Genomic DNA, 239,469 nt, shown 5'->3' with positions numbered 1-239,469 from the left:
ACACACCTTTACCTGATAAACACCTGGCCCCTTGACCCCAAGGGAGTAACCTCGCAGTATTATAAGCAGTTCATTACTCTATGTAATCTTATTTGGACCTTCCAGTACCTCCTAGACAAGAAGGGAAAATCCAGGGGCAAGAGTCTGCAGCCAGGGCTTCCCTGGCTTCCCTGGTGGCGCAGTGGTTGGGAGTCCGCCTGCCGATGCAGGGGACACGGGTTCGTGCCCCGGCCCGGGAGGATCCCACGTGCCGCGGAGCGGCTGGGCCCGTGAGCCGTGGCCGCTGAGCCTGCGCGTCCGGAGCCTGTGCCCCGCAACGGGAGAGGCCACAGCAGTGAGAGGCCCGCGTACCACAAAAAAAAAAAAAAAAAAAAAAAAGACAAACTAAAAAGCAAAAAAGACCAGTTGTGCTTTTGCAGAAAATATTTTCCATACACACAACGGATGAAGAATTCCTATTATGAATATATAGAGGTCTACAAATTAATAAGGAAAACACAAACAATCCAGCAGGTAAATGAGTAAAAAACACGAATAAACATTTCACAGATGGAGAAACACACGTGAACAATAGACATATGAACAGGTGTTCGACCTCATTAGTGATCAGACCGCAATGAAATACCACTGCACCTCCATTCAATTATCAAATATTTAAATGTGTAACAGTATCAAGTGTTGGAGAAGATGTGAATCCATATGAGTTCTTGAATATTGCTGCTGGGAGCACTGCTGTTGGCGGTACTATTTAGGAGAACAGTTTTGCATTATCTCATAAAACTGAACACTACCTTCTGAGCCAGCAATCCCACTTCTGGGATAGGTTTCGTGAAACTTGATAATCTAATTTTAAAATATGTGTGGACTTGTAAAGAGCAAGAATTGCCAAAGCACTCTAGAAGAACAATGTGGGAGAACTGCCTTCTAGATTGCAAGACTTATAACAAAGCTATGTTAATTAGGAGAGCGTGGTATGGGCACAGAAATAATAGACAAATAGACCATTGGAGCAGAAAAGAGAGGAGAAATGGTGACATGACAAGAAGCCCTGCAGAGCAGTAGGGAAAGGACACGCTTGCAGTAAAAGGGCGACTGGGGATCCATAGGATCAAAACAGAAACCGACACTGGTTACAGGTGAAGGCAAACGCTAGCTCAACTATTGCGGTCGGAGGACTTCAGAGGGACTGAGTCCTCGAGCAAAATGTCATTCAAGTTTTTGTCGAGGCAAAGCTCAGGGTGGAAAAGTACTGGGAGGGCAAGTCGGCTGACTCAGAGGATGCATGGTCATACAGCTGGTCTTTTTTTCAACATTCCCATGCCTTTTTCTGGTCGGCTGGTTCCAGTTCAGCGCGCTCAGGGCTCAGAATCAGGCTTTGCTCCTTGGAATTTATTGCAGCTCTCTGCTTTTCTCAATTCCTAGAACTGCCTCGAGGCACACAAATTCAGTTCAAAGTTCATGACTGGAAAAATATAATTGCTCACAATGTTTTTAAAAAATGAAATTAGACTTTACCTCACACCATACAAAAATGTATTCCGAGTAGCTGAAGGCTTTAAAAGTGAAAGGCAAAACTATAAAACTTTTAGAAGACAATGTAGGAGACATCCTTTATGACTTTGGGGTAGAAAAGCACTTACGCAGAGGAAACTGTTTGCCCAATCGCACTACATTAAAATAAGCACTTCTGCTGATAATGAAAATATTAGTATACAGAGTATAGAGAGAATTCCTACTGATGAATAAGGAATAAATGAAACGAAAATTAGAAAAATGGGCAAAATTCATAGAAGAGAAAAAGACAAATGTCCTTTAAACACATGAAAAGGTGTTCCATCTCATCAGTTATCGGGGAAAAGCAAAGTGAGAAAACAATAAGATACCATTGCTTATCCACCAGATTGGCAACAAAAAGACTGGTGATGTTGCATCTTCTCAAGGATGTGGGTGTATTTAATAATTGGTGCCTTTGACGCAGAAAGTCAATAGCGGTGTGAGAGTCTTCAGAGGAACTCTTGCACTTGTACACTACAAGGCGTGCAGTAATATTTAGAATAAAAAAGACAAAAACAATACAGAGGTCCGTCTACAGTCGATGGTGTAAACGATTAGAGGTCTTTTCATACAGTTGGGTGGAAATGGGCTACAGGCGTCGGCGTGGATGCATCTCAAAACAGAAAAGAAGAAAATCACAGGAGAACGCACGCCTGTGATTTAGTTTTTATCGTTTAATAAGAGGCAGGGCTCTGGCGTGAGGAGACAGGATGGGGATTACAGACCCAACGCAGCCAAAAATAAATAAATAAATGCATTTATAAAAAGAAAAAGAAGCTGAAAAATTCTGGGGCACCAAGCCTAGGGGTACTTCAGGAATTTTTAAAATACAAGCAAAATTAAATAATACGTGGCCAAACGTAACTGGCAAAACTATAAAGAAAAGCAAGGAACCAAGGCAACGTTCAAGACGGCAGGAGGAGGGAGGCTGTGAGCAGCTCCCACGTGCTGAGTGGCGGGGGGGGGGACATTTAAGTAAACGTCCAATCTGATTTAAAGGTTGCTGCAAGCCGATGATAAGTTAAACTGTCGCTTCAGGTTTGATCAGAGGATGGTCTCCTCCTGCTGTGTGGAGCGTGGGACGAAGGGTATGTGGCTGGATCTCACCTCCGTATCAGTGAGAACATCCGTCCGGCCTTTCTTTCTCTTGGCATTTTTCAGGCGGTACATTCCTAACCCCGCCCCTGCGCGCGCTCAGGCCCAAGGTCTGGGAGGCATCCTCAAAGCCTCCCTCCTTCCCACACCTCACGCAGCCCATAATCAAATCTGTCTGGGTTCCGGCTCTTCCGGCAACTCCGCCAATTCCCACCGTGGCCCCAACGAAACCGTCTCTCACCTGGGTTTTGGTAAACCTCCCGGCTGGCTCCCTGCTTCTGACCTTCTCGACGTGGCAACTGAGATGACCCTTTAAAAACACCCGTCAGGGCTTCCCTGGTGGCGCAGTGGTTGAGAGTCCGCCTGCGGATGCAGGGGACACGGGTTCGTGCCCCGGTCCGGGAGGATCCCACGTGCTGCGGAGCGGCCGGGCCCGTGAGCCGTGGCCGCTGGGCCTGCGCGTCCCGAGCCTGTGCTCTGCAACGGGAGAGGCCACAGCGGTGAGAGCCCAGATGCTTTCTGAGGCCCACCAGGCCTTACTCTCACCCCAGGCCCTGGCCCTGCTGTGCCCTCCACCCAAGCCAGGCTTGGGGTTTGTTTTGTTACCTGCCCAGAACAGGAGGTGTTCAATAGTGCCCACGGAGTGAATGACTTCCTACTCAGAACAGCAAAGGGGAAAGCAAATGAATAATGTGTAAAACTATCACCTGCGTTACATATGTAACAGTGAACAAGTACAAACACCCTACATTATTATTATATGGGGGGTGGTTAAATGACTGCTGTCGAATCCACTGCGAGGAATACCATGCAACGCTTCCTGATATGGAAAGACAGCCACGATATGTCATACAGTGAAGGAAATATGTTTAAATTTGTTTAATTCAGCATCTCTCCAGCTTAATTGGCCGCAAAGCCCCATTGTGTCATAACGTTTATTAAAACAGAACTATTGTTTCGGAGAACAAATTTTAGGAAACTGGTAGTATAAGCATAGAAAAAAGTTTGAAAGGAGATACACCAAGATGTAAACAATGTTTATTTCTGGGTGCTAGGATGATGGGTACTTTTTCTTCTTTCTATATTTATGAGATGTTTTGCGATAAGTATGTATTATTTTATGATTAAAACAGTAATAAGTCTACTACCACTTTTTCAATTGCATGTTTTAAAGGAGAAAATAAAAGCAAAGATAGTTTAAGATGGAAGACAATGTAATTTTACCTGATAGATACTTCCTCAATGCACACAAATAGCACACTTTGCACTCTCTTGGAATCTTCTAGTACTTCATTGGACTGGTTCACCTACGAGGATACTGGGAAAGGAAGAGAAAATGCTGACTGCTGAAGTGAGTTTAAATTCCAGTACACTGTCTTGGTCCGCACAGAGCTACTTTGTAGTTATATCACCTTTTCCAAGATAGGATTTTGGACAGCTTCTTTTCTTAACATGAACCAGGAAATTTCATATTGCAAAAATGCTTTCATGACTTGAGAAAGTAAGAGTAAGAGTGTGGTATTGGAGTGTGATCAGATAGTTTTTCTTCTTTTGTTTTTAAAGTTTCTCTTTAAAAACTTACTAATTAAACAATACGTTTTGTTGTGGAAAGATTGGAAAGTGCAGACAGACAAAAATAAACATGAAACTACATAACAACAACAATAGTGATAATTAAAGTCACCTATTCACTATCACAAGGAGATGACCAATGTCTAAATCTTTTGTTAGGTCCTTAAAAGTGTCTTTCCCTGTACGTATAGTTTTTCACAACAAATTGGGCGAAATTGTTACATCCTCTGTTATAATCTGCTTTTTTCCACTCAACAATATTTCATGAACCGGATTCCATATAATTACCCTTCGACAGCAACGTTTTGGTGACTGTATAGTACCCATCGTATGAATGTTCACTGCTTTCTTTAACCAGCAAAGAATCATTTAAGTTGGTTCTATTTTTTCACTAGTATAAACCGTACTAAAAATTCGTTAGATTGAATACGTGTGTTTTCGCGTACTTGCCAGGGCCCTGAGAGGTTAGCCAGGCTTCCATGCTCATTTCCTCAGTTAGCAAGCAGCTGGCTTAAGACTTCTTTGCAGCCACCGCTAATGGTTATAGAGGGTGAATAAAGAGGCACAGAGAAACTGTTTGCAATCCTGACTGTGAAATGTCTTCATAAAAAATCAATTATTATTCAGCGTCTACTACGTGCCCAGTCCCAAGTGCCAATTTCTCCTGGGACTTGATGCACCCCGTATGACTAGAGACTCAAACCTTCCTTTAATTTTGCAGTATTTGAAAAAATTATGCCTTGAAGTGTTTTCTGCTGTTGAATTACTTTGGTTGTCTTCTACCAAAAAATTAATTATGTCTCCTGCATCTCTCATTTTGTTCTCTAATCTTACTTTCACTAAGGTTTTGTTTATCTCTATTTAATAGTGCCAGCTTTTTGGACCCTTTTGTATTTTGTCATCCATGTCTTCTTTTGTTTTGCTCTTACCGTCCTTGCTTGTTCCCAGCAAGGGTTTACTGGTTTTTCTCCCCAGGCGGAGCCATTTACTTCAAAGAAGGAAATATTTCTCTTGGCATGTTGCCGGCCTGTCTTCACAGAAGTCCCTCTGTGTGTGCGTGTTTCACCAAAGCCTCAGATGTTTCTGATGCAGCCGGCCTGCTGGCCAGAGTTTGAGCAACAGTGATTTAAACGATAGCGAATCACATGTGTGTTGACTTGAGTCCTGGCTTCTTTAGTTGTGAAACGCGGTCTTCCTCTGTGCTTGGGAATAAGGGACAGGGTTGGTGAACACAGAGCCTGTACTTCCTGCCGGGGGGGGGAGGGACAACTCAGAAGGGGGTCACCCGAGGCCTTGCTGCGCTTGCAAGGCCGTTCAGCTTCTCCCTTCCTGCCCCTGATAATACACTCCTGCCACACAGTCTGCTTCCAGAGTATCTGGTTCTCTCAAGTCTGGGTGTGGCTCTTCTTGGTTAAGAGAGCTTTGAACCGAAGTCGACCATGTGCCCCTGATCTCCAGCTTCCAGCCCCCACCCCCGCCCCATACAGTGATGGAGCAGGAAGAGGGCAACGGCCTTAAACCCTCCCCTTTGAAAAGAGGAAGACGGGGAGGCCTACAGCAGTCCCTGCTCTGTAGCAAATTCTGGAATCCTGCTGGTCAGACATTGATCAGGTCCAGCTCGTCCCCCTATGAGGAGGAGCTCCCTGGCCTGTGGCCCACCCTGCAGGAGGCTCCCCTGGTCCACTATTCTCTGTGGCTGTACCTGCAGCAAGCGTCAGGGAGCAGGCCCTCCTAGGGGCTTTCAGAGTCCATGTCCTTCTCATGGCCCATCAGAGGTCTGAATACTGCTGTACAGCCCAAACAGTGAATAGTTCATTTAGTTCTGTTTGGCTCCTGTCAGTTCTAGGTGCCAGGAACCATATCCAAGTTTGTTTCCTAGACATGGTTCTTGATCTGTGGTCGTTTTGAGGTTATCGGGAGCCTTAGGTGGGGATGCCCCACCCTTCACCTGATCTTTGACCTCAGCCACTTCATTAGATGCTGCAGTTCGAACAGCCCTGAGCCACCAGGTTGTAATTATTCAGCTGTCTTATTTCTCTGTCTCTAGTAATCAGGACAGAACAGGCAAGTGGTCATGTCTTAGTAAATACTGATTGAATTAATGGAATTCAGGCTTTTCTAGCTAAGCTTAAGTATTTTGTTAGCTATTTCAGGAATCTCTTTGGCTTCATATGATTTAATAATAAATATTTCGGCAAATTTTCAGGCAATTGAAAAGTTAATCATATGTTTTCCATGTATAGTTCCTAAACTAAAGGGAAGGATAATTAGGAGTTAATGAAGTTAGTATAAGAGATAAAAAAGATCAGTTGCGAACACTGGTCTTTAAACGTCACGTGTCAGTGGTTGGAGAAAACAAGAGAACGTGCAGGAGACTTTTTCAAAGGGGGACACACGGCCTTTCCGAGTGGCGTTCCCATAATCACCTTCCTCAGAACCTTCCCTTAGTTACAGATGCACAGGCTGGCGTGGAACTTGGCCGTTCCTGCCTCTCCCTCAGTTCCCCCTCTCCTCCCCCCAGCAGCTTACGTGAGGCGACAGAGGGTCCCCATGATTGCTGAAATGATCAGAAACGCAAAAATGGCAGCTGTAGGGATGGAGCTCCTGATGAGATCCCACAGGTAATCACTGAAGTTGCTCAGCCAGGACCTGGAAGTTTCTGCAGGAAGAGCATAGACAGTCACTGAAGAGAGGCCGAGTAAGTGATGAAGCTCGGATTTGAAACCTGGTTCAAGTTCAAATAGTTGTGCCAGATCTCAGGTTCTTATAGTTACCCAGGGCCCATATTCCTAACAACTTTGTTTTTTTGGGGAAAAAAAAGGTGTCCTCAGATGGCTATCATCTTTTCTTCCTTGTGTGTCAAATAGGAGCAATAATCTCTGCCCCAGATTGCTTCAAGGTGGTTTTGGAGGTCTCTGCGAATCAGTGGGGTACACTGTGAGCGAGGAGCACGGCTTAATAGACACCATGCTGTTGCCTAGAGGGTGTTCGGGAGGCTGAGGGCCCGGAGTGGCCCGTGAGGAGAAAGGAGATGGCCACCTGCCCCAGTGGCACCAAGATGAGGAGGAGGAGGCCGGGGCGGCCGGGGCAGAAGTAGGTTCAGAGTCTGCTGATCAGGGGAAGAGGAAGGGTAAACCAAAGTGTCTGGCGTCAAGCCAGGAGGGTTCGCCACTCACAGCGATACCCTTTCCAGACATGGGAAGGAACTCGGCACCACGCTGGGCTTGCAGAGCACCTAAGCCACGGGTCAGTGGCTCATCAGTTTTAGCTTAAATTTCACTTCCTTTCTGAAGTCCTTCTTGACCCCTCCCCCCCGATCAACTGTAATTAACCCTTTGTCCTCAGGGAGCATTTGTCACATTTCAAGCAAGGTTGACACCTATGGCTTTGGCTTAGTGGCTTCATGCTTGTTGAACCAAACCAGAAATACTTTGCTTTCCTGTGAACATTATTTTAAAATACAGAATCAGGGGCTTCCCTGGTGGTGCAGTGGTTGAGAGCCCGCCTGCCGATGCGGGGGACATGGGTTCGTGCCCCGATCCAGGAGGATCCCACGTGCCGCGGAGCGGCTGAGCCCGTGAGCCGTGGCCGCTGAGCCTGCGCGTCCGGAGCCTGTGCTCCGCAACGGGAGAGTCCACAACAGTGAGAGGCCCGCATACCGCAAAAAAAAAAAAAAAAAAAAAAAAAAATACAGAATCAGTCTTTCCTGACCTGAGACAGGAATCTTACATCCTATGAAGATAGGAACATTAATCGGAACCGCAAACACACCCCTTGAGCATGGTTCCAATCCATCCTGGTCTTGTATTCCGAAGGCAGATAAAGGTGACAGAGACAAAGTGACAGTTTCCAACAAGAGGCAAGTCAGAGAGCACAGCAGGAATCCAATGCTCAGCAGCTTCGGGGGTTCCAGGGGCTCTCCCGAGGGCCTGCACCGAGGGGAGATGGTTTTGTCCTTGGCTCATCCCAAGGCAGCTCTGTCTGAAAAGTCAGAAAATGGTGGTTTAGTTTTTCTTGCAGAACTGAAGCTAAGAAAACTTCACTGACTGACACTGTGGAATCCTGAACACAGTCAGCTTCCAAAGCAAAAACCATCCCGCCTTCAGGAAACAAAACAACACAAGACTGACATTGACTGTGCTCCGTCAGATCAGGTACCTGACATCCCCTCCTAAACCACATCCCGCTTCGGGCTTTTCCAGCTCAGTTAGTGGAAACTCTTTAAGTTGTTCAGGCCAAAGCCTGTGGTGTCATCTTTGACTCCGCTTTTTCAGTCCCACACCCCTTTTGTTTTGAGTTGGGTTTATTACCGAGTCAGCAAATAAGCAGTATAAATGGTTAACCAGGTATGAATTTCAGCGGATAGGGGGGCACAGTCCATCACGGGGGTGCCGGGGGCCCAGAAGTTCTGCAGTCACAGGAGTTTGTAGCTTCCTGCTTTGCTGCCACCGAACAGCCAAAGAGATCTCACTTTGTTGTAAGTCAGGTAGTGTCCTACTGACTTCCCTGACCTCATGTCCCATTATCTACTCTTGTTTGCTCCACCTCGGCCTCATTTCCTCTGGAACAAGCCACACGTGCTCCTCTGTTTTGTTCACATAGGCTGCTCAGGTGCTCAATAAATATTTTTGAATGAATGAATGGGTGGTGAATTGGGGCAGATACCGTTCATTGCCTGTCATCACCACCCGCTTTTCACTTATTACATGCAACCAGAGAGGCTAGAAAAGCTGCATCCGCCTTCTCCCAGCCAGCCTTGCTGCTAGCAAAGGCTGTGGGACATAGTTTTGGACGCTGAAGCATAATGGAGATCTGATGGGTGGCTTCCGGGAAGACTTTCTGCCGTCTTGAGAAAAGAAATGGCGCTACCATTTTCCCTTTGTGCTGCCCTGAACATTCTTAAGTGTTACCTGGGGTTGGAGGAGCCATCCTGTGACCATCAGGCAATGGACACAAGGAAAAGGCCGAGAAAATGACATCTATTCTGGCTCTGACAATTTTAAGCCACTAAACCAACCCCTCTATTTGCCCACCTCTCAGCTACTAGGTCTGAGAAAAATAAACTCCTATTTGAGCTTTCTATTACTTAAGACATTTAGAACTGACACTGTCATCCACTGTTGAAACCTGTGTCGGGTAAGGTGGCAAAGGAGCCCGTGAATCAGGCCTCCGTCTTCAGAAGAAGCTGACCAGAGTCTTCCTTTAAGGTTTCTAAAGCTCCAAATAGAATTCTACTCCTCCTTATGGTACCATCTACTGCATTTGACCCGCCCCCAGTCTCCCTCTATTTGGCAGCTAAGCATACAGACGTTTTCTTCTGTCTATGCATAAACATTTGTGTTGATACCGAAACCCATCCTCATGGTAGCCATATCCTCTTGGGCTTGAAGATTTCTAAGATATTTTGTTTGCCACATGGTATCTATTGCACCTTCAAATAGTGTATGTATGGGATTTTAATAGATGATAAAGGTGGCATTTCATTTCAGTGGGAAAAAAGAGATGGTTTAATGTGACGACTGGCTATTCATTCGGATGCACTGACTGAAGTGAGAGTCATACACACAAAAATAAATTCTAGATGGATCAAGGACTAAACAAAAATAAAACCATATACATATTGGGATAAAACATGAGTGGAGTTTTTTGTAATCTTGGGGTGAAAAAAGCTACTCTGAGCATGTCATAAAACCCCAAAGCCATAGGTGAAAATAACGATAAATTTATTGCATAAAAATGTAAAGCTTTCATACAGCAAAACATTGTAAAGAAAGATAAAAGATTAATGACAAATTAGGTGAAAAATTCCACAACATATATGACAGATAATAGGTTAATGTCCTTAACATACAGAGAACTCTTACAAATCAATTTTTTAAAAAGGATGATAAGCTCCATAGAAGAACTGGCATAAATGAATCAGTCAGAAAAGCAATGGATAAATAAATTGTGATATATATTATATAATGGATTAGTCTACTGCCATTAAAGTGAGCCACTAGGAAATATATGCAATAAGGGTTGTTTCCAGTTTGGAAGTGTTATGGGTAGTGCTGCCCTGTCTCTTGGTTCACATGGCAGTTCTGGGTCTAGGTCATTACCCAATAGAATTGCCACAGGCTATCTTTATGCTCAACTTTTGTAGATAATGCCAGATTGTTTTCAAAATAATTATACCACTTTGAGTTTATTTTTGTATATGGAATGAGGAAATGTTCTAATTTCATTCTTTTACATGCAACTGTCCAGTTTTCCCAGCACCACTTATTGAAGAGACTGTCTTTTCTTCATTGTATATTCTTGTCTCCTTTGTCATAGATTAATTGACCATAGGTGTGTGGGCTTATTTCTGGGCTGTGTATCCTGTTCCATTGGTTTATGTGTCTGTTTTTGAGCCATTACCATACTGTTTTGATGACTGTAGCTTTGTAATACAGTCTGAAGTCAGGAAGCATGATTCCTCTAGTTTTGTTCTTCTTTCTCAAGATGCTCTGGCTGTTCAGGGTCTTTTGTATTTCCATATAAATTTTAGAATTCTTTGTTCTGGTTCTGGAAAAATGCCATTGGTATTTCGATAAAGATTGCATTAAATCTGTAGATTGCCTTGGGTAGCACTGTCATTTTAACAATATTAATTTTTCCAATCCATGAACACAGTATATTTGTCCATCTGTGTCATCTTCACCAGGGTCTTGTAGGTTTCCGAGTACAGGTCCCCCATTAGCCAAACCAGCTGGAGTATGACTGCAAACACTGAACTCGTAAAAGGGATCCCAGGAGATCTGGGCGATGCAAATACAGCATTTCTCACATTAGGTTCACTACATTCTGCTGCAGCCTCTCCCGGATTTTTCTTGGTCACAACCTCTAGAAAACTTATAAAAGGGGAGTTTGTGGGATGGGCCAGAGCCCAGACTACTGCCTTTACTCCTTCTAGTGCTAATGGATGCCAAGGTTAAGAATCTCTCTCTCTGCTACTGGATCAAGGCTCCATTTCTAATTTTTTAAATGTTAGCTTCACCTCATAAATTATAAAATTTCATTGTTCATATTTTTATTTCCAGTATAAAAGCACAACTCTCAAAGGCATTTGTTTTCACACATCAATGTTTTGTTTAACTGATTATTGAGGAAACGAGTAGGAAGACAAAAGCTGGTTCCAAGAGCATTTGAAAAATAAAGATGTATGTGGTCAATGGGAAAAGAATGCCAAAACAAGATGATTAAGTTAGACATAAAAATGGTTAACCTTTTACAGGGAGTCAAACCATAATATTGATTTCTGTAAATTAACCTCTAACCTTAATGGACTTTTATAGGGCAGTAAACCATTCCCAACCTTATCTGTCAGGGATGGGGCAAGGTGGGGGTTCCTCTTGGGTAGTTAGGGTACAGAATTTCCTGGTACATTTTGTTGTGTCGTTTCAGCAGGAAATTAGCTGAGGAGGGAGTAAAATGAGTGCATGATTAGAATTACAATGTTGTATCTCCTATCCCAGAGAGCCATGGATTTTCCTCATTTTTCTGTGGAAATATTAAAAATACGTCCTTTAGAAGCCTAGTATGATCATGACCTTTCTTGGTCACCACAGAGGAGGAAGTGGTGGCCGTGTCCGGAGGAGAATGCTTTCCAGATGAATTTTCTCATTGCTTTTTGCCTGATTACCTTGGAAGGAAGGACCAATCTGGGAGTGGCCGCAGCAAATGCGCAAGAGGTAAACTGGATGCAACAGCCCCAGAGAGTGCAGGACACATGACGATTGATTTGGGGGGCTTCATGGCATATCTGCCGGGACTGAGGAGTTGAAATACATAGAAAAACGATGGCACCGTGGGCAGCGTGGGGCAGGAGGTGACCCGGAGGGCGGGCTCAGAGGGATGCTGGACCCGAATCAGGAAAGGGCCAGGAAGGAAGGACCGGGCCTCAGTACTGCTGCTGCGCTTCGCAGCCCAGAAGCTCCAGCCTCAGGGCGATGTGGTGCACCCAGCTCTGCGGGTGAATTCGAAGGAAGCGGGTGAACAGCGGGGGGTCTAGAGAGTTCACCACGGGTGTGAAGGAGTCTTGATTTCCCTGAAAAATCTGAAAGAGGAGAGAGAGCATTTGTTGGTTGACAGGAAAAGTTATAATGTTTACCCCCGCCAAGAGGCTCCTCAAGTCCATAGGCCTCCTGCTTGGTCTGGAACTCTCCCTAAGCTCCGCCCCATCATGGGCACCCATCCCAATGCCCACAGCCCAGCACGCACGCTTTTTTTCACTTCCAGTTGAGGGATCCACGCTTCCGGTAGTCCAGGATTGAACCCTGGGAGGTGACTGGATGACTCAGTCCCCTGCCTCTGTACCTGGGGAAGTGGTTGTGACATCTAGAATTAAGAGCGCCCTTGCTAACCTCCTGTGGAGGCCGTGCTTCCAGCTATGGCTTCCCTCTGGAATCTTCTCACCCACTTTCCCAACTAATTCAAGGAAGTTGTGAACATCATGATATTTTACTCCCAAATACTTCAAGCTGCCAAGCCTTTGGGTCTCAGTTTAAATGTTATCTCTGAAACAGGACTCTCGTTGACTCTAAATCTCCTCTTGTTCATTTCCTTTACACCATTCAGAATCTTCTCATTTATCTGTTTACCTGCTTATTGACCATTTCCTTTGTTTTCATCACCAAATGTCGGTTCCATGACAGCAGAGACCTTGGTCACTGACCTTCCACACGTACAATATATATAGTATATACATAGCAAATATACTATAAACACTTGTTAAAGTTTGTGTGTTTGATAAAACTTTCGGGAAACAAAAGAGATTCTTGGATAAATATCTGTGGCATACTTTGGAGGCTTGTACATCTTCTGTTAGACTTATTCCTTGATCTTTTCCCTCAAGAAACTGAAAGAATAATACAAGGAACACTTAAATCTCCTTTAATCTACAACAGACTCCTAGTCTCTGGTCTTTTATTGTCCTTCATGATGTTGACATTTTAAAAAGTCTAGGACCATTGCGTTGTAGAATGTCCCACATTCTAAATTTGTGTGACTGTTTTCTTATTATTAGATTTCAGTTCAACATCTTTGGCGAGAATATTAACTAGGTGATGTGTCTTTCCCACCATATCACATCAGAGGACAACACATCATGCTGATTCCTCCAGAGTTTGACTGACCCTTAGTTAAGGTGATGTCCACCAGATCTCTCTTTTATAAAGGTAATAACTTCCCTTACCTAAACAATCTGTGGGGTTAGACTTTGAGACTGTGTAAATATTCTGTTCCACGTTAAGCTTTCATCCAGTGGTTTTAATATCTACTGAAGTTCCTTACAAGTATTATATACTGTATTGATGGTTGGTTTCTCAATTTTGTCATGTCTTCTACATTTATTAGCTGGAATTCTTCTGTGGTGAAGAACGTCTCCTCTCCCTTTATATTTTGATGATGATAATGGACTCCAAGATGTTCCAGTAACACCTGGCAGTTTCCTGGCTCTGGTCTTGGAATCTCTAAGGTGCTCAGGTTCCTTTTAATAGAAAATGGTATTTGGAAACCAAGGCTGTTCTGGGTTGGCTTAGGCTCTGCTCCAGGCCAAGGCTCACATACACCATGTCTTCCCAGCTTGGACATTTTAATCTCATGGCAGAGAGCAGAGGGACCAGAGACTGAGCCAAACACTGGATCACATTGGAAGCTTCTGTTGGGAAGTGGTTTATATCATGTCTACTTACACTGCATTGGTCAACGTGAGTCCTACTGTGAAGCCCAAAGTCAACGGAGTTTTCAAAAAAGGAGGAAGTGAAAAATCAAGAATAATACCTTTGTGACTTCCCTGGTGGCACAGTGGTTAAGACTCCACCTGCCAATGCAGGGGACATGGGTTCGAGCCCTGGTCTGGGAAGATTCCACATGCTACGGAGCAACTAAGCCTGTGCGCCACAATTACTGAGCCTGTGCTCTAGAGCCCGCGAGCCACAACTACTGAGCCCGTGAGCCACAACTACTGAGCCCGTGTGCCTAGAGCCCGTGCTCCACAACAAGAGAAACCACCACAATGAGAAGCTCACGCACGGCAACGAAGAGTAGCCCCCGCTCGCCACAACTAGAGAAAGCCTGGGTGCAGCAACAAAGACCCAGCACAGCCAAAAATAAATAAGTCAATAGATAAATTTTTAAAAATAAAAGAATAATACCTTTTACCTCATCTGCTATTTTCTGTTCATTCATCACAGCAATGAGGTGATTTTACACTATGTAGTCAGAGATAAGAGGTTTGGGTGGCTTGTTAGGTTTCTTAGTCCACAAGCACCCTCTACTGTTGATAAAGAGAAGTGCAATTTCTGTAACAGATGGGATAGGAAGATATGTCTTGTGATTTTGTGACTCATTTTTGCTTTTCCAGAACACTTAATTTCCACCACTGACACTTATGGTATTCTTTGTCTTCTAGTTATTCTGTGAGTTATGGGTGGTTTTATTTGCAATTTGAAAATATATCTACAGAGAGACAGTTAGATAGACAGATAGATGGTTTTTGAAGGCTGTATGGAGAGATTTAGGCAGCTGCCATTATTTGATGAGAATGTACAACTCAGTATTTGGAATTTTAAAATGCTATTTTAAATTATTTTTCTATTTGTTTCTGGCATGTAGAAATACAATAAAATTTTCTATTGATTTTGTTTTCAGCAAGCTTGCAAACTTATCTTAGTAATTCTAACAATTTAGATAGATTCTTTTGGATTTTCTATGTATGCCATCGTATCTTCCACATATTATGAGAGTTTTTTTCCCAATCCTAACACATTTTATTTCTTTTTCTTACCTTAATGCATTGCTTAGGACCTCCAATACAGTTTTTAATAAAAGTGGATGGGGCAGATTAAAGATGGCTATGAATTTTTTGATACTCCTCCCATGGAGAGGTAGGTGTATTTTGACTTTTTTGGCTGTGCCACGCAGCTTGAGGGATCTTAGTTTACCGACCAGGGATTGAACCCAGGCCACTGCAGTGAAAGCACCAAGTCCTAATCACTGGACCTCCAGGGAATTCCCTTTTTTTTTTTTCTTTTAAATTGAAGTATATAGTTGATTTACAATATTGCGTTAGTTTCAGATATACAGCAAAGTGATTCAGTTATATATATATATATATATTTTTTCCAGATTATTTTCCATTATAGGTTATTACAAGATATTGAATATAGTTCCCTGTGCTATACAGTAAATCCTTGTTGCTTATCTATTTTATGTATAGTAGTGTGTATCTGTTAATCCCAAACTCCTAATTTATCTCTCTTCCCCCCACCCTTCCCCTTTGGTAACCATAAGTTTGTTTTCTATGTCTGTGAGTCTATTTCTGTTTTGTAAATGAGTTCATTTGTATCATTTCTTTTAGATTCCACATATAAGTGATATCATATATTTGTCTTTCTGTGTCTGACTTACTTCACTTACTATGATAATCTCTAGGTCCATCCATGTTGCTGCAAATGGCACTGTTTCATTCTTTTTTATGGCCGAGTAGTATTCCATTGTATATACGTACCACATCATCTTTATCCATTCCTCTATCCTCGGACACTTAGGTTGCTTCCATGTCCTGGCTGTTGTAAGTAGTGCTACAGTGAACATTGGGGCGCATGTGTCTTTTGATTTGTTTTAAGTTGGGGTGGGCAATTGATTCTGTGGGCTGATAGAGTATGGTGGCAGAGGTGATGCTCTGCCAAGTTCAAGAGGACTGACAGCTTCCACCTTGGTTTCTTGGAATCTAGCTTTTATGTAAGAAGAGTGACTATCCTAAGACCACCATGCTGAGAGGCCCTGAAGAGACACCAGTGGATGAGAAGGTCAAGGAGAACCAAGATACCAGGCAGGTGAGCAAAGAAGCCATCTAGGAAGTAGATCCATCCATCCATACCCACTGACACCCCATGGATCACAGACAAACCACCCAGCCAGATCAACTTAAATTCCTGATCCACAAAATTGTGGCCAAGTTTCAAGGCAGTTTGTGATGCAGCAGTAGATAAATGGTATCTTATTTTTAATCTCAAAGGGAAACCTTTCTGTGTTTCACCTAAAATATTATATTTGCTGTAAAATTTTTGTGAATATCCTTTATCAGATTGCGTAGTTTCCCTACTAGTCTTAGTTTGCTAAATTTTCCCATTAAGAATAGATATTGAATTTTATGAATCTTTTCCTCAGCATTTATTGGCTGTATAATCCTGAAGTTCATTAATGTGATGGATTGCATTAATTTTCTAATGTTAAGCCAACCTTGCATTCCTAGGATAAATCTAACACATACATATTGCTAATATTTTTTTTCGGATCTATGTTCATGAGTAAAGTTGGCCTATTATTTTCCTTTCTAATAAAATTGTCCTTGTGATTTGTTGTCATCATTTAAAGCGTTGGATAATGTAAATACAAGCTTTTTCCATTTTTCTGGAAGAATCTTTGTAATAATGGTATTATTTCTCCCTTAAAAATTTGGTAGAGTATTTAGTATAGCCATCTGAATCTGGAGTTTTCTTTGTAGGAAGATTTTTGAACACCAATTCAATTTTTCAAAGGTTGTAGGAGTTTCCACACTTCCACTGCAGGGGGCCCAGGTTCCATCCCTGGTCGGGGAACTAAGATCCCACAAGTTGCGGGGCGTGCCCAATAAAAAGAATGGTTGTAGGAGTTTCAGGGTTTTTGATTCCTTCTTGAGTAAGTTATATTTACTAGAAATTATCCATTTTACCTAATTTTCCAAGTTTACTGTCATAAGGTTAATAAATATCCTCATTTTTTTATGTTGGCAGGATTTTACTGGGTGGTAAAATCAGTCATGCAAGTTGGAAATTTTTTTTTTTTTTGGCTGTGGCTGCACAGCTTGAGGGATCTTAGTTCCCCCACCAGGGATTGAACCCAGGCGCCCTGCAGTGGAAGCTCAGAGTCTTAACCACTGGACTGCCAGGGAAGTCCCTGAAAAATATTTTCAGTTTTTGCTTGAATGCATGAAAAATATTTCACCAGATTCTCTTTCTTTTGGGGGCAGGTTTCAGATTTTTCCTTTTAGCATCACATGGATATCATTAATTATCTTCTGATTTTCATTATTGCTTAGAAATCGCCTGTCAGCTTGTCACTCTTATTATGGTAATGTATGTGTCTTCTGGTTCCTTTTTACTGTGGTAAAATGTACATAACATAAAATTTATCATCTTAACCATTTTAAATTGTAAAATTCAGTGGCATTTAGTACGTTCACCATTATCTAGTTCCAGAATATTTCTATCACTCCAAAGGGAAATCCAGTACCCATCAGGAAGCCACTCCCCGTTTACCCTTCTCTCCAATCTCTGGTAATCACTAATCTGTTTTCTGTCTATTTGCCTATTCTGGATATTTCATATAAGTGGAATCATACTATATGTAGTCTTTTGTGTCTGACTTCTTTCACTTAGCATATTTTCAAGGTTCATCCATATTGTAGCATGCATCAGCATGTCTATGTTTTTTAATGGCTGAATAATATTCAGCTGTATGGATAGGCCAGAATTTGTTTATCCACCAGTTGATGGAAATTTGTGTCATTTTCACCCATTGGCTGTTGTGAACAGTGCTGCTATGAGCATTTGCCTGCAAGTTTTTGTTAATTGCCTATTTTCAATTCTTTTGGGTACATACCCAGTAGCAGAATTGCTGGGATCATATGGTAATTCTATGGTTTCTACAGTGGCTGCCTATTTCGCTTTGCCATCGGCAATATGGGTTCCAATTTTTCTACATCCTTGCTAACACTTCTTACTTTCTGTATTAAAAAAATTATAGCCATCCTAGTAAGTGTGAAGTAATATCTCATTGTGGTTTTGATTTGCATTTTTCTAATGACTAATGATGTTGGTGTTGATGTGCTTGTTGGCCATTTGTATATCTTCTTTGGAGAAATACCTATTGAAGTCTTTTGCCTGTTTTTAAATTTGGTTGTCTTTCTGTTGAGTTTAAGAATTCTTTTCATAGCTATTTTTCTTCTGTTGTTTGTGATTACGGTTCACATCTAAAAAACCATTTGTAAAATCCAAGGTCATGAAGATTTACCTCTATATTTTCTTCCAAGAGTTTTAAAGTTTTAGTTATTGTATTTAGGTATTTGATCTATTTTGAATTAATTTTTGTATATGGTGTGTGGTGACTTCATTCTTTTGCATGTGGCTATCCAGTTTTCCCAGCATTATTTGTTGAAGAGACTATTCTTTTCCCATTGAATGGTCTTGGCACCCTTATCGAAAATCAATTTACTATAGATGTATAGCCTTATTTCTGGACTTGAATTCTATCTTTATGTCACTACCACAGTGTTTTGATTACTGTAGCTTTGTAGTAAGTTTTGAAATTGGGAAGTATGAATCCTGTAACTGTTTTTTTCAAGATTGTTTTTGCTATTTTGGGTCCCTTGCAATTACAAAGGAATTTTAAGATCAGCTTGGCCATTTCCACAAAAATGGCCATTGGAATTCTGAAAGGGATTGCACTGAATCTGTAGAAAGCTTTGGTTAGTAGTGCCATCTTAATAATGTGTTCCAATCCATTAACCCAGGATGTCTCTCCATTCATTTAGGTCTTCTTTAATTTTTCAAGCAATGTTTTGTAGTTTGGAGTCTACAAGTCTTGTACCTCCTTGGTTAAGTTTATTCCTAAATATTTTATTCTTTTGGATGATATTGTAAATGAAATTTTTTTCTTAATTTTCTTTTCAGATTTTTCACTACAAGTGTATGGAAACACAACAGATTTTTGTGTGTTGATCATGTATCCCACAACTTTACTGAATTCATCTATTAGTTCTAATAGTTTTCTGTGGGTTCTTTAGGATTTTCTACGATAAAATCATATCATTGGTGAAGAGAGAGAGTTTTACTTCTTCCTTTCCAATCTGAATGCCTTTTATTTTTTGTAATTTCTCTGGCTATAACTTCCAGTACAGTGTTGAACAGAAGTGGCGAAAGTGGTCACCCTTGTTTGTTTGCCACTTCTCCACTATTTCTTTCATTCATTCTGGATTCCACTTTTATACATATATACATATATATATATACATATATATATATATATATATGTATGTATATATATGGCTTTCTCTGTATAGCGTATGTCTCAATTTCTTTTTCATATGTTTCACCTTCTGTGCTCCATTCTGGGTAATTTCATCAGATATATGTTCCAGTGACTAAATTCTCTTTGGCTGTGCCCAATTCACTATTAAGTCTTTCTTTGATTTTTAAACTTCAACAATGATGTTTTTTAATTTCTACAAGTACTGTTTTTTCCAAAACTGCCTAATAATTTGTCATTTATTTTTATGTTTCCATAGCTCATTGCTTTAAATATTTTGTGCATAATTATTTTATGATATATATCTGATATTCTTCAGATTCTAAATTTGTATTGATTGTTTCTGCCCATTTGTAGTCAAGTTGGCTTGTTATCTTTTATGTTTGCTGATCTATGTTTATGATCTTATCATTTTAATATGTAGGAATCCTGGAGACCTAAACTGGGAATGCTTTTTCTCTAGAGAAATCATTCTTCTAGAAGCCAGCTGGTGCTACTTATCTGCAACTAGTTCTGCTACTTTCTGCGTTTCACTACTTAATGCAGAAGTCTCACATTCCATTCTTGCATTTTGCTCAAAGCTTGGTCTCCTGAGAACAACACTAATATAAGCATTTCCCTTTAGGAAAGTTCCTCCATTTTACATTTTCTCATTTTTCACCTCTCTTTGCTCTGATTTAAGCTCATTATTTTAAAATAAAAGCTCATTTTTTGTTTGTTTCTTTGTTTTGTTTTTTTGCTGTTGGTGGTGAGGAGGATGGAGAGTCCCCTTTCTTCATTGAGTGTAGCAGTGCATTAAGAAGTGTGTACTATCAGTGCTATAGCCTTTTTAAAATTTTGGTAATATATACATAACATATATTTTAACATTTTAACTGTTTTTAAGCGTACAAGGACGTTTGACAACAAGTACATAACATGTACATTCACAATGTTGTGCAACTATCACCACCAACCATCTCCAAAACGCTTCATCTTGCAAAACTGAAACTGGGGAATTCCCTGGTGCTTCAGTGGTTCGGACTCTGTGCTCTCACTGCTGAGGACACGGGTTCAATCACTGGGCAGGGAACGAAGATCCCGCATCCCACAAGCCCCGCAGCGCAGCCAAAACAAAACAAAACAAAAAACCAAAAAATAAAAACAAAAACAAAAGTGAAACTCTGTCTCCATCAAACAATAACTCTCCATTCTCCCCAGCTCCCAGCCTCCGGTAACCTCTATTCGACTTTCAGTCTCATTGTAATTGTTAATTTTATGTGTCAACTTGTCTAGGCCATACAGTGTCCAGATATTTGGTCAAACATTATTCTGGGTGTGTTGGTGAGGATGTTTTTGGATGAGATTAACATTTAAATAGTAGAGTGAGTACAGCAGATTGCCGTCCCCAAAGCAAAGCAAGTGAGCGCAAGTGAGCGTTATGCAATCAGTTGAAGGTCTGAATAGAACAAAAAGGCTGACCCTCCTCTGAGTAAGAGAGAATTCTTTTTGCATGGCCCATTTGAATTGGGACATTGGTTTTTTTTTTTCTAGCCTTTGGGCTCAAACTCAAATATTGGCACTTCCTGGGTTCAGACAGGAGCTACATCACTGGCTCTCTTCATTCCCAGACCTTCACACTCAGACTGAAACTTATGCCATTGGCTCTCCTGGGTCTCCAGCTTGCTGACTCACCCTGCAGATCTTGAGACTTGTCGGCCTCCATAATCATGTGCGTCAATTGGTTCTGTTTCTCTGGAGAACCCTGACTAATATACTCATATAAGTGGAATTATACAATATTTGTCCTTTTATGTCTGTTCTAATTAATTTAGCCATGCATGTTACAGCATGTATCAGAGATATGCCCTTTTGGGAATGTCCTCTAGAACATACATTATCAGTACTCTGGTTCACTAAACTGTAAGAAGCAAAAATGTTTAATCCAGCCTTGAGGGAACAAGGAATTCTTCTTGGAGGAGATGATGTTTACCTGAGACTTGAAGAATGCACCAGGTGAAAGGGTCATTAAGAAGTACCTAGAAAAAATGTTCTAGGTAGAAGAAACAGTACATATAAAAGCCTAGTGTGGGAAAGAACATGCTGTTTTTAGGGACTTGAGGGTTTCTTAGTATGGGTGGAGCTTAGAAAGCAAAGGAGCAAGTAGCAAGAGACTATGCTAGAGAGATCGGTAAGGGCCACCATCCTGAATGACATCAACTCTATGAGGATAAGCAGATTTTGGCTCTACTCTGCTCTTTCCTGGGATGATACATTCTTGCTTGGAGTCACTGTGTCCTCCCAGAATGCCTTTCATAGTGTCCTATTACTATAGATACTCAGTAAAGTTTATCCTGAAAGTCTGGTCATATATCAACCTTGTTATGTTTCTAAATGTCAAGCTCTAAGACAGGCTTTGTGCCTTTCCTGTGAGATTAGCGTACCTTTACTATGCCATTCTGAAGCAACAGAGTCCAGTTATGGCCATCTTGACTACTGGATATGAGGAACTCCTTCACATACATGCTGGTAAGCAGAGATTTCACCCCCTGGGTGGTTATTCCTGTGACTCTCATTGTCTTCTGGAAGTCCACTTGCAGCCACTCTTTTCGATTATTTGCCTAAGGAAGTTAGTTAGAGTAGTATCTTTTTGGTCACTATTTGCTCCCAGAAATCCCCAAATCCTTTCTTAATCATATCACAGCACTTATCACTCTGAATATTAATTATCTGTTTGTCAGTCTCCCTTATTAGACTCGAAGCAAATTGAGGGCCGAAATTTTTCATGATTCATCTCTGTATCCCCAGGGTTAGCCACTTAATAGGGGCCCAGTAAAGGTTTGCTGAATGAATATATGAGTAATATACAGACTGACTAGAGTATTAAAAGTTTGGCAATGTGTTATACAACCTATTTTGTTTAAAATAAGCTCCTGGAGGAACGGAGACCATTAACTCCATCCATTTCCCCAAGCTAGTCAGTGATTGAAAATCACAAACTGAGTGGTTCCAGAAAAGAACTCTGCCCAATGAACTGTACATAACTATGACCCTTTGCTTTGTTGATATTTCTCTGTAAAACTAGATTTCAGCCACTCCAATTCTTTGACAAATATTAGCCCAGTACTACATATAGATATTCTGTTTCTAGGAGGTTCAATTAGGGATCATTTCCCCCAATGAATGCTGTGTGAATTCACATGGCACACCCACTAAGTAAATATCAGTGGGGTTTTCTGTGCAGTCAACTTTCCTTGACACTCTGTGGGAACAACCAGGTGAGAGGCGTAACTGAAGAAACAGTCGAGAGCTTTACCCTATTCTTTCCCAACCACTACTCCTTCTGCATCAGTTTTATGGCAAATTTGTTCCCTCTTACCCGGGGTCTCCAGGCATTAGTCCTCCCTTGGAGGTGAAGTCGGGCTTGTGAAGGAGACCAGGTGGCAAACACATTGCTTAAGTGGGATGAGGCAGTAATCTGTGCATCTGATATTGCTTTACTCTCCATTCCCAGGGCCATGTTGCAACCTCAGAGAAATGAAAGAACAATGTAATCACAAGAACAAGTTGCAGCTGAGGTTCTGTTGGCCTGTCTCCACTGATATGTTCTAGGGCTACTGTCATCACGAAGTCATTTCCCAGGCACTAACTTTTGCATGTTATTGTTAAGATGCCCCCTATTTTCTGGTCAGCTCTGCTCAGCTCTGTTGGACTTTGATTTGCCTTGCTCATAGTAGTGGAGGAGGTGGCTGCCCCTTGGGAAGGAATCCCATGGTTAGGATGACCAAGTCATGGGTTTGCCCAGGACTGTACTGGTTTTAGCATTGATAGTTCTGTGTCCTGGGAAATCCCCCCAGTCTCGGAAAAACTAGGATGGTTAGTCATCCTACATGGTTGGGAGAGCTAAGGACATGGGATGCCTTGACACTTACTGTTTAAATCACAGCCCATCAACTCCATGCGAAGAGTGCTGCGGATGCTGTAATGCGTTGGGTGCAAACGGACATACCGAGCAATAATTGGAGGGTCAAAAATATTGTGTTTTATCCCAGATGAATCCACATTGCCAAAGAAGACCTGTAGGGAGGTATTAGCACAGATACATGTAAAGTGAAGAAAGAATAAGAAGCAATTCCTCCCACAATCATATCTTTCTTCTAATTTGCTCTGTGCATTTCTCAACAGCACCAAACATTCAAATAAAACCATTCTGGCTAGCCAGATGTTAGAATGTAATATGCGAAGGAGAAAATCACAGGGAGAAGAATGGAACAAGGGAGATTAGGTCTGAGCAGGTTAAGTAGTCTACTTTGGGGTCCTGTAAAACGGTCATTCATCAAAGTTGCGGAAGCCACTTAGGCCTTTGCTAATCCAGTGTGGCCCACAGACCAGCTGTATTAGAATCACCTGGGAGCAATTAGACATGCAACATCTTGAGCCCTATTCCAGATCTACTGAATCAAACCATGAAGTTTGAGAAACACTAGCTTAGGGCAGAGTCAGCTGCAGCTGTGAAAGGGAACTAGGAGTAGGCAGCTTACCATACTGGTCTCAGAACGATCTTCCAATAATGTGTGTGTGTGGGGGGGTGGGTGTGTACTGTGGGGCATTAATTAATGATTCCTTGTGTATGAATTCATGAGACACACGTTAATATCCAACTTCTGGGGTTTAGGAACTTGACATGTCTAGGTTCTACAGAAAAGTACATGACATATTTAAGGAATAAGGAACACAGTTTGAGAAATATGGTAGTAATTCCAATTCAAAAGGCCTAGATTTAAATCATGGTATATAGTAAAAAGAAAGTTGAAAATCCTCTCTCATAAAACACCTGGGATTCTGTATCTGCTTGAATACACGAGAACAGAAATCAATGTATGGCTGTTATATAATCAGACATCAGAGTTATAGTATTATGGGGAATTAAAAAAATTGTTCTTCCATGTAACAATTTTTTCTTCCTATGGGATAAAAAATGTTAATAAATGTATAGCATTGCCCCAGAAATCACAGCATTTAAAAATATTTCTATTGGAGGAGTATAGTTTATTTACAATGTTGTTAGTTTCTGCTGTACAGCAAAGTAAATCAGTTATACACATACATGTATCCACTCTTTTTAGATTCTTTTCCCACATAGGTCATTACAGAGTATTGAGTAGAGTTCCCTGTGCTATACAGTAGGTCCTTATTAGTTATCTATTTATTATATAGTAGTGTGTACATCTATCCCGATCTCCCAATTTATCCCCCCCTTACCCCCGTGGTAACCATAAGTTTGTTTTCTACATCTGTGACTCTACTTCTGTTTTATACATAAGTTCACTTGTACACTTTTTTTGTGATTTCACATATAAGTGATATCATGTATTTGTCTTACTCTGACTTACTTCACTCAGTATGACAATCTGTAGGCACAGCATTATTTTTGATAAACAGATCTGCTTCATTTTTAACTCAATTATTATGTCTTGATTAGATACCTTCTCAGGAAGACAATGTATTAATTCAGCAAATAGTTAATGACTACACAAATCCTAGATTCCATGTATTATGTGCCAGAAACTATGTGCTAGGTGGCTTCACTGGTGAATTCTAATAAATGTTTAAAGAATTAATGCCAATCCTTTCCCAAACTCTTCCAAAAGATAGAAAAGGAGGAAAAACATCCTAACTCATACTATAGGGCCAGCATTACCTTGATACCAAAGCCAGACATATATACCAGAAGAAAGAAAATTACAGACCAATAGCCCTTATGAATACAGATGCAAAAATCCTCAGAAGAATTCTAGCAAGCTGAATCCAGCAGCATATTATAAATATTACATTCCATGTCCAAATAGGAATTATCCCAGGAATGCAAGAATGGCTCAACATAAGAAAACTGATTAATCAAAACCACATTGATAAAATGAAGGGGGAGGGCTTCCCTGGTGGCGCAGTGGTTGAGAGTCCGCCTGCCGATGCAGGGGGCACGGGTTCATGCCCCGGTCTGGGAGGATCCCGCATGTCGCAGAGTGGCTGGGCCCGTGAGCCATGGCCGCTGAGCCTGTGCGTCCGGAGCCTGTGCTCCGCAACGGGAGAGGCCACGACAGTGAGATGCCCACGTACCACCAAAAAAAAAAAAAAAAAAAATGAAGGGGGAAAACACCCTCATGATCATCTTAGTTGATGCAGAAAAAGCATTCAACAAAATCCAACAACTTTTCATGATTAAAACAAAAACAAAAAAGAAAACACCCAGCAAACTAAGAATAGAAGGGAAATTCCTCAACAAAATAAAAGGCTTTTATGAAATACACTAGCTAATGTCACAGGCAATGGTGGAAGACTGGAAGCATTTCCCCTAACATCAGGAACAAGAGAAGAATGCTTGCTTTCAGTGCTTCTACTCAAGACTGTAATGGAAGTCATAGTCAGAGCAATGAGACAAGAAAAAGAAATGAAAAGCATCCAAGTTGGAAAGGAAGTTAAACTACTTCTGTTCTCAGATGACATGCTCTTCTGTACAGGAAACCCTAAAGAATCCACAAAACACAGAGTTAACAAACAAATTCAACCAAGTTGCAGTATACAAGATCAACACACAAAAATCTGTTGTGTTTCCATATCCTAGCACTGAAAAAAAATTCCAAAATGAAATTGACAACAGTTCTATTTCAGACAACATCAAAAGGAATAAAATACACAGGGATAAATTTAGCCAAGGAGGTGCAAGCCTTGTGCACCGAAAACTACAAAGTACTGCTGAAAGAAATTAATGATGACCTTAAAAAAAAATAAGGGGGAAAGATAGCAGATTTTGTGGCCTGGAAGACTTAATATTTTTAAGATGGCAATCCCAAGCAAAGTTGTCTAGAGATCTAATGAAATCTCTATGGAAATCGCAATGCTCTGTTTTACAGAAGTGTAAAAGCCAAAACATAAATGCATACGGAATTTCAAGTGACCTTGAATAGCCAAAATAATCTTGGAAAAGAAGAAAAAAGTTGGAGGACTCACACTTCCCTATTTCAAAACTTGGTGGTACTACTATTATCAAAACTATGTGGTACTACTAGCGTAAGGATAGACACATAGATCAGTGGAGTAGAACTACAAGTCCAGAAATAAACCCATAGATCTATCCCATGGGTTGTAAACCCAAATGAGCTGAAAACAGGTGTTCAAACAGAACCCTGCACAGGAATGTTCACCGCAGCACTATGCCCAACAGGCACAAGGTGGAAGTCACCCAAATGTACATCAGCTGCTGAGCGGATACACAACATGTGTGGTCTAGCCATGCACTGGAATATTATTCAGCCAGGAATATTATTCATTTGGAAGTAGGTATATAGTCATGACGGTACCCCAGCACCGCCAGTGTATACTTGGTGCCCCCGGATGGTCCGCCATTAGCTGCCTTCTCTGTACACAGTTCCCGTCCGGTGGACAGTGAGAGTTCCACCAGAGAGAGGGAGGGTCCAGCGAGCACGGCGAGCAGGATCCTGCCAGCGCCATTTCTTGGCAGGCCCAGGACCCGGGCCGTGGGGGTGGGGGTGAGGGTGAGGTGGGGTGGGGGAGGGGTTATGGGAAAGCAGTGACCTCACGGGGTCTACGTGTTACGGGGCGTGCTCCCCGACTAATGAGGGCCCGGCCTGCGGTCGCTAGGATACGGAGTAGGGGCCTGAGAACACCGGCTGTCTTGAGATGTTGGTTCCAGCAGGCACAACCGACCGCACCTCATCCCGGCGCACCGCAGAGCGAGGCCGTCGCAGAAAGCGCGCCCAACGGCCAGCATGCCGGGGAAGAGGGGCCGTCGAGGGTCACCCGGTCGCCGCTCGCGCACCGCCCGAGCCGAGCTGTCCTTCTCGGTGAGCCACATGGAGCGCCTCCTGCGGGAGGGCCACTACGTGCAGCGCCTGAGCTCGTCCGCACCCGTCTACCCAGTGGCCGTCATCCAGTACCGGACGGCCAGGGTCCTGGAGCTGGCGGGCCATGAGGCCCAGAACAGCGGCAGGAGGCGCCTCACGCCGGAGCTGGTGGACGTGGCGGCCCGCAGCAACGCGCTGCTCAGCGACTTCTTCACGACTAGCACCATCTCCCAGGTGGCCCCGGCCCAGCACCAGCTGCCCAACGACGCCTGGGTCCCCGGCCCCCGGCGGGGGGTGCCGGGGGCGCGGCCTTCAGGCACCAGGCCCGCTCACCGACCGACCGCCACACAGCCCAGGCGGCCCCGGCCTGCCCGCCGCCTTGGGCACAGTCATTGCAAGTCAATAAAGTGCTTCAAGAGACCCCCTGCGCGTGCTTCACTCACTTGGCGTGGGAGGTGGTGGTGGTGGGACACCCCTCGTCAGAGGGATGGGGGCGGGGGTCTGGCCCGAGTTGGGGGTGGGGGAGTGGAGCCGGGGGTGACAGACAGAGAGGAGCGCTCTCTCACGGTGACGGTGCATGGGGTGGCCCTGGGTGGGAGAGGCTGGCTGCGGCGGGGGTGGGGGCGGACTGGGGCCTGGGGCGAGGCCGGACAACCTGCCGGCTCTGAGCAAATCAGAGCCAGGCCAAAGTCCCCAGAGGGAAGGGGTTCCTTGCGGCGGCGCTCGACACCGTGAGAGCGGGGTCGTGATAGGGTGAAGGTGCCAAGGCGACCGACCGCCCTGGGTGCGGGATGCAGGGGTGGGTGGACCCGGCACTTGACATGGACTCCCATGGGGCAGGGCCTTTGACGGGAAGATTGACGCGTGATGGGGATGGGGTGGGCGGGACACAATCCACACACAGGCAGAGTCGGAATTAGGGTCACGCGGGGTCAAGAGTTCTTGGTTGTGTTCCCCTAAAGATGCCCAGAGATGCCCTGCTTGGCAACCTCCGTAAACAAGCTGTCACCTACCGGTTGGAGCCCTGGTCTGGGAAGATCCCACATGCTGCGGAGCAAGGAAGGCCATGCGCCACAACCACTGAGCCTGCGCTCTAGAGCCCGAGAGCCAGAACTACTGAAGCCCGAGCGCCTAGAAGCCGTGCTCCACAACAAGAGAAGCCACTGCAATGAGAAGCCGCGCACCGCAAGGAAGAGTAGCCCCCGCTCACCGCCAACTAGAGAAAGGCCCTGCACAGCAACAAAGACCCAACACTGCCCAAAGTAAATAAATAAAATAAATAACTTTTTAAATAAAAAAAGCTGTTACCTAGCACGGGGGGCGCCCAGCCAGGCCCCGCCCCAGCACCGTTGGTCTGCTCACCGAACACCGGACGGCGGGCCCGGCCCCGCCTAAGGGCCCCCGATTTGCCTACGCCACCCGCAGCCAGTCCCCGCCGGGCCTCCCCGCTTGCTAGTTTGCACATCACCAGGGGGACGAGAGCTCCAGGCGGCCGAGCCGGCGCGGTCGCGCGGTGGGCCGGAGCCAGACGCAGGGCCCGCCGCCGTCGCCCAGCACGTGCGCCCACTTGCGTCAGCGCGCCCGGAAGTGCCTAAGCGGCGAACATGGCGGCTTCAGCGGCCGGTCTGGGCGGCGGTGCGGGCCCCGGGCCTGAAGCCGGGGACTTCCTGGCGCGCTACCGCCAGGTGTGCAACAAGCTGAAGAAGCGGTTCCTGCGGAAGCCGAACGTGGCGGAGGCCGGCGAGCAGTTCGGCCAGCTGGGGCGCGAGCTGCGCGCCCAGGAGTGCCTGCCGTACGCGGCCTGGTGCCAGCTGGCCGTGGCCCGCTGCCAGCAGGCGCTCTTCCACGGGCCCGGGGAGGCGCTGGCGCTGACCGAGGCCGCGCGCCTCTTCCTGCGGCAGGAGCGCGACGCGCGCCAGCGCTTGGCCTGCCCCGCCGCCTACGGGGAGCCGCTGCAGGCCGCCGCCGCCGCCCTGGGCGCCGCCGTGCGCCTGCACCTGGAGCTAGGCCAGCCGGCTGCCGCCGCCGCGCTCTGCCTCGAGCTGGCGGCCGCCCTGCGCGACCTGGGCCAGCCGGCCGCCGCCGCCGGCCACTTCCAACGCGCCGCGCAGCTGCAGCTGCCCCAGCTGCCCCTGGCCGCCCTGCAGGCTCTCGGCGACGCCGCGTCCTGCCAGCTGCTGGCGCGAGACTACAGCGGCGCCCTGACGCTCTTCACGCGCATGCAGCGCCTGGCGCGGGAGCACGGCGGCCACCCGGGGCCGCCGCCGGGGCCGCCGCCGCAGCCCAAGCCGCCGGGGCCGCAGCCCGGGGCCGGCGCAGCCTCCGCCGCACCGCTCGCGCTGCTCCCGCCCGGCGCGGGGTCCGCGGCCGCGCCCTCCGTCGCCGCGCTGGGCGCCTTCGCCGACGTGCTGGTCCGCTGCGAGGTGTCCCGCGTGCTGCTGCTGCTGCTCTTGCAGCCGCCGCCCGCCAAGCTCCTGCCGGAGCACGCGCACACCCTGGAGAAGTACTCCTGGGAGGCCTTCGGCGGCCACGGGCAGGACGGCGGCGGCGGCCCACTCCCCGAGGAGCTCTTCCTGCTGCTGCAGTCCCTGGTCATGGCCACCCACGAGAAGGACACGGAGGCCGTCAAGTCGCTGCAGGTGGAGATGTGGCCCCTGTTGAGCGCCGAGCAGAACCACCTCCTGCACCTCGTTCTGCAGGAAACCATCTCGCCGTCGGGCCAGGGGATCTGATGAGTCACTCCCAGCGACTTTGTGCCTGTCCCCGAACCTCACGCACCCGTCTGCGCGTTTACGGGGACACAAGAGGCGTTGACCCGGCGCTTCTGCCTTTGCAGTGTATCTTTTACCCCTGTTGTCGCCAGAGGAATGTGGTTGACTGCAAGTTACGTTGTTTCCACAATAGTGGCAGAAAAAAAACCCCATATGGTAGAATCGGAGTACAGTCTCCGATTCTCTTCCCCAGAAACTGCAACAGAACCATGAGAGTCCCTTCCGCCCCCTTTCCTCACTCTGTTTTCACCCAACTGTCCCCACCCACCCCTCTTCCCCCGCAAGGCTCCCCTCCCCTCGCGTCCCTCTTTCCGACTGAGGATTAATTTGCACAGCTCTGGCTCGCTACTTAAGCTGCATGATTTTTTCACGGTGACTCTGATTGCTTAGCGTATTTCGATGTCCGCCTGCGTGATTGCCCAGTTCCCCCTGTGTTTCATGCGCCCCGTACGTGTTCGTGGGAATCATTGCACTCAGCACTACAGCCCTCAGTCCATGATAAAGACATTCTGACCCTACTAGCTTGTGGTTCGGATTTACCTCATCTGTAAAATGGGAATAGCTTATCTACGTGGCAGGAGGCGGCATGCAGAAGCAGATAGCTAGCTCCCTTTTAGCTCCAAGATGGATTCGTTCATTCGAGATGGACAGTGTGCCTATGAATCTACAGAGGTTATTTGCGATGTGGTCCTTTCTCTCAGCTGCAGCGCCAATGTGTTCGGTGCAGAGCGGGGTGGGAGTGGGGGTGAGGGTGAGGGCGGGGTGGGCTCCAGAGCAGAGGTGTCAGATGTGCATTGGAGTTTTCAGGTCTGGCTCCATTTCGAGAGGTACGGGTAATCCACGTGGCAGCTTTTATCTGTAGTGCGGATCCTTCTACAAATCTTAGTTATAGGTAAAATCAGCATGCTGCTTTGGTATTGTGTGATCGTGTGTATGCCAGACTGTGCCCTTGTTCCCCCAAAGCAGGATGGCGTTCCATTTTTAAACACTAACTTTCCAGGGCTTTTTGGTCCAAACGTTGCATGCAAACCGACTTAGCTCTTTTCTCAAATTCAATTTTATTTTCTTTAGTGTTGAGAGTGATGGTAGGGACTCTTCAGAATATAACCTCATTCTCATTCATTCGGCTTGGGAAAACGCATCCTTTAGGCTGAAGTTGTAGACAGACAGCACTAATCTTTTGAGGTGAGATTTAAGGACACAGTTTGGGAACAGATCTTGATTTTGCGTATTTGGGGGGGAGGGGGAATATGTGGAGTGTTGTCACTATGAGTTAAGTGTCCCCAAATGGACGGGGCTTTTAGGGTATTCTTTTCTACTTGTATTTCAGCAGTGTGGAAGCAGTGGCTAAGGAAATGTAGGGGAGGCCCATTTGAGACAGATTCAGCCACCCTTCCTGTGCTCTCACTTGGCTGCCAGGAAGGGTCTTTCCGCGCCCGGAAAGCCTGGTCCAGCTTGTTGCCAAAGTGGTAAGGGTGCATATGCTCCCTTGTGCCTTTGCTTTTTCTGCTGCAGCCCTGGCCGCCTTCCTTATTGTCCTTAGGACAAGAATGCTTAGGAATTATGGACCGTGGCTGGTGACAGCATTTGGGTTTGGGCGCAAGGAAAAGCCTCCTTAGACCTCTGGTCTAAACTCCTTGCTCTGAGGAGGTGGGGGGACGGATTACCAGAGAGCCTGGTATTGGGCATACAAGTATAACTATAGAAAACGCTAAAGATTTTTTTCCGTTTGCCATTGGTTCATTTATGTATCTCCCTCAGAAACTTCATAGCATGGAGAGCTGGGTCAAGGCCAGATTTCAGTGACTTTGACAGAAATCTCTTGCTATATATCAACTTATGTTGACAGGACATGATTAGTCTTCTTTTTAACTTGAAAACCAGAGGGAAAGATCTGTATCATTGAAATGTTCATTGACAATGCAAAATTAACATTCAGAATATTATGAAATATTGAAAATAGTGGCAGTGAAGCAATGATCCTGAAAGGGTGCTTGGGCTCTGCTTTATAAGGGACTTCTATGACGAGAAATGTTGCTTATGAAAAAATATTTTGTATGTAAACGGTACAAAGATATTAAATCATTTGAGAACCGCTATACTGGAGGAAGATGACTAAGACTGAAATGTGTAAATTGGGCAAAAAGCTCTGGGATAGAAGGGTTCTGGTTAATGTGAACCGTCTAGGCATCTCTGCTGCCATTAGACTAGACAACCAGTCCACAAACACTTTCTGTAAAGGAGGAGAGGGAAATATTTCAGTCTTTTCACACCCAGTAATCTTCCTTGTTTGTTTGTTTTTGAAACTTTAAACATGTAAAAACCGTTCTTAACACACAGTCCATGCAAAAGCGGGCTGTAGTCCAAGTCCATGGGCTCTAGAGCCTAGAACATAGCAGTTACTCAATAAGTGTTAAAGGGATGACCCACATGAATGGAGTTAATAACTATTTTATCTTTGTCACGGAACGAGAAAGACTGAAAATAAATGAACTAGTCATTTAACTCCAGATTCTAAGAAACGAGAAAATAAATGAAAGTGAATTTAAAAAATTTTTAACAGCAATTAATGAATTAGAAAACAACACCTTCAAATCTATGTTTGATTTTAAGACCAAGAGTTGATTCTTTGAAAATACAATACACTAAATACACTAAAATACAATAGACTAAACACTCACCAACTCTGATAAAGGGGGAAAAATAGAGATACATGTGTGTATGTAGGTAAAGCTATATGGCGTGGGAAGGGAGATAGAACTTTAATTTACAGCAATTAACTATAGGTAACAGAAAATGAGAATGCCAGTAATCAGATAAGGAACGGAAAAGATAGTTCAAGTATCTACCACTAAATGAGGCACAGTGGCTTTTCCATCCAATGTTCATTAAACAGATGATTACTACATTAATTAAACTATTCTAGAGCAATAGTTTAATGGAAAAAGATGGAAGCTTTTACACTGTTTTCAATGTTAGTATAACTCTAATGCCAAAGCCTGATAAATACAGCCCCCCAAAGAGGTAAAACAACTTTATTGATTGGTACAGATAGAAAAATTCTAAACAAAATGTTAGCAAATTGGATCCAGCTCAACTTTAAATGACTGACACACTATGACTTAAGGGCAGTTTTCCCAGGAATGCAGCGCCATGTTGTGCTGGAGCCCCAGCTAGGACTGGCTTGTGAGAGCCAATTGTGGGCGTCTGCCCCCAACTCTGCATTCGGTGACACTGTGTCGGCAGCTTGAAATCAGGTGTGATGGGAATATTTACATCGTGGAAATCAGCAAACACTACAAATAAAGGCCTTCGTGCTGACTGCCCCCCACTTTGCCCCAGAGCTGGTTGTTAAACATTTGCCAGCCCACCACTGTGTGAGTATAATCTGACAATAGCAAAGAGAGGAAATGTGATCATATCCAAGACGCTAAGAAAGCATCTGATGAAATTCTACAGCCATTCCAAATAAAGTAGGAGTATCAAGAAACTTTAAATATGATAAAAATATTTGAAACTAACAGCATGTTAAACAGCAAAATATGGGATCCGTTCCCATTAAAGTCAGAAGCAAGGTCTGCTAATATTTAATAAGCATGCTAATATAGCTGTATCTATACATACATATCACACTGCAAACAAAAGGGCAAAGAGCACTTGGGTCACCATCCAAGTCTACAAAGACTAATGTGCCACAGCCGCTGATGGACAGTGCACTTGGCGTTCAGAGGAAGAGATGGATGGGATAACAGGATGAGGCGGTCTGTGCTTTAGACAGGAAATTAAAGACGATACCAGGATGCTCTGTGCTTTGGACGAACAGGCCATTAGGTAGTTAGTATGCATTTCAGGAAGAATTTTAATGAACCCTGCTTCTTGCATCTTCCCATACGTAGAAAAACACTATAATCGTGAACTTGAGGTATCTATTCTTTGTGAATAGTAGTAATATTTTAACAAGATTTATGCTTGACTGCATGTATTCCTTAACAAAAAAATCATATGTAAACTAGCCTTCCCCCGACCCCTTTGGAGCAGGTCCTCAGAGCTATCTGAGAGGCTGTCTCCCAGGCTATAGTCACCAGTAAGACCCTGAATAAAACTTGATTCACAACTCTCACGTTGTGTATTCTTCTTTTAGTTGACAACACAATGTATGATATTTATGTGTTTGTATATGTGTCTGTGTGTGCGTGTCTGTGTGTGCGTGTCTTAATCACAAGGGCATTTGGAGTGATTACTATTTCCTGTTTACCAGGTCCTGTCAGCATGATGTCATCCATGTAATGGACCAGTATGGTGTTCTGTGGGATGTCAAGATGTTTGGGGTCCCTAGGGTCTATATTATGATAAGGAACAAGGGAAGTGGCGTTGCCTTGAGGCATGGACAGTAAAGCTAATGCTCTTGTTCCTACTTCATAAATGCAAATCTATTCTGATTTTGGTTGTCAATGGAAATGAAGAAGAAAGCATTTTCCAGGTCTGTAGTTCCATATCAGGCGCCTGAGGCCGTGTTAATGTGCTCCGGAGGAGATACTACACCTGGAATTGCAGGGTTTGTCATCATCACCTGATTAAATTTGTGATGATCTGTCATCTTTCCATGACTCGTCTGGCTTTTGTAGTGGCCAAACAGGGGCCCTAAGGAGACTAGCCACTGGCTTGGGAAGCAACCATTCAAGGTGTAGTCACTGAGAGACTTGTATGCAGAGCATGGATGACTGCTTGGAGGGTTGCCGCCTCAGGCAAAGGAGGCTCAGGGCAATTTGGAGGTTTGCAGTTCTCAGCCTCATGCATGTCTGCCTACGTGTACTCACCCCGGGACTTCCCTGGTGCTTTAGTGGTTAAGACCCCAGGCTTCCACAGCAGGAGGCACGGGTTGGACCCCCGGTCGGGGAGCTAACGTCCTGCATGCTGTGCGGCGCAGCCAGTTAAACACAAAATGTGCCCATCCCTGGTCTCAGGCACAATAGGCCTGCCGGGACTGACCAGTGAATTGTCACTGCGACTCTGCAGTTCACATGCTCAGCTCCTAGATTTGGTATTAAGTCCAAGTATCTGCCTATAACCACAGGACATGGAAGGCTCCTCCAGAGCTCCATGGATGCATCCTGATTCTCTATGTATGTTCATGGGTGTTCTTTGCATACATTCATAACATTTAATTTCTTTTTTTCCTATGTATGCCGTAGAAGGAAGGGCCATAAAAAGAAGACAGGTCACTCTACAATCAGGCAGGCTAAACTTCTTGCCATAGCAACGAAATGCCACTGTCAATTTAATCTCCCAGTGTCTTCCTCACCATCTGTAGCTCATCCCATTGTATCACTGGTGATAATCTGAGAAATTGTGATGCCACCACATGTCATAGGTTACTCAGCATCCAGTCTTCTCCCCAAGCAAGGAATTATACCTGCGTTCCTTGAATATATTAGCAACATAATCCTAGAATTCCATTTTGAAGGTCTGTTTCCTGGGGCTGCTTTTGGCACCAATTACTGTATGAGGCAGGGTTCCAGCAAGAAACATGGAACAGTAAAATTCGTATAATTTGAGGAAAGGTTAATAAGGTACCAGTTAAGAATGTGGGGACAGGGTACTGCCATCCCTAGGCCTGGGAGGATGAGGAGAAGATGAGGTAGACAGAATGAGCAGAAATTCTGTACACTCCTCCCATTGAGAAGTGGGGTCTACGTCCCTTCCCCTTGAACGTGGGTGGATGTGTGTGACCTGCTTATAACCAACAGAATGTATTGGAAGTGATACTATATGACTTAAAAGACTAAATCAGAAAAGGTGATGCCATCTCCACCTTGCTAGCTGGGACAGTCATGCTGGAGCCCCTAAGATACCTTGAGATGGTCATGCTGGGAGAAGCTACTTCAGTCAACAGCCCCAGAGGTCACTCAGCACCAACCACCAGACATACAAGTAAAGATGCTTCCAAATGATTCCAGCCTCCAGCTGTCACGTCTTCCTAGCTGAGGCCCCAGATATTATGGAGCAGAGAGACAGGCCATCCCTGCTGTGCCCTGTTCAAAGTCCTGACCCACAGAATCCAAGAACAAAACAAAATGTTTTTTCTTATGACGCTAAGTTCGGGGGTCACGGCCAACTCAGTGATAGTAACTGGAACATGTGGAGAAAACCACTTTGAGGGGAGCAATGACCTTCAGTGGAGAGTTACAGCCAACTCCTCTACAAGGAGGAAGGCAAGAGAAGAAATACCCTGATATTCCACACGTGCCAGGCTCACAAAAGAAGAGGCGCGGTAGCGAAGCAGGAACACGGATCTGAAGGGGCAAACAACAGAAGTCATCTTGCGTGGGGCCGTTTTAGGATTGGAACCTTATTCTGAAGACAAGAGGGATACGTTGAAAGGTTTAGGCAGGGGCCTGATAGTATGATCCCCAAAATGATGTGCAGCTTTTATGAGAGAAGAGACTAGAAACAGAAGAAGACTAGTTAGGAATGTAACATAACACGTCAAGTGTGAGGTGATGGGGCCTCGGGCTGTAGTACCAACTGTATAAATGAAGCAGAAGAGATGGGAGAGGTGTTACCAAGGAAGAGTTGGCTGGATGTGTGGCTGTTCATCAGGGGGCGCAAGAATGAGGGAAGAGTCGATGCTGAAGCTACGGGTTTGAGCCCATTTGCCCTTTCGTCACTTCAAACCTAGAATATCCAGAAGCAAACTGACAGTCTTATCCATCCACCCAGTCAGGAACCCCATGCTTGTCTCAATAGAGCACCTGTTCATTTCTATTACCTATGAGATCCTTGATGCTACCACTGTTTTGGTCCATGTGTCCATAATCACTCCTATTGCCCATGAGTGGAAAATTCTTTTTGGGGAGGGTTAACTTTGTAGAAGCTATGAGTGCTTGTTCCGTACCTGAAGTCTGTCAAAAGCTCTTTAAAAGATTCATGCATTCTCTTAAAAGGACTAATTACATACCATTAAGGTCCCAGTGGAATTCCCTTGATAACTCCGCCACTGCTTTCCATCAAGGCTATACATGATGATAAACTGAGAGATGTAGAGGCTGGACAACTTCTGGCGGGCACCCTGGGTCATGATGCCGTGAATAATCATTGGTGCCAACAGATCCACCTACAGATGAAGACAACCCTTTATTTTAAATGTATGTACCCCCTTCTGAAATCATTTATCGGCTTAAGAAGAATCTACATCGATACAGATACACCCAGTATTACCTTGGAGGTGCAGGTGAAGCAGAGACCAATGTTGAAATGTGGATGCATGTGCAGCTGTGGAATAAATGATGGGAACACGTAGGAAATGTGCTCATTGAGTTCCCAGACTACTTCCTGACAAAGGAAATCACTTCCACATCATCGAGCTCCACTTTCCTCTACACACATCCTTTGTGCTGCACAAATGTAGTGCAGCTTCTTCTATGTTTCCACTTCACTTTATATATGACTTCATTATAGCAAATTATTGCACCACATTGTAAAGTTTTCTTTGCTTTTTGCCTTTCTTGTTAGACTGAGATCCTTAATGCAGTAAACCTGTTTGAGTCACCTAACCTCTCTCTGTCTCAATTTCTTTATCTGTAAAGTGGAGGGAATAATGGCATTTATCTCAAAAGGCTACCAGAAGGATTACAGAGTTAATACGATACATTACGTGTGCTGAGTTCACTGCTGGCACATACTAAACAGTTAATACCTGTTAGCTTTTATATTCTCTCTAGCCCCAGCACCTAACGTGGCATCTGATATAATACTAATGCTTAGCACATGTTTTGGAATGAATGAGTGAATAACAGTGGGTCTTAAAGAGGGGGGCACGGGTCACGCAAGCATTACAAGGCAGTAGCTGTTACAGGAATTTTGACATCTGTTACTGCCCTACCAAGCCAGTCAAACTTAACTTCTCCCAGATGCCTGGCACACGCAGATTGGACTGGTCATGACTCCTGTGCTTAATGACTTACCTTTTTCGGTTGACTGCAAGCTCCATCTATACATACACTCATTCATTCAAAGAATATATTTTTAGCATTTGTTATGTGCCAAGCACTGTTCTAGGTACTGGGACTAGAGTCGTGAACAGTTAAACAGAGTCCTGCCCTCATGGAACTTAAATTTGAGTTGGGGAAACAGACTACATATTATATATATGTTTCATTTGTCTACAGCTACACAAAGAAACAGTACAGTTCAACATAAGTCCTGATTTTGTACCCAGTACTTTTAGTTGTTTATGCCACTTGTTGGCTGTGTGACGTGAGACAAGTTATTTAACTTTTCTGTGCTTCACCTTCCTTATCTGAAAGGAAGATGATAATATCAAACGTTGTGATAGGGATTTAATCACTTGATTTGTTTTCAGTACATAGGAAGGAAGCCCTGCATACTTTAATATTTTGATCATGATTTTGATAAAGTATAAAAAGTTGACTGATCAAGTCAGTCAACTGTGTGAAGCTGGGAAGACTAGAGAATACTCTGGGAGACAGAGCTTGGCAAGCTGCAGCAATGGCCAAATCCAAGAAGCGGAAATTTAACAGGCTGTCGTCACTCAGGGTTCGTCGGCTACGCTTGGAAGAGGCGCTCTGTTTACTAGTCTCATCAGATTGTATCCAGTGAGGCAGATAGATTTCCCCCAATAGAAACGAGGATGCTATTACAAAAAGGAAATACATAGAACAGATGCAGGGCAGCCAAATAGATTAAAATGTCCACTATGCGGTGATACATATAAAGTTGAAAGTGATAACCACAGAAATACAAGGTGAGAACATCTGGTTTGGCAGCTTCACAAACATAAAAAAAATACTTAGGAATTAGCAAACAGTCAGCTCAAATTGAGTCATAAGTGGCAGTGTCTACAAAACAAACAAAAAAAGAGCTGATGTGGCATTAACAGATGTGCTCATTTTGTGTCTGCCTGCTGGTAAGCTAGCTCATCGTTCCCTGATCCCTATTTATTATTTTATTTTAAAAAATTAATTAATTAATCTTTGGCTGCATTGGGTCTTCGTGGCTGCGCACGGGCTTTCTCTAGTTGCGGCGAGCGGGGGCTACTCTTCGTTGCGGTGTGCGGGCTTCTCATTGCGGTGGCTTCTTGTTGCGGAGCACAGGCTCTAGGCGCACGGGCTTCAGTAGTTGTGGCACGTGGGCTCATTAGGTGTGGCTCGCGGGCTCTAGAGCGCAGGCTCAGCAGTGGTGGTGCACTGGCTTAGCTGCTCCACGGCATGTGGGATCTTCCCAGACCAGGGCTCAAACCCGTGTGCCCTGCATCGGCAGGCGGATTCTTAACCACTGCGCCACCAGGGAAGTCCCCTATTTGTCATTTTAACCTCAGGGAAGATAGGAGAGCAGATGCAATCTTGCAAAGGAGGAAAGTATGCAGGGGAATTTCCTCAGCTGACCAAGAAGAAGATGAAAGTTGATGGTCTATGACAAGAGAGTGCAGGTGGGGGGAGTAGGTGGTAAAACGTGTGTAAATTAGTCCTGACTGATCGCATGTTGACATGAAAATAGTTTTGGGTATTTCGGGTGAAAGAAAATGTATTATTATTATTGTTATTTTTTTGGCTGTGCTGTGTAGCTTGCAGGATCTTAGTTCCCCGACCAGGGATTGAACCCAGGCCCTCAGCAGTGAAAGCGCAGAGTCCTAACCACTGGACCACCAGGGAATTCCCAAGAAAATGTATTATTAAAATGATTTTCATTTTAATGAAAATCATTAAAATTTTAATGATGTTCCTTTTTTTTTTTTTTTTTTTTTTTTGCGGTATGCGGGCCTCTCACTGCTGCGGCCTCTCCCGCTGCGGAGCACAGGCTCCGGACGCGCAGGCCCAGCGGCCACGGCTCACGGGCCCGGCCGCTCCGCGGCACGTGGGATCCTCCCGGACCAGGGCACGAACCCGCGTCCCCCGCATCGGCAGGCAGACTCCCAACCACTGCGCCACCAGGGAAGCCCTGATGTTCCTTTTTTAATGCAGCTACTAGAAAATGGAAAATTACATGTGTGGTTTGCATTTGTGGGTCACATTACATTTCTATCGGACAGTACTGCTCCAGAGGAAAGGGGGAAGTGAGAAAATATGAAAGACTGGCTCATTTAAAAAGAAATTGAGTTAATCTAGGACACTTTCAGTTATGGCTCCAAGTTGGTTTATCAGATTGGACTAACTTCAGTAGGTGTCTCTTACTACTCGGTGGTGTAGAAATTGTGAAGAAGACTGATTCAGTTTTAGAAAACAAAGAAGCCACATTTTCTTGGCTTGTGGGATGGGGGATTGAGCCATTTGTTTTTGTATAAAATGAAGGGACTGGAGGACTCAAGGACATCTAGGCAGTTGAAGGCATCGAAAGATAGAATACAGTCTTGGGAGGTGGTAAGTTCAATGTTATAGAAAATATTCAGAGATTCTAATCCCAACAGAAAGATTAAAAACACAGTGTACTCAATTCTGTTCCTGAGTCTTTCATTCCTGACTCTTCTGGTACAAATCATAAGCCACTCTATTCTTCAGTTCTTTCCTCGTCTATTACATGGAGTTTGATGAAAATCACTTTGGCATAAAGGAGATATAAAATGCTTTGAGCTTGCAGGGGGAATGTGTGATGTGATGGAAAGCGATGCATTTTCTAACCTTGATCCAGGAAAAGGGGTCCTTGGTGCTCCAGGCATTGATTGATCCGGAATAATGAAGTCTGGCCAGCTTCGGGGCCCACTGTCCTTTGCCCAAGAAAGGGGAGAAAGATTAGATTCAGCTGGGTTGGTCCTAGACATTTAGGAATAAAATTACTCTCTTGAGAAAGGTTAATCCTAACTGTGGAGAAGTTAAAGGCATAAAGCATAGTGGTATCAATGACTCCCAAAGTGTTTGGCTTGTCCTTGTTGTCCATTGCATTTTCTAAACTTGAATAATTGTGTTGATTGTTAGTACCTCTAGTTAGCTAATCCTGGAATGTGTTACCATCACTATCAAATAATATTATTATTTATTACATAATATATGTTCACTGGAGAAAAATTAGAAAATAAAATATAAAAATAAAACATAAGTAAAAATAAAAATAAAAGAAGTAAAAAACACCATACTTCCGCCCAGAAAAAAATAATACTATTTTATTTTATTTTATTTATTTATTTTTTTTTGCGGTACGCGGGCCTCTCACTGTTGTGGCCTCTCCCATTGCGGAGCACAGGCTCCGGACGCGCAGGCTCAGCGGCCACGGCTCACGGGCCCAGCCGCTCCGCGGCATGTGGGATCCTCCCGGACCGGGGCACGAACCCGCATCCCCTGCATCGGCAGGCGGAATCCCAACCGCTGCGCCACCAGGGAAGCCCAATACTATTTTAGTATATAACTTTCAAGCCTCTTTTTTTTTTCTTTCTGTTTTTTTCAAAGTGGCCTTACAATTTGGTAATTCCTCCAGCAATTTGTTTGTTTGTTTTTCAAGCCTCTTTTTCTTTTTTTTTTTTTTTTTTTTTTTTTTTTTTTTTTTTTTGCGGTATGCGGGCCTCTCACTGTTGCGGCCTCTCCCGTTGCGGAGCACAGGCTCCGGACGCACAGGCCCAGCGGCCATGGCTCACGGGCTTAGTTGCTCCGCGGCATGCGGGATCTTCCCGGACCAGGGCACGAACCCGTGTCCCCTGCATCGGCAGGCGGACTCCCAACCACTGCGCCACCAGGGAAGCCCAAGCCTCTTTTTCAAGTGCGATTTTTTTCCCTCTAAAACAGAGTTTGGCCAACTTTTTTCTGTAAATAATTTAACCTTTGTAGATTATCTGGTCTTTGTTGCAATTACTTAAATGCTGTTGTAGAGCAAAAGCGGCCACAGATGATTGTAAATGAAAGAGTGTGGCTTCTTTATGGACAGTGAAATAAGAATTTCGTATTATTTTCACATGTCATGAAATATTATTCTTCTTTTGTTTTTTTCCCAATCATTTAAGAATAGAAAAATGATTCTTAGCTTGAAGGCCATACAAAATCAAGTGATGGGCTGGATGTGGCCTGTGGGCTGTAGTTTGAGAACTCTCTCTAGATCCAGTTCAAGCTTTCGATCACTGCTCACAGAAAAATGTAGCTTCTTGCTACAGTGAAGAGAATGGATTCAAGGGCAGCCACATGGAAGGCCGGCAGGGCATTTAAGGAGGCAGTGGCGTTACCCAGGTGAGAAGTGATGACGGCCTGAATGAAGATGCTCGCACTGGGAAATGGAGAAGAGAAAATAGATTTGAAAGGCACCTATGGCGACAGATTGGTAATCTGAATCTTTCCAATAGAAATAAAAAAGATATCATCAGCCCAGTGCTTTAAGAGAAAGGAATAGCGTTTACCATATTGTCCTGAGGCTGTAATCTGAAAATCTCTAATGCGTCCAGAAGCCATTCCCAGTGGAGTCTGACATTCTGAAATCACATGAAGGGAGCACAATAGTTAGAAGTGCAGAAAATATAGCTTCACAAATGCTCGTATTTTTTAGTGTTTACTGTGGGCCAAGAAGCATGCTAAGTGTCTTATTGTACTATATCGTTTAATTCCCTCCAACAGGTAGGTGCTAGCTAGTGCTACTCACATTTTGCAGCTGAGGAAACTAGGGTCCATATGTAAGTAGACCAGTGGTTCTCTTACTTGTTTAGGGTTAAAACTGAAATTCTTCCAAGTGATATTTGTAAGTTACCTTTGGTAACTGAACCAAAACTAAGTGTCAAAGTTTGCTCTTGGAGCTTCAGGGTCAAAGTGTTCAAAGCTTCAAGCGTATCTGCCCTCCTCTGAGGACGATGATGATTTCTACCAGCAATATTCATTTTAGATTTGCTAATGGCTGTGAGCTTGTATCCATTTCCTGACAAAAGCAACCGTGCTAGGAGGGGGGAGAGGCACGGAGGCAGGTGCCACTCACTCTTGCTGTACACCAGGAAGACAGTGCTCATTCCAGCCTGCAGGTGTTCACCAATAAGACATTCTATGCGCCAAATTCCAACCTGGGATGGTAGCATTTCCACTGTTTCAAAAACACCTTATCAAAAGCAAAAGGAACAAAAATTATTTCTTTTCACACAAATGGGCATAAGATACACTGGCTTATGCAGAATATCAAAGGAGGTCTACCCAAGTCAGTTGCACCATTCTTGCACCGCTCAAACCCAGAGTGCTTGGCATGTGACCCCTACAGCTGGAGACCCTGGAAATTGAGTACTGACCCCAGGAAATGGGAGAGACCGGGAGACGGGATGCTTTGGTGGTGGAGACAGGAGAAAGATTGGCCTGCACTCTCAGTGCTTTTCCAAGCCAGAGGTGTATTTCTCATTGATGAGATGTGGGCTCCCTGCCTTGAGGGGTAAAGTAACCCCAGGAGCAAGAAGCCAGAGGGTGAATGCTGAGGGGCTGAGGAATCAGTCACAGTGACCATCCAGAATAAAGGTGGAAACAACCAGGTCAAGGGGATTTCATGAGAGAGGGTCCCAAAAGGGAGTCTCTGAAGAGCACCTGAAAGTACCCCACCAGAAAAAGAGTCAGATTGAAATATCTGCCTGGTGCAGACAGTGGTACCATCCCTCACCTCTTCCCTTGCCACGCTGCGGTTCAAATCGGCAACCAGCCAGGATTGGAGGGGGAAGCATAAGGTAGAGAAACAGAAAACTCAACCAACTTGGAGGAGGAGACATTGAACTTAAATCAAGTTCGGAATTTTGATTAATATCTTGGAGTAGACATTGTAATTTGTGACCTGAACTATATTTGTGATGTAAAGTGACTGCAGGACTGTTTATTACTTAAGAGTGAGCAGAGTATGGTAGGAGGACAAACTCTTAGAAAAGCACAACCTTCCGAGACTGAACCAGGATGAAATAGAAAATATAAACAAACCAATCACAAGCACTGAAATTGAAACTGTGATTACAATCTTCCAACAAACAAAAGCCCAGGACCAGATGGCTTCACAGGCAAATTCTATCAAACATTTACAGAAGAGCTAACACCCATCCTTCTCAAACTCTTCCAAAAGATGGCAGAGGGAGGAACACTCCCAAACTCATTCTATGAGGCCACCATCACCCTGATACCAAAACCAGACAAAGATGTCACAAAAAATGGAAACTACAGGCCAATATCACTGATGAACATAGATGCAAAAATCCTCAACAAAATACTAGCAAACAGAATCCAACAGCACATTAAAAGGATCATACACCACGATCAAGTGGGGTTTATTCCAGGAATGCAAGGATTCTTCAACGTACGCAAATCAATCAATGTGAAAATCCATATTGACAAATTGAAGGATAAAAACCATATGATCGTCTCAATAGATGCAGAAAAAGCTTTCAACAAAATTCAACACCCATTTATGATAAAAATGCCCCAGAAAGTAGGCATAGAGGGAACTTACCTCAACCATATATGGGCCATACATGGCAATATATGGCCATATATGACAAACCCACAGCCAACATCGTTTTTAATGGTGAAAAACTGAAACCATTTCCACTAAGATCAGGGACAAGACAAGGCTGCTCACTCTCACCACTCTTATTCAACATGGTTTTGGAAGTTTTAATCACGGAAATCAGAGAAGAAAAAGAAATAAAAGGAATCCAAATTGAAAAGAAGAAATAAAACTGTCACTGTTTGCAGATGACATGATACTATACATAGAGAATCCTAAAGATGCTACCAGAAAACTACTAGAGCTAATCAATGAATTGGGTAAAGTAGCAGGATACAAAATTAATGCACAGAAATCTCTTGCATTCCTATACACTAATGACAGAAAAATCTGAAGAGAAATTAAGGAAACACTCCCATTTACCACTGCAACAAAAAGAATAAAATACCTAGGAATAAACCTACTTAAGGAGACAAAAGACCTGTATGCAGAAAACTATAAGACACTGATGAAAGAAATTAAAGATGATACAAACAGATGGAGAGATATACCATGTTCTTGGATTGGAAGAATCAACAATGTGAAAATGACTATACTACCCAAAGCAATCTACAGATTCAGTGCAATCCCTATCAAACTCCCAATGGCATTTTTCACAGAACTAGAACAAAAAAATCTTAAAATTTGTATGGAGACACAAAAGACCCCGAATAGCCAAAGAAATCTTGAGAAAGAAATACAGAGGTGGAGGAATCAGGCTCCCTGACTTCAGACTATATTACAAAGCTACAGTCATCAAGAGAGTATGGTACTGGCACAAAAACAGAAATATAGATCAATGGAACAGGATAGAAAGTCCAGAGATAAACCCACACACATATGGTCACCTTATCTTTGATAAAGGAGACAAGAATAGACAATGGAGAAAAGAGAGCCTCTTCAATAAGTGGTGCTGGGAAAACTGGACAGCTACATGTAAAAGAATGAAATTAAAACACTTCCTAACACCATACACAAAAATAAACTCAAAATGGATTAAAGACCTAAATGTAAGGCCAGACACTATCAAACTCTTAGAGGAAAACATAGGCAGAACACCTTATGACATAAATCACAGCAAGATCCTTTTTGACCCACCTCCTAGAGAAATGGAGATAAAAACAAAAATAAACAAATGGGACCTAATGAAATTTAAAAGCTTTTGCACAGCCAAGGCAACCATAAACAAGACGAGAAGACAACCCTCAGAATGGGAGAAAATATTTGCAAGCGAAGCAACTGAAAAAGGATTAATCTCCCAAATATACAAGCAGCTCATGCAGCTCAATATCAAAAATAAACCAGCTCAATCCAAAAATGGGCAGAAGACCTAAATAGACATTTCTCCAAAGAAGATATACAGATAGGCAACAAACACATGAAAGGATGCTCAACATCACTAATCATTAGAGAAATGCATATCAAAACTACAATGAGGTATCACCTCACACTAGTCAGAATGGCCATCATTAAAAAGTCTAGAAACAATAAATGCTGGAGAGGGTGTGGAGAAAAGGAACCCTCTTGCAGTGTTGGTGGGAATGTAAATTGATACAGCCACTATGGAGGACAGTATGGAGGTTCTTTAAAAAACTAAAAATAGAACTACCATATGATCCAGCAATCCCACTACTGGGCATATACCCTGAGAAAACCGTAATTCAAAATGAGTAATGTACCAAAATGTTCATTGCAGCTCTATTTACAATAGCCAGGACATGGAAGCAACGTAAGTGTCCATCGACAGAGGAATGCATAAAGAAGACGTGGCACATATATACAATGGAATATTACTCAGCCATAAAAGGAAACGAAATTGAGTTATTTGTAGTGAGGTGGATGGACCCAGAGTCAGTCGTGCAGAGTGAAGTAAGTCAGAAAGAGAAAAAAACAAATACCATATGCTAACACATATATATAGAATTTTTTTTAAAAAAAAGGTCATGAAGAACCTAGGGAGCCGGAGAGGAATAAAAACGCAGGACTAAAGAATGGACTTGAGGACACGGGGAGGGGGAAGGGTAAGCTGGGACAAAAGGAGAGAGTGGCATGGACATATATACACTACCAAACATAGAATAGATAGCTAGTGGGAAGCAGCCGCATAGCACAGGGAGATCAGCTCGGTGCTTTGTGACCACCTAGAGGGGTGGGATAGGGAGGGTGGGAGGGAGGGAGACGCAAGAGGGAAAAGATATGGGAACATATGTATATGTATAACTGATTCACTTTGTTATAAAGCAGAAACTAACACACCACTATAAAGCATTTACACTCCAATAAAGATGTTTTAAAAAAAAAGAGCGAGCAGAAAAGTCACTGGGCTTATCAGAAGTTTTACACAGAAACAGGGGAAGTTTACTTCCACTATTCAATCTGTTTTAAAGGGACACTGGAGAACTAAAATGAAATTATATTTTGATCAACATTGTGAGGAGTGCTTAATCAATATATTGCTTTCATACATAAACACATCAGTCTTTGGGAAACTACTGGTGCCATGTGGGATTTGAGGTGGTAGAAAAATCCCTTTTTCCTAGGAAAGTGCTGTGACATCAATTATCCATTTATTCTGTTCTATTTCCTTTATAGCACATTATCTGTATCTGAAATTATCATGTTCACTTGCTAATTTATTTATTATCTCTCTGTAGGGTAAAGTTACTTGAAAAAGTAAGCTACCCGAGAGTAGGGAGTTGGTCTGCTTTGTTCACTGGACATATCCCCAGGGCACAGACCTTTAGAATCGGTTTTCAGCAAGCACAGTAAGTTGAAGAAAGAGCACAAAGTGGCTCGTACCCGGGTAGAGATTGTAGACTGCCATTTTATACTCCTCCTTTTTCCGCACAGTGAACGCATGTCCACTGAAATGAACAGAATGGATGTTTTCATTGCTGCCCATGCTGAGCAGATACCATCGGATCTTTTGATCCTGAGCCATTGCTAAACCACGTAGTGTGTCCATCACATAGCCATTGATTGCTGGAGAAAGAACACAGAGAAAGCTGTTAAAATCTATTGTGTAAGTGTCTTTCCCTCCACTCCAGTCAAAAATACTGATCCCTATGAGGATTCCACTCCCATACATATAGTCTCCAATCATACAATGTCCAAACCTCAGGCTCAAGGTTCATGTCACAGCGAGTAGTATTTGGGTGTGCAATATATTACCATGGAAACGATACTTTTCTCTAAAAGTGGGGTCCTCCATCTGGATGTTGCAGGGAGCCCTGCAGTTCCTTTCCATGTTTTCAGTGAAGTACCAGCTCTTGGTCTCATCGAAAATAGTGAAAAGCAGAGCAAATTCCTGCACTGTCACTTGTCTCCCACGGGCAGCGCTCAGAGTGTTTGTGCGGCAGATCAGAAGGGGTCCAATCAAGCCTGAGTGCATATCTTTTTCCTGAAAGACACCAGTCCTATGAGCAAAAGTTCTCTCACCCATGAACCAGAGTGGATTTCTCATCAACTTTTACGACACTCCAACCCACTCCCCATCTTCCCACAGTACAATTTCTTCCTCTTTAGTAGATTCCAGAGCGATATGTCTAAGTCATAAATATGATGACACCTCCCCTATTTAAAGCTTCCCGTTATGCTCAGGATAAATACCAAACTTCAAACATAACACAAAGACCCTTTCTTTTAAACCAGAAAGGGGCCAGCACAACATAGACCTGCTTACCAGATCAACATCAGAAAAATAAGCCCAGGCTTTGCAGTCAAACTCATCTTTAGTTGGTGCCATATGGTGCTGCACTTTCCAAAAGTAAGTTTCGGTTTCATTAGGCTTGACAAACTTTTTTCTAGGTTCTGCTCCTTGCCTCTGATCTTCCTCGTAAGAAATAAGGCTAGAATAGAAGGAGTAGGGACGAGATGCCTGGTTTTTAAATGTTACCTGCAGAGCAAGAAAAAAGAAAAGAAAAGAAATTTAAAAAATAAGTGTTATGTTTTAAGATTCTGTAAAGTTCTTAGGTTAGGGTTTATACCCCTAATAGCAATGCCGATTTGGGTTTTTTTTTTTTTTTTTTTTGTGTGTGTGTGTTTTTTTTGTGGTACGTGGGCCTCTCACCGCTGTGGCCTCTCCCGTTGCGGAGCGCAGGCTCCGGACGCACAGGCTCAGCGGCCATGGCTCACGGGCCCAGCCGCTCCGCGGCACGCGGGATCCTCCCGGACCGGGGCACGAACCCGTGTCCCCAGCATCGGCAGGCGGACTCTCAACCACTGCGCCACCAGGGAAGCCCGATTTGGGGGGTTTTTATCCAGGTTTTTAATAGCTGGAGGAAATGGTACAGAGTATGGATGTTGTTAGAACCCAAACCTAAAGATCTACAAAAGAAACTGAGACATTTTTGAGTTCCAAAATCTTTATGGCATGAACTCAAAGTTGCAAAGGGAAAATTTCTAAATACTTAAAAGCAATTCCAAAGTAAAAGGGAAACTATCACCACAGGGGTTTTAAGAGACCATAACCCCAGGAACTGACACTCTTAAATTAAGGTTCTTCATGACAAATGCCAGGATGAATACTTATGATCTTTAAAGAAGACTTGTTTTTCAAATTTAAAAAAATATACATTTTCATGCAACATATGGAAAGTAAAATAAAATTGAAGTCAGAAAAAAATTAACTCACAATCCCATAATTCTAGATCCTCCTATATCCTTCATGTAAACAATCAATTGGGACAATGGATGACTGTTTCTGGAAAAAATAAAACTACCTTGATCTGTGGCTCACACACACCACAAACAAATTCTAGTCTACAGGAATTATTGATGGATTAAAAAGTTAAATGTTAAGAAATTAAACTGTAAAAGAAAGTTGAAAATGTATAGGTGATTTTAAGAAAAAAAATCTCTGTATAGGGAAGGATTTTTATAAACAAAAAAGCTATGAAAGTGTCATAAGGAAAGATTTATGGGTTACTACCTAAAATTTCAAACCTGTTTTATTTTAAAAACCATTATATACAAAATTAAGAGAAAACAAACTTGGAAAAATATTATTCACTAAAATGATCAATGATCATTAATATATCAATGATCTATAATATACAAGGTAATATAAATGAATAAGAAAAGCACTCCCTCCAAAAATTTCAACTATGCAAAGAACATTAATAGATAATTCATTAGAGAAAGTCTTAAAATGTTCATGTACATTGCACTCCTGGAATTTTATCCTAGGAAAAGGGTTGTGGCTGTAGCATTACTTAAATAGTTAAAAAAAAAAAAAAAGAAACTATCTAAAAGGTTGTTCAAAGTAAACGGTTAAGTAAACCATAAAATAATATAATGGCCTAATATTCCATCATTTAAAAATATATGTAGGAAGTGTTTTTAATGACATAAGAAATGTTTATGACATATTTATTTAAAAAAGAAGATGATGCATTGAATAATTTTGAATACATAAAGAGAATACATAGGAAAAACATAAGAACATACAGCAAAATGATAATTATGGTATTATTTTTCAACTTCCTTATTTTCTATACTTTAAACTTTTTCAAAAGTGAGAATACATTATTTTTATTTAAAAAAATTTTATTGGAGTATAGTTGATTTACAATGTTGTGTTAGTTTCAGGTGTACAGCAAAGTGAATCAGTTATACATATACATGTATCCACTCTTTTTTAGATTCTTTTCCCATATAGGTCATTACAGAGTATTGAGTGGAGTTCCCTGTGCTATACAGCAGGTTCTTATTAGTTGTCTATTTTATATATAGTAGTGTGTATGTGTCAATCCTGATCTCCCAATTTATCCCTCCCGCCCCCCTTCCCCCTGGTAACCATAAGTTTTGTTTTCTACATCTGTGACTCTATTTGTTTTGTAAATAAATTCATTTGTACCCTCTTTAAAGATTCCATATATAAGCGATATCATGATATTTCTCTTTCTCTGACTTACTTCACTCAGTATGACAATCTCTAGGTCCATCCATGTTGCTACAAACGGCATTATTTCATTCTTTTTTATGGCCATTGTTTTTAGAATCAGAAAACTAAAAAAACATACATGGGATTAATTTTCTTGTAATTTCATTGTCCTCAACTTACCATGATGTTGTCTTCGACTTCTGCTCTTATATATGGTCCCAAGAGTCCCAAATGTTCATTTAGTTCTCCACGGTATAAGGGCTGAGTAAAGGAGCCATCAGCAAATTCCTCAAATACCACCTTTTTGAACTGAGGGACATCTCCATTCTCAGCTCTGGAGAAAAAAGCAGAGGAAAAGTAATATCCTCATGCTCCTTGACATACCCTCTCCAGGCTTCTCGAGTATATAAGACCCATGAAAGCAGGGGGATTTGTCTGTTTTGTCCACTGTTGTACTCCCAGCAGCTGGAACAAGTGCCTGCCACATAGTAGGTGCTCAAAGAAAATTTGTTGAACGTTGAATGGATGTAGGGTTTATAAACATACTCTAGATATGAGAGCCTCAGTTCAGTGTTCAGTCCTTGGACCACTTTTCTTTGCTTTTTAAAAATTCTGTAAAAACTGTGAACTAAAACTATACAACAAAGTGCATAAAACATAAATGCTTTTGATACAAAAAATGCAATCACCACTAAGATCAAGAACTTTGTCAGCAGCCCAGAAGACTCACTGTTATCTATCTACCTTTTCAATCACACCCTCTCCCTTCCCACTAAGTGTAACCCCCATTCTGATGTTTATAATTATTTATTTGATTTTGTCCATAACTGTACCACTTATGTACACATACCTAAAGAATATAGCTTAGTTTTGCCTATCTTTGGAGTATGCAAGTGGAACCATACTGCATACATTCTTTTGTTTGTGATATTTTTTACTCAGCATTACGGTTGTGATTCGTCTATGTTGTTGTGTGTAGCTATAGTTTATTCATTCCTACTGCTGTGTAGTATTCCATTGTGTGAATATAACGCAATCACGTGCATTCAGGTAATTTTGGGTGCCCACACATAGTCCTGCTATGAACCTTCGTATGCATTTCTGCTGGGCACATATCTAGGAGTGGAACTGCACCATTTTCCATTTTCATCAGCAATGTATGAGAGCTCCATTTACTCCAAATCTTTATACACACTTGATGTTGACTCTGTTTTTACATTTTTGGCCATTCTAGTGGTGGCACAGCGGTGTCTCTGTGGTTTTATTTTACATTTCCCTGATTAATAATGAGGTGAATCTCTTATGGGTAGTAGCCATTTGGATTTCCTCTTGTGGAATGCCTATCCAAGTTTGTTTTCTTCTTTTTTGGTACCAATTTTTCTATTGGATAATCAGCTTTTTTTTCTTATTGATTCAAAGGAGTACTCTATATATTCTCGATATAAGTCTTTGTTGGTCTTTTGCGCTGCAAACATCTTCCCTTCTGTGGCTATTTTTTCATTCTTTTTGTTATCTTTTGATGAGCATAAATTCATAATTTTAATGTAGTGAAATTTATTTAAAAGTTCTTCATGGTTAGTGCTTTTTGTATCTTGATATAAATTCTCTTTCTTTTCCTACCCTGAAGTTATTGAGATATTCTCTTACTTTTTTCTTTCTAAGAGATTTAAGGTTTTATATTTATGTTTAGACTTGTAACCCACTGTTAGTGGATTTTCGTGTATAGTGTGAGTTAGGGATCCAGTTTAACGTTTTTCCATACGGATATCAAAAAATTTCAGCACATTTATTCAAAACTGCTCTTCTGTGACACCTTTTCCATAAATCAAATGCCTATAAATGTGAGTCTAGTTTTGGATTTTCTGTTCTCTTTCACTGACCTATTTGTTTACTCCTAAGCCAATTATCACACTACTATAGCTTTACAATAAGTCTCAATATGTTTGCTATACAGCAATTCCTCCCATCGTGTTTCTTTTCCTCAAGGGGGTCTTGGCTATTCTTGGTGCTTTGCATTTTCTTAGTAACTTTAAAATCAGGCTTGTTGAGTTCTGCAAGAGAAAATACTTGTTGAGATTTTCACATAGGTTGTGCCGAATCTATAGATCGGTTTGGGGATAGTTTACGTTTTCATAATATCTCATTTTTCCAATACATGTACATGGTATATCTTGGCATCTACTTAGGTCTTCTTTAAAGTTTCCCAATAAATTTCCATAGGTTTTTCCATAGAGGTCTTGAAAAATGTTTGTCATACTTATTTCTAGGTACTTGTTACTATTTCATTCCATTGTAAATGACATGTTCTTTTAATTTCATTTTCTACCTGTCTGCTACTATATCGATATATAATAGATTTTGTATATTGATTTTCAATTCTACAAACCTGCTAACCTTCCTAGTTAATTCTAATCACTTATTTGTAAACATTTTTTATATGTATAAAGTCATATCATCTAAAAAGAAAAATCATATCATCTGTACTCAAGGACAGTTTTATTTCTTTCTTTTCAACTTTATACCTTTTATATGTGTTTACTGCTTGAGTGTTCAGTACAGTATTGAATAGAAGTGATGATAATGATTGAGAATTTATCTATTTCTCTATTTAAGTCTGTCAAGTTTTGCTTTATGTATTTTAAAACTATATTATTAGGTTCATAGTAATTTAGGAATGTATGGCTGCCTATTGAATTGACTGTTTTATTATTATAACATTTCCTCCTTATCTCTACAAACTTCTTGCTTTAAAGTTTCCTTTCCACTTAACTGAGTACTTAAAAAAATATTTATTTATTTATTTGGTTACACTGGGTCTTAGTTGCAGTTCACTGGCTCCTTAGTTGCAGCATGTGGACTCCTTAGTTGTGGTTTCTTGATTATTTTTCTTGTTTTATTTCATACCCAGTATCTTTTTGTGCTAGAAGTTGTATCTGGGATATTTGTGAAAATAACTTGAAGCCTAAAATGTTGGTTTCTTACACTAGAGAGGTTTTATGTATTCTTCAGCCAGATGTCTGCAGGCATTGCCAATCCAAGACATGCTTAAATTTTTATCAAGAATAGAGATTTCATGGACAACACAGATGACAGAAAACTGGGCTGTAAGTCAATGAAGTGCAAGTTAACTGGTTTACCATTACTTTGAGGATGTAGCCCTTTGGGCACCTAGCATAAAGTGGGCACAGTTTACATCTACTTTTACTCCCTTATCATCCCACCAAGTCTTATTTGAATGCTATTAATAAGCTAATGACTCCTAAATTTATATCTTTAGCACAGACCTCTTCCTTGGATTCCAGACTCATATGTCTAACTGCCTACTCAACATCTCAACTTCCCTGGTGGTCCAGTGGTAAAGAATCCACCTTCCAATGCAGGGGACATGGGTTCGATCCCTGGTCGGGGAACTAAGATCCCACATGCCACGGGGCAACTAAGCCTGTGTGCCGCAACTACTGAGCTCGCAAACCTCAACTAGAGACCCCATGTGCCACAATGCCCTGGAGCCAGCATGCCACAACTAGAGAGAAGCCTGCACGCCACAATGAAGAGCCCGTGAGCTGTAATGAAAAGATCCTGCATGCCTCAATGAAGATCCCGCGTGCTGAAACTAAGACCCAATGCAGCCAAAAAAAATTAAAAGAAAAAAATATATATATTTTTTTCTGTACGCGGGCCTCTCACCGTTGTGGCCTCTCCCATTGTGGAGCACAGGCTCCGGACGCGCAGGCTCAGCGGCCATGGCTCACGGGCCCAGCTGCTCCGCGGCATGTGAGATCTTCCCAGACGGGGCACGAATCCGAGTCCCCTGCATCGGCAGGCGGGCTCTCAACCACTGTGCCACCAGGGAAGCCCAAGAAAATAAATTTAAAAAAAACTCAACTTGGACCTCTAATAGGCATCTCAAATTAAATGTGTACAAAACAGACCCTTGAGTGTTTCCTCAAGTAAATCTGTTCTGCTTCAAGCCTTCCACATCTCATTAAATGTCACTATCATCCACCTAGTTGCTCAGGACAAAACCCAAAAATCTTCTTTGAGTCTTCTCTCACCATTCCTCCCCATACTCAATCTAACAGCAAGCCCTCTCTGCTTATCTTTAAATTATAATCAACATCCTCACATTTCTTTTGATTTTCACCACCACTACCCTGTTCTAATCAATAGCTTGATTGATGCTGGTGAGACGAATCCGGTGGAGAGTGAGAAACTGATGATGTAAGAGAGAACAGGGACTTGCTGAAGCAACGCTTTTTATGAAGGGAGAAAGGATGGGATCAAGTGCAAAACTGGACAGTATATTGGTACAGATGTCAGTAAATGTGGTGTTGGAAGTCTGTGGAGTTCAGTGCAAAGCATCAGCTAGGAGTGAGAAGGGGTGTTGGAGAATGGGCAAAACATGTTGGAGATTTAGGGAAAAAGAAATGTAAGATAGAGGTCCAGGAGAGCAGGAAATATTCTACGGTTGCTGTGCAGCAATTAGGGCTCATTTGAAGTAGAAAGCAAGGCTGGGAAGTGACAATGGCTAATGAAGAGGGATAGCATCTACCCTTCCTCTAGGACCTATATTATCTGACCACTGCTCATCTCTGCCACCGCATCTCCCTACCCCTGCACACACTTCCTTACTGTACTAGAGTCACGTTGGTCCTTTTTTGTTCCTCAAACATGCTAAACTTGTTTCATTCCCAGGGCCTTTGCATTTCCTGTTCCCTCTGCTGGAACCGTCTTCTCTCAGACCTCTGTTAGCTGACCTCTTATCATCATTTAGGTCTCAGCTCCACAAAGAGAATTTCTCTGACCATTACAGCTCAAGTAACACCCCCGTCACTCTACCATATTATTCAAGTCTACCTTTTGAATGGGACCAAGATTCCCCTATTTAGTTTTCTCCTAATTTATTGTCCCTTGCTCTCCCCAGTAGAATGTAAGCTCCTGCTTTGCTGCACCCCAGTGTCTATGCAAGTGTCTGGCATATAATAGGTGCTCAATAAATATTGGTTGACTGATTGACTTTCCTTATGTTTATCTTCCAAATGTCTCTGTGCTTTCTCTCCCCTGCCCAACCTCCCTCTGCTCCCCTAACCATCAAATCGTGCCACTTTGCCCTCTGGATCCCCAGTACTACGGAAAACAACTTTCCCTGCATCCTCAACCTCTTTCCCACACACTTCACTGCTTCCTCCTGCCTCTATCAGGGCTCTCTCAGGAGACTAAACCTTACCCTGCAGCTCATAGGGCTGACAGGTGAGGCTGACTTTCTTCCTGCTCCCCACGGCTGCTTTTGACTCTGACCCCCCTACCCTTTTGTAGACCCCTCTTCTCCGCCATCCCACCAGAGTGAGTTTCATGCCGTCTGGGTTTACCATCACGTAACTCTCATTGTTAGTGTCATCATCTAATCTCCCATTTGCTCCTCAGCTTCATCTAGACTTTGCCATCTGGTTCTCAGTTTCCTCAATCTTTGGAGTCTCACTGCTGGTTGCGCCTTTCCTATTGTTTCAGCACCTGGTAAAATCAAAGGTCACAACAGAAGGACAAAGGAATAATCAATGTACCCATACCTGTTTCTTAGTGCATGGGGGGATCTATTCATCCCATAATCCCAGAGCCGCTCCACTGCAGCAATAAAATAGTGTCGCGTTCTCTTTTGAAAGCTGCGGGGGTCCTGATTTACATCCTCATCATAAATGTCAAAATCTTCTCTCTTTGTATCAACTGAGAAAGTATCATCATAGTCAATTTTGTCTTCCTCTGGCTGAAAAGTAGTCAGGGTTATTTCCCTTTGATGGCGTTTCAAGACTGGTGGATTTTGAGACCACAACCTTCCAGTCCCTCCTTGCTTTACCCAGGTGGCTTCTCTTTGGGTCTTATCTTGTACTTCATTTATTGCTGCTATTGAATGATTGTTTTCACAAGGGTCCAGGGGCAAAATGATATCTTTTGTCTTAAAAGCTGTGTGTTTTTGTGACTTCTCTAGGGATTCCTCTTCTCTTGGTATCAGGGTAGCATATTGGTTATCCCAAGCAAGGGGACCCAGCAGCTTGGGGGGAGTATTTTCAGAGCTTTCTGTTGCCCATTTCAGAAAGGGCACTTTTCCAGGTCTATTTACTTTATTCAATTTAACAAGTCCCTGTGTTTTCTGCAGGAATATCTCTTCCCTGAGATCCAGGTGGGCAGGAGAACCATTGCCGGTTTTTGTATGGAAAAAGTCTTCCTGATGAATGACTTTGCCAGATGCTTCAGGCAATCCTGGTTTCAAGAGAACCGTGTTCTCAAGTTTCTTGTACCTGAGTAAGTTTGTGGCCCGTTTCCCTAGAGCGTTGATCTTTCTTTGACCTCCAATCACTTCCAAGGTTAGGAAGGCTAAAGAAAGGTTATTTCTCTTGCCTCCTTGTAAGAAATGACTGCTTTCTTGGACCCCAGAACTCCTTTCCACAAAGCTATAACTACAGATGGGTGCTGGAGGATGAGAAGAGTTGTCTTGGGATGGAGTCTTGGTCAGATCTGTAGGTCTAATTGATGGGAATACTGATACCTGTGCAATGGGTAATGCAGAGCCATTTGTTTGAATTATGTCATGACTCCTCATAGAACAATCTGATAAGAATGACTGAGTAATGGCCCTTTTCTCTTTCCTGTGGTACTCTATCTGTGTGAAGGTGCCCTGGGTCAAATATTTCATGTTTTTGGACCACTGAGTTGAGGTGTCATTCAGAATTACCCCCCTTTCAAGCCTTATTTCTTCTAGTGGGAGTCTGAATTGTTTCAAATCCCGCTTATCACGTTGAGGTATAGCCTTCTGCTGACTTGGAATAGGAGACATCTTTGTGGTGCTTGGATATTTATCTAGCGTTTGCTTTGTCTGATTTCTCAAGTCTTCCAAGTTTGCTTCCTCCGTTATTTTTGAGAAATGGGCCATGTGAATCCCTGCTCTTTTTGCTGAGCCATTTAATGACCTGCTGTCTTGAAGTACTGGAGTATATGTTTCCTCATCTAAACCTTCTACATTTTGCTTAGTGCTTAGTGAAAAAAGGTTCTTCAGAAAATTCTGAGTTCCAGTCACTGTATACACCTGAGGCAAAACTACATTCTCTTGGGTTAATTTTTCTTTCCTTTCTATGTCTTCCTGAGACTTTTTTTCTTGATTGTGTGTATCATTTTCTTGGACATTAGCCAAGTTAGTAAGAAATACGTTCTTGCTATTTGGAAAAATCATCTCTTTAAGACCTGCGCCCTTGCTAAATTCATCCTCTCCTACTACCACCTTATTCTTCTCTGACAAGAAATTCTGATCTTTCACAGATTTTTCTGATCCTGAAGATGTTAATTGCTTTGGATTGGGCCTTTGCCCAGAGCTTAGGGAGTTCTTGCCATGAGTCCTTTTTATCCAATTTGTTGAATCTGGCAAGAACAGAGTCTTGAAGAATGATGTATCTGGATATTCTGCACCTAGTGGCACAGAGCCTTCTTTCTTTTGGTGGATCATTTCCATATTTTTTGATGAAGTAGTTTTATTTGACACATGATTTAGTCCCAAAGCTGTAGTATTTTTGTCCATAAACATTTCATCATGAATCAAGGAAGTTACTTCTTGAAACTCAGTATTACTTTCTAACATAATATCTTGCCAGACTGATGTACTATTCTCAATTAAAAATGCTGGGTCATCAATGTGAGTCTTTGTATTAGTTGTTGAGTTAACTGGTGCCTTGTTTGTCTTTACTAAAGAGATATTAACTTGAAATAAAGCATCATCTTTGGTCAATGAAGCAGGTCCACGAACTCGTTCCTCTTTAAACAACCTATCACTCTCCACTGATAATACATTTTCTCCCAGTGAACTTTCTTGACTATTTGTTAAAACTGCTTCTAACAACTTGGAATCATTATCTTCTTTACTCAAGCCCAAAGGTACAGCAGACTCAATAAGGTGAGATGAATTTTTGCCAAATACAATGGCACCTAATTGACTACTAAAATTAACTGGCATATTTGGGGGTCCTAAGGAGCCTGTCTTTTCAGTACCTGCTGACAACTTGTCTGATGGAATTGTTGGTGGAGTCATTAGGTTGTTCGATGAACTAGAAATTTTAAAATCAAGTTTCTTCAACTCTACTGTTATAGTTGTCCCCAAATTCTCATTCAATCTCAATGGCAGCTCTGGCTCGGGAGTAGATACTCTTTCCCCACTGTGATGGAGCTCTGGTGTGAGATGTGCCGCTTCAGACGGGCCTTTGTTTCTTTCTATTGCTCTAGGTAAATGATCATTAGCCTTATTTCTGGCTTCTTGGAGATCAGATAAGGATAATCCATGTGGAGTAGGATTCTGTCCCAAGAGCATCAACAAATCACTAGAGGAGACACTTTGTTCTTTAAGCAGCTGCATTCTCTCTCCAGACTGAGGGTCAGTCTTCTCTATATCATTTTCTGGAGTTGTGGTGGCTTTGAATTGCATTTGCCTAGTGCTAGGGTCCCTTGAATTCTGGGAGAAGCTTCTGGGTTCAATAACATTGTTTTCATTCAGCAAGAAGGTTGGAATATCTTCATATGTGTCCTCATAATAATCACCAGTGTTCCTGTCACAACTATAAACCTTCAGTAAGGCTGTCATGCCTCTGTTCCGAAAGTCTGAGTTGTGGCACCCCAGAACCCACAGACCTGGAGATGAGGAAGAATAAGACTCTGGTTACTCATAACCCAGGTCCCAAGCAAGATCTGTGTTAGAGGTTCTCTTCTATTCCCAGATAAATGAAAAAATACTACTCAGTACCATTATATTGCAGGTTGTTAGGTTAAATCCCTGATACATGGAACAGTAGTCCAACAATGGTAGTAAAAGTGGTTTTGCATTGCTGCTGTTGTGGTATATCTGTTTGTGACCACAAGAAAGGGCTGTGATTTAAAATGAATATATATATATGGATAAAAATGGAGAAATGTAATTATACACAATAGTGGCGAGTCTTACTAGTCACACAGAACTCTTTGGTGACCAATTTGTAGGACAAGTAAGCATAAGGGAGCAGGACTTAGGTCTAGGATTCAAACAACATAAAATGCCACCACAGTTCTAGCAATATAATTTCTACTATGAACAGGATTATCTGAGTAAAAGAATTTCATGGTGGTAAAGTATATGCATAAACATAAATGAAAACAAATACACCTTTACTAAGGTATCCATCAGGTACCTGAACAGTCTCATCAAGTCACAATATTTGCAAGCAAAATCTTAACTGAATACAGCTGTTCCTCAAAGAGAAAACTGTTCTCAAAGCGTATTTCCACAGAGCCCTATGAGACAATGGGTGCCCACGGAAAAGGTTCCTGTGGTCAAACATTTTGGAATTAATGCACACTGCAATCTCCGTGCAGCCAGATAATCACTCAAATGGGAAATGAAAATAAAGACATTTTCTAATATACAAGGACTCAGTAGATCTACCTCTAATTCAGCCATTCTCAGGAAGTGATTAGAGAATGTCTTCTACCAAAATAAAGGAGTATATTAAAAAATACAAAGACATGGGATACAAGAACCCAATTTCATGATATTTAAAGCATATTTTTGATGGTATAAAACCATGTTGGGTCAGAGTACACCAGTATTGGAGCCAAAATGAGTAATTTAAATAAGGTTTTTCACTCTAAAAATTCCACTGTTATAACTTAGATAAATCTAATGCTTCCTTTTCCTGAGGAAGACAGTAATTGGGTGAGAAAAGGGGAAATGAAACTCCATAAACAGGTCTAGAATGACATCCATACTCTGAGAAGGGCCTGGGATTGGGAATAGTGATCAGGAGGAACTTTAGTTATATCTGTACTGGTTGAATTTTTGTAATGAGAACATCTTTTTGTATTACATGTGTGAATAAAAATAAATTAAAACATTATAGTAATTAATTAATAAATTTCAATCCAAGAGCTTAAAGAAGAGTTGATTCTTTGATTAAAACTCAATAAAATAAATAACCAAATAAAAATAAGAAATTCCACACATATAAAATTTGAAATGAGAAAGGAGATATAACCACAGATGACAAGAAAATTAAATTATAATTCCCCTGGAGACACCTCAGCTGCCAATCTCCCACTCCAACTTCTGAAACAGGCATAAGACACCTAGCCAAGTTTGAGATTTGGTCAGCACTACAAATATACGGACCTGCCTCCGACCTCAGTGTTATACCTGGGGCTTTCAATGAACTAATTACTTTTTTAGGCTGATATTCAATCCTGAAGCTAGTTCCTATCAAAGTAACCTAGAGAGACAGAGCCCAGCCGATCACAAGTGGGTAGGAGCACACCTCAGGCTTCATTAGACAAGAGCTCTTTAATGATAGTGCAATATCCCTAGCATGTGCAATATTCCTAGCATGGAATATTAACCAATCTTTTAAAATTATGATGTTCATCTATATTTATTGACATAGAAAAACATCAAATACATTATTAAGTGAGGGGAAAAAAGATTACAAAACATGGTATAACCACCATTCTACTATCTGTTTCTGTGAGTTCTACCTTTTCTTTTTCTTTTTTTCAAAAAGATTTCCCGTAGTAGTGATTCCATACAATATTTGTCTTTGTCTGGCTTATTTCACTTAGCTTAATGCCCTCCAGGTTCATCCATATTGTCTTTTTTAATGGATGAGTAATATCCCATCATATATATATTTTTTTCAGAGCTTTTTAATTTTAATTTTTTTATTAAAAATTTTCTTCTTTTTCATTGAGGTATGGTTGATGTACAATATTATATAAGTTTCAGGTGTACAACATAGTGATTCACAATTTTTGGTTATGCTCCATTTATCATTATTACAAAATATTGGCTATATTCCCTGTGTCATAGTATATATCCTTGTAGCTTATTTATTTTATACATAGTAGTTTGTACCTCTTAATCCCCTTTCCCTATCGTGCCCCTACCCCCTTCCCTCTCTCCACTGGTAACCACTAGTTTGTTCTCTGTATCTGTGAGTCTGCTGCTTTTTTGTTATATTCACTAGTTTGTTGTAATTTTTAGATTCCACATATAAGTGATATCATACAGTATTTGTCTTTCTCTGTCTCACATATTTCACTTAGCATAATACCCTCCAAGTCCATCCATGTTGTTGCAAAGGGCAAAACTTCATTTTTCAATGACTGAGTAGTATTCCATTGTATATATATATATATATATATATATATATATATATATATATATATATATATATATATACTACATCTTCTTTATCCATTCATCTGTTGATGGACACTCAGGTTGGCAATTGTAAATAATGCTGCTATGAACATTGGGGTACACATCTGTCTTTTCAATTAGAGTTTTCTTTTTTTTTTGATATACATACCCAGGAGTGGAATTGCTGGGTCATACAGTAGTTCTATTTTTAGTTTTTTGAGAAACCTCCATACTGTTTTCCATGGTGGCTGCACCAATTTGCATTCCCACCAATATTGTATTAGCCTTTCATTTTTCCACATCCTTGCCAACATTTGCTATTTGTTGTCTTTTTGATGATGGCCATTCTGACAAGTGTGAGGTGATATCTCATTGTGGTTTTGATTTGCATTTCTCTGATGATTAATGATAGTGAGCACCTTTTCAGGTGCCTCTCAGCCATCTGTAAGTCTTCTTTGGAAAAATGTCTATTCAGGCTTTCTGACCATTTTAAAAATTGGGTTGTTTGTTTTTTTGATGTTGAGTTGTGTGAGCTGTTTACATATTTTGGATATTAACCCCTTGTTGGTCATATCATTTGCAAATATTTTCTCCCATTCAGTAAGTTGTCTTTTTAAAAAAATATTTATTTATTTGGCTGTGTTGGGTCTTAGTTTCAGCACGCGGGATCTTTTGTGTGGCAGGCAGGCTTCTCTCCAGTTGTGGCGCATGGGCTCTAGAGCATGCATGGGCTTAGTTGCCCCGTGGCATGTGGGATCTTAGTTCCCTGACCAGGGATCAAACCCACATCCCCTGCATTGGAAGGCGGATTCTTAACCACTGGACCACCAGGGAAGTCCCAGTAGGTGGTCTTTTTGTTTTTGTTTTGTCAATGGTTTCCTTTGCTGTGCAGAAGCTTTAAGTTTAATTAGGTCCCATTTGTTTATTTTTGCTTTTATCTCCTTTAAGAGACAGATCCAAAAAAATATTGCTATTTATGTCATAGAGTGTCTCATCTATGTTTTTTTCTAGGAGTTTTATAGTATCTGGTTTCACATTTAGGTCTTTAATTTATTTTGAGTTTATTTTTGTATATGGTCTTAGAGAATTTCTAATATCATTCTCTTACATGTATCTGTCCAGTTTTCCCAGCTCTACTTATTGAAGGGACTGTCTTTTCTCCATTGTATATTCTTGCACCCTTCGTTGTAGATTGACCATAAGTGTGTAGGTTTATTTCTGGGCTCTCTATCGTGTTCCATTGATCTATGTTTCTGTTTTTTGTACCAGTACCATACTGTTTTGATTACTGTAGCTTTGTAGTATAGTCTGAAGTCAGGGCACATGATTCCTCTAGTTCTGTTTTTCCTTCTCAAGATTGTTTTGACTATTCATTATCTTTTGTGTTTACATATAGATTTAAAAATTTTTTGTTCTAGTTCTGTGAAAAATGCTATTGGTAATTTGATAGGGATTCCATTGGATCTGTAGATTGCCTTGGGTAGTATAGTCATTTTGAGAATATTGATTCTTCTAATCCAAGAACATGGTATATCTTTCCATCTGTTTCTGTCATCTTTGATTTCTTTCATCAGCATCTTATAGATTTTTGAGGACAGATCTTTTGCCTCCTTAAGCAGGTTTATTCCTAGGTATTTTATTCTTTATTACATGATTGTAAATGTGATTGTTTCCTTAATTTCTCTTTCTGATAGTTTGTTGTTAGTGTATAGAAATGCAACAGATTTTCTGTATATTATTTTTGGACCCTACAACTTTACTGAATTAATTGATGAGCTCTAGTAGTTTTTTGGTGGTGTCTTTAGGATTTTCTATGTATAGTGTCATGTCATCTGCAAATAGTGACAGCAAATAGTGACAAAGAGTGACACCTGTTGGTGGGTGAAGCTGGTCCCAAGGCTAGACCAGGCTCACTGGAGGGTAGGGCCAGAGACTGGGGGTTCTGAGGCTGGTGCCTGCTTACTGGTGGGTGAAGCTGGGTCCCAGGGTCTCTGGCTGGAGGTCCCTGGGGGTCCCGGGACTGGTGCCTGCACACTGGGGTTTGTGGGGCAGATCCCGTGCCCTCTGGTGGGCAGGGCCATGTCCAGGGGCAGCTGTGGGCTCAGGGGGTCTGAAGGCAGCCTGTCTGTTGGTGGGTGGAGCTGTGCCCATGCCCAGTTAGTTGCTTGGCATGAGGTGTCTCAGCACTTTTGCCTACAGGCAGGGATGGGTCCTGAGGCTTATAAGCTACAGGGAGTATTTCACAATGGTACTTACCAGCACCAGTGTCCTCCTGGTAGAATCAGTTCCCCAAATGGCTGCCACCAGTGTCTGTGTCCCCAGAGTGAGCTGCAATTGCCTCCTACCTCTCTGGGAGACTCTCTAGATCAGCAGGTACGTCTGACCCAGGCTCCTATTACTGCTTCTGCCCTGGATCCTGGAGCATGAGAGTTTGTGTGCACCCTTTAAGAGTACAGTTTCTACTTCCCACAGCTTTCTGGGACTCTCGAGAGTAAGCCCTGCTGGCCTTCAAAGCCAAATGCTCTGGGGGCTCGTTTTCCCAGTATATGACCCACAGGCTATGGAGCCCAACATGGGGTCAGACCCCTCTCTCATTGGGGAGAACCTCTGCAATGGTAATTATCCTCCCATTTGTGAATTGTCCACCCAGGGGTATGGGATTTGACTATATCATGATGATGCCCCTCCTACCCATCTTATTGTGGTTCCTTCTTTATATCTTTAGTTGTAGACAATCTTTTCTGGTAGGTTCCAGTCTTTTCCACTGATGGTTGTTCTGAAAATAGTTGTGATTTGGTGTGCCTGTGAGAGCAGGTGAGCTCAAGGTCCTTCTACTCTTCCATTCATTCATCAATGGACACTTAGGTTGTTTCCATGTTTTGGCTATTGTGAATAATGTTGCAATAAACATGGGAGTGCAGATATCTCTTCAAGATCCTGATTTCATTTCCTTTGTATATATACCAGAAATGGGATTGCTGGATCATCTGGTAGTTCTATTAATTTTTTGAGGAAACTCCATACTGTTCTCCATAATGGCTGCACCAATTTATATTCCCACCAACAGTGCACAAGGATTCCCTTTTCTTTCTTTCTTTCTTTTTAAAAAATATTTATTTATGTATTTGGCTGTGCTGGGTCTTAGTTGTGGCACGTGGGATCTTCATTGTGACATGTAGGATCTTTAGTTGCAACATGCGGGATCTTAGTTGCGGCATGCAGGATCTAGTTTCCTGACCAGGGATTGAACCCAGGCCCCCTGCATTGGGAGCATGGAGTCTTAATCACTGGACCACCAGGGAAGTCCCAAGGATTCCCCTTTCTCCACATCTTTGCCAACACTTATTATCATGTGATTTTTTCATAATAGCCATTTTGACAGGTCTGAGCTGATATCTCACTATGGTTTTGATTTGCATTTCCCTGATGATTAGTGATGTTGAGAACATTTTCACATACCTGTTGGTCACTTGTATGTCTTCTCTGGAAAAATTTAATGGTATTCTATAAATCCTGTAGGCTTTCTTCATTTTTTTTTTCTCCTCTTGACTGGATAATTTCAAAAGATTTATCTTTGAGTTTGCAGATTGTTTCTTCTGCTTAATCAAGTATGTCGTTGAAGTTCTCTATTGCATTTTTCATTTTGTTCATTATATTCTTTAGCTCCAGGATTTCTGGGTTCTTTCTTTCTTTCCTTTTCTTTTATTTTTTCTTTCTTCCTTCCTTCCTTCCTTCCTTTCTTTCTTTCCCTTCCTTCCTTCCTTCCTTCCTTCCTCCCTCCCTCCCTCCCTTTCTTTTCTTTCCTTCCTCCTTTCCTCCCTCCCTCCCTCTTTCTCTTTTTCTTTCTTCTGCAGTTCAGCAGCTCCAGTTCCAGGGAGGGCACAACAGCATAGTCTCCATGCAGCTCTGTCAGTTGAGGTCAATGTCAGCGAAGACTGTGGAGGGTCCTTGATGGTCAAGGCTGTGAGTGCCTGTGATGGCAGTAGTGGTGAGGGTTGTTGGCCTCCTAGATGGCAAAGGATGTGGGGGTCCTCTTGTTATTCTTTTCACCCGCAGACTGAGGTCCTGGATGAGGGGATTCTTCTTGGTGCTGTGTCTGGCATGTGAGCACACAGGCCTTGGTGGCAGTGCTGGGTTCTGGGACAGAGATGTACACGCATTGATGGTGGTGCCAGTGTTTGGGGTGCAGATGCTCAGAGTGACATGGTTCAGTAGTTCATGGTTCCTGAGCTTGGAGTGTGAGCGCATCTGCTGTAGTGGTGCCAGTTTCAAAGGCACAGGCATGCACAGATAGCCAATGAAGCTGGGGTCCACATTCTCTTAGGGCATGCCACATCAGCTCAGGTCCTGGTGGATGGGGTGCAGTGGTGTCTTGGTGCTTGGGGGGGCAAGGTAGAGCAGCAACATGGGCCCCAGGGATGATGGGGTCCTCAGGCTCTGAGTTGCAAGCACACCAGCAACTCAAGCCCTGAAGATGGTGGGTGCTGGGGGAGGCCTAAGCCCTGAGGGGAGGATGCAGCTCCTCCTCTGGGGGGAGTGCAGTGGCTTGGACTCTGAGCAGGTGCATCACCTGGCTCCAGTATCTGTGAAGACTATGGAGCTCCTCAGGTGGTGAAGGCTGCTAGTGTTCCTGGTGGTGACAAGAGGTGTTACAGTTCTCCTGTTGTCCTTTCCCCATGGGAAGAAATCCCTTAGAGGGGATCCCCTTTGGCACCAAGCTGCTTCAGACTGAGGGACAGAATGACACAAGTCAAATTTTTGATACACTCTTCTATTTGGCCATCCTCATTTTTGTGCTCCACAGTGTTTCTGATACTTCTTCATTCTGTTCTAGATTTGTCCAAGAGCTATTTTCATTGGTATGTACACAGTGCAAATATTATTCACAATTTCAGGAGAAATGAAGACTTTTTAGACAAGCAAAACCTGATAAAATTAATTAACCAGCAGACGTGCACTATAAGAAATGTGAAGGAGATACACTATAAATGTAAGTGCATAGATAGGTTGAAAGTACCAGAATGGAAAAAGTATATACCACACAAACATTAACCAAAATAAAGGTGATTGAGGCACATAAATTTCAGAAAAAGCAGATATTATGGCAACAAGTACTACTTCAGAAAAAGAAGGACATTTCACAATGATAACATGGTTAATTTAACAAGAGTACATAACAATCTTAAATTTGTAAGCACCTGATTTAATTTTGCCTCATTTATTTTGAAACAACAAACCCAACAATTATAGGTAGAGGTCTTAACAGTTCTCTCAGTAACTGTAAGAAGCAGACAAAATATCAGTAAACTTATAAGGATTTTAACAAAATGATAAAGCAACTTGACATACATGTAACAGTCCACCTAACAACTGCAAAGACACATTCATCTTAAGTTCCAACAAGCCATTAGCCAAAGTAAACCATATGCTGGGCATAAAGCAAGTCTCACCACATTTCAAAGAACTGAAATCATGTAGAGTATGTTATATGACCACAGTGAAGTAAAAATATGAAATGAACAACAGAAAACTAGAAAATACCCATACGTTTAGGAATTTAGTAAACCAGTTTTAATAATTATGAATAAAAGAAGTCACAATGGATATTAGAAAAGATTTCTAATATTTTAATATAATTGATAATAAAAAGTACTCATCAAAACTTCTGATATGTGGGTTTTTTTCCCTGCTCTTACCAGTTTTATTCAAAAGTAAGGCACAGAAAAAAAGAAATAAAAGGCATAAGTGTTGGAAAGGAAAAACTGAAACTGTCAATATTTTCAACAATTTGATTGTGTACAAGAAAATCTTATGGGAATCTATAAAATAATTGCCAGATCTTACAGTGAATTTAGCAAGACTGCAAGATACAAGGTCAATATACAAAAATTAATTGTATATCTTTTGTGTATATGTTCCAGCAAAACATTATTTACAGAAACAGGTGACCAACCTGCTCACTATAGTTTCTTTTTTTATTGAGATATAATTGATAGACCACTGTGTAAGTTTAACCTTTACAGTGTATTGATTTGATACATTTATATATTGCAATATGGATTACCATCATAGTGGTAGCTATGTGCCTTTATCACATCACATAATTATCTTTTTTTGTGGTGATATGCGGTTAAAGCAGGGTGTAAAGTGAGCTGCAAGAATGATGTACTGACAGGGAACTCCCTGATGGCACAGTGGTTAAGAATCCACCTGCCAATGCCGGGGACACGGGTTCGAGCCGTGGCCCAGGAAGATCCCACATGCCCTTGTGGAGCAACTAAGCCTGTGCGCCACAACTACTGAAGCCCGTGTGCCTGGAGCCCATGCTCTGCAACAAAAGAAGCCACCACAATGAGAAGCCTGCGCTCGCCGCAACTAGAGAAAGCCCACAAGCAGCAATGAAAGACCCAATGCAGCTGAAAATAAATAAATTTAAAAAAATAAATAAATAAAATTTTTTTAAAAAGAATGATGCACTGACACATATCACAATGTGGATGACTCTGGCTGAGAGAAGCTGAGTGAAAATTATGCCAAGTGAAATAAACCAGACACAAAAGGATAAAGAAAAGGGAACAACAGACTTTTCCCTCAAGACACATAAAGCAGAGTTTTAATTTGTCTTAAGAATTTAAATGATCACCAAAGTAGTTTAAAAGCTTCTATAAATATTGATATTTTAATTATCTTTCTCTGCCTACACACAGACACACACACACACACACACACACACACACACAAACTTTCTTTCTTTCTTTGGTTTCGACAATTACAACCATATTATGCATACTGTTTTATAATATTTTTGCAGGTATTTAATTCATTCATTCATCGAAAAAATGTTTATTAAGCGTCTACTATAGGCCAGGCACTGTAAACATTCGGGATTCAGTGATGAGCAAGATAACAAGGTCCCTGTCCTTAGAGACCTTACAACTTAGCTGGAAAACAGATAACAAAGACATAAACACGAATAAACAAGATACTTTCAGAGGTGTTATTGGAGTTTTGTCAGGTTCTTCACTCACTTCTTACAAAACTGCATTTCTCGAAGTAAGATAAGTTTCTGGGTATGAAGGTGAATCTATATTTTTATATGATGAGATTGGTTTTTATTTCCAAGAAATTTCCCCATGAGAATTTATCTCCAGAAAAGCCATAAGTGTAAGAGAATAACTACAGTGTGTAGGTAGTTTTATGTACTTCCCTCTGCAGATGATGGGGGTAGGGGGCACAGGGAGCACTTGTTACTAAACTGCAACAATCTGTGTTAGAGTTAGGCCAGGTCTGTGTTCCTCCCGATCACTGGGCTGCTGCTCTCAAAAGCCTCACAGTAGTTATGGAGGGAGAGAGAGGACGAGAAGCTGACAGCCACATTTGTCCAGAAGGCTTTAGTGGTTTGATGTTATGTGTGCAAAAGGAGATTACGATGTACTTCCCAGCAATACCAATGTTCACAAGGCACGTAGAAACATGTTTAGTCCCTGTGTGTTAACTGCATGTATAAATGTATATTCACCACTACAATTTAGTAAACACACTTAAAATTTTGGCCAATGGCAAGTAAAAGCACTTTTTAGAACAAAGACTTTTAACTTAAATACTTGATGTGGTGTTTTCTTTAAAATGCCTTGTAATGACCAAAATCACCTGAACCATTTAGTATCTACCCAAATGTAAGCTAGTGGGCAAAAGAACATGTGAATGGCTAGTGAAGCAAACACCACTGTTAGTAAAAGAATAATATAAATAACTAACCTGGGTTTTCCATTGACATGAAGACAGTTTCTCCTGAGAAGGGGAATAGGGTAAGTGTGTCTTCATACACCATTTTGTGTTTGAAGGTATATCCGGAGAAGAAGACAGACAGGAAGTCAGTCTGTGCTCCAATACTTAGAATGTACCAGTATGCCACCTCATGCAAACAAACCGACAGCTGCAAGCTATCAAAAACATAGCCATTGATGCCTGTAAAAAGAATGGAGAATAAAAGATTATAGCAGTATCTGCATTTATTATTTTGGATTGTCATGATCTGATTAGAAATGATTATATCTTATGCCCATTACCTTATTCCCAAGAAGAGTTAACATTATACCTTTCGAAAAAGTAAATTGTTAATACTCGATCAGCTAGGTTCCAATCTCAAAGTGAGGAGAGTCATAGACCATCATAGTAATGATGGATTTAGATGCTATATGGTGGGCGGCAGTTTGATGAGGAGCAGGACACTCGCATGGTCTCAAAGTATCTCCCTATACACTGCTTATTAGTTGCAAGGAGAAAAATAATAACTACAGAGAGGAAAAAAACAGAAAAAAACTCTTGATCTGGTGATCAAAATTAGTATCTGCTAGTGTTCCAAATTCAAGGAAACATATTTCAAAGAAGCAGGACAACTGGATCCATGACTAGACCCTGAAACGGAGAGAGGAAATGCTACAAAAGACAGCACTGCTTGATATAACTGGAATATTGGCTACCCATTAGATAAGTTTATTATATAAATGTATTAGATAATATATTCTATCAATGTTAAATTTTCTGGATTTCATAACTCCACTTTGATTATATAAGCAAATATCTTTATTCATAGGAAATACACAATGAAGTATTAAGAGATAAAGGGGCATGATATCTACAACCTATTCTCAAGTTGAAAATAAGTAATAAAAAAGTATATATAGATGAAAGAGAGAATGATAACGCAAAAATAGCAAAATCTTAAAAATGAGTGAATCTGGATAAAGGGTATATGGGACTTTACTATTCTTGCAGCATTTCTGAAAGTTTGAAATTATTTCTAAATAAAAAGTAAGAAAAAGTAACACAGATTTCAATTTATAAACAGAATTGTTTCTGAAAGCCTCTTCCATACATATATCTGTCCATCCATTCAATAAACATTTGTTTACTCTGCAAGATGGAGGCCCACAAATCCACTAAGCAATGCTCAGACACTAACTTAGTGCAACTAATTGAGAATCAAAGTTTCTTGCCCTACAAAGTGTTAAAAGATATTTTAAAGCTATCATAATTAAAAGCATGGTCTTAATGCAGGTATAGATGATTATGTCAATCAGAAAATAGAGTCCAGAAACAGACACAGATATAAATGGAAATTTAATATATGACAAAGGGAGCATCCCAAACAGTAGCAGAAAGAGTGAACTATTTGGTAAACACTGATGGAAAATATGACTATTCATATGGAACCACAAAAGACCCTGGATAGCCAAAGCAATCCTGAGAAAGAATAACAAGGCTGGAGGCCTCACACTTCCTGATTTCGAACTACACTACAAAGATATAGTGATTAAAATAGAATTGCACTCGCATAAAAATAGACACATAAATCAATGGAAAAGAATCGAGAGCCCAGAAGTAAACTCACATATATGGCCAACTGATAAATGACAAGAGAGCCAAGAATACTCAATGCGGAAAGGATAGTCTCTTCAATAAATGGTGCTGGGAAAATTGAATAGCCACATGCTGAAGAATGAATTTGGTCCTTTACATTACAGGATACACAAAAATTAACTTGAAATGGATTAAAGACAAGCATAAGACCTGAAATTGTAAAACTCCTAGAAAACATAGGGAAACTTGTCTTTGCAATGATTTTTTGGATATGACACCTAAAGCACAAGCAACAAAAGTAAAAATAAGTGGGACTACATTAAACTAAAAATATTCTGCACAGCAAAAGAAATGATCAACAGAATGAAAAGGCAACCACCTATGGAATGGGAGAAAACATTTGCAAATCATGTATCTGATCAGGGATTAATGTCCAAAATATATAAAGAACTCATACAACTTAATAACAAAACAAACAAACAGACAAAAACAATTTGATTTTAAAAATGGGCAGGGGAACTGAATAGACATTTTCCCAAAGAAGACATACAAATGGTCAAGTGGAACATGAAAAGATGCTCAACATCACTAATCATCAGGGAAATGTGATCCTCAGTGAAATAAGTCAGAGAAAGAGAAATATTGTATGATTCCACTTATATGTGAAATCTAAAAAATATTAGCTCATAGAAACAGAGTAGAATTGTGGTTACGAGGGGCTGAGGGGGGTGTGTGGGAAATGGACAGAGATGTTGGTCAAGGGTACAAACTTCCAGCTATGTAAGAGGAATAAGTCCTGGGGATCAGCATGGTGATTTTGTTAATAACACTGTATTATATACTTGAAACTTGCTAAAAGAGTAGATATGAAATGTTCTCACCACAAAAAAGAAATGGTAATTTTGTGATCTGGTGGAGGTGTTAGCTAACACTATGGTGCTATATACCTTAAACTTATACAATTTTATATGACAATTTTGTATTAATAATGCTGGAAACAAAACAACAAGTCTGTGTATAAAGGGTAAAATTTCAAAGGTATTCCCCCCACAATGGGAAAAGACGTGTGCATAACTCCCAAAATAGTAAAGAAAAATCGGAATTTAAAAACACTTAATTGATCAAAAAATAAAGGAGAAAATACTAAAAATTTAGAAAAAACAGAAACACAAATTAGTATAAATAAATCCCATGTAGCTAGGATAAACTCCCCATTTAAGAGGGAGATGGTCTAGGACTTCCCTGGTGGTCCAGTGGTTAAGACTCCACGCTTCCACTGCAGTGGGCACAGGTTCAATCCCTGTTCAGGGGAACTAAGATCCTGCATGCCAGGCGGTACAGCCAAAAGAAGAGAGAGAGAGAGAGAGAGAGAGAGAGAGAGAGAGAGAGAGAGAGAGAGAGAGAGAGAGAGAGAGAGAGAGTCATCCTTGGGGGGTTTCTCCTCTGTTCATATGGCTTTCCTTCCTGGGGCTGCTTGTCAGAGTCCCTGGCTCAAGGCTCAGGGGTTTGGAGCTGACTCCAGGTTCTCTGATTATTTCCAAGTTTTAGCAATTATGGATAGAGCTGCTGTATACATTCATGGACAGGTTTTTGTGTGAACCTAAGTTTTTATTTCTCTAGGGTAAATACCCAGGAGTGGGATTGCTGGATCATATGGTAGCTCTATGTTTAATTTTTGAGGAACCTCCATACTGTTTTCCATAATGGCTGTGCCAGCTTACATAGTTACCAACAATATACAACATACAATGTCCCATTCTGCACATCCTTGCCGACACTTGTTATCTTTTGTGGTTTTGATAACAGGCATTCTAACAGGTGTGAGGTGATATTTCATTGTGGTTTTGATTTGCGTTTGCCAAGTTGTCTTTGTCAAGATTCAACATCCTTTCATGATTAAAAAAACTCTTTAAAAATTGGATATGGGAGAGAGGGTGATGCAATAGGGAAGAGATATGGGAACATATGTATATGTATAACTGATTCACTTTGTTGCAAAGGAGAAACTAACACACTATTGTAAAACAGTTATACTACAATAAAGATGTTAAAAAATAATAAAAATAAAAAATAAACTTCACTGAATATTTGATGCCTTCTAAAAGAAAATATATGCATTATATGATCATATTTATGCATTTATATAAAATTGCATATGTTCATATGTAATAATATTTAAGGAACTATGACTCTTATGTGGCATATAAATTAATGCATTAACTGCACATCAATTTGGTGTCTTCAGTTTCCCTTTATCCATTACCCACTGGACTCAAGTGCTGCCTTACTTACTGTGCATGATGTTGGAGACTTGGAACTCTGGATCCTGGGGCTGCACTCCATCTGCATTGGGGAGGAAGCGCTGAATATTCTCTGTGAGGTACCAGCTTTGATTCTCATCAAATACAGAAAACAGGATGACATTTCTCTTGTCTGACATCATCTATTAATTACATGCAATGAAAGGAAGAAAGAACTGCTACTAGTATTGTCAGGTAGAAATTAGCAGTTTATGATGGAAGTGATGCCATACATATGATGTATCTACAATCCTCTGGTTCAATGCCATTTCCCCCTAGGGTCACTATTATGGCATGTCCCAGGGCCTGGGAGCAGTGAGTATATGTTTAGAGCAAATGTGTCCTCAGGGCAAGAGGGTGACTGGACCTATTAAACTTAGTTTGTTCTAGATCCAAGGCTATATGCTGGCTGATTGTTTTCGTAGAGTCTGTAGCTTCATTCTCTCCATGTTCAGATTAGAGAATTTTCACTCTTTAAAGACCCAAGTGATTATTCAATGTCTTTTTTAAACAATTTAGTCAAATCATGTAAGGTGAATGCCTTCCCTAAACTTTCATCTAGCAAATGCCCTTCCACAAGACTACCAATCTATGAAGAATTAAAAATACAAAATAGAAGTAAAATAACAAAGCTAACATGAACCATAAAATGTTTACTAACACTTTTAAGTTTTATGTTTACAAAGTTGAAAGTTATTTTGGGGGGAGGAGCTGTTTGTATATGAACCGAAGTTATGAGTTAGTCACTTGCTAATTGAATCCGCTAAGAATTAGTGCATAAACTTCACTAATACGTATAAATTTCATTTTGTGTAAACTATTACTACATAAATGAAAATGCTGAGGGGAGGAGACTGGAGAATATAGGTACATTTCAGTCCTCTTCCAAAAACTGATGGAAAACTATAATTAGGAAAAATTAGGAAAGATACTTGGCCAAACTGATGCCTCTCTGGGTTTGTGTGCCACGTGTTTTACCTGCATTAAAATTCATAAAATGTTTTCAGACTAGTAGGAATCCTATATATCGTAAATAACCAAATGGACATGTAGTCAAGCCTCAGCAATATGGCAATGAGTTATTCTGCAGCCAAGCAATGAGTTTTTGTGAAGAATCAAGCTTTTTAAATTCAGAGTATTTAACTTAGTTTTTTCTAAAATGGCAGAAGTGGTCCAAAGTCTAACCATATTCTGAAACATTTTACATATTGCCTTGAATTTTGCTCAACAAATATTTACGGAACTCTTACTAAAATACCGCACGGTATGCTAGATGCTGCACATGTGTTTGTTTTGAGGTGTCTTTGAATCACCCACAGGGGAGACGTCTAAGCTGTCATATACATTTGTGGGTCATCTGAAAATAGGTGGTAATTAATCACGTAAAAATGGGCCAGATCACTTACGGAGAGAGGAATTTTAGACTGAGAATGAGTATTATAGAAAGAATCTAGGGCCCAGGCTCTCCTATCCATCCAGCAGGCAAGTTTATTACACCAAAGTCAAATTCAATAAAAGCAGTGAGAAACCCAGCTCACTTCTCTTTTTGCTCAGTATTGCAGACTACTATATTTTCTGCAGGCTACAGGTGGATGTACACTGAGAGAATACAGGAAATGCCATCTGGAAGTTCATGTGCATCATCATTCGATTTTAGCTGCAGACCCAGCACTCGGAAAGAGATGAACTCACCTGGTTTCCTCTTTGATCTACAGATTCTTTGTAGCAGATGAGGAGAGGGCCAATGAGTCCTGAAGCTAGATCTCTCTCTGGATTAACGAAGCTTGAGTAATACCGGGTCAGGCACCGAGGGTCTGATTTAGTTGGCCCATCTTCTACAGTCACTGTCCATTTATACTTGAATATCTCTCCTGGCAGAACTGGCATATCTTTCAAATGTTTCACACCTACCCACATCCAAACCCCAAAATAGTTTGATTAGAAGTATAACAAGGCACATATTGGTAATCGTGTCATTATTACAATGGGTCTACAAATTTATATGTACATATAAAGTTTCTCAATAAGTGAAAACTAAATTTGCACCTCTTATCACTTTAAGATTCACACAACTTTTTACAATAAAAGTAGGTTCAGGAGATTTCTGCTGCATGTTAGGTTGAGTTGAAATGAGCAGGTCTACCCACTAACAGAAATAATAGATAATAATATTATTAAACACTTTAAATACATAACTGAAAATGTATAAAGAAGAAAAAAAACCCAAGTGCCAAAAAAAAAAAGACACAACAAAGCTAGAGTGGCCTGAATAGAGCACACTGAAATTTTCACTCACATGTGGCATCAAGACTTGTGCTATCTGGCCTCTGCGAGGAATGGAAGCAAGAATTAAAATCTGCCCTTGGGCTAAAGGGTCCTCGGGACAAGAACTGTCTGATTTTAGTAATTAAAATTCACTTTTGCATAAGTTTAATACCTAAAGATCCAGTCTATATCCATTCCCCAACCATAGGTCAGGGTTAACATAATAGGGAGTGAGGGTAGATGGGTATTAGAGCAAAGGGCAAATAGATTTTTTGCTGAACAGGTCCTGCTGTGTGAGTACTCTCTCTGACAACACTGCTTGGTGACCAATGCTTTCTGCGTGGCAGGTGCTGAGATGCTGGTCTCTTCTTAGGGTGCATGGATGGTTTCCTTGGAGTAACCGTTGGGACCTCAGTACCGTATACATGAGAGGTGCCTACTTCAGTCATCCTTCTGCAACCCTCCTCCCTCCCCAGCTCTTCTTATGTCTAGTGTTATATGCAAGAGCCTATTATTTCTGGCATCCCTCACCCTGTCAGGCTGCCTTCTTAGGCAGGGTATCTTCAAAAGAGAGCAAGCCAGCTACTTGCAACAGTATCTACTTTTTACAGAGAAAACTCATGCATCCTAGCCAGGTCAAACAGCAGAAGGGCAGACTGCTCCACTCTTACCCTCTCTTCTTATCTGCTAGTTATGAGCAGTAAAGCCTTCAGAGTTTTCCACATAAAAAGCAAGTTACCAGGAACTGTATTTGCGTATGCCTCCAAATTTTAGGGTACACATTCAATATCTCCCCAGAATTCTGTTACATTGCTCTTTTCCCATAAAGGAACTGCAAATCAATTTAGCATTAGAATTTTCACCAGCAACAATGAGTATTAGGAAACAGTGAACTGAAAATTATTTATAACCAGCCTATCTACACATCATATCATATTGAAGAACTCATAAAGTTTTGCCCCTATATACTAAATGTATTCAGAAGTATATTGAAGGTATACGTCCAGAAAAACAAAAGAAATCAAAAAACCAGAAATGTACAAGATAGGAGCAGTAATGGCACTAGCCTACAAGTCCAAATAAAAAAAATCCAAAGTTGGCAGCTTTGTAGCAGGCCTAGAAAGCATATAATCCAAATTAGAATAGTAAGCTGGTGAACTACAAGAACACCTTTACAAGAAAAAAGGTTCAGATACCAATAAACAGCATGATTAAGAAGCTGGAAGACCTAAGGGATATGGTGAAAAGGCATACATTTCTTCTCCTGACAAAAGAAAAGAAAGTCGGGGCTTCCCTGGTGGCGCAGTGGTTAGGAGTCCACCTGCCAATGCGGGGGACACAGGTTCGAGTCCTGGTCCAGGAAGATCCCACATGCCACAGAGCAGCTAAGCCCGTGCACTGCAGCTGCTGGGCCTGCACTCTAGAGCCCGCGAGCCACAACTACTGAGCCCGCGAGCCACAACTACTGAAGCCCACGTGCCTAGACCCTGTGCCCTGCAACAAGAGAAGCCACCGCAATGAGAAGCCTGCGCACCACAACGAGAAGTAGCCGCTGCTCACCACAACTAGAGCGGACCCGCGTGCAGCAACAAAGACCCAACGCAGACAAAAATAAAATAAATAAATTTATTTTAAAAAGACCAAAATATTGGGCTTCCCTGGTGGCGCAGTGGTTGAGAGTCCACCTGCCGATGCAGAGGACACGGGTTCGTGCCCCGGTCCGGGAAGATCCCACATGCCGTGGAGCGGCTGGGCCCGTGAGCCATGGCCACAGAGCCTGTGCGTCCGGAGCCTGTGCCCCGCAACGGGAGAGGCCATAGCAGTGAGAGGCCCACGTACCACAAAAAAAAAATAAAATAAATAAAATAAAATAAAAATAAAAAGACCAAAATATATAAAAAAAGAAAAAAATGTCTTTTTTCAGGAATACAAACACAAAAATTCCAAGGTCAGCATGGCCCTAATATAAAACAAACTAAAATTTACCATGATTTTGTACTACTGGTAGAGAATAAAGAAGGATAATCCACTTGACCTTAACAGTAAAATCATTGGAACTGTGGACAAAGGAATAATCATAGCATATCACCTAGTTCTGCAGTAAACTCATATACTTATAATAAGAAACATACTAAAATAATATAAATGCTGGGTTTTTGACTTTTAAAGTTTAGAATAAATATATAGAAAAAGCAAGGAGTTATTTGAAATTACGGTGCAAAATGTAAATGTTATCAACTTTAGTTTTATAAAAGTAAAGGTATAGCTGGCAGCAGTGGGGAAATGGAAGAATAGAGGAGAAGAAATGGGAAACTTGTTAGTACTTTAATGTATAAAACGTAGGTATTTAGCATGTTTTTCAAAATTCTAATGATAGTTGAGGAACTACAAGCACTAATAAAAGTCTAAAACAACGGGAACGGGAAGAAGCACAGTGCTAAATCCTCATGTAACACAAAATAAATATATAATGTCTAAAGCTGGAAACCAAAGGAGCAGCATATAAATGAGTTTTTAGAGCTATAGAGATAACTACCCCAAATCTAAAACAGAAATGCTTAAAAATGGATGCCTCTAGGGAGTGGAACTTACAGCCTTTCAATATTTTAAGCATGTGTTATTTTGATAAAATAAATATTCATCCCCAAGTAAAATTAAAGCAACAATGAAATACCACTTTTCACCCACCAGAGTAGCAGGTTATCTTCTAGCTATCAAGGATGTGGGAAATTATATTTTCATGCATGACTAGTAGAAGTGCAACTTATTACTTCATCTGGGGACAAAGGCCTGGCTATTAAAAACAAAAATACAAATATTGTGACTCACAGGAAGATCAGTGAACCCCAAGTAGGATAAATATGAAGAAAATCACAGCCAGAGAAAAATGACATACAGGGGAAGAATGACTGAATAGAATTTAGCTATTATAAAGGCAAGAAGATAGTAAAACTATATTTTGAATGTGCTAAAAGGAAAAAGAAACCATCTCAACCCAGAATTCTATGTCCAGCAAAATTATCCTTCAAAAGCGAAGACAAAATAAAGACATATTTTCAAATAAAATAAAACTTAAGAGAATAAGGATGGTGGGGTGATAAATGTGCAGGATTTTAGTTGTCACTGAGGCTGTGCCCTCATCTGTATCTACAGGTAAGGAAGACCTATAAAATTGAGGTAACACTTACCTTTTGGAAATCTCCCTGAGTGCAAAGGACTGACATCAGTGACTCCATGAGGGTAGATGTTATATGGTCGGCTTGCTTTATTCTTAAATATAATCTGAAAGTATAAATGAGATATAAGATCAGGTACAAGACAATTAGGATCAACAAGAAAAGTGTGGCCTACCTCCAGAAAACAAAAGCTGCCTTGTATCTACAGCATAGGGCTTTGAGCCTAGATAAAGCTCAAAATGTTTGTTCTTTTCATAAAATTGCTCAGACAGCTACTTAGGCTTCTCACTAAAGCTTCCTTTCCATTTATTTAAAATTATTTTAATCACTTCAGGAAGAATTCCTTGCACCTTCTGACATTAGTCATTGAAATTTGGATGTCTGCTGAGGACACTGCTTCCCCTCAGCCTTTCCCACCATTTGGGCCCTGAATTCCCCAATAGTGGAAGGGAAAACAGTGGTTCAAGTGATAAAACCTTCACTGGATGAACAGGCATGACCAGGAGGACAGTTGATTACAGCATTAAGCAAGGGTGGCAGTTGGAATTGTCTGATTGCACGAGCTTTAAAAGAGAGGAAGGATAGAAGAGTGATAACATAGAAGCAGCATTAAGAACCCTGAACATATCAACTGGGCTCTATGTCTGAGGTTCTGTGATATGAGGATAAAAATCCAACTTCGACTTGCAGTCTTTTTTAAAAAAAATTATTTATTTAATTTATTTATTTTTGGCTGCATTGGGTCTTTGTTGCTGTGCGTGGGTTTTCTCTAGCTGCGGCGAACGGGGGCTACTCTTTGGCGTGGTGCACGGGCTTCTCATCGCGGTGGCTTCTCTTGTTGCGGAGCACGGGCTCTAGGCACGCAGGCTTCAGTAGTTGTGGCACTTGGCCTCAGTCGTTGTGGCTCATGGGCACTGTAGGCTCAGTAGTTGTGGCGCACGGGCTTAGTTTCTCTGCAGCATGTGGGATCTTCCTGGACCAGGGCTTGGACCAGGGCTCGAACCCGTGTCCCCTGCATTGGCAGGTGGATTCTTAACCACTGTGCCACCAGGGAAGCCCTCTACTTGCAGTCTTGTCTTAAACCCACTCATTTGGTAAAACCCACTAACAGTCTATTCCTTGCCTGAACCTAAGCAGCAGAATGATGTAGGAGAAAAATCACACAGCTCTGCTTCTTCTTCTTCTTCTTTTTTTTTTTTTTAGCTCTGCTTCTTTAAATTGTTGACCAAAAATCTCAAACAGGGCTTCCCTGGTGGCGCAGTGGTTGAGGGTCCGCCTGCCGATGAAGGGGACACGGGTTCGTGCCCCGGTCCGGGAAGATCCCACATGCCGCGGGGCGGCTGGGCCCGTGAGCCATGGCCGCTGAGCCTGCGCGTCTGGAGCCTGTGCTCCGCAACGGGAGAGGCCACAGCAGTGACAGGCCCGCGTACCACCAAAAAAAAAAAAAAAAAATCTCAAACAGACGCTCAAGCTACCTAGCTATCCTATTATGTCTTTCCTAGAAATTCACCTTCCCACTTATTCAGCTAATACTTGCTTCCTGATCCTCACTCTCAGGTGCTTATGTTTTCACTGAGAAGGGAGAAGCATTCAGAAAAGAAATTCCTCATCTTCCCACCATCAAATTGACCAACGTATATGCCTATATGGCCATATTCTTTCCTGTTAAAATCAGCTCCTATCTAATGCCAACATCCCCTCTTTTGTACTAGTACATAATGAAGTTCCATTTTAAAAAGTTCCTTTTGGAAGAGAATAGAGAATCCAGAATTAGACTCACACAAATATAGTCAACTGATATTTGACGAAGAAGCAAAGGCAATAAAATGGAGCAAAGATACAGAGAAGAAGCCAATGGTTGTCAGAGGGGAGGGTGGTGGAAGGGCAAAATAGGTGAAGGGGGTTAAGAGGTACAAACCTCCACTTAAATAAGAAATATGCCATGGAGATGTCATATACAGCCTAAGTAATAATATTGCAATAAATTTGTATGGAGACAGATGGTTACTAGACTTACTGTGGTGAACGTTTCATAATGTATGCAAATATCAAATAACTATGTAGCACAGCTAAAACTAACATAATATTGTATATCAACTATATTGAAATACAAAAATAAAACAGAAGCCTTTTCTTCTAACTCCAGTATCAGTCTAGAGTCTTGCAGCAGTGGAGGAAGGTTGCTCTTGCTGAAGTTTGCTACTTACCAATTTTCTGGTAATTTGATGTTTGTGGTACCCTCCATTTCCTAGTATTGTATGAATCATGTGTAACTTTCTTTGTACTCCTTGTACACCTCATGTTTTTTTTTTTTTTTAAGATGTGTGGACAGCTTTTGGTTCAGGTAGATGACGTAATTCTCTGGACCTTGGCATAACTTATCCGTTATTTCTTATTTTGTAAAGTTATTAATTCATTTATTTTGGGCTACATTGGGTCTTCATTGCTATGCCTGGGCTTTCTCTAGTTGCAGCGAGTGGGGGCTACTCTTCGTTGCGGTGCGCGGGCTTCTCATCGTGGTGGCTTCTCTTGTTGCAGAGCAAGGGCTCTAGGCACGCGGGCTTCAGTAGTTGCTGTGTGTAGGCTCAGTAGTTGTGGCGCACGGGCTTAGTTGCTCCGTGGCATGTGGGATCTTCCCGGACCAGGCTCGAACCCGTGTCCCCTGCATTGGCAGGCGGATTCTTAACCACTGCACCACCAGGGAAGTCCACACTCCTATATTTTCTTATCGAAGTATATTTTGCCTTTTACATTTACATCTTTATTCACCTGGAGATTATTTATGTGTATAATGGCAGGTAATACTTTAATTTTTTCCTATGTGGAGAGTCAATTGCTCCAGCACCACAAATTCACACTTACAAAAGTTCCTCATCCGTTCAATTGTGCTCAAAACCAGCTGAGTATGTAGGGCCTTTCACAACATCTTTAACCGCATCCATTGAGCTTCTCACTCACCATGCCCTTCTACAGCAGCATTATTTTCTTGCCAAACCAGACTACATATTGCATTCACTCTTCTTGAAATATGTTCTCTCCACAAGTCTTGTTCTTTTTTTTTCCTTACTAAATTATAAACTTCTTATGAAAAAAGACAGTGTCCAGTTCATTTTTGCATCCTCCATACTAGGCATTGATTGAGCTGATTTTCAAACACTCTTCAATTTTATTCTGAATTTGACCCTTATAGGTGGGAACGCCCACCTAGTATAAGCTATACCTTTATATTTAGGTTTTCACGCAGAAGGAAAAAGCTTTTCTTTCATCTGCTTTCCCACCAAAATATGCCTAGTGTTTCTAAATCTCTTTTAAAATTTTAAACAGAAACCTCAAAAAACTTCTCATGACGAGGAACCCAAATCATCCTTTCTGCCCCGTCTGTAGGACAGTCTGTGCTTGGGGTCAACAGTGAAGTTAGGAGGCACCGTCTGTGGGCCTGGCCTGGCCTTGCCCCTTTGCTGCAATGCCAGCAGTAGGCCGAGCCAGTTCGGAGCTGGGGCGATGCTTCCGTGGATGCGTTTGCATCCATCCATCGTCCTTCCCTCGTCTTCCCTTCGTTGTCCATAAGCCTCGACCCTGAACACAAATAGCAGGATGTGGAAATTACCCCCCAAGTCACCGTCTATCCTTGTATGGAACGTTGGGGTGTCAGACTTGGCTGCCAGCCTTCCTAAAGACGATTTTAGCAGCTCCCGACGATTTTAGGCAGGAGCTGCCGATGGCACAAAGTTCTCAGGCAACTTCTAGAACCTCTCGCCAGCTTCCCCTGCTGCCAGGTTACCACTTCGGTCAGGCAGAGACCCTCCGGTTCCCCTTCGACCGCTGGACTGGGCGTCCCAGTTAGTTCTGGGTGACTTACGGTCACGTCAAGAGAACAACTAAAAGGGCAGATTCAAGGATGTGGAGACCACCCCGTGCTCACCCGGCACTTTCCCGAGCCTCTGCAGGCGCAGCGGGGTGGACGGGGGCCTGTGGCGTCTGGGCAGCAACGGCATGATGGGGTGAGTGGGGCCTCGGCGCCCCTGGAGCTGCCGCTCCTGCCCCCGCCCCACCAGGAGTGCACATCTTAACTTGTTCCTAATCTCAAGGGGAAAACATTTAGTCTTTCAGCGTATTATAAGTTTCTCTTCGATGTTCTTCATCAAGTTAAGGACCTTGCATTTGTGTTGCTAGTTCATTGAGAATTTTTTCTATCATGAATGGGTAATGGATTTTGTCAAGCCCTTTTTCTTCACGTATTACATGATCATGTGCTTTCGTCCTTTATTCAAGTAATATGTTGTATTGCATTAATTTTCACATGTTGAACCATCCCTACATTCCTGAGATAAATCTCACTTGATTATAGTGTATGATCTTTTTAAAATGTTGCTAGATTTGGCTTAATAATGTGGAGGATTTTTGTATCTATATTCACAAGGAATTTTAAACTATAGTTGTTTTTTTTTTAATTTTTTGAGACTTGGTTTGTGGCCTAATGTATAATCTATCCTGGAGAATGTTTCTTGTGCATTTGAGAAGAATATGTATTCTATTGGAGTTGGGTGGCCTGGTCTGTAGATGTCTGTTAGGCCTAGTTGGTTTATAGACAAAATGAGATTAGCCATTTGTTGATAACTGTTGAAGCTCAGTGATGGGTTCAAAGAAGTTTATTTTACTATTCTCTCTACTTCTGGGTATGTTTGATAATCTCTGTATAAAAAGTAAAAAATAGTCCTCAAATTCTCACATTAACAGAAAAGCCTTATAGGATTCAGCATATATAAGAGCATAACTTACAAAAATGAAAGAATGAGGTAGACCTACATATATTGATATGAAATGATATCCAAGATATATTGTTAAAATCTACATAGTGCTTCTGTTTCTGTGTGAAATATGTGCACATACACTTGTATACGTATATACTGTTTCTGAAAGGGAATATACAAAACTGGGCAATGATAACTGGTCAGACTATGGGACTGGAAGTCTGGGAGGAAGGAAAGTTTGCTTTTTCTTGCATAATCTTTTTGCCTTTTGAGTTATTTGTACTGGCTAATTCAAAAGTAGGTAAATAAAATTCATGAAGAAAAACTGTACATTAATAGTTAATTAAAATTTTAAAGAAGTAAAATGAAGGTAGACATGCCCTACAAATATCAAAACATATCACAAGGTTGCAGTCATTAAGACAGTGTGGTAACAGATCAGTGAAACAGAACAGATTTTAGCGTTTTAGTATATAATAAAAAAGGCATTTTCAAATTAGTGAAGAAAGGATCGATTGGACCAATTGGCTGTCATTTGGGGAAATCCCTATCTGGCACGGCGCTCTATACCCCAAAGTAACTTCCAGAGCAATGAAAATGCTTATTGTAAACATAAAACTGTAAATGTAAGAGAATAAAATATAGTAGACCATATTTATAATCTCTGAGAGGTACTGAAGATGTTCCTAGGCAGAAAACATAAATGAAAAATATCCAGAAAAATATAAATTTAAAGACTGAGAAAAGATCCTGACTATATAAAGACTGAAAATTTTTATAGGACAAAACACATCACAAAGGAGTTAAAGTACAAGTGACAGACTGACTGAAAAAATATTTGAAAGATATATAACAATGTGTTAATATTCATAATGCATAAAGCCTTTTACCAACATATAAGCAAAATATAGCCATGTTGAGAACGCTGCCTGCCATACCAGTAAACAAAGGATGTCGCAGACATCAGTGAGCCCTGAGATAACTCAGGAGAGGAAACAAAGAATGCCCGGCTGTCCAGCAGTCATCAGGCTGCAGCCACACCCAACGGTGCAGCTTAAGGAAACGCAGGATGAGAGAGCACAGGATACGGGCCGCAGAGAGCTGAGGTGCAGTTCAAAGGAATGATTTCAATAAGCCCAGACGCTTGCTTCTTCCCATACATAGAAAAGTACTAAATTCCTTAACTCGGGATACCCGGTTTTCTTTAATTAACAGTAATCTTTTGTTCCTACTACCTGCTGTTTGTTGCAAAACTCCTATATACCCTGGCTCCCCCCCTGCCTCCTTGGAGCAGTTTTCTCAGGGTTACTTGAGATGCTTTCTCCCGGGCTTGAAGTCCTAAGAATGTCTGCCGAATAAAACATAACTCTCAACTTTTAGGGTGTGCATTTTTTTTATGGTTGACGTGACCATCTATCTATCTCTAAATTGACTGTGAAAACATAACTCCCTATTTTTTAAAGCCACTGTTATTTGAAGCATAAGTATTGTTAATATGCTATATCAAGGGTCAGGAAACATTTTCTGGAAAGGGACAGATAGTAAATGCTCTAGGCTTTGTGGGCTACTCTACTCTACTCTCTGTCGCATATTCTTCTTATTCTTTTCCTTACAAGTCAAATGTGAAATCCTTCTAAAAATTGTAGAAGGATATGTATGAAAGTCTAAGCAATGAGTATTTCAAAAGAGTGTCAGGTTTAATGGGTGGCATTAAATATTCTGTTCTATAATATTTTAAAACAAATTTATAGTCCACGTTTATTTGTGTAACATTTATAATTTTTAAGAGATCCTGCCCATTGGAGACAAGGCTGAATTATGAAGTTTAAAAAAACTCAAAACCCTCCAGACTTTGTCTTCTTACCCAACCTTATATCTTTTCCTCAACTTACCAAAAGTGTGTCTCCAACTTCTCCATAAAGTAAAGGTCCCAGGATTCCTGATTCATACTGAATAGCTTCACGAGTCTTAAATGTTTCATCTGTGTAAGCTATAAATCGGACTTTTTTGTACTTCCTACCAATCCGCTGAGGACCATTGTTCAAATACAGACTTTTATAACTTCTGTGTGAGACACAAAAAGATGAGAGGTTGGAATGGAGAATTCTATCTAGGTAAAGGACAGGTTGCTAAAATTTGACTCTAAAATAGCTCATATTATTATTTTTTTTTTTTTGCGGTACGTAGGCCTCTCACTGTCGTGGCCTCTCCCGTTGCGGAGCACAGGCTCCGGACGCGCAGGCTCAGCGGCCACGGCTCACGGGCCCAGCCGCTCCGCGGCACGTGGGATCTTCCCGGACCGGGGCACGAACCTACGTCCCCTGCGTCGGCAGGCGGACTCTCAACCACTGCGCCACCAGGGAAGCCCTAGCTCATATGATTTAATCAAGGAAAGGAGTGAGAAAAATAGAAGCATCCCTGATGTTTAGCTATGTTAATTTACCAAACATATTAGTGCCCTTGCCATTTGATTCTACAGCTGAACCTAACCTGAGACATGGCGTCGGGATCTGCTGCTCTGAATAACTTGCCTGTCAGCAGAGGGAGGGACCGAGGGAGCGTAGTCCCAGTCCCCCTCTTCAGCAGCGATGTGGCTGACCCAGGTTTTAGGACGCTTCTTCGCAACTGAGCGGATTTGGATAAAGGGAGAAGCACTGTCACCATCAAATCTGACCACATCCATGTCAGAGTCATCAAAATCATCATAATCTTCTTCTTCATTACTTTTCATCCGTATGTGGGGTTCTTCTGGGCAGCTATGTACTGTGACATAAGCTTCCATACCATCTGGAGTCAGACAAACGAATGTCAGGTTCCAATGAGACTTTCTTGCCTCAACTCTTATGACTTTGTTCTTTCTTGTTAGGCCTTCAAGGCCTTCTCTTAAGTGTTCCCTTCTCCACACCAATATCCTTTCTTGCCATTGTCCTATATGTATTACCTGCCCCATATCTGGTACTTTCTGGTTTCTTCCTGTGGTCCTTGCACTCACCATTTCCCTTCTGCCTGACTCTCCTCCAATATATGTTTGACCCCTTTTTCAAGACTCACTCATTTGCTCACAGTATCCATCTGTATTTGCTATATAATGCTCTGGGCATCACTACTGATATCCTGGAGCCCTTATGATTACAACCTAGACAGTGCACTTTTTTCCTTTTCCCTAAATTTCTCATAAAACATCTCTTCAACTATGACCCCAAATCCCTGTCTCTATAGTACTGCAGCCTATTTAATGGGATCAGGCTGGGAAGACAATGATACACTGTCCCCTTCACTCTGGCCACCTCATTTTCCCCTCCCCAGATGCCAGGTAGAGTCACCAGTACATTCACAAGTACTACTAATCATCAAGCCCTCTTATACGCAAGGTGAAATATCTGCTCTGAAAACTGGCAACTAGAGAATCTCAGTTGAGGTCTAACTAACATAATCCTATACTGGACAGTGGACAGTAAATTCCATTAGAAAAAGAGCTGGATATGTATCATACTCAGTTTTAAGATCCACAGGTATTACCATGTTGGTGGGAAGAGATATGACAAAACAGTAGAAACTGGCCAAGGTCCATCAGGAGTGTCTGAGCAGTAAGGAATGTTATCGGTGAGATCTCCAGAGAAGCCTGGCGATGGTTCCTCACAAGAAACGTGTGGCCTTCGAGGAAGACTGAGTGCACTTCAGGCGTGGTGCCCATCCCAATCACATGCCAATAGACTGATTTCTTATGACATCCAATCAGACCTGTAAAGTAAGATGAACACAGCTATAAGCAAGAAGTAGAGAATCTGAAATGGAAAACACTTCCTAGGACAGGATGAACAAATTATCCTTACAAATTTTATTATCTTGACTCGGAACCAAACTTTCCAAGGACACTGGGCTACTGCCAAACTAAGAGCTCCTGCCAAAGTCATCAATGACTATCATGCTGCTAAATCCAATGGGTGTTTTTCAGTCTTCACCTGCATCTGTTGACCATTCATTTCTTCTTGAACTTCTCTCCTCCCCTGGCCTCTGTTTCAACAGAGTTTTGTTCCCCCAAGGCTTAGACCGCTCCTTCTTCTGTCTCATTTTGTGACTGCTCCTTCTTTACCCATCCATTAAATGACGGGTCACCCCAGGGCTCATCCCTAGGCCTTATTCTCTTGTTAATCAAATTTTCTCTCTGAATAATATCATTCATTCTCATGGTATTAACTGCAGACTGATACAGACGGATACCTTCTCGATATCTTCACCCGGATAGCTCATGAAACCCACAGGTACAAAACCAAATGTTCAATCTTTATCACCTCACCTTATCCCAGACTTCTTTATTCCAGTGAATGGTACCACTCTCACTTCTCACATCCAACCTAACACCAATGACGGCAATATAATTAATAACAGTAATGTTTACTGAGCCCTTGTGTAACATCAAGCACTGTCCAAAGTATTTTACAAGCTTTAACTCCCAATAATCCTATGAATGTAGAAACTATAGTTATCATCCCTCACTTAGAGGAGAGGAAACTGATGCCCAGAGAGGTTAATTAACTTGATAGGTGAGAGCAGGGACTTGTATGTTTTGAAAGTTAATTTCTTTTCGAATTCTGAAATCGTGCATATTAATTATAGAATTCTTGAAAAATATAGAAAAGAGTTAAGAAAATATCCTTCCTCGTCCTGCATTATTTTCTCGGGTGTCTGAATTTTCCGACTTCCTCTTTCTTGGTTTACTCTCTAGTTTTATTGTAGCACATATTCAGTGGCTTCTAAGGGCTACCATTTTTGAAAATGTCTTTATTCTTCCCCCGAAGTTAAGTTATAGTTTGGCTATGAATTCTAGGTTGAAAATAACTTTTCCTTTAGAACTTTTAAGGTATTGGTTCATTATATTCTCAGTCTAATTCTCATGCCTTTTGTATGTGACCTGTTTCTCCCAGGGGAAGCTTATATATCTTCTCTTTGTTCTTTGAAATTCCACAAACCGAATTTTGTGTGGGGATATTTTTTTATATATCCTGCTGGGAAATTTTTATATAAAGACTCAACTCTTTTCTTTTTTTAACACTTTATTCTATCATTTCTTTGATTTTAAAAATCTCTTTTTGTTTTGCTTTCTGGGGATTTGCTTTCTCAACCTCTTTTTGTTTTGCTTTCTGGGGATTTGCTTTCTCAATCTCTTTTTGTTTTGCTTTCTGGGACATTTGCTTTATACCACTTTCTATTAAGTTTGTATTTTGACAATCATATTCCTAATTTTGTGAGCATATTCTTGTTTTGATTGTTTCTTTTTCATATAATCCTATTATTACTCTTTTTACTTACTAGAAACCCGTTTATTATATTTATTATAAAAGGATGTAACTCAGAAACATCTAGATGGAAGGGATGATAAGGCAAGGCTTACTACTTTTCTTTATCTTTGCATATTCTCTTCGTGTTTTCGGCTTTCCTTAAATATCTGTTCATCCTTGGATGCCCATTTACATTTAAGCAAAAGAAACCTTAATTTTTAGATAACTGAGGAGAACTGGAGAAGAGAGATCTGCGGTGAATGCGGAAGATCTTGAGGATGCTTGAGCAGGCTGTACATACCTGGCAGAGACCTGTTTATATAGCCATTGATTGTGTGCATTGCAGATGCAGGATCCATAGCCTGTGTCACGGACTCATGTTTTCCTGAGTGCCAACTTTTCCCTGTTGAGAGAGGATGCGAATAGAGGGCCAGCTAAGTGTCTGTCTCATGTCAGCACAGTAGGCACAGATGACTTGCCCTCAAAGTCAGTAAGAAAAAGGGAGAAGACAGTTACCAAAAGGCAGATATTTCTTGCTCAAAGTAATGATCTCTCCCTATATTTATCCATGACACTACTTGGAAAGGAATAATGACAGATGATAACTAGTAGAAGGGAGAATATTGGTTAATTTGCACCATGATGATTTCATTCTATTCACTAGCTGACTTATTTTAAAGGAAGCACATGAAAAGCATCCTAGGAAAAGGCTGCCAGTACCTGTCCCTGTCCTAACTGCTTCAGCCAGTTTGGAATAATGAAAGCCCAAGAACCCGAAAGCTTTCCAACCTCATCCCTGAAATTAACAAGAGTAAAAGGCACTATAAATATTATTATTAGCAGCTCCTTGAGGTTGCCCTTTTGTGCAAAGGACTGAAACTTTCTGAGGCACCCAGCCTTTGGGGAACTCTCATAAGTTCACTTATCCCTTGATCCGCTCATTTGTTCATTCAGTTAAACATATTTACTGAACACTACTGAGCGCTAGGCACTGATGACAAAGAAGACACAGCCTCTACCTTCTAGGCGCTTACAATTTAGCTCGAATAGACAGAGAAGCAGACAATTATAATACAGAGTGAAGAGTGAAGTAAGAGAGGTAAGAACAGGATATTATGGGAGCAGAGAGGAGAAGGAACCTCACTTTGCCTGAAGAGAAAGGAATACGAGGTCAAAGAAGATAAATATTAAATAAAGCCAGCAATGATGATCTAGTGTCATAAGGAGGAAGCTCAAGGTGCTGCGGAAATATATAAAGAGGCATCTAACCTAGACCAGAAGGAGGAGAAACTTGGTGTGAAGCTGGAGACAGGCTTTCCAGGCAGAAGAAACAGCATAAGCAAAGGTCCGGATGCAAGAAAAAGCATGGCACGTTTTGGGTGTTACACAAAATGTGTTCAGTGTGGCTGCAACTTGAACGGTGATGCACGGTGAGGCAGGAAGAGGAGCCCAATGAGGCTAGACAGGTCGTCAGACAAGGTCATGTATCATTGTGTTAAGAAGTGTACATTTTGCCTTGATGTAAAATTGAAGGATTTTAAGGGCTGGGGTGACAGAATCAGATTCGCATTTCAGTAAGCTCCCTTTGGCTGCTATAGTAATAAGGACATGTCAGGGGGCACAAAAAGACAAGGAGACTAGTCAGGAGGGAGATGATGGGGGGGGTGTCTCACTTCAGAAGGTGATCATGATGGTGACGAGGAAGTCACCCGCTTAATCCTTGCAACCATCCTATGAAAAAGTACTTATTATTTCACTTTTCAACTGGATACAACTGAGGCACAGAGGGGTTAAGTAACTTGCCAAAGTTACTTAAAAGTAAGAAATGAAGATAAGAAGAAGTACACTCATAGAAACATCGAACACAATGGGGGGCTGCCAGGGTCTGGGGAAATGGGGAAATGTTGGTCAAATGGTACAAGCCTTCAGTTTTAAGATGAACAGGTTCTGGGGACCTCACGTGCAGCGCGATGACTATAGATAATCATACTACACTGAACACTGCAAATATGCTAATAAGGGAGTCGATTTCGGGTGCTCTCACCACACACAAGAAATAACTCTGCGAGGAGGTATGTCAGTTTGACTGTAGCAATCATTTCTCTATCTCTATCTATTTATCTAAAATCATCATGTTGTACACCTTAAATATATATATATACACATATATATATTTAGTAAAAATTTCTTTAAAAGATAACAGGGGGCATTTAGAAAGTAAAGCAATAAGTCACTTCAAAAGGGCTTGCGGGACCCAAACCAGGAGCTCTTAAATGCTGTGACCAAAGATTGAAATTCTCTGAAGTATGTGACAGTCACTCAATTGGGCTGTGTTTTCCTGAGGAGATAAAAGCCTCAGCCACTCGTATCCATGATTGGCGATGTGGGAAAGTAAATAAATGTCTCCCAAGTTTAACCAAAACTAACAAGCAAACAAACCCAAATTACATACATGAAACGTTGTCGGGCGCAGAGGCCTTGCCCCTAGCCCTTCAGACCACAGCTCCTGGTGCAAAATGGCTGCCCCGACACGTCAGCTCCGCCGCTGGGAAAAGACGCTGCCCACGACACTCAAAGCCAGACAGCGGCAGCAGGCCGTGTGCAGAGACGCTGGGCGCGCACTGCCGTCTGCAGCTGAGCCTGCTGGGAGAGCTCCGCCCCTTTCCCCCGTCCCTATAAAGCAGCCCCGCCCACGGCCTGTCGGAAGGGCGTTTGCTCTAGAGTCCAAGCTCGCACTACTCCGATCTTTGCTCAAAGAATAAAACTTTCCTTTGCTTCAAACCGGAAAAAAAAAAGAGAAAGTAAAGCAAAAAGTCTCTGTTGATGGATTTAATAAGAGGGACAAGGTTACCCAGCTACTCTATCTTCTTACTTCATAGCTACCAGTGGAACTCAGCTTGCATGTTTTCCTTGGAATTCATTTTCATCCCCGTCTGCATCATTCCTGAATGATAATGTAGTTTATGATCTTTCTATAATCGCTTCATCTGGACATTAACAGCCCTCATGCTCAAGTACCACATTAAATTAATATATTTCATTTCTTTCAGGAGAACAAAATTCAGATTGCAGCTCACTAACCTTCATCAAATACAGCAAAAAGTAGTACAAATTCGTGCAAGGTCTGTGTCCTTTCTTTGGTCAGACTCCCTGAAAAAGAAGTGAGAGCACTTATCTTCTATTGAAAATCCTCTCTTAGGAAAATGACACTAGGAGGATACATTACTTCATCAACTGCTTTGTCTCTTGGTCTCTTATTAACTTTACCATAACATTATTTCCTTGGTGTCACATCTCCTATGCCAGTAATTCTAAAATTACTCGGGGTAAAGGACTTTTAAAAAAATTTCAGATTTGTTGCAGACCATTACTTTTCTAAAATACACTAAAAATTAATTACTAAAAAAGAAATTAAAAAGACATACAAACTACAAGTCCATAGAACCATATTTCATATATATGTATATATTCAGAACAAACATAAAACAAAAAAATTACAAAAATCATACACTGTTCATGGAAATGTGCATATAGGTAATATAGAAAATTTCCATTACACTTTTAACTTTTTCTAACTTCTGCAATTTTAAATTAAAAGCTATGAGCAGGGGCTTCCCTGGTGGTGCAGCGGTTGAGAGTCCGCCTGCCGATGCAGGGGACACGGGTTCGTGCCCTGGTGGAGAAGATCCCACATGCCGCGGAGCGGCTGAGCCCGTGAGCCGTGGCCGCTGAGCCTGCGCGTCCGGAGCCTGTGCTCCGCAACGGGAGAGGCCACAACAGTGAGAGGCCCGCGTACCGCCAAAAAAAAAAAAAAAAAAAAAAGCTATGAGCAAAATAACTACTGTCTATATTAAACACCTATACTCACACTTTAAATAAACACCATGTATATCAATATTTAAAGTTATCAATGTTACAGATGAGCTTGCTTCATGCTTTAACTGTTGAATTTGTTAGCTGTCTTTCTTAGCATTATACTTTTTCACTTGATTGGGAAGTTTTCTTTGCAGGTTTATTTTGAGTAGGAAGATTTTTGTTTATAATGTTCTTTCCTCTCTCGTACTCTTTCTTTTTAAATTAATTAATTTATTTATTTTTGTCGGCATTGGGTCTTCATTGATGTGCACTGGCTTTCTCTAGTTGCAGTGAGCGGGGGCTACTCTTTGTTGCAGTGCACAGGCTTCTCATTGCGGTGGCTTCCCTTGTTGTGGAGCACGGGCTCTAGGCATGTGGGCTTCAGTAGTTGTGGCACACAGGCTCCGTAGTTGTGGCTCGTGGGCTCTAGAGTGCAGGCTCAGTAGTTGTGGCACATGGGCTTAGTTGCTCCACGGCATGTGGGATCTTCCCGGACCACGGCTCGAACCCGTGTCCCCTGCACTGGCAGGTGGATTCTTAACCACTGTGCCACCAGGGAAGTCCTCTCTTGTACACTTAATGCTTGGAAAGTAAAAGTTAAATTGGATGAAGAAACTAACTCACCCATACAAATTTAAAATACAGGTAAAGCTGTCTGAAAAGATTTTAATTCTTTTTATTCTATTTTTAAAATTATCTAGTAGTGAAATTGATGTCTTTCAGTAGGTGAATGGATAAATAAACTGGTCCATTCAGACAACAGAATATTTTTCAGCACTAAAAAGAGAGAAGCTATCAAGCCATGAAAAACATGGAGGAACCTTAAATGCATGTTACTAATTGGAAGAAGCCAATATGAAAAGGCTACATACTATTTGACATTCTGGAAAAGGCAAAACTATGGAGACAATTTAAAGAACAGTGGTTGCCAGAGGGTAGGAGAGGGAAGGATGAATCGGCAGGGAAAGAGAATTTTTAGGGCAGTGATATGATACTATATATGACATCTATATCATACTATACGATATATGATACTATATGACATATATGATACTAATATAATGGACACATGTCCTTATACATATAATCCAAGTCCACAACATAGTGATTCTATATTTCTATACATTACAAGAGATCACCACAATAAGTCTAGTTGTCATCTGTCACCATACAAAGTTATTACAGTGTTATTGACTGTATTCCCCATCTGTACATTTCACCCCTGTGACTCATTTATTTTGTAACTGGAGGTTTGTACCTCTTAGTCTCCCTCATCTATTTCACTCATCCTCCACCTCTCTCCCCTCTGGTAACCACCTGTTTGTTCTCTTTATCTATGAATTTGTTTTGTTATTATTATTATTATTATTATTTGGCCGTGCTGTGCAGCATGTGGGATCTTAATTCCCCAACCCGGGACTGAACCCGTGCCCCCTGCATTGGGAGCATGGATTCTTAACCACTGGACCACCAGGGAAGTCCCTCATTTATTTTGTTTTTTAGATTCCATATATAAGTGAAATCATACAGTATCTCCTTTCTCCCTCTGACTTATTTCACTTAGGATAATGCCCTCTGGTCCATACATGTTGTCACAAATGGCAAGAGTTCATTCTTTTTCATGGCTGAGTAATATTCCCCACATCTTCTTTATCCATTCATCTGTTGATGGACACTTAGGTTGCTTCTGTATCTTGGCTGTTGTAAATAGTGCTGCAATGAACATTGGGGTACATACATCTTTTCGAATTAGAGCTTTCATTTTCTTCTGAAAAATACCCAGAAGTGGAATTGCTGGATCGTATGGTAGCTCTATTTTTAATTTTTTGAGAACCCTCCATACTGTTTTCCATAATGACTGCACCAATTTACATTCCCACCAACAGTGCACAAGGGTTCCCTTTTCTCCATATCCTTGCCAATACTTGTTATTTGTGGCCTTTTTGAGAATAGCCATTCTGATATGTGTGAGGTGATAGCTCAAGGTTTTGATTTGTATTTCCCTGATGATTAGCGATGTCGAGCATCTTTTCATTTGTTCATTCCTTTGGCACTATGTTGTGCACTTAGAATTATAATCGTGTTGTAGGTCAATTATACTTCAATAAATTTTTTTTACTTTTTTTTTTTTTTTTTGGCTGCACCATGCAGCTTGTGAGATCTTAGTTCCCTGACCAGGGATTGAACCCGGGCCCTCAGCAGTGACAGCGAAGAGTCCTAACCACTGGACCACCAGGGAGTTCCCGGGAAAAAATTTTTTTATAAAAGATTTAATTTAAATTACTATGATTTTTAGAATAAGAACTTATAAACATGTAAAAATGCTTGCTTTTCTCAGATTTTTATGTTTTTGGGTTACAGATGACTCACCTCCTGAAGTGGTCTATACACCATTGATCACACACTTGGATGTATTTACCTTCATGGAGGTTTCAAGGCACCTAACACAAAATTATAAAAGGCACTACTGAGACAGCCCATAGGATATCTGAAGTAGAAAGTAGAAGAAGAGAAGAGAGACCTAATTCCAGAACTTGGCTTTTCTTGAACATTAGAGTGCATTCTGGCTACATAGGATGGACATCTGTTCTTCTCGGAGAGTACATTATTCTCCTTCCCATGCCATGATGCTAGGGAAAAGAAACCTCTTTCAGATGTTTGTACTTCCCTGCTCATTTCATCTCAATCCTACTCTTTCTTATACTTACCTTCTCTACAAACCAGCAGGGCTCCGATGAGGCCTGAATTCACGTCTTTCACCAGGTCCACATGAGAAAGATATGAGTAGGTGAGACATGGTGGGTCAGAGGCCGTTGGACCATTTTCTTTCAGGACCTGCCAGACGTAGGTATGACTTTTACCAGGAATGACTTTATCATCTTCCTTCTCCCTTTGGCTGGTTTTGTCCTCATATTCAGAACCTAAATCAAGGAGGGATAAAATTGTCCTTTCTATGCTCATTTCCCACTCAAGGAAACATCAAGTTTATTGTCACCAGTAGACTCTACACAAGAAACAGTGTTTCTGAAACTTAATTTGGAATACTAACAAGTAGCAGCTATACATGGGGAGAAGCCTTATATATTGCAGAGGAGTTCTTGACCACTAATGCAAACATGAGCGGTTGAGTGGTCCTCTGAGACCTCCAGATTGTAACAATAATACTGCTTTCATTATTGCATCTTTTCTTTTTACCTAATTCAAGTCAATTCAATTCAGTAGACATACATGGGTATGTACTTTTGTCCCAGACTCTTTACTAAGCACTGGTGAGGGTCAGGGAAGGGTGAGACACAGAGATTTTTTTAAATGTTGTTTTTAACTTGGTTCTTCTCTGGCGGGCCAGACCATATCAGGGGCAGATACTTTCTGGCTGTCCCATCCTTAGTGATGTTACAATTGACCCCTGGATTATCCTGATACCTTTATTCTACACTGAGCACTATACGTGTTCATTGTTAGTGAAATGTCATTGTTTCTATGTCATTTCAGTGGACTGAAGTAGAAAATATTGAAACTCACTGACCATAACACTTATACTTCTATTGAACTATTTTTCTAGCAACTCACCTTAGCTTCTTGGGTTCATAAGGGTCTCTGGGACTCCAGAGCCCCCCAAGGCATTCAGGGCGCTCCTCATCTATACCCCATCGTACCCCGCAACAGCTATACATCTAATAGAGGGACCTCTCCAGCAGAGCTGTACTAGAGACCCCTGCACTGGCCCACTATAAAGTCAGCCTCTTTGGTAAAGAGGTGCCCCTCCAGTGAGCATGAGGGACAACTGGCTTCATCCAGAAGCAACAGCAGACCAATATCTGTGCTTGGCAGATCCTGGGGAACATTTAGAAAAACGTGAGTTGTACCTCAGATTGGAGAGTGTAGTTCAAGTGTCTGTGTGATTGTGGGTTGGTATAAAATTCTGAATAGTGAATACACTTGGATAGGGAGGGAGGGGATCATGGACAGGTAAAGAAGGGGCTTCAACTATATCTATAATGTTTAATTTCTTAAAAGAAAGGAAGCAAACATGGCAAAATGTTGAGATTTGCCAAAGTGAGGTAATGAGTACATGTTTGTTTGCTCTATTATTTCCTGTACGTTTTTTTTTTGTTTGAAATATTTCATTAGGAAAAGAATTTTTCCTAATACTAAGGTTGGGATTGCAGGGTTGATGAGAGGCCAAGAATGCGTGAAAACTATACCTGTCTTGGCAAGGCAGATGGTGAAAAATTGTAGGGTCACTACATGGTGGATCCCAATGAGAATGAAGAATTGCAGGAGTGAGAGAATGAGAGCTGGAAAAATAGGAAGTGAAGTTCAGAATGTTGAAAGCTTGAACCTGAGATTGTGGGTTCTCCTCAGGTTGCTAATAACAAGGTCTATCCTTCGGTGAAGACAAAGTTGATTTGTCAAGACCAGGTGAAGTAGGCGGTGCCTGGGAAAAAGCACTGTGCACAGCCCTTAAAGTTCACATATCTACTAATGTCTCCATCAGAGTCTTACCTGAGCTTACATATCAGCCACCGCAAATATTCTCAGCAGAATGTGTTTTGTGTAATTTTTGTCTTCTATTATATGAGGAAAAACACTGCTGGGACATTTGAGAGTTCAGAAAGTCTGCCTGTCTGCTTCCAGCATCCTGGTTAGCTCTCTATTCAACCCCCTGGTGCTGCTGGGTCAGCCTTGCCCCAGGTCTGGCCTAGGCCCCCAGAAGCTAGCCTGCGGAGACATCCCAAATTCCTGGGTGTCCAGCAGGAGTTGACACCCACATTCTGACTCACCATACCAAGGATTTCTGTTGGTCTCAGTCCTGAAGGGCCACAGCTCAGTGACCCCTGGGCGTGACTGCTCTACCACAGGACAAATGCTGCGCTTCAGAGGCTACTCCACCTCACTCTCTGGTGCCTTTAGCTAGTTTTCCTTTGCCTGATGTCTGCTCAGCAGCTTCGGGTTGGTACTTCTTAACTCGTATGCCCCCACACTGTCTTTCACGGCTCCCTCAAAGCTTTGCAGCTCGTGGCCAACCTCATCTCATTTCTACTCAGAGCCTCATTTTGTGGACCTACTTACAGCCTAGGTTGGTGTCTTGGAACGCCACTTGTCCAGAGGAGAAATGAAAAGCCTTTCTCTAGTACTGGCTTTCCATTTTCAGCTCAAGTCCAAACTTGAAATTTCCTTTGACAGACACTCCATGTGAACTAGCTATCCTGGCATACATCACGTGGCCACGTCCAACAACAATATGGCAGGGAAATGTGCTCCTGCCACTCTGGGGGAGGGGATGACTATTTGGTGAACTGAAATATAATTTACCAGAGTTGGTTGGGGAGATAAAAATGACAGGCTTGCAAAGCTGTAGAGATATAAAGCAGATCAGAAGTTGTCTGGACTGAGAGTGGGAGTGGGGCTGGAACTGCAAAGACAGAACTTCTGCACAACTGTCTACATTTAGTAAAAGTCATCAAACTACTTTAGATGAGTGAATTTTGTGGTATGTAAATTATACCTCAACAAAGCTGTTTAAAGATGCTGTAGGGAAACCATACACAAAAATTAATTTAAGATGGGTCACAGACATAAGTATGAAAGGGAAAATAATAAAACTTCTAGAGGAAAGCATAGAAGAAATTCTTCATGACTTTGGGATAGGCAAATGTCTTAAACAAGACACAAAGCTCTAACAGAAAAGGAAAAAAATGTGATACCTTTTTTATGCTTCATGAACTGTTGAACTTTCGTGCTTAATTAACTTTAAGAACTTCTGTTTACCAAAAATGAAAACTATTAAGAGAGTAAAATTAAAATTCAAGCTACAGACTGGAAGAAGATATGCAAATATTTATATCTGTCAAAGGATTTGTATTCAGAATATATAAAGGACCTCTACAAATCAATAAGAAAAAGATAAACAACTCATTTTTCTTTTCAACAGGAGAACACTTAAACAGTTGATCAGATACTTTACAAAGGGATATCAGAAAGGTCAACAAGCATATGAAGTGATACTCAACATCGTCACAGATTTAACTTACATCCTGGGACCCCCAGGCTAGTCTAAGGAGACCAGGAGCCTGTGGATCATAACATATAAATACACAGGCTCGTGCTAGGATCGTAAATCGCATAGGCATTAGGCCATTGACTCACTGTGTTGTTTCTGGGAAGAACCTCTGTAGATGTATGTGTGAGAGGTGATAGTCTATTTTCCCAGAACTCACCAGGCTTAGGGTGCAAAAGAGTCATCTCTATGGTCAGCTCCCAGCTGCAGAATTGTGGGAACCCTGGTCTCTCTAAAATGCCCCTAGATTAGTTCTGGAAGCTTCCAAGTAGATAAGCCTCATGGAAATAGCCTGCCAGGCACCAGTTAGAACCTGGGATGACTTTTCCTCTATAGCACCTGCCCCCTCCTGTCTTTCACCTTCCCCCAGTCCAGGTCTGCCCTGACCTAACGAGTGCAACCTAGAAAACTAATGCTTTCCAATTTCCGAATGAGAAATTAGTCAACGCATAAGCATAGTTAGACCGTACAATACAGGGCATGTGCTCCAATAATTTCTTGATGATTTACTTGAATCTTCTTGATCTGTATATGCCATAGTCTATCTGGGCAATATCACGGTCTGTCGTGGCTCTCCCTTCACTCCCTTCCTGCACTGTGAAGGTTAAGGAGAAGCTAGTTGAAGTGGGGACTGTGGCCAAACAGGTCACTTGCTGTAATGAGGTCAGCTGTGCTTCTGCTAGTTGGCCCTAATCGCATATTTAGAAATCGGGGGGAGGGGAGGCAGAGGAGATATCTGGAAAGTCTGAATCTAAGGAAGGAGAAGGAGAATTCTGTTTCATTTCTATACCATGGGCCTTGATCCTCCCTAGGAAGTTTTCTGGGCAGAGGAAGGCAGACACGGTGGGTCTTTAACATCCGTGGCCTGGCTCCCCAAGGGAGAACAGGGGACAGCAACAAGCTTTGGGGTTTAGACTAAAATGACAAGGTTCTTGACTTCATGAAATGGGCCTAGGTTTGAATCCCGAATCCACCATTCAGTAGCTGTATGCCCTTATACTCAATACTCTTCTGTCCCTAGGATGACAGGACAATAGGAGGGCATTTGACTCACCTTCAGAAGATTTCCAGTAGGATACGCCAATAGCATGGAGACTAACAGGATGAGAAGCCATATTCTTAAGTGTAATGACCACTGTGTCATAAACCTCAGCCTGGATGGTAGGACCCAGCAGACCTGCAAGAATGAGATGTCCCCCAAAGGTCATTTGGAGGGTGGCACTCCAGAAAACCTGTTATCACAAAAGTGATGGTCAAAGTCACAGTAGAGAAGCATGCCCCTATGGTGACTGATAAACAGTAGTAGCTGAATGAATGAATACATAAACTGCTATAACCAGCTCAGCCCCATAGTTGTTCTGAAGACAGATTTCTGACAATTCAGTCAATGCATTTATTCATTCAACTAATAATGGAGTTCCTACTATATTCTAGAAACTGCCCTAGGCACTAGAGATGCAGTAGTTAACAAGATAGATCATGGAGATAACATTCTAGAGACATTAAGCATGTAAATAAAGAAAGAAGAAAATTGTAGGTTGTTATAAATGCTATAAATGATGAGGCAGGAAGTAGAGGACACTTTAAATATGGTAAACTAACATGTGGTTGAAGCAGAGTGAACGAGCGAGGGAATAGTAGAAGATAAGGTTATCGAGGCAGGCAGGGAACATAACATGTAGGACTCTGTAGGCTACAGCAGTTGGGATGAATTTGGAATTTAGAAGAAGCAGACTTGGGACTTGTTTTGGAAGAAGGGTGTAAAAAGTATTAATAACCAGAAACATCAATTAAATAGAGTTGGGAGACCAGAAGGGGGTGCTCACGCCCTGTGACAATAGCAGAACCCAACGGGAAGGAGGCTCCTCATCTTTCCTGGCAAGGACTCAGCCAATGAGCAGCCAAGGACTCTTTGTTTACTCTAGCCCTTCCAACTTCCTTTTCCCCTCTATAAACTGTGTTCCTCCCCCCTTGCTGTTTGTAGCTTGCCATGGTTGCAGATCCCAAATTGCAAATTCTCTGCTGATCCTGAATAAACCCATCTTTTCTGGGGAAATATTTGGTAGTCTATTTATTTCAACAAGGTCAACAAGTCAACAAGACTTGCTCATGGGTTGGATATGGAAGATAGGGGGTAAAAAATGTGACAGAGCCAGGAGCCAGGAATGACTCCTGTGATTTTGGTTTGTGCAAGTGGGTGGTAGTCAGGCCATGGCACAGAAAATTTAGAAGAAAATCAAGACTTCTGACTTATACACATACTAAGTATAAGATGCCTACAAATGGTTTTATTGAATGGACTGGATTCAATGGGATGAAAATATGAAACAGGTTTATTTTTCATAGTTTTTAATTGTATGTGGAATTTCCCTTTGTTGCATTTTGAACAGTCCCACCTTTTTCCAGTAACATTCACATATTAAGAGCATCATTTTTAGGTACTAATAAAGCCAGTCTGGTCTAATATCAAACTTTTTATGTCACCTGCAAACTAAGGGTCCCTCCCTCCCCCAGTTCAGTTCTGAAACAGGCTCAGAAACCTGTAATGGGAAAAGGAAGTTTGGTTGGCAGCTTCACTGCTCTCTCATTTTACTGCCTCTGGACTTTCTAAAGTTGGAGCTAGTGGACAAAGGACAAGAGTGCAAAAAGAGACATGCAGACAAGATCTTTCTTGGCTTTGGTACCTCCTGGATGTGGCACATGCCAAAATTCTGGGTCTTTCGTTCTTAGAGAACTTATATGAGTTCTTTAGGGACTCTCTCCCTCTCAATATGGGGACGTCCTACCCCACCTCCCCCTGGCATGGGATACGCCCTCTCCAGCTGTCACTTTATCTCTCCTCTCAGTTTCTGCTTCTGACAGCACAATCACATAGATCTTTTCTGTTGGGATCCCCCAGCCCGGACAGGAAGTCCTCTCAGGCAGGGTCTTCTTGAGGCAAGTCTTGTCCTATGACCTTCCTGGTCTCACACCTGACAGCTGCAGTGCAGGTAGCTTCTGCTATAGCCCACTCTCCTTATTATGCCATCAGGGGAAGCTCCTCAACACTCTGGCATTGAAAGTTTTTCCAGATAAAAATCAGGCGCTAGTCAGTATCTTCCAAGCTGCAGAAGAACTATGTCAAGTTTTCTAAATGATTCTCCTGAAGACTCCCTCACTGCAGCTTGACATGAGGGAGAGGCCTCCCTCTCCCCATGGGAATATACAAAACACCAAAATGCTTTCAAAAGAAATCCTCAAGGGGACTTCCCTGGTGGTGCAGTGGTTAAGAATCCGCCTGCCAATGCAGGGGACACGGGTTCGAGCCCTGGTCCGGGAAGATTCCCACATGCCGCGGAGCAACTAAGCCTGTGTGCCACAACTGCTGAGCCTGCGCTCTAGAGCCCGTGAGCCACAACTACTGAAGCCCACATACCTAAAGCCCATGCTCTGCAACAAGAGAAGCCACCGCAATGAGAAGCCCGTGCACTGCAACGAAGAGTAGCCCCTGCTCGAGGCAACTGGAGAAAGCCAGCACACAGCAACAAAGACACAAGACAGCCAAAAAATTAATTAATTAAATTTTTTTAAAAAGAAATCTTCAAATCTAAACTCTTTCATAAGTTCCTAACCTTATTTTATATAGGCTGGAGGTATATGATGGGCTAAAGGTCACGGAACCAATTTTGGACCACTCCCTGACCAAGTCCTGAATAGGTGGCCTGATATCTCTCTTTAGAATTTGGGGGTACTTGTCACCTATAATTCTGAGCAATCATTCTAAGGTAGGAAATGTCTCATCCTAACATCTTGTTACATGCTTATTTGACACCTAAGTGGAGGTATCAAGCAAGCAGTCTGAACTAGAGATATAAACTTGGGACTTATTGGCATATATGATATTTTCAAGCCATGAGACTGGAATAAGATCAGCTAGGGATTGGAAGCAGAGAGAAAATAAAATGAACCCAGGTCCAAGATAAAGGGCACTCGAGCAGAGGAGGAGGGCCCAGTAAGAAGACCGAGACCATTCAGCCAGTGTATTTCCCCGAGAGGTGGTAATAAGGGAAGCCTGGCCAAGAAAACTGCAGCCCCAAGACTGGGAATCCTTGCAAGGAAATGAGATACCCAGTTTCTTAACAATGAGTCAATATTGTTTGCATTACCCATCCATGGTGGCCTGGGCTTGGCAATGTTGAAATGCTGATCCATGAACTCTACAAACACAGTCTTTTTGTACATGACTGAGGTGTTGGATGGAAAAGATCTTGGCATGCTAGGAGAAAACCTGTGTGAAGAAAGGAAAAAGTCATTCATTTTAGTTGATCCTTCTTCGAACCCACTTTAAAAAACAGCTGAGGGATTTCCCTGGTGGTCTGGTCGTTTAAGACTACACGCTTCCAGTGCAGTGGGCTCAGGTTCGATCCCTGGTCAGGGAACTAAGATCCCGCATGCCGTGTGGTGTGGCCAAAAAAATAAAACATAATTTAAAAAACAGCTGGGAGTAATGCTTCCATCCCACTCTTCTCTACTGTTAACAAGGCAGATTGGAAGCTGTATGTGAAGTCACAGAGAAACCTGCTGCCCCCAAAATTAGAGAGACAGACAGGTGAATGCAGAGAAGCACAACTTACTAGAACAGAAACCTTCAAGCAGAAATACCTGTGGGAACCAGTGCTGTAGCAGGAAATAAAATAAATAAATTTAAAAAAAATATTGCCAGACCATTCTGTTCTTATGCCTGCCCTCATGAGAAATTATTTTACCAGAGCTTAGCATTCTGGGATTTTAACCACCGCTTCATCTACCTGGAAGAAGGGCAACACCCAACATCATCCTGCTTCTCCTTCCACAAAGGGGAAAGGAAACACCCAACTCTAGGCGTCCTGCGTCAGCGAGTGAGACCGGGGAGCAGTGGTGAGGTTCACCGTCCAGGGGCACAGGCTCACTAAAAGACTGAAACCTAATCATAGGGCTGTAGAGCACTTCCCCACAGCTCACCACCACATTACTAAAGGCCTAATTTACCAAAGTTCCTTTTATCCAGTACATCATGTCTACCATTCAACAAAAACTTACAAGGCACACCAAGAGGCATTGAAAAAGAACCCTGCAGTTCATAGAGACTGAAGAAGCAGCAGAGCTAGAGTCAGATACGACAAGCATGCTGGAAGTATTAGACCAGAAATTTAAAAGGAAAAACTATGACTAACATGTTAAATATTTTAATGTAAAAAGGAGACAACATGTAAGAACCGATGGGTAATATAAGCAGAAAGATGGAAATTCGAAGAAAACTCAAGAAGAAATGTAGAGATCAAAAACACTGTAATGGAAATGAAGAGTGCCTTTGATAGGCTCCTTAGTAAACTGGATATTGTTAGGAAAACATCTCTGAGCTTGAGCATATGACAACAGAAACTTCCAACACTGAAAAGGAGAGAGAAAGTTGCTTCTCAAGGGCTATAGATCGTATCCTGAGTCACATCCCTGAGTTGTTTTGCAGATACTAAGACCCCCACGGGGCGGAAGAAGGTAAGTGCGCGCTGACCACCGGCGTGTAGACCCCAGACCATTGGAACCGGAAGGCTGATGATGTTGACTCCCTCCCGAAATACCACCTGGTTACCTCGCCACCAACCAGTCAGAAGAACGTCCGTGAGCTGGTCAGGTAGCCCGCCACCCGCTCCCTCACCTTGCCTTTATAAAAGCCCTTCCCCGGAAGCCATCAGGGAGTTCGGGTCTTTTGAGCAAGACCTGCCCGTTCTCCTTGCTTGGCCTCAGGTTGGGCGTCTTGCAATAAATGCTGCACTTTCTGCCACGGAAACTGCACCAAACAACCAAGTAAACTGAATGACTTAGCCAGTTGCTGTTAGCCAGCCTCGGTCGTTGGCACCCCCATGCTGCCAAAATGGACATATAAATGGAGCAGCCATGGTGGTGAAGGTGCATGGGCTCAGCATCATGGACTCGCCAAGGCTGATCTATCTACTGCTGTTGTAAATGGCCAGCTTGCCAGGAACAGAGGCCAACACTAAGGCCCTGATATGTCACCATTCCTCAAGGAAACTGTCCAGACACTTGGTGAGCCTCAGTAAGCTAAGCCCCAATAAACTTCCTGCACACATACATACACAAAAGAAATAAAGCAGACAATCCTTTTTTTTTTTTGAAATTTGTGTGCTTAAAAAGCTATAAAATCGGGCTTCCCTGGTGGCGTAGTGGTTGAGAATCCGCCTGCTGATGCAGGGGACACGGGTTCGTGCCCTGGTCTGGGAAGATCCCACATGCCGCGGAGCGGCTGGGCCCGTGAGAGGCCACAACAGTGAGAGGCTCGCCTAGCACCAAAAAAAAAAAAAAAAAAAAAGCTATAAAATCACCCAAGGAAACACAGAAGTTGTCACTACTTGCACAATGTTGGTTGGCAACATTCTTTGTCACCCGATTTGCTTTCAGATAATTCAGCGACAGCTGTAAATTTGGGGCAATGCCGTCACCCGTGATTAGCAGAACCCCGCTCGGAACGACCGAAAACTTAAAAAGCCCCCAAATGGTGCTTCGCAGCGAAAGGGTAGGCGTGAGGCTGTCAGAGCTCTTTCGTGAGGCACACAGTGGCCCCCCGCCCACCCAAACCGCGGCTATGCTAAGGCGAAGCTGGTACCCAGCACGGTGGAACCATCTGGTAGGTGCCCGAGTTTGTGCCCCTGGAACTCTGATGAGGGCCGTGGCCCAGAGACGTAGGTTTGAACGGCTCTGGTGAAAAATAAAAGTGCATCGAATGGCAGGCAGAGCAGACGCTGGTGCGCGAGTTTCCGGGAGCCGCACTCGACACGAACGGCAGGCGACGGTGGAAAGAAGAGGCCCAGACACGGGCAGACACACCACACAGCCACTTGCAGAAGGAGGCTCTGTGAGCCCTGAACAGTGTCGAAATCAGGGAGCAAGGACCAGCCAAGGAAATGAGGGCGATGCCCCTTCACAAGACACAAGGCTTTGGCAGAGCCTGACAATGCTGAGCCTGCACCCAACAGTCCGGCAGCTCTTGCTTCACCCAAACTCTGTTGCGAGCACGAGAGAAACTGGCCAACCGACAGTCACAGAGGAAGACCTCAGCAGCCTTGGAGGGATGCAGCAGCAGAGATGGACTGAAAACACTCCTTCAATGTGTGCATTGTTTTGCGTACACCTCTCTCAAGGAGGAGGCAAAGATGAGACTGACTTAATTCTCTCGTCCCTGACAGCCCTCCCCTCCCGGGGAGCCTTGCAGCTCACTCCATCCCAGGGCTTCCAGGACACCCGAGAAAGCACGTGCTGGGAGCAGCTCGGCCAGCCCAAGGCCAGGACAAGTGACTCTCTGTACTGGCTGAGGGCCAGAAGCCAGTGCACTGATAAGGAAGCCCTTCCAGTAAAAGGAGCTGATTTACGGAGGAAGGCGTGGGGACCTGCATGGACCAGAGTGCACGAGCAGCCTGAATGAGCAGATTGTCAGAGGCCCATCTCATCTACTCGTGCTACACAGCCACCCTTACCTCGAGTCACACTCATAGCCATGTGGGGGTCCCTGACGACCAGTTGCTAGGGGGGCAAAAAGCCTGAGCTTATGTACAGTTGGGTCAGCTTGGTATTCAGGTACGAGCCAAAAATTGACTGCTGTTGTATTACGGCCCCACTCAGGGGTGGATTTAATAGACAATGGCGAAGGAAAACCTCCCGATGGGCCAGATTTTGGCTAATGTTGGTTGTTCACTTTGAGCAGAAAGAGAAATGGCTCAAGGCTCAAATATATACAGACTAATGGACTTGGCTGGCTGTTCAAGGGCCTAGAAAGAAAAGGACTGGAAGGTCAAGGACAAGGAAGTCTGGCGCAAAGGCATATTAGTGAGTGGGTACAAAATTAAAAAACCTTCATGCCATATGTTAATGCCATCAGAGAATAGCTACTGTGGAAGAAGTGCAAAACAATAACAGAGACAAAATGACTGACAATTACCAGCCTGTACATGGGCCATCTCTGTGCTGACAAGATGTGAGCCAAGTGGCTGCGGAGGCATGGAGAGAATTAATGCATGGACCCAAAAGCAAGGGTTCCCACTGACTAAGGCTCATTTAACTTGTGTTGCCTCCCCAAATCCAACCTGCCAGCAACAGAGACCAATGCTGAGTTCCTAACTGGGCACTGTCCATCATGGAGACCAGCCAGAGATTCGGTGGCAAATTGCATTGGATCCCTTCTACCCTAGATGGGCTAGCTCTGCATTCTGAAGAGAAGAGACATGTATTTCAGGGATATGCTAGCTTTCCTGCCTGCAGGGCCTCAGCCGGCACCACTGTCTGAGGGATCACAGAGGGTTTGATTCACTGATGTAGGATCCCATATGGCATCATATCAGACCAGGGGACCACTGTACAGCAAAGGAGGTGCTGGAGTGAGCCCATGACCATGGCATCCACTGGCTTTATCAGATGCCACCCCATGCAGAAGCTGCCAGACAGAGAGAGCAATGGAATGGCCTCTTAAAGGCACAGCTAAAGCTCCAGCTTGGAGGCCGGGCTCCATAAGGGTAGGGGGTCAACCTCCAAGGTGCTGGATATGCATTGATTCAAAGATGGTTCTGTGGCCCGAATGAGAACACACGGGTTTAGGAACCAAAGAATGGCAGCAAAATAACCTCTCTTACCCCGTGACCCACCCGGGGAGTCTGCGCCACCCATCCCCACCTGCAGCTCTGGGCTCGGCAGTGTAGAAGGTCCTCACAGCACAAAACACAAGAGGCTCACCGAGTGGGAAGCCAGGGGCGCCGCCTGGGCACCTGGGGCTACCGTACCCAAGGAGCAGCACGCCAGACGAGGAGCCCCCGGGACACGACCGCCAAGGGGGGAGGGCTGTTCCACGCGAAGCGGGCAGGAGTGGGTCACACCCCAGGGAAGCCACAGCAGCTGAGGGGCGCGACGCGACGGCCCCTGGGGCCTGGACAAGCTGCAGGTGAGGACGTGGAGGGTGAGTGAGTGGGGGCTGTGATGGAGATGGGGAGGGGGCGGCCCGGAAAGTACTCGAACCAGGCCACCTGGAGGGTGGGTGCTGCTGGACGGCAGCCCTCCGCTCCGGTATCTTCCAGGAGCACCCCCTGGGCTCATGCCCTGCCCACAGCGGCCTGGACGCCCCTTTTCCAAAGCAGCCCAGTGGCCCTTCTCAGGGAGGCCACGCCCATCCCCCCCCCAGCAGACCACAGCCCCTTTCTGGAGGTCACGCCCCCTTCCCTGGATAGCCACGCCCCTTCTCAGGATAGCCACGCCCCTTCCCAGGATAGCCACGCCCCTTCCCAGGATAGCCAGTGCTTAATGACCAATCAGTACAGAGACACAGGGGCCTGGCCGCGTTGGCCCAGGTGGGACAACGCAGAAGGGTCCTTCCCGCTTCAGAGCTCCTTGTAGGGCCGGCCTGCGCTGCGGCCCAGCTTCTCCCTCCGCCCTCCCCTGCTTTCCCAGGTAGTGATCCCAAGAACACTCTAAATAAAATTCCCGCACAGTCTGCTTCTGGGGAACCCAAATGGTGATATTAATTCATATTTAAATGTGCTCTAATTTCATCCATCTCTAGAAATTTCCATGGCATTAGCCTAGGCATAGACCTACATGGCTTTTAGTCATTTAACATTATTTGATGCCTACATCATTGAGTATACTCCTCCCTTCGGTTCATTTGTCCCATCTTCTGGCCTTCCACTGTCATCAACTCACCCCTAGTTTGTTCCCTTCCCCTTTTCCCACTCCATCTCCTTGGCTCTCCTGAGTCTACCCTACTCAGTTTCTCCAAAGTTTCCATTGGTTTCTAACAAGACTCAGACCCATGTCCAGAGATAGGTATTTTGACATACACTAGCATAGTACTTTCACTTTAATATTTATGACTAAAATGAAAATATAAGACATAAAAAATGTTTACTAGATCAAGAGCGCACAGAAAACAAATTTTTCTCTCTCTGAGGGAAGAGTGAGAACCAAAAGCTAGATGAAAGATCAAGATTGTGAGACAGAAACAGAAGGCCTAGGCCCTAGTCAAGTGGGACGTGATTTATGTCTCACATTCAGGGCAATCTGCACAGTAAGTGACAAAATGTTCCCGGGTTCACAGGTTTTACTCCTTCCTAACTTATGTGGGTTTTTTGTTTGTGTATTTCCCTTGAGGTTTGATATATAAATCTTGCCAAATATATTTGGCAACAATGTCCTTGACCTGAACTGTTCTTTCACATTTTATCTAAAACCAATCGGAAAACCTATTATATTCCCTGACCCTTGCTTAGAAGAAGTGGAGCAGCTGCAGGGATAGATAATACAAAACTGAATTTTCCCAGATGTTTGTTTCAGACCTTGGCAGAGGTTGTCAGGATGTGTCCAGAGTCAGCTTATCCTGTTAATCAGTATCAAAATAATCTAGACTATAAAATGGTATCATCAAAATAAAAATTCTATCAACTTTTTCCTGGTAAATACATGTGACTGCCTATAAAACAATGGAAAGCTAGATAATAAATCATTTTATCCATTCAATTCAATTTTACACTCAGTCTATTATTCACTATACCTCAGCCTGCATGTTAGATGCAGGCTTTAATAATAAAACTATAATACAAGCACAATGTATCAAGTACAAATATTTCAATATTAATTTTCAAAAAGACCAACATTAATGGATAAATAGTCAATGGTTCATTTAGATAGCAGGCTACTGACCATCTGGGCCTCTACTTCAGGATCATTAACACTGCACAACCACAGGCTTGGATCTCTTCCTTAAACCATACACAAAAGTTAACTCAGTGTATCAAAGAACTAAATATAAGAGCTAAAACTATAAACCTCTTAGAAGAGAACAGGTGTAAATCTTTGTGACTTTGGATTTGGCAATGGCTTTTTAGATATGACACCAAAACCACAAGCAACCAGCAGAAAAAAGAATAGATAAATTGGAGTTCATTAAAATGAAAACCTTTGTGCTGGGAGAAAATATTGGAAACAGGTAACATCTCAAAATGTACTTCTATCTGGAATATACAAAGAATTCTCAAAACTCAACAATAGTAAGACAACCCAATTTAAAAATGGGCCAAAGATCTGAATAGGGCTTCCCTGGTGGCTCATTGGTTGAGAGTCCGCCTGCCGATGCAGGGGACGCGGGTTCGTGCCCCGGTCCGGGAGGATCCCACGTGCCGCGGAGCGGCTGGGCCCGTGAGCCGTGGCCGCTGAGCCTGCGCGTCCGGAGCCTGTGCTCCGCAACGGGAGGGGCCACAACAGTGAGAGGCCCGCTTACCGCCAAAAAAAAAAAAAAAAAAGATTTGAATAAACATTTTATTAAATAAGATACAGGAACGGTCAATTACACATGCAAAGATGCTCAGCATCTTTAGTTATCAGAGAATGTAAATTAAACATACAGTAAGATACCACCACATAGTCATTAAAATGACTAAAATTAAATACTGGTAACATTAAATATTGTCCAGTATGTGTTGCCACGAACACTTTCATGCATTGTTGGTGAGAGTACAAAATGGTACAACCATGCCAGAAATCTGTTGGTAGTTTCTTATAAAGTTAAACGTGCATTTCAGCATGATCCAGCAATTTCACTCCTCGATATTTACGTAAGATAAAGGAAAGCAGATGGCCACACAAAAACTTGCACAGGTATGTCCATAGCAGGAAACAATCCAAAGGTCCATGTGGCAAGGAAAAGATATACACATTGTGATATATTCCCATGATCGAGTAGTAATCAGCAATAAAAAGGACAGAACAACTTGATGCAACAACCTAGGTGAATTTCCAAATCACGATGCTTAAGATAAAAAGCCAGACACTGAAGAGTGCATACTGCATGAATCTACTGATATAAAAGTCTTGTAACATCAAAAGCAAATCTGTAATTACAGAAAGGAGCTTGTTGCCTGGCGCCAGGTAAGGGTAGAGAGACTCACTGAACAGTTGCAGGAGGGTCGACTAGGGTGGTGGTTATGTAACTTGTATGCGTTCGCCAAAGCTTATCAAACTGTACATTTGAAACTCTGTGTGTTTCATTGTATGTAAACCACACCTGTGGGAGGCAAACTGTTGTCCCTCGTGACCTCTGCCGTTTGGTGTTATGCTCATGAATATGTTCTGTTAGACAGATCCGAAGCATGAAACAGACTTGGTGCACTCTTGCTAGCATGAAGATGGAGGGTGCCGCATGGAAACTGAGAGAAGGAACTAAATTCCAATTCAGCCTGGAAGTGGATTCCCCCACAGAGTCTCCAGTAAGGAGCAAAGCCTCGTCAACACCTTGATTTTGGCCTTGTATGATCCTGAGCAGAGTACCTAGTTGAGCCCACCTGGACTTCTGACCCACTGAAACTGTGAGATAATAATAAGTGGATGTTGTTGCAAACTGCTAAGTTTGAGGTAATTTGTTACACAGCAGTAGGAAACTTAACAGTATGCTCAAAGTTGATCCAAATACCAAAAAACTAACTTGACAACCAAATTTAAAATGTGATTAAAAATCATGCTTCTAAATGAAATCAAAGAGGATATCACAGACTCTGTTGAAAACAATGAAAAGAAAACTCTTCATAACATAACCTATGGGATATGGAAAAATTGTTCTCAGAGAAAAACGTATAGCTTTAAATGCCTTCACTGTTAAAAACAAAGGACAGGCTACCCTGGTGGCGCAGTGGTTGAGGGTCCGCCTGCTGATACAGGGGATGTGGGTTCGAGCCCCGGTCCGGGAAGATCCCACATGCCGCGGAGCGGCCGGGCCCGTGAGCCGTGGCCGCTGAGCCTGCGCGTCCAGAGCTTGTGCTCCGCAACGGGAGAGGCCACAACAGTGAGAGGCCTGCGTACGGCAAACAAAAAAAAAAATACAAAGGACAAAAGAAAGAGAAAAGAACATATTATTTTCCCTAAGATATTAGAAAAAATATAGCATGACAAGCCAAAAGAAACTAGCATTGATAAAGATAAAATCTGAAAATAAATTAAATATAAAAAATAACCAGGGACTTCCCTGGTGGCGCAGTGGTTAAGAGTCGGCCTGGCAATGCAGGGGACACAGGTTTGAGCCCTGGTCCGGGAAGATCCCACATGCCGTGGAGCAACGAAGCCTGTGAGCCACAACTACTGAGCCCAGGTGCCACAACTACTGAGCCTGCGCTCTAGAGCCCATGCTCCGCAACAAGAGAAGCCACCGCAATGAGAAGCCTGGGTAACGCTACGAAGAGCAGCCCCCGCTCGCCGCAACTAGAGAAAGCCCGCGCGCAGCAACGAAGACCCAACGCAGCCACAAATAAATAAAATAAATAAATTAATTTTTAAAAAACAACGAAGAAGAACAAAAAGAGCCAAAAGCTCATTATTTGAAAAGACCACCCCCAACAACAACCAAAGAGACATCCCTGATAAACTTGTTCATGTAGAAAAGATAAATAACAAAAATTTAGGAATTTAAGAATGAGAAAGGGCAAATAGCTACAGATAATGTGGAGTAAAATAATCAAGAGAGAGTGCTATATGCAACACAGTGGCAACAAAATTGAAAAAATAAAGGAAATGATTTCCTAGAAAGGTATAAAATTATTAAAGCTGACTCCAAAAATAAGTTGAAATTTTGATTTGACTAGTTAACATAGAAGAGCCTGAAGAGATGATTAAAGATATTGCAAATGTCACTTGGACCAAATGGATTCATATGTGAGTCTTATCTAACTTTAAAACAATAGATAACTCTAATGTTACTTGAGCTATTTTAGGCAATAGAAAAGGATAGAACACTCACCAATTCATTTGATACAGCCAATAAAACTTTAATACCAAAATCTAATAATAATAATAGTAAAAAATAAAGCTATATATCCAGAAAAAAATAAAAACAGTAATTTGAAAAGATATATGTACCCCAATATTCATAGCAGCACTATTTACAATAGCCAAGGCATGGAAACAACCCAAGTGCCCATCAACAGACAACTGACTTAAGAAGATGTGTTTTACACACACACACACACACACACACACACACACACACACACACAATGGAATACTACTCAGCCATAAAAAAGAATGAATTCTTGCCATCTGTAGCAACATGGATGAACCTAGAGAATATTATGCTTAGTGAAATAAGTCAGACAGAGAAAGACAAATACTATATATTTCACTCATATGTGGAATCTAAAAAATGATACAAATGAATGTATACGCAAAACAGAAACAGACTCACAGATATAGAAAACAAACTTATGGTTATCAAAAGGGAAAGGGAAGGGGGGAGAGACAAATTAAGGGTATGGGATTAACAGATACAAACTACTATATATAAAATAGGTAAACAACAAGGATATACAGTATAGCACAGGGAACTATAACCATTATCTTCTAAAAACCTATGATGGAATATAATATGTAAAAATACTGAATCACTATGCTCTACACTTCAAACTAACACAATATTATAAATCAACTATACTTAAATTAAAAAATAAAGCTATAGCTCAATCCCACATAACAAAGGCACACAGTGTCTAAAAAAATATTAGCACACAGAACCCAACAATAATCAAATTGTATGAACATTAGATTTTACTTCAAGAATGTAAGGATATTCAATGTCAGGAAGTCTATTGACATAATCTATTTGTCCTCAACATATTAAAGGCCAAAATTCATATGATGCTAGAATGCTGAAAAGCCATTAGTAATGAAAATTTTATGGCAAGGAGTAACAAAGACCACTTATCAAGAACAAACAGCAAATGTTATTCTAAAAAGCAAAATATGAAGACTGTTTCAAGTAAAATCAATAAGATAAGAAAAAAATAACTGATTAAACATTGGAAAAGAGCTAGAATCTGTCTTATTTTGAATATGATTCAATACACATAGAGACTGCCATGTAAAATTATTAGAATTTATATGAGAATTCAGTAAGGTAGCTAGATTTGAGATGAATATACACAAACCAATAGCTTTTCTCTATTCTGGTACTTAACATCAAGAACATAGGAGAAAACATCTGATTAACAATAGCAACATATTTATAAAATGCATAGGGATAAATGTCATAATAAATTACTTACATTTATTATATTAATAAAAATTATGTAGAAATTTAATGAAATTTAATGATACTAATATATATGAGAATTTTATATGATGAATGTTCTCATTCAAATCAGTGGCAAAAGATGTATTGTTTGATAAATGGAGCCTTGCAATAGGCTATTGATCTGGATGGAAATAAAACTAGATAGATCCCACTCCCATACCATATACAAAAATAATTATCAGATGAATTGAAGCCATAAATGTAAAAAGCAAAACAGTAAAAATCTTGCAAGAGAATCTGGGAGAATAAACAGACTTCATGTGCAGAAAACAAAGTCAATAGACAAACAATAAGTCTTTGGTGAAATTGCAGTATACATTAGTATATTAACGTATTATAACAAAGGGTTAACACTTGTAAGAATAAAATAGTTCTCATAATCTAAAAAAAAAAAAAAAAAGGAAAGACCCCAAAGAAAAATGGGCCAAACATGTGAATAGTCAAATCTCAAAATATAAATGCAGCAGCCAACAAGCATTTGAAAAGATGTTCAGCCTCATTAGAAATAAAAGGAATGCGATTATTGTAATGATGAAATATCACTCCATACCTACTAGACTGGCAAAAATTAAAAAACAAGGTAAAACTTATTGCTGATGTGAATGCAGGGAGAAGGGCACTCCTATATGTTGATGGGAGAAATGTTTGAAGAGTTCTAGCCTTTTGGGAAATTAAAACTAAAAAGGAAATATTCCCTTCATTCCAGCAATATCCCTCTTGAGAATGTGTCCTATAGGAATAAAAGCATCAGTATGTAATGATATGGGATATAATGGCCAAAAACCTGGAATAATAGGGAATTTTATTTAGCCATTAAAAAGATGGAAGTTATGCCAACTGACTTGGACAGAATTCTCTTAGGTGTTAGTGAGTGAGAATAGTGTATAATATCCCATTTTTGTAAAACAAACAATGACCAAGAAAACCTTTCTTTGCATATATGTGCAGCCATGTGCATGTACATGAATATCTATTACCATCCTAGGATTACGTGACCGGGGATAAGCAAGAAGGCGGCTCAAGTAGAAGGAGGGCGGGGAGCAAAGCAAAACGAACAGAAAAGACTGTAATGTATGTGCGACCATATTTAATATTTACCTCACCATTATACGTATCGGGTTGAAATCTTTATAATACACATTTAAAGAAGACAAAACCGAATTGAAAACAAATGACTTCAGCATTCAACTCAATAAGCGAAGAGTTAAGATCAACTAAATGAACCAAAGGAAGCTAGGAAGAGGAAACGAATTGATGAAAGTAAAAACAGAAATTGATAGAACCAAAAGATGGGTCCTAGCAAAAGCAATAAAATCGAGAAACTTCCTGGAAATATTATTTATAAGAGAGGTAAAGAGAACATACACAGACGAAGAATAGAGATGTAACTCCAGACACAGAACAGTTTAACAATATCACAAGACCATTATGTAACTTGATACCGATACATTATCAAATCTAGGGGTAACCGATTGCTTTCTAGGAAAATGTGTATAACCAATATTGACTGAAGAAGAGGTAGAAAAGTCTGAATAAATCAACGACCATAGATAACATCGGAAAGATTGTTTAATACTACTCTCCCCAAATGCACCTGAACCCAGAAAAGATGCAAAGTTTCTGAATTCATGGCCGATACTATCCATACAGCAAACTTGCGTGTAATATTGATGGGTCTTAGTGTTCTCCCTGTGGAAGCTGCGGGGTAGGCTGAGGGAAGTTTCGTTCTGTCTCTTATGCTGCTTGCCTTTTCGCCCTCACTCTCCTCCACTCTCTAGTTTCCAGAGAGAAGCAATGGACAAAAGCAGCCAGAGCCGCAGCCCCAGCACCCCGACCGGCCCGTCTAGAGCCGGCCTTTACCTTGTGTCCACGTGCAGCCCACTGAGCAGCTCACTCTGCATATAGTCCCAGGACAGTTCCACCGCACCCAGGTAGTATCTTCTGATGGCACCAAAGCTGAAAGGCAAAAGGCACAGAAAGAAGCAGCTGGAGAGCTCTATTTGCATGGCTCTGATTGCTAGAAAATGTGAGACTGGAGAAACGAAAGATGAATTCTTCTCTAAAAATATCTTTGGCTCCCAGGAGAAAAAAGGTAAATTTTGTATGATCTAGTGAAAAGTCCCACAATTTTCCCAAAGGACTTTAGGGAACTTGACTGGCTGGAGTGACAGCAGCATTAGCGCTCAGCAGTGACGGAGAGGATTGCTTCCTTTCTGGCAGTGGAAGCAGCCACAGGAAGAACTGAGTAGGAAAAGGGAGGCTGAGCTAAAGCTTAACCCGTTCACCTCTGAAAGCAGCAGGGGCACAAAAATGCTGCTTTGCTCAGAACCTTTGAGGAAAAGAAAGAGGGGGCCGAAGGTGAAGAGGAGCTCCAATCTGTGTTCATAGTCCTAGTGCGCTCCGTCTTTCTTAGTAGCAGCAGCAGCAAGAGACGCCAAAGATGTTGTAGAAGATTCTGGAATCCACCTGCACCAGCAAGAGTAACATTCTAATAGTCTCCCTGCTTCTACCCTTGCCCCTCACAGACACCAATGAATGACCTTGAAAACCATAAAGCGGATCCAGTTACTTCTTTGCCCAGAAACCTCCACTGGCTTCTGACCTCACTCAGTATAATCCTACATTTTGACCATGGCCTAGAGTCTTCCCCATGATCTGCATGTCCCTTCCCCCCACCTCCAAGGTTTCCTCTCACTCCAGCTATTGGCCTCCTTGCTCTTCCTTAAAACACCGAGCACACCCTTGCACCTGGACCTTAGCATCTGCCGTTTCCTCTACCTGAAACCCCTTTCCCCAGATCGCCACACGCTTCCACTCCCACACCTCCTGCAAGTCTTGGCTCAAATCTCACCTTCTAATGAGCTCAAATCTGGACAAGCGGGCTTCCCTGGTGGCGCAGTGGTTGAGAGTCCGCCTGCCAATGCAGGGGACACGGGTTCGATCCCTGGTCCGGAAAGATCCCACATGCCGTGGAGCAACTAAGCCCGTGAGCCACAACTACTGAGCCTGCGCTCTAGAGCCCGCGAGCCACAACTACTGAGCCCACGTGCCGCAACTATTGAAGCCCACGCACCTAGAGCCTGTGCTCCGCAACAAGAGAAGCTACTGCAGAGAGAGGCCCACGCACCGCAACGAAAAGTTGCCCCCGCTCGCCGCAGCTAGAGAAAGCCCGCGCGCGTGCAGCAACAGACCCAATGCAGCCAAAATAAATAAAAATAAAATAAATAAATTTATTTTTAAAAAAATCTGGACAAGCGCCTTGACACTGTAAGTTCTCTATCCCCACCGGCACTAGCGGTATCTCTCTTGGCTTCATTTGCTTACAGAGCACTCATAACTACCCAGCATCCACGTATCTATTTCCCGTGCATCGTTGCTACCTGATGCTTCTTAAGGTTGTTTACATTTGGCCTGAGTATAGGCTATACCTCCTTACATCAAAATATAGCCATGCTGAGCTCAAGCAGAGAACCTACTCAGTTTAATGTATATTAGGAAGTATGAGAGCCTCCCAAAGGCCTCAAAGTATAGGAGCTAATAAGAACCTTGATCAGGGTTTCTGTAAGAAGTGTTATCACGGAGAGTCCACTTTTGCACGGATAGGAATGTGTTTGGGAGCCATTGGCAAGGTATTGTCCAGATTGGAAAGAATCAGGAAGAAGCCCCTTGGGTAAACATTTGCCGAGACCTTCTCTCTGCCAGGCACAAGTGTGCAGAGATAATAGCTGGCATGTAATATATTCCAGGAACCGTTCTAAGTGCTTTCTAATGCAGCAAGCATTCTTGTCTTCATTGTACAGGTGATGAAACTGAAGCACAGAGAGGTTAGGCAACTTGGCCATGGTCACACAGTTTGTAAATTGTAGCATTCAAACCCATTTAATCTGGCTCCAGAAGTCTTGCTCCTAACCCTTTTGCTATACGTCCACGCTTCAGAGACGAATAAAATCCAGTTCCTGTCTTCTGGGAGTCATGCTGCAGCGGCGGGGACAAAAAGGTAGATACATAGTCACAATACAGAGTGATAATTCTCTGCCATGTGCTTTACACATCATGTGATTTAATCCTCACAATAAGACTGCAAAGTGAGTACAGATGAACCACCTGAGGGGCAGGTGGTTTGCCACCTTAATGGTGGCATGGTTGCAAACCTTAATGGTTTGCCAAAGAGCACACAACTACCCATTTGTCCTAACCAGACAGTGTCTTAGGCACTGGGTGCAGAGCAGTGAAAAAGAAACAACTGAGAAACGGTAAGCAATACCTGAAAGACAGGAATACCTTACGTATGTTAGGTGAAATAAGTACTGTGCCCAAAAGGAAAGTAAGTAGGAGAAGGGGAAGGAGGGGTGTACCAGGCTGCAATTTTAAATGAGGATGGTCATGGAAGGCGTGCCTGAGAAGCTTACATGTTAGTAAAGGGCCTGTGGCTCATACACCGAGGGCTATAGGGAGCCATGGTAGGGTTCTGAGCAGGGGAGGGTCGCGAGCTCTGGCCGCAGCGGAGAGGATAGGCTTTAGTGGTACAAGGGTAGGAGCAGGTGACCTGTTAACTGAGGGCGAGAAACGACTGTGATTTGGGATGGGGCAGAAGCAGTGGAGTGGCGAGCAGGGCTGGATTCATTGTGAAGGTGGCGCTTCTGCTGGTTGCTGACGAACTGGGTTTGTGCGCTTTGAGAAAGAGGAGTTCAGAATAACAGCAAGGGTTTTGGAAAGGTGGCGTTGCCGTGAACTGAGACGGAGTAACAGCGAATACTTGGGGCTGGGGCGGGGAGGTGCGCCGCGGCACGTGGTTAAAGGGCTCGGCGGGCGCTGCGGGCAGCGAGCGCTTTCCTTTCTGAGCCCGTCTCGGTCACTGTGACTGCGATGTTTCTTAAATGTCTTCTTCCAGTCGCACAGCGTCGGGCACAGAGTGGGCACTGATAAACACGTGCTCAACGTTGACATGAACAACCACTACAAGCCCGCTTTCTTTACCTTTAGTAAAGTAAGGAGTGAAGCACTCTTCACTGGGGAAAGGGCGCGCTGCAGTCACGCACGTGGAATCCCCTTCCAGGCGAGCTGCGAGCTACACTATGTGCAGCGCGGTAACTCCTCCGCGAGAGGCCTTCCGCGCACACGCGTTCCGACGCGCCTGGGGGGGCGGGGCCGCGGGGTTAATGACACCGCCCTTGGCGCCTTGTGAAGCGGCTGCGCGCGGGGAAGGGGACTAGCTGCCCCGCGCCCCGCCCCGCCCCGCCCCGCCTCTTCCGCCGCCGCCGTGGGAATGGAAACATCTACCCCACGTGCCGGAAGCCAGCTAGTGCCGACGGCGGCGCGCCACTCCGCGTCGTACCGAACCGAGCACCTACGGCTGTCATCGCGAGACAAGCTCGCTGAAATGGCCGCAACCAGTCAAGGTAAGGACGGGCGCGCGCCGGTGGCGCCGCGAGGAGCTGACTTCCCGGGCTCCGGAAGGGGACGGGCTCCGCGCCTCCCAGGCCCAGCAGCGCACCTGGGGGGCCCGAGCGCCGCAGGGTCGGGGAGGGCGCCCGGGGCTCGTCTTTGGCCCAGCCACTTCCGAGGTCCGGCCAAGGTCAGTGGCCGGGCTGGAGCCGAACTTGCCCTCGGTGTTGTCTTCGGCCGGGCCCCTCCGCCTTCCGGCCCCGCCCCCGACAGCCTCGGCCTGGAGACATTTTGTCCCTGTTCCCGGAAGCACTCTGGCACCTTGAGACTAAGGCAGCTTCTTTGTCCTTTTGGACTGTCATTTTAAACACACGGCCGGTGTCTTTCCGCGTGCAGGCCGCCTCTACTTGCGCTATTGATGGTTTTGAAAGAGTACACGTGGTATGGTTCTTGGAAATCGCCTATTTAGTCCGCGTAGTGAAGGGAAGAGTCCGTGGAAAAAAAAAAAAAGCCTGTAATAAAATACACAGTGGACCACGTCTTTCAGTCGTGCTTCTTATCCTACTTCTTTGAATGCTTCAGGCTATGTTCAGTTCAGTACTGGCTCACAGAACCATTATCGAAAACTCAATTATATAAATTTAAGATTACATAAAGTATGTTAAAAACAGTGAAAATGCTCAAAATTCATTACTTCCTTATTGTTTGCCATGTTTAGTTATTATCTGTATTCTTGAGGTTATGGACATCTGTTGTGTCTGTGTGGTGGAAATAACGTAGCATGAATAAGCCCTGTCTCTTTCCAGCTCCGCGTTCAGCGCTGTCACACTTCAGTGACGTCACACCCTGGATGTTGGTATACACTAACTAGTCAGCCCTCCCCCCACCCCACCGCGCTTGTGAAACGTTTACCTGGGGACCTCACTGGCGGTCCAGTGGTTACGCCTTCGCCTTCCAGTGCAGGGGGTGCAGGTTCCATCCCTGATCGGGGAACTAAGGTCCCACGTGCCTCCCGGCCAAAAAGCCAAAGCATAAAACAGAAGCAATATTGTAACAAATTCAATAAAAACTTTGAAAATGGTCCAGATTTTTAAAAATCTTAAAAAAAAGAAAAAAACGTTTATCAGCACACCTGAATTGAGGTGACTCAAAGGTGTTGGAGTGCACAACGGAATTATTTTCCTGCAGAGCAGACTGCCCTTATTTAGTTAAAATGTGTAGGTTGCTCAGATATTTGCACCTAGGAAATTGTTGGGAGAAACTTTGAGGCTGACATTAGGAATTTCAATCTTTATCATATTGATGATCACATAATACTGTAATCATTGCTTTCCTGGGCTCACAAGCAAGGCTGCTGACTGGTCGGTTTAGCAGTGTGTGTTGAATGACTGAGTGACTTTGGGTGAACTCAGTGTCTCTGATTTGATCCCTTTTGGATGGAGCCCTCTATTGAGCTAAGGAGCTTGTTAAAATGACATTAAAACAAAACTCAAAACTCATTCTTGTTTTCAGTGATGTTCTTTAACCCAGGGAGGGAGTTTCTTCTTCAACACAGCAGTAATGTTTTGTGGTTACGTTAGAACAAAAATTTTCATTTAACTACTTGTGAGGTCATAGAAGGCCCAGTTCCTTAAACATCCATATTTTGGTTTTGCTAAATTGGTATCTATGGTCCATCTTGAATTAATTCTTCAATTATATTTTGTGTATTGTGTAAAGTAGGGATTGAGGGGTTTTTGTTTGTTTGTTTAGTACACATACCTAATAGCTCTAACACAATTTGTTGAAAGGACTTTCTTTCCCTATTGAATAACTTTGGTGCCATGTGAAAATCAAATGATTGTATGTGTAGATCTACTTCTAGACTATATTCTCTTCCACTGAAATATTTTTATATGCTTAGGTCAGTTCTACACTGTGTCAAATAGGGTACTTTTATAAGTCTTGAAATTAGTTACCTGTGTGTTACTGTAGCTTTATAAGAATTCTTGAAATTCTTTGAACTTTGTTGTTTTTTTCCCCACAATTGTTTTGGCCACTGGTGGCACATTGTATTTTCCTATGTGATTGCAGCAATGTCTCCCCATTCCACATGCTGTTTTTTCCCATGTGACTTTGACACTTCTCCTGCTGAGTACTGGGGTCTATATTCCCTCTTGAATCTGAGTGGAAGTTTGTGACTGTTGTGACAGAATACAGTGGAAGTAACACTGCATGGCTTTGGAGGCTAGGTCTTAAATGGTAATATAGCTTCTGCTGAGCCCTTGAGTTTCCTGGCTCTCTTACTCCCTTTCTTGGGACAGGCACCCTTGACCCTAGCCACAATGCTGTAAGGAAGCCCAAACTAACCCAGAGCAAGGCAGCTTGTATGTATGAATGTAGTAGATGATTCCAGACGCCTGCCTGTAATTCTTCCAGCTGAAGCCACAGACATCATGGAACAGAGATGAGCTGTACCCTGTCTGACTTCCTGATCCATAGAGTCTGGGAGCATAGAAAGTGATTGTTTTGCTCTGTGAATGAAGTTTTGGGGTAATTTGTTGTACAGCCATAGTGACTGGAATGCTACTCTAGGTCCTTTGTACTTCCATATAAATCTTAGAGCCAGCTTCTCAGTTTCTAGATAAAAACTTACTTTTTGATTGAGATTGCAACTCTGCAGTGTTTCCTCATTTACAGTGTAGAGTTCTTTTGCCTCTTTCACTACATTTATGTTCCCACAGAGAGAGGGATTAGACATTTTGTTAACTCTTTCCCTTTTCGGGCAAATAAATCACCCTCTGAGCCTCTACTTCTTAATTACAAAATGGAGTTAATAAATAGTACCTTGTTCTGTACCTACTTTGTTCTGTGGATTTAATTATATATACATGTTTATTCCTTAGCACATTGCCTGGTAAATAGTAACAGCTCAATTAAACGTTACCTCTTTTTTAAACATTTTTATTGGAGTGTAAATGCTTTATAGTGGTGTGTTAGTTTCTGCTTTATGACAAAGGGAATCAGTTATACATATACATATGTTCCCATATCTCTTCCCTCTTGCGTCTCCCTCCCTCCCACCCTCTCTATCCCACCCCTCTAGGTGGTCACAAAGCACCGAGCTGATCTCCCTGTGCCATGCAGCTGCTTCCCACTAGCTATCTACTTTACGTTTGGTAGTGTATATATGTCCATGCCACTCTCTCACTTTGTCCCAGCTTACCCTTCCCCCTCCCTGTGTCCTCAAGTCCGTTCTCTATCCTGCCCTGCCACTAGGTTCATCAGTACCATTTTTTTAGACTCCATATATGTGAGTTAGCATACAGTATTTGTTTTTCTCTTTCTGACTTACTTCACTCTGTATGACAGGCTCTAGGTCCATCCACCTCACTACAAATAACTCAATTTTGTCTTTTTTATGGCTGAGTAATATTCCATTGTGTATATGTGCCACATCTTCTTTATCCCTTCATCTGTCGATGGACACTTAGGTTGCTTCCACGTCCCGGCTATTGTAAATAGAGCTGCAGTGAACATTGTGATACATGTCTCTTTTTGAATTATGGTTTTCTCAGGGTTACCTCCTATCTTTATTATCATGGAGATACACATAGTACTGAGAATTTGTGAATTTGTGGGCTCTTGAATAGTATTGAGTTACTCCTGAAAAGGAGAGGCAAATGAAGAAAACACATTTCATTTAGGATGCATTATTAAGTATTTACCAGTTTTTCCTAGGTCCTTTTGGTTGTTTTTAAATTTCAGGGGAAAAACTAGAGTACCGATTCTAAATTATCTAGGTTTTTTTCCCTCTGAGATATTTGTTCATTTTACTCTGATTTTCAAAAGTTGCCAGTCATAATTTCAGAGTCAGTTTACTCTTTAAAATAAATTAATATTTAGATGTCCTTATTACAGCTGTCTCTGTTTCCTTAAAAATCTCTTAATCTAGGTTAGGGATGTTAGTGATTTATTGTGAAAGTAACTTTTCTTATTCAGTATATTAATTCTTGTAGGAAACTTTGAGGGAAATTTTGAGTCACTGGACCTTGCAGAACTTGCTAAAAAGCAGCCATGGTGGCGCAAGCTGTTTGGGCAGGAATCTGGGCCTTCAGCTGAAAAGTATAGCGTGGCAACCCAGCTGTTAATTGGAGGTGTCACTGGATGGTAAGTGATGTAAAAGATGTCCAGTATCTTTTTTGCATGACTCAGTGTTGGGGTCATAGGAACCATCTCTTTTAACCAATGAAAATACATTGACTTGTGAAATTGATCACTTAATGAATAGTATACATCTAAACATAATGTTAAAGTGCTATTTAATGGTTACACATAGTCAGTGTTTACTACATGCCAGGTACTATTTTAGATATTTATATAGGTATCTCATTTCCTTCTCACAACTCTGAAATTGTTATTGTTATTATCTAACCTCATTTAATAGAATCTAAGGCTTAGAAAGGTTTACTTGACCAGGGCCACATAGTAAGTACTTTCTATCACTATAGATCGCTTTGCATCTTCTAGAATTATATATAAATGGAATTATACAGTATGTATTCTTTTTTGTCTGGCTTCTTTCCCTGAGCATATGAATTTCGAGGTTCATCTGTGCTGTTGTGGGTGTCACTAGCTCGTTCCCTTTTATTGCATACAGTCCACTGTACGGCTGAGCTAGTTTGTTTATCCATTCCCCTTTGATGAATATTGGTTTGTTTGCACTTTGGGGCTAAAATGCTGTTAACATTTGTGTACAAGTCTTTGTATGAACACATATACTTTCATTTCTTTTGGGTAAATATCTAGAAAGAGTTAGGCTGAGTCGTAGTAGTTGAATGTCTTAACTTTTGAAGACCCTGCCAAGCAGTTTTCGAAAGTCTTGTCTCACATCTTACATCTCTCCTGGCAGCGTGTGAGGGTTCCAGTTTCTCTACCTGCTGACTAACACTTGGCATAGTGTCTTTATGTTTTGAAGTATAATTGATTTACAGTGTTATATTAGTTTCAGGTGTGCAGTGTAGTGATTCAGTATTTTTGCAGCTTTATACTCCATTAAAAGTTACTATAAGATAATGGCTATACTTCCCTGTGCTGTGTAATATATCCTTCTTCCTTGTTGCTTATCTATTTTATACATAGTAGTTTTTTGTTTTTTTTTTTTTTTTTTTTTTTGCGTTACGCGGGCCTCTCACCGTTGTGGCCTCTCCCGTTGCGGAGCACAGGCTCTGGACACGCAGGCTCAGCAGCCATGGCTCACGGGCCCAGCCACTCCGCGGCATGTGGGATCCTCCCGGACCGGGGCACGAACCCGTGTCCCCTGCATCGGCAGGCGGACTCTCAACCACTGCGCCACCAGGGAAGCCCTATACATAGTAGTTTGTACCTCTTACTCTCCTCCCCATCTCATGCCCCTCCCCCTTCCCTCTCCCCACTGGTAACCACTAGTTGGTTTTCTGTATCTTTCAGTCTGTTTCTGGCATAATGTCTTTTTGGTTACAACCATCCTAGTGGCTGTGAAGAGATATCTCATTGTGGTTTTAATTTACATTTTCCTGATAAATAATGATGTTGAGTATCTTTTCATGAGCTTATTTTTGCTATCCATATGTCTTTGGTGAGGTATCTGTTTAGATATTTTCTGCATATTTTTATTGAGGTTTTCTCTCACTGCTGAGTTGTGAGAGTTCTTTATGTATTCTGGATACAAGTCTTAGATATGTGATTTGCAAATATATTCTTCTACTCTGTAGCTTATTATCTTGACAGTGTCTTTCAAAGAACAGAAGTTCTTAATCTTGACATGCAATTTATCAACTCTCTGTTTTATAGCTCTAGCTTTTGGAGTCATGTCTGACAATATTTGCCTAATCCAGGGTCACCAAGATTTTCTTCTTTGTTTTCTTCTATATGGTATATAGGTTTAGATTTTTCATTTATTTCCATGATCCATTTTGGTTTACTTATTGTATATGTTGTAAGGTAGGAATCCAAGGTCTTTTTTTGGCATATGGATATCTGATTGTGCCCACGTGATATGTTGAAAGACTATACTCCTCTACACTGAATTGCCTTTGTACTTAATGGTGAAAATCAATTGACTATATGTCTTCTTTGTTAAACTGATTTGTGTGTCTTGGCGCTAATATCACACCGCTTTGATTACTGTAACTTTATAATAAGTCATGAATCAGGTAGTGTAAGTCTTACAACTCTGTTGCTTTTCAGAGTTGATTTGACTGTTCTAGGTACTTAGCATTTTCATATGAATTTTAGAATCAGCTTGCTGCCGATTTCTACAAAAAGCCTGGTGAGATTTTAACTGGGATTGCATTGATCCACAAACATGGTTTATCTCTCCATTTGACCGCACCACGCAGCTTACAGGATCTTAGTTCCCCGACTAGGGATTGAACCCACACCCTCAACAGTGAAAGCTCTGGGTCCTAACCACTGGACTGCCAGGGAATTCCCTGTTTAGGTTTCTTTTAATTTCTCTCAACAATGCTTTGTAGGCAGGTCTTTCACATCTTATATCAGATTTATCCCTAAATATTTCATATTTTTGATGTTATTGTAAATGTTATTACTTTTTAAATTTCACTTTCTCATTGTGCATTGCTTATATTATAGACACAAGAGGGAAGAGATATGGGAACATATGTATATGTATAACCAATTCACTTTGTTGTAAAGCAGAAACTAACACACCATTGTAAAGCAATTATACTCCAATAAAGATGTTAAAAAAAAGAAATGCAATTGATTTTTGTATATTGATCCTGTATATTGCAATCTTGCCAAAGTCACTTATTAGTTTGCAGAGTTTGGGGGTCCCTAAGACCCCCATCATATCATGTTTGATAACTCCCTAGGAGAATCCACAGAACTCACTGAGAGCTGGTATACTCATGGTTACGATTGTTTTACAGCAAAAGGATACAGATTAAAATCAGCCAAGGGCTTCCCTGGTGGCGCAGTGGTTAAGAATCTGCCTGCCAATGCAGGGGACACGGGTTGGAGCCCTGGTCTGGGAAGATCCCACATGCCGCGGAGCAACTAAGCCCGTGCGCCACAACTACTAGAGAGAAGCCCGCGTGCTGCAATGAAAGATCCCGCATGCCACAATGAAGGATCCCAAGGGTTGCAACTAAGACCCAACACAAGCATAAATAAATAAATAAATAAATAAATATTAAAAACAAAATCAGCCAAAGGAAGAGGCACATGGGGCAAAGTTCAGGAAAGTGGAGTCTGTATGTTTAAAATGGGTTTCTTGGGACTTCCCTGGTGGTCCAGTGGGTAAGACTGTGTTCCCAATTCAAGGGGCCCGGGTTTGATCCCTGGTCGGGGAGCTAGATCCTGCATGCATGCCACAGCTAAGAAGTTCGCACCGCATGCCGCAACTAAGAGCCCACATGCTGCAGCTAAGAAGTCTGCATGCCACAACTAAAGATCCCACATGCTGCAGCTAAACATGCTGCAAGGAAGATCCCCAGTGCTGCAACTAAGACCTGGCGCAGCCAAGATAAATACATACATGCATACATAAATATTTTTTAAAAAACAGTTCTTTAAAATGGGTTTCTTATAGGCAGCATATAGGTGGGTCTGCCTTTTTTTTAATCCAATTTTACAATCTTTTCATTTTAATTAGGGTGCTTAGACTATCTACCTTTAAGTTTATCTTTGTTATCATTGGGTTTAAATTTACCATCTTGGTGTTCTGTTCTTTTATTTTTTTTGGATCAGATATACGTGTGTGTAATAAAAATAGGTATACCGCGTATGTGTTATATATATTTAAAAAAAATTAAGGTGAAATTTACATAACATGAAACCAACCATGTTAAAGTGTATAATTCAGTGGCATTTAGTACATTCACACCTTTGTGTAACCACTGCCTCTCTCTAGGTTCAAAACATTTTCATCACCCCAAATAAAGCCCCATCCCCGCTGAGCACTTACTCCCCGTTCTCCCCTCTCCCCAGCCCCTGGCAACCATCTGTCTGCTTTCTGTTTCTATGGATTTACCTATTCTGGATATTTTATATAAATAGAATCATACAATATGTGACCTTGTATGTCTGGCTTCTTTCACTGAGTGTCATGTTTTGTTTTGGTTTGGTTTGTTTGGGACCGCACCGAGTGGCATGTGGGAACTTAGTTCCCCGACCTGGGATTGAACCTGTGCCCCCTGCAGTGGAAGCAGGGTGTCTTAACCACTGGGCTGCCAGGGAAGCCCCCAGAGCATCGTGTTTTTGATGTTCATTCACGTTGCAGTGTGTGTCAGGACTTCTTTCCTTGTCAAGGCTACATCTCACCAACACTTATTATTTTCGTCAAAAAAACATTTTAGGGCTTCCCTGGTGGCGCAGTGGTTGAGAGCCCGCCTGCCGATGCAGGGGACGCGGGTTCGTGCCCCGGTCCGGGAGGATCCCACATGCCGCGGAGCGGCTGGGCCCGTGAGCCGTGGCCGCTGCGCCTGCGCGTCCGGAGCCTGTGCTCCACAACGGGAGAGGCCACAACAGTGAGAGGCCCGCGTACCGCAAAAAAACAAAACAAAACAAAACAAAACAAAAAAACAAAAAAAACAAAAAAACCCCATTTGATTATAGCCATCTTAGTGGCCATGACATGGGTGTGAGGTGGGGACTGACGATGCTGAGCATCTTTCATGTGTTTGTCGGCCGTCTGTACGTCTGCTTTGGAGAAATTGAGTGGTTTGTCTTTCTGTTCTTGAGTTGTAAGAATTTTTTATATGTTTTTGATATTAGATTCTTACCAGACATGATTGCAGATATTTTCTTCTATTCTTTAAGTTGTCTTTCCACTTTCTTGATAATGTCCTTTGATGGACAAAAGTTTTTAATTTTGATGAAGTCCAGTTTATTCGTTCTCTTTTGTTCTTTTGTTGCTTGAATCACATATTTTTCATAATTCTGTTTATGCCCCTTCTTGGTTTATTACCTATGTCTCTTAATTGTGTAATTTTAATGGTTGCTTTAGGGTTTATAGGATGTATCTTTTACTTATCACAGTCTATCATCAAGAGATATACCACTTCAGGTAGAGTGTAATGCTCTTACAGCAGTATACTTCTGGGACTTCCCTGGTGGTCCAGTGGTTAAGACTCTGCCTTCCAATGCAGGGGGTGTAGGTACCATCCCTGGTCAGGGAGCTAGGATCCCACATGCCTCACAGTCAAAAAACCAAAAACATAAATCAGAAGCAGTATTGTAACAAATTCAATAATGACTTCAAGAATGGTCCACATCAAAAAAATGTTTAAAAAAATAAAACAGTATACTTCCATTTTACCCTTTTACCCTTGGTTTACATTGAGAAATACATTTAACTTTTACAGTTTTTCATTAAATACTTAATTCTTATATTTTTAAATAATGAAAATGAAACCTTTCATATTTACCCTTATAGTTTATTTCTTGTGCTCATCATGCTTTTGTGTGTATCCAGATTTCCATCTGGTATCATTTTCCTCCACTTTTAACATTCTTTGTATTTTTGGGCTGCTGGTGATGATTTATTTTTCAGCTTTTGTATATCTGAGAAAGGTCTTCATTTCATCTTTGTTTTTTGAAAGATATTTTTACTGGGTATAAAATTCTAGATTGACAGGGTTGTTTCTTCCCCCAGTACTTTAAAAATGTTCATTATCTTTTGTCTTGCATTATTTTCTATGAGAAATGTGCTATCTCTGAATTTTATTCCTCTGTACCTAATATGTCCCTCCCCCCGTCTTTCAGGCTGCTTTTAAGATATTTATCATTTGTTTTGTGTTTTGAGTTCATTAAGCTGTTTAGATCTATCAATTTACAGTTTTCATCAAATTTAGAATATTTTCTCATTATTTATTCAAATATTTTCTATCCTTCAACAGTTCTAGTTAGACATATTACACTGCTTGAAATTTTCCTGTAGTTCACTGACACTGTTTATTTTTTTAACTTTATTTTGAGATAACTGTAGATTCACAGGTACTTGTTAAAAATAATCCAGAGAGCCTGTGCACCACAACGACCGAGCCTGCGCTCTAGAGCCCGTGAGCCACAACTACTGAAGCCTGCGTGCCTAGAGCCCGTGCTCTACAACAAGAGAAGCCACCGCAATGAGAAGCCCGTGCACCGCAACAAGGAGTAGCCCCTGCTTACCGCCACTAGAGAAAGTCCGCGCGCAGCGGTGAAGACCTAATGCAGCCAAAAATAAATAAAAATAAATAAATAAATTTTTTAAAATGCAAGAAAAATAAAAAGATCCAGAGAGCCCATCCTGCAGTTTTCCCCATTGTATAACTGTTGTTCAATATTACAACCACGTTCATGTATTTTTCTGTTTCATTTTGATAGTTTTTATTGCTATGTCATGTTTACTAATCTTTACTTCTACAGTATCTAAACTGCTGTTAGTTCTATCAAGTATGTGTTCATCTCAGACATATAGTTTTCATCTGTAGAAGTTTGATTTGTATCCTTTTAAAATATGTTCCTTGTCCCTACTTATTATGTGGAATCTTTCCTCCAGCTTCTTGAACATGGAATACAATCATAATAACTTTTGATGTTTTTGTCAGCATTCTGTCATTTGTGCCATTTCTAGGTTGCTTTCAGTTGATTTCATTTTTCATCATTATGGGTCTGTTTTCCTGCTTTGCCCACCTCTGGTAGTTTTTAGTGGGATGGTAGTATTGTGAATTTTACCTTATTGGGTGCTAGATATCTTTTTTATTCTTATGTAATTGAGTCTTGATTCTTGTTCTGGGACACATTTACACATGGCTTTAAAAAAATTCCACATGTGTTCTGTACCTTACTCTATAGAACTAATTTTAAAGGTAAAATTAAAAGAGACTGAGAAGAAAATTGCTGGAGTTTATATATACTTCATTTTTTTCTCCCAGATTTCTTTGGAGGGGAAAAACACCTTTATCCATGTTAGGTTTTTGAAAAAAAGATTGGAGAAATAAGAGCTAGTTAACGATCCAGTTGGTTGCCTTTATCTTGAATGAATCTTAGCTGCAAAATGTCCGTCAATGCCTTCACGTGAGGGACTTAGGGCCAGTGGATACAGGACACAGGCAGTTTACTTCCGCTTATAATCACATTTAAGAATTAAGATGGGTCCTACAGTTTATTTACTAGTTCTAGCACTCCTCCAGTTTAGGAGACCCTTCTGAGATACACCTATAGCTTCGGTTTAAAAACATTTAAAAATCCTTGTGAGGCCCTCCAGGCAATGTTTTATTGATATTGATATATTTTTTCTCCTACTGAAGTGTACCAAGCAGCAGGTGGTAGAAAATGGGGGCAGAGAGGTGAATGGAGCCTAGATGTGAGTGTAGGGCTTTATAAGCCATCTTCAGGGCAGAGTTGCCTGTCCAGAGCCATGGGGTAAGTGTTTTAGGCCTTGCTAGTCACCTGCTCAGCTCTGCTGTTGTAGTGAGAAAGCGGCTGTGGACAGTATGTCAGGAGTTGGTGTGGCCGTGCGCCTGTGAAACCTGGTTTACAGACAGAGGCAGCAGGCCAGCTGGGCTCCCCCGCCATGGTATGTTTGCTGGCCCTTGTTTTAGAAGGACCATACGTTGAGAATAGACTCCAGGGGGCTAAATGGAGGCCAGGGAACCAGAGAAGAAGCTCTAACAGTGATGGCGCTGAGAGCCAGTCCCTCGTCCCGAGCGGCCACTCTGGCCTCACACGCGGTCATGGGTTCGCTCACTTCACCAGGAGTTCTCAGGGCTGCCCCCTCCCTGCCGCCATTTCCCTTTCATATCGCCGACCCGAGTCTCTACTTTATCCTTTCCTTTGTTCATCCATTCTCCACAGCGTAGCAGAGTCATCTTGTAAACACACGGCTTGGGAGCTTAAGGGATTTGCTCAAGACCACGAAATGAAGTGAGTAGTGGAGCTAAGATCTGAGTTAGCGTCTTTCTGAGGCCGGAGCCTCTGCCGTTTCCTTGTTCTGGAGGGACAGGCTGTATGTGCCTGGAGTAGGAAGGAGTGGAGCACCCCAAGGTAAGTAGGCTCTGCATGTTGCTAGAAGTCCATGCTTGTGTTTGTCTGACAGCTTGTTAACTTGGTTTTTGTAGGTGCACTGGTTTCATATTCCAGAAGGTTGGAAGGTTGGCGGCCACAGCTCTGGGAGGTGGATTTTTCCTGCTGCAGGTCTGTACGTGGAGTCTTTTCCTGGCCGTCCTCACACACAGTCCGGGCTCTTTTACTTTAGACAGTTTCACGCACCTTTTGAAATGCTAGTAACCTTTTGAGTCAGACTTCTTCAGTTACTAGGTGGATTACACTTTGTCATTTATAACATGGGGACACGTGCCTATTCCTTACCGTAGCTCCCTTCCACGATTTTCAAGACCGCTTGAAATAGGAAGCAAGTGTGATTTCAGAAATCCCAGGTGTGATGCAAGTGCCCTGTGACATGATTTATTCTTAGACACTAAGTCGATGAGAGACATGAGGTCTAAATGACACTGGTCAGATGGCCTCTGCTGGCCCTTGGCGTGGAGTTTGTTTTTGAGCCACTGGCTGCTGGTTCCCCGAGGCTGCTGTCTGTGTACAGTTGGTTTGCAAACTTGACTCCGCACTGGAATCACCTGGGAATTTTATAAAACGCTGATGCTTGGCGCCTGCCCCCCACCTCTGTCTGATTTCACGGACGGTAGGCCTGCTTGTATATCGGAATATTTTTAAAGTTGCAGGTGATTCTGAGGTGCAGCCAAGCTGGAGTGTCCGGATCCGCAGCTCTTTGTCCCCTCTCGAAGGTAGCAACCCTCATTTTAGCAAGGTGGTCCCACGTTAGAATCACAATTTGAGTGAGTTTTCCAGATGTGTCAGGTGAAAATGAAGCGTGTGAAGAGGCCAGAAGAGGCCCACTCATGACTGGTGGGCCGGGGCGGGTGTGGTACAGCATCCTTTTTTTATCATCTCAGTTTCTGTGCATCAGCAGTTCGCGGAGGGGAGGGTGGGCGCTTGGGCTGGCAGCCTCAGGGGGTTCTAGCCAGAGGTGACTGGAGCTGGGTGAGCAGGGAGCTGGGGCGGGTCCAGGCCTCTCCCTCCCCTCCCTCACTCGGGTCTCGGCTCCCCTTGCGGCCTCGGTGCTCCAAGCGCCCTTGTTTCAGAAACATGGTGCGAGCTGCCCGCCCTTTCCTGCCCAGGCCTGGGAACTCCACAGCATCCTGCTTGTGACTAGCAAGGCACCAGCAGCTGCCCCCAGACCCGTTCCCTGTGTAGCTGCTTGGCTCCCTCCCTGTGGCTGTTAGCAGACAGGCCCCTCCTCACCCCTCCCGTTGCCTTCTGGGTTGCAGCCACCTTTCCTTCCTCGCACCCCTTCAGATGCAAGTGCAGTGACAGCTCTCTTGCACTAGACCCACAGCCCTGTTCTGTCCCTGTGGTTTCCCTGAGTATTGCTTTGAAATCGCTGTGAATCGTATGCATATTGCCTTGCAATGCATTAATCCGAGTGCACCCTCTGTTTCTTTTGTGGGTTCTGACTGACAGAAGTAACGGGCATTAGAGTAATCTCCAGGAAGGACCCTCGCGCTGGGATTCTGGGATTGCTTGGGTCAGATGTGCAAGGGGTGCAGTGCAGGTGGGACATGGGGGTCTGTGCCCCGTCTCCAGGGTATTCACGATGTCGGGAGATCAGGGGTGTGGTTTGTCAGAAGGATCCAGTGTCCTTTCTTTCATCCGGATTGTCGTCCCAGCAGCATTTAGTGAATAAGTCTTCCTTTTCTCAATATTTGTACAGTTGCCTTTATCATATGTCCAAGTTCATATATGTGTGGCTCTGACTCTACTTTCTGTATATCTACTGAGCCTTGATGGCTGGCAAGACAGGTTCCTCCTCGTAGTCTTCAGGATCGTATGGCTGCTTTTGTACTTTTGCTCCTCCATCTAAATTTTAGAACAGGCTTGTCAATTCCTTTCAAAGATTCTGTTTAAATTTTGATTGGGGGACTTCCCTGGCAGTCCAGTGGTTAAGACTCCGTCCACGCTGCTATTGCAGGGGGTGCGGGTTTGATCCCTGGTCGGGGAACTAAGATCCCGTGTGCTGCACGGTGCACCCCAAAAGAGGGGAAGAAAGGTAGGAAGAAAAATGTTTGACTGGAATTGCATGGGAACCATATAGATAAATTGGGGGAGAATTCGTATCTTTTATGATACTGTGTCGTCCAGCTGTGAACACAGGCTTTCTCTCCATTTAGTTGGGTCTTCTTTAATGTCTTTGCCTAGACTTGTATTATTTTTTCCATGTAGATCTTGTCCATCCGTGGTTCAGTTTTATTCCTCGATACCTTGTAAGAGCTTTAGTTGCTCTTGTGCTTTTCCCCAGGCCCTCACCCTGAGCCCTAAAGCTGTCTCCCAGTTGGCCTCAGAGTGACACAACTACTGGTGTAGAACATCTTTTCGTGTGTTTGTTTACTGTCCAGATCTCCTGTTTGGTGAACTGTCTGTCCAGGTCTTTTTGCTTTTACGTCGCGTTGTGTGTTTCTGTACGTTTTCCGCTGCCTGCTAATCTGCATGTCTTCCCCGGCGCCACGCCGACTTGATTTGCTGTAACATCAGGTAGTGTGATTCCTCCAACTCTGTTCTTTTTAGAACCAGCTTGTTTACATGTCTATAAAACATCTTGCTGGCATTGGGATTGCAATAACTCTGGCTTAATCATTTCTCTTTGAGTTGTTTCTTCAACAGACATTTTGTAGTTTTCAGTGTACAAATCCTATATGATTTTTGTTTACATTCGTACCTATTCGATTATTTTGCAGCTATTGTAAAATCGTAACTTTCATTTCCATTTCCAATTCAAATTGCTAGCGTATAGAAATACAAGTTATTTTGTGTGTTTATCTTGTAGTGTACAGCCCAGCTAAACTCGCTTTTTGTGTGTAGGAGTTTTTGTTTGCTTTTTGTTGGATTCTTTGAAATTATGTAGACAAACATGTCTACAAATAGTGACATTTTGACTTCTTCCTTTCTGATCTGGGTGCTTCTTACCTTATGTTCTTCCTCGTTGCACTACGACTTCATTTCCAGTACAGTGTTGAATAGGAATAGAGACAGTAGACATCCTGGCCTTTTTGTTAACATTGGATGAAAGTATTCAGTCTTTCACCAGTAAGTATGATTGACGTTAGCTGTATGTTTGTAGATGCTCTTTATCAAGTTGAGGAAGTTCTCCCTGTTTCTGTTTTTCCAAGAGCTTTTACAGGAATGTGTGTTGAATTTTGTCAGAATGTTTCTGAGTCCTGCCCGAAGTCTAGGCCAGGTGATACCTTAGCAAATATGGGAAGTACAGGGCTCTGGGCTTCTCCGGTGAGATGCTCTTGTTTTCTTCGGAGCCCCCAAGTAGCTGTTCAGTGTAATTCGTCCTGGGGGAGAGACAGGGTGGAGTTACAGAATCGGAACTTGAATGTGGCGTACGATTTTTGAGATTGTTATGTTGCTGCTGCAAGTAGTCTGTTCTTTTTAGTACTGAGCAACGTCTTGTTGTGTGAACATGACACAATTTGCTTATTCATTCATGTGTGGACGGACATTTGGTTTATTTCCAGTAAAGCTGCTGTGACAAGAGCTGCCCTTCTGGGTATAGCATAATGGCACGTGCAGTTTCAGTGTTGGCGGATGATGCCAGACGGCTCTCCCAAAAGGCTGCTCGTAAACACTCGCAGTAAGGGTGTGATGGGAGCGTCCGTTTCCCACATCCTTACCAACACTGTATATTTTCAGTATTTTAATCATCTCCAATCTGATAAAAAAAAGTCTAGTAACTCATGAATTTGAGCGTTAATTTCCTTGATTACTTGTGAAGTTGAACTTTTCCCTTTCGTTGGCCACTTTCTTTTGTGAGTTGCCTTTACCCGTTTTTCAAATGGGTTTTTTTTCCTTACTGATCTCGAGAAGAATTTCACTTTTTATAAGTATTACTGTTTCGTTTATTAGCTATATTGCAGAGATTTTCTGCAGCCTGCTTTGGGTGACTGATTAGCTGGCTGGTGCTGTTAACTAAAAGAGAGACCAGAGGGAGCGCGACAGCGCCGGGGGGAGCTGGCTACAGACAGAGGAGGGGAATTGCCGTTTCCGGTGTTTTGAGCTGTCCGGGGAGATGTGACTTATCGTATCAGAAATTTGGAGGAGAGAAGTGATACACATGGAGGGCTGACTGATGCCGAATCAGTCTCTTCGTTCCCTGGGTGACCCTAATCCGCCAGGAAACTCCAGGTGTGAATGAGTTTTACCCTGTTCGCACGTGCTTTATGAAATCCTTCTCGCTGAGCGTGTGTGTGCGCGCCTGCTGTCTGGAGCAGGGGAAGGAGGCGTGCTCTGTGGGCGTGTTTGGGTGTGCTTCCCCCTTACGGGAGCGGAGCTAGCTCATGACAAGTCTCTGTGGTTTCTTTCCGAGCAGCGGTGATTGCCACGTGACACCCTGGCCCTGTTCACATTGTAGAGAGACTCAGGCTTACGTAGCCTTTGAGGTTTCTTTACCTTACATCTTGACTTCCAGTTCTGATTTTCATTTACCATTTAATTTTTTTAAGCTAACTTAACATTTTATAGAGATGGGTAAGAGTATAACTAAAGTAAAGGAGTTGCCGGCAGTCTTTGAAGGCCAGTGTGTGGGTTTCTGTTGCCAGGCATAGGGCCTTGGGCATAGGATGGGCGCTGAGTAGCTGTGGAGTGAAGGTCATTGTAATACAAAAAACCGGATGGCAAATACCTCCAAAGACAGGAACTCAGAAGGATTTTTGGTAACATATTTCAGTGATTTATCCCGTGTTTCTCCTTTCTTGCTGTTGTCTTTTCAACTAAAGGTCGCCAACCATACCGGCTACATCAAAGTGGATTGGCAGCGGGTAGAGAAGGACGTGAAGAAAGCCAAGGAGCAGCTGAAGATCCGCAACAGCAACCAGATACCTACGGAGGTCAAAAGCAAAGCAGAGGAGGTGAGACTTGTTTGGTTCCTGTGCGGTGTGTGAAGGGTGCAGACAGCTCTGTGTGCACAAAACTGGGGTAGACACACCAGTACGTCAGCCTCAGGTGGAATATCCTCACCTCAGCGGCATTTTAAAAGCTTAAACCTACAAGGACCAAGGACCCGTAGGTTTGGTGACTTTTATTGCTGAGGGAGTGCAAAGTGCTACGGGCACATATGTGCTTTGAGCAACGCTTGAACAAGTTCTTGTTGGGCTGGGAGCAGCAAGTGAGGAGGAGGAGCGTGTACCTTTTACAGCCACTCTGATCATTTTGAGTCACATTTTTGTCTCCATACACACACTTCTCTGAAATGTCCAGAATGTGTAGCCCAGGGGTGGACAAGCTTTTCTGGTAAAGGGCCAGGTGGTACATGTTGGCATCTCTGTAGGCATTGTGATCTCTGTCACAACTACTGAACTCCAGTGTGTACCATGAAAACAGCCATAGACGAGGCGTAGGCAGGTGGGTGTGGCTGTGTTGCAATGAACGTTTATTTAAAAATAGGTGACTGGCTAGATTTGGCCCATGGGCTGTAGTTTGCTACCTCTGATCTAAGGCATAAAATCAGGTCAGATTATACTGGAGGGACAGGAGAAGGGCTTCTTTTTTAAAATGATGTATTTTGTTACTTCTTTATTACCTTTGGAAAAATGTCAAATGTCCCAAAGATATAAGTGCACTTAACCGGGGAGAAATAAACCAGGATCAAGGTGTCCGGAAGGTGCCTGGTTAAACCTACAAGGACCAAGAGAACAGGAAGGGAATACCAGGAGACAACAAATATTAGCAAATGTTTGCAAGTTGGAAAGCAGATGGACGAGTGGTAGATGACTTAGCAGAGGGCCTTCCCTGGTCCGGCGGCTAAGACTCCGCGCTCCCAGTGCAGAGGGCCTGGGTTCAATCCCTGGTCAGGGAACTAGATCCCACGTGCCGCAACTAAGAGATCCCACAACTAAAAAAAAAAAAAAAAAAAAAAAAGATCCCACATGCCACAACTAACAACCTGGCGCAACCAAATAAATAAATATATTTTTTTAAAAAATTGACATTCCCTTTAAAGAAGAAACAAACAAGAAAAAGAGGATTCGGTGTGGTGGTGAATGCTCAGCCAAAGGTGTCCATTGCCAGAATACTACTCAGCCATATAAAAGAACGAAATCCTACTGTAGAGCACAGGGAACTCTATTCAATCTCCTGTGATAAACCATCATGGGAAAGAATATGAAAAAGAACGCATATACGTGTAGAACGGAATCACTTTGCTGCACAGCAGAAATAAGCACAACATTGTAAATCAGCTACACTGCAATGAAAAAATGAGCACATCTTACTTTATGTAAATTATACCTCAGTAAAGTATAGTAAAATGGAAAAGTTCAAAAAGAAGAACAAAAAACCCCTCAAATAAATAAATTTTTTATAAAAAAAGCTGTCCATTGTCCAGAGTGGAATGCGGCATTTGTGCACTTAGATAAGCCCTTCCTCCTCCCTCCCTCCCTCCCTCCCCTCCCTCCTCAAGCTCAAGGTTATGAAACTTACACTCCTCTCACTTCAAATTTTTTTTTATTTTTCAGACATTTACAGAAGTAATACATGATTGTTGAAAACTTCTTTAATGATACAGGAATGTAATAAAAAGTATAAGGTTAATGTTTGATTAGAACCAACTGTTGCCTTACAGTGGGCACTTATTATAAACTAACCAGAAGGTTTGGAATTGGTTCATTCCACAAATGTTTGTAGTATCCCTCTTTGTGGCCTGGCCCTCTCACAGGACCCAGGGAGAGTGGCTGGTTCCCCCTGAGAGCCCGTAGTCGTATGTGGGGGGCAGGAAATGGAAATGTTCAGGTCAGTGTTTAGCAGCAAGGAGGCCATTGGTGATTTCTGCGAGAACAGTTACAGTCGGGTGGTGGAGTTGAGAGCCAAGGTGTAGCAAGTTGAGGAATGAGTAGAGATGATGAATGAAGTTATGTCGGGAAATTGTATGATTTTTTTCATTCCTCCTGAGGGTAGATGGCAAGAGACAGTGCGTCAAATAGGGAAATATAGTTCCAGCCAAGTTGGGGAGGAGTGAAGACACAGGCCCAGTGGGAATGAGGGGGCTTGAGGGTCCCAGGAGGCTGGGTGGTGGAGTGGGAAAGGTCGGGGTGGGGTCAGGGAGATGAACCCCTGTACTTAAGTTCAGGAAACCAGTAGGCCACGCTACAGGGTGTGTTCCCCTCGTGAATCCTTTTCTACGCTAGCACTTGGGGTGGAGGTCGATAGAGCACGTGCATGGGGAGCTGTAGGGATGTGAGAAAATAAGGCCTCGGAGGAGGGTGTACGGATAGATGGAAAGACGCGCGGGCGGGAGGAACGTGTGGTGCCTTCTCTCTTTGCAAAGTCCCGCCTGCAGAGCATGCCTTGAATGTGATCACTGCGCGCTAGCGCCCCGCCACTACCTTACCCAAAGACATGTCATCTCACCTTCTGATCTGCGTCCTGCTTCCTAATAATATCCTCAGCAAAGTAATCCCTTGTGCTATCTTCTGTTCCTAGGTGGTGTCGTTTGTGAAGAAGAATGTTCTAGTGACTGGTGGATTTTTCGGAGGCTTTCTGCTTGGTATGGCATCCTAAAGAGGATGACTTCACTTCCTTATTCCTGGCTTTTCCAGCCAGCAGCCTTTCACTCCATCATAGGATAGCAAGTCTCTCCTCTTCGTCCTCTTCTCCCTCTTCTCCCATGCCTTCCTTCCTGCCATGGCGTATCTGAATGGCTTCTGTAGGCATCTGTTGGTACAAGTGGATAACAGCCCCACCATGACCTTGACGGCAACGGAAGAGACAGTGGACATTGACCCTTCTCCCAGCACACTCCCCCTTGACTAATCTGTAGGTCAGCAGGAATATTCCTTTCTCCCCCTATGTAAGATACTTACCAGAACATGGTACAAGGTGGCTCACCATGGAGCGTGAGTGGATCCTCAAAGGTTGTCCCAAACTTGACTTGGAAAAGAAATAAGCGTATAAGATACCTTACTATGTTCTTCATGGAAAGGAACTGAATACATTTGCCTTTAAGCATGAAAGATTTTGGTATCTTGGTGTCTACTTTTGTAGTAGATTTTAGGTTACAGAACGAGAACTACTTATACTGGCTCTAATTATCCTGACAAAATGGCAGCATGTGCGCTACAGTTGAAATATCTGCATACGGATTGAACTTGTTCTAAAGATACATATGCTGAGCTGAAGGTATTGTGGGAAGGTCTTTGGGAAACCAACCAATAGATACATTTAGGATGGTCAGACTTAGTGAATCACTTAGAGGCATTCAGGTATTATCTAGGGATGTATTCCATCCATCATACAGGATAATGCATCTCATGATGGTTTCTAAAGGATTTATTTATGGTAAAATAAGTGACTTTAGGTGGAAGAGGGAAGAAGCTCTGGGATTTTTGTTTAATAGGAAAGGTTTTAAGCTTTGAAATGTGAAATATTCTTTACCTCGTCAAAACATCAGGGGTAGCCATAGCGCCTCTGTGCCAGTTCTACTATTTATCCAGTTGGTATGAAATATATAACGTTTGAACCAGAGTTTTCAAATGGTGACATTCCACACATTAAGAATTGAGAACAGTAGCAACAGCACATGTGAAATAAGTTATTTCTATCATCAAAGGTAATGTGCTGTCTCAGGATGACCCCAACTCTTAGAATTTCTCTTTAAAATAAAAGTTTATAGATATACCCATGCTTAGAAACTTAACACATTTTTCTGTAATGGCCTTCTATTGTACCATCTAGGAGACCCACTGCAGGAAGGCAAGGCTTGTGTCTTCACCATTATATCCATGGAGCCAAGCACTTAATAAGAACTCAGTATCTGTTGAATATATGAATAATGAGCTCATAGAAAAGTATCTGGAAAAGGCACTGAGCCACAGGATTTGTGATACTTTATGAGTTCTGAAAATTCAGAAAACTTGGAATTAACTTCTTAAACTTGCAGGTGATCCTTTGCAAAATGTATGTTTTTAAGGCCTTCCTTTTAAAGTGTTTGCCTTTTAACTTACCTTAGGAATGATGTATTGAATTTGGAAATTGTAGCTACTAGTGGATGTGTGGAATGTTTTAGAATTCATCCATTTGCATTTTTCTCCTTGTAGTATTTTAAGGCAACATTGTTTTGCTTGTAACATGTATGAATTATATACAAATCATAATGGTATTAGCCATGTCGTTCCATATTTTTGTAGAAGAACTCAAAATTGTTTTCACTTTTTATTATGGAAACATTCAAACGTACATAAAAATACAGAAAATAGTACAATGACCCCCATGTGTCCATCACCTGCCTATAATGATCATCAAATTATAGCTTGTTCTATCAGTCGTTTTGAAACAAATACCAAATGTGTCATTGTATTATATTTTGGTATGTGTCTGTAAAAGGTAAGAACTCATCTTACGAATCATCAGTGCAGTACCCACCCTATTATCATACCCATCTGACCCCACCCAGACCAGTGGAATAGGGGCTGCGGGTAGTGGGGTGGGGTGGGGTGGCCTTTCTCCATCTCTTTTTCCTGCGGTGGTTGGCGATGACAACGACGAGCAGCTTTTGCCCTGAGCTGCTCTGAGCGCGTTGTAATCGATAATAGACTGAAGTAAGGTTCTAGCTCCCACCCGAGGGACGTGCTTGAGGTCAGCGTTACGGGCTGGCCGCACCCTATTGCACTCAGGACGGCCTTGAGGGCTGCCCGCTGAGCGGAGCGGGGGCCGAGGTGGCGCAGCGGCGGCGCTCTGGAGCTCGGCACTGGCGGCCTTTAGGAGCGCTCCCTCGGGCAGTTAGGGCGGCCTCTAAATGGAGGCCCTGTTGTCAGCAGCTTTGCTTCAGGTGGTGAAGTGAGAGGTTTCCCCCCAGAGAACAGTTGCCACCCCTTCACGCAAAACTGAGACACCAGGACCGGGCAGCTTCACCCGTGGATACTCTGTCTCCACGTGAGTGGCAAGGCCTGTTTCATGATGCGTTTTCCTCCAGTACCCAGGATCCAGCAACACGCTGTGCCTCCTTAGTGATGGGGGCTGAAGAGATGGCAGATTTTCGTTGACTGATGGAGGGATCACGCGTTTTCAGTCGTCACTTTGACCGGGTTTGGGTTTCGGCTCCCCTTGTTCGGGGCTTCCCTACGTGTAGTTGGGCCCGGGCCGGAGAACCTCTGACAGCCGGTGGTCGGGGTGCCTCTGAGGGCCTCTCCCTTTTCGCTGCTCACCCCAGAGCCCCCATGTGCTCCTCTGTCCCCTGCTGGCATCGCTGCCACTCTGGGCCACCCTTTAGCCCAGCGTCCCTCCTTGTGATGGACCAGCGGGGGATGGGGAGCTGTAGGCTAAGGAGGGAGAGAGGGGTCGCGGCGTTTCTGCTTTCTGGCTGCTGCCCGCTCGGGGCCAACAGATAGACTCCCGCGTCCTCAGTCTCGCGAGGGCTCTGTGTCCTCGCTGCTGCCACAGACTGAGCTGGGGGCCGCCTCCGCCCGAGTGGCGCCACTGTCACGAGTGTCACTGTCATTGACTTGCCTCCAGGCGGCTGGGCCACTTCTCCGCTCCCACCCCTCAGCCTCAGGACACTCGTTAACAGGCTGACGGCCCTCCCTACTGGACCTGGCAGAGCACAGGACAGGACTAAAGGGGTGAATCGTCCATGGTTCTAGCTCACGTACTCTTGGGGTGGGTGCTCATGGTTTTGAAATGCTTAACTACTGTGAAACTGGTCTCGCCATCATCCTTTTGTTTGACTTTTGCCGGAAAGATGGACACGACTAATGGTTGCGCTCTTATTTGAAAGCTCTACTTTTGTGTACTTTGGGAGATGTAATAATACATTTCGGATTGAAAACAAATGGTGTAGGGATAGATTTTAAATAGCTGAGAATCATTCATGTTTCACGATGAAACATTAGTTTCTTCTCTCAGGCAGGTTTACTTACGGCCAGGTTTGGACCCTTGCAGGCAAAATTAGGCTGCTCCCCTCTGCTCCATCCACCAGCTTACCAGCTTCATTTCTTTGTCACGGTTCTAGGTCCGGGGGCTTCTTAATCACTTATACAATAGTAGTGTGATCTCTTGGAGAATTGGGCAGAAAACATACCTTATTCTGGACCTCATTTCCCAGAAATCATACAGTGTGGCTTATGTCTCTGATATTTGATACTTAAGGAATCATGAATTTCAAGAGCACTATTTTTCTAGCGAAAACTGACTGTTGCACTTTCTTCATGTTTTTAGAAAACTGTAAAGTCAGCTTATTGAAACACCAAAACTACCGTCCTGAATTTGAAATGGTAAAAAATGCCATTATGATGATTGAGAGCAGTGGTTCGCATCCTCGCTTGCCTGGCTGCCGTCCTGGAGACTCTGGTTGCACTGGTAGCGGCGGGGCAGCCTCAGATGTTTGAGGAGCGTCTAAAGTTGGGAACCACTGAACTATAGACTTCGAAGCTGGTGTAGTAACGTTACAGTTCTGCTGAACAGGCCTTTAATACCTTTTAAATTAAGTGCCATATAATTTCGGATGCCTTCCAAATACTGAACAGAGTATAATATTAGTTTATTCAATGTTATAGGAATTGTGTGGCGTGGATGCATGAGTAGCATGATGGCCGACCAGGGCCTTCTGTCACCGGTGGATGTAAAGCTCTTGGGCAGAAGGTTGTGGGGTAATGGAGTGTTCATATGGTGCCAACATATCATCCCACAAATGACCCCCCATGACCAAGGGAAGACTACCTTTCCAGTGGAGAGGTCTGTCTCGGTCACTAGTTAACCAGGTGATGAAACTTGGCGTCACTCCGAGCCCACTTACAGCAGGCTTTTAAGAAGTCTCTAAACGGAGGATGAGATCATAGTTCTCACCTTCCCAGCTCTTCCCTGAAGACTGAGATTCAGTGCTAATCACAGTCCCTAATAAATAAAAAACAGCTGGTGAGTGTTAAGCTTCTTTGATGTCTCTTTTATTTCCCTGTATGTCATAGGAATAGCTAAGAAGAATTAAGATTGAAATCAATGCCTGCTAATAGATGTTGAATGAAACTGAAACAGTACTGAGTTTAGAGATAGGAAGGAATAATTGTTTGAGGCTTTAGGAACCCTAAAGAAAGGAGTATACTTGGGGAAAAAATTAAAAGTCTGAAACTTGAGTAGTTAACTCAATAAAAATAATTTTGTAATAAAGCACAGGAGAGCAGTCTCTTTGATCATGTAGTGATTGCTAATGTGAATCCAACACCACTATCAACTGATCATTTTAAATGTAATTTAGATTTGTATATGATGTAAATATAGTTATAAAATGTTTCATTAAATTGTTCTACTATTAACACAACACTTAAAATGATTTTATGAGAATATAGCACTCTTTCCCTAGTTTGTGGACCAAACATCTCTTAAGGCAGCATTTCTCCAAGTCTCTGCAGAATGTTCCCCTCCTGAGAGATGCTATCTGCAAAATGGGTTTGCTGGTACAAGTTGGCAAGTATTGCATACAGCAGTCCTTTCCAAAGAATCATACTTCACATGAGCGTATGAAAAGCTGTGAAGTCTTACAGGAAAGAAACCAGTTTACTTCTGTGTAACCTAGCATTCCCAAACTTACCTTACCAGGCAAGCCTTTTTTTCCACCTGTTACAGCAATTCGTAGAAATGCTGCTTTAAAGAACACCTGATCTCAAAACAGTAATGGCATTTGAATATCAGGGACTATCTTAGTTTGTTCACAGCAATGTAGCTTCTCTCTAGCATGCTGGCGGAGGGAAGGAGGGATCCTCCCTGTTATGGATTGAATGTGGTTCCTCAAATTTCATGTTGAGATCCTAACCCCTAAGGTGATGGTATTTGGAGGTGGGGTCTCTGGAGGTGATGAAGTCATGAGCACAAGGCCCTTGTGAATGCGATTAGTGCCCTTATAAAATAGACCCCAGAGAGCGCCCCTGTCCCTTCCTCCATGTGAGGACATGGCAAGAAGACAGCCACCTATGAACCAGGAAGAGGGCCCTCACCAGACACTGAAATCTGCCAGCACCTTGATCTTGGACTTGCTGCCTCCAGAACTCTGAAAAATAAATGTCTGTTGTTTAAGCCACCCGGTCTATGGTCTTTTTGTTATAGCAAGCCGAATGGACTAAGACAGGGACCCATCAGAATTTGTTTCAGCTCTTGCTTAAGAAGTCATCTTTTTTCTTTATTTGTGGGGGAGGGTAGAGTGATGGTGGTTCTAGCACCTATTTGAGGAAACCAAATGGCCCCTTCGATACTATCCCCTCCTCAACCACTATGTGAAGTCACACAGCTTCAGCAGCCTTGTGTTAGCACCATCAGGATCCACTGGAATAGGTTTTGATTATGAGGCTATAAAGTGTAGATAAACCACTTAAGTCTAGTTCTGTCGCTGCCTAACTTCCAAAGAATTTTTTCCCCAGTTCTCTCCTGATGATAAATTAAGAGTCGGTAAACATTCCAAGAATCATTTCTATGCGTTTCCTGCCGCTCACTGAACAAATACTAAGTGGCTTCTGGGCTAGGCAATATGATGGGGGATGCAAAAGTGGAAAGAAATATTCTTATTGGCATCTGGAAGGGCACTTTGCTCCAAATTATTGGACACTGACTGGGTCACACAGGTGAAGGGCTCAGTCCCACAAGACTGCACCCACTTGGGACTTACCTGGTGGTCCAGTGGTTAAGAATCCACCTTCCAATGCAAGGGATGCAGATTCGATCCCTGGGGGAACTAAGACCGTGTGCTGCAACTACTGAGCCTGCACACTCCAGAGCTCGTGCGCCACATCTAGAGAGCCTGCACACCTCAACTACTGCCCTTGTGCGCTCTAGAGCCTGCATGCCGCAACGAAGATCCCTCATGCCGCAACTAAGACCTGATGCAGCCAAATAAATATTTTTTAAAAAAGAAATTACTGTTTGTTCCTGTAAGTCACTGAGATGTGAGGTTGTTTGTTGTGTGGGTAAAGTTGGTCAATACAGAAATCATCCAAAAGTGGCAATTTTAGGAAAGGTTGAATTTTACAAAAAAAAAAAAAAAAAGACTGCACCCACTTGTTCAGACACCTATTCCAAGTCCAGGTTGTTACCTGTGCTTCTGACCAACTGGCTTTAAATCTGAGTTTCCCAACGACACCTCCTTGGGTTCAACTGATTTACTAGTGCATCTCATAGAACTCAGAGGAACATTCACTTAAATGTTTACCAGTTTATTATACAGGATATTATAAATGATATAGATGGACAACAGCCAGATGAAGTACACAGGGTGAGGTCCAGCAGGGTCTGACACACAGGAGCTTCTGTCCCCTTGGAACTGGAATGTATCCACTCCTAACATGTGGATGCATTCTGGTTCACCAACATTACACAGTGTTAAAATAAAAAACTCATATATGCATCCAATATAGGATCACCCAAAAGCCCACGATGAAAGATAAGGAAAGACACTATACAATTATAAAAGGATCAACAGAAGAACAGGATATTACACTCGTTAACATAATGCACCCAATATAGGAGCACCCAGATACATAAAGCAAATACTAACAGACATAAAGGGAGAAATTGACGGGAAGACAATTATAGTAGGAGACTTTAACACCCCACTCACATCAGTGGACAGACCTTTGAGTCAGAAAAATCAATAAGGCAAGAGAGATCCTAAATGATACAACAGAACAGACTTAATTGATATTTTCAGGACATTACATCCAAAAAAAGCAGACTACACATTCTTTTCAAGTGCACATGGAACATTCCCTAGGATTGACTACATACTAGGGCACAAAACAAGCCTCAACAAATTTAAGAATATAGAAATTATTTCAAGTATCTTTTCTGACCACAACAGCATGAAACTAGAAATCAGCCACAGAAAAAGAAATGAGAAAAAAACAATTACGTGGAGACTAAACAACATGCTACTAAAAAAACCAATGGGTCAACAATGAAATCAAAGAAGAAATTAAAAAATATCTTGAGGCAAAAGACTATGAAAACACAACCATACAAAATCTATGGGATGCAGCAAAAGCAGTTCTTAGGGGGAAGTTCACAGCAATACAGGCCTTCTTTAAGAAACAAGAAAAATCTCAAATAACCTAACCCACAACCTAAAAGAATCAGAAAAAGAACAAACAAAACCTAAAGTCAGCAGAAGGAAGGATTTACTAAAGATCAGAGAGGAAATAAACAAAATAGAGATTTAAAAAACAATAGAAAAAATCAATAAAACCAAGAGCTGGTTCTTTGAAAAGGTAAAGAAAATTGACAAACCTCTGGCCAGGCTCACCAAGAAGAAAAGAGAGAAGACTCAAACAAAATAAGAAATGAAAGAGAAGAAATCACAACTCATAACTCAGAAATACAAAAAAACATAAGAGTATACTATGAACAATTATATGCCAACAAATTCGGCAACCCAGAAGAAATGGACAATTTTCTAGAAACATACAGCCCCAAACAACGGATTCAAGAAGAAACAGATAACTTGAACAGACCAATCACTAGAAGTGAAATAGAATCTGTAATAAAACAAACAAACAAAAATCCCAAATCACTAGAAGTGAAATAGAATCTGTAATAAAACAAACAAACAAAAATCCCAACTCCCTACAAACAGAAGTCCAGGGCCAGATGGCTTCACAGGAAAATTCTACAAAACATACAAAGAAGAACTTATACTGATCCTTTTCAAATTCTTCCAAAAGACTGAAGAGGAAGGAACACTCCCAAAGACATTCTATGAGGCCACCATTACCGTGAAACTAGACAAAGACACTACCAAAAAAGAAAATTACAGGCCAATATCTTTGATGAATATAGATGCAAAAATTCTCAACCGAATATTAGCAAACTGAATCCGACAACACATAAAAAAGAGCATAGACCACGACCAAGTTGGATTCATCCCACAGTCACAAGGATGGTCTGATATGTGCAAATCAATCAATGTGATACACCACATCAACAAAAGAAAAAAAAACCCCATAATCATCTCAATAGATGCAGAAAAAAACATGCAATAAAATTCTACATCCATTCATGATTAAAACTCTTACCAAAGTGGGTATAGAGGGAACATATCTCAACATAAGAAAAGCTATTTATGACAAACCCACAGCCAATCCAATACTCAATGGTGAAAAGCTGAAAGCCTTCCCATTAAAATCTGGAACAAGACAAGGAAGCCCACTCTCACTTCTCTTCAACATAGTATTGGAAGTCCTAGCCACAGTAACCAGACAAGGAAAAAGTAAACAGAAATTATTCAAATTGGTAGGGAAGAGGTAAACTGTCATTATATGCAGATGACGTGATACTATATATAAAACCCTAAAGACTCCACACAAAAACTACTAGAACTAATCAATGAATTCAGCAAGGTAGCAGGATACAAGATTAACATACAGAAATTGGTTGCACAGGCAGAGGGTTGGAGGAGGGAGCGGGAAAAAAAAAAGAAATTGACTGCATTTCTTAACACCAACAATGAAAAATATCAGAAAGGGAATGTAAACAAACAATCCATTTTAAAATTACATCAAAAAACAATACTTAGGAATAAACCTGACCAAGGAGGTGAAAGACATATGCTGAGAACTATAAAACATTAATAAAGGAAATTGATGATGATTCAAAGAAATGGAAAGATATCCCATACTCTTGGATGGGAAGAATTAATATTGTTAAAGTGGCCATACTACCGGAAGCAATCTATAGATTTAACATGATCCCTATCAAATTGCCCATTACAGTTTTCACAGAACCAGAACAAATAATCCTAAAATTTATATGGAAGCACAAAAGACCCAGAATTGTCAAAGCAATCATGAGGAAAAAGAACAAAGCAGGAGGCATAACCCTCCAGACTTCAGACAATACTACAAAGCTACAGTAATCAAAGCAGTGTGGTACTGGCACAAAACAGACATATGGATCAATGGAACAGAACAGAGACCCCATAAATGAACCAACATACCTAGAGTCAATTAATCTTTGACAAAGGAGGCAAGAATATACGATGGGAAGAAGACAGTCTCTTCAGCAAGTGATTTTGGGAAAGTTGGACAGCTGCATGTAAATGAATGAAGTTAGAACACACCTTCACACCATACACAAAAATAAACTCAAAATGGCTTAAAGACTTAAACATAAGACATGATACCATAAAACTCCTAGAAGAGATCATAGGCAAAACATTCTCTGACATAAATTGTACCAATGTTTTCTTAGTCTCCCAAGGCAAAATAAATAAAGGCAAAAATAAATAAATGGGACCTAATCAAACTTATAAGCTTTTGTACAGCAAAGGAAACCATAAACAAAATGAAACACAACCTTTGGACTGGGAAAAATATTTGCAAATGATGCGACTGACAAGGGCTTAATTTCTAAAATATACAAATAGCTCATACAACTCAATAACAATAAAAAACAAACAACCCAATCGATAAATGGACCGAAGATCTAAATAGACATTTCTCCAAAGAAGACATACAAATGGCCAATAGGGACATGAAAATATGCTCAACACCGCTAATTTTTAGAAAGATGCAAATGAAAGCTACAATGAGGTACCAGCTCACACTGGTCAGAATGACCATCATTAAAAAGTCTACAAATAACAGGGAAACCCCAGGCGGTCCAGTGGTTAGGACTCCGAGCTTTCAATGCCGAGGGCATAGGTTCGATCCCTGGTTGGGGAACTAACACCCTGCAAGCTGCAAAGTGCAGCCAAAAGAAAAAAAGCCTACAAATAACAAATGCTGGAGAGGGTGTGGAGAAAAGGGAACCCTCCTACACTGTTGGTGGGAATGTAAATTGGTGCAGCCAGTATGGAGGTTCCCCAAAAAACTAAAAATAGAGCTACCATATGTTCCAGCAATCCCACTCCTGGGCATATATCCGGAGAAAACTGTAATTCAAAAAGATACACGCACCCCTAGTTCAAAGCAGCACTGTTTACAATAGCCAAGACATGGAAGCAACCTAAATGTCCATTGACAGATGAATGGATAAAGAAGATGTGGTACATATATGTAACAGAATACTACTCAGCCATATAAAAGAAGGAAATTTTGTCATTTTCGGCAACATGGATGGACCTACAGATGATCATACTAAGTGAAGTAAGTCAGAAAGAGAAAGACAAATACCATATGATATCACTTATACGTGGAATCTAAAATATGACACAAATGAACATATCTACAAAACAGAAACAGACTCACAAACATAGAGAACAGACTTGTGGTTGCCAAGGGGGAGGAGAAGTGAGGGAAGGAAGGATCGGGAGTTTGGGATTAGTAGATGCAAACTATTATATATAGAATGGATAAACAACAAGGCCCTACCTACTGTATAGTACAGGGAACTATATTCAATATCCTGTGATAAACCATAATGAAAAGAATATGAAAAAGAATATATACATGTATAACTGAATCACTCTGCTGTTCAGCAGTAATTAACATTGTAAATGAACTATACTCCAATAAAATTTTTAAAAATAAAAAACTGAGACCAGCCTTGAATACTCCGTGAACAGACAAAACCAGTTTAGTCACACAAGCAAGGCTTAATTTAGCTTATTTTAGGAGACTAACCTGACCTGGGTCATTTCTTGCTTATGCTTCTGGAAAGCATAAGCTAAACTGTTTCCTAAGGCTGATATGAGGTTAACCACTGACCAATTCCCTACCATTTAAGAAAATTCTAATATTATAACCAATCACTGTGAAGAATAAACAGTCACTTCCCTCATGCTGTGTAAGCCGCCTTATAACAGTACACCCCTCAGCCTCATTCCAGTGTTGGTCTGAGGGCTGCGTGTTCACAAACTGTCTTTTTGGTGTGTGCACAATAAACTTTCACTAATTACTACTTTGATGATTCACTGGCTTTCTGTGATCGTTTGACAAGTCACAATTGATTAAATCACTGGCCGCTGGTGATCGAACTCAATCTTCTCCAGCCTCTAGCCCCACTTCCCTCCCCAGAGGTCATGGTGGGGGTGGGAACTGAAAGTTCTAACCCTCTAACCCTGCAAGTTGGTTCCCCTGTCAACCAGCCCCCATCCTAAGGTTACCTAGGGGCTTTCAAAAGTCTCATTAACATAACAGAAGACACCTTTATTGCACTTATCACTTAGGAAATTCCAAGGGTTTTAGGACCTCAGTGCCAGGAATGGAGACAAAAACCAAAGTATATTTTGTTATAATGAAAGCAGCTCTTTTACCCCTTTCCTGTTTGCTCATTTCTGTTCCCCTGGAACCTTAAAAGAACCTAATTATAGGAATGAGATCACCAGGCAGTTTAACCTAACGCCTGACTTATACTCTCCTGAATGCACACCATGCCTTGTTTAACCTGTTCATTCTTTTCCTAGATAGAAGTAGTTAGTTAGCTCTCTACCCCCAACAGGCCCCCTAAGCAATCCTGCACGCAGATCACATGGGCAAGAAAACATCTGAAGAAAGTCAGCCAGTCTGCATGCAAAGGAGAATGATGCAGAATCCAACCTCCTTCCCTGATGATTCACTGAGATTCTTACCCCCATTTTCCCCTTTGAAAACTGTCATGGTGGGGCTTCCCTGGTGGCGCAGTGGTTAAGAATCTCCCTGCCAATGCAGGGGACACGGGTTTGAGCCCTGGTCGGGGAAGATCCCACGTGCCACGGAGCAACTGAGCCCGTGTGCCACAACTGCTGAGCCTGTGCTCTAGAGCCCGCGAGCCACAAAACTACTGAGCCCCCGTGCCTGGAGCCCGTGCTCCGCAACAAGAGAAGCCACTGCAATGAGAAGCCCGCTCGCCGCAACGCAGCCAAAAATAAATAAATTTTTTTAAAAAACAAAAAAACTGTCATGGCTGAGCAGAATCTTTGGGGTTGGTCTCTGCACACAGACCCACCTTCTCCCCAGATTGCCGGGTTTTCTGCTTCAAGCACCTTTTCCACTGACACTTGCCTCTCCATTATCGGCTTTTAAGTGGCAAGCGGCCAAATCTGACTCCGGTGACAATAAGTCAGCATATCACATATACCAAACCAAACATTTTCACTTAAAAGGTTTATTTTAGCAGCTCAGTTTTATCACATTCTACTTATTTGTTTAATATATTTATATTTGTTCTGCATAGATGGCATGTTAACTTTTATAGTTGACTTTTTCATTTGATATTTGCTGCTACCTGGCCTGAAGAAAGAGTCAGGAGGATAGATAAAACCCGCGTGGTGGAAATGTGGGGCAGCAGTTTGCTTCTCAGCAGAACTTTACTGTCATGTGGGCTTCAGCGTCAGCTTTTCTTCTTCTTCTTTCTCAAATCCTGAACAGACGCGAGATCTTCCCTTGGGATATCGAGCACAACACTTACGCAGTTCTTGGATGACAGCCTGACACTTAGATTCCATGTAGTTGTTGGCTGAAAGACAGATAGACAGACCCTAGTCATGATCTCATAGGACGAGGGCACAGGGAGGTTTAGATCTGAGCTTCCCAGTCCTTTCACTTTATTGTATCTACAGACCTGGAGGAAAGAGGATGTACCCAAGTCCACTGAATTCTTTCTTTCTGAGTTAGAGACCCATCAACAGGTTAATAAGGAAGTATGATGTACAAAGTGGTCGAAAGGTATTTTTACATATAATTTCCTTTTTTTTTTAACGCTGCTTACTTACGTGCCTTTTTCCAGGGCAGTGGTTTTTAACCTCCTCTCTCTCTTGTGTGTGTGTGTGTGTGTGTGTGTGTGTGTGTGTGTGTGTGTGTGTGTGTGTTTGGCCACTAATCCCTTTTGTTAATTTGGTGAATTAGAGAAATGCAGGAACCATGCACATTATTTTGCACTCAGTTTAAGGTGGCTGCTGGACCTTCCCTACCAAGTGTGTGCATTAGGGGTTGTCAAACTGCAGCCTCAGGGTTGAATTCCACTCTTTTTTACAGCTGAGCTAAGAATGGGTTTTTCAAAAGGTTGGAAACACACACACACCAAAGACCTCCTGACTTCCAAATCCTAAAATATTTCCCGTTTGGTCCTTTACATAAAACATTTTCAGATCCCTGCTATACATAGACCCTAAGTCAAGGAGGACTTGACTTAAAGGTCCTAGGTCAACTGCAGGTGATGAGTCCCCGAGTACTAAAATGGGGTGCATGGGAGTTAGCCTGGGATAGGAAAGACAATTTTGATGAGAAAGAGAGTATGGTTGGGCGGCTAAGTTCAGGGTTGGACCCAGACCAAAGGGGTTCAAACCATCACTGTGCCCCTTAATAGTTCTGTGACCCTAGACAAGTTACATAGCTTCTGTGTTGATTTCCCCATCCATAAAAATGGGTCACAGTAGTATCTACCTCATGGGTGAAAGGATTAAAGCTTAATATTATTTAAAGCCCTTACAACTGAGCTTGTCATCCAGGGAGTATTTAATGCTCACTCTTAGCCCTTCTAGCTCTCAATCCACCCACATTGTAGTGAGGGGGTGTAACCAGTTCTAACTTGATTTGTGTTCTCCTTTAGCTGTATGTTGCTAATTCAAATCAGGTAAGAATCAGATAGAATCAAGTAAGAATTTATTTGGGAGAAGAAACTGGGAAGAACATTCTTTTTTTTTTTTTTTTTGGCGGGGGTGCCACGCTTCGAGGCTTGCGGGATCTTAGTTACCTGACCAGGGATTGAACCCGGGCCCACGGCAGTGAAAGTGCTGAGTCCTAACCCCTGGACCTCCAGGGAATTCCCCTTCCTTTTTCTTAAATTTGGAGGAAGGGAAGAAAAGGATGAATAAAATGGTATTATTATACCTTAACACTTCAGATTAAAAGATTTAAAAAATATTGCTTACACCATAAAAAGAAAAGTCCAAGAATGAAAGTTAAAAGTCAAAGGAAATATACAAAGAAGGGTGTTCTTTGGTGGTGAGTCTTTGGGTGAACTCTGAACATTTTTCCCTCCTCCCTTTCTATATTTTCATGGGCATCCATCTCTATCTAATACTTTAGTTAATGGGAAAAAAATTATCCAAAAAGTCAGTTTTCAAATTCAGATAGCCCTGTAGCCTTTTCTGTTTGTTCTGCTAGTAATCATTTGCTGATTTAAAAAAGTAAAATCCTCTAGCATATGGTAAAATTTATCTGCTTATTTAAAACTAAATGGACAAATCACTTACATGAAGTACGCTTTAGCTGATTTACTTTTGCCTTTACGAGTTAGTTGCCTGAATTCCAATTGTATTTTCACCCCCACCCCCTCTAACCTGACTGCTTTTAAAAAGTGAGTTGTCAGCCACGGTGCAGTCTAACCAACCCATTTAAAACTAGTCTTTTTTGAAAAGGACTTTGCTCAGCTTAGTAATTCTCAACTCTGGCTGCACATTAAAATCACCTGGTTAGCTTTTTAGACTGATTCCTGCCCAGACCCCACCCCCAGAGAGCCTGATCTAACTGTTCTAGGCCAAGTGTTTGAAGCCCTCCAGGTGATTCTAAATGTACAACCAGGATTGTAAACCCCAAGCTTAGGTCACACCACTTTTTATTTTCTGCCATCCTTGATGACACAGAGAGAAAAATATTTAGGATAAGTTAATTACAGAAATATCACATTCTGAGAGGAGTTAACATAGTCTGCTGATAAAGAGAACAACTGTTCTCTTGTTCACAGATAAAGTCGAAAACTACAAAAAAGCATTTAACATACTACCTTGTAAACATTTCTGTATTTCACAGGCTTGTTTCTGGCACGGATCCTTCTGCGGCATATCCAGAAAACTAAAATAAGAAAAATGATTTTTATTTTGTCTTTTATACATAAAGACTTTAAAGCCCCTCGATGGAATTTTCTTCTGAGACAAGTAGTATGCTCTTACAATTGCTGGAAAACAATTACACTAAAAAATATTCTTCCTGCTCATAGGATGAATTAACTGTATTTTTTATAATATTCCATTTGGCTTGGAAGATATAAATAGCTTTACATAGGGGGAAAAACCCTTGACTTCAGCTCATCTTGACTACTGTAAACCAATGTTGGGCTAGAGGAGCCGGCGCTGCAGCCTGACAAGTCGGCCCACTGCCCGGCTCTGTCACTCAGAGAACCACTCTTGATAAATGATTTAACTCCTTGAGCCTTTTTCCTTATTACTTGTGTGTAAAATAGGGATCATACCTACCTGAAAGCATTGATGGAAGGATTAAACGTGATACAGGATATAAAGTGCATAGAACAGTGCCTGGAAGGCAGTAAGGACTCAACACGTGATAGCTATTATTCCCAAGATTTTTAAAAAAGTAAAACCTTTCTTTTAATGTATATAAACTGTTATGAGTATTTTAACTCAGGAAATTCTTTATCAGGTAGTGAATCAGCAATATTTGGTGCTATTATTACTTCCTGAGAAAGGTGCTAGGTAAGCAGCTAAAACGTTGTTTGGTGTTCTTACAGAAACCAACTTACTTAAAATATTTGTAACCAGAGAATAAATTTAAATGCCCATGATTCTGATCAGCAACTTCTAAAAATTTGAAGACACAATTTCAGAAAGGAAAAAGGCCCAGGAGCCTTTGTAGCTAATTTCATTAATGCAAATGATCTCCCTTTTTTTCTTTTTCTCAGAGCCCCCTAAGTTCTTAGTAGATCCAAGTTAGGTCAGTACTGGGATGGGAAACACTGGAGCAAAACCTAGGATATTTACAGGATGGGAGAAGGAAAGGCAGGTGAATGGCTGCAGGGCAAATAAGCGACAAATAGATGTTGATGCTGCTAGGAGCTGCTCTCTTCTCTCTAAATCAGTACCAAGTCCTTGGTGGCCAGGGCATCTGTTCTGTAGCAGGCGCTGACTTTTGTGGGATTCATCAGATCCCAGCTCCAGCTGATGATGTCCATTAACGGTTCTATGGCAATCTCCAAAGGAGTCAATTTCAAGTTACGTATCCTAACTAAGTGCTTTTGTTGACTTGCTTTCTGCCTGCATAACCCTTTCTCTGCAGTTCCACTTTCGGGGTTCTTCATGACCCTTCCTAAACTTCTGTGTTCTTGAGCAGTTTCTCAACCCACTCCCTCCCCCCAGGCCCACAGGTGGGTGCACTGCAGTGGTGGATGACGTGATTGCCATATACTGAACAGAACAGAGGGGCATATCTTCCTAGAATCCCAGCACCTGGAAAAAAAAGATCATTAAAATCACCACAATCGAATAGGGTGAAAAAGAAGAAGGGGGGGTGGGGACAGGGGAGAAAAAGAAATACATACCAGATTAATCATCAGGCAAAAGCTTAAGCAACAGCTCCTGTACTCCCCTGACCTGTCAGAAAAAGAAAAGTTTATAGAGTACTCTGTTATAAGAGTCCCAGTACAATGAAAAATTATTAAGCAACATGTGTACCATTAAATGATGCTGGATCTGCCACAAGCGAGAGTTGTTATCCATGTAGCGCTCCTCGGGGTAGAGTTGCCACATGAGAGGTAGCTGGGAGGTGAGAAGGTGACTTGGCCTGGCTGCGTCACCTAAAGGAACCTGAACTTGCTGAACTCGTGCCCTTAGGAAACTCGTCTCCTAATGGAAAGAAACGATCAAAAATAAAACCAAAGACTTCAGAATATTGAGACTGGTTAGAAACCAAGTTGCTTGAAAGCAAAAATCAAGAAAGAAAGAAACAAAATGTAAACAGTTACCTCTTCCAGGACGGCCACCCACGTGCGCTGGTGTTCGTCGCGGTAGATACCCTCTTGGTGAACCCAGAGGTGATCGGGTGGAGCCCCCACATCCTCTCCTGCCATCCTGGGCTTTGGATTCCAATTCTAGCCCTGCTTTTCTCCACCTAAGCCTGCAGCACCCGCGCACAGGACACAGGTGTGACTTTTTGGGTTGGAATGAACTCACCAATGAGCAAGGTGACCTGGTACTAGCAACCACCAACTAGAAGCAAACCTCATCTATGTCTATTTGCACAGCCTAAACAGAACTGAGGACGTCTGAAGCTCCCTGGCAGACACTGAAGTGACACTCAGGCAGAACCTTGGGTGATGCTGCTGACTGCCAAGCACTCCAGAGCTCTGCTAGGTGAGGGGTTCTGTGGAAATGTAGGCCTAGCGCTACAGGAAGCCGGGCAGTGGTCTCACAGTCTTTGCATTCAGCAAGCAGCATCTGACAAAATGTAGTGAGCAACGGAATATGCACAGGAGTGCGCGTAAGGGCACACTCATTTGGGCAGGAAAGCAGTATAACAGACACATGCATGCCATATTCTCCAGGTAAAAGCCCCTTCCAAGCAGTTTCCATTTTAAAAGGTAAGACTGTGAAGGTCAAATCATGTAATGTGCATGGCTTTCTAACTTGCAATTAGAAGTTTGTCTTAAGGGCCAACGACCTATTTATCAGTTTGCTTAGAAAGGTTACTAATAATGGCTAGGCATTTCCAGAAGGGAGTTTTCATATTAGGGAATTTTTCAGCTGCAGCAGACCCTGGGGACCGTGATGACTCAGAACTGAGAGAGACAGCAAATGATAGTCACCCATCTAGGTCCTTGTTTCATTGTAATAATGCTTCAGGATGTCATAGGAGCCCATTTTTCCATAGACGCGTGGGTTTAAATTCTGTTTGCCCAAGTCAGAAGGTCAGAAAAGCCCATCTGCCCTTTGGGAGGTGTAAAGGAAGCACACCTTCTGGGCAAACTCTTTCCATAACGCAGACTCAGCTCCGATCCCATAAGGATCCTCCGCCCAGGTCTGGGTCTCATTCAGGGCCTCACAACAACTTGAGCTGCATTTTACAGGAATGAACCTTTTGGAGCCAGCTTACAGCGTCGCAGCGTGCTTTCACTGGGTGTCTATGTCGGGCAGCGTGCAGACACGGCATTGGGGGATCTGCTCCAAAAACCAGAGGCCTCCTATTCCCATTAGGCGGCCTTTAGGTAGGAGAGGGACTGCAACACAGCTTGGGAGGTTGTTAAACCCTCAAAATGAGATTGTCAAGGGGAAACGAGATGCCAGAACACAGGATGATGCCAGAAAGAACTAATTGAGCTGAACCAAGCCTTCTTTTCAAGAACAACAATCCGAGTCTGATTCGTTGTTGTTGTTTTTCCTTAACATTGTTAGTTTACCTTCCCTAAAAGGTAAGTGGAAAATATCTTTTATAGACTTAGGAAATGGTCTGATTGTAGTGAATAATTTATGAGCCTCACAGTTGCCTCGCCCACTGCACCCTGAGTGGACCTGACTCTGAGCCCACCGTAGCTTTTGTCTCATAGGGCTCTCTCATTTCAAACTCACCTAGAGCGGAACACCTTCTCCTAAACCAAATCCTGATTTCTCGCAGTGGCAACAAAGCCTCTCCTGATCCTGCGGACTCAAAACTTGTGAGTTATCGTGGACTTCTTCCTCTTCTTCAGCTGGTGCATCCACCTGTCACCATTTCCAGCAAGCACCACTACCACTGTACTCGAGACCAACTTTTCCCCAATACCAGGTTCATCGTGTCTAGCGCCATATCGTTGCTCTCGCTTTCCACTCGCCTAATGTTCCTCCCCGGGCCTCTCTGCCTATCTCAGTACTATTACCGCAGAGGGCAAGTGCCTGCCTTCTTGATGAAAACTTCCTGCCTCTTATGAATACTGTGGCATTTATGTCTAAACTAAAACTCAGATTTGACCGCTAATTATAAATTGATTCGCATTTTGCTCTGCTTATTTCACAAGTCCTGTCCGCCCCCCCTTCAACCCCAGTACAGTGTTATAAGCACCTCAGCAGAAGGAATAATACAGCACTGGACACCCTAAGCCTCAAATACTAGTCAAACAGTGTTCCTGTGAGTGGATGGATACGTATGCTGAGTAGAGAGGGGAGGCAAAGGCCACATGAGCATATGGGTAGAGAGTGACTCTCTGGGTCTTTTATATAGCTATATATACATTATTTTGTTCAAAGCCATTTTTTTCCATGTAGCAGATACAATTGTTCTGCCTCTCTTTCTCCCCAAGATTTTGGAAAGAAGAGATAAAAACAAAACCCAGTAAATACTAATGTCAAAATAAAATACATTAAAGCCTGAATTTTGAGTACAAAAGAAACACGTGCCCCGCCCCAAAGTAGAAACCAAATGTTAAGGGTTTTAGAAACCAAATGTTAAGGGTTTTAGGACCAGCTCAACTTCACAGGTCCTAGCAACAACTAACACGTTGACACATTGACATTTAAATCTGTTCTGAATGAAAAGCAAACTTTTACTGGTTACACCGATATTAAAAGGAAATAATTCCACTGGCATAGAGGGCAAACAAACTGGATGCTCTGAGTTAGTAAGAATCACTACAAAGAGGCCTTATGAGTCGCTACAAACTATTGTCAGAAGAAAGGCAGCGTGGTGTGCTGCTGTGACCCGAAGGACAACACGCTGGGCACCAGCAGGACGAACCTGGGGACGAACGCCAGCACACAACCCTGCGCTTGCGTGCGCTACCGGAGACAGCGCGAAGGCCCAGCGAAAGGCAGCTGCGGTGATCAAGGGACTGAGAAGCTGCCCCGTGAGCACGAATCAAGAGCCTCAGCAGAGAAAAGCCAAGGCTCAGTGAGAGGGATTAAGATCAAAGCCGCAAAATCGCAGGTTGTATGAATGGAATACAGTTTCCCTAGAAGTGATCCCCGGAACACTGGCCCCGAACTTTTTCCTTGGTCAAATAAGTTTGGGGATCTTGTAGAAGCATAAAGCACATAAGTACAGTAAAAGCTCTGGCAAGTTATGCAGTAAAGAAACTTTATTTTAACATTCCCCAAATTTATTTGACTAGAGAACATTCTCCTCCATATGACAGTTGTGCACAAAATTCAAAACCCCTTGAACTAAGATGAATCTCTGAAAACCTCGAGATAAACTTAGGTACAATGTGCAATACGGAACACAGAACATAAACCTGTTCCACTCAACTCAAGGAATACTACCAGATGCAAATTCAAATGGATTCAAAAAAGTGTTTATAGGGAATTCCCTGGTGGTCCAGTGGTTAAGACTCCGCGGTCCCAATGCAGGGGGCCCAGGTTCGATCCCTGGTCGGGGAACTAAGATTCTGCATGCTGCACGGTGCGGCCAAAAAAAAAAAAGTGTTTATATACCTTTATTACCCATGAATGCACTAAAAAAGATTGTCCCCGTGGGGGTTACCTTGATGCCACGGCCAGGGACCACACTAGCCTAGACAGAGTATTTCTTAGTAAGGCAGTTTGTAAACTATGTTTTAAGTAGATAGACCACACAGAAGGGCTTGCTTAGGTAGGTAATGCAAGTAAAACCATTATTTTTCATTTACAGAATGAATTATTTTGTGTCTTTTAAAAGAAGTATAATTTGGTTTAATTTCCAGGTGTTTGAACAGTTTTTAAACATGAATCAGTTGAATACACTTATTTTATTTGAAGTCAATTAATAAACTCATCTACTTACAATGGGTGAAGTTACCAAGCCCTGGAGTCAGCCCGGCCTGTGTATGAATGCTGATTTTGCCACTTACTAGCTCTGTGACCTCGGATAAGTTAAGCTCTCTACACTCCAGTTTTCTAAGATGTCAAATGAGAATTAAAAAACAAATTAATCATAACTGTCAGCACTTACCTAGCACTTCCTACATGTTTATATATTGACTCTTTTAATCTTCACAGTCACCCATTAGATGGATACTATTATCACCCCCACTTAAAGATGAGGGAAGTAAGGCACAGAGAAGTTAGCTAACTTGCATGAGGTAACACAGCTAGGAAGTTGCAGAGGCTGATTCCAATTGGGGCAGTTTACACATACAAGGTATACAAATGCTTAGTAGAGTGTCTAGCACGTGATAAGCTTGCCATAAATGTTAATAGTTTTTTTCTACTCCAATTAAACTTTAGAGCTGTAAAATGCAGCCATGAGCATTATAAAAGGTAGAGAATATCATTGTGGAGTATGAGATTGACTAACACCAACCACAGACAAAAGGTGTTTTTCTTCTCGAAGCTGCCTAAAAGTGCTTATAAACGCAAGACGTCCCATCACAAAACATAAAAATAAGAACAGCCATACTTGCACCATCAGCGCAGGGCATACTAGCCGCGAATAGCCATTGAAAATAATATATGCTGTAAAATTGAAGCTTAAGAGAAAAATTAGATGGGTCCAGTGTAATTGCACACTTGAAATTTCACCCCAGCTTCATCATTATCAAAATTAATCATGGAAGGATGTGCAATATGATTCTTAAACATTAGGTAAAAATGGAGGTTGCTGGCATGGATGTTCCAGATAGTTCCACTGGACGTGGGCCCTATTTGTGGGGAGATCGGGGTTGGAACTGACTTGGGAGAAAAGAGCAAAGCATCAACACCTCCTCCAGCAGCACCCTGGGCATGTTCCCTTTCCAGTACTGCCCTGTCCGCCTGTCTCCCAACTACACACGGAACAGAGAAGCAGATCAAACCCACAGAGGCACTGACTGGCCGTGGCAGCAGCACGGCATAGATTTTTCTTTGGTTTCGAATCGTTCCCAGAATCCGCGTGTAATTCCTAGCCTCGGGAGTGGGAGATGTGTACGGTCCCCTATTGCATGTTTATCACACCTCAAAAGAAAATTACTTTTACATATAATTTCACCAGGTCTGATATCACCGAGACAAGGCGAGCTGAGGAAACTTGTGCATATCTGCTGCGATCTGCGATACATCCGACCTCGAACAGAAACTTCAGTTCCCCTTTCCCCTTCCCTGTATCGAACAAATAAATACCTAAAAGCCTTTGGAGAAAGTAGCAGCCGCCAAGCTTAGGAGTGATACTTTTTCAGACACAGTATAACACTGTTTCTGCCAAGAGGTTACTCACATGAATATAGTGTTTCTTGGGCTAATTATCCGCCTCGAGAGCAGCGAGGCTACAACTTCAGGTCACCCACCCCGGGCCACTCAAGCCAGGATCGGGACGTGAGCCCGGGGCGAGCCGAGGGGCATTCCGGGCCGAGGTCACCGAACCGAAGTTACGGGGCGCGGGCTGGCCACCGGAAGTGGTCCAGGGAAAGAGTGGTCCCAAATTCAGGGCCCCTAACTTGGAAACAAAACAAAATAAAAGAAAACCTTAACTCAGGACCGAATTTCAAAAGAGCGTCCCTTGGGCTCGAGAGGCCGGCGCGCGCGGCGATGCCGCCTGAGGGAGGTCCCCGGAGCGTGTAGGCCGCGCACGGCTCTTCTCGGCGGGCGGGCAAAATGGGCGCCGGCGCTCAGGAGGCGCCGGCCCGGCCGTCCGGGCGCTCCTCACAGACCACGTCCGCCCGCGGCCCGAGAGCGCCGCCTCCCTGCCGCCCCCCGCGCCCGGCCCGACGTCCAGACCGCGGCCGGCCACCGCCCTCTGCCCCGACGGCCACGCCTGCCCCAACCGGCGCGGGCGTTTCCCAGGTGCCGCCGGGCCGGCCCCGCCCCCGCGTCCCAAGCTCCGCCCCCGCGCGCCCGCCCGCCCCGCCCCGCGCCCCAGGCCCCGCCCCCACGGAACCCAAGCGCCGGAGCAGCCGGTTGGCCAGGCCCGAGTGGGCCCGAGGCGGACGTGAGCAGGGCCAGACCAAGATGGCGGTGCAGGTGGTGCAGGCGGTGCAGGCGGTTCATCTGGAATCGGATGCTTTCCTAGTTTGTCTCAACCATGCTCTGAGCACAGAGAAGGAGGAGGTGATGGGGCTGTGCATAGGGGAGGTGAGTAAGTCAGCCAGTAAGCCCGGCTGGAACCCTGCTGAGCAGTCCCACCGTGTCCCCTGGTTGGGTGTTGCCAGCGCCCAGGGCTGCGGAGGCCACAGGCACTCCCGACTCAGATCCTTGGACGTATCCTTTGGATGGTCCTGTCGCCTGGGCCCCGTTTCCTCGCGTCGTTTAAGGCTTCTTTACCGTTCCGCAAGCCACCAGCGATCCTCCTAAGCCTCGGGGAGTGGGGGGGGAGAGATGGAAGGCTCGCTTTTTCTTGTAGCCTGTGGCTTTTCTTTAGATCTGGAGTTATCACCCCATTGACCAAAACTGCAGATCAGATCAGAAAGACGATCTTTTATAATGAGGACATCAGTGTATCAGGAAGCAGCTGACCACGATTAGGGCCCCTAGCCTCGCCTCCACTCTTCCCTCTAGGAATCATTTTGAGGGTTCGGTTCCAAATAACCCAAGACAGGTGAGGGTTTCCAAGAATCCCAAGTTTCCACTGCGTTAAATATTGCAGAGGGGTGAAAGAGGACGAGGAAATAGAGCTTACTTGTTGGCAATCCGAAGTAAGAATTCTCCAGTCTTTCATGCCGGTGTACAGGAACACATAACCTAATTTTCATATTATCTGCATCCATGTACATCTAATACACTTAATGTGATCAATAATGTTTTCTGCTCTTTCCCACTCTAGTTGAATGATGACCCAAGGTAAGACTATATTTGTTTACTCCTATCTTTTGATCTCTTTGTCATTGTTAACTCAAAATTATCACAACTTTCGCAATGTTTTGTACAGATTGTATTTTAAGTTGCCATTATGACTGCGGGGCACCCTCAGGAACACAGTTTCAATTCCACCGCAACCCTGAAAGTTGCTTTCCACCTTACTTTCCAGTAGGAGGATTTTCAGTTGAGATATGTATGATCCTATGTGAAAAACATGGTTGGGGGAACCAAGATCATAAGTGAACCTGTGAAAGCTCTCTGTGGCAGATGATGTGCATATGAGGAGACATTTCTCCCTATTAATCCATTTCTCTATCTAAATTGTTAACGGCTTTCTGCCTCCCCCTGGTGGACCCTACAGTGATCTCAGAGATCCGCAGCGGCTTGAATGCTTGAGGTGGTGAAAGCTTTGGTCTACCTTTATTTAAACGTCAGAGCACAGCAGTTTCTCCTTGTCAAACTCACCTCCTTAATACCCAGGATTATAGGACTTTAGCTTTGCCCATGAAGACTGTGCACTCGCCACTTAAGCACATGTCTCCAAGTCCTTCTAACAGACATATGAGCACAGCTCTAGCCTCAGTTTACTTTCCCTCCTCTTCCTTTGTCTCTGCTGTTTCATTGCAAAAACTGCTATTCCTGTTACTTTGCTTTAATACCTTTTTATATTCCAAACCTCAGTTCCCTTTTTTTCTAATTTATCCCCAAAAGGAGTGACCCCAAATTTACATATACTGGAACTGATATGCGCACAGTTGCTGAAAAGGTACGTGTGCTATAATTTTGCATGATGAAAATTGCACTTGGGGAGGGATTTCTGTATTCTGTTTGATGATCTCAGCCAGGGATTAACCCAGTTCATGCAGACCCACATTTGGCTGGGTGGGGTGTTCTCTCTAGGAAAATAAGATGAAGAATCTACTCAGTAGGAATGGGACCTAATTTTCTATTCTTTCTAGCAAATTATTACTACTTGATCAAGATGAGTAACCACTGTCAGCTCTCCTCCTTGTTGTCCTCTGCTGGGTTTCTGGCCCTTCTCCCATCTTCCTTGAGACCTTGGCTGGTTCACATCCTTGAGATCTGGTTCACATCATTGTTATCTTTTTATCCCAAGTCCCAGTATCTGCTCAGGCAACCCCTCTGCTTACAGGCAACCTGTCTGCACTCCCGCCCTGCCTTTTCTTTCCTTTTGATTTCTTTAATATTTATTTATTTATATGGCTGCACGGGTCTTAGTTGTGGCACACATGATCTTCGTTGCTGCGTGTAGGATCTTTAGTTGCAGCATGTGGGATCTAGTTCCCTGACCAGGGATCGAACCCGGGCCCCCTGCATTGGGAGTGTGGAGTCTTAGCCACTGGACCACCAGGGAAGTCCCCCTGCCCTGCCTTTTCTGGCATGCTCGAGCTTTTATGGTCGAGTATAATGCTTCTCAACCTAATTGTGGTGTAGGACCAGTTAATTTTTTCCCAACCGGTTGCAGACCAATGTTTTTGTAAAATACAATAAAAAAAATAATAATAAATAATAAATAATAAAAATACAATAAAAATAAATTGTGTCCTGTTCTCCCAACAAGCAGACAGTGGAGGTGATAAAAGTTATCAGGCAACAAACAACTCCATCTAATTATTACCCCCATGTACAGTCTTCCCAAATCAAGGAAAGAAGTCCACTTCCTATCCAGAGCTGCAGCTTCTTCAAATACCTTGCTTATCAAATATCGTATCTCTCTTCTGAGTCTTCAACCTATTCCTATCATCTGGCTTTTTTCCCTTAGGATACAACTGTGCTTAAATTACTCTCATTTTCAGAAAGGAAAGAAAAATAACTTCTCAATCCTGTATCTTCCTGTAGTTAACTGCTCTTGTATCCGTCCTTTAATAGACCTCTTAAAAGAATAGGCTGCAGGCATTCCTTATTTACCTTCTCCAGTGAAAGCAACCACCCTCTAGTTTGCAGTTCCACCTCTCCAGCCACCTCCTCATTGCTACATCAGTGGATTATTCCTTGGTGCTTATCTTACTTAATCTTTGTCCTCAGAACTCTGAACTCTCATGGGGTTTTTTATTTGTTTTGTTTTTGCTGTGTCTACCATTCCTCCCCTCTCTCTCTCATCCTTTATGGAATCTTCCTCCTCTGCCTATGCATCAAATATTGGTATTCTCCAAGTTTCTGCCTTCGCCTCCTCCTCTTCCCAGAATGTCTTTCTGGCCAGCCTTACCTCCCCTATGGCTTTACCTGCAGCAGACATTGAGGTTAGACAGATCTGTCTTCAAATACTTTCTCTGATACTTGTGTGACTTAGGGCATGTTACTTAACATCTGTGAGCTTTGCTTTCTTTATCTGCAAAACAGGGATAGTGACAGCCACCAATTTCATAGAATTGCTGGAAAAGTTGGATCTGGGTAATGTGTGTAAAACACTCATCCATAGAATGGGCATAACAATAGTACCAACCTCACTGGGTCATGGAGAGAGTTAATTAAATTAATACACGAAAAGCACTTTCCAAGTGCCTGACGCATGACTGGTGGCCAGCATTGGCCATTCCGACTTGTTGTTAATGGCCAGTAGGTGATGGTTAGTATGAATTATCCCAAGCTCCAGAACTTCATACTCCACTGCCTTCTGGACATCCACGTTTATCCAGACACAGGCGTCTTAAACTAACGTGTTCAAAACGGAACCTTTCCTCTTCCTCAAACCCTCTCCTCCAGCATTCCTCCTGCCGTAGTAGTTCCCATACCTGGCTGCACCTCGGAATCACCCAGTAATCTTTACAAAATCCTGATACTGACTCAGTTGGTCTTTGGTGAGACCTGTGTGGTGGGAGTTTAAAAAGCTCCCCAGGTGATTCTAATGTGCAACCAAGTTTGGGAACCACTGCCTGCCATTCAGAAGCATTAACGTAGATTGCTTTCCCGTTTGTTTCCAATGCACCATCCCAACAACTGCTACCTTAGTTGAGGTCCTTATCACTTCCTTTATGGAATACCGCATCAGCCTCTCCACTGGTCTCCTTGCCGTGAGTCTGTCTCACCTCTAGTCTTTTCTTTTGAGTACTTAGGATGTGATCTTTTGAGTACATAAGTCTGCTTGGCTAATTCCTTATTCCTTGCAGTTCAGCCCAGGCAGGTGCCACCCGCCTCCTTGAAGGAACCAGATCTGACCTGTAGGCTAGCTCCTTGAGCATATCTATTGCAGTGCATATATGTTGTCTTAGAGTTGTTTACCTGTCTGTCTTCCTGGATGTGACTACTGTATCCTGTTTACCTTTGTACACTCAGGCCCTCATGTAGTGCCTCACATATAGTACATACTTGATAAATACATGTTGTATGAATTAACATACATCCCCTACAGGAGGAAATTAGTATTACCTGCCTGTGATCCATGGAGAGCCATGCCAGGGGGCACAGACTTTCTGTAAAGGGCAAGATGGTAAATGTTTAGCTTCGCGGGCCATACAGTTTCTACTGCAGTTCCTCAGCTCTGCCAGTGTAGTGCAACAGCAGCTACTGGAACATAAATGAATGAACGTGGCCAGATTTGACCTGAGGGAGGCCAAGCAGGCCATAGTTTGCTGACCGTTGATCTGTACCAAGGCAGAAGAGCAAAAGTAACTGGGCTTTAGTACCTTAATTCCAAGACTGGAAAAGCGTAGGGACCAATCTAGCCCAGCTGGAATATCTTATTTCTTGTGTGACTATGAGCATAACAGTCTGTTCCTCAAACCCTTCAGCTACCTGTGACTTTCAGGGACATCCATCAGTCCTTTGTGACTTTTATTTATGCTTGTTTCATTTTGGTTTTGATCTGTTTCTGGGCTGGTCTCACCAGCCTATCCTGAACTTCTTAGGCACTGACACTTTCTCTGTATCACGCTGGGCATCAACTCCTACTAAAGTACATTCCCAGTCTTAATGATGTAATTTTATTTTTCCAGAGTCCATGTCCTCATCTTGAATTCCATGTCAATTTGTACTGTGCAAATTAGATATTAAACTTCATGAGTTCAGCAACCTTATCTTCTAGCTAATGTTGGCATTCCATATCTTTTTCCATCCTTTTATTTTTAGCCTTTCTGTGTACTAATATTTTAAAGTGTGTCTCTTACTAACAGCATATAGTTTAAAAACTCCAATCTGATAATCTTTTTAATTGGACTGTTTAGTCCAATTACATTTAATGTAATTATATATGTATATACCCCCCCACATATACATATATATGTTATAGCTGTCATATTTTTGCTTTCTATTTGACCCACTTCTGTTTTGTTTTTTTCTCCTTTCTTGACTTCTTTTGGATTCATCAGTATATTTTATTATTCTCCTTTGATCCTCCATTAATCAGTTATAACATTTTTTACTCTCCTTTTAGTCATTACCCTACGTATTACAATATGCATTCTTGATTTGTTAGTCTAATACAAATTACTATTTTTACCATTTCACTGATAGTACTAGAACTTTAGAACATTTAAATTTCATTTGCATCCTCCCACCTTTTGGATTATTGTTTTCATGCATTTTAATTATATGGATATTTTAAGCCCCACATGACATGGTTTTTTGGGTTTTTTTGTTTTTGTTTTCTTTTTTAAAGGGCAGAGTGACTTTTCATTTATTTATTTATTTATTTTTGGCTGCGTCGGGCCTTAGTTGCGGCACACGAGTTCTTCATTTCGGCACGCTGGCTGTCTAGTTGTGGTGCACGGGGTCGGTAGTTGTGGTGCACAGGCTTAGTTGCCCTGCGGCATGTGGGATCTTAGTTTCCCAACCAGGGATCGAACCTGCTTCCCCTGCGCTGGAAGTCGGATTCTTAACCACTGGCCTACCAGGGAAGCCCCCCCGCCGTGACATTGTTATTACTGTTTTGTACAGTTAGCGTTCATGTGCATTTACTCACATATTTTACCCTTTAGAGTGTTCTTCATTCCTTCTTTCATATCTGGGATTTTCCTTTCTCTTTTTAGTATTTTCTGTGCTGGTAATGATCTCTCAATTTTTTGCATGTGAAAATGTCTTTATTTTGCTTTCATTTTTGAGGGATGTGTTCTTATTCAGAGAACTCTTCATGGAGTTCTTGGTTGGCAGATCTTTTCTTTCTTTTTTTTTCTTTTTTCTTTTTTTTGCAGTACGCGGGCCTCTCACTGCTGTGGCCTCTCCCGTTGCGGAGCACAGGCCCCGGACACGCAGGCTCAGCAGCCACGGCTCACGGGCCCGGCTGCTCCACGGCACGTGGGATCTTCCCGGACCGGGGCACGAACCCGCGTCCCCCGCATCGGCAGGCGGGCTCTCAACCACTGCGCCACCAGGGAAGCCCAGATCTTTTCTTTTTGCACTCTGACATGTCACCCATTCTCTTTATGCTTTGATTGTTTCTGTTCAAAAGTCAGCTCTTTGTCTTGTTGCTCCTTGGAAGGTCAAGTGTCTTTCTGTCTGCTTTTGATTTGCCTTATTGTATACTCTGTGCCTGCCAGACATGTGTGTGTATATTATAAGAAAAGTTGCATGTGAGGGTAGAATATTCATTCTTTATAGGATGAGCAAGGAATTTAAAGTCTATGAACGAGTTCATGAGGTGAAAAAAGGCATGAAATGGAACCACATTTGAAGCTCAGTAGCCACACGTGCCTCATGGCTGCTGTGTTGCACAGTGTAGGTCTATCTATAGGTTACTTCAAAATCTTGTCTCAGATTTCACCCTTGTCCAGGTAACGTCTGGCAATGCCATACCCACCTTTTCCCCTGAAACTCTTGAACGATTTCATTGTTCTGGTTTTGAGTGCTGTCTTCCTTCCTGGCTCCTCTTATTGTACCCCATCCTATACCATGGGTATCCCCTGGATTCACCCTGGGCCCCCGCCCCCCCTCCCCGCACTATTCCTTGCCTTTATTTACATCCTCTCATTTCAGTTCAGCTCATCTGAAAACACGCTCATCTTCCTTCCTTCTTGATCCTTTCTAAACTTAGATCTGCCTCCTCTGTTCTACCTAGTTTCAACCCTGAAACTTCAGAGTCATCCTTGACAGTTTCCTGTCCTGTATCACCCATGGTCCATAAGCTACCAGATCTTGTGGATCCTTGCTTCTTAATGAATCTCAAGTCTGTTTCTTCCATCTCTGACATACACTTAGTCCAGTGCTTCATGGTCAAGCTCTCTGAAATAATGTCCTTCCTTCTAGGTCATCCTGCAGATCGTGGCTTGGCATTTGAGACCTTGCATACTTTCACTCTAACCTTCTTTCTTAGCCTTACTGTCTGCCATTCCACCTCAAGTTCTGAACCACCTAAATGAGTTGGCCAACTTGTCTCCCAAACGTGTCATTCACATCTATTTGGCATCTACAGAAATTCTATCTATATGTGTGTGTGTGTGTGTGTGTGTGCGCGCGCACACGCGCGCACACACGACAATCAGGAAATAGATAACACTCGTCTGCCTTTTCTGTGAGGATTTTTTTCCAGTCTAAGAGACTCCTTTCCGCTGGGCTCCTGCAGCATTTATGTACCGCATTGTTCTAGGGTGGTTTCATGTACGATTCTTGCTGTGCAACCACGTGTTAGCATTGTGAGCACTTGGATTGGCAGCACTCTGCACATAAGCTGGAAATCAAATGACTGTTAGCTGATCATTGCAGAAGTCCTCGATCTAAACATTAGCCTTTATATTTTTGTTTTGAAATGTATATATTGGGGTCGGATGTCTTTTATTTGAAACATTCTGTTATTCATGAGAAAAAATGCCTGTTTTCTAAGATGGAAACTTTAACCTGATAATGTAATACGATGCAGCCCCGTAATTGCAGGGAGAGATGTTATTCGAGAGAGGCAGAAGTAAACGTTTCTGTGGATTTTCCTTTAGGTTGACAGCGTCAGAATTGTTCACATTCATTCTGTCATCATCTTGCGACGTTCCGATAAGAGGAAGGACCGGGTGGAAATTTCTCCAGAGCAGCTGTCTGCAGCCTCGACAGAGGCGGAGATATCCTTACTGGTCGATGAGAAGCTTTCATGTGCTTTGAGGCTTCCAGGTTCCTCTGTTTGCTGCTTAAGCAGATTTCACAGCTTTTCTTCCTAGTGACTCTTTCCCAGTTTTCATATTTACCCCTTAGACCCAGCTGGCTTGGTTAATCAGCATTTCTCTCCATTTCTCTTTTGGAGTGGCTTTTATTGGAAGAACTGGGCATTTCGAACATTTCTGCTCTTAAATGCCAAAAGATCCCAGGGTCCAGTACTATGACAGTGAACCCTCTGGGGAGCCCCGTCTCCTTCCTCCCGCTCCCCTCTGCCCCGTCTACCCCATCCCCCTGCCCCACAGTTTCCGTAATCTCATTTAGTTTCTAGGCCTTTCACTATCTTGGTCTCTCTCCTTTGGAGATTCTCTTTTGACGCTGCCTCTCAAAAAAATGCAGTGCTGAGAACTGAATGCAATATTCCATGTTAAATATAACCAAAGAGCGATCGGTTGGGCCATTTGCTTCCTATGATCTGGGCTCCATACCTCAACTGTAACAAAGTAAATTTGCAGCAGTGGTTTTAGTAATTTATCATTCTTTCAGATTAAGTTAATCTTGTAGTCAATTAAAAAGTAACTTTTAGAAGTAGAAAAGATGCATGGTACACACTTTAAAAGGTCCAAAAAAGTATATAAAGTAAGTATTTCTCTCTAGCCTCTGTGCCACAATTCCCCCACCATCCCTCCCTCGACATACCAGGGATATCAGGTTTTCATGTGTCCTTACGGACACATGTGCATACAGAAACATATAAGAATATTTTCTTTTTTAAAAAGTATTTAATACATATGGTAGCTATGACATTACCTAACACTGTATCTAGAGATTTGTCCACATTACTATACAGAGATGTCTCACTCTTGTGACTACATAATACAGCCCTGGATGGCTGTGCTGTCCTCATGCAGATGTTTAGGTTATTTGCAGTCTTTTACTGACAGTGCTGCAGCAAAGAGCCTTGGACATCGCATTTCACAAATACATGCATGTATCTGTAGAATCAATTCCTAGATGGGAACTTGCTGGGGCAAAGGTTATATGGACTTACACCTGTAGCAGTTCGACCAGTTTACCCTCTAGCCACGTGCAAGGGTCTCTGTTTCCCCGCACCCTTCCAAACACTGTGTGTTATCAAAGTTTTGTTTTTGTGCTGCGAGGCCCTGGTAAATCAAAGTTTTTGGTTGTTGCTTGGCAAAAAATTGTATCTTCTTCCTTGCAATTTTAATTAGCATTTTTCTTGAGTAAATTTGATCAGCTTTTAATTTTTAGGAGTCATTTGTATTTTTCTCTGAATTATATGGTTATTTCCTTTGCCCGTTTTTCTATTGATTTGGAAATATTTTTCTTAATAATTTATAGTTTATGTTAAGAAAGTTAGCCTTTTGTGATAAGGATAGTGATTTTTGTCAGCTTTTTCACAGTATGTGTGTTTTTTCCCAATCAAATTGTTCTTGCACTTTTATATAATCAGATATATCAATCTCCTCTTATGATGTGTACCTTTTGCATCTTTTTTAAACTCTTTATTTTGAAATCATTATAGATTCATGGAAAGTTGCAAAAATAGTATGGGAAGGTCCCTGTACCTTTACACAGTTTCCCCCAAAGGTTACATGTTATATAACTTATGGTTCAATATGGAAACCAGGAAATTGACATTAATGTGTGCAGTTCTGTGCCATTTTGTCATATGTGCAGAGAGATCCATATATAAAAAATCAGCACAGCAGTCAAGGAGCAGAACTGTTCCATTACCATGAAGATCTGCCTCAAGCTTCCCCTGGATAGTCACCCTCACCCTGAAAACCTCAAACCGTGGGAGCCATGAATCTGTTCTCTGGCTCCTCACTATAGCTTGGATTTTCCCAATTCTCTGCACGCCTGGTAATTTTAGATTGGATGCCAGCATTATGATTTTCCCCTGGGGGCTGGATATCTTTGTATTCCTAGACATATTTTTTGAGCTTTGCTCTGGGATGCTGTTAGATTACCGGGGACGCTTAGATCCTATTAATACTTGTTTGAAGATCTGCTGCGTGGGACCAGAGCAGCTTTCAGTGTAGGAGTCAATTTCTCCCCACACTACTGAAGGGAGAGCGCTCTGAGCTCTCTGCTCAAGGCCTCCTGAAATTATGAGCTTTGCGTTCCGACCGGCGGGGACAGCCCCCAGTCCGTGTCCTGCCTGAGCGCTGGGCAGAGTTACCTTCCATCCTTTCGGGTGGTCCTTCCCCTCGCCTTCGCTGAAGAAATGGGCTTAGGGAAGTTAAGTAACTTCTCTTGGCATCTGAAATTAAAAGAAATATATTTTAAAAGTTTTTTTTGTTGTTGTTGGCTGTGCTGCGCAGCATATAGGGTCTTAGTTCCCCAACCAGGGATGGAACCTGTGCCTCCTGCTGTGGAAGCATGGAGTCCTAACCACTGAACCGCCAGGGAAGTCCCTAAAAATTATTCTTACACTTAGCTGTATAGAAAGGACTATTGGGTTTCAGTGTAAGTAATTCACAGGAAGATGAACCAGCACTTTACAGTGAGTAGCACCAGAAGGGGACAGCTTCTTATCTCCAACTGAGTTCTTATCTCAAGTCAGAGCCTCAGACAGTTATGGTAAATTTTTATTTCCAGAACAAAGGAGAAAATGTTCTTTGGGGGGATATTTCTAGACAAATGGGAACACTAAACTGGGGGTCTTTGTTCATTTGGTCTCTGAAACCACCCTACTTGCTATTGCTGACACTGGCAGCCTGCCAGAGAGAAATGAAATGAAGTTTTAAAATTTTGTACTTTTTCAGGAATGAGGGTAGGTTGGGCTAGAGAGGACAGAAGATTACTCAAGGTAATAATGTGACATCCAAAGATTTAGAAGTTTCTTTTCAGACAGCAGTGATAAGTAGTTGAGTGATCAAATATTAGCCAAACTGGATTAAGAGCATGTAACTAATATACAATAATGGAAACCAAACGGATTCTATTTAAAAAAAAAGAAATACCTTTGGCTTTAGAAGGGAAGTCTGGGAAATTCTGGGCATTGACCTTTTTTCATTCTTTTGTTGACATTACATTGTGATAGGTTTATTTTAAACTTCAGGTTGCTTTCTGAGCCTTTATTAGCGTCACAAATTGTGTTTCCACAAGCTGAAAATACCTTGACAGACACACAGGTTGGCTGAACTAACTGGTCGCCCCATGAGAGTTGTGGGCTGGTATCATTCCCACCCCCATATAACTGTTTGGCCTTCACATGTTGGTAAGTATTATGGGATTGCAATGTTTTTTGTTCTTAGAAATGAATGTCATTTTTCCTTCTCCATTACATGGGCTATGGTTATTTTAAATCAAAATCTAAGTATCCTTAAGCAAATGTCCTTATTTTTATTTTGCTGTTTTAAAAGTACTGATTTATGTCATATTGATTGTTTTTAATAGAGATAAAATTTTGGCACTCCATTTTGACAGTATTCAGGAAATCAAGACTAAACCCTGACAACTGGCTGGTATCCAAAATAATGATAATAAGAATAAATAAACTGTAACTGAAACTTGCCGATTGTGACTATCACTGTCTAGTACACTACCATCTGGGAGAATCAAAGGTGTGAAGGGTGAAATTTATAAAACTGATGTTTACAGTCTCTGTTTGACACATATATTATCCTAGCTCTTGGGGCTGTCAACCTACCTCCTCAGCCCTCTAATCAGTATAATGTAACAAAATTGTTTTCTCTCTCTTTTTTGGGGTTTTTTTTTGGCTGCATTGGGTCTTCGCTGCTGCGCGCGGGCTTTCTCTAGCTGCGGCGAGTGGGGGCTGCTCTATGTTGTGGCGCGCGGGCTTCTCATTGCGGTGGCTTCTCTCGTTGCGGAGCACGGGCTCTAGGTGCGCGGGCTTCAGTAGTTGAGGCTCGTGGGCTCAGTACTTGTGGCTCGTGGGCTCTAGAGCGCAGGCTCAGTAGTTGTGGTGCACAGGCTTATTCGCTCCACGGCATGTGGGATCTTCCCAGCCAGGGGCTGGAACCGGTGTCCCCTGCAGTGGCAGGCAGATTCCTAACAATTGCGCCACCAGGGAAGCCCTGTTCTCTTTCTCTTTCTCTTTACCCTTTTTCTCTAATCATGGTCACTTTTTGCCTCTATCTGACTCCTTTGAAAGAATTAGAATTACTTTACTTGCGGAAATGAATGTTTCCTCGTCTAACCCGTGACTTAGAGACCTTCCCCCTCGTGGCAGTGAGGAGGAAACAGAGGCTCCCATGGGTTGAGTCAGTGGCAGTGCTGAGGTCTGAACCATATCTGTCTCCCAAGTCTGTAGCATTTGATACTGCAGCCACTCTCTACTTCTTGAAACACTTCCCAAATAATCATGAGGAGTGTGTGGCTCCTAAGAAACTAAGCTGAGGTTCGAGCTGAAAAACTTTGTGCAAAACCAGTCAGCTAATAAGTGGCAGAGTCAATATCTCAGCGGAGGTTTCCGTGAATCAGGGGCCTTGGCATTCTCCAGCGTCTGCTTTGTCTGGTTAAGTGGGAATGCTATTTATGAAAACAGGAAATGGAGGAGGAAGCATAGGTTTGGTGGTGGGGAAAAAGATACATAGTTGAGTTATGTCATACCCATGCAACGAACTTACCCAAATTTTACCTATAGGACGCGGCTTGCAAAAGAAAAAGGGAAGCAATTTAAAAAGCACAGCCTATTTTGTAAATCGCATGTGACTTGGCACTGTTTTTCAGTTACTCTTACATTAACTTTCCTGTCCTTGTAAGTGCATAGTAAAAGGAGACATGCACCTGTAGTTATGTTCCTAATTATAAGAGCTGCTTGATCCTTTTATAAGAAGGGAAGCACTGCTATGGTGATGTCACAGTGAGTTACTTTATTACTGAAGTTGGTGGGTCAGATCAACCTCCCATGACAGATATGGGCTGTAGTTTTAATTAAGCAGTTTTCTATAACCAGTCATTTTTAAAAATTACATTTTCCCAAACATTCTCTTCTAGAAGTTATATGTCAATACTCCTTAGAATCATTACAGACAAATTATTTTGATATTACAATACATTTCTAAGCCCTTCTTTAGCAAACTGACTTAGATGGAAGCTCTGTTAGGACAAGGGATAGAATAAGTGAAGGCTGAACCAAAATTTTATTGTAATGTGATGGCTATCTCAGGGCTCGTATGCTAAAAACACTTGTATATATAGTCTCTCATTCTTTTAAAATCCTTTATTACAAACTGGGGTCTGTGGTTTCTGTTTCAGGAAAATTTTGAGTCGAGAGTAAATGAAAGAATATGGTGCTCAGACTGTTCTCCTTTTACACCAGGAAATGGGAGGTGTGATTCTGTTGTCCCTTCAGACTGTCCGATGCTGAAAGAAAAATTGGACGGCACAGTTGCAGGAAGGTCTCTTGGATGGTCCTCATTTAGACTAAAGTGTATATTTTGGATTTGGCATTTAGGAGGTAATTTAGAAGTAATTAAGTTACCTCAGGGAAAAATGTAAATCAGGGTAAGGGGCATAGGGTTTATATTTTAAGTAACGTGATTAGGCCTCATGGAGAAGGGCACAGTTGAGCAAAAACCTGAAGGAAGTGAGAGTTGGCCGTGCAAATATCTTGTGGAAGAGCGTCCCAGGCAGAGAGGAATAGCCAGTGCAAAGGCCCTGAGGAGGAGCATGCCTGGAATATTTGAGGAAAAGCAGGAGAGCCAGTGTGGTTTTGGGAGTAGCAGATTTTGTGGAGGAAATGAAGTGTGTGCTTTTGGACATGCTGAGTTTCAAATGTCTGGTAGGCAAGTGATGCTCACCTAGCCTGGCTTTGGTCTGTGACCAATTCGATAAGGAGCCTACACCAAACATAAATCCTCTATGTTGGGAGTTCCCTGGTGGCCTAGTGGTTAGGATTCTGAGCTTTCACTGCTGTGGCCCGGGTTCAATCCCTAGTCAGGGAACTGAGATCCTGCAAGCAGCTTGGCATGGCCAAAAAAAAAATCGTCTATGTCAACTTAGCGTATTGTTTAGTTCAGCTTACATTTTCCTTAAGACTTTGTCAATGAAGGAAGCAGAGCATTAATTTCCATTCCAGCTCAAGCTCTTGTCTCCTTGTGAACAGGTAACAAATAGTTCATGGACCTACTGCCCTGAGGAGCACAGTATTAAGACAACCAAGTCTCAGTGTCAGGTGCACAATTGGATATATTATTCGGCAGTATGGGTAGAAGACTGGAACTAGAGTTTATTGAGTAGGAGTTGGGAGTGGCCAGTATAGAGATGAGATTTGAAGTCATGGAACTAAATGAACTCCCCCAGCGAGTAAGTGTAGATGGAGAAGAGAAAACGGCTGAAGACTGAGCCCTGGGCATGCCAATATTTCGAGGATGGAAAGACGGGAAGGATCCAGCAAGAGACTGGAAAAGAACAGCCAGGAAGTTAAGAGGACAGAGATGAGAAGAGTGGGAATGTGAGGCCAAGTGAAGATAGTGTTTCAAGGAGGGAGCAATCAGGTAAATTGAGAACCAAAAATGCATCATTGGTGATCTTGACAGAAGCATTTTGGGTGGCACAGTATGGATACTAATCCATTTCAGATTCAGCAATTCATCAACAATGGTTGTGGATGGAACAAAATGTAATGAATTATTCTGAAGTACCTCTGATGTGCTAGGCGTTGTGCTAAAAACATCTCGCAACTTTTAAAATACAAAACCCTGAAAAAGTACCGATGATGTTTATCCTTATTTAACTGATGAGAAAATAGGCTTAGAGGTATTAAAATTTTTACTAAGGTCATATAGCAGGTACAGAGATCATTCAAACAGTGCTTTTTATTTTCACCAACTGTTCCAGCCAGTATTTTTCTCGTATTCTTTGCTGGGTACTGTTGGGCCTTACTCTTTACTTAGGAATATACTGGGTAGAAGTCCCAATCCAGATCAATGCGAAGTATGTTTAAGAATATATAGAACAAGCTAACTGGGCATAAGTCACCAGACCAAACCATGCTGTGCACTGTTTTTTTGTAATACCAGATCTTTTGTATCCATAAATAATGGTCTGAGTACTTCACATCTTTAAACTTTGCCTCTGTTCAGTTTTTGGTAATCTTTTAACTAATCCTTTCAAATGTTATTTGGTGCTTGTCTGTGATTTCCTTTTCAAAAATTGTATAACCATTTAGTGAGATTTTGTTTCTGTTCCCTGGAATGTAGTGTTTAATTCTACTGCACTCACTTCGGTACAATAGTTTCCTCTGTAATAGTTCTACACTGCCATTCTTTAGTATCAAGTCTAATATATTCACTTCCTTAGAAGCTGTCCATCAAAAGGCTTACTCTAAGAAATCTTGCTGTCTCCTTTGAATGCCTTCCTTTCTTTTGGAGTCCTCCTGGAAGAAATTATCAGGTGTTTTTGGGATAATAGAAGTTTCCCACTCTTTTCTTTCTATGCTACATTTCATAGCAGGGCTAGTTGTGGGCTAGGAAGCCTAGAGTTAGTAATAAATTTTATTATTTAATTGCCGACTCCCATAGGATTTCCCTAACCTAGTAATGTTTATACTTTGACAATAATATTGTCATTAGGATGTACCCCTGTTCTGCCTTTAGAATCTGAATCCCGCAAGGGTTGTATGTTGCTGTTATCTTTATATTTTCATGTCTGGGAGATAAGTTTAACAGCAGATTTTTATTTTTGTTTATTTGCAGATGTTCGTACACAAGCCATGTACCAGATGATGGATCAAGGCTTTGTAGGACTTATATTTTCCTGTTTCATAGAGGATAAAAATACAAAGGTATTGTGTGCGTGTGTGTGTGTCTATGTGTGTGTGTGTGTGTGTGCACATGCGCACGCGTGTGTGTATAAACACACAGACACGGAGAATAGAGAAAAATCTTTTTGCAATTTTAATAGGGTGGCCAGGGAAGGTTTCAATGAGAAGGGTCATTGAGTCAGGACCTGAAGAAAGTGAGGGAGCAAGTCTTGTGGATTTCTTGGGGGAAGAGCGTTCCAGGCAGAGGAAATAGCCAGTGAAAAGACCCTGAGGTGAGTGTGGCATGTTTAGGGGACATCGAGGAAGTCAGTGTGGCTGCAGCAGAGCGAGGCAGAACATGACTACATGTCCCAGCTTGCCTCTGTCAGTCCCAGTTCCACCCATTGTCCCAGTCTCCTATTCAGTTAGCACCTTTCCTTCTTGGAAGTGTCCTGGTTTGCATGGTATCTCATATGGTCATCCTACAGTGAGGTCTGGAAGATAACTGGGGGTGGGGCTGGGGGACAGGGAGCGGGGGGGTGCAGAATCCATGGCGTCCATGAAACCAGTTAGGAAGTAACTGTAGTAATCTCAGAAAGAGATGATGGATGGATGTTTGACCACGGTGGTAGGAGTGGAGGCTAATAACAGTAACAAGTGCTACCATTTATCACATATTGTATGGCACTTACTCTTTAGGTGTTTTACATAAATATACTTGAACCCTGAGAACAACCTGTGAGGATTATTATTATCGATTTCTATGGATAAGCAAACCGAAACTCAGAGAAGTTAAGCAGCTCAATCAATGGCTAGTCCTGCTGTTCTCTATTTAGAGTGCTTCTGTTTGAATTTTATGTTCAGATCAAGAGGTTTTACTATGTGTCACTTCAAACAAAAAGAAAATTTAACACTGCAAGTATGAATTTTGCTGATTTACCAAGTGTGTCCTCCTATTGTTTAGCACATTAGTTATATTCTCAGAATCTATGTTAATAATGAATATTCTTCATAAAATCACTCTTTTCTGAAAACATTAAAGTTTATTATCTTGAACTTCATACTTCATTTGAAATGCTTCTGGCTTTGTCATCATAAATTTATTGTCATTATAAATAGTTGTTGCATGAGTTTGTCAGCTTCCAAAAAAGGAGTTTGAAAGGTCTCATTCTTAGTTTCTTGGTTCTCATGTTTGTGAGCAGTTCTCTGCTGTCACATGAGCAGATGTTTGATTGTGGCCATCTCATGTTGACTGAGTATTTGATCCTTCTTACAGAAACTGATTTATGTATAGTCTATCTTTGGAGTCTCTTCTAACCTTCCACTCCCAGAGGGGCCTTTGAGTTTTAGGTTAGAGTCCACTAAACTGCTATACCTTTTTCAATATTAATCCTCTGTGTGACCTTTCTTTTTTTATTTTTTCTCTCTTTTTTAGACTGGACGGGTACTCTACACTTGCTTTCAGTCCATACAGGCCCAAAAGAGCTCAGAGTAAGTATGACAGAGATATATGTATGTATTGGTGGGTTAATCTCCAGTCCAGGGAATTGATTGTTTTATTTCATTTTATTTCTCTCATTAGTAAGACACTAAGAATTCTATAGTCTGCTTATACATGTGAACATCATCTCTGTGAGGAATTAGAATCTCTTTAGTTTCTTGGATATCGGGGATCTAGAAAGCTAGGATCATATAAGCAAGGAGTCTGTTCATTGCAGTTACATCACCACAGCCCTGTCCCACATTTCCTTTCCTGCATTATTCTAAACTGAGTTGCACTGTTACTTTCCCTTTCTCTGATGAATTGTAAAACAAAGACTGAGTGTGCGGACTCTTATAGATTTGTATAAGCTCTTGTCTTTGTTGTGCCATAAACTTGATTTTAGAATTACAGTATCTCATTTAAATGTCTGCATAGCTTAGTTTCCTCATTTAAGTTCAATTCAACCTAAATTAGCAAATACAGTACTATATGCCAAGCACCATGGTAGGCACCAAGGAGGCAGAGATGAAAGCCAAGTTCATTATCTAATTGGGAGACAGAAACAAAGAATGCCTTACATTTTTTTCTTATAATATTTGTCCATTTATTATGATAGCATTGTTTGAAACAGCAAAGAATTGGGGAAAATAACAGATGTCTGTCAGTACAGAACTGATTAGATGTCTGTCAGGACAGAACTGATTAAATAAATTATGATGCATCTAAATAATGGAATAATATTCAGCTTTTAAAAATATGAGGGGAATTCTCTGGCGGTCCAGTGGTTAAGACTCTGTGCTTCCACTGCAGCGAGCCCAGGTTCAATCCCTGGTCGGGGAACTAAGATCCCACATGCCGCATGGCACAACCAAAAAAACAAAAAACAAAATAAGGACGCTCAGTAGTGATACATAAATATCTCCAAGATACACTGTTAAATAAAAAAGGCAAGGTACAAGAACAGTCTATATAGAATGCTACCATTCATATAAGGATATGGAAGAGAAATATACACATGACACACCAGTGTACTTGCTTGGAAATACACAGAATATCTGGGGGGAAACATCAGTCACCTCAGCAGAGAGGAAGTAGGGGGGAGGAGGGAGGTGTGGAGACTTAATTGTACTTTTACATAGCTTTGGAATGTTGAACCATACACAACCGTTAATTTTTAAATTTTTCATCAAAGTAATAGATGCACTTGCATAAAAATACCAGATGGCACAGAATTTATGAGAAATACTGTCACTCCTCAGGGGGAACCACTTGTTTCTCCCAATTTTGTTTTTAGTTCTTCTGTTGTTTACTTTGATATCTCTAAATAATATACTTTTGATACTCTTTCTTGATTTAGTAATTTTAGATATTAATTATTCTTATTATGTTATCTTGGTCTCACAAATGAGGATTTAGCTCACACTGCCCCATTTCCATTCTGCCCAATGTAGTTATATTACTACTTTTTGTTCTTCTGTTGTTACTTTTCTAATCTTAAATAAAGTTTGCCCCTTTATTTATCCTATCAACAACAGACAATAGACAATATCTCTTGGCTCCCTAGTGTTACTTGCAGTTTTACCATAAACCTTTATATTTTCACAGTTGCAAAAATCTGTGTTCTATGTTGTAATCACAATTGTGTTTTCTGTGCTTTGTGTACTAGTTGATTCTAAGAATAGAAAACAAAATGTTTATATTGTTATGATTATATAAATATTATTCCATGTACAACCAAGTACTATAAAGTAGTATACTATGATTCCATTTCCTTTCCTGTATAGCTTTTTGCTTTTTCATGGGGTTTTGAATGGCTTTTTCTCTCTTATTTCTCTGAGCTTATCACCTCCCTGAGTTCCAAATTCCTAGGATCGCTCCCTAAAGCCCTCCATCTTCCTATGCTAATCAGGTCTCAGCTGATGTCCCGGGGCTTTCCTTCATTATTCTCCTGGGTTGGATCCATTATTGTCTGGATTTCATGTCATTTTTCTTGGTTCACTCTGTCATTTTGCTGGTAAAGGCCCTCTAGTAACTTCCTAAGAAAGGTGTGCATTTGAGCTAAACCTTCTGCGTCTGTGCTTGCCTGAAAATGTTTTTATTCTTCATTAATAACCTTAATGGATAAAGAATTCTAAATTGACATTTTCCCCCTCAGAACATTAAAATTGAAGAAGTGACTAGAGAGAGTGACAACAAAAATGGCAGAGTAGGAAACTTCAAAAGTCTCCACAAAAGCAGTGAATAATCTGGCAAAAACTGTCAGAATCAACTTTACTGGAACTCTAGAAACTAATCAATATTTTATAGCAATCTGGCAAATCCAGAAAATCCAGAAAAAAACACCAGAATCTCAGCATTTAAGTAAATCTCTGTCAAGTCACTAGATGGCTACTAAGCTAACAGGACAAAGACCTCAGTGGCCACATATAACAAAGAATATAGACTATAAAAAATTAGTTCAGGAAAGTCACTAAACACACAAACAAAATCAGATAAAACAAGCAGCAACAATAAACCCTGGGGAGGGAGTAGAATACAATTTCCATAGTTACAATATTCGAAATGTCCAGTTTTCAACAACAACAAAAAAGGCATTCACAGAAACAAATTATGGGCTGAAAGCAGGAAAAAGAAATTAATAAAAACATTCCTGGAGGAAGCAAAAATGTTGGGCTTACTAGATAAAGACTGTCAATCAGCTATTTAAAATATTCTCAAAAAGCTAAAGGAAATGATATACAAAGAACTAAAGAAAACCATGAGAATGATAGAGAATACCTAATAGAAAATATCAATAAAGAAAGAAATTATAAAAAGGAACCAAATAGGAATTCTAGAACTGAGAAGTACAGTAAAGGAAGTGAAAAATTCACCAGATAGGTTCAACAGCAGGTTTGAGAAGACAAAAGAAAGAATCACCAAACTTCAAGATAGGTGACTTGACATTACCCAGTCTGAGGAGCAGAGAGAAAGAAAGAGTTATTTCTTTGTATACATTTTCTGCCCCTTTCTCTATCTCATCCTCTACTGGGACTCCTATTATGAGTACACTTAGAGTGTTTTAAGATGTCCCACAGGTCTCAGGCTCTTTATTTTTCTTCACTCTTTCTTTCTCTCTGCTCCTCAGACTGGGTAATGTCAATTCACCTATCTTGAAGTTTGGTGATTCTTTCTTTTGTCTTCTCAAACCTGCTGTTGAGACGCAAGAGGGAAGAGATATGGGAACATATGTATATGTATAACTGATTCACTTTGTTATAAAGCAGAAGCTAACACACCATTATAAAGCAATTATACTACAATAAAGATGTTAAAAAAATAATAAATAAGAATTCTGGGGGAAAAAAAAGAAATAATGGTCAAAAACATCCCAAATTTGTGACAGGCATGACCTATATACATCCAAGAATCTCAACTCCAAGCAGGAAAACTCAAGCAAGAAGATCCACACTGAGATATAATCAGTGTCAGAAGCCAAAGACAATCTTGAATGCAATAAGAGAAGTGACTCATTACAGACAAGGGACTCTCAGTAAGACTGAGGGGCAGTTTCTCATCAGAAACCAGGGAGGCCAAAGGGCAGTGGGCTGACATATTCAAATAATGATTTAGGAAAACAAACAAACAAACCCAACAACAGCAGCAACAAGAAAACAACTACCAAGCAATAATTCTGTATATGGCAAAACTATCCTTTATGAACAAAAGAGATATTAAGACATTCCCAGGTAAACAAAAGCTGAGAGAGTTTTGTCACTAGTATGAGAAATGCTACAGGGAGTCCTTCAGGCTGAAATGAAAGGACACTAGACAATAACTTAAATCCACACAAAGAAATAACACCAGAAAGGTAACTATATAGTTAAATACAAAAGTCAGTATTAATGTATTTTCAGTTTGTAACTCCCTTTTTCCCCCTATGTGATGCAAAAGACAACTACATAAAGCAACAGTTACAAATCTAAGTTGATAGACACATATTGTATAAAGATGTAATTTGTAATAATAACACAAAATTATGAGAATAGAGCTATATAGGAACATTGTGTATTTGATTAAAACTAAGTTAGTATTAATTTGAACTAAAGTGTTAATTGTAATTTCCAGGGAAATCATTAAGAAAATAGAGATATATAGTAGAGAGAAAGGAAGGAAGGAAGTAAAACTGTACCAGAAAATGTCTTTCTAATACAAAAGGCAGTATGGAAGAATTGAGGGAACGAAAAATGATATAAGACATAACAATTATAAGCATATATGTACCTAACAAAAGGACCCCAAAATATATCACACAAAAATTGACAGAACTGAAGGGAGAGGTAGACAGTTCAACAGTACTAGTGGGAGACTTCAACACCCCACTTTCCTTAAAGGATAGAACAATTAGGAAAAAAATAATGAAACAGAAGACTTGAACAACACTATAAACAAACTATACCTAATAGACACATACAGAATTCTCCACCCAACAACAGCTGAATACACTTCCTTCCCAAGTGCACATAAAACATTCTCCAGGATAAACCATGTTAGTTCAATCTGAAATCAGTTACAGAAAGAAATCTGGAAAATTCACAAATATGTGGAAATTAAGAAACATGCTCTTAAACAACCAGTGTTTAAGAGAAAGAAGTCACAAGATAAATTAGAAAATACTTTGAGACTAATGACAATGAAAACACAACATACCAAGATTTATGGGATGCAGCAAAAGCAGTGCTCAGAGGGGAATTTATAGCTATACATGCCTACTTTAAAAAAGAAATACCTCAAATCAGTATTTAAGGTATTTCTAATCTACACTTTAAAGAACTAGAAAAAGAAATGCAAACTAAATTCAAAGCAGTTAGAAGGAAGGAAATAATAGAGTGAAGACAAAATAGGGAATACAGAAACAATAGAATCAAAGAAACCAAAAGTTAGTTCTTTGAAAAGATCAACAAAATTGACATATCTTTAGCTAGACTGACAAAAAGATGAGAAGAACCAAATAACTAAAATCTGAATTAAAAGTAGGGACGTTACTACCAACTTTACAGAAATAAAAAATGATTATAAGGTAAAACCAAACAATTGTTAGATAACCTAAATGAAGTGGACAAATTCCTAGAAACACACAAATTGCCAAAACTGGCTCAAAAAGAAATAGGAAACCTGAACAGACCTATACAAATTAAATAGATTGAATCAGTATTCAAAAACATCTCAACAAAGAAAACTCCAAGACCAGATGACTACACTGGTTAATTCTGCCACACATTTAAAGAAGGATTAACACTAATCCTTCTCAAACTCTCCAAAAATAGAAGAGAATGGAGCACTTCTAACTCATCTTTGAGGCCAGTATTACCCTGATACCAAAGCCAGACAAAGATATCACCAAAAAAAAATATTACAAAGTGATATTCACTATGAATACAGATGCAAAAATCCTCAACAAAATCCTACCATACTGAATCCAATAGCACGTTAAAAGGATTATACACTATGATCAAGTGGGATTTATCCCTGGCATACAAATGAGGTTCAACATAAGAAAATCAATTGATTAATACTCCACATTAATAGAATGAAGGAAAAAAACCCACGACTGATGCACAAAAAGCAAAATTTCAACATCCTTCCGTAATAAAAACACTCAGAAAACTAGGAATCTAGGGAACATTCCTCAACATTTTTGGGCTTTTATGAAAACCCACAGCTAACATTTTACTCAATGGTGAAAAGCTTTCTCCCATAAGATGAGGAACAAGACAAGGATGCCCACTTTCACCACTGTTATTCAATATTTTACTGGTAGTTCTAGCCAAAACAATTAGGCAAAAAAAGAAATAAAAGGCATCCAAATTGGAAAGTAAGAAGTAAAACTATGTATTTGCAGATCATGTGATCCTATATATAGACAATCTGAAAGAAGCCCCCCAAAGCTACTAGAGTTGATAAATGAGTTCAGCAAGGTTGCAGTGTTCAAAATCAGTGCACAAAATCAGTGTGTACTTCTACACACCAGCAATGAACAATGTAAAAAATAAAATTAAAAAATCCAATTATGACAGCATACAAAATAATAAAATACCTAGGAAAAAATTTAACCAAGAATGGAAAAGACTTGTAAAGTTAAAGCTGTAATACATTGGTGAAAGAAAAAACACCTAAATAAATCAAAAGATATCCCTTGCTCATGGATTGGAAGACCCAGTATTGTTAAGATGATAGTAATTCCCAAAGATTCAATAAAATGTGTGTTAAAATTCCAATGGCCCTTTTTAGAAAAATGGAAAAGATGATCTTAAAATTCATAAGGAATTGCAAGGTGCCCTGAATAGTGAAAATAATATCGAAAAAGAAGAATAAAGTTGGAGGAATCACACTTCCAGATTTCAGAACTTACTACAAAGCTTCACTAACCAAAACTTTGTGGACCTGGCATAAGCAGAGACACAGAGACCAATGGAATAAAATTGACAGTCCACAAATAAACCTGCATATCTATGGCCAAGTGATTTTCAACAAGGGTGCTGATGTCATTCAATGAGGAAAGAAGAGTCTGTTCAACAAATGGTGCTGGGACAACTAGTTATCCACATACACTATATATAAAAATTAACTCAAAATAGATCAATGACCTAAGTAGAAGAGCTAAAACTATAAAATGCTTATAAGAAAACATAGGGGTAAATCTTCATGATGTTGAATTTGGTAATGGAATCTTAGATATGACACCAAAAGCATGAATAACTAAAGAAAACATAAATTGGATTTCATAAAAACTAAAATCTTTTGGGCTTCCCTGGAGGCTCAGTGGTTAAGAATTCACCTGCCAATGTGGGGACACGGGTTTGAGTCTTGGTCCGGGAAGATCCCACATGCTGCGGAGCAACTAAGCCCATGAGCCACAACCACTGAGCCTGTGCTCTAGAGCCCGCGAGCCACAGCTACTGAAGCCCATGAGCCTAGAGCCCGTGCTCCGCAACAAGAGAAGCCACCGCAATGAGAAACCTGCACACCACATGGAAGAGTAGCCCCCGCTCGCTGCAACTAGAGAAAGCCCACGCACAGCAACAAAGACCCAACACAGCCAAAAATAAATAAATAAATTTGTTAAAAAAAAAAAAACTAAAATCTTTTCTGCATCAAAAGACATTATCAAGAAACTGCAAGGACAACCTACAGAATGGGAGAAAATATATGCAAATCTTAATATCCGAATGGGTCTAGTATCCAGAATATATAAGGACCTCTTGCAGCTCAGCAACTAAATGACAACTCAATTTAAAAATGGGCACAGGACTTGAATAGACATTTCTCCAAAGAAGATGTACAAAAGGCCAACAAGCACACGAAAAGATGCTCAATATCATTAGTCATTTGGAAAATGCAAATCAAAACTATAACAAGATACTACCTTATATTCACTGAGTTGACCATAATTTTAAAAATGGAGAATAACAAGTGTTGACAAAGATGTGGAGGAATTGGAACCTACAGACACTGTTGGTGGGGAATGTAAAATGGTAAGGCTGCTGTGGAAAACAGTTTTTGGGGGGGAGGTTTTTCATATGAGAATTCATATGACCTAGCAACTCTATTCCTAGGTATATACCAAAAATAACTGAAAACAGGTACTCAAACACTTGTATACGAATATTCATAGCAGCACTGTTCACAGTAGCCAAGAGTTGGAAACAACCCAAATGTCCATCAACTGATGAATGGATAAACAAAATTTAGTATATCCACTGAAATGGACTATCACTCATAAAAAACGAATAAGGTACTGAAACATACTACAATGTGGAGGAATCTTGAAAACATGCTAAGTAAAAGAAGCCAACCAAAACAACAGGTCACATATTGTATGATTTCATTTATATGAAGTATCCAGAATAGAGACAGAAAGCAGATTGGTGGTTGGCATGGTTTGGCCACAGGAAAGGCTGGGGAGCAGCTGCTTTAATTGATATGGGGTTTTACTTTGGAACTAGATAGGGGTTGTGGTCCTACAACATTGTAAATGTACTAAATTCTACTGAATTGTTCCCTAGTTAAAATGGTTAATTTTATTATGTGAATTTCACCTCAATTTTAAAAAATGGGCAAAAGACTGGAGTAGACATTTCTCCAAGGAAGATACGCAAATGGCCAATAAACACACAAAAAAGCTGCCCAAGAAGACCTAAATAGACATTTCTCCAAAGGAGATATACAGATTGCCAACAAACACATGAAAGGGTGCTCAACATCACTAACCATTAGAGAAATGCAAATCAAAACTACAATGAGATATCATCTCACACCGGTCAGAATGGCCATCATCAAGAAATCTACAAACAATAAATGCTGGAGAGAGTGTGGAGAAAAGGGAACACTCTTGCACTGTTGGTGGGAATGTAAATTGATACAGCCACTATGGAGAACAGTATCGACGTTCCTTAAAAAACTAAAATAGAACTACCATACGACCCAGCAATCCCACTACTGGGCATATACCCTGAGAAAACCATAATTCAAAAAGAGTCATGTAGCACAATGTTCATTGCAGCACTATTTACAATAGCCAGGACATGGAAGCAACCTAAGTGTCCATCAACAGACGAATGGATAAAGAAGATGTGGCACATGTACAAAATGGAATATTACTCAGCCGTAAAAGGAAACAAAACTGAGTTATTGGTAGTGAGGTGGATGGACCTAGAGTCTGTCATACACAGTGAAGTAAGTCAGAAAGAGAAAAACAAATACCATATGCTAACACATATATATGGAATCTAAGAAAAAAAAAGGTCATGAAGAACCTAGGGGTAAGAAAGGAATAAAGACACAGACCTCCTAGAGAATGGACTTGAGGACATGGGGAGGGGGAAGGGTAAGCTGGGATGAAGTGAAAGAGTGGCATGGACATATATACACTACCAAGCGTGAAGTGGATGGCTGGTGGGAGGCAGCTGCATAGCACAGGGAGATCAGCTCGGTGCTCTGTGACCACCTAGGAGGGTGGGATAGGGAGGGTGGGAGGGAGGGAGACGCAAGAGGGAAGGGATACGGGGACATATGTATACATATAACTCATTCACTTTGTTGTAAAGCGGAAACTAACACACCATTGTGAAGTGGTTATACTCCAATAAAGATGTTAAAAAGGAAAAAAAAGAAAAAAAAACACTAAAAAACCCCCCAAATAACAGCTGCCCAACATCAGTAGTCTTTAGGGAAATGCAAATAAAAACTGTAATGAGATACTGTTTCTCACCAACTAGTATGGCTATAATTTTTTTTAAACGAAAATAATGTGTTGCTGAGGATGTGGAGAAAAGGAACCTTGACCCATTGTAGGGGGGAATCTAGAATGGTTCAGATGCTGTGAAAAAGTTTGGTGATTCCTCAAAAATGTATACATTGAATTACCATATGACCTAGCAATTCCACTCCTAGGTATGTAGCAGAGACAGTTGAAAACAGGTGTTCAAACAAAAACGTGTACTTGAATATTCATAGCAGTATTGTCCATAAATAGACAAAGAGTAGAACCAACCCAAATGTCCATCAGCTGATACGTGGATAAACAAGATGTAGTGTATGTCGCCATACAATGGAATTTTCTGTCATAAAGGGAAATGAAGTACTGATAAATGCTGTAATCCTGAATACATGCTAAGTGAAAGAAGCCTGATGCAAAAGGCCACATGTGGTATGAAATGTCCAGGATAGGCAAGTCTGTAAAGACAAAAATTAGAGGAGAGAGGTAAACTGGGAGTATATTAGTTTGCTAGGGCTGCCATAAAAATACCACCAAGTGGCTTAAACAACAGAAATTTATCTTCTCACAGTCCTGAATGCAGTAAGTCCAAGATCAAGGTGCCGGCAGATTTGGTTCCTTCTGAGACCTCTTCCTGGCTTGCAGATGGCTGCCTTCTCACTGTGTCCTCACGTGGACTTTCCTCTGTACATGTGCATCCCTGGGGTCATTTTGCATGTCCAAATTTCTCCTTCTTATAAGGGCACCAGTCAGATTGGATTTGCATCCAACCTTAACAGCCTCATTTTACTTTAATCACCTATTCAAAGGCCCTGTCTCCAAAAACAGTCACATTCTGAGGTACTGGGGCTTAGGGTTTCAACATATGAATTTGGGGGACACAATTCAGACCATAACAGGGAGCAACTGCTTAATAGGTATATGGGCTTTCTTTTTGGGGTGATGAAAATATGACAGTATTGGGTAACAGTAATGGTTGCACAACATTGTGAATGTACAAGTCCCTGAATCACACACTTTAAAATGGTTAAAGTGGTGAATTTTATGTTCTCTGAATTTTACCTCAAAAAGAAGTCCTTAGAAGTAGAGCTTGGTGCTGAAAAGTCCCCTCTCCCCACTTCTAACTTTGTGCTGGAAGTCTTAGTTCAATAAAGCAAGAAATAAAAGGCATATAGACTGGAAAAAAATTAATCCCCATTTGCATAAGACATGGTTATCTGCACAGAAAATCCCAAGGAATCTATAAAGAAATTCCTAAAACCAGTAAGTGAGTTACGTGATGTCATAGGATGCAATGTCAACACAAAAAAGCAATATTTCTTGCTTGTAGATTTTTTGATGATGGCCATTCTGACCCGTGTGAGATGATACCTGATTGTAGTTTTGATTTGCATTTCTCTAATGATTAGTGATGTTGAGCACCCTTTTGTGTGTTTGTTGGCAATCTGTATATCTTCTTTGGAGAAATGTCTATTTAGGTCTTCTGCCCATTTTTGGATTGGGTTGTTTGTTTTTTTGATATTGAGCTGCATGAGCTGCTTGTAAATTTTGGAGATTAATCCTTCGTCAGTTGCTTCGCTTGCAAATATTTTCTCCCATTCTGAGGGTTCTCTTTTCGTCTTGTTTATGGTTTCCTTTGCTGTGCAAAAGTTTTAAGTTTCATTAGGTCCCATTTGTTTATTTTTGTTTTTATTTCCATTTCTCTAGGAGGTGGGTCAAAAAGGATCTTGTCGTGATTTATGTCATAGAGTGTTCTGCCTATGGTTTTTCCTCTAAGAGTTTTATAGTGTCTGGCCTTACATTTAGGTCTTTAATCCATTTTGAGTTTATTTTTGTGTATGGTGTTAGGGAGTGCTCTAATTTCATTCTTTTACATGTAGCTGTCCAGTTTTCCCAGCACCACTTACGGAAGAGGCTGTCTTTTCTCCATTGTATATTCTTGCCTCCTTTATCAAAGATAAGGTGACTATATGTGCATGGGTTTATCTCTGGGCTTTCTATCCTGTTCCATTGATCTATATTTCTGTCTTTGTGCCAGTACCATACTGTGTTGATGGAGAACAGTATGGAGGTTCCTTAAAAAACTAAAAATAGAACTACCATACGACCCAGCAATCCTACTACTTGGCATACACCCTGAGAAAGCCATAATTCAAAAAGAGTCATGTACCACAGTGTTCATTGCAGGACTATTTACAATAGCTAGGAAATGAAAGCAACCTAAGTGTCCATCAACAGATCAATGGATAAAGATGTGGCACATATATACAATGAAATATTACTCAGCCATAAAAAGAAATGAAATTGAGTTATTTGTAATGAGGTGGATGGACCTAGAGTCTGTCATACAGAGTGAAGTAAGTCAGAAAGAGAAAAACAAATACTGTATGCTAACACATATATATGGAAACTAAAAAAAAAAAAGGTTCTGAAGAACCTAGGGGCAGGACAGGAATAAAGACGCAGATATAGAGAACGGACTTGAGGACATGGGGAGGGGGAAGGGCAAGCTGGGACAAAGGGAGAGAGTAGCATGGACATATGTACACTACTAAATGTAAAACAGATAGCTAGTGGGAAGCAGCCGCATAGCCCAGGGAGATCAGCTCGGTCCTTTGTGACCACCTAGAGGGGTGGGAGGGAAATGAAAGAGGGAGGGGATATGGGGATATATGTATAAATATAGCTGATTCACTTTGTTATACAGCAGAAACTAACACAACATTGTAAAGCAATTATACTCCAATAAAGATGTTTTGAAAAAAGCAATATTTCTGTATGCCAGCAATAGAAAATTGGGAACAAAATTTTAACACAGTACTACAAAAAATGAAACAGGTGTAAATTTATCAAAATCTATCAAACCTATATGCTGAGAACCACAGAACACTGATGAAAGAAATCAAAGAAAACCTCATTAAATGGAAAGACATACCATGTTTATGGATTGGAAGCCTCAACATAGTATAAATTTCAGTTCTCCTCAAATTAATCTATGGGTTTAGAGCAATAGCAGTCAAAATTTCAGCAAGACTTTTTTTGTAGAGACAGACAAACTGATTCTAAAATTTATATGAAAAGGCAAAGGAACTTGAATACCTTAAACAATTTTGGAAAGGAAGAATAAAATTTGGAGGAATAGTCTAACAGTTAGACTACCATATACAAAATAAACCTCAATCTAAACCTCATACCAAAAAAAATTTAAAAGGGATCACAGGTCCAAATAGAAATAAGAGTGTGAAAGTTTTAGAGGAAAAGGTAGAAAATCTGTATGATAGTGGGCTTGCCAACAAGTTCTTATTCTTGGAACCAAAAGCATTTTTCCAGTAACTTATTTACAAGACAGAAATAGAGTCACAGACATAGAAAACAAACTTATGGTTACCAGGGGATGGGAGGGATAAATTGGGCGATTGGGATTTACATACATACAGACTGATATATATATAAGATAACTAATAAGGATCTACTGTATAGCACAGGGACCTCTACTCAATAGTCTGTAATGACCTATATGGGAAAAGAATCTAAAAAATGGATATATGTATGTGTATAACTGACTCACTTTATTGTACAGCAGAAACTAATACAACATTGTAAATCAACTATACTCCAATAAAAATTTAAAAAAGCATTTTCCATAAAAGACATTTGATGAACAAGATTTCATCAAAATTAAAAAGTTTACTGAGTGAAAGAAACTTAAGAAAATGAAAAGACTACCTACAATGTGAGTGAAAATATTTCAAATCACATGTCTGACAATAGACTTGTATCTATAATATACAAAGAACTCTGAAAACTCAACAATAAAAAAGTATACAACCCAATTAAAAAATGGGCAAAAGACATGAGCAGATGCTTCACCGACAAGTATGTAAGAATGGCAAATAAGCGCATAAAATGATGCTGAATATCACTAGCTTCTAGGGAAGTGAAAATTGAAACTGCAGTGAGATACCCCTACAAACCTATTAGAGTCACTAAAATAAAACATACTAACAGTACCAAATGCTGGCAGGGGTGAAGCCTGGAACTCTCATGATGCTGGTGGAAATGCACAATGGTACAGTCACTTTAGAAAACTATTTGACAGTTTTGTATAAAGTTAAACATACACTTAATATGTGATCCAGCAGTCTTACTCCATAGAGAATTGAACACAAATTTCACACTAACCCTGTTTGTATATCTTTATATATATATTTATATACATATATATATATATGCATACACATAATTGCCACAAAGTGGAAACAACCCAGATTCCTTCAGTAAGTGAATTGATTACCAAACTCTAAGACAGCCATATATTGCAGAATTACTCAGCAATAAAAAGGAATGAACTTTGGATTTCAGAGTCTGAGTGAAAGAAGTCAATCTCAAAAGGCTATATGCTCTATGACTGCATTTATATGATAGTCTCAGAAAGACAAAATTATAGGGATAGAGATCAGGTCAGTGGTTGCTAGGGCTTATGGATGAGGGGAAGGGTGTGAGTATAAAGGGACAGCATGAGGGAGTTTTTTAGGGTGGGTGATGGAAAATTATGTATCCTCATTAAAGTAGTTACAGGAATCTGTACATGTGAAATTCATTGAACTGTACTCCGTAAGTCCGTTTGTATGACAAAAGTAAAAAAAAATTAAGTTATAAGTCATTAGTACATGACCTCTGTAACAAATAATTTGAGAATCTAAAGGAAATGGTTGATTTCTTAGGAAGATATGTCAAAATTAAGAAATAGAAAACTTATTCAGTGCAGTTATCAAAGCAGAGACTGAAAATGGTGATTAAGGATCTATGATTTTAAAAGACAGCAAGTTTACATGGCTTTACAGCTGAATTCTAACCTTTGAAGGATGGGTGGTTCTAATTCAATATATACATTTTTCCAGACCATACAAAAAGGTTAAAAGCTCCTAAATTTTTTAAATAGCTAAAGTAATTTTAACACCAAAACCTGGATAGAGATAGCAAAGAATAAGAAAACTATTGACCAATCTCACCTATAGATACAAAAATTTTAAATACCAACAAATCAAATACAACTATTAGGGGATAATATACAATGAACAAGTTCAGTTTAATCGAGAAATATAAAGTTCATTCAGCTTCAGGAAGTTTAAATGTAATTCAGAATGTAATATAATTGTTTACACCAACAAATTGAAGGAGAAAAACCTGGGAAGACATCTGATAAAAGTCATGCTAGTGGAAACTGTCAGGTACTTGATGTGCATCCTCTCATTTAATTTTCCTAACAACCCTTTTACTAATGTGGAAACTGGAACTCAGAGGTTAAGAGGCTTGCTCGAAGTCACAGAGTTGGTGTACAGGGCCATTTTCAATGTCAAACATTAATTTTTATCAGTCTGACAGATGAACAACAGTATGCCAGCCAGTAAAGTGGTTTTAGTGAGGGTGCCCATCTCCTCATATTTGTCAGTCCTGAATTGCCCATTCATATACTTTGCTTTATTTTCTATAGAGTTATTTGTCTTTTTTCCTGCTGATTTGCATAATTTCTTTGTATGTTCTGGAAATTTCATCTTTTGTCTGGTATGTTGCAAATATTTAGTCCCAGGCTGACTTAGTTTATTGTGTCATATGTCAGACAAAAGCTTTAAAACAATGAATCAATGTTACCTTTCATTTTATGCCTTTGCCTTTCTTCTTTCAAAGACCTTTCTTTTCCTCAAGACCATAAATAATAGTTTTATGTACTTTCTTCTTTTATAATTTTGGTTTTTGCATTTAGAAACTTAGGTTATCAGGAACTTATGGTGTTAACTCCTTGCAATTGGAGTTTAACTTCATTTTATCCCAACTGGATCACTAGTTGTCCCTGTACCACTTTGTGAGCAATTGCCTGCACACCCATTTGTTTGAAAGGCCACTTTGATCATATATTAAGTTTCTTTATATATACATGAGCCCATTTCTGGTTTCTCCTTCATTCCCTTGATCTGTTTGTTCCTTTGCCAATACCATACTTTAGTTACTAGGGCTTTTTAGCATAGAAACAGAAAGGCAGTGTGTACAGAGCCTGAGAGCATGGGGCTTTGAGCTAGATAGCCTGGTTTGAGTCCTGAGACTACCTTTAACTAGGTATGTGACTTTGGGCAAATAACTCAAGCTCTCGCTACGTCAGTTTCCTTATATGTAAAATGGAGATATTAATTCACTGCTCATCTCCTAGAGTTATTGTGAGGATAAGATGAATTCATGGAAATAAAGCACTTAGGATAATGTATGGCAAAGGGGAAGACTCAGTAAATGCAACCTATTCCAGGATTTGGACTTGGTAAGGCACTTACTCTCCACACAGGCCATTCTACTTCCTCAAAAGTATCTCAGAGTCAGCAATTATATATTAGGATTGCTTTGAATTTATAGAATAATTTAGGGAGGAACTTACACCTGTACAGCATTGGGTCTTTCCATTCATGAACTTGGTGTATGTCCCTCCCTTCATTCATGTCGTTTTATCTTTTTCAGAAATATATTGACATTTTCTTCACAATAAAAACTGGAATATTGCCACATCCACTCTGCTCAATCAGCAGGTTCAGCTAGATGGTTCACACTCACAAAACCCAAATAGGCCATCCTGGCACCCGTATATATTCAACTTTGCAGACTGCAGAGCAAGAAACCCCGCCTGCCAGCAGGCCGGCATCAGCAAGCATTCTCAGCTGGCTAGGGCTCATCTCTGCCCCCATTAACAGCTCAGGTGTGAAGAAATGAGAGCATATGAGGGGGATGGGGGAGAACAGGAGCCACTATGGCTTAGAAGCCCCATGTCCCAAATTAGGGACCACTCTGTCTTTGTTCCCTGTGTGTAGCCTTGGTCCCAGCCAGGGTCAGGGCCCAGGAACGATAGGCCCACTGCACTCAGGGACGCTGAGCTGTGTCTCCCGGCAGCTGTTGATGTGCAGTCGCAGCCCTCCCAGACCAGGCGCAGGGTACCTCCCGGGACATCGTGCTGGAAGCAGGCCTGCCCATCCCACAGCTGACCATCCACCTTCATCAGGTTTCCAGGGCAACCAAACTACAAAGTGAATTTGAGGTCACTGCCTCACCTCGAGGGAGAAAGGGTTTTGGTAATCCTGCTTTCAGAGGTACTATTTCCAGAAGGAGGACAGAATACATGGCAGCAAAACCAACAGATATTTACTATAGTATTTCTCATTAGATTCATAGTTTTTGTTCTTCTGTTCACAGTGCTGAACACTCTGAATAGTGATAGTAGAGTCAGTGGGTTACGTTGGTTTTTTCCTAGGTAGATGATCATATCATCTGCAAGTAATGACAGGTTTGACTCTCCAATAGTTGTGTGTGTGTGTATCCTTTTTTTCAGGAGCATTCTTATTTCATTGGTATGGACCTATAAAAGTTGAATAGCAGAGTTGGGTGGCAAATATCATTCTTTCTGACTCTAATGGGAATACGTCTGTCCATCATTAAGTATGAGTTTGTTATGATTTTGTGGTAGACACCCACTATTCCTTTATTAAGTTAAGGAAGTTTCTTTCTAATTCTAGTTTACTGAGAGTTTTTAATCATGAATGTCTCAAGTTTTATCAAATGCCTGTTTGTCATTTCCTGAAATGATAATGTGGTCGTTTTAAAAGTTTGCAACACTGAAAGCTTTTAAAACAGTGAACTGATGTTTCATTCCTCAGATAAACCCTACTTTGCTATGATGTATTATTGTTCTTTTAATACAAAGTAGATTCTAGTTGCTAAAATTTGCCTTAAGATTGTTACATCTATGTTCATAAGTGAGATTAGTCTAAAGTGTGCTTCTTGTCTTGGGCTCCTCTTGTCTAGTTTTGGTATCAGGATTATTTTATTAAGTTATAAAATGAGTTGGATTTTTTTTTCTTTTCTGGAAAGACAATATAGCATAAGAATTAAGAACATGGCTCTGTAGCCAGATGCTTTGGTTGAAATCCTGATTTGCCACTATCTTGATGTCTAGAACTATAGGTTACTTTCACCTATTTTTGAACCATATATAAATGGAGCCATATAGTATGTACTCTTTTGGGTCCAGTTTCTTTCAATCAGTACCACAAGAAAAGAGTACTACAGGCCAATATCCCTAATGAACAGAAATGCAAAAATCTTTAATAAAATACTAGCAAACTGAATTCAACAGCACATTGAAAGGATTATACACCATGAACAACTGGGATTTATCCCTGGGATGTAAGGATGTTTCAATATATGCAAATCAATCGATACGATACACCACATTAATAGAATGAAAAATAAAAACCACATGATCATGTCAATTGATGCAGAAAAAGCATTGTAAAAGCTCTCAACAAAATAGGTACAGGAGGAACTTACCTCAACGCAATAAAGGCCATATATGAAAAGTCCACAGCTAACATCATAATCAGTGGGGGGAAAAAATGAAAGCTTTCCCTCCAAGATCCAGTACAAGGCAAAGATACCCACTCTTTCCACTTCTATTCAACATAATACTGGAAGTCTTAGCCAGAGCAGTTAGTCAAAGAAAAGAAATAAAAGGCATCCAAATCAGAAGTAAAATTTCTCTGCTTGCAGATGACATGATAATATGTGCAGATCACCCTAAAAAAGCTGTTAGAACTAATAAATTCAGTAAAGTTGAAGAATACAAAATCAATGTACAAAAATTAGTCTTGTTTCTATACACAATGAACTATCCAAAAAGGAAATTAAGAAAGCAATCCCGTTCACAATAGCAACAAAAATAATACTTATGAATAAACTAAAGTCAAAAACATATATACCCACTGAAAATTATAAAAACATTCATGAATGAAATTAAAGAGGACACAGATAAGTGGAAAGACATCTTGTGTTCATGGATTAAAAGGATTAATATTGTTAAAATGTCCATTCTACCTAAAGTGATCTAAAGAGTCAATGCATTCCCTATCAAAATGTCAATGGCATTATTATTTTACAGAAATAAGAAAAACTCCTTAAATTCACATGGGGTCACATAAGACCCCGAATAGCCAAAGCAATCCTGAGGAAGAAGAATGAAGATGGAGGCGTCACATTTCCTGATTTCAAATGATATTACAAAGCTATAGTATTCAAAACATCATGGTATTGGCACAAAAAACAGACACATAGATCAATGGAACAGAACAGAGAACGCAGAAATGAACCCATACACCTATGGTCAACTGATCTTTGACAAGAGTGCCAAGAATACACAATAAAACCAAGAAATGATTTTGGGGGGACTTTGTATCCACTTCAAGAAAAATGAAATTGGACCCTTTACACACACCATATACAAAAAGTCAACTCAAAATGGATTAAAGACTTAAATGTAATATCTAAAACCATAAAACTCCTAGAAGACAACATAGGGAAAAAGATTTTTGGCACTGGTTTTGGCAATGAATTTTTATTTGATATGGCAAGAAAAGCAAAAATAGACAAGTGGGATTACATCAAACTAAAAAGCTCTGGGACTTCCCTCGTGGCACAGTGGTTAAGAATCTGCCTGCCAATGCAGGGGACACGGGTTCGAGCCCTGGTCTGGGAATATCCTACATGCTGCGGAGCAACTAGGCCCATGCACCACAACTACTGAGCCTGTGCTCTGGAGCCCGCGTGCCACAACTACTGAAGCCCACGCACCTACAGCCTGTGCTCTGCAACAAGAGAAGCCACCGCAATGAGAAGCCCATGCACCGCAACGAAGAGTAGCCCCTGCTCACTGCAACTAGAGAAAGCCCGCGAGCAGCAAGGAAGACCCAATGCAGCCAAAAATAAATAAAAAATAAAAAGCTTCTGCACAGTGAAGGAAACATCAACAGAGTAAAAAGGCAGCCTGTGGAATGGGAGGAAATATTTGAAAACCATGTATCTGATAAGGAGTGAATATCTAAAATATACAATGAACTCAGTAACAAAAAACCCAAATAACTCTATTAAGAAGTGGACAAAGGACCTGAATAGACATTTCTCAAAAAAAAAAAACCATACAAATGGCCAACAGGTATATGAAAAGGTACTCAACATCATCAGTCATCAGGGATGTGTGCAAACACACACAAACACACACACACACAATGGAATATTCAGCCCCCCAAAGAAGGAAGTCCTACCATTTGCGACAACATGGGTCAACCTGGAGTGAAATAAGCCAGTCACAGAAGGATAAATACTGCATGATTCCACTTATATGAGGAATCTAAAATAGTCAAACACATAGAACCAGAAAGTAGAATGGTGGTTGCCAGGGGCTGAGGGGAGGGAGAAATGGGGAGATGGTGGTTAAAGTTTCAGTTATTCAGGATGAGTAAGTTCTAGACATCTAATATACAACAGTGTGACTGTAGTTAACAATACTGTATTGTGTACTTGAAATTTGCTAAGAGGGTAAATCTTAAGTGTTCTCACCACTGTGCCCCTCCCCACCAAAAATGGTAACTATGTGAAGGGATGGATATATTAGTTTGATTGTGGTGATTATTTCACAACATATATCAAAACATTAAGTAGTACACCTTAATTATATACAATTTTCATTTGTCAATTATACCTCAGTAAACCTGAAAAAAAATTACATGCAAGATGAGAGCTCGAACATAAATAAAAGGTAACAGAAGCAGAATTAGGATGTGAAAGCCTCTTTGTTTTTTTCAGTCTCCATTCTTTCAGGAAGAGAAAAAGACAGTAGCTGTTTCACTAGATGAAAAGCAAATGTGGGGACTGCAAAAGTGGGATACTGCATCTCGTGTTCTCATTTTTGAAAGTGTCTACAACTGCTTATTAATTCCTCTAGGTAACTATCTGTTCTTGTTGATGATATTCTTTATGGATGATTGGTGATTACTGTTAATTGAAGTACAGAGCACTGCTTTTCTCTGAACTCCAGAATGCTGTAAGGGAAACATTTTAAGTACGAAGAACAAATTTATTTTTGTAACATGGTGAAGATTAGAGATCTGAAAAAATCTATTTTTAGCTGGAAACTTATTCTCCGTGTTCTACAAGTTTTAGACTGCGTTTCTCATTGCATTCTCAATAAATGGTGCTGATCTTGTAAAGGAAGAATGCTATGAGAATGGAACAAAAGAGAAGAATAATTGAATTCTCAGTCATTAGAGCCTAAAGTACTTTAAAAGGTCATTGAGTGTCCTTCAGAAACTTGAGTCTGTAGAAATAAAGGGGCTCATCCAAGACCACATGGCTGGGCAAGAGCAAGGCCAGTGCTCATTCTGTGTCCCCTTTTAAGAATGTCAAATCCCGAATCTATTTAACTTAAGATGGCATGGACAAGATTACCAAAGTCCTCACTAGAAGCAGTTTGAATTCCTGAGCCTTATCCTTGTTTTATCTGCACTCTGCTCTTAAATTTTTGCTTCTGCCTTTATTGGGTTACACAGGATCTAGAATCTACATATAAATCAGGCATAGGGCTGGCATCACCACAATCAAGGTAATAGACATATCCAACACCTCCAAAGTTTCCTTGTGTTGTTTTTGTTTCATATAATTTTGTTTTTGTGGTAAGAAGACAATGTGAGATATAGTCTGCTTCTTTGAGTTTGACTATTTTATGTTTGTCATATAAGTGGCATCATGTGTATATGTCAATCCCAATCTCCCAGTTTATCCCCCCCCCTTTTCCCCCTGGTAACCATAAGTTTGTTTCCTACATCTGTGACTCTATTTCTGTTTAGGAGTTCCTTATGTATTTTGGATATTAACTCTTTATTAGATATATGGTTTGCAAATATTTGATACCAGTTCTTAATTTTAATATGTATCATTTTTTCCCATTTTGGAGCTCTTTGTGTTCTGTTTAAGAAAATTTTTCCTACCCGAAGCTCATTCAGATGTTCTACTTTTTACCTAAAAGTTTCATTGTTTTACCTTTCACATTTATATCTATAATACACCTGGATTTGATTTTTGTGTATGGTCTGAAGCAGGGGGTCAAGATTCATTTTCTTTTTCACATGGATGTCCATTGAGTCAGAATCGTTTATTGAAAAGACCATTTTTTTTGTCATCAATCAGGCATTTGTTTATGAGTTGATGTTTCTGGATTCTTTACTTTGTTCTATCCTTGGCTTGTTGTCTATCCTTGTACCAGTACCACACTGTCTTGATATTGTAGCTTTACAACAGGTCTTGACATGTGGTAATATTGGGTTGGTCAAAACGTTCATTCAGTTTTTTCCATAAGACGGCTCTAGTAGCGTTTGGTTGTCTTTAACTTCATTCGAAACAATTTTGTTAGATTGCATTGTGACAGCTGTCATATCAGCATGCATTAAAAAATTTTATCAAAATTGGTGAATTTTTGTTTAGCCATTTTAATATTGAAGATGGAAGAAAGAAGCAATATTTTCAGCATATTATGCTTTATTGTTTCAAGAAAGGTAAAAAACGCAATTGAAATGCAAAAAAAGATTTGTGCAGTGTACGGAGAAGGTGCTGTGACTGGTCAAACGTGTCAAAAGTGGTTTGCAAAGTTTCGTGCTGGAGATTTCTCACTGGGTGATGCTCCACGGTCGGGTAGACCAGTTGAAGTTGACAGCCATCAAATTGAGACATTAATTGAGAACAATCAACATTACACCCATGCGGTAGATAGCTGACATACTCAAAATATCCAAATCAAGTGTTGAAAATCATTTGCACCAGTTTGGTTATGTGAATTGCTTTGATGTTTGGGTTCCACATAAGTTAAGCAGAAAAAACCTTGACCATATTTCCACATGCGTTTCTCTACTACAACGTAATGAAAACGTTCCATTTTTAAAACAAATTGTGATGGGCGATGAAAAGTGGATACTGTACAATAATGTGGAATGGAAAAGATCGTGGGGCAAGCGAAGTGAACCACCATCAACCACACCAAAGGCCAGTCTTCATCCAAAGAAGGTGATGTTGTGTATTTGGTGGGATTGGAAGGGAGTCCTCTATTATGAGCTCCTTCTGGAAAACCAAATGATTAATTCCAACAAGGACTGCTCCCAATTAGACCACTGAAAGCAGCACTTGAGGAAAAGTGTCCAGAATTATTAAACAGAAAAAATGCATAATCTTCCATCAGGGTAATACAAGACCATGTGTTTCTTTGATGACCAGGCAAAAACTCTTACAGCTTGGCTGGGAAGTTCTGATTCATCCGCCGTATTCACCAGACATTGCACCTTTGGATTTCCATTTGTTTCAGTCTTTACAAAAATTCTCTTAATGGAAAAAATTTCAGTTCCCTGGAAGACTGTAAAAGGCACCTGGAACAGTTCTTTGCTCAAAAAGATAAAAAGTTTTGGGAAGATGGAGTTATGAAGTTGCCTGAAAAACGGCAGAAGGTAGTGGAACAAAATGGTGAATATGTTGTTCAATAAAGTTCTTGGTGAAAATGAAAAATGTGTCTTTTATTTTTAACTTTAAAAATGGAAGGAACTTTTTGGCCAACCCAATACATGAGTCCTCCAGCTGTGTAGTTCTCAAATGTTGCCTTAGCTATTCTTAGCCCTTTGCATTTCTACATAAATTGCAGAATTTGGCTTCTCAATATCCACAGGAAAAAGACCTGCTGGGGTTTTGATTTGGATTGCTTTAAGTCTATAGCTCAATTCAGGGAAAAATGACATTTTTAAAGTGAGGTCTTCCACTCCATGAGCATGTTATATCCCTCCTTTTGTGTGGGTCTTTAATTTCTCTCAGTAATATGTTATAATTTTCAGTATAGAGGCCTTGTACCTCTTGTTGGATTTATTCCTAGCTATTTGATCTTTAAAAATACTGTAAAGCTATTATAAATGGCATATTTTTTAAAGTTCATTTCCTATTTTTTGCTAGTATATATGAATTAAATGGATTTGTCTTTGTTGGTCTTGTGCCCAGTGACCTTGCTAATTTACTTATTAATTCTAATAGTGTGTGGGTTTTTATAATCTTCTACAAACACACTCAGGTCATTTGTGAATAATCACAATTTTATTTCTTCCTTTTTAATCTGCATGCCTTTTATTTCTTTTATTGCCTTACTAAATTTGCTAGGACTTTCAGGGATGATATTAGGCATCCTTTTTTATTCCCAAGTTCAGGGAGACAGTTTTTAATAATTCACCAATAAGTGATGTTTATTGTAGATTTTTGACAGATATTCTTTATCTGTTTAAGAAAATTCCTCCCTTAGCTATATTTTAGCTATGTTTTATTTTATTATTGTAGTAGTTGTATGCTCTGGGACAGGCTATATCAGACTGGAATATCTCTTCCTTAACCATCTTGGCCTCATGCCTTCTGAGGGTGTAGATCTTTCCTTACTACTTAAATCTCTTCTTTGGTTTCTGTTTCTTTTCAGGTTTTCTACTTCTCCTTGAGTCAATTATGGTAATTTATATTTCCTAGAAAATTGTCCATTTCATCTAAGTTTTCCTTTTTTTTTTTTACTTGAGGAAATATGTAGTTTTATTTTTTAAATGTTTTATTTTCTTTGTAGCATTTATCACTAATGTAATTTAATTTTTCATTAGTTATTTATGGTCTCTCCACTAGATTATTGTCTCTATGACTGTGGGGACTGTGTCACGGCCTGCCACATAGTAGCCATTCAGTAAATATTTCTTGAGTGGATGATTGTGTGATCTCTCTTTAAGTATGTCCCCTTTTCCATTGCTAATGCTGTTTACTTGTTTTTTCTCTTTTTTCTTGATTCTCTTTCCAGAGGCTTATCTATTTTGTTGGTCTTTTCAAAGGACCAGCTTTAGGTTCTCTTGATCAACTCAATTTCTTTGCTTTCTTTTTTAAAAAATGTCTGCTTTTCTCTTTATTAATTTCTTCATTGTATTTTCTTTTTTTTTCATTGTATTTTCTGTATGTTTTATTATTGCTGCATTGTTCTTCCTCTTGTTATCCTTATTCTAAATTCTTGAGATGAAAACTAAGTTTACTTTCTGTCTCCCTTGCTTTCTAACAAATACATTTAAGGAAAATACATATATTTTCCTTCTTACTTTGGCTCCATTACATAGGTTTTGTTATACAGTAGTTCCAGTGGTATTTTTTAACTTCTAACTCAGTTGTGTTTTCTGTTTTTATTTTCTCTTCAACTCAAGAGTTATTTAGAAATGCATTTTAAAACGTCCAGGTGTGTAGATCTGGGCCAGGTTGGGGGGGATATTTTTTGCTATTATGTTCATTTTTAACATTATATTATGGTAATTGTGGCCTGTGTGATATCAGCTTTATGGAAATTTTTTAATACTTCCTCTGTTACCTAGAACGGGGATCCACAAACTACAGCTTGTAGGCCACATGGGCCTGGCGCCTATTTTGGAAATCAAGTTTTATTGGAACACAGCCACACCCATTTGTTTACATACTATCTATGACTACTTTCCAGCTATAACTGCAAAGCTGAGTGGCTATAACAGAGACCCTGTGGCCCATACAGCTTAAAACATATACTGTTTGGCCTTTCCATTAAAAAGGTTGCTGACTCCTGTCTTCAAACATGGTCAATTTTTGTAACTTTTTCATATGAATTGAAAAATATGTATATTGTCTCTTGAGTAAAAGTCCCTTATAGCCTTGTTAGAATAAGCTTGTTAAGTTGTGTTATACTGATCCTTACATCCTTCCTCATTGAGAGAGATATGTATAAGCCTCCCATCATAACTAAATTTGTCTATTTCCTATATTTTAGTCAGGGTTAGCCTTATATATTTTGAAGCTGTATTGTTAGTGCATAAAGAATGTATAAAGGTTCATAACTTTTATATTGTCCTGGTATATTTTTCCTTCATAAAATATGAAGTAGCCCTCTCTGTCCCATTTATTTATGCATATATTTATACATGCCTTTAATTCTTTCTTTGTAAAGAATGTTACTATTCCTGTTAGGATTAGGCTCAACTACATATATTAGGAAAAAAATAATAAATAAAATTAGTTTAAAGAAGAAAGATTTTTTTCTTGGGTAGAAGAAGTCTGGAGATAGGTATTCAAGGGCTCTGCTATACTATCAGGGACCCAGGCTCCTATCTTCTGCTTCACCATCTCGGTGTATGGTTTCCATCCTAAGGTCCCCTCATGGTCCACGAGACTTCTGGAGCTCCAGCCAGCACATCTCCATTGAGGGCCAGAAGGAAGAGGAAAGGTAGGAGGGCAAAAAGGGGCCGGTCCCAGCTCTGCCAATTTCTAATAAGTGACCTTCCCAGAAAGCCCCAGAAAACAATTCAGTTTTCATCTCATTGGCAGAATTTAGTCAAGTGGCCACACCTGAGCTTCCAGGGAGGCCTGTCAGATAGCTCTGCCAGCTAAAAATTGTCATTGTTACCAAGGACATTTGGATTAGGGCAGCTAGCAACTTCTGCCACTCCCTGTTTGTTGCATGTTGTAGTTCTTGTTAGTATCCTTTTCCTGTTATAACTTTCTCCATCCCTTTATTCTCAACCTTCCTCAGTTATTTTGTTTCAGGTATGTCTCTTTTAAATAGAATATAGCAAGATCTTGAGTTACTTGGTTTTAAACAATCAGAACATTTGTCTATTAATAGGTGAGTGTAATGCATTCATTTTATTATCATTGCTGGTATATGTGGCAGTATTCCTGCCATTATTTTTTTTCTGCTTTCTTTGTGCTGTACTTTCTGTTTAATTCTTTTTACCTCTCCTTCCATTTGTTACTCTGACTGAGTTTTTCATTACCTGTTTTTTCAGTTTTAGAAATTGTCCTTACTATTTTGATTCTTTTAGATAATACTCTTACAACATTCTGTTTTGAAATAATTTCAGATTTACAGAAAAGTTGCAAGAATAGTACAAAGGATTCCTGTGTACCCTTCACCCAGATCCCCCAAATGTCAGAATTTTATCATATTTCCCTTATCTTTTTTTCTTTATACCTATGGATAATTTTTCCTGAACCATTTGAAGATAAGTTACACAAATCATGTCCCTTCAGTGGATATTTCCTAAAGAACAAGGACATTCTCTTACATAACAGTAATAAAATAATATCAGGAAATTAAAATTCATATAATACTGTATCTGATCCATAGATGGTATTCTAATTTCATCAGTTTTCCTAATAACATCCCTTACTGTATGAAAAACAAAACAAAAAAACCTTTATCCTGGTCCAGGATGCAGACCAGGTTCACACATTGCACATAATTGTCATGATTTTTTAGTGTCCTTTGATTGGAAACAATTCTTGTGTCTTTTGTGACCTTAATATTTTTGAAGACTACAGGCCAGTTATTTTGGAAAAATGTCCCTCGTTTTGGATTTGTTTATGTTTTATCATAATTATATGGAGATTATATACTTCGGCAGTAACACCACAAAAGTGATGTTGTGTTCTTCTTAGTGATTTGTTTTAGGAGGCACATGATATCAATTTGTCCCATCATATGTAATTGCAACTTTGACCATGCCCTTAAGGAAGTGTCTATGAGGTTTTCCACTATAAATTTTTCCCTTTGAAATTAGTAAGTATCTTGTGGGGAGTTTTAGCATTCATCAATGATCCTTTCCTAATTATTTATTATTAAGATGGTTATCAAAGGCAATGGTCTAATTCCATCATTCCGTCTACATTTACTAGTTAGCATTCTACTCCAGGGAAGGGCTTTTCCTTCTTCCCATTTGTTTATTTTTTCATTCATTTATTTATATTAGTGTGGACACCTGGATTCTTATTTTACCAATAGGTTCTAACCCATTATTGTCATTAGCTACTTTGAGACACATAGTAGACACACACAGTGGAAGCCCCTCCCATGTTCTATTGACATGTTCCCATCATTTTTTGAGTACTACCTGATTTTCTGGCACAAGAAGATGTTTCAGCGTCATCTCCTCCTTTCCTGCATTCAGCCCTGGATTCAGCATTTCTCCAAGGAGCCCTGGTTCCCATACTTTTTTTAACAGGTCTATTGAGGTATAATTGACATACAATAAACTACATGTTTAAAGTATACAATTTGATAAGTTTTGACAAATACACACCTATATACACTATCACCACAATCAAGATAATGAACATATCCATCACCCCTCAAATTTTCTTTGTGCCCCTTTGTAATTCCTCCCCCTTGCCACTTCATATCCCTTCCCTAACCCCAGGAAACCCTGACCTGCTGTCAATATAGATTACTCGGCATTTTCTAGAAATATATATGTATATATATACATATATATATATATAGAATATGTACTCTTTGTTTCCTTTCAAACAACAGAATTATTTTGAGATTCATCCAAGTTACATACAGCATGTATCATTTTTATTACAGAGTAGTATTAAATGATATAATTATCACCACAATTTTTTATCCATTCACCTGTTGATATACATTTGAGTTGCAGTTTTTGTCTACTACAAATAAAGCTGCTTTGAACATTTGTGTACAAGTCTTTGTATTGGATATATGCTCTCTCTTCCCTTGGAGAAATACCTAGGAGCAGACTGGCTGAATCATATGGTAGGTGTATTTCTTCTTAAGAAATTACCAGGGGCTGTTTTCCAAAACCGCCTGCTGGGATTTTTTATTGGGATTATATTGACTCTATTGATCATTTGGGGGAGAATTGACATCTTAAAAATATTGAGTCTTCCAGTCCATGAACATGGTATATCTCTCCATTTATTTAGGTCTTTAATTCTCTCAACAATTTTTTGTAGTTTTCAGTATACGGGTCTTGCATATCTTTTGTCAGACTTATCCCTACACATTTCATATGTTTATCCTACTGTTCTATTGTTTTAATTTCATTTTCCTACTGTTCATTGCTGCTATAGAAAAATGCATTTGGTTTTTACATATTGAGTTTGTATCCTACAACATTGTTAGATTCACTTGTTAATTTTAGTAGCTTTTTTGAAGAGTCCATTGGATTACCTACATAGGTCATCATCTGTGAATAGAGGCAGTTTTACTTCTTTCTTTCCAATCTGGATGCTTATGTTTATTTCTGTCATCTTACCACATTCATTGGAACCTCTAATAAGCTGTTGAATACAGTTTAATGACAGTGAGAGCAGTCACGGTAGCCTTGTTCTTGATCTTTGGAGGTATCATTCAATTTTTCACCATTAAGTATGATGTTACCTGAAGGTTTTTCATAGGTTCTCTCATCAGTTTGAGGAAGTTTCCTTCTATTCCTAGTTTGCTGAGAGTTTTCTATTTCATCAATAATAGATGTTGTATTTTATCAAATGCTTATTATTCTATAAAAATCTACTTAGATGATCATATAGTTTTTTTCTTTTTCAGTCTGTTAATATTGATGAATTACACTGATTTTTTGATTGCTAAACCAACCTTGCACTCCTGGAATAAACCCCATGAATAATGATGAATTATCCATTTTATGTATTGCTGGATTTGATTTGCTAAAACTTTATTAAGAATTTTTGCGTCTGTATACACGAGGGATATTAGTTTGTGGTTTTCAATTTTGGAAAGTCTTTCTATGGCTTTGGTGTCAGAGAAATGCAGGCTTCAGAAAATGAGTTGGATAGTATAGCCTTCTTTTCAATTTAATGGGAGAGTTTGGGTAGAATTGATATTCTTTCTTAAGTATTTGGTAGAATTCACCATTCAAGCTTTCGGGGCCTGGAGGCTTCTTTGTGGGAAGCTTTTTATTTATTTAATAGATATACGACTATTCATGTTACCTATTTCTTCTTGAGTGAGCTTTGGTAATTTGTGTCTTTTAAGGTACTTATTCATTTTATCTAAGTAGTTGCATATATTGGCGTAAAGTTGTTCATAATATTTTATCCTTTATTATATGTGAAATCTATAGTAATGTCATCTCTGACTCCTATGTTGGTAATTTGCATCTTCTTTCTCATCTCTATATTGGTAATTTGTGTCTCTTCTGATAAGTCTGGCTAGAGGTGTAACAGTTTTACTGCATATCTCAAAGAATCACCTTTGGTTTCACTCATTTTCTCTGTTTTTCCATTTATGTCAACTCTGATCTATTATTTCCTTCCTTTTGCTTACTTTGAACTTCCTTCATTCTTCTTTTTCTAGCTTCTTAAAAGGTGGATGGAAGCTGAGATCCATTATTTGAGACCTATCTTTTCATATAAACGTTGAGCGCTATAAATTTCCTTCTCTAAGTACTGTTTTAGTTGTAGCCCACAAATTTTGGTACACTTTCATTTTTATTAAGTTCAAAATACTTTCTAATTTTTCTTTTAACTTCCTCATTGATCCACAAGTTATTTAAAAGTATATTATTTAGTTTCTAAATACTTGGGGCTTTCATGATATCTTTCTGTTATTGATGTTTAATTTAATTCCACTGTGGTCAGAAAAAATACTTTTTGTGACTTGAATCCCATTTTTTTTAACATCTTTATTGGAGTATAACTGTTTTACAATGGTGTGTTAGTTTCTGCTTTACAACAAAGTGAATCAGTTATACATACACATATGTTCCCATATCTCTTCCCTCTTGCATCACCCTCCCTTCCCACCCTCCCTATCCCACCCCTCTAGGTGGTCACAAAGCACAGAGGTGATCTCCCTGTGCTATGCAGCTGCTTCCCTCTAGCTATCTATTTTACATTTGGTAGTGTATATATGTCCATGCCACTCTCTCACTTTGTCACAGCTTACCCTTCCCCCTCCCCATATCCTCAGGTCCATGCTCTAGTAGGTCTGTGTTTTATTCCCGTCCTACCACTAATCTCTTCATGACATTTTTTTTCTTAGATTCCGTATATGTGTTAGCATACGGTATTTGTTTTTCTCCTTCTGACTTACTTCACTCTGTATGACAGACTCCAGGTCTATCCACCTCATTACAAATAACTCAGTTTCATTTCTTTTTGACTTGAATCCTATTAAAATTATTTAAAATGTTTTGTTTAATTTTATTTTGTTTAATTTTTATATAAATTTATTTACTTATTTTTGGACATACTGGGTCTTCCTTGCTGCATGCAGGCTTTCTCTAGTTGCGGTGAGTGGGGGCTACTCTTTGTTGTGGTGCGCGGGCTTCTCATTGCGGTGGCCTCTGTTGTTGTGGAGCACGGGCTCTAGGCATGCGGGCTTCAGTAGTTGTGGCACGTGGGCTCACTAGTTGCAGCTCACGGGCTCTAGAGCACAGGCTCAGTAGTTGTGGCACCTGGGCTTAGTTGCTCTGCGGCGTGTGGGATCTTCCTGGACCAGGGCTCGAACCTGTGTCCCCTGCATTGGCAGGCGGATTCTTAACCACTGTGCCACCAGGGAAGTCCTAATTTTTAAAATTGAAGTATAATTGACCTACAATACTATGTTAGTTCCAGGTGCACAACACAGTGATTCAATAATTCTATACCTTACAAAACAATCACCACGATAAGTCAAGTTACCATCTGTCACCATACAAAGTTATTATAATATTATTGATTGTGTTCCCCATGCCATACATTGAGGATGTTTTATGACCCAGAATGTGGTCTATATAGGTAACTTTTCTGCGTACACCTGAAAAGGATATGTATTTTGCTGTTGGGTAGAGTATGCTTAGAAATATCAATTAGGTTAAGGTTTTTTAAAGTTACTTCAAAATCTCTTTATTGTTTCTCATTTAGAGATTTAAAGGGCAAAACCAATAAAAATAGAGACATTTACTCAACTTAACAGCTGGTATGCAGTCTGAGATTGTATAGCACTAACTACTCAGAAGGCTGCCTAAGATAGTAGTTGCCCTTTTCTCTTCATTTTCAATACTGATTTTTCCCCTTCCAATTCATCCCTTAAATATTTCCAGTACAGATTTTTCCCTCCCCAGTTCATTCTTTAAATATAATTTACTCTGTGGTAATAAGAAGGCTTAGCAGACTGAAATACACATTTTGTGAAAAATAAAGGAAGAGAAAAGCTTTGCCCTTAAGAAATTTTTGTTGTTGCTGTTAAAATACAACACATACACAGGTGACAGAATGCCAGCAAATATACAGGTGCAAATGTGAACATTGTACTCATTTCTTAGGCACAAGGAAAAAGAAAAGAGAGTGGAAATTTTATTTTAAACCAAGCTAGAATGTTTCTTTTTTTAATCTCATGCTTTATATTTTTGTTTGTTTTTACTAATAATTTTCTATAAGAATGAGTTTTTAAAACTTCATGTATACAACAAACCTAGGCATAATACCTATGTAGTAGTCTTGCCAGACCTGGGTGTAATAATAAAATAATCATATCCAAAATGTGGCACATTCTACAAGATGACTGGTCCGAACCTTGAAAAAAATCAATGACTAGGAATAAGGAGACTCATATAGATCAAGATGTTTTTTAATGTAGTTCAAGTCTTTACGTTTACTGGTATTTGTGTGCACTGTTCTATCAATTTTTGAGGGAAGGGTATTGACATCTCTATAATTGTAGATTTGTCTATTTTCCTCATGATTCTATCAGTTTTTTATTTATAGCTTCTGAAGCTCTGTTATTGTGTGCTTACATGTTTAGGACTGTTATGTATTTTTTATGAATTAACCTTTTTATCATTAGGAAATTATCTTCATTTCTGTTAATGTTCTTCTCTCTGAAATTAACTTTGATATTAGTATAACCACACTTACTCTCTTTTGAGTTTTGTTAGCATGTTGTATCTTTTAACTTATTTGTGTCTTTAAATTTAAAGTGTGATTTTTGTAGTTAGCCTATAGTTGGGTCTAGGAGTTGCCCAATCTGACAATCTCTGCCATTTAATTGACATATTTGGATCCTTTACATTTAATGTGATTATTAATGAGGTTAGGTTTAAAATCTACCATCTTGCTTCTATTGTCTATTCATTTTCTATATTTCTCTCATCTAATTTCTGTTCACCTTTTCCTCTTATGCCTTCTTTTGGATTGAGTAATTTTTATGTTTTAATTTTACCTCCTTTGTAGGTGTATTAGTGATAATCTTTTGTTATATTACTTTAGTAGGGTTTCTCAACATTGTCACTATTGACATAATGGGCCAGACAACTGTAGTGGCAAGGAGAAGTCCTGTGCATTGTAGGATATTAAGCAGCATCTGTGGCCTCCACCCACTAGATGCCAGTAGCGCTTCCTTAGTTGTGACAGTCAAAAATGTCTCCAGACAGTGCCAAATGTTCCCTGAAGGGTGAAATCACCCTGGTTGAAAAGCACTGGTGTGTGTGTGTGTGTGTGTGTGTGTGTGTGTATGTATGTATATATGTATTTGTTTACTTATCACAGTTTGCCTTGAAGTAATATTATACTAGTTCACATGCAGTATTAAGAACGTTGCACCACGGTACTTCCATTTCTCTCCTCCTGGTTTTTGTGCTAATACTGTCATACATTTTACTTGTATGTATGCTATAAACCGATAGTAAGTTGTTATTAGTTTTACTTTAAATAGTTGATTATCTTTCCAAGAAACTTAAATTAAGAAAAAAATGTCTGTATTTACCCAGTTTCCAGTGCTCTTCATTTCTTTGTTTCCATCTGGCATCATTTTCTTTCTTCTTGAAGAATGTCATTTAATATTTCTGATAGGGGCTTCCCTGGTGGCGCAGTGGTTGAGAGTCCGCCTGCCGATGCAGGGGACGCGGGTTCGTGCCCCGGTCCGGGAAGATCCCACATGCCGCGGAGCGGCTGGGCCCGTGAGCCATGGCCGCTGAGCCTGCGCGTCCGGAGCCCGTGCTCCGCAACGGGAGAGGCCACAACAGTGAGAGGCCCGCGTACCACAAAAAAACAAAAACAAACAATATTTCTGATAATGCAAGTCTTCTAGCAATATATTCTTTCAACTTTTATATGTCTGAAAAAAGTCTTTACTTCAATTTCAGTTTTAAAAATGTTTTTGATGGGTAAAGAACTGTAGGTTGACTTTTATTTCTTTCAGAACTATAAAGATATTTCTCCACTGTCCAACTAGAAAGTGACTATCATCTTCACCTTTTTCCTGTCTAATTTGTCTTTTTTTCCTGATTTCTTTCTTTTTTTTTTTTTTTTTTTGTGGTACGTGGGCCTCTCACTGTTGTGGCCTCTCCCATTGCGGAGCGCAGGCTCAGCAGCCATGGCTCACAGGCCTAGCCACTCTGCAGCATGTGGGATCTTCCCAGACCGGGGCACGAACCCGTGTCCCCTGCATTGGCAGGCGGACTCTCAACCACTGCGCCACCAGGGAAGCCCTCTTTTTTCTTTTTAATTGGGTATAGTTGTTTTACAATGTTGTGTTAGTTTCTGCTGTATAGTGGAGTTCCCTGTGCTATACAGCAGATTCTCATTAGTTACCTATTTTATACATATTAGTGTATATATGTTAATCCCAATCTCCCAATTCATCCCACACCCCCCTTTCCCCCTTTGGTGTCCATACTTTTGTTCTCTACATCTGTGTCTCTATTTCTGCCTTGGAAACTGGTTCATTGGCACCATTTTTCTAGATTCCACAAATATGCATTAATATACGATATTTGTTCTTCTCTTTCCGATTTCACTCTGTATGACAGTCTCCAGGTCCATCCACGTCTCTAACAAGTGACCCAATTTCTTTCCTTTTTATGGCCGAGTAATATTTCATTGTATATATGTACCATATCTTCTTTATCCATTTGTCTGTGGATGGACATTTAGGTTGCTTCCATGTCCTGGCTATTGTAAATAGTGCTGCAATGAACATTGGGGTGAATGTGTCTTTTTGAATTATGGTTTTCTCTGGGTATATACCCAGTAGTGGGATTGCTGGGTTGTAGGGTAGTTCTATTTTTAGTTTTTTAAGGAACCTCCATACTGTTCTCCATAGTGGCTGTATCAATTTACATTCCCAGCAACAGTGTAGGAGGTTCCCTTTTCTCCACACCCTCTCCAGCATTTACTGTTCGTAGATTTTTTGATGATGCCTGTTCTAACTTGTATGAGGTGATACCTCATTGTAGTTTTGATTTGCATTTCTTTAATAATTCCTGATTTCTTCTAAGATTCTCTTTATCACTGGTTTAAAACTATTTGATTATAGTGTACCATGGTGTAATTGTTTTCATCTGTCCTGTGCTTGGGTTTCATTGAGCTTCTTAGACCTGTGGATATATATTTTTCATCAAATTTAGGAAAATTTCGTCAAAAAATTTAGAAAAATCTAAGCCATTATTTCCACAAAATGTTTTCTGTTCTACTCACTCTTCTTTGGATACTCCAATTACACATACATTTGGCTACTTGATATTGTCTCACGGTTCATTGCTTTTAATCATTTTTTGATAGAAAATAAATCTGTGATTTATTTTATAGAGTCTCAACTGCTATGTCTTCAAGTTCACTGATTGTTTTTCTGTAATGTTTAATTTTCTGTTAACCCTATCCAGTGTACTTTTAATCTCATGTGTTGTAATTTTCATCTCCAGAAGTCTGATTTGGGTCTTTATTTCTTTCTGTCTCTACTTAACATGTTAATCTTTGCTCTAGCTTCTTGAAAATATAGAATAGTTATAATATCTGTTTTAATGTATGTGTCTGCTAATTACTGTTGCTAGATATGCATCATTTCTGGGTCAATATTTTTTGATTTTCTCTCCTCATTATGGGTTGGATTTTTCTGCTGCTTTGCGTGCCTGGCAATTTTTTTTTTTTTTTTTTTTTTTGCTGTACGTGGGCCTCTCACTGTTGTGGCCTCTCCCTTTGCGGAGCACAGGCTCCGGACCCGCAGGCTCAGCGGGCTCAGCGGCCATTGCTCACGGGCCCAGCCGCTCCGCGGCACGTGGGATCTTCCCGGACCGGGGCACGAACCCGTGTTCCCTGCATCGGCAGGCAGACTCTCAACCACTGCGCCACCAGGGAAGCCCCGCGTGCCTGGCAATTTTTGATTGAATGCAGACATTTTGAATTTTACCTTATTGGGTGTTAGATATATTTATATTCCTAAAGATATTCTTGAGCTTTGCTTTGAGATACTGTTCATAGAAATAGTTTGATCCTTTTGGGTCTTGCCTTTAAGCTTTATTAGGCAAAAACAAAGCAGTATTTAATGTAAGGTTCATTTTCTCTGCTCCTGAGGCTAGACCCTTTTTAGTACTCTGTTATCTCCTGAATTATGAGATTTCCCATTAAAGCTTTTGGGGACAGGCAATATTACTGGCCCTGGGTATACTTTGAGGATAGTTCCCTTTAATCCTTCTGGGTTATTGTTTCCCTGGCCTTATGTAGTTTCCTCATATATGTGCCCTGATCACTACTCAACTGAACACTTGAAGGTGACCCTCGAAAGATCTGGGAATTCTCTTTGTTGCTTTCTCCTCCACAGTCCTTTGCCCTGCAAATTCAAGCCTCCTTGGCTCTCCCAGAGCCTCAGCTCTATCCTCTCAACTCAATGAGACCTTCAAGCGCTAGGTGGGGTTCCCCTTCCTTTGCTGCAGCCTGGAAACTTTCTTCATGTAGTAAGCTGAGACTCATCTTGCTTCTCATCTCCCAGGTTTCACTGTCCTTCACTGCCTGTTTTCCAAGGTCTTGTTAGTCATTGTTTCACTTTTTTTTTCTTCTTTTTACACTTTTTAAATTGTTTCAAGAAGGGGGTAAGTCTGGTCCCCATCCCTCCATCTTAGCCTGTACTGTGGTTCTTTTAAGTTAACAATGCTATTTAGAAACCAAGGTCTGGGTGCTAGGTATACTCATTACTCTTAGAGTGTCATTGCTTCTAGACTCTCTCAGTAGATAGAGCTAGGAAGAAGTATGTATGTGTGCGTATTCATGTACACACACACACACACACACACACACACACCATGAGTTCAAACCAATAACTCCAATCCTTTCCCATATCTTAGGATTCATTCCAGCATTCTACCTTTCCATACTTACAATTCTCTTCTCTGACCTAGAGAAACTGTTCCTGCTATCCATAATATGTTAACTTATTGCTCAATCCTAGAATGTACGGAAAGTAGTTTCAGAATTGCTAATCTATACAAACTGCTGTGGACTCAATGTCTGTGGCCCCCCACCTACCCCCAAATTCATATGTTGTAGAAGCCCTAATCCCTAATGTGATGATATTTGGAGGTGGAGTATTTGGAAGATAATTAGGTCATGAGGGTGGAGCCCTCATGAATGGGATTACTGCCCTTTTAAGAAGAGACACGAAAGATGATCACTCTCTCCACCATGTGTGGACACAGCAAGAAGGTATCTGCAAACCAGAAAGAGTGCCTTTACCAGGAACCAAATCAGCTGGCACCTTGATCTTGCACTTCCTAGTCTCCAGGACTATGAGAAATAAAATCCTGTTGTTGAAGCCACCCAGTCCCTGGTATTTTTGTTATAGCAGCCTGAACTGAGTACTAACCTACTAACTGAAGATCGAAATTTGTTTGAAGTTCTTTTTGTCTTCTTCCTGAGAGTACATACTCAAATGTGTTCAAAAGTTACTTGAGTTTTGTCTTTTTGCCCTCCACTGCTTCCCTGTGGTTATTATTCTTTTGAAAGACAGGGCTTTTTCCTGGTTATTTGCCATTTTAGAACTGTTTAAACCCATACTTTTTTTTCCCCTTTGGGGTATGTGAAATATCAACATGGTTCTAAAAGTCAAAAGTCAGAACTATATAGTTTAGTTTATTTTGTGTATCATGAGATGTGGGTCTGATTTTATGTCTTTCTAAATGGCTATCCACCTGTCCCAAAACCGCTTACTAAAAAGCTATTCTTTACCCCAGTTATTTTAGGTGCTTCCTTTTATCACATGCAGTAATTCCCTATTTGTTTACATCAATTTCTAGACTTCCTATTCTGTCTGGCTGTCTATTCATGTACCGGCACATAATTATTGTATGTTTTACTGTCTGCTACAGCCAGTCCTCATTAGGTTTTCTTTTTCTGTGTTTCCCTATTCTTACATGTTTAGTTTTCCATGTGAACTTTACTGTCAACTTGGCTAGCTCCAGCAAAAACTTTTTGGTATTGTTATTGTGATTGTGTTAAATTTATAAATTAATTTATAATTAATCTTTATGATGTTTGCATCATCCCTTTAGAGAACACTGGATGTCTTTCCATTTGCTGTAGTCTACTTTTGTGTCTTTCAAGAAAGTGTTAAGTTTTTCTCATGTAGATTTTGTGCATGTTTTGTTTAGGTTTATTCCTATTTTATCTTCCTTTTTTATATTCAAAATCACTTCATTTCTTAAAATTCTGTACAGATGGGAAGAGGATAATGTGATTGGTCCTCTAACATCATATTCACAATGAGAGAATTTTATAAATTTGAATAAAAATTATCTTGCAGAAAGCACAGCCAGCTCATTATCAAGTCATTTATATAACTAATACAGTGTTTGAATCAACTGAATGTTTACAATAGCCATCTTTTTATGACATAATTTCTCTAAAACCTATCTCATAATTTTGAAAGAATAAGCCATATAAATGAGTGTCACAGGAAAGTAAACAAACTAGCTTGTTAGAGCTAGCAGAGTTCTCACCTTCGCCCCCTTGAAAGTCTGTGACTTAGGGAGTAATGGAACTACAAGTCTCTTTGATGTTTCACATGTAGCCAGAAAGCACTTTGCTAATCAGAAGCTTTCTTTTACTGTTAGAAAACTCATGTACCTGACCTTATTTTTTCTTTCCAAAGAATGGCTAATAAGCTTTACTTCTGCAACTCTAGGGAATATTTTGTCACCAAAAGTTAGGGAAGGTTTGACGTGAGTAGATTGGAAGATGTGGAGGAAGAAACATGAGTTAGACCATTCATTCTCAAACTTGGCTGAATATTGAAATCACTTAAGCAGTTTAAAAACTATACCTAGCCAATCTGAAAAGGCTATCTAGTGTATGATTCCAACAAAATGACATGCTGTAAAAGGAAAGACAGTAAAAGGATCAGTGGTTCCCAGGGGTTTGACAGGAGGGAGGGATGAATAGGCAGAGCTTAGAGAATCTTTAGGGCAGTGAAATTATTTTGTGTGGGTCCCTCCTCCAGAGATGGTGATTTTTATAATGGGGTAAAGGATGAGGCCTGAGTGTCAGGACTTACAAAAGAGAGATCTTTAATGTTCTCGCCACAAAAAAAGAAGTGGCAATTATGTGACCTGATGGAGCGTTAGCTATTACTATGGTAGCAATCATTTTGCTATATGTAAGTATCAAATCAACACATTGTACACCTAAACTTACACAGTTTATATGTCAATTATATCTCAAGCTGGAAAAAAGAATAGGGGAAAAATAAATTTAAAAGTTAATTACACAGTTAATTCATTGCAGCTGTGATAAGTGCTGTAAGGTAATCAGGGAAGTCTTTGCTGAAGAAAGCATTCTTAAGCTGGCTTCTGAGGGGTGAGTAGAAATTAGTCAAGTAAAAATAGGGGGAAACCCCAGGCAGAGGAAATAGCATGTTGGAAGGCCTGACATGGAAGGAGGTTGTGTGTTCTAACACAGTGGTTCTCAACCTTTGCTGCACATGGGATTCTGTGTTTGCATTTTGAATGGGTGTGTTTTTTCCATTGTTGACTCTTTTTATTGTTTGTATACTTGAAGGCTATTATATCCGTATTAACGTTTTTACCTTCCAGAATGAATTTATTCCTTGCATTAATTTTACCTTTGATTCTCTAGCGCTTTCCAGATAAATATTATGTCTTATCCATAAATAGAAATAGTTTTACTTCTCCAGTTCCTGTGCCTCTAATTGGTTTCTTATGTGTAAGTGCATTGCCTAGTATCTCCTTTATATTTAAGTAACAGTGGAAAATAGTAGGCAGTCTTACTTTGTTTCTGATCCTTGTGAAATTCCTGTAGTATTTCACTATTCAGTAAGATTGTATTCAGGACTAAGGTATACATACTTTTTCCTATTAAGAAAATATCCATAAATCCGTACCTCTTTTGTTCTGTGTTTAATCAGGAATGACTGTTGAATTTTGTTAATTTTTCAGGACCTATGAAGGTATTTTTTTCTTTAGATCTATTAATATGATGTATTATATTAATAGATTTTCTACTATTGAACCAAGCTTTCCTTCCTGGAAAAACATCCTACTAGGTTTTCTTAATATGATATTGGGCTGTTTTTGCTAATATTTTATTTAGTACTTTTGCATCAACAGTCATAAGTGATAACTTTTTGGAATTTTTTTGTACTGTTTTTATCAGGTTTAGGTTTCCATATTATACTTGATTCATAAGAGTTGTTTGAAGTTTTCTTTCATTTTCTAGGCTCTGGTACAATGTATGTAACATTGGGGACAATGTATTCTTTGACAATTCCTCTATGAAAGCAATAGGGCCTTTTATTTGGGGGGCGGGGGTAGTTCCTTGATGCATTCCTCTGTTTCTTTTATGGTAATTGATCTATTTATGCTTTTTTTCCTAATGAGGTCAGTTTTGGTAAACTGTATTTTCTTAAATTATCCATTTTGTCTCGTTTTCAAATTTATTTGCATAGAGATCTATCTGCCAGAGAGTCTCTTATGGTATTTTAAATCTCTTCTATTTCAACAGTTATCTCCCCCTAGTCATTTCGTATTTTGTATATTTGTGCTTTGTCCCTTTTCCCCCTTGATTATGTTAGCTAGTAGTGTGTCTATTTTGTTAATTTCCCCCAAGACAATCATTTTTGTATATTAATTTGATTATTTTTTCCTACTCCCACCCTCATTAACTTTCATTTTATCTTTCATTATTTCCTTCCTTATGTTTTATTTTGGTTATTTTCTTGTGCTTTATCTTAGCATTTGGAGTTTGGAATTTATTTAATATATTTTTTGTCTTTCATTTTTATTGATATAAGTGCTTAAGGCTATGAATTTCTGCTGATCTCTGCTTTATATTTCATAGATGCTAGGATAGTAGCAGTGTTTTCATTTTCATTATTTTTTAAAAAGTCGTTTAATTTTGGTTTCCATTTCACCCACCCATTGTGTTCCTGTCTTCCTTCCCTTCTATCTGGTATCTATGCTGTAGCTTTTCTGAAATGGTCCTGCTCCATAACATCCTCAGAAAAGAAACAGAAAACAAACCTGAAGCCCTTCATAGTTGGCCTGTTTCTCCAGCCATTGCCTGGCTAACACTCATTTTTGAAGACTAAGCTCAACTTTAGGAATTCTTCTCTGATACCCCTCAACCTCCAATACCAACCCAGTTAGTACTCCTTCTGAGAACTAAATAGAATCCTATATTTCCTTTGTCATAATACTTGTAACAGTATATTTTAATATTTTGTCTCTCTATTAACATTGTAAGATTCTTGAAACAAATGCTTCCCTTTTATCACTGTATCCCTGGTGCTCAATAAATAATTGTTGAATATCCCTTCAGCTATAGACTTCAAAACTAGTATTCTGACCTGTGAGTTCTAGCAAACTCTAGAGCTTCTTCATAACCTTAGTTTGGTTTGTTGATTTTAGTTTTTCAGTTGAAGGATAACACACATACAGAACAGCACACTAATTATGTGTCTGGCTCAATCAACTTTCATAAACATACCCACACAACCTCAACACAGATCACCACCTCCATGAATTTTCACAAAGTGAAATGTGTCTATGAAACTGCAACACATATCAAGAAATGAAACTTACTATCCTTCCAGAAGCCCCCATTGTGGCTTCTCCCAATTGGTTTTGGTATAGCATCCAGAATATGTAAAGAACTCTTACGCTAAACAATAAAAAGACAAGCAACTCAATTTAAAAATGGGCATTCAACATGGAACTGGAAGCAATTAGGCAAGAAAAAGAAATAAAAAGCATCCAAATTGGAAAGGAGGAAGTAAAATTATCTGTTTACAGACGACATAATCATACACATAGAAAGCCCCAAAGACTCCACTAAAAAAAAACTATTAGAATGAATGAATTCGGCAAAGTTGCAGGATACTAAATCAGTGCCCAAAAATCAGTTATGTTTGTACACACTAACAATGAACATCCAAAAAGGAAATTAAGAGGACAATTAAGAGGACAATCCACTTACAACAGCATCAAAATGAATAAAATACTTAGGAATAAACCTAACCAAAAAGTGAAAGACTTGTACACTGAAAACTGCAAAGTGCTGCTGAAAGAAATAAAAGACACAAATAAATAGACATCCCATGTACATGGATTGAATAACTTAATATTGTTAATATGTCAATACTACTCAAAGCGATTTAGAGAATTAATGCAGTCCTTATCAATATCCCAACAGCGTTGTGTTTTGTCTACAGAAATAGAAAAATCTATCCTAAAATTCATATGGAATCTCAAGGGGCCCTGAATAGCCAAAACAATTTTGAAAAAGAATAAAATTGGAAGTCTCACACTTCCTCATTTCAAAACTTACTAAAAAGCCACAGTAATCAAAACAGTGTGATACTAGCATAAAAACGGACATAAAAACCAGTGGAGCAGAATAGTGAGTCCCAAATTAAACTCTCACGTATGTAGTCAAATGATCTTTGACCAAGGTTCCAAAACACTTGATAGCGAAAGGGCATTCTCTTCAATAAATGACGCTGGGAAAACTGGAGAGTCACATGCAAAAGAATGAAGTTGGGCCCTTATCTTACACAATATACAAAAACTAACTCAAAGTGGAATAAAAACCTAAATGTAAGACCTAAAACTATAGAAGTGCCAGAAGAAAATGGAAAAGCTCATGAGATCAAATTTGGCAATGACTTCTCGGTTATTACACCAAAAGCACAGGCAACAAAAGCAAAAACAGACAAATGCACTACATTAAACTTAAAAACTTTTTGATCATCAAAGGAAATAATTAACAGAGTAAAAAGGCAGCCTACATCATGGGAGAAAATATTTGCATATTATATATCTCATAAGGGGTTAACACCCAGAATATAAAGAGAATTCCTACAACTCAACAACAAAATAACCCAATTTAAAAATGGGCAAAGGACTTTAGCAGACATTTCTCCAAAGAAGATACACAAATGGCCAGCAAACATAAGAAGATGCTCAACATCACTCATCATTAAAAAAATGCAAATCAAAACCACAGTGAGATACAATTCACACCCACTAGTATGGCCATTATCAAAAACACAGAAAAGAATAAATGTTTGGTGAGCATATGAAGAAGTTGGAACCCTTGCGCCTTGGGAATGTAAAATGGTGTAGTCTGTATGGAAAACAATACGGAGGTTCCTCAGAAAATTAAGACTAAAATTACCATATGATCCAGCAATCTCTATGTATATCCAACAGAACTGAAAACAAGATCTCAAAGAGATTTGCACACCCATGTTTATTACAGCATTATTCACAATAGCCAAGATGTGGAAACAACCTAAATGTACTTCATTTTGTGGGGAGCTATTTTGAGTGGCATTTTTAAAAAGCTTTTATTTACAAATGTTCATTGCTGGAATATAGAAACAGAACTGATTTGTGTGTCTGTGTTAATCTTGTACTTTATGACCTTGCTAGCCTAATACAGACAATCATGTGTGCAAACAGAAGGAACACATACAGGATCTGTATATTGAATAATTCAGAACATATGAATAAAATCAAAGATCTAAATAAATGGAGAGGGGCTACCCTGGTGGCACAGTGGTTAAGAATCCACCTGCCGAGCTGAGGAATAGGGAAGATGGTGGAAGAGTAAGATGCAGAGATCACCTTCCTCCCCACAGATACATCAGAAATACATCTACATGTGGAACTGCTCCTATAGAACACCCACTGAACCCTGGCAAAAGACCTCAGACCTTCCAAAAGGCAAGAAACTCCCCACGTACCTGGGTGGGGCAAAAGAAAAAGAATAAATAGAGACAAAAGAATAGGGACGGGCCCTGCACCAGTGGGAGGGAGCCGTGAAGGAGGAAAAGTTTCCACACACTAGGAAGCCCCTTCGCGGGCAGAGACGGCGGGTGGTGGTGGTGGGGGAGCTTCGGAGCCATGGAGAAGAGCACAGTAACATTGCGGAGGGCAAAGCGGAGAGATTCCTGCAGAGGAACAGTGCCGACCAGCACTCACCAGCCCAAGAGGCTTGTCTGCTCACCTGCCAGGCCGGGTGGGGACTGGGAGCTGAGGCTCGGGCTTCGGTCGGAAGCCGGGAGAGGACTGGGGTTGGCTGCGTGAACACAGCCCGAAGGGGTTAGTGCACCACGGCTGGCCGGGAGGGAGTCCGGGAGAAGTCTGGAGCAGCCGAAGAGGCAAGAGACGTTTTCTTCCCTCTTTGCTTCCTGGTGCGTGAGGAGAGGGGATTAAGCATGCCACTTAAAGGAGCTCCAGAGATGGGCGAGGAGCTGCCGAAGAGACAAGAGACTTTTCCTTGCCTCTTTGTTTCCTGGTGCACGAGGAGAGGGGATTAAGCGCGCTGCTTAAAGGAGCTCCAGAGACGGGCGTGAGCCACGGCTATCAGCGCGGACCCCAGAGACGGGCATGAGACTCTAAGGTCGCTGCTGCCACCACCAAGAAGCCTGTGTGCAAGCACAGGTCACTCTCCACACCTCCCCTCCCAGGAGCCTGTGCAGCCCGCCACTGCCAGGGTCCCGGGATCCAGGGACAACTTCCCCGGGAGAACACATGGCGCACCTCAGGCTGGTGCAATGTCATGCTGGCCTCTGCCGCCGCAGGCTCGCCCTGCATCCGTACCCCTTCCTCCCTCCGGCCTGAGTGACCCAGAGCCCCCGAATCAGCGGTTCCTTTAACCCCGTCCTGTCTGAGTGAAGAGCAGACGCCCTCGGGTGACCTACACGCAGAGGCGGGGCCAAGTCCAAAGCTGAACCCCAGGAGCTGTGCAAACAAAGAGGAGAGGGGGAGGTCTCTCCCAGCAGCCTCAGAAGAAGCGGATTAAAACTCCACAATCAACTTGAAGTGCGCTGCATCTGTGGAAAACCTGAATAGACAGCGAAATATCCCAAGTTGAGGAAGTGGACTTTGGGAGCAAGATATACTATTATTTTTCCCTTTTTTCTTTTTGTGAGTGTGTATGTGTGTGCTGCTGTGTGAGATTTTGTCTGTATAGCTGTGCTTTCACCATTTGTCCTAGGGTTCTGACCGTCCCGTTTTTTGGGTTTTTTTTTACTTTAAAATTTTTTTCTTAATAATTATTTTTTACTATAATAACTTTATTTTATCTTCTTTCTTCGTTTCTTCCTTCCTCCTTCCCTCCCTCTCTTCCTTTCTTTCTTTCCTTTCTATTTTTTCTCCCTTTTATTCTGAGCCATGTGGATTAAAGGCTCTTGGTGCTCCAGCCAGGCATCAGGGCTGTGTCTCTGAGGTGGGAGAACCAACTTCAGGACACTGGTCCACAGGAGACCTCCCAGCTCCACATAATATCAAATGGTGAAAATCTCCCAGAGATCTCCATCTCAACACCAAGACCCAGCTTCACTCAACGACCAGCAAGCTACAGTGCTGGACACCCTATGCCCAACGACTAGCAAGACAGGACCACAGCCCCATCCATTAGCAGAGAGGCTGCCTAAAGTCATAATAAGGCTACAGACACCCCAAAACACACCACCAAATGTAGAACTGCCGACCAGAAAGACAAGATCCAGCCTCATCCACCAGAACACAGGCACTAGTCTCCTCAACCAGGAAACCCACTCAACCCACTGAACCAACCTTAGCCACTGGGGACAGACACCCAAAACAACGGGAACTACGAACCTGCAGCCTGCAAAAAGGAGACCCCCAAACACAGTAAGATAAGCAAAATGAAAAGACAGAAAAACACACAGATGAAGGAGCAAGGTAAAAACCCACCAGACCTAACAAATGAAGAAATAGGCAGTCTACCTGAAAAAGAATTCAGAATGATAGTAAAGATGATCTAAAATCTTGGAAATAGAATAGACAAAATGCAAGAAACAATTAACAAGGACCTAGAAGAACTAAAGAGGAAGCAAGCAACCACGAACAACACAATAAATGAAATTTAAAATACTCTAGATGGGAACAATAGCAGAATAACTGAGGCAGAAGAATGGATAAGTGACCTGACAGATAAAATAGTGGAAATAACTACTGCAGAGCAGAAGAAAGAAAAAAGAATGAAAAGAACCGAGGACAGTCTCAGAGACCTCTGGGACAACATTAAATGCACCAACATTCGAATTATAGGGGTCCCAGAAGAAGAAGAGAAAAAGAAAGGGACTGAGAAAATATTTGAAGAGATTATAGTTGAAAACTTCCCTAATATGGGAAAGGAAATAGTTAATCAAGTCCGGGAAGCACAGAGAGTCCCATACAGGGTAAATCCAAGGAGAAACATGCCAAGACACATATTAATCAAACTATCAAAAATTAAATACAAAGAAAACATATTAAAAGCAGCAAGGGAAAAACAACAAATAACACACAAGGGAATCCCCATAAGGTTAACAGCTGATCTTTCAGCAGAAACTCTGCAAGTCAGAAGGGAGTGGCAGGACATATTTCAAGTGATGAAGGAGAAAAACATACAACCAAGATTACTCTACCCAACAAGGATCTCATTCAGATTTGATGGAGAAATTAAAACCTTTACAGACAAGCAAAAGCTGAGAGAGTTCAGCACCACCAAACCAGCTTTACAACAAATGCTAAAGGAACTTCTCTAGGCAAGAAAGAAGAGAAGGAAAAGACATACAAGAACAAACTCCAAACAATTAAGTAAATGGTAATAGGAACATACAGATCGATAATTGCCTTAAATGTAAATGGATTAAATGCTCCCACCAAAACACACAGACTGGCTGAATGGATACAAAAACAGGACCCATATATATGCTGTCTACAGGAGACCCACTTCAGACCTAGGGACACATACAGACTGAAAGTGAGGGGATGGAAAAAGATATTCCATGCAAATGGAAATCAGAAGAAAGCTGGAGTAGCAATTCTCATATCAGACAAAATAGACTTTAAAATAAAGACTGTTACAAGAGACAAAGAAGGACACTACATAATGATCAAGGGATCGATCCATGAAGAAGATATAACAATTGTAAATATTTATGCATCCAACATAGGAGCAGCTCAATACATAAGGCAAATACTAACAGCCATAAAAGGGGAAATCGACAGTAACACAATCATAGTCGGGGACTTTAACACCCCACTTTCACCAATGGACAGATCCAAAATGAAAATAAATAAGGAAACACAAGTTTTAAATGATACATTAAACAAGATGGACTTAATTGATATTTATAGGACATTCCATCCCAAAACAACAGAATACACATTTTTCTCAAGTGCTCATGGAACATTCTCCAGGATAGATCATATCTTGTGTCACAAATCTAGCCTTGGTAAATTTAAGAAAATTGAAATTGTATCAAGTATCTTTTCCGACCACAACACTATGAGACTAGATATCAATTACAGGAAAAGATCTGTAAAAAATACAAACAAATGGAGGCTAAACAATACACTACTTAATAACGAAGTGATCACTGAAGAAATCAAAGGGGAAATCAAAAAATACCTAGAAACAGGGCTTCCCTGGTGGCGCAGTGGTTGAGAGTCCGCCTGCCAATGCAGGGGACATAGGTTCGTGCCCCGGTCCGGGAAGATCCCACATGCCGCAGAGCGGCTGGGCCCGTGAGCCATGGCCACTGAGCCTGTGCGTCCGGAGCCTGTGCTCCGCAACGGGAGAGGCCCCAACAGTGAGAGGCCCGCGTACCACTAAAAAAAAAAAAACAAAAACCTAGAAACAAATGACAATGGAGACACGATGACCCAAAACCTATGGGATGCAGCAAAAGCAGTTCTAAGAGGGAAGTTTATAGCAATACAATCCTATCATAAGAAATAGGCAACATCTCAAATAAACAACCTAACCTTGCACCTAAAGCAATTAGAGAAAGAAAGACAACCCCCCCCCCAAATTTAGCAGAAGGAAAGAAGTCATAAAGACCAGATCAGAAATAAATGAAAAAGAAATGAAGGAAACGATTGCAAAGATTAATAAAACTAAAAGCTGGTTCTTTGAGAAGATAAAATTGATAAACGATTAGCCAGACTCATCAAGAAAAAAAGGGAGAAGACTCAAATCAATAGAATTAGAAATGAAAATGGAGAAGTAACAATGGGCACTGCAGAAATACAAAAGATTATTAGAGATTACTACAAGCAACTCTATGCCAATAAAATGGACAACCTGGAAGAAATGGAAAAATTCTTAGAAATGCACAACCTGCCCAGACTGAACCAGGAAGAAATAGAAAACATAAACAGACCAATCGCAAGCACTGAAATTGAAACTGTGATTAAAAATCTTCCAACAAACAAAAGCCCAGGACCAGATGGCTTCACAGGCGAATTCTATCAAACATTTAGAGAAGAACTAACACCCATCCTTCTCACACTCTTCCAAAAGATAGCAGAGGGAGGAACACTCCCAAACTCATTCTATGAGGCCACCATCACCCTGATACCAAAATCAGATAAAGACGTCACAAAGAAAGAAAACTACAGGCCAATATCACTGATGAACATAGATGCAAAAATCCTCAACAAAATACCAGCAAACAGGATCCAACAGCACATTAAAAGGATCATACTCCATGATCAAGTGGGGTTTATTCCAGGAATGCAAGGATTCTTCAATATATGCAAATCAATCAACGTGATACACCATATCAACAAACTGAAGGAGGAAAACCATATGATCATCTTAAGAGATGCAGAGAAATCTTTCGACAAAATTCAACACCCATTGATGATAAAAACCCTGCAGAAAGTAGGCACAGAGGGAACTTTCCTCAACATAATAAAGGCCATATACGACAAACCCAGAGCCAATATCGTCCTCAATGGTGAAAAACTGAAACCATTTCCACTAAGATCAGGAACAAGACAAGGTTGCCCACTCTCACCACTCTTATTCAACATAGTTTTGGAAGTTTTAGCCACAGCACTCAGAAAAGAAAAAGAAATAAAAGGAATCCAAATCGGAAAAGAAGAAGTAAAGCTGTCACTGTTTGCAGATGACATGATACCATACATAGAGAATCCTAAAGATGCTACCAGAAAACTACTAGAGCTAACCAATGAATTTGGTAAAGTAGCAGGATACAAAATTAATGCACAGAAATCTCTGGCATTCTTATACACTAATGATGAAAAATCTGAGAGTGAAATTAAGAAAACACTCCTATTTACCACTGCAACAAAAAGAATAAAATACCTAGGAATAAACCTACCTAAGGAGACAAAAGACCTGTATGCAGAAAATTGTAAGACACTGATGAAAGAAATTAAAGATGATACAAATAGATAGAGAGATATAACATATCCTTGGATTGGGAGAATCCCCATTGTGAAAATGACTCTACTACCCAGAGCAATCTACAGATTCAATGCAATCCCTATCAAACTACCACTGGCATTTTTTTACAGAACTAAAACAAAAAATTTCACAATTTGTATGGAAACACAAAAGACCCCAAATAGCCAAAGCAATCTGGAAAACGAAAAACTGAGCTGGAGGAATCAGGCTCCCTGACTTCAGACTATACTACATAGCTACAGTCATCAAGACAGTATGGTGCTGGCACAAAAACAGAAATATAGATCAATGGAACAGGATAGAAAGCCCAGAGATAAACCCACACACATATGGTCACCTTATCTTCGATAAAGGAGGCAAGAATATACAGTGGAGAAAAGACACCCTCTTCAATATGTGGTGCTGGGAATACTGGACAAGTACATGTCAAAGTATGAAATTAGAACACTCCCTAACACCATACACAAAAATAAACTCAAAATGGGTTAAAGACCTAAATGTAAGGCCAGACACTATCAAATTCTTACAGGAAAACATAAGCAGAACACTCTATGACATAAATCACAGCACGATCCCTTTTGACCCACCTCCGAGAGAAATGGAAATAAAAACAAAAATGAACAAATGGGACCTAATGAAACTTAAAAGCTTTTGCACAGCAAAGGATACCATAAAGAAGACCAAAAGACAACCCTCAGAGTGGGAGAAAATAGTTGCAAATGAAGCAACTGACAAAGGATTAATCTCCAAAATTTATAAGCAACTCATGCAGCTCAATAACAAAAGAACAAGCAACCCAATCCAAAAATGGGCAGAAGACTTAAATAGACATTTCTCCAAAGAAGATATACAGATTGCCAACAAACACATGAAAGAATGCTCAACATCATTAATCATTAGAGAAATGCTAATCAAAACTGCAATGAGATATCATCTCACACTGTCATCTCACACTGGTTAGAATGGCCATCATGAAAAAATCTACAAACAATAAATGCTGGAGAGGGTATGGAGAAAAGGGAACCCTCTTGCACTGTTGGTGGGAATGTAAATTGATACAGCCACTATGGAGAACAGTATGAAGGTTCCTTAAAAAACTAAAAATATAACTACCATACGACCCAGCAATCCCACTACTGGACATATACCCTGAGAAAACTATAATTCAGAAAGAGTCATGTATCAACATATTCATTGCAGCTCTATTTACAGTAGCCAGGACATGGAAGCAACCTAAGTGTCCATCAATAGATGAATGGATAAAGAAGATGTTGCACATATATACAACGGAATATTACTCAGCCATAAAAAGAAATGAAACTGAGTTATTTGTAGTGAGGTGGATGGACCTGGAGTCTGTCATACAGAGTGAAGTTAGAAGGAGAAAAACGAATACCATATGCTAACACATATATATGGTATCTAAGAAAAAAAATGTCATGAAGAGACTAGGGGTAGGAAAGGAATAAAACACAGACCTACTAGAGCATGGCCTTGAGGATATGGTGAGGGGGAAGAGTAAGCTGTGACGAAGTGAGAGAGTGGCATGGACATATATACAGTACCAAACGTAGGGTGGATAGCTAGTGGGAAGCAGCCGCATAGCACGGGGAGATCAGCTCGGTGCTCTGTGACCACCTAGAGGGGTGGGAGTGAGGGATACGCAAAAGGGAAGAGATATGGGAACATATGTATATGTATAACTGATTCACTTTGTTGTAAAGCAGAAACTAACACACCATTGTAAAGCAGTTATACTCCAATAAAGATGTTTAAAAAAAAAAAAGAATCTGCCTGCCAATGCAGGGGACATGGGTTCGAGCCCCGGTCCAGGAAGTTCCCTCATGACATAGTGCAACTAAGCCCGTGCGCCACAACTACTGAGCCTGCGCTCTAGAGCCCGTGAGCCGCAACTACTGAAGCCCGCACGCCTAGAGCCCATGCTCTGCAACAAGAGAAGACACTGCAATGAGAAGCCCGTGCACGGCAGCAAAGCATAGCCCCTGCTCGTCGCAACTAGAGAAAGCTCATGCACAGCAATGAAGGCCCAACGCAGCCAAAAAAATAAAATAAAATAAATAAAAAATAAGTAAATAAATGGAGGGACATATCATGTTCATGGATTAGAACAGTCAGAGTAGCAAATATGTCAACTCTCTCCAAATCTATAAATTTAATAGCAATCAAATTCCCAGCAGAATTTTTTGTGGGACTAGATTCTAAAATTTTATGAAAGGGCAAAAGAACCTCAATAGTCAAAAAGATCTGGGGAAACAAGAATAAATTGGGAGGAATCACATTACCAGATACTGAGTTGCTATTAAGCTATAATGGTCAAGACAGGTGGTACTGGTGAAAGGATCAGAGTTCAATAGAACAGAAGAGACATTACAGAAATATACCCTCTTTTATAAAGATACTTTAATAAAGATCCCATTCATGAGGGCTCCAACCTCATTACCTGATCACCTCCCAAATGCACAGATGGAGACAGAGACAGGAGTTACACTGCCACAAGCAGAGTCTCCTCAAGCCACAAGAATCTGTAAGTAGTAAGGCAGGATTCCCCCTCTAGAGCTTTCAGATGTGGGGCCCTGATGACACCTGCAACCTTGCTGAATTTATTAGTTCTAATCGGTTTTGGGGGGGGTTGGAGGAGTATTTAGGGTTTTCTATCTATAAGATTAAGTCATCTGCAAACAGAGATAATTTTACTTCATCCTTTCCAATTTAGATACCTTTGTTTTACTTGCCTAATTTCTTTGGCTAGGACTTCTAATTTTTTGAATAGAAGTGGTGAGGGGGCCAGACGCATTCTACTGGGTGGGAAAGAGAGAGGAGGGAGCTAGATCTTATGCTGATATACCACCATGTGCCAATGAGGTCACAGAGTGCCAGGGACCCTCAACCTGGCTGCTCCACTGAGCCCACTGTTAGGTGGATTTGGGGTGAGAAGTATTTAGAGGTAGGTTGGTTGACCTCACTCTAGCATTAAAATGGAAGTATTTGTAAATTACTTACCTATTTCCCTCCAGGGGAGAAAATGGGAAGTGAGGGCCACTGGTGAACACTGAGTTAGAACAAGTGAGTATTTATATGAGTAATGCCTTGCACATAATGAAACTGATGGAGTCACTGAAGAGTCTACATTTCCTCTTCCCCAGGCTTTGTGATTAATGTGTTCAAGCTCACTGGCAATGTTTTGACTGAAAACAGTATTAATTAGCTATTTCCCTTGCCTGGGGAATGAGCATAAGGACCTTGCACCCCCAAGGCTTCTGTTAAGTTTACACAGTGGCCTCAGATTTTCTATGAGACTATTGGCTCTGCAAATTATGTACTTCCAATTTGCTCCCCACATGAACTCAGTTTGAACTCTGTCCCCTCTGGAGGTGAGTTACTAAATAAGTAACAGGAATATTTAATCTTTGAAGCTTACTGTGTCCCCAAATTTCTATTAAAACTATAGAAAACTTCTGATTATGACAAGTCAGCATTAAAAACTTACCAACTTCTTGGCATATATGCAAAGGAAGTGAAATCGGTATCTCACAATGATATCTGTGCTCCCATGCTCATCACAGCATTATTCACAAGGAATGAAAACCACCTAGGTGTCTGTCCGTGGATGAATGGATAAAGGAAATGTGGCATGTGTACACGTGTGTGTATATACATACCATTTGCAAAAACATGGATCAACCGGGACATGATACTGAGTGAAATAAGTCCGCGAAAGACAAATAATGCCATGCATGCTCTCACTTATATGTGGAATCTAAGAGTCAAACTCGTAGAATGGTGGTGCTGTGGCACAGCGGGTAGAGGGGAGAATGAGGAAGTATTGGTCTAAGGCAGTGCTCCCCAAGCTTCTAGGCACCAGGGACCAGTTTCCTGGAAGACGAGTTTCCCACAGGTGTGGGCGGAGGGGGTGGCTCAGGCGGGAACGCGAGCTTTGGGAAGCGACGGGGAGCGGCGGGTGAAGCTTCCTTCACTTGTCCACCGCTCACCGCCTCCTCCGCAGACCGGTACTGGTCCGCGGCCCGGGGGTTGGGGACCCCTGGTCTAAGGGTACAAAGTTTTAGCATAAATGAGCTCTGGCAATTTGATGTACAACATGGTGATTTTGTACTTGAAATTTGTTAAGGTGGTAGATCTTAAATGTTAAATAGCCACAAAAGATGGTAATTATGTGAGGTGATGGATATGCTAATTAGCTTGAGTGTGCTGATCATTTCTGAATGTGTATATATATCGTAATATCAATGTGTACCCCTTAAATATATACATATAATTCCTATCTGTCAATTATACCTCGGTAAAGCTGGAAACAAACAAAGAGAAACTGAGCTGAACTGTCTTACAGGTATGAGAGAATTGAAATTCCAATCCATATTGTACCTCACGTAACCATCGGGAAGGTGTGCCTCGAGTCAGCAGTTGAGCTGCCCAAGATCCTGTGCCAAGAGGAACAGGATGCATACCGGAGGATCCACAGGTACAGACCCTCGCTGCTCCTCTTCCCGATTCTCAGGCCTGCTCCCTGTTCTCCTCCTCTGTCCGTTCACCTTTAGCAGCTCAGGCCGTGAGCCCCTTTTCCTTTCAGCTCTCTGTGAGAAAGTCATCACAGCTCTCGCCCTGTACGATAACAGTCTCTTTAGTACTTGTTTCTCTCCTGGTGCACTTTGGATCCTCCTGGGGCAAAGACACTTTGTTTAGTTGTTAAAAATAACATCTTAGTAGCCCTGTTGCCAAGTACTGTGTACTACAGGAAGGCGGCAGCGAGAGACAGTAATTTCAAAATTATCTCTTTGAATTATCTCAACATTCTAAATAAAATGACATCCCCCAAATCATGACAAATGGAACAATAATAGGAAGTTCAGTGATACATATCTATCTAATCTGGTTGGCAGAGGTCTGTAGCAGACCACTGCCAAACGGATGAGATGAACTGCTGCTTTGCTACTAACCTAAACTATTTTATCCCTTTAGCCTTACACATCTGGACTCAGTAACCAAGATCCATAACGGCTCAGGTAAGATTTTTTTTCTCGACTACAGGCAGTGAAAATACTCACATGACAGAAGCAAATTTAGTTGAAGTGACTGAGGTGATGAGTACAAATTACCCTTGAGTTTTCTTTCCCAAGAGCTTTGCCATTCACTAATCCCGCTCCCAACTTTTCTGTTGAATCCTGTGGACCACTGAATACTGTAAATGACTGGACACGTTTAACACCAGTTCTCAGGGAGACAGGGAGGGCCCCGATTTGTTGTGTTTGCAAGCTTCCATGGTGTAACACGCCTACTGTGGCTGATTTCAAACAACTAACATGGCCGTAACCAGGTTGCAAACTTCCTGAAATTTCAACAGTTGGCTCTTGTGAGCCGGTTTCCAGCATATCAGTACCAGCCTATTGTGGTGGGAGTTGAAAAGAGATGGATAGACAGACATAAAAGGGAGAGCATGAGGGAGATCTCTTCATGTAAATAAATATATAAGGAATTCCTATACAAGGCCAAGGATTTCTGCTCAATATAATATACACACTAAATCACTTTTCCCAACATACACACCTACCCACCCACACCTTCTGACTAACCCTGACTCCCAGGCCATTCTGGCAAAGTCACTAGGAAGGAAGAAAAGGAGGCTTCCAAGTATTATAGGCAAGTACTTTGAGAGAAAAAGACAGAGATGTCTTGGTTTATCTGTCCCATCATTTTTATCTGGAGGTAAAACATGGCAAAGAGTTAATAATATAAGGTAAAATACGATATGTAGCCATACTCTAAAGCCACAGCAATTAAAAAAGTATATTGATAATTCAAACATGGACAGATAAATCAGTAGAACTGAATAGAGCCCATGTATATGTATTTAAGAATTTATATCTAAGAAAGATGTTACTTCAAATCAATTTTAAAAAGGATGGATTGTTCACTAAATAGTGTTGGGACAGTTCATTTGTTTCTTAGTTTATACTTCTATTTCCATTTGGGAAAAAATAAATTCCTACTTAATGCCCTACACAAAAAATAAATTCCAGATATATTTAAACTTTTACTATTAAATATAGTACAACCACTTTGGAAAGAGATTGGCAATTATAGCTACCAAATGTCCCACCAGTTCCTCTCCTAGGCATATACCCCCAAAAGTTGAAAACAGATGTTCAAACAAAAACTTGTATACGAATGTTTGTAGCAGCATTATTTACAATAGCCAAAACGTGGGAACACCCAATTGTCTGTCAGTGGGTGAATGGATAAACAAAGCGTGATCCATCCATACAACACGGTATTGCTCAGCAATGGAAGGAACACACTGCTGATACATGAACAACCTGGATGAATCTCATTATGCCAACTGAAAGAAGCATCACACAAAGTGCTACATACTCTATAGGGCCATTTATATGAAATTCAAGACTAGGCTAAACTAACCTATGGTGACAGCAAATGGATCAGTAGCTGCTGTGGCCCAAGGTGAAGGGGCACCGGCTGCAGAGGGAACCCAGAGGGGCCTCGGGGCTGATGAAAATGGCCTGTATCTTGACTGGAGGGTGGTTAAAAGGGGTATGCGTTTGTCAAAACTCGCTGAACTGTACCCTTAAAGTGGGGTCATTTATTGTCTGTAAATTATACCCCAATAAAGCTCATTAAAAGTTAAAAAAAATACAGGAGGAAAATATAAGGAAGTCACAAAAGACTGACTAAATAAGAATTAAAGACTTTTATAGAGCCCTACAGAAAAATCAAATTGTTCATAATAATCTATAAAAGAAGTATGGATTAAGATAAAGTCATCAGGTATTCTCCTTTTCTTTCAACAAAGATTAAATTGACAGAGAATTAGATGAGGATGTGAGGGAAGTGAACACTCCCATATACTGTTCCTGGAGGTATAATTTTCAAATATATGTGGACTTTGAATCTAGCAATTCTACTTCGAAAAATGTATCCTTCAAAAATTTGTAGGAGAAGTGTGCAAAAATAAACAGATATTAATCGCAGTCTTTATAATAGCAAAAAATTGGATGCCACTGAAAGGTCCATCAATAGACTCATTAAACTGGTACATCCATTCTGATGAATACTGTACATCCATTAAGAAGGAAAGGTAGACCTTTATCAACACAGGAAAACGTCTATGGCTTATTGTTATGTGAGGTAAAAGTAACGTCCAAAATCATACAGTTTTTTTAACTTTACTTTAAACAATTGGGCTTCCCTGGTGGTGCAGTGGTTGAGAATCTGCCTGCCAGTGCGGCGGACACGGGTTCGACCCCTAGTCTGGGAATATCCCACATGCCGCGGAGCAACTAGGCCAGTGAGCCACAACTACTGAGCCTGTGCGTCTGCAATAATAAGAGAGGCTGCGGCAGTGAGGGGCCTGCATACCGCGATGAAGAGTGGCCCCCGCTCACCGTAACTAGAGAAAGCCCTCGCACAGAAACGAAGACCCAACACAGCCAAAAACAAATAAATAAATTTATTAAAAAAAAAAATATATATATATATAGGGCTTCCCTGGTGGCGCAGTGGTTGAGAGTCTGCCTGCCGATGCAGGGGACACGGGTTTGTGCCCCGGTCCGGGAAGATCCCACATGCCACGGAGCGGCTGGACCCGTGAGCCATGGCCGCTGAGCCTGTGCGTCCGGAGCCTGTGCTCTGCAATGGGAGAGGCCACAGCAGTGAGAGGCCCGCGTACCGCAAAACAACAACAACAACAACAACAAAAACCATATATATATAGCACTCTGAGGTCGATAATAAAAAACCAAAACCAAAACAAAGAAACCACTACAGATTCCAAGGCCTGTCTTAAGAGAGTTTGTAATTCAGTGATGTGAAAGTGGGGCCCCCAAATCTGTTTTTCAAAAAAAAAGTTTTTTTTAACATCTTTATTGGAGTATAACTGCTTTACAAATGTTGTTAGTTTCTGCTGTCTAACAAAGTGAATCAGCTATACATATACATATATCCCCATATCTCCTCCCTCTTGCTTCTCCCTCCTGCCCTCCCCATCCCACCCCTCTAGGTGGTCACAGAGCACCGAGCTGATCTCCCCGTGCTATGCGGCTGCTTCCCACTAGCTATCAGTTTTACATTTGGGAGTGTATGTATGTCCATGCCACTCTCTCTCTTCGTCCAGCTTACCCTTCCCCCTCCCCGTGTCCTCAAGTCCACTCTCTACACCTGTGTCTTTATTCCTGTCCTGCCCCTAGGTTCATCAGAACCATTTTTATTCAAAAGTATATATACATATGCACACAGGTTCATCAGAACCATTTTTATTCAAAAGTGTATATACACATGCACACAGGTTCATACACATATACATATATCTTGGAAGGTATACCCCACAATATTACAGTGGTCATTTTTTTGTGTGTGGTATGCAGGCCTCTCACTGTTGTGGCCTCTCCCGTTGTGGAGCGCAGACTCCAGACGCACAGGCTCAGTGGCCACGGCTCACGGGCCCAGCCGCTCCGCGGCATGTGGCATCTTCCCGGACCGGGGCACGAACCTGCGTCCCCTGCATCGGCAGGCAGACTCTCAACCACTGTGCCACCAGGGAAGCCCTAAAGTGGTCATTTTAATAAGTCATGTATCATAAGAGAGAAAAAGATATTTCCATTAGGCAGAATTTGTTTTAAAAAGAGGGCCACAGAATCTCTGTCTTACTGTGAAGCTGAACATTTCTAGGAAGATGTGAGAGGTGATCACTCTCTTCATCTCTCTGCTTTCTCCTCATTTTAAAAGAGGAGCTTTCAGGTGAGTTGCATTAATGTATTCTTCAATGTATGTAACATTTGGTAAGCAATTTTCTTTCTGAACTCGTGAAAAATTAAGTTGCAGAAGACAGAGTTCTAGCTCACTGGGAAGCTATGTTCATTCACAGTGAGAAGGTCTGAGAGCTGGGGAAAGAGACCCTTCTGTAGCTCTTACCCTTTTGCTATGGAAGTAAAAAGCTGGGTATCTTTCTGCTCTCTGCATAGCAAGGCTTCCATCTGGCTTATGGATCCAGGGGTGTTCAGGATGTCCTCCGAATAGGTATCCTCTTTGCTCAGCTCTCCTGCCTTTCCCCTGGCTGCCCATACAAAGTTGTCTGCCAGTTCTACTTCTGCACTTTTTCTACGTCCTTCTCCTTCCCCCTCTTTCTGTACTCACTGTTGGGCGCTACTGGTGGTGGACTGTTATCTCTGTGTTTTTCCTATTGAAGTGTTTACCAAGAACCTGTGCAGTCAGATGTCGGCAGTCAGCGGGCCTCTACTGCAGTGGCTGGAGGACAGACTGGAGCAAAACCAACAGCATTTGCAGGAGTTGCAACAAGAAAAGGAAGAGCTCATGCAAGAACTTTCTTCTTTAGAATAAAGCAGGAGACAAAATGGGGTAAAAAACTTTTGTTTCCTAATTTGCGTAGTAAACATGGTCTAAAAATTCACGTACAGGAGATGTGTAGGCAGACGATGGAGCAGCTCTTTTTATATCCCAATGGGTGCATTTTATGCATACAATAAACAAACATAAGATGCCTTCCTAAAAGTTTCAATAGGGCTTAATGAACCCTCCTACCTGGAACCAGCCTACAAAGAGTATATGCAAGGTGATTTAAGTAGAATATGAAAGTTTTCTTTTAAAGGCTATGCAAGGTACATTGGCAAGGACACGTAATAAAATGTCTGGGGAGCATATTTCAAATGTTTATTTTTTTCTCTAGAATAAGCTAAAGGGATAAGAGCATTTCATGTTCAGTTTTGTAGTTATGATGCTGACGTTGGACAAATAAGTAAGTACACAAGGGTTAGTGGAATGAAGTGAAGGTGACTCATCAGCACCCCACCTCTATTCTTTGCCCCCATTGAGAGGCATATGTCTTATGTCTTCCTTCTTGATCTCTAAAATAGGTATTCTGAGATACCTAGCAAAAGTTGAATCTACGTGGGTGCTCTTTCTAACCAAAAACATGAGTTCTAGCATATTTGGCTCTGAAGCAGATTCCTATTGAGCAGATCCTATTTCCCTAAGAATTTCCAGTATAATATAAATGTGTTTTTCCAGAAACATTCAGGACTTAGGATGTAACAAAAATCATGCTTTAAAAAGTTCTGTTGCAAGCCTCCTACCATGTGTAACCACAAATGCTAAGCGTGTCTTCAGAAAAGAGCCAAGCCTACTGCAGACCAGAAATTAAAGTGGGAATTGGAGGAGTTAGAAAGAAAGAAAACAAAGAAAGCCCCAATCCCAACAACAGTGGCAGAGGGTTCATTTTGTTTTTTCTTCTTGTTTCTCCCTAAATTACTGTTTTTTCAAATTTCAAAGTATAGTCCAGAACTACATGCACCATAATCATTTGGAGGTGAAACTTCAACTCTGGGAGTGGAACCCAGAAATCTTCATGAACTCCCCTAGGGCATATGTAGTATAAATGTTGTATTTTCCCTAATTTCCCACAGCCACAGTTCTCTATTCTTTTCTTTCCCTGTAGGAAGGATGAAAATATCCAGGTGTAAAATTAATTAAGCCAAATCAATTTTGAAGAAGAAAAATTTGGAAGACTCACATTACCTGACTTCAAGACTTACTATAAACCTACAGTAATCAAGACAGTGTGGTATATGCCCAAATGATTTTGACAAAGGTACAAAAGCAGTTCAATGGAGGAAGGATAGTCTTTTCAACAAATGATGCTGGTGCAGTTGGCAAAGAAAATGAACTTTGACCTAAACTGCATACATTATACAAAAATTAATCGAAAATGTATCATGAACTTAGATGTAAGATGTAAAACTTTCAGGAAAAAAAATCATAGAAAGATCTTTAGGATCGTGGGCTAGGCAACAGGTTCTTCATGGTCTTCATCCCCAAAGCACAATCGTAAAAGGAAAAAGTTGATAATGTATATTGGACTTCATCAAAATGAAAAACTTTTGCTCTGCCAAAAATTTAAGAGGAGGAAATTACTGAGAGAAATTACTTGCAAACCATTTATCTAGAGTAAAGTCAAGAGTAAAAAAACAATCCAATTAGAAAATGAGCAGAAGACATGCATAGACATAGCACTAAAGAGGGTGTATGGAAGGCAAGCAAGCACAGGAAAAGATGTTGAACTTCATTAGTCATCAGGGAATGCAAACTAAAACCACAGTGAATTATGACTACATACTTATCAGAATGGCTAAAGAAAAAACAGTGAAAATACGAGATGCTGTTGAGCATACAAACTGGATCTCTCACACATTGCTGAACAGAATGTAAAATGGTAAGCCACTCTGAAAAAAAGAGTTTGAAAATTTCTAATAAAGTTAAACATACATGTGCTTCATTACCCAGCAATTGTTGTCCTGGACATTTCTCCCAAAGAAATGAAACCTATTTTGGCACAGAAACTTCTATACAGACATTCTTGGCAGTTTCATTTGTAATAGCCCCAAACTGGAAACAACCCAGATGACCTGCAGTTGAGTGTGTGGTTAAACCAACCATCCACACCATGCAATACTACTCTGCAATGAAAAGGAACAGACTGTTGATACACACGACTTGGATGGACCTCAAGGGTATAATGATGAATGAAAAACAGCCAGTCTTAAAAGCTCACATACTGTATGATTGCATTTGTATAAATTCTTGAAATGACAAAATTATAGAAGTGAAGAACAGATTAATGGTTGACAGGGATAGGGACTGGAGGGGATATGGGATATGGGTGACTATAAAGGGATAACACAATGAATTCCTTTGTGCTGATGGAACAGTTCTGTATCTTGATTGTGATGTTGATTACATGAATCTATATCTGTGCTAAAACTACATAGACCTACACACACCCACAAATGAATGCATGTAAAGTTTGGTGAAACCAAATACGGTCTATAGTCTAGTTAGCAGTATTCTACCATTGTCGATATGTTGGTTTTGAAGATTTACTATAGTCATGTGTAAGATCTTACCACTGGAAGAAACTGGGTGAAGGGCACATGGGACTCCCTGTACTATTTTTGCAACTTCCTGTTAATCTATAATTATTGCAAAATAAAAAGTTGTAAGTATTAAATAAGGAACTAGAAGGTATGGTATGTATTTTGTGAAATAAGAAAAGAGTGATAAAATCTGAGGGGAATAAAACGAGTTGAATATTTTTACAGGCCAACTTTTTGCACATGTCCCTTCTAAGCTATTTACATTGACAGAGTTATGGCAATTTGAAATTCTTTTTCTAACCTGATAATTCGAGTTGTAATCTGTAAAATAGGAATGTGGGGAGAGGAGGCAGGTACATGGAAGTGTCAAAGTACCTGGTGGCTGAGGAAGCAGGGCTGGGATACTGCATGAGGGCCTTGGTGGG

At 41.2% G+C, this 239,469-nt stretch overlaps 8 protein-coding genes and 1 non-coding gene across 23 annotated transcripts; 5 read left to right on the top strand and 4 right to left on the bottom strand.

Moving 5' to 3' along the window:
- Positions 1 to 3,883: 3,883 nt before the first annotated feature.
- SMIM9 (small integral membrane protein 9) lies at positions 3,884 to 8,316 on the bottom strand. The gene is made up of 4 exons (XM_059051180.2): positions 8,273 to 8,316; positions 7,993 to 8,150; positions 6,751 to 6,880; positions 3,884 to 3,967 (listed from the first exon to the last, which is right to left on the bottom strand). The coding sequence occupies exons 1-4, from the start codon at positions 8,314 to 8,316 to the stop codon at positions 3,940 to 3,942; spliced, it is 360 nt and encodes a 119-aa protein (XP_058907163.2). The 3' UTR covers positions 3,884 to 3,939.
- A 2,286-nt stretch (positions 8,317 to 10,602) lies between these two features.
- On the bottom strand, positions 10,603 to 115,823 carry F8 (coagulation factor VIII). Of its 3 annotated transcripts, XM_059051295.2 has the most exons (26): positions 115,466 to 115,823; positions 102,627 to 102,748; positions 99,536 to 99,658; positions 95,129 to 95,341; positions 91,647 to 91,715; positions 88,867 to 88,968; positions 86,806 to 87,027; positions 85,818 to 86,073; positions 85,179 to 85,350; positions 78,548 to 78,641; positions 74,787 to 75,001; positions 73,087 to 73,237; positions 69,190 to 69,399; positions 55,802 to 58,898; positions 50,415 to 50,568; positions 48,033 to 48,245; positions 47,522 to 47,750; positions 47,150 to 47,332; positions 42,824 to 42,940; positions 42,258 to 42,329; positions 40,561 to 40,646; positions 36,885 to 37,040; positions 23,226 to 23,370; positions 22,673 to 22,821; positions 21,738 to 21,914; positions 10,603 to 12,301 (listed from the first exon to the last, which is right to left on the bottom strand). In XM_059051295.2, exons 1-26 carry the CDS (start codon positions 115,609 to 115,611, stop codon positions 12,146 to 12,148), a joined length of 7,029 nt encoding a protein of 2,342 aa, XP_058907278.1. In that variant the 5' UTR covers positions 115,612 to 115,823; the 3' UTR covers positions 10,603 to 12,145. The 3 variants fall into 3 exon arrangements, with proteins under 3 accessions (XP_058907278.1, XP_066879735.1, XP_066879736.1); XM_067023634.1 differs by lacking the exon at positions 21,738 to 21,914; XM_067023635.1 differs by lacking the exons at positions 10,603 to 12,301; positions 21,738 to 21,914; positions 22,673 to 22,821; positions 23,226 to 23,370 and adding an exon at positions 35,943 to 36,219.
- On the top strand, positions 27,081 to 28,750 carry H2AB1 (H2A.B variant histone 1). The gene is made up of 2 exons (XM_059050552.2): positions 27,081 to 27,471; positions 28,581 to 28,750. Exons 1-2 carry the CDS (start codon positions 27,081 to 27,083, stop codon positions 28,748 to 28,750), a joined length of 561 nt encoding a protein of 186 aa, XP_058906535.1.
- F8A1 (coagulation factor VIII associated 1) lies at positions 28,736 to 34,046 on the top strand. Its single transcript, XM_067023636.1, has one exon. It carries the CDS (start codon positions 28,760 to 28,762, stop codon positions 29,885 to 29,887), a length of 1,128 nt encoding a protein of 375 aa, XP_066879737.1. The 5' UTR covers positions 28,736 to 28,759; the 3' UTR covers positions 29,888 to 34,046.
- On the top strand, positions 90,793 to 90,919 carry LOC131749069 (small nucleolar RNA SNORA25). Its single transcript, XR_009333182.1, has one exon. It is a non-coding gene; the product is annotated as a small nucleolar RNA SNORA25 (small nucleolar RNA).
- Positions 115,824 to 118,437: 2,614 nt separating the features above from the next.
- Positions 118,438 to 139,038, top strand: FUNDC2 (FUN14 domain containing 2). 10 transcript variants are annotated; one of them, XM_067023628.1, is made up of 7 exons: positions 118,852 to 119,004; positions 122,989 to 123,139; positions 130,811 to 130,879; positions 131,074 to 131,149; positions 131,695 to 131,757; positions 135,808 to 135,939; positions 138,509 to 139,038. In XM_067023628.1, the coding sequence occupies exons 1-7, from the start codon at positions 118,872 to 118,874 to the stop codon at positions 138,584 to 138,586; spliced, it is 702 nt and encodes a 233-aa protein (XP_066879729.1). In that variant the 5' UTR covers positions 118,852 to 118,871; the 3' UTR covers positions 138,587 to 139,038. The 10 variants fall into 10 exon arrangements, with proteins under 10 accessions (XP_058907269.1, XP_066879734.1, XP_066879730.1 ...); XM_067023627.1 differs by having other exon boundaries at positions 131,689 to 131,757; XM_067023626.1 differs by having other exon boundaries at positions 131,074 to 131,153; positions 131,689 to 131,757.
- Positions 139,039 to 151,067: 12,029 nt separating this feature from the next.
- Positions 151,068 to 160,927, bottom strand: CMC4 (C-X9-C motif containing 4). 2 transcript variants are annotated; one of them, XM_059051294.2, is made up of 3 exons: positions 160,840 to 160,927; positions 153,698 to 153,765; positions 151,068 to 151,429 (listed from the first exon to the last, which is right to left on the bottom strand). In XM_059051294.2, the coding sequence occupies exons 2-3, from the start codon at positions 153,753 to 153,755 to the stop codon at positions 151,287 to 151,289; spliced, it is 201 nt and encodes a 66-aa protein (XP_058907277.1). In that variant the 5' UTR covers positions 153,756 to 153,765; positions 160,840 to 160,927; the 3' UTR covers positions 151,068 to 151,286. The 2 variants fall into 2 exon arrangements, with proteins under 2 accessions (XP_058907277.1, XP_066880355.1); XM_067024254.1 differs by lacking the exon at positions 160,840 to 160,927 and adding an exon at positions 154,689 to 154,776.
- Positions 155,073 to 160,926, bottom strand: MTCP1 (mature T cell proliferation 1). Its single transcript, XM_059051292.2, has 5 exons — positions 160,840 to 160,926; positions 155,669 to 155,820; positions 155,379 to 155,549; positions 155,246 to 155,297; positions 155,073 to 155,153 (listed from the first exon to the last, which is right to left on the bottom strand). The coding sequence occupies exons 2-4, from the start codon at positions 155,771 to 155,773 to the stop codon at positions 155,250 to 155,252; spliced, it is 324 nt and encodes a 107-aa protein (XP_058907275.1). The 5' UTR covers positions 155,774 to 155,820; positions 160,840 to 160,926; the 3' UTR covers positions 155,073 to 155,153; positions 155,246 to 155,249.
- Positions 160,928 to 161,491: 564 nt separating the features above from the next.
- Positions 161,492 to 239,181, top strand: BRCC3 (BRCA1/BRCA2-containing complex subunit 3). 3 transcript variants are annotated; one of them, XM_059051277.2, is made up of 12 exons: positions 161,492 to 161,693; positions 162,382 to 162,398; positions 163,128 to 163,182; positions 169,295 to 169,415; positions 172,606 to 172,692; positions 177,137 to 177,225; positions 178,619 to 178,674; positions 204,001 to 204,075; positions 231,478 to 231,609; positions 232,107 to 232,150; positions 236,344 to 236,513; positions 237,610 to 239,181. In XM_059051277.2, the coding sequence occupies exons 1-11, from the start codon at positions 161,571 to 161,573 to the stop codon at positions 236,493 to 236,495; spliced, it is 951 nt and encodes a 316-aa protein (XP_058907260.1). In that variant the 5' UTR covers positions 161,492 to 161,570; the 3' UTR covers positions 236,496 to 236,513; positions 237,610 to 239,181. The 3 variants fall into 3 exon arrangements, with proteins under 3 accessions (XP_058907260.1, XP_066880132.1, XP_066880130.1); XM_067024031.1 differs by lacking the exon at positions 204,001 to 204,075; XM_067024029.1 differs by lacking the exons at positions 162,382 to 162,398; positions 163,128 to 163,182.
- Positions 239,182 to 239,469: the final 288 nt, after the last annotated feature.

The sequence above is a fragment of the Kogia breviceps genome, chromosome X (assembly GCF_026419965.1).
Source record: "Kogia breviceps isolate mKogBre1 chromosome X, mKogBre1 haplotype 1, whole genome shotgun sequence".
Taxonomy (NCBI): domain Eukaryota; kingdom Metazoa; phylum Chordata; class Mammalia; order Artiodactyla; family Physeteridae; genus Kogia; species Kogia breviceps.
This window is presented reverse-complemented; position numbering and strand designations above follow the sequence as displayed.

Excerpts from the sequence above, each read along its gene's own strand:
- H2AB1 (XM_059050552.2), top strand. The coding sequence starts at position 27,081 with ATGCCGGGGAAGAGGGGCCGTCGAGGGTCACCCGGTCGCCGCTCGCGC. Across the intron at positions 27,472-28,580 it reads GCCGGGGGCGCGGCCTTCAG|CCAGTCCCCGCCGGGCCTCC; the intron begins GCACCAGGCCCG and ends CGCCACCCGCAG.
- F8A1 (XM_067023636.1), top strand. The coding sequence starts at position 28,760 with ATGGCGGCTTCAGCGGCCGGTCTGGGCGGCGGTGCGGGCCCCGGGCCT.
- SMIM9 (XM_059051180.2), bottom strand. The coding sequence starts at position 8,316 with ATGGTTTTTGCTTTGGAAGCTGACTGTGTTCAGGATTCCACAGT. Across the intron at positions 6,881-7,992 it reads ATTGGAACCATGCTCAAGGG|AAACTTCCAGGTCCTGGCTG; the intron begins GTGTGTTTGCGG and ends CTCTTCCTGCAG. Across the intron at positions 3,968-6,750 it reads GGGACCCTCTGTCGCCTCAC|TATCCTCGTAGGTGAACCAG; the intron begins GTAAGCTGCTGG and ends TTCCTTTCCCAG.
- F8 (XM_059051295.2), bottom strand. The coding sequence starts at position 115,611 with ATGCAAATAGAGCTCTCCAGCTGCTTCTTTCTGTGCCTTTTGCCTTTC. Across the intron at positions 48,246-50,414 it reads AAGTCGAAGACAACATCATG|GTAACATTTAAAAACCAGGC; the intron begins GTAAGTTGAGGA and ends CTTGCTCTGCAG. Across the intron at positions 42,330-42,823 it reads CTTCCTGGTGTACAGCAAGA|AATGTCAGACTCCACTGGGA; the intron begins GTGAGTGGCACC and ends ATGTGATTTCAG.
- FUNDC2 (XM_067023626.1), top strand. The coding sequence starts at position 118,872 with ATGGAAACATCTACCCCACGTGCCGGAAGCCAGCTAGTGCCGACGGCG. Across the intron at positions 123,140-130,810 it reads ATTGGAGGTGTCACTGGATG|CGTAGCAGAGTCATCTTGTA; the intron begins GTAAGTGATGTA and ends CATTCTCCACAG. Across the intron at positions 130,880-131,073 it reads GCTCAAGACCACGAAATGAA|GTGCACTGGTTTCATATTCC; the intron begins GTGAGTAGTGGA and ends TGGTTTTTGTAG.
- BRCC3 (XM_059051277.2), top strand. The coding sequence starts at position 161,571 with ATGGCGGTGCAGGTGGTGCAGGCGGTGCAGGCGGTTCATCTGGAATCG. Across the intron at positions 172,693-177,136 it reads TGTTTGGCCTTCACATGTTG|ATGTTCGTACACAAGCCATG; the intron begins GTAAGTATTATG and ends GTTTATTTGCAG. Across the intron at positions 232,151-236,343 it reads CAAGATCCATAACGGCTCAG|TGTTTACCAAGAACCTGTGC; the intron begins GTAAGATTTTTT and ends TTCCTATTGAAG.
- MTCP1 (XM_059051292.2), bottom strand. The coding sequence starts at position 155,773 with ATGGCAGGAGAGGATGTGGGGGCTCCACCCGATCACCTCTGGGTTCAC. Across the intron at positions 155,550-155,668 it reads GGGTGGCCGTCCTGGAAGAG|GAGACGAGTTTCCTAAGGGC; the intron begins GTAACTGTTTAC and ends TCTTTCCATTAG. Across the intron at positions 155,298-155,378 it reads AGATCCAGCATCATTTAATG|GTCAGGGGAGTACAGGAGCT; the intron begins GTACACATGTTG and ends TTTTTCTGACAG.
- CMC4 (XM_059051294.2), bottom strand. The coding sequence starts at position 153,755 with ATGCCGCAGAAGGATCCGTGCCAGAAACAAGCCTGTGAAATACAGAAA. Across the intron at positions 151,430-153,697 it reads AATACAGAAATGTTTACAAG|CCAACAACTACATGGAATCT; the intron begins GTAGTATGTTAA and ends TCTGTCTTTCAG.